The 255,596-nt window shown below is 49.4% G+C and overlaps 7 protein-coding genes and 2 long non-coding RNA genes across 35 annotated transcripts; 8 read left to right on the forward strand and 1 right to left on the reverse strand.

The window, feature by feature from the left end:
* Positions 1-4,549: 4,549 nt before the first annotated feature.
* Positions 4,550-12,770, forward strand: LOC311609597 (uncharacterized protein; the record flags this gene model as incomplete). Its single annotated transcript, XM_084802788.1, has 2 exons — positions 4,550-5,111; positions 12,365-12,770. Exons 1-2 carry the CDS (start codon positions 4,936-4,938, stop codon positions 12,768-12,770), a joined length of 582 nt encoding a protein of 193 aa, XP_084658914.1. The 5' UTR covers positions 4,550-4,935.
* Positions 12,771-17,394: 4,624 nt separating this feature from the next.
* LOC311609604 (uncharacterized protein) lies at positions 17,395-17,877 on the forward strand (the record flags this gene model as incomplete). Its single annotated transcript, XM_084802802.1, has 1 exon — positions 17,395-17,877. Exon 1 carries the CDS (start codon positions 17,401-17,403, stop codon positions 17,875-17,877), a length of 477 nt encoding a protein of 158 aa, XP_084658928.1. The 5' UTR covers positions 17,395-17,400.
* A 4,597-nt stretch (positions 17,878-22,474) lies between these two features.
* LOC311592945 (uncharacterized protein) lies at positions 22,475-23,060 on the forward strand (the record flags this gene model as incomplete). Its single annotated transcript, XM_084773849.1, has 1 exon — positions 22,475-23,060. The coding sequence occupies one exon, from the start codon at positions 22,475-22,477 to the stop codon at positions 22,907-22,909; it is 435 nt and encodes a 144-aa protein (XP_084629975.1). The 3' UTR covers positions 22,910-23,060.
* Positions 23,061-39,257: 16,197 nt separating this feature from the next.
* Positions 39,258-57,085, forward strand: DUSP8 (dual specificity phosphatase 8). 3 transcript variants are annotated; one of them, XM_084757234.1, is made up of 7 exons: positions 39,258-39,351; positions 45,145-45,467; positions 46,866-47,004; positions 51,969-52,135; positions 52,845-53,004; positions 53,228-53,351; positions 53,599-57,085. In XM_084757234.1, exons 2-7 carry the CDS (start codon positions 45,237-45,239, stop codon positions 54,668-54,670), a joined length of 1,893 nt encoding a protein of 630 aa, XP_084613360.1. In that variant the 5' UTR covers positions 39,258-39,351; positions 45,145-45,236; the 3' UTR covers positions 54,671-57,085. The 3 variants fall into 3 exon arrangements, with proteins under 3 accessions (XP_084613360.1, XP_084613358.1, XP_084613359.1); XM_084757232.1 differs by lacking the exon at positions 39,258-39,351 and adding an exon at positions 39,819-40,192; XM_084757233.1 differs by lacking the exon at positions 39,258-39,351 and adding an exon at positions 40,240-40,548.
* Positions 57,086-70,973: 13,888 nt separating this feature from the next.
* Positions 70,974-125,132, forward strand: MOB2 (MOB kinase activator 2). Of its 5 annotated transcripts, none has more exons than XM_084773159.1 (6): positions 70,974-71,067; positions 117,169-117,329; positions 117,504-117,597; positions 123,308-123,432; positions 123,928-124,020; positions 124,107-125,132. In XM_084773159.1, exons 1-6 carry the CDS (start codon positions 71,051-71,053, stop codon positions 124,415-124,417), a joined length of 801 nt encoding a protein of 266 aa, XP_084629285.1. In that variant the 5' UTR covers positions 70,974-71,050; the 3' UTR covers positions 124,418-125,132. The 5 variants fall into 5 exon arrangements, with proteins under 5 accessions (XP_084629285.1, XP_084629283.1, XP_084629286.1 ...); XM_084773157.1 differs by lacking the exon at positions 70,974-71,067 and adding an exon at positions 108,683-108,861; XM_084773161.1 differs by lacking the exon at positions 70,974-71,067 and adding an exon at positions 116,138-116,156.
* A 4,612-nt stretch (positions 125,133-129,744) lies between these two features.
* BRSK2 (BR serine/threonine kinase 2) lies at positions 129,745-181,339 on the reverse strand. Of its 16 annotated transcripts, none has more exons than XR_014777445.1 (22): positions 180,998-181,229; positions 152,171-152,265; positions 151,266-151,351; positions 149,885-150,025; positions 149,463-149,579; positions 148,954-148,987; positions 148,731-148,799; positions 148,486-148,632; positions 146,976-147,007; positions 146,514-146,678; positions 146,257-146,354; positions 146,032-146,182; positions 144,189-144,254; positions 142,335-142,395; positions 141,346-141,553; positions 140,938-140,986; positions 137,205-137,328; positions 135,583-135,763; positions 135,417-135,506; positions 135,129-135,223; positions 133,099-133,146; positions 129,745-131,502 (listed from the first exon to the last, which is right to left on the reverse strand). XR_014777445.1 is itself a non-coding variant. In XM_084773146.1 (21 exons), the coding sequence occupies exons 1-21, from the start codon at positions 181,089-181,091 to the stop codon at positions 131,483-131,485; spliced, it is 2,076 nt and encodes a 691-aa protein (XP_084629272.1). In that variant the 5' UTR covers positions 181,092-181,339; the 3' UTR covers positions 129,745-131,482. The 16 variants fall into 16 exon arrangements, 13 of the variants coding, with proteins under 13 accessions (XP_084629272.1, XP_084629276.1, XP_084629270.1 ...); XR_014777446.1 differs by lacking the exon at positions 129,745-131,502 and adding an exon at positions 131,849-131,923; XR_014777447.1 differs by lacking the exon at positions 129,745-131,502 and adding an exon at positions 131,926-131,971.
* On the forward strand, positions 179,971-189,543 carry LOC311592573. Of its 5 annotated transcripts, none has more exons than XR_014777449.1 (6): positions 181,496-181,973; positions 182,450-182,577; positions 183,253-183,429; positions 184,102-184,200; positions 185,233-185,656; positions 185,863-189,543. It is a non-coding gene; the product is annotated as an uncharacterized lncRNA (long non-coding RNA). The 5 variants fall into 5 exon arrangements; XR_014777451.1 differs by having other exon boundaries at positions 181,512-181,973; positions 184,102-185,427; positions 185,567-185,656; XR_014777450.1 differs by having other exon boundaries at positions 181,512-181,973; positions 184,102-185,656.
* A 259-nt stretch (positions 189,544-189,802) lies between these two features.
* On the forward strand, positions 189,803-199,183 carry LOC311592574. 2 transcript variants are annotated; one of them, XR_014777453.1, is made up of 4 exons: positions 189,803-190,088; positions 190,645-190,874; positions 197,342-197,451; positions 198,117-199,183. It is a non-coding gene; the product is annotated as an uncharacterized lncRNA (long non-coding RNA). The 2 variants fall into 2 exon arrangements; XR_014777454.1 differs by lacking the exon at positions 197,342-197,451.
* A 28,338-nt stretch (positions 199,184-227,521) lies between these two features.
* Positions 227,522-248,811, forward strand: TOLLIP (toll interacting protein). The gene is made up of 6 exons (XM_084766774.1): positions 227,522-227,686; positions 237,006-237,155; positions 237,739-237,921; positions 239,012-239,164; positions 240,370-240,460; positions 245,886-248,811. Exons 1-6 carry the CDS (start codon positions 227,654-227,656, stop codon positions 246,098-246,100), a joined length of 825 nt encoding a protein of 274 aa, XP_084622900.1. The 5' UTR covers positions 227,522-227,653; the 3' UTR covers positions 246,101-248,811.
* Positions 248,812-255,596: the final 6,785 nt, after the last annotated feature.

The raw sequence follows: 255,596 nt of genomic DNA on the forward strand, positions 1-255,596 counted from the left end.
TTGCATCAAAACTGTGGTTCTCTAGTGACCTTTGGTGACGACCCCCCACCTGAGTGGACTCTAGGGTCCAACAACATCTCGTAACATCACTGGTCTCAATTCTCCAATAAAAACACACAGACTAACTGAATGGGTGCATAAACAAGATCCAACATTCTTCTGCATTCAAGAAACACATCTCATCCATAATGATAGGCATTACCTCAGGGGAAAAGGTTGGAAAAAATATTCCAAGCAAATGGTCACAAGAAGCAAGCAGGTGCAGCCATTTTAATATTGAACAAAATAGAATTTCACCCAAAATTAATCAAAAGAGATGTAGAAGGTCACTTCATACTCATCAAAGGTAAAGTCAACCAAGATTACATCTCAATTCTGAACATCTATGCTCCCAATACAAGGGCACCCATATTTGTAAAAGATCTGCTGGAAAGGCTTAAACCACACATCGATCCCCACACAATAATAGTGGGAGACTCCAACACCCCACTCTCACTGAAGGATAGGTCATTGACACAGAAACTAAGCCAAGAAATAACATCATTAACCAATGCCAGGAGTCAAATGGATCTAACAGATATCTTGTTTCACCCAAAAAAGAAAGAATATACCTTCTCCTCTGCACGCCATGGAACTTTCTCCAAAATAGATCACATCATAGGTTACAAGGCAAGCCTCAACAGATACAAGAGGATTGAAATAATACCTTGTATCCTATCAGATCACCACGGTCTTAGGCTGCAATTCAACAACAACAGAAATAACAAAAAGCCTACAGCTACGTGGAAACTAAACAACTCTGTGCTAAATGACACCTGGGTCAGGGAAGAAATAAAGAAAGAAATCAAGAAGTTTCTGAAACTCAATGAAAATGAAGGAACAACATACCCAAATTTGTGAGATACATTGGATGCAGTGCTAAGAGAAAAATTCATAGCACTAAGTGCCTTTAAAAAGAAATTGGAAACATCGCACATCTTAACGACACAACTGGAAGCACTAGAAAAAAAAAGAAGCAGAAACACCCAAAAGGAGTAGAAGTCTGGAAAAAATCAAACTCAGGGCTGAAATTAACAAATTAGAAACTGAGAAAACAGTCCAAAGAATCAACAAAACCAAGAGCTGATTCTTGGAGAAAATCAACAAGATAGACAAACCATTAGCCAAACTAATTAAAAGGCAGAGAGATAGTATTGAAATCAACAAAATCAGAAATGAAAAGAGAGACATAACAACAGACACTGAAGAAATACAAAGAATCATAAGATCCTACTTCAAAGGCATATATACAACAAAATTTGAAAATCTAAGGGAAATGGACGATTTTCTTGATCAATTTCACTTGCCAAAACTGAGTGAAGATCAGATAAACAAGCTAAGTAGTCCCATTTCCCCTACAGAAATAGAAGCAATCATTGATAGTCTCCCACCAAAAAAAAAAAAAAAAACTCAGGGCCAGATGGTTTCAGTGCAGAATTCTACCAGACCTTCAAGGGTGAGCTAATACCGATACTCTTCAAGCTACTCCAAAAGACAGAAATGGATGGAACATTACCAAACTCATTCTATGAGGCCATAGTCACATTGATACCTAAACCTCACAAAGACTCAACAAAGAAAGAGAATTTCAGACCAATTTCTCTTATGAACACCGATGCAAAAATACAAAATAAAATACTTCCAAAACGAATACAAGAACACATCAAAGATATATCATTCATCATGACCAAGTAGGCTTCATTCCAGGCATGCAGGGATGGTTTAATATACGGAAATCCATCAATGTAATCCACCATATAGACAAACTGAAAATAAAAAGCCACATGATCATCTCTTTAGATGCAGAGAAAGCATTTGATAAAATCGACACCCATTCATGTTTAAACTTTTAGTGAGATCGGGGATACAAGGCACTTTCCTCAACATAATAAAGGCTATATACAGCAAGCCAATAGCCAAAATCAAATTAAATGGTGAGATGCTCAAGGAAATTCCTCTAAAATCGGGACCAAGGCAAGGCTGCCCACTCTCTCCATATCTCTTCAATATAGTACTCGAAGTTCTAGCCAGAGCAATAAGACAACAAAAGGAGATCAAGGGGATCCAAATGGGAAAGGAGGAAGTCAAATTATCCCTATTTTCAGATGACATGATAGTGTACATAAGTGACCCTCAAAATTACACCAGAGAACTCCTACAGCTGATAAACAACTTCAGCACATTGACTGGATACAAAATTAACTCAAATAAGTCTATAGCCTTCCTATACACAAATGACCAGCTTGCAGAGGGAGAAATTAGGAAAACCACACCCTTCACATTAGCCACAAGCAATATAAAATATTTAGGAGTTACTCTAACTAAGCAAGTGAAGGATTTGTTGGAAAAAAATGTCAAAACTCAGAAGAAAGAGATTGAAGATGACATGAGAAGATGGAATGATCTTCCTTGCTCATGGATCAGGAGAATCATCATAGTAAAATGGTTATCTTACCAAAAGCAATCTACACATTCAAGGCAATTCGTATCAAAATACCTACACAATTGTTAAAGATATTGAAAGTTCAATTCTGAACTTCATATGGAAAAACAAAAACAAAACAAAAAACCAGGATAGCTAAAACAATCTTGTACAATAATAGGTCCTCCGGAGGAATCTCCATACCTGATCTCAAACTGTACTATAAAGCAACAGTAATTAAAACAGCATGGTACTGGCACAGCAACAGGCTGCTTGATCAGTGGAATGGAATCGAAGACCCACATATGAATCCACACACATATGGTCACTTGATTTTTGACAAAGAAGCCAAATCCATTCGATGGAAAAAGGAGAGCATCTTCAACAAACGGTGCTGGTCTCACTGGATGTCTATGTGTAAAAAAATGCAACTGGACCCATATTTGTCACCTTGCACAAAACTCAATTCCAAGTGGATTAAAGACCTCAACATAAAACCACATACACTAAGTCACTTAGAAGAAAATGTGGGGAAGAGCCTGGAACATATTGGCACGGGAGACAACTTCCTGAAGAGAACACCAACAGCCCAGGCCTTAATGTCAACAATTAATAAATGGGACCTCATGAGGCTGAGAAGCTTCTGTAAGGAAGGTGACACTGTCAACAGAACAAAGTGACAGCCTACAGACTGGGAAAAGATCTTCACCAACCCTACATATGACAAAGGTCTAATATCCAAAATATATAAAGAACTCAAGAAATTAAACACCACCAAACCAAATAAATCAAATGAGAAATGGGCCTCAGAACTAAACAGAGAATTCTCAACAGAGGAATATCAAATGGCTGAGAAACACTTAAAGAAATGCTCAACCTTCTTAGTCATCAGGGTAATGCAAATCAAAACAACTCTGAGATTCCATCTTACACACATCACAATGGCTAAGATCAAAAATTCAAGCAACACCACATGCTGGTGACGATGTCGAGAGAATGGAACACTCCTTCATTGCTGGTGGGAATGTAAAACTAGTACAGCCACTTTGGAAATCTATCTGGTGCTATCTCAGAAAACTGGGAATAGGGCTTCCTCAAGACCTGCTATTCCACTCCTTGCAACATACCCAGAAGATGCTCCAGCACACAACAAGAAACGTTGCTCAATCATGTTCAAAGCAGCCTTATTCATAATAGCCAGAACATGGAAATAGCCTAAGTGTCCCTCAGTAGAAGAATGGATAAAGAAAATGTGGTATACATGCACTATGGAATACTACTCAGCTATTAAAAACAAGGTATTCCCGAAATTTGTGGACAAATGGACTGAGCTAGAAATGATCATAATGAATGAGTTAAACCAGAAGCAGAAAGAGTCAAATGGTATATACTCACTTATATCTGCATACTAGCCCAAGGGGAATGTCCCATGAAAGTCTTCACTTACCAGGAAACTGGGACAGAGGGGAGGACATCCTATTGGGACTCTACATGAGAGAAGCATGGGAGAGTAGCAAAGTAGAAGGATCCAGAGGGTCTTAGAACCCTACAAGAAGAACATTATGATTGGTATATTTGGGCCCAGGGGTCCAGCTCGAACCATGGCACCAGCCAAGGACAATACAGGCCGGAAACTTCAAACCCCTACCCATATCTCGCCAATGAACAGGACATTCTCCACAGTTGAGTGGAGAGTGGGGTATGACTTTCACACATACTCTGGTGCCTCATATTTGACCATATCCCCTAGAGGGGGAGACCAGACCTGATGGCACTCAGAGAAAGGATAGCAGACTACCAAGAAGAGACTTGATACCTTATGAGCATATAAAGGGGAAGGAAGTCTCCGCAGGCACAGTCATAGGAGAGAGGAGTAAGGGTAAAATGGGAGGGATGGAAGAAAGGGAGGATACAAGGGATGGGATAATCATTGAGATATAACAAAAATAAATTAATAAAAAAAGAAAAAAGTCAGGGTCAATGGAAAAACTAACGGACTCTACACATAAATTATAGGGATTAAATATAAACAGACACACACACACACACACACACACACACACACACACACACACACACACACACCCTTGAATAACCATGCAAATTCATTGTATGCACATATACAACCAAAAATATTAACCCAAATATAAGTTTGTGTTTTCCCAAGATGAGCTGACCCATTGAGGGTTTTGATCAATTCAGGAGACCAATTCAGCACTACAGTTGGACCAATAAGGCAACAAAAAGCCAGAGACAAGTGGATGTTGCATGAGGAGATGACAAGTGAAGAAAAACAAAAGAAACTGGTCCTAAAAATGGCACAAACAGAAAGGAGGAAGTGTCCATGTGCTGCCACTTAAGTCACACTGAGCAGGGATATAAAGGCAAAGGCTCAGGAGGCTCCACACCTGTACAACCATACTCTCTCTGCCTGTTTCACTGTCCTTCTCCACCCTCAACCAAACACCAGAACCATGACCTGCTGTGGCTGTTCTGGAGGCTGTGGCTCCAGCTGTGGGGGCTGTGGCTCCTGCTGCTGCAGCAAGCCTGTGTGTTGCTGTGTGCCCACCTGTGCCTGTTCTAGCTGTGGGGACTGTGAGGGTGGCTGTGGCTCCTGTGGGGGATGCAAGGGAGGCTGCTGTCAGTCCAGGTGCTGCCAATCTAGCTGTTGCAAGCCTTGCTGCTGTCAATCCTGCTGCTGCAAGCCCTGCTGCTGTCAGTCCAGCTGCTGCCAATCTTGCTATTGCAAGCCCTGCTGCTGTCAGTCCTGCTGCTGTAAGCCCTGCTGCTGTCAGTCCACCTGCTGCAAGCCCTGCTGCTCTCAGTCCAGCTGCTGCAAACCTTGCTGTGGTTAGTCCAGCTGCAGAAAGCCCTGCACCTACTACTCCAGATGCTTCAAGCCCTATTGTTGGCATGCTGGCTGCTGTGCCCAAGTACGCTGCCACGTCAACATCTGGGTTCTGGCTTTGCAGGGCTATTGCAATATAGGCACTCTCCCTGTCAGGACTTCCCGGCCCAGGCTTTGACTCTCTTTCCCAACACACTGAGCCACTCTCCTCCACTAGCTCTGTCTCTCTCTCATCCTTCTTCCTTCCCAAGAATGAGCATTTCCTAGAGCCTTCTTATTAGTCCAGCTGCTACAAGTGTAGCATTGGTACCTCTGAGGGATACAAGGCAAGATCTTGCAGCTCTACTTGCCATGGGCCTCGGGGTCAATAAGAAATACTTCCATGCCTCCCCTGGCACTTCTGCCAAGCATCTGAAGTCATTTCTGTGGTATCACCCTCACACTTTAGCACGGGGCTATCCCTGCAGTGAAGGTCCTCCTCAACCCACTCACTCTAAAGCCACCAAGAATCCTCATCTCTGCCTTTTACACATCGAATAAAGCCACTACTCTGGTACACTATTGCTGTGTTGTGTCTCTCCTCTGGTTTGGTAAGGGTGCATTGCAGTAGCACCTGTGGTCACACTGCATTACTGTAGACCATAGGCCAGTAGGCAGAGTGTCCTACCTGGCACAGCTCTTCCTCACACTGTGGCAGAAGCATCAATGTCAGCCACTCAGCCCTTACTCTGCAACTCCTCCCTACATCTAAGGAAAGCAGACTCACATCTCCTGTCTCTTCGCTGATCATCTCAGCTAAGGTTGCCATCAGAAATTGCCATAGACACAGCAGCTTATTAACAATAAAAGCAGTTCTTCTCATCTATGGAGGGTAGTTCAAGTGTAGTACATATTCTTCTGGCATTGTGTGTGTGTGTGTGTGTGTGTGTGTGTGTGTGTGTGTGTGTCTGTATGTGTGTGTGTTGTGTCTGTGTGTCTCTGAAATTAGTGTGCACACCTATACCTAAATATAGGTACACATGCAGGTGCGAGGATTTGCAAAGACGTGAATCAATGCTAGGTCTATTCCTTTATTTCTATCTTATTTATTTATTTATTTTGATTTTAGGAGACAAGGTTTCTTTGTGTAGGAACTTTGGCTGTCCAGAGGCCCTGGACAGAGATCCTGCAAACCCTAAGAGACCAGAGTTGCCAGGCCAGACTACTTTACCAAGCTAAACAATCAATAACCATTGAGGGAAAAAACAAAATATTCCATGACAAAAACAAATTCAAACAGTACCTATCCACAAAACTAGATTTATAGAGGGTACTAGGAGGAAAACTCCATCCCAGACGGGTCAAGGTACAGCCAAAACTACTCAGGAAATAGATAACTATACCATGGCAAAAACACAACTGTACAAACGCTCCACTGGAACCAACATCAAAATTAAGACTCTTAACGCTCACTGGTCATTAATATCTCTTAACATCAATGGTCTCAATTCTCCAATAAAAAAGACACAGACTAACTGAATGGGTGTATAAACAAGATCCAACATTCTTCTGCATTCAAGAAACAATCTCACCCGTAACGATAGGCAGTACCTCAGGGCAAAAGGTTGGAAAAAAATATTCCACCTTGGTCACAAAAAAATGGTCACAAGAAGCAAGCAGGTGTAGCCATTGTAATATTGAACAAAATAGATTTTCAACCAAAATTAATCAAAAGAGATATGGAAGGACACTTCATACTCATCAAAAGGTGAAGTCAAACGAGATGACATCTCAATTCTAAACATCTATGCTCCCAATACAAGGACACCCACATTTGTAAAAGATCTGCTAAAGAAGCTTAAACCACACATCGGTCCCCACACAATAATAGTGGGAGACTTCAAAACCCCACTCTCACTGAAGGGCAAGTCATTGAAACAGAAACTAAGCCGAGAAATAACATCATTAACCAATGCCATGAGTCAAATGGATCTAACTGATATCTACAGAACCTTTCACCCAAACAAGAAAGAATATACCTTCTTCTCTGCACCCCATGGAACCTTCTCCAAAATTGAACACATCGTAGGTCACAAAGCAAGCCTCAACATATACAAGAGGATTGAAATAATACCTTGTATTTTATCAGATCACCATGGTCTTAGGATGCAATTCAACAACACAGAAATAACAAAAAGCCTACACCTACATGGAAACTAAACAACTCTCTGGTAAATCGCACCTGGGTCAGGGAAGAAATCAAGGAGTTTCTGAAATTCAATGAAAATGAAGGAACAACATACCCAAATTTGTGGGATACATTGGAAGCAGTGCTAAGAGGAAAATTCATAGCACTAAGTGCCTTTAAAAAGAAATTGGAAACATCCCACATAAGCATCTTAATGACACAACTGGAATCCCTAGGGGAAAAAAAGAAGCAGAAACACCCAAAAGGAGTACATGTCTGGAAATAATCAAACTCAGGGATGAAATTAACAAATTAGAAACTAAGAAAACAGTCCAAAGAATCAACAAAACCAAAAGCTGCTTCTTGGAGAAAATCAACAAGATAGACAAACCGTTAGCCAAACTAACTAAAAGGCAGAGAGAAAGTACTGAAATCAACAAAACCAGAAATGAAAAGAGAGACATAACAACAGACACTGAAGAAATACAAAGAATCATAAGATCCTACTTCGAAGGCATATATGCCACAAAATTTGAAAATCTAAGGGAAATGGACGATTTTCTTGATCAATTACACTTGCCAAAGTTAAGTGAAGATCAGCTAAACAAGCTAAGTAGTCCCAATTCCCCTACAGAAATAGAAGCAATCATTGATAGTCTCCCCGCCAAAAAAAGCCCAGGGCCAGATGGTTTCAGTGCAGAATTCTACCAGACCTTCAAGGGCAAGCTAATACCGATACTCTTCAAGCTACTCCAAAAGATAGAAATGGATGGAACATTACCAAACTCATTCTATGAGGCCATAGTCACATTGATACCTAAACCTCACAAAGACTCAACAAAGAAAGAGAATTTCAGACCAATTTCTCTTATGAACATCGATGCAAAAATACAAAATAAAATACTTGCAAAACGAATACAAGAACACATCAAAGATATATCATTCATCATGACCAAGTAGACTTCATTCCAGGCATGAAGGGATGGTTTAATATACGGAAATCCATCAATGTAATCCACCATATAGACAAACTGAAAATAAAAAACCACATGATCTTCTCTTTAGATGCAGAGAAAGCATTTGATAAAATCAACACCCATTCATGTTTAAAGTTTTAGAGAGATCAGGGATACAAGGCACTTTCCTCAACATAATAAAGACTATATACAGCAAGCCAATAGCCAAAATCAAATTAAATGGTGACATGCTCAAGGAAATTCCTCTAAAATCGGGACCAAGGCAAGGCTGCCTACTCTCTCATATCTCTTCAATATAGTACTCGAAGTTCTAGCCAGAGCAATAAGACAACAAAAGGAGATCAAGGGGATCCAAAGGGGAAAAGAGGAAGTCAAATTAATACTATTTGCAGATGATATGATAATGTACATAAGTGACCCTCAAATTTCCACCAGAGAACTCCTACAGCTGATAAACAACTTCAGTACATTGGCTGGATACAAAATTATCTCAAAAAAGTCTGTAGCCTTCTTATACACAAATGACCAGATTGCAGAGGAAGAAATTAGGAAAACCACACCCTTCACATTAGCCACAAGCAATATAAAATACTTAGGAGTTACTCTAACTAAGGAAGTGAAGGACTTGTTGGGAAAAAATTTCAAAGCTCTCAAGAAAGAGATTGAAGATGACATGAGAAGATGGAATGATCTTCCTTGCTCATGGATCAGGAGAATCATCATAGTAAAAAGGGCTATCTTACCAAAAGCAATCTACACATTCAAGGCAATCCCTATCAAAATACCTGCACAATTTTTAAAGACATTGAAAGTTCAATTCTGAACTTCATATGGAAAAACAAAAAACCCCGGATAGCTAAAACAATCTGGTACAATAAAAGGTCCTCCGGAGGAATCTCCATACCTGATCTCAAACTGTACTATAAAGCAATAGTAATTAAAACAGCATGGTACTGGCACAGCAACAGGCTGCTTGATCAGTGGAATCAAATCAAAGACCCACATATGAGTCCATACACATATGGTCACTTGATTTTTGACAAGGAAGCCAAATCCATTCAATGGAAAAAGGATAGCATCTTCAACAAACGGTGCTGGTCTAACTGGATGTCTATGTGTAAAAAAATGCAACTGGACCCATATTTGTCACCTTGTACAAAACTCAAATCCAAGTGGATTAAAGACCTCAACATAAAACCAGAGACACTAAGTCACTCTGAAGAAAAAGTGGGGAAGAGCCTGGAACATATTGGCACAGGAGACAACTTCCTGAAGAGAACACCAACAGCCCAGGCCTTAATGTCAACAATTAATAAATGAGACCTCATGAGGCTGAGAAGCTTCTGTAAGGAAGGAGACACTGTCAACAGAACAAAGCGACAGCCTACAGACTGGGAAAAGATCTTCACCAACCCTACATATGACAAAGGTCTAATATCCAAAATATATAAAGAACTCAAGAAATTAAACACCACCAAACCAAATAAATCAATTGAGAAATGGGCCTCAGAACTAAACAGAGAATTCGCAACAGAGGAATATCAAATGGCTCAGAAACACTTAAAGAAATGCTCAACCTCCTTAGTCATCAGGGAAATGCAAATCAAAACAACTCTGAGATTCCATCTTACACCCATCACAATGGCTAAGATCAAAAATTCAAGCAACACCACATGCTGGTGACAATGTCTAGAGAGAGGAACACTCCTTCATTGCTGGTGGGAATGTAAAACTAGTACAGCCACTTTGGAAATCTATCTGGTGCTATCTCAGAAAACTGGGAATAGGGCTTCCTCAGGACCCGCTATTCCACTCCTTGGAACATACCCAGAAGATGCTCCAGCACACAAGAAACAATGCTCAACCATGTTCATAGCAGCCTTATTCATAATAGCCAGAACATGGAAATAGCCTAAGTGTCCCTCAGTAGAAGAATGGATAAAGAAACTGTGGTACATATACACTATGGAATACTACTCAGCTATTTAAAAAAAAAAAGGTATTCCCGAAATTTGTGGACAAATGGAATGAGCTAGAAATGATAATAATGAGTGAGTTAACCCAGAAGCAGAAAGAGTCAGATGGCATATACTCACTTATATCTGCATACTAGCCCAAGGGGCATGTCCCATGAAAGCCTTCACTTACCAGGAAACTGAGACAGAGGGGAGGACATCCTATTGGGACTCTACATGAGAGAAGCATGGGAAAATAGCAAAGTAGAAGGATCCAGAGGGTCCTAGAAACCTACAAGAAGAACATTATGATAGGCAGATTTGGGCCCAGGGGTCCGGCTCAAACCATGTCACCAGCCAAGGACAATACAGGCCAGAAGCTTCAAACCCCTACCCAGATCGAGCCAAAGAACAGGACATTCTCCACAGTTGAGTGGAGAGTGGGGTATGACTTTCACACATACTCTGGTGCCTCATATTTGACCATGTCCCCTGGAAGGGGAGACCTGGTGGCACTCAGAGGAAGGATGGCAGGCTACCAAAAAGAGACTTGATACCTTATGAGCTTAGAAAGGGGGAGAAAGTCCCCTCAGGCACAGTCATAGGGGAGGGGAGTAAAGCTAAATGGGAGGGAGGGAAGAATGGGAGGATACAAAGGATGTGATAATCATTCAGATGTAACAAGAATAAATTAATAAAAAAAGAGAAAAAAGTCAGAGTAAATGGAAAAACTAACGGACTCTACACATAAATTATAGGGATTAAACATAGACTTGGGCTTTAAGAGATACATCTAGTGTTAAAGTGCTTGCCTCACAGGTATGAGGACTTAAGTCTGAACCCCAAAACACATTAAAAGCCTGTTATGGTAACATGGAGCTACAGGACTGGGGAGGTGGATGCAGCCAGATCTCAGGCTTCATTCACTAGCCTGTCCTAAGAGGAGAGTCACCAGCCAGTGAGAGACCTGGCCTCAAAACCAAGGAGGACAGCTCCTGATGAAAGATACCCAGGTTGACCACTGCCTTCCACATACACAAGCACATATATATCCTTCAACACACACAAAGAGGGGTGGGAGAAGGAGACAAAAAGAAGAGGAAGAACATGGCAGTCTACCTACTATCCCAACAAACCAAAGGCAGACACAGCATCCCCAGCAAGCTGGCTGGATGCAACAGTCAGAATAGGGACCTCTGGTTGCTGCAGGAAACATGCACAATAGAATGATTCAGGAGGACACCTACTAGCTGACTCTGGCCAAGACAAGCATCCACACAGCTGAATGCATTCCAAAACAATGTATACATTAAATCACACACACACAGAGAGAAAGAGAGAGAAAGAGAGAGAGAGAGAGAGAGAGAGAGAGAGAGAGAGAAACACACACACTCACTCACACACCCACACAGAGGCATGGTCCTGCACGAACACACACACACACACACACACACACACACACACACACACACACACACACAGTCGTATATACATTGCATGGACATATACAAGCAAAAAAAAGCCTGAAATGTTGGTTGGTATTTTACCAAAATGAGGAGCTTGATACACTCAGGACACAAATTCAGCACTAGAGTTATTGTGATGAAGCAACAAGGATGTGGAGACCAGAGGACAGTAATGTGGAGATGACAACTACAGCAAAATAAAAGGGAGTGGTCCTAAAAATGGCACAAACAGGAACCAGGAAGTGCCCATGTGCATCCAGGTAAGTGACCCTGAGCAGGGATATAAAGGCCCAGGCTCAGGAGGCTCCACACCTGTACACCCTCTTTCTGCCTGCTTCACTGTCCTACTCCACCGTCAACCAAACACCAGAACCATGACCTGCTGTGGCTGTTCTGGAGGCTGTGGCACCAGCTGTGAGACCGGTGGCTCCTGCTGCTGCTGCAAGCCTGTGTGCTGCTGTGTGCCTGTGTGCTGCTGTGGGGGCAGCAGGGGAGGCTGTGGCTCCTGTGGAGGTTGCAAGTCCAGCTGCTGTGAGTGTAGCTGCTGCAAGCCCTGCTGCTGTCAGTCCAGCTGCTGCAAGCCCTGTTGCTGTCAGTCCAGCTGCTGTAAACCTTGCTGCTGTCAATCCAGCTGCTGCAACCCTTGCTGCTGTCAGTCCAGCTGCTGTGAGCCCTGCTGCTGTCAGTCCAGCTGCTGTAAGCCCTGCTGCTCTCAGTCCAGCTGCTGTAAGCCCTGCTGCTGTCAGTCCAGCTGCTGTAAGCCCTGCTGCTGTCAGTCCAGCTGCTGTAAGCCCTGCTGCTCTCAGTCCAGCTGCTGTAAGCCCTGCTACTGTCAGTCCAGCTGCTGTAAGCCCTGCTGCTGTCAGTCCAGCTGCTGCCAACCCTGCTGCTCTTAGTCCAGCGGTTGAAAGCCCTGCTTCTGCTAGGATGGATGCTGAAAACCCCATAGTTGGCAGGCTGGTTGCTGTGCCCGAGGATGCTGCCAGCACAATCCCTGGGTTTTAGCTACTCAGGGCTATTACAGGATAGGCACTGTCCCTCTCAGGACTTCCCAGCCCAGGCTTTGACTCCCTTTCCCAACACACTGAGCCACTCTCCTCCACTAGCTCTGCCTCTCTCTCTCATCCTTCTTCCTTCCCAAAAATGAGCATTTCCTTTTGGCTTCTTGGTGGTCCAGCTGCTACAAGTGGAGCTTTGGCACCTCTGAGGGCTACAAGGCAAGATCTTGCAGCTCGAGTTGCCATGGGCCTCGGGTTGATAACAAATACATCCATGCCACCCCTGTCACTCTGAAAACCATCTGAAGACATTTCTGTGGTATCACTCTCACCTTGTAGCCCATGCCAATCCCTGCAGTGAAGGCCCTCCTCAACCCACTCACTCTAAGACACCAAGAATCCTCATCTCTGCCCTTTCCACTTTCAATAAAGCCAATACTCCAGTACACTATTGCTCTCTTGTGTCTTTTTTCCTCTTGTTGTGTAGGGATTTACTGGAATAGCCACTGTAGTCACACCACATTTCAGTAGACCATAGGCCAGTGGGCAGTGTGTCCTACCTGGCACAGCTCTTCCTCACACTGTGGCAGAAGCATCAAGGACAGCCTCTCTGCCCTTACTCTGCAACTCCTCCCTGAATCTGAGGAATCAGACTCACATCACCATCCTCTTCCTGATCATCTCCAGCTAAGGCTCCTATCAGAAACTGCCACAGACACAGTAGCTTATTAACAATACAAGCAGTTCTTCTCATCTATGGAGGGTAGTTCAAGTGTAGTAGAGCTTGTTCTGGCTTTGAACGGGGTGTGTGTGTGTGTGTGTGTGTGTGTGTGTGTGTGTGTGTGTGTGTACATCTGTCTGTACGTCTGTCTCTACGTCTGTCTGTCTGTCTGTGTGTCTGTCTTTGCAAGGTAGTGTGCCCATAGGCACCTGATTATAGGTACACTTGCAGGGTGTGTATAAGCAAAGGCCAGAGACCAGTGCTAGGTGCCTTCCTTGATTTTGCTCTTATTTATTTACTTATTTATTTATTCTTTTATTTACTTTAGATTTAGGACACATGATTTCTCTGTTGAACAGCTCTGACTGCCCTAGAACTCGCCCTGTAGATGAGGCTGGGCTCACAGAGATCAACGTGCTTCCTGTTTATCATTCGACATAGGATCTCTCTCCCTGAGACTTGGACCTCACCGATTACAGGTGTCTGGCCAGTGAGACCCAGAGATCCATGTCCACTGTCTTAGGGTGTCTTTTGCTGTGAAGAGAAACCATGAACACAGCAAGTCCTCTAAGGGAGAACCTTTCATTTGGGTGCCTCACAGATCCATAGTTTATTCCACTCTTGTCATGGCGGGAAGCATGGCGGCACCCAGCAGACATGGTGCTGGAGAAGGAGCTGAGAAATCTTCATCTGCATTGGCAGGCAGCAGGAAGACAGTGTGCCACTGGGCCTGGCTTGATTTTCTGAAAGCACAGAGCACATGCCCCATGGCACACGGCCTCCAACAAGGCCTCATCTCCAATATTGCCACTCCTTGTGCGTCTGTGGGAGCCATGTTCATTCAAACCACAGAGACAGGGTATTTAGTTATTTGGAGTGTGGGAGGGGGAAGTTAGAAAGGGTAGATAATAAGGCCATGGGTAAGTTGGAGACCTGAAGACAAAGCCGAGAGGAGTTTGGGGGTAGAACTGGCGCTGCTTTCTAGACTGATCTGACTGCACAATAGGCTCTGTCTCAGAGTTCCTCTGTACAACATCAAATTGTGAATGAAGCCAAGAAGCAAAAAGACAAGGAGAGGAACTATGAGTGCTCCTGGGTATGGTGCAAGAGAGGTTTGTTATAGACATGTGGCAGAGCATAAAGAAAGGCAGACACATCTGGGAGACTCCTAAGTGGTCCTGGCCTCGAACCATGTAGGGACAGTGGCAGGGGAAGAGAGAGGCTGGAGCCAAGCACCCAGCCAGGGGGTCAAAAGAAGGGGCAGAGAAAGAGACAGTTATGGAACCCTAAAATCGGGATTCCTATGGAAGAGCGGCTCAAGCCCATGGGCTGGAGAGGTCAAGGTACAGGCGGGGTATGGGGCCATACCCTGTGATAGGGAGGGCCTGAGGGATGCTGGGAGGACCTGCAGGCCAGATTGGCTTAGGGACCTTCACGAGGCACATCAGCCAGTGGTCCAAGGTTTGATTTTGAGTGTGTTTTGTTGCAAGACAGGGTTTCTCCACGGAGCCTTGACTCTCTTGCACTTGCTTTGTAAACCAGTTTGGCCTCAAACTCGCAGAGATCTGCCTGCCTCTGCCTCCCTGTGGGCTAAGATGAAAAGTAGGAGCCACCCAGTGTGGCTTGTCCCACGTTCGAAACGGTAAATGTTAACTACATCAGTGGAGAACAGACTCCTATATGGTGCTCACATTCATGGTCCAGAGACCCCTTGCCAGGCAGCTAGGCCATCACCTCACCTCACCTCACCTCACCTCACCTCACCTCACCTCACGTCCAGCAGGTTCTCAACTAGTGGATCTCAGTCCCTTTGAGGGAACCATAGAACATCTCTTACATATCTCATGCTTGCATTTCAGTTCATCGCTGTAGCGATTACACTTAGGAAGTAGCAAGGAAGTCATTTAAGGGCTGAGGGTATCTAGCACATGAGGAACGTTGTTAAAGAGTCATAGCATTAGGAAGGTTGGGAACCACTGCTCTAAGGTTGGCAGAGCTCTGGGCTAATGCTAGACAGTTGTCTGAGGTGGGGGTTTCCACACCAAACCCCATGGAGTGGACAAGGTAGGGGTCAGGACTCAGCCAAGTACAGGAGCCAGCTGCTAATGGAGAAACTCTGGGTCCCGTGCAGTAAAGACTGTCCAGTGGGTCATCCCTGGGGCGAAAGGAGAGACTGACTCCATCCTGTAGGCCTGCATGCACTCTGAGAAGGGGCAGCTGGAGTGTGACTTGGGAAGGAAGGGAAGGCAGAGAGTAGGGAAGGGTAGTCTGACCCACAGACAGCCAGTGCTCTTCTAAGATTCTTGGACCCATCCTGGACTGAGGAGGAACTCAAGTGGGCCCATCTGCATCTTTAGCACAGACCTCGGAAGCCCCAAATCCTGTCAGAGCTCCTCTCCCCTATATGGTGTGAATCTCAGGCTCAAATATTGGGCCCAAGGTCCCTGTCTTATGGTCTTCATTGCAAAGCTGTTGAGCCTTTAAAAAGTTGGAAAGAATCAGGCATGCTGCAGCACGTCTTTCAAACTAGCACTCTGGAGTCAGAGGCAGGTAGGTCTCTGTGAGATCAAGGCCAGCCTGGTCTACAAAGTATGTCCAGGACAGCCAAGCCTACACAGAGAAACCCTACCTAAAAACAAACAAACAAACAAATGCTGTCAAACTGTCACTTAAAATGAGGGTCAACGGAAAAACTAACAGACTCTACATGTAACTTATAGACTTGGGCTTTAAGAGATACATCTAGTGATAAAGTGCTACAAGCACAGGTGTGAGGACTTAAGTTTGATCCCCCAAAATACATTAAAAGCCTCTTATGGTAACATGGAGCTACAGGACTGGGGAGGTGGATGCAGCCAGATCTCAGGCTTCATTCACTAGCCTGTGCTAAGAGGAGAGTCACAAGCCAGTGAGAGACTTGGCCTCAAAACCCAGGTTGACCAATGCCTTCCACATACGTGAGCACATATCTGTCCTTCAACACACACAAAGAGGGGTGGGGAAGGAGGCAAAAAGAAGAGGAAGAACATGGCACGGTGGACAAGGCAGTCTGCCTACTATCCCAACAAAGCAAAGGAAGACACAGCATCCCCAGCAAGCCGGCTAGATACAACAGTCAGAATAGGGACCTCTGGTTGCTGCAGGAAACATGCACAGTAGAATGACTCAGGAGGACACCTACTAGCTGACTCTGGCCAAGACAAGCATCCACACAGCTGAATGCATTCCAAAAACATGTACACATTAAATCACACACACACACACACACACACACACACACACACACACACACACACACAGAAAGAAAGAGAGAGAGAGAGAGAGAGAGAGAGAGAGAGAGAGAGAGAGAAACACACACACTCACTCACACACCCACACAGAGGCATGGTCCTGTACGAACACACACACACACACACACACACACACACACACACACACACAAATACAGTCGTATATACATTGCATGGACATACACAAGCAAAAAAAAGCCTGAAATGTTGGTTGGTATTTTACCAAAATGAGGAGCTTGATCCACTCAGGACACAAATTCAGCATTGGAGTTATTGTGATGAGGCAACAAGGATGTGGAGACCAGAGGACAGTAATGTGGAGATGACAACTACAGCAAAATAAAAGAGAGTGGTCCTAAAAATGGCACAAACAGGAACCAGGAAGTGCCCATGTGCATCCAGGTAAGTGACCCTGAGCAGGGATATAAAGGCCTAGGCTCAGGAGGCTCCACACCTGTACACCCCTCTTTCTGCGTGCTTCACTGTCCTACTCCACCGTCAACCAAACACCAGAACCATGACCTGCTGTGGCTGTTCTGGAGGCTGTGGCTCCAGCTGTGAGACCAGTGGCTCCTGCTGCTGCTGCAAGCCTGTGTGCTGCTGTGTGCCTGTGTGCTGCTGTGGGGGCAGCAGGGGAGGCTGTGGCTCCTGTGGAGGTTGCAAGTCCAGCTGCTGTGAGTGTAGCTGCTGCAAGCCCTGCTGCTGTCAGTCCAGCTGCTGCAAGCCCTGTTGCTGTCAGTCCAGCTGCTGTAAGCCTTGCTGCTGTCAATCCAGCTGCTGCAAAACTTGCTGCTGTCAGTCCAGCTACTGCAACCCCTGCTGCTGTCAGTCCAGCTGCTGTAAGCCCTGCTGCTGCAACCCTTGCTGCTGTCAGTCCAGCTGCTGTAAGCCCTGCTGCTGTCAGTCCAGCTGCTGTAAGCCCTGCTGCTGTCAGTCCAGCTGCTGTAAGCCCTGCTGCTGTCAGTCCAGCTGCTGCCAACCCTGCTGCTCTTAGTCCAGTGGTTGAAAGCCCTGCTTCTGCTAGGATGGATGCTGAAAACCCCATAGTTGGCAGGCTGGTTGCTGTGCCCGAGTATGCTGCCAGCACAATCCCTGGGTTTTAGCTACTCAGGGCTATTACAGTATAGGCACTGTCCCTCTCAGGACTTCCCAGCCCAGGCTTGGACTCCCTTTCCCAACACACTGAGCCACTCTCCTCCACTAGCTCTGCCTCTCTCTCTCATCCTTCTTCCTTCCCAAAAATGAGCATTTCCTTTTGGCTTCTTGGTGGTCCAGCTGCTACAAGTGTAGCTTTGGCACCTCTGAGGGCTACAAGGCAAGATCTTGCAGCTCGAGTTGCCATGGGCCTCGGGTTGATAACAAATACATCCATGCCACCCCTGTCACTCTGAAAACCATCGGAAGACATTTCTGTGGTATCACTCTCACCTTGTAGCCCATGCCAATCCCTGCAGTGAAGGCCCTCCTCAACCCACTCACTCTAAGACACCAAGAATCCTCATCTCTGCCCTTTCCACTTTCAATAAAGCCAATACTCCAGTACACTATTGCTCTCTTGTGTCTTTTTTCCTCTTGTTGTGTAGGGATTTACTGGAATAGCCACTGTAGTCACACCACATTTCAGTAGACCATAGGCCAGTGGGCAGTGTGTCCTACCTGGCACAGCTCTTCCTCACACTGTGGCAGAAGCATCAAGGACAGCCACTCTGCCCTTACTCTGCAACTCCTCCCTGAATCTGAGGAATCAGACTCACATCACCGTCCTCTTCCTGATCATCTCCAGCTAAGGCTCCTATCAGAAACTGCCACAGACACAGTAGCTTGTTAACAATACAAGCAGTTCTTCTCATCTATGGAGGGTGGTTCAAGTGTAGTAGAGCTTGTTCTGGCTTTGAACGGGGTGTGTGTGTGTGTGTGTGTGTGTTGTGTGTGTGTGTGTATACATCTGTCGTACGTCTGTCTGTACGTCTGTCTGTCTGTCTGTGTGTCTGTCTTTGCAAGGTAGTGTGCCCATAGGCACCTGATTATAGGTACACTTGCAGGGTGTGTATAAGCAAAGGCCAGAGGCCAGTGCTAGGTACCGTCCTTGATTTTGCTCTTATTTATTTACTTATTTATTTATTCTTTTATTTACTTTAGATTTAGGACACATGATTTCTCTGTTGAACAGCTCTGACTGCCCTAGAACTCGCTCTGTAGATGAGGCTAGGCTCAAGGAGATCAACGTGCTTCCTGTTTATCATTCGACACAGGATCTCTCTCCCTGAGATTGGACCTCACCGATTACAGGTGTCTGGCAAGTGAGACCCAGAGATCCATGTCCACTGTCTTAGGGTGTCTTTTGCTGTGAAGAGAAACCATGAACACAGCAAGTCCTCTAAGGGAGAACCTTTCATTTGGGTGGCTCACAGATCCATAGTTTATTCCACTCTTGTCATGGCGGGAAGCATGGCGGCACCCAGCAGACATGGTGCTGGAGAAGGAGCTGAGAAATCTTCATCTGCATTGGCAGGCAGCAGGAAGACAGTGTGCCACTGGGCCTGGCTTGATTTTCTGAAAGCACAGAGCACATGCCCCATGGCACACGGCCTCCAACAAGGCCTCATCTCCAATATTGCCACTCCTTGTGCGTCTGTGGGAGCCATGTTCATTCAAACCACAGAGACAGGGTATTTAGTTATTTGGAGTGTGGGAGGGGGAAGTTAGAAAGGGTAGATAATAAGGCCATGGGTAAGTTGGAGACCTGAAGACAAAGCCGAGAGGAGTTTGGGGGTAGAACTGGCGCTGCTTTCTAGACTGATCTGACTGCACAATAGGCTCTGTCTCAGAGTTCCTCTGGACAACATCAAATTGTGAATGAAGCCAAGAAGCAAAAAGACAAGGAGAGGAACTATGAGTGCTCCTGGGTATGGTGCAAGAGAGGTTTGTTATAGACATGTGGCAGAGCATAAAGAAAGGCAGACACATCTGGGAGACTCCTAAGTGGTCCTGGCCTCGAACCATGTAGGGACAGTGGCAGGGGAAGAGAGAGGCTGGAGCCAAGCACCCAGCCAGGGGGTCAAAAGAAGGGGCAGAGAAAGAGACAGTTATGGAACCCTAAAATCGGGATTCCTATGGAAGAGCGGCTCAAGCCCATGGGCTGGAGAGGTCAAGGTACAGGCGGGGTATGGGAGCCATACCCTGTGATAGGGAGGGCCTGAGGGATGCTGGGAGGACCTGCAGGCCAGATTGGCTTAGGGACCTTCACGAGGCACATCAGCCAGTGGTCCAAGGCTTGATTTTGAGTGTGTCTTGTTGCAAGACAGGGTTTCTCCACGGAGCCTTGACTCTCTTGCACTTGCTTTGTAAACCAGTTTGGCCTCAAACTCGCAGAGATCTGCCTGCCTCTGCCTCCCTGTGTGCTAAGATGAAAAGTAGGAGCCACCCAGTGTGGCTTGTCCCACGTTCGAAACGGTAAATGTTAACTACATCAGTGGAGAACAGACTCCTATATGGTGCTCACATTCATGGTCCAGAGACCCCTTGCCAGGCAGCTCGGCCATCACCTCACCTCACCTCACCTCACCTCACCTCACCTCACCTCACGTCCAGCAGGTTCTCAACTAGTGGATCTCAGTCCCTTTGAGGGAACCATAGAACATCTCTTACATATCTTATGCTTGCATTTCAGTTCATCACTGTAGCGATTACACTTAGGAAGTAGCAAGGAAGTCATTTAAGGGCTGAGGGTATCTAGCACATGAGGAACGTTGTTAAAGAGTCGTAGCATTAGGAAGGTTGGGAACCACTGCTCTAAGGTTGGCAGAGCTCTGGGCTAATGCTAGACAGTTGTCTGAGGTGGGGGTTTCCACACCAACCCCATGGAGTGGACAAGGTAGGGGTCAGGACTCAGCCAAGTACAGGAGCCAGCTGCTAATGGAGAAACTCTGGGTCCCGTGCAGTAAAGACTGTCCAGTGGGTCATCCCTGGGGCGAAAGGAGAGACTGACTCCATCCTGTAGGCCTGCATGCACTCTGAGAAGGGGCAGCTGGAGTGTGACTTGGGAAGGAAGGGAAGGCAGAGAGTAGGGAAGGGTAGTCTGACCCACAGACAGCCAGTGCTCTTCTAAGATTCTTGGACCCATCCTGGACTGAGGAGGAACTCAAGTGGGCCCATCTGCATCTTTAGCACAGACCTCGGAAGCCCCAAATCCTGTCAGAGCTCCTCTCCCCTATATGGTGTGAATCTCAGGCTCAAATATTGGGCCCAAGGTCCCTGTCTTATGGTCTTCATTGCAAAGCTGTTGAGCCTTTAAAAAGTTGGAAAGAATCAGGCGTGCTGCAGCACGTCTTTCAAACTAGCACTCTGGAGTCAGAGGCAGGTAGGTCTCTGTGAGTTCAAGGCCAGCCTGGTCTACAAAGTATGTCCAGGACAGCCAAGCCTACACAGAGAAACCCTACCTAAAAACAAACAAACAAACAAATGCTGTCAAACTGTCACTTAAAATGAGGGTCAACGGAAAAACTAACGGACTCTACACGTAAATTATAGACTTGGGCTTTAAGAGATACATCTAGTGATAAAGTGCTACAAGCACAGGTGTGAGGACTTAAGTTTGATCCCCCAAAACACATTTAAAGCCTCTTATGGTAACATGGAGCTACAGGACTGGGGAGGTGGCTGCAGCCACATCTCAGCCTTCATTCACTAGCCTGTCCTACTAGGAGAGTCACCAGCCAGTGAGAGACTTGGCCTCATAACCAAGGTGGACAGCTCCTGATGAAAGATACCCAGGTTGACCACTGCCTTCCACATACACAACAAGCACATATATGTCGTTCGGCGCACACACAAAGAGGGGTGGGGAAGGAGGCAAAAAGAAGAGGAAGAACATGGCACGGTGGACAAGGCAGTCTGCCTACTATCCCAACAAAGCAAAGGCAGACACAGCATCCCCAGCAAGCCGGCTAGATACAACAGTCAGAATAGGGACCTCTGGTTGCTGCAGGAAACATGCGCAGTAGAATGATTAAGGAGGACACCTACTAGCTGACTCTGGGCAGTACAAGCATCCACACGGTTGAATGAATTCCCACACATGTATACAGAGACAGAGAGAGAGACAGAGAGAGAGAGACAGAGAGAGAGAGAGAAGGAAGGACAGACAGACATACAGACACATACACACACACACACAGACAAACACATGAATAAACATGCAAATTCATTGATTGCACATATACAACCAAAAAAATTAACCCATATGTAAGTTTGTGTTTTCCCAAAATGAGCTGTCCCATTGGGGGTCTTGATCCATTCTGGACACAAATTCAGCACTATAATTAAACAGACAAGGCAATAGAAAGCCAGAGACAAGTGGGCAATGCATGAGGGGATGACAAGTGAAGAAAAACAAAAGAAAGTGGTCCTAAAAATGGCACAAAGAGGAACAAGGAAGTGCCCATGTGCAGCCATGTTAGGGACCCTGAGCTGGGATATAAAGGCCCAGGCTCAGGAGGCTCCACACCTCTCCACCTCCCTCTCTGCCTGCTTCACTGTCCTACTCCACCCTCCATACACCAAACACCAAACACCAAACCAACACCAGAACCATGAGCTGCTGTGGCTGTTCTGGAGGCTGTGGCTCCAGCTGTGGAGGCTGTGGCTCCAGCTGTGGGGGCTGTGGCTCCAGCTGTCGGGGCTGTGGCTGCAGCTGTGGAGGCTGTGGCTTCTGCTGCTGCTGCAAGCCTGTGTGCTGCTGTGTGCCAGTGTGCTGCTGTGGAGGCTGCAAAGGAGGCTGTGGCTCCTGTGGCGGCTGCAAATCCAGCTGCTGTGAGTGTAGCTGCTGCAAGCCCTGCTGCTGTCAGTCCAGCTGCTGCCAACCCTGCTGCTGTCAGTGCAGCTGCTGCAATCCCTGCTGCTGTCAGTCTAGCTGCTGCAAACCCTGCTGCTGTCAGTCCAGCTGCTGTAAGCCCTGCTGCTGTCAGTCCACCTGCTGCAAGCCCTGCTGCTGTCAGTCCAGCTGCTGCAAACCTTGCTGTGGTTAGTCCAGGTGTTGAAAGCCCTGCACCTACTACTCCAGATGCTTCAAACCCTATTGTTGGCATGCTGGCTGCTGTACCCAAGTACACTGCCACCTCAACATCTGGGTTCTGGCTTTGCAGGGCTATTACAGTATAGGCCCTGTCCCTCTCAGGACTTCCCAGACCAGGCTTTGACTCTCTTTCCCAACACACTGAGCCACTCTCCTCCACTAGCTCTGCCTCTCTCTCTCTCATCCTTCTTCCTTCCCAAAAATGAGCATTTCCTTTTGGCTTCTTGGTGGTCCAGCTGCTACAAGTGGAGCTTTGGCACCTCTGAGGGCTACAAGGCAAGATCTTGCAGCTCTAGTTGCCATGGGCCTTGGGTTGATAACAAATACATCCATGCCACCCCTGTCACTCTGAAAACCATCTGAAGACATTTCTGTGGTATCACTCTCATACTTTAGCACGGGGCTATCCCTACAGGAAAGACCCTACTCAACCCACTCACTGTAAAGCCACCAAGAATCCTCATCTCTGCCTTTTACACGTCGAATAAAGCCACTACTCCGGTACATCATTGCTGTGTTGTGTGTCTCCTCTGGTTTGGTAAGGATGCATTGCAGTAGCACCTGTGGTCACACTGCATTACTGTAGACCATAGGCCAGTAGGCAGAGTGTCCTACCTGGCACAGCTCTTCCTCACACTGTGGCAGAAGCATCAATGTCAGCCACTCAGCCCTTACTCTGCAACTCCTCCCTACATCTAAGGAAAGCAGACTCACATCTCTGTCCTCTTGGCTGATCATCTCAGCTAAGGTTGCCATTAGAAATTGCCATAGACACAGTAGCTTATTAACAATACAAGCAGTTCTTCTCATCTCTGGAGGGTAGTTCAAGTGTGGTAGAATTCTTCTGACATTGTGTGTGTGTGTGTGTCTGTGTGTGTGTGTGTGTGTGTGTGTGTGTGTGAAGGGAATGTGCACACATGACCCTCAATATAGGTACATGTGTTGTGGGCAGATATACAAAGGCCAGTAGCCAATGGTTGGTGTCTTCCTTGATACTTATCCTTTTATCTTTGTTTTTTCTGAAGTTGTTTCTGCCTAGTAGTTTGCCATTGCAAGCAAAACGGATAACTAACTTGCCCTTCTCCATGGCCCAGGTAAGCCCAACCTCAGTCAGTCTCCCGCCATCCTAGTCCCACCTCACAATTCAAGGCTGGACAAGTGCCTACTACTCTTCTTGATCCCACTACCCTTTGTGTGCATCAGGCTCAGTCTTGCTTCTGCTGTCTGATCCCACCAGGGAAGTCCTTTCCCAAAAGCCAGCCTTCCCTCCGGGGTCTGAAGAAAGTTCAGCTTGCAAAAGAAAAAGAAAAGAAAAAGGAGTCATTTTCTTGTAGTTTCCCATGTCTTTAACCCCAGCAGTGGGAGGCAATGCCAGGTGGAGCTCTGTGAGTTCAAGGCCAGCCTGGTCTACAAAGTGAGTTCAGTGCCAACCAAGGCTACACAAAGAAATTCTGTTTCAAAACAAAATGAAACAAATAGGTCATTTTCTGTACAGCTTTTTTTGAGACAGGGTTTCTATGTGTAACCCTTGCTGTCCTGGACTCACTTTAGAGACCAGGCTGTCCTTGAACTCAAGGTTACCCACCTGCCTCTGCATCCTGAGTGCTGAGATTAAAGGCATGCACTACCATATCAGGCTATTCTCTGTATGTCTTAAGCAACTCTTGTGATGTCTTCTTCTTGTCCAGGCTAATGCTATCCTCTAGGCTTTCTCAATCCTGGGCCACACTTCCCACCTCAGATCCCAAGCCTCCGTTTTCCTGTTCCCATTTAACCTTGGAAATCTTTCCCTAATAGCTTCTCCTTGCTTTCCCGGGAAACAGCCACAGCAGTTTGGATAAAACTTTTTCTTTTCACTGACACAGTGTTGTTTGTTTGTTTGTTTGTTGTTTCCTTATACGGGGCCCATGTTCTTTCACTAACAGCCCACTTACCCAACATTACTGCAATCTACAAATACCCAGGGCTACTGAAATCAGCTTTTCTGTAGGGTCTCGCTATGTAGTCCTGGCTAGCCTGGACCTTGCTATGTAGACCAGTCTAGCCTTAAATACATAGAGATCTGCTGCCTCTGACTCTGAGTGTTCTAATAAAAACCAGACCATCCTAACTACCAGGTTTGGGGTGGGGGTTTCATTGTTGTTGTTAGTTTTTAAGATTGATTGATTGGTTGATATACAATGTTCTGCCTGACTGCCAGAAGAGGGCATCAGATCTCATTATAGATGGCTGTGAGCCACCATGTGGTTGCTGGGAATTGGGCACAAGACTTCTGGAAGAGCAACCAGCACTCTTGTATCTCTTAACCATCTCTCTATCCTCCTTGAGTTTTTTGTTTGTTTGTTTTGGTTTTGGTTGTTTTGTCTTTTGTTTTATGGAGATGTTTTTGGTTTTGCTGTTGTTGTTTGGTTTTTTTTCTTTTTCTTTGGTTTTTCTTTTTTTTTTTTTTCATTTTTTTCTTCTTTATTAATTTATTCTTGTTACATCTCAATGGTTATTCCATCCCTTGTATCCTCCCATTCTTCTCTTCCTCCCATTTTCCCCTTATTCCCCTCCCCTATGACTGTTCCTGAGGGGGATTACCTCCCCCTGTATATGTTCATAGGGTATCAAGTCTCCAGGGTTTCTCTGTCATCTGTCACAGAGGTAGGTGGATCTCTGAGTTTAAGGTCAGTCTGTTCTACAAAGTAAGTTCCAAGATAGCCAGGACTACACACACACACACACACACACACACACACACACACACACACACGTCTCAAAAAATTTTAAAAAAATAAATGCAAGTGACTGAGCCTGGTGTGACTCTAGATATGGTTTTCTTTTCATTTATTTATTTATTATTTTTGGTTTTTCTTTTTTTGGGGGGTTTAAGACAGGGTCTCTCTGTGTAGCCTTGGCTGTCCTGGACTCACTTTGTAGACCAGGCTGGCCTCGAACTCACAACGATCCGCCTACCTCTGCCTCCCGAGTGCTGGGATTGAAGGCGTGCGCCACCACACCTGGCTATTTTTGGTTTTTCGAGGGAGGGTTTCTCTGTGTAACCTTGGCTATCCTAGGCAGTGATCTACTTGGCCTCTGCCTCCCAAGTGCTGGGATTAAAGGCATGTGCCACCACACCCAGGTTTGTTTGCTTAATGTATATGAGTGCTCTATCTGCCGGCCAGAAGAAGGCATCAGATCCTTGTATAGGGTTGTGAGCCACCATGTGGTTGCTGAGAATTGAACTCAGGGCCTCTGGAAGAGCAGATAGTGCTCTTAACCACTGAGCCATCTCTCCAGCCCAAGATAGTTTTCTTTAGTGATAATTTATACATTGAAAAATGTTGACAAACCACTTTGTGTGTAATACTTGTCATAACTGGCTACTGCTTGTCATCAACACAAGGGCAAGACTCAATCAGAACCAATGACATCTTGAGTTCTTTTATTTTGACCCTGATATATTTAGAATGGAGGCATTATTTCCTTCAGGAATAAAAAGCAGAACATTTCATGTGAATTGTCTAAAAATAAAGAGTATTTAAGCAATATAAAAGAAAATACCAGCCAGCCATGGTAACACACACACCTTTAATCAGAGCACTGGGCGGCAGAGGCAGGCAGATCTCTGAGTTCAAGACCAACCTGGCCTACAAAGCAAATCCAGGACAGCCAAGGCTACACAGAGAAACCCTGTCTCAAAAAGCCAAAAATTAAAAATAAAAAAATGGGTGGGGGCTCTAATTAAGGAGGGCAGGAAGATGAATAGAGAAGAAGGAAGAGAATAGAACAAGCAGTAAAGGTGTCTGAAAAGTCACATGGAACTATACTATTAGATATGTACTAAAATTACCTATAATGTATATTATTCAGTGTACAAATTTACATTTATAGTTATCTGGGTCGATGGTGCTCCACCAAGAGCCATAGACCATCTTTGTTTCTTTGTCTTGGTTTTTCTCGAGACAGGGTTTCTCTGTGTAGCCTTGGCTTTCCTGGATTCACTTTGTAGACCAGGCTGGCTTCGAACTCGCAGCGATCTGCTTGCCTCTGGCTCCCTGAATGCTGGGATTATAGGTATACACCACCACTCCCAGCTCACCATAGACCATCTTAAAAAAAAAAAATCTCTAACAAGCATGAGAAGAGAAATCCTCTTTTGAGCTGTTGGTTGATTTTATGGAAGAGACTCCCAAAACATTATAGGCTATGGCTACTAACCTCGATTCACTCCACAGGTGGAAAGTAAGTCCCTAATGCTGAAGACAGCGTGCACTTTGGACACTGGACCCAGAAGCCTCTGGGCTGGAATTGACCTCCTCCCTAAGGACTAGTTTTCACAGTAGACACCAGGAGGCAGCTTCCAAAGGAAAAGGCAAGACAATGACCCACAATGGCATGATAACCCTAACATACATTGACAATTACCAACAGCTAAGTGAACTTAAGACCCACTTCACCAAAGGGAAATCAGGCCTGGTACTGAAAACACAGCCAGCTTACCCAGGGCTAGTGAGGTCATGGATCTTGAGGAGAACCTACAGCCACCAATTTACTAAGCCAACATAGTGCCTAACTACAATCTAAACACCTGTCCTTATGCCCACTGAAAAGTGCAGTCCTCGCCTCTCATCAAGGAAACTTCTCTTTGCAACAGATGGAGAGCATCACTGAAAACCAAACCAATCAAATGCAGAGCTGTGGAGCCTAGTCCCAGCTGGAACGTCTACAGCATAACTCCAGGATCATTGAGGAAGGGTACAGTAAAGTTGTAAGAACCAGACAGACAGGGAATTTGCTGTGAACTTGCATCTCCTAGAAATATAAGAAGCTACAACCATGAAGCCTCACCAACATGGTTGCCTAAACATGACCCAGCAAGGATGACACCAATAGACAGGCTAACATGGACAGTGAAAAGCTCCCAAGGCCTTAACCCTAGACAAAGACAAAGAAAAACAGCCAACTATGGAATATTGACAGTGGGAGAAATAGTCTTCCTCAGGAAAGAGCGCAATTGGTTGTCTAATATCAAATGCTCAGCCCTGAAAATATGCATACAAGTAACATTATAGGAAATGAGCAGGGTGTGGGTGCTCACGCATGTGTCATGAATTTGAGAGAGAATAAGGGGAATTCATGGGAGGGTTTGGATAGAGGAAAAGGAAGGGGGAAATGATATAATTATAATGTGTCCTGGTTAGGGTTAGTATTGCAGTGATGAAACGCGTGACCAACGCCGCTTGGGGAGGAAAGAGTTTATTTGGCTTATGTTTCATCATCACTGTTCATCACCGAAAGAAGTCAGGATAGGAACTCAAACAGGGCATGAGCCTGGAGGCAGGAGCTGATGCAAGAAGCCATGGGGGAGTGCTGCTTTACAGGCTTGCTCAGCCTGCTTCCTCGCAGAAAGCAGGCCTATCAATCCACTGGTAGCCCCACCCACAATGAACTTAGCCCTCCTCCATTAATCACATTTAAGAAAATGCACTAGAGGCTTGCCTATAGCTCAGTATTAGGGAGACATTTTCTCAATTAAGGCTTCTTCCTCTCAGAAGATTCTAGCTTGTGTCAAGTTGACATGAAACTAGCTAGCGCAATTGACCCCTTGTCAACCTGACACACAAGCAGGTCACTGTTGAGCCATAATATTTTCTTTCTTGCTCATCCCCAGGATCATACATTAATATCAGAATTACAAGTCTCTAGAATAGTAGAAAGGGGATTATCGTAGTTTGCTTTTTGTTGGTGTGATAAAACATTGACAAAAGTCAACTTGGTACAGGACAGATATATTTTTTGTTTTTGTTTTTTTCTTTTGTAATAAGCCAGATTGTAAACATTACTTTTGTTTTGTTTTGTTTTCTTGAGACAAGTTTCTTTCTGTAATTGTCCTGGCTGTCCTGGAACTCTTTTTGTAGGCCAGACTGGCCTCGAACTCACAGAGATATGCCTGCCTCTGCCTCTGCCTCCTGAGTGCTGGGCTTAAAGGCATGTGCCACCATGCCTGGCCCTAAAAGGAACTTTTGTTTGCCTGAAGTAAGTATGGTCTCGGAGGCTTACTGCCTCTGTCTACTAACCTAGCCTAGAATGTTTTCAGGCTCTGAGACTTACTGCTGAGTCAGCTCACCGTCTCTAATTCATTCAGAGATCTGACTGGCTGGTTCAACTCAGCTGTTCGGGCTCAAAATGCCTCTCCAATGCGACTGACTCCAACTGGCTTCTTTCCAATTCTCATTGAATGGCCCTAACTTTAGCCATCTGTTCTAATCTTCTGGTTCCTCATTCTCTGCCTAATTCTGTTTTTACTTATGCCTAGCTTGATCTCTCTGTAAAATTCCCTCAGTAAAAACTGTCTCTGAATTCCATAAACTGAGCTGCCACAAACTCAGCTCCACTGAACTGCCTCTCAACCCACTGACTCAAACCAAACCACCTGAACTGAACTCAGAGATCTGCATGCCTCTGTTTTCTGAGTGCTGCGATTAAAGGTGTGTACCACCACACATGGACCTAAGCTTTTCTTTACCTGAAACTTGCTCTATACCAGGTTGGCTTTGAACTCAGAGGTCTACTTGCCTCTGACTCCTTGGATTAGAGGTATGTCTGGATTCCAGCTGGATCACATAGACCTAGAAGGTCTTAGGGTGTGACCTCTTGCCAGAGCAGCCATGTTCTGAATTAAGATTCCTCTACCCCAGATTAATGGTGAAAAGCAGGACAAAGAAATGTATTCAACGTAGTTTGCAGTTTACAGTCCCTAATGAAAGGAAGTCAAGGCAGGAACTCAAAGCAGGAGCCTTGAGGCAGGAACTGAAGCAAAGGCTATATTAAAATGTGTTTACTGGCTTGCTCTTCATGGCTCATCCATCTTGCTCTCTTGTGGTACCTTCCCAGGAGTGGTACCACCCATAGAGGGCTGAGCATCAATCATTAATGAAGACAATGTCTTGGCATAATGTTCTTATGGACTGTGTACAGTTTACCCTTGTTCATTCAAATGCTGATTTCTGTACCCCTATCTGGTTTCAAACCAGACATTGCATTGTGATTTCTATTCTAAGCACTGCCTGTCTCGAGTCTATGTAAACCTGCCACCATTTGTACTCTGTATTGCCAATAAAAGCTGTTGAGCTCTGCTCCTTTTGGGTAGCATAATTATAGATATTTTTATTTCAGGCCCACTAGCCCCATCATCTCAGCTCATTGCTGATGTAAAAGAACATCTATACAAAGTCAGGTTGACCATAAACTATGTTTATGGTCAGCAAATTCTATGGCCTTATTAATCAACAAAAATTCCCCAACTGTAAGCCCAGCTGCCCCCAACTGCCCGGCACACTTTCTTTCTTTTTTAAGATTTATTTATTTATCTTGTCAGGCAGACAATATTCTGCCTGAATGTATGCCTACACACCAGACAGGGGCACCAGATCTCATTATAGATGGTTGTGAGCCACCATGTGGTTGCTGGGAATTGAACTCAGGACCTTTGAAAGAACTAACAGTGCTCTTAACCTCTGAGCCAACTCTCCAGCCCTAGGCACACTTTCAAGGTTACCTAGAATTGCTTGTTAACAAAATAACTTGTGACAGAGCATCGACCACCCTGTTCTACCATCTGCTCCCCACCCCGACTCCCGTATAAGCTAATTGCAGTTTTCACCCTTTAAATAAGCAATACAACTTCCTCCTCAAGAAAGCAGTTCAGACCCTGAACTGGCTGCCTCCCTGAGCTCAAAAAATAAAGCTTTCATTTTAAGCTTCTGTGTCTAGAGTGAGTTTTCTCAGCTTCCACCCAGAACTCAACAAAAGCCAACTAACCAGTGCTGAGCAATAACAGAGAATAGGGTGGGACATCCTGGTCCAGTGAAGGATGGAGAAAGTGCAGGAGGGAGAAGGGGAGACATGTGGAGAGGACCAGGAAACATCATGACCAGACCCAGGATATAAGTAAAAAGCAAGTATAATGTGGGAATTCTGAATGGGAGGAGACTACACTAGCTTGGAGGTTTAGGATGGAGTAATTATTGCACAGTACTGTGCTCCAGGCTGATTAAATAGATCCTGGTCTCTTTGTGTGGTTAACTGGGTATAAAGCTGGTTAAGGAGTATTCACTGATTAAAATAATAAATCAATATTAAATAGTAATAAGCCAGGCGCAGTGGCTCACACCTGTAATCCCAGCACTCAGGGAGGCAGAGGCAGGCAGATCTCTGTGAATTTGAGGCCAGCCTGGTCTACAAAGTGAGTCCAGAACAGCCAAGGTTACATGAAGAAACTGTCTCTAAAAGGGAGGGGGGGGGGAACGGGCTGGAGAGATGGCTCAGTGGTTAAGAGCACCGCCTGCTCTTCCAAAGGTCCTGAGTTCAATTCCCAGCAACCACATGGTGGCTCACAACCATCTGTAATGTGATCTGATGCCCTCTTCTGGCCTGCAGGTGTACATGCAGGCAGGATACACAATAAATAAATCTTAATAATTCATATTATTCATATAATTCATATAAATCATAATAAATAAAATCTTAAAACAACAAACAAAAAACAAAAAATTGTGTATATGAATGTTTTGCCTGCATGTATTTCTGTGCAACACATATATATGTGCAGCACCCAAGGAAGCCAAAAGAGGCTATATCAGATCTCCTGGAATTGGAGTTAGAGTTATGAACTGCCCTGAGGGTGCTGGGACTAGAACCCCAGGTCCTGGAAAAGTAGTCAGCGCTCTTAACTGCTGAGCTGTCTCTCCCTCTCTGACTCTTAAAAAAAAAAAAAAAGACTATATGAGTGTATGCCACATGTGTCCAGGTAGCCAAAGAGGACAAAAGTTCAGGTCTCCTGAAGCTGGAGTTACAGACGGTTGGGAGCTATCTGACCTGATACTGGGAGCAGCCTGAGTCTTAACTGCTGAGCCATTTCTCCAGACCTTAATTTGGCTCTTTTAATTGGCTTATTAAGGATGACTGGGCCAGCTTGGCTAGTTGGGGTTGCCAGAGCCAAAGGCTCTGTCTTTAGAAATTCTGTGAACAAAGCCATCCAAGTGTCCACTGATTTAAAAAGGAAGAGCACCTGTGTTGCACCATGGATGGACCTTGAGGACACTGTGCTGAGGGAAACAAATGGACACATGCTCTGCAGCTGCATTCGCTGGAGGTCCCTGTATTCAACATCCCCCGTAGAGACAAAGCAGGGGAGAGGAGCCAAGGGCTGAGGGTTAGGGGAAGGAAATCAGCACTTAGTAGGGACAGAGCTTCAGTGTGGGAACATGAGAAAGGTCTGGAGGCGGATGGTGGGGATCAACACGGATGTACTTCATGCTGCTGAGCTATTTGCACTGGGACATGCTTACGACAGGGACTTTTAGAATTGCAAAATGGTTCAGCAGGTAAAGCCACTTCACTAGGACCCACTCCTGGTTGAGGACGGGGCTACGCAGTACAGTGTTTAACAAGCTTATGTGAGTGTTGTTTTAAAACAAAATCCCAGTCCTTCTAGTTTACCAATAAAGACGCAGGAGCCAGACGCTGGGGTGAAAACCTGCTAGCTCAGAGAAGCAGAGAAAAGCACCCAGCTGACCTTCCTACTCAGCTCATGTCCCAGTGGAAAAGGCCCAAAAGGATCAATAGCTCAGCTGACAGCCCAGGAGGAAAAAGAAAACAAACAAACAAACAAACCCAAAGCCAAAGTCTTGCTAACTCAAATCCTAAAAAGCCAAAGGCCAAGGAGTTAAAAGCTGAAAAGCTCTAAAGGGGTAAAAGCTAAAAGCTCCTTCTACCACACACTGCCTAAAATACGCCTCAACTCAAAATCCTTCCTATTGTTTAATCCCTGTCAGCTGGTTTCTTTTTCTTTCTGTCTTTCTTTTCTCTTTTTTGTTTTGTTTGTCAAGACAGGGTTTCTCCAAGTAACAGCCCTGGCTGTCCTAGACTCACTTTGTGCACCAGGCTGGCCTTGAACTCACAGAGATCCACTTACCTCTGCCTCCCAAGTGTACCACAACGCCCGACGTCAGCTGGTTTCTTGCTCCACCTCTTGACCTAGGGTTAACTTTATTTAAATCCTGTGTCAAGAAAGCTCTTGGACTAAAGGTGTGTGCTAGGGCTGGCTGAACCACACCTTAATCACCTGTTTACAATAAACCCACAAGAAACAGGGATTTATGGTTCACAATCTCAGGGATCAAAATGGCATCAAATATCCTGTAACGTGTGAGGCCACGAGTTCTATCCTTAATACATCCATGTGACATCCTCTTCTGGATGTGCATACAGTGCCCATCCATACACACAGGCAAATGTTCATATACATAAAAATAAATAAATAAATACCCAAAAGCCATGAAAGGAAAATGATTGGGCTTGTGAGATGGCTCAGTGGGTAAAGATGCCTGCTGCCGAGCCTGATGTCCTAAATTGAATTCCTATGACCCACGTGATGGAAGGAGAGAACTAGCTCCTGAAAGTTGTTCTTTGAGCTCCACCTGCACACGATGGCAAGTGTGCACAAACACACATGCACGCGTTTATATTATACGTACTGACCACAATCTTAAATACCAACAGTCAACTTTACTGTATAAATAACTATGTTAAAAATTAAAGAGAACCGGGTGCGGTGGCACATGCCTGTAACCCCAGCACTCTGGGAAGCAGAGGCAGGTGGATGACTATGAGGTCAAGGCCATCCTGGTCCAGGACAGCCAAGACTACCCAGAGAAACCCTGTCTCAAAAATATTAAAGGGGATTATGCAAAAGTGAAAATACTAAACATGTGTACACATATCCTGGACTTCCTAAGACATAGATCTTGGCTTGCAGGGTCCAGGCACTATAAAATGGGTAGCCGGGGACAGGAGAGGGCCTACCTGGGCGTTCTTTGCCATGAAAGCTAAGTCTTCATCAGCTGTCACGTGAACAGAATGAAGCAGCACTGTGTGTCCTTGCTGACTGGTTTGTATACCTAAGCATAGGGTTGTAGAGGCCCACCCACGAGGCCTTTCGAAAGGGAAGCCTACACAGAGGAAGGAAGCAGACGCGCAACAGCAGCAGCAGCAGCAGCCGCCGCCGCCGCCTGGGGCAGTGGGAAGTGGTGCTGCTTGTCTAATATGAAGCAACAACAACAAAAAAGGACAGTGTTGGCATTGCTGCATCTGGCAGCTAGATGCGTGTTATACTGTTGTTCTTCCCCCAGCCCCATCCCATGTGTCTTTGTGAGTTTAATCGTGTCACAATTTAAATAGAAAATTGTCTGACATATGTACTAAGGGCATATGAAAGGAGGACATGTCCACCATGTGGTGTGTTACTGGTTCTGAGTACAAATGAGAGACGTTGGCCCAATGTAAGATGGCAAGCAATTAAAGACACCGGATAATAACCTCTAGCTTCCACATAAATTTATGCCCACTCACAGACGTATGTGCATGTACCTACACACACTCAGATGCGTATACACATGTACTAAGAAAAAACACAATTGCCTAAGTAGATAACCCACATTTGTAAACCAAATAAACCCTTTTCTCCTCCAAAGCTGTTTTTGGTCAGGGTATTTGCCACATCAACAGAAAACAAAAGACCAGGTTTGTGGGTGTCCTGTACTGTTTCACTACATCTGTAAGTCCTGGTGTGTAGTAGGTATGGTGTGGAAAACCTATAATCCCAGCGCTCAGGAAGCTGAATTACCACGAATTCCAATCCACTTTAGACTATATAATGAGTTCAAGGCCAGTGTGGGCTACAGAGCAACATATTGTCTCAGAAAGCTAGGGCGGGGGGGGGGGGGGAGGGAGGGGCCGTAAATACTAGTTCAAATACCACTGCAAACCTCCTGAAAATACAAACGAAACCGAGGCATGACCGTGGGAGAGCAACACGTGGGAGAGCAACAATGAGGACGCACTTTCGAAGGAGCAAAACAGCAGAATACACGCCATGCTTCCTTATCTGCGTCTGAGCGCTGACAGCCCTAAGCCAGCAGGGCTAGAAGGGAGTCTGCTTCGATGTCTACAGTGGTCAACCCATCGGCTTCCACAGCGGCCACAGCAGTCGACATTCCTTCAGCAGAGAATGGCCTTCCTCTTCCCACGTTCTCCTCAGCATCTCTTGCTTTTGTTCTCTTGATTCTGACTGGGGCGAGATGGAATTTCAAACTGGTTTTGATTAGCATTTCCCTGACGTACGCATGTTTTTTCAAGCAAATAAACGTAGACCCACCATCTAACCCAACTGCGGCACTCGGGGGCCACGTGCCCAATGGGCGAGGTCCACGCTCCACAGAGAGACTTGCACATCCACACCTGCTGCTGCACTATCTAGGAAAGAGAACACACGACCCCAGGTGTCTGTCAACAGATGAATGGCTGAAGGAGATATGCCCAAGAATGGATGGAACCAGAGCACTAAGTGAAACGCCTCAGACTCAGAAAAAGACAGATACTGTGTGTTATCTCTAGTAAAAAGAACGTAGACACTTTTAGTGGGCGTGGTAGTCCTGTGTGTGTGTGTGTGTGTGTGTGTGTATGTGTGTGTGTGTGTGTGTGTGTGTAGGACAAGAATCTAGAAGAGGTAAAGGCTGGAGAGGTGGCTCAGGTGTTTAAGAGTGCTACTTGCCCAAGCATGAGGACCAGAGTTTGGATCAAAGCACCCAATGTAACAAAGACACGGAGATGCCTCTGACCCTGGCACTAAGGGGAGTAAAGACAAAGGGTCTCTGGATCTTGCTGGAACCTAGCATAGCCAGAAAAGTAGAAGCTCTAGGTTCAGGCAAGACCCTGCCTCACAGGAATAAGGGTAAGAGCGATAAGGGAAGATATACTCCACTTTGCAGACAAGTGCACATGGGAGAACCCGCACACCTACACACGAACCAAAAAAAGACCAACGGGAAGGGTCCTTAAAGGATGTGGACGAGGAGGAAGGAAACTGGGCTACATGAGAAGGAAGCAGGGGGAGCTATTGGGGGGGGGGAAGGAATTTGCCAGAAAGAGGCATGAGGATGATGGAGGGCAGTGTCGAGGTGTGTGTGTGTGTGTGTGTGTGTGTGTGTGTGTGTGTGTGTGTGAAAGTATCATAATGAAACCCATGACTTTGCATTCTAATTTTAAATTTTAAAAGAATGGTCAGTAGTGGGGGGGGGGACTGGAGAGAAGTTAAGAATACTTGCTGCCCAAGGCCACACAGAGAAACCCTGTCTCAAAAAACAAAAAACAAAAACAAACAAACAAACAAGAGAACACTTGCTGCTCTTGCAGAGGACCCAGTACCTACATGTCATTCACAATAGTCAGAAAGCCCAGTTCCAGGACTTGCGACATCCTCTTCTGGCTTCTGGGGGCACTGTATGCACATGGTGCTCATCCATACATGCAGGTAAGCATTCGTATACATTAAAAATAAATACATAAAAGCCACTTCATCTCTTAAAAAGAAAAAAGTTTAAGAATAAGCATCACTGTTTTGGAGAGAGGATTTCTCTGTGTAGCCTTGGCTGTCCTGGACTCACTTTGTAGACCAGGCTGGCCTCGAACTGCCTGCCTCTGCCTCCTTGAGTGCTTGGATTACAGGGGTTCACCACCATGCCAGGCTAAACATCGCCTTTTTAAAAGTTACACACACACACACACACACACACACACACACACACACACACATCTGGTCTGTTTGAACAGTTGGTACATGGGGCTGAAGAGGATAAATTCTAGTAGGGACCAACATTCCATTTTCTAGGAAGACAGTGAATTCCACAGATGGGTAGTGGTGGGATTACATAGAAACTTGAATATTCTCAAAGCTCCTTAATGTTGAAAGTGTAGATGGGTATTCGACTATAAAATAAGGATTGATGGTGTAGCTCTGTGACAAAGTGATTGCCTAGCATTCATAAAGTACTGGGTTGGATTCCTGGCACTGCCACACTGGTGATGAAAGCGGTAGATCTTCTTAAAAATCAGGAAAAAGGCCATCTGATGTATTAGTATTTCATCTACTATGCTTTGTCTTAGAAATCAGGCTGGCTACACGTTTTTTAATCCCAGCACTCGGGAGGCAGAGGCAGGGGGAATCTTTCTAAGTATGAGGCCAGCCTGGTCTACAAAGAGAGTTCCAGGACAGCCATGGATATTACACAGAGAAACCCTGTCTCAAAAATCAAACAAAATAAAACAAAAAAAGTCAGGCTGGGCTGCCTCATTTTTCTCTTTGCCAGGCAGTGGGTCAGCCTCTATCTAGGGTGACCTTCCTAGCTACAACTCAGGCTACTCGCCTGCACAGTATACTGTTGTGAACGGCAGAGGGCGCTCTCCGACAGAGCAGAGGGACGCAAGCTAGCTGCACCTGCCAGACCCTGAATGAACATTACCCTCCGCACTCTGCAGCAGCCAGGACTGACTCCTCTCAGCGAGCCTCTAGCACCTCCAGGGTCCTATCAACAGGAGGGACTCCAAAAGTCGTCCTCAGGCCGAGGCAACCGGCGAAGTGCGCTCAAGTGTCCATGGGGCTGCTAGACTCTGGATCTTGTCCTCCGGTGGCACAGAGGCTGCTGACTGGATCCAGCACAGAAGAGAACGGCACCCTGAGACTACTTTGCCTGCTCCAGACCCTTCTCATCCCAACTCAGTTTGTGAATATATACTCCAATGCCTCACTCCTGGAGATGTGAGAAAACAAGATGAAGGAGGCGGGCAGAACTCAGTTCCCCACTGAGAAGGCACAGGTCTGCAGAGCAGGTAGTGCTGGAAAGGGGCATAACTATACCATTTATACGGCAGAGCCTAGCAAGCCCACCCACGAATTGTATGTGTATACCCATAGGGTGTCCCAACACAAAGCTGCAAGCATACTTGAAATACTTTGAGGTTTTTGCAGCTTGATTATATGGTATACAATATTGTGTCCCAGTCTCAAAAGCTTGGGGACAGGCTGCTAACTACTCCACCCACCTGGGGTTTCCAGGGGCTCATCATCTGTGCCTTGCTGCTCTAACCTGGCAAGAATCTGCCCAGCAAAACCGAGATCTAATGAGATCTTCCAGAGTACCACCCTGCCACACTTCTCCTCACCTGGACACTCTCTTAGGGTCCCCATTGGGCTCTGCTTGGGCCTGGTATGGTAAAGAGTGAGCTAGCGCTCCCTCCCCCCCCCCTCACACACACACACACACACACACATACACACACACACACACACACACACACACCAGGACACTGACAGCTCCTTTGTCAGGCTCCCAAGCTCTTTCAGGCCTGCCGCTGCCTCCTCGGAGTTCCTATGCGTCCCACTCGCCACCCAGACCTGTCCAGGTCTCAGCCTGTTAACCACGCCCCCCCCCCACTTCCCAAACCCCATCCTCTCCATTTCTTGGGCTCAGAGTGGGCAGGAAGCCAGAACCTGAGCAATCTCCACCCCAACACTGACCTGAGTAAGCAGCCAGTAGAGCTGGCCACCTTCAGTCTCAAGGGCTACCTCCAGCAGGAAGCCTCCATTCAGGGCCAGCCTGAGGTAGGGAGAGAAAGCCCTAAACCCAGTGCCAACCCCAAACATCCCTGGGGCTCCCGTGCTTCCTTCCTGGCAACACTCCTAAGTTGTTTGTTTGTTCTGTGCTATTTCTGAGCCAGGAACACCTCTTTCCTTCCAACCTGTCTTAATCCCAGGCTAGACTCCCAGACTCCCCTGGGCTACATCTGGAGGTTAAGCCATTTCTAAACACCTCTGATGAACCAAGCCAAGCAGTTCAGCACACACACACACACACACACACACACACACACACACACACACACACACACACTTCTTGTTTATATAGTCACCTCACTTGTCCACCAAGCAGCCTAGTGTCGGGGTACTTTCTTGAAACGTCTGAGGTAGTGTGGCATCGCCGCGGTGGGTGCTTGCAGTCTTGGCACACAGAAGGCTGAGACCAGCCTGGGATACAATAAAGAGTTTTAAGACAACCTGGGTTGTATAATATATTCATGGGAGGGTGGAAACTAAGGGCGAAGTAATTCCTGTTTGCAGGTGGACCACTTTGGCACAAGATTCCCCTTCCTCTCGGATCTGCCTGACCCCTGTGCATTTCTGCCCTAGTTGTAATTACCCATGTTTTGTTCTGAGTGCTCACGTGATTGTGTTCGCACAGTGGGATGGGGCCGACAGTCCCTGGCGGGCAGGGGAGATGCCAGGGTGGGAGCAGAGAACTGCTTCTAGGCGGCTTTTCATTGGAAGCGTCAAGGGCTGGATGTCATAAGCAGTGGGCACTGCCGCCCTGGGAAGCACACCGGTGGGTCTGGTGCCCCGTCCCCGAGTGCCTGGGATAAGTGACCTGAGGGAAACCATATCGCCGTGGAGCTTCTCCCGCAAAGTGGAGAGCAGCCCTCCAGGGGTCGTGGAGAGGACAAACGGGCACACGACAGGTAAGACGCTTTGCGGAACCCTGTGCCTGGGCTGCTCCAGGGCAGGGGAGAGGCACTCTCGGAGGGCGTCCCCACGCGAACAAAGGCTAGGGGAAAGAGAGAAACCGGCGACAGCTCCAGTCCAGGCAGACCAGGAGAGGAGGACCCTCGCATACTGGGACAGTAGGCGCGGGTGAGAGTGCCACTAGGCTGAGGGTTCTTGGGGCCACCAGGAGTCCAGTATTGGGAAGGCTTCCTGGAGGCGGGGAGCCGCGGCGTGTGTGGCCCCTTTAAGAACCGATGCCCGAGGATCGCGGGGCGCGGGGGACGGAGGGCGGTGGCACAGAGACCCGCGGCCGCCGCCAGGGCTCCGCACCCAGCGCCCGCTCCGCTGACGTCACCTGCCCCCGAGCGGCTCACTCTGATTGGCTGCAGGTGACGTCAGGGGCTTTTTCGCTCGGCATGACCTCATCCCCCACCGGCAGCCCCGCCCTCCGCCCCGGGCCTGTCACTCGCGGCTCCTGCGGTGGCCGACCGGGCTCCGCGGACCCCCGCCCCACCCGGACGCCGGTCGCCCGACGCTGAGCCGGGCCGGAGCCGCCGGCCGCGCCCGCCGAGCTGCGGGCTGGGATGCGCGCCGTGAGCGCGCGTGCCCGACCGCAGTGCGCGCGCTCTGTCCCGAGCGAGCGCTCCCCGCGGTGGCGGAGACGACGACGGCGGCGGCGGCGACGCGCCCCGCGCGCCTCTCCGGCCCTTGCCCCGGCTGCGCGGGCCCCCGACGGGCCCATGGGTGGCGGAACAGAGCGAGCGCCCTGAGCGCAGTACCGGCATCGGGGGCATCCCCACGGCAAGCGAGAGCCAGGTGAGCCAGGCGCGGGCACCGGTGCGGTGCAAAGCCCAGTGTGGGCCCGGGGCGTGCGCCCTGGAGGAGGCTCTTTGGAGCTCTAAGGAAAGGGTGGCTCTATCCCGTGACCAGCGCGCGCTGCAGATCCGCGCCCGCAGTGAGCCGTCTTTCTCCACACATTCCTTCTTATCTGGAGGGGCGTACATAAGAGACCTAGGGATTCGCGGGGGAGGGCTGAGATCTAGCACAGATCTGTGAGAGTCCCTGCAAGGCGCCCCCGCCGGCGGTCAGAATTGGAGAAGGTCGTCCGCTGCTGCAGCCGGTGGCGAGAAGTGAGACCTCCGACGCCAGAGGGTCGGCGGCTCCGGCCTGCGGTAGGCTCCGTTTCTCGGTAGGGAAGCCCCAGGACCCCCGGCTCTCGCATGGCTGTCCCGTCACCCCCACTTCAGGAGGCTTCACTAGCCTCTGCAGATAAAGAACATCCTTACCCGACGCAAAGGCAGCAGGCTCGATGCTGGGGGAGGGGCCGGCACGGCAGCCTCCTGCAGCCTGTCTCCCTGGTCTATCTGCCCACCTTTGGAGGCAGCAGCCAGTCAGCCGCTGGTACCCTTGGGCCAAACCTTGCAGGTGGAGGAGCAAGGACAGGCTCAGCTTCTAGTAGGTCAGACCTCTTGGGATAAATTTGCCTTTGACTCCTTGTTGACAGGATGCGCTGTTGCGTCTGCAGCAGAGAGATGGGGCCTTGGTGGTGCAGTGATGGGGGTGGGGGACCAGTGTGGCATCTGCAATGTTCTGTTGTACAGCTTGGGGTGGGGGTGGGAGTACAGCTTCTTTCATTGTCTGAGTGAATTCAGAATGGAAATCCGGTGACCTGTAGACCCACCCTCACACTTACTTGCCCCCAGGGTAGCTGGGTAGGTGACTATAGCCTACGGTGCCAGGTTCTACTCAGGGAGGTCAGAGTCCCCAGTTCATCCACTCCTTGGATAGCAAGCACCTGCTACAGATGAACAGATCATGTGAACAGGAGCTGTAGGTTCATCTTTATGTGAGACTGCAGCAGTCAGCTTAGGGACCTCAGGAGAGTTGCTGGGCAGGTTCTCTTCTTTCCCTCCTGCCCTGTGCCCTTGGAGAGGCTTGAGGCTGCCTCTGGGGACTTAGCACTGAACACAGATTCGCAAAGATGCGTCGAGTTAGTGTGTCTACGACTCCTGCCAGCATCTTTCTTCTTGGGCTGATACTGAGGTCCCAGCCCAGAAGTTTCAACTGGACAGTTATTCGTGTGGGGGTACATCTGTGGGTTTGGGGTGACTCAGATCTGCAGCTTGCAGAGGAAGAAGGGACAGAGGCTGAACCCACAGCAGAAGAGATAGTTATGCTGTGGTCCTAAGAACCGTGTGAGCCAAGGAACCTCTGACTGGACCTCTCAGAGCCACGGCTCCCTCAAGCCCCCACTGTCTCTTCCTGGCCTGGCCATTTGCCTGAGACAGTGTTTTTGTCCCTCTCCTAGGGGCGAGGATGCATGGGGAGCCTGGCCTGAGAAGCCACCAGCTCAACTGCCTTGCAGGGACATTTGAGCCCCTCCTTCTAGGAGTCTTCAGAAGTGCCCTGTGTGACAGACAGTGAGCTGGCATCTCAGCATCTTTGACCCCTAATTGCTGGCTCTTTCCTGAGAGCCTGCCTGGCTGTGAGCAGGGATGCTCAGGTGTCAGACCATTGTGAGAAGGGACCCAGTCTTACAGTGCTAATGGTCCTGGCTGCCATCTCTAGAAGCAGGGAGTTTCTTGTCACCAGGCACTAAGCAAGTAGATTGGGGAGGATGCCACCCAGGACTTGGGCTTTTGTTGGCCACAAAAGGACACAGGGACCAGAAAATGCTGTGTGGGAGCTCCAGTGTGAAAGGTGATGGGCTGGCACTTGGTATGTGGGCACCAGGGGCTTTGGTATGCACTCCATATATATGTGTGCAGATGGACACACGGGCACATGTGTAATTGCACTCAAGGACAAGATGGATTGTTAATAAGTCATGCATCTGCCAGTGTGCAAAGGGTATGTTTCTGTGCCCAGGGAACAGTGCCACATGGCTGAGCTGTGGGCCTCACCTCTAGCAATGGGGGCTGTCTGAGACCTCCCTGCGGGGTGTGGCCATTGGCTGGGCGTGGCCTGGGAGAGGCTTCCTCTTGACTTTGGACTTAGGAACGCTTGCCTCCTGGCTCAGAATCCTTTGGTGAAGACCTATACCCTCTGCATATAGGACCTTGACCACCCTCCAAATGTATTCAAGGCTCTGGAGGAACGGGCTGATAGCTGCTCTCCCCGGGAAGGACTGGGCAGGGAGTGCTTGTGAGCATATGCTTTGCTCAGATTTTGCATGACCTATCTGTGCCCTGTTGACCTTCTCAGAACTGACCCTGCGTCTCTATTTCTAGCCCCAGTGAATTCAACCAAGCTCTAGGCCTGATGTCCAACACTGAGGAAGGCAGGGGGTGAGGTGACAAAGAGGGGCTGTCAGGGGGCTCATCCAAACCTTTGCAGTGCAGTATACGGATGGCCTCTGAGGAATGAGGAGCCAGTGAGCTGCAGTATGGGGCTGGGCCCTGGGAATTAGGGCCAAGTAGGGCAGGGTTAGAGTGAGGGGCTTCATTGCTGTCTTTGAGTAATAGGCCCAAGCTACTGGGCACCTGCCATAGAGGAACGGGGAGCATAGAGGAGGGAGACCTGCCTGATCTGCAGAGCAGCCTGCTTGGTGGCTGCTGCAGTAGGAGCAGCCGTTGCCTGGCACCTCTGCTGTTGCCATGGCAACAACGGAGGTGCTAACTTGCTAATGAGTCCCCCTCCGCTGCAAATAACAATACTGTTACGGTTAATAGGGCCCAGCTCCAGTTTTCAGGGTTCCCTTGGAGGCAATGGAAGGGACAGGTAACAGGCCTAAACAAAGCTGCTGCCCCTTCCCACCTCCCACAAACCTGCTCTCCCTTGCCTTCTGAGTCTCAGGCCTCCCTTCCCTGCCACCCTCAGCCGTGGCCTCCTGTGATGAGGATCTTCAGATGGGGCACCCATAGCAAATTTCCCTCAGGGTAGATCAAGGAGAGGGTGGGGCTGCACCTTCTAACGCCCTAGACTGGTGGTTCTCTGCTTCTCTTGATGTAGTTAACCCACCCCACTCATCTGGAAGGAGGTGGAAACTTGTGGGTGGCCCTCAGAGCCAAAGGACTGAGCAAAGCCCCCCCTGTACCCGCAAGTAAGCCCTGTCAGAGTCCTGGGCTTTCAGCCCCACCACTAAGCTCTGTTTAGTAAGAGGACCTGCTCTGTCCTCTGGCCTAACCACTAGCTCGTGATTATTCCCTTGTGCAAGATTCTAGCTAGAACTCGGGGGAATGTGCCCAAACATCTAAGATAAGCATTAAGTCAGGATGCTTTCAGCAGACAGAGGACCCCTTGCCCCTTGCTGTTGAGTTTCCTCAGTGTAACTGGCCCAGGCCTGGCTCCCCAGTGAAGGACTTGCAGAGAGGCCTACATGCACGCACGCACGCACGCACAGATGTCAAGAATTAGCACCCCAAAGCCCACACTGACTGTGCCCTGGCAAGGTCCTGGAAGTCACACCCTTGCACGAGCACGGTAGTTCCATATATGCTGTCCACAGGGTTGCAGTGGAGGAATGGGAATGTGCCAGGTTGGGGGGGGGGGCGCAAGTGAGTATTTAGAGAGCTAAGGTCCTTCCTACCCCACTACATTTGAGAGGCTAGATAGATACTGGTGCATGTTGTACCTACCTGCCCTGCTATTTCACCTCAAGCCTCAATCCCACCCCCTCCTCCCCCCCTTTTTCTCCTTCTTCTCCTTCTCCTTCTCCTTCTCCTTCTCCTTCTCCTTCTCCTTCTCCTTCTCCTTCTCCTTCTCCTTCTCCTTCTCCTTCTCCTTCTTCTTCTTCTTCTTCTTCTTCTTCTTCTTCTTTGGTTTTTTGAGATAGGGTTTCTCTATGTAGCCCTGGCTGTCCTGGACTCTCTTTGTAGACCAGGCTGGCCTCGAACTCACACCAATCCGTCTGCCTCTGCCTTCCTAGTGCTGGGATTACAGGCTTGGGCCACCGCCCCCGGATTCAGTTTCCCTCTTTTAAGGCAAACTCATTGTTCTGACACTTCGTGTGTCCTGGGGGCTGCAGGGGAGATAGCACCTGACAGATGAGGGTCATCAAGCCTGCAGGACAGGGTTTCTAAGTCCCCTGGTGCCAGCTATCACCAGTCCCTCCACATATTCTTCAACCCAACAGCTTCTAGGGCCAGGCAGAAGGTCCAGCAGCCCCAAGCATCCTAGGCACCCCAACCTTCATCCTAGAGATGATGACCTCCATCCCTTTGTGCAATAGGTGAAGTGCACTGACCTCAGCCCGAAGCATACAACGGGAACAGTAAAACAGGAGCTCCCTAGTACCTGGCCCTCAGCTTCTAGGAGTCCATGAATAAGGGGGGGGGCTATAGGGGTGAAAGGGGAGCCCTGCTCTTCTATCTACCAGCATCCAGATTATGAGCTTAGAGAACCTTTCCTGGAGATGGATTCTGGGAATTGGCCATACAGCACCGTGTCAAGAAAGGGAGGGAGGTCTGAGAGCCCCTACCTGGGAAAAGAACAGAGTTGTAATCTAGAGACCTGAGAAGAGGAAAATGCAGAGATCAGCAGGGCAGAGGTTCTGGAAGGCACAAGTATAGCTGTGCCCCAGAGTCCACAATAAGGACCACCCTCCTTTTGGGTCCTCATTTGTCCTCTGCCTTACATTAGAACCCAGGCAGAGCAGGCAGTGGTCAGGGTCTCTTCTATGTGCTCACCCCACTGGTAAGACAGCGGTTCATCCATCCAGGAGGAAGGGGGGCCCAGAGGGCATGGCAGGTACCAAATGCAGGGCCTGCCTGGGAGGCAGCTGTAGCTACCCAGACCCACCACCTGCTGACCATTCACCTTTCCCTCAGGTCTGGCGCCATGCACTAGGGTACCCAGAACGCTGCAAGGCCACGCCCTCCTCACTCCAGGGGTTACTCTCCCCACTGCCTACCACCCCACCATGGCTGGGGATCGGCTCCCGAGGAAGGTGATGGATGCCAAGAAACTGGCCAGCCTGCTGCGTGGTGGGCCTGGGGGCCCTTTGGTCATCGACAGTCGGTCCTTCGTGGAGTACAACAGCTGCCACGTGCTGAGCTCTGTGAATATCTGCTGTTCCAAGCTGGTGAAGCGGCGCCTTCAGCAGGGAAAAGTGACCATTGCCGAGCTTATCCAGCCTGCTACACGCAGCCAGGTACCTCTGTCCCACCCTTGCATACATCCCTGGAGCATGCACGTTGCCTCTGAAAGAGACGGTGGAGCTCCTAGGCCTGGTGCACTAGAGTCCTCTGATCAAGCGCTTCCCCTCCCCTGTCCCTTAATTCCAAACTGGGTTCCTTAGGGTCACTGCTGGGAGTGCCATAGAGGCCAGTCCCCTCTAGTGAGGCCTTCCTCTAGAGGTGATGGAGAGCCCTTTTGTGCCCCCAGATGCAAGGCAGATTCTGAGGGAGGACTGCTGGGTGGATAAGGGGAGTGGGATTGCACAGAGCGTAGGGCAGGGTAGATGCAGCAGGATGGTGCCTTCTGGGGACAAGGACAGCTGGTGCCATCAGGAGGGGTGACTATGGGGATTATAGTAGGCAGACCATTTCACTAGCCTCCCCATTCTTCCACCCACCTCATGGAGTCTTCAGTGAGCCGGAATGTTCTCTGTGGCCCCCAGGGAGGACCATCCTTCCAGGGAGGAAGGGACAGATTTCTCCCCAAGACTACCCAGTGTAATAGCTGGGGAGGGGCCAGCCTACCCAGGAGTATGTGTAGCCTGGAATAGGGTACCAACTACCAATTTCTCCCACCTCTTCTGGGTTAGAAGGGCATACCAACAGACCAGGGGCTTTAGGAGGGTTTCATTTTCTGAACTGCCTGACTCCAACTATGATGTGAGAAAACCCAGGTAGGATGCCGCCTGTCGGGAGTCCCCCACTCTGAGGCCAGAACCGGCTCCCTGTGGTGCCAATGAAGGGAATCCAGTGATTAATCACCCCCAGCGAGGACTCCAGCCAGAGTGCAATCCTATTGGCTGCTGATGACATCATCCAGCCTGGGGTTGACAGCTCAGCTGGCTTAAAGACTGAGTGTGCTTGGGAGGTGGAGACATCAGCTGGCTGAGCAAAAGCCCCTCAACATCTGGCTCTAAGGCCACTGCAGTGGGGAGAAGGGCAAGGGGAGCCCCAGCTTCCAGCTTCTGCCTCCTGACCAGGTGGTGTTTGGGGAGGGGATTCCAACTGCAGCCACAGTTTCTCCATCAGGAACTAGGGGAGAATAAATAAGAAAAGAGAGATACTGGCCTTCCACGAAGCCTAAGAGCCAGCCCAAGGCTGTTTACATGTGTTCTCTGGGGCCCCATTACGCTCACCTATGCCTCCTTAAGACTTCTGCTCTGATGCTTTTGCCCATGAAGCTGCCTAGAGGTCAAGCCACCGCCCCCCCCCACCCCCCGTCTCTGCCTGGTGCAAAGCCTCTTAGTGGGGCCCGCCCAAGCGTGCACTAGCAGATGAGGTGGGAGGAAAGGATGATGGCAGCCCCCTGGCTCCTGTCCTCTGACACCTTGCTCCTCCAAGCAGCCTAACTTTTGCCCTTAATGGCCCCCTAGGTGGATGCCACAGAACCACAGGATGTGGTGGTGTATGACCAGAGCACACGAGATGCCAGCGTGCTGGCAGCAGACAGCTTCCTGTCCATCCTGCTCAGCAAGCTGGACGGCTGCTTCGACAGCGTGGCCATCCTCACAGGTGAACTCCAGGGATGGGCCGGGGCTGTGGGATACCCTTCTCTTCCAAGCACCCCTCCCCGTGCACTTGGCTAGGGCTACGAGTGTCATAGAAGTACTGTCCCACAACTGCTGGGACAGTAGGGGGAATCCCATCACCTCTGGACTTCTCAGAACCTACTTCTACCTGCAGTAGCAGAAGAGGTAGACAAGCAGGAACTCTCTAAGCCAAGTTTTTTTGGTAGAGAGGGGACCAGAGACCCAGGTAACAATCTGTCTCTGTCTCTGTCTCATGGAGAGGAAGTGGAGGTTTTATCTCCTGAAACCTCAGCTATCCCAGAACTGGTCACACCACAGCAGGGGCCTTTACTCAGAGAAGGTGGCAGCTGGTGACAGGCTATCTCACCACAGCCTACTCCATCCTGGCTGCTCCCTGGCACCGGCAGAGTGTCTCTCTGGGCTACCTGTGCTCCAAAAGCAGCCTGGCCAGCTGGCCTCCAACCCCTACTCAGAGTCACACACACCCGCTGACTCACCTTATACTCCCACTCTCAACCATGTGCTTAGGCACACTCATCCTTAGGCCCGCGGCTGAAAAGGGCTTTTGTAGAATCTACCTCCCCAGGAGGCAGCCTAGATTCTTGAATAGCTGCTAGAGTGGGTTTGTTGCAGGACGCCTGCTCTGGTTGGCTGGAATCTGGGGCCTTTACTGATGTCCTCTGCCCATGCTGGTAGCCTCTGCATAGCACATAGCTGATGGAGTGTCCTCCACACCCACTACACATGAAGTGGGTAGCCAGGCCAGTTCAATGGCATCAGAATTCCATGAGCACCGTAGCATCAAGGCCAATGTGAGAGGAAGGCTGGGAGGACCCAGACTGCTTTAATCAAACTGTTAGGTAGACACTAGATAGATGAACCCATCCTGAGGTGCTTTGGAGATTTAGTACCATGGGTAGGACAAGTGTCTCTGTACATTTAAATGTGAGTTATGTCCCAGTGCACTCTGGGCCAGTATGGTCCAAGCATATCTGTGTGTCTATGTGCCCTAAGCATGTGGTATCAGCCACATGCATATGTGCATGCACCCCACCTCTGATATCTGTACAGATACTGGACCTGTCTGAGTAGGATTCATGATTTATCATGCATGTGTGAATTCTTGGGACCAGAAGTCACATAGCTGTACCCTAGCTCCCTCAGGAGATTTTGGGCCTTTTTACAAGCCCACTAGGTCTACAGGACACACACACACACACACACACACACACACACACACACACCAGGGCCTCATTCACCACTCTAGTCATGAATGGAAGCATAAGCTCCTTCTGAAAATATAAAGATTCCCAGAGCAGTACCCTCCTGGCCCTAGCAGGACAACCCTAAAACTGGCAGAGCCTGTCTCTTAGGGACAAGAGGCAAGTACAATTGGAGGCTGGGGCAGCCCTGGGCTGGGACCCTCCTAGAGGGTTCATAAGGACCTGGTTGTCTTCCAGCCAGCTCCCTCTAGCTCCAGATATCTGCCCTGTCAAGTTTGAGTCCTTGTCTTCCTCCATCCAAATGCTGAACTAAGGAGTCCTCCTGGCCAACGCAGTGTGAAGCAGGCTCAAAGTGACACCACATTGGCCTAGACCCTGCTGAGCTAATGTACAATCAGAAGCAGACTACTGATCAGAGGCTAAGGGTGATTTCACAACACACACACACACAGCTCCTTGGCCTCATGAACAAACTCAAGCTGCCAGGCCTCTGACAAGTGCTCACAAGAAGCTCAGGGAGACAGGGATGGCCAGTTAAGGGAATCAGGAAAGCGTGCTGAGAACTCAAGCAGTGCCCCCACAGTGGTGTTATCTGGGGGGAGGGTAAGGAACTTAGGCCCTCCCCCCTTTTTTTTTCCTTAAGTAAAGTTGGTGTTTATTAAGAAAGAGCTTTAAGCCAGATGTCAGTATGCCTTGGTTACTTTTCTGCTGGTGTGATCAAATGCCTAGTCAAATGCAACTTCTGGGAGGAAGGGTTTATCTGGCTCACAGGTAAGGGTTCCACCATCATGGCAGGGAAATTAAGATGGCAGGAGCCTGAAGTAGCTGATCACATCACATCCACAATCAGGAACAGAGCAGAGAATGTGGCTGGGCAGCTGCTCAGCACGCTTTCTGCAGTTTGTACTGTCCCGGATCCCCTGCCCAGGGAATGGTTCTCTCCACAGTTAAGATGGGTCTTCCCTTAGCAATGAACACAATCAAGGTAATTCTCTTGCCGGAGAGTCCTTTCCCAGGTGATTCTAGATTCTGTCAAGTTGACCACACTCACCCTCACAATATGCTTTATTATAGAAAGGGGGAGGAAGAAAGGGGCTTTAGACTTCTAAACAGCAGGCAGACAGACCCTTAGCCAGGAGTCAGTGCAGCCTATGGTTGGACCATCACGGTGGAATGTGAGCCAGTGATGTCACAGCTATGAACAAACAGTCTCTGCAACCCAACCAGGGGGCCTGGAGATGCTGACATGCCCCAGACCCTGGTGGGTAGGTGGTTGTAATGAGAACAGAGCTCAAGCCTGGCCATCAGTAGCCTGGTCTGTATCATGTCCATTGCACAAGCAAATGCATGTTTCTTAATATGTCTCCTATAAAGCTTCATGATAAGGGCGCTGTCTCTGACCTCCCAACCCTAGTAGAGGGGGCAATGTATAAGAATGTTCTATAGGAGAATAAGTTTCGAGGGGGGGCCAGATCATTTTCTTTGTTCTTTTCCTCCCCCTCCCCCCTTTTCCCCTTTTCTTTTCTTGGTTTTCCAAGATAAGGTTTCTCTGTGTCACCTTGGCTGTCCTGGACTTGCTTTGCTGGCCTCAAACTGGCAGCGATCTGCCTACCTCTGCCTCCCTGAATGCTGGGATTACAGGTGTATGCCACTGTACCCGGTTATGGCCAGATCATTTTCTAGGCCTCCAATAGACTTAGAACTAGCTGAGGCTCACTCAGCTTTAGTGTCCGCATTTCTACCCACCCACGTAGCCGGGGATAACCCCTCAAATCCCTGAAACCTCAGGCCCTGGGGGGATGGAGTTCATAAGAAGGATCTGAAAGGGTACTTAAGGGCTCAGCCTGGGAGCCTTCTAAGATGAGAAGTTTGAGGTGGCTATGCTTGACAGCAACATTTGAAACTCCCTCCTGTGGGTAGGGCTGGACAGGGGTCTCTGGTAGAATGTAAATCCTCCTTTGGGCAGGCTGTAGAGGAAAGACTGAGACCCAGGCTCCAGAGAAAGTAACAAGAAGACAAAAACAGGGAGGGCTGGAGAGATGGCTCAGAGGTTAAGAGCACTGACTGTTCTTCCAAGGTCCTGAGTTCAATTCCCAGAAACCACATGGTGGCTCACAACCATCTATAATGAGATCTGGTGCCCTCTCCAGGTGTGTGGGTATACATGCAGCCAGAACATTGTATATATAATAATAAAGAAATAAATATTTTCTTTTAAAAAAAAAAAAAGGAAGAAGACAAAAGGGGCTATAACCTAGGGAAGGGGCTATGCAGAAACACCATCCTTCTAGGCCTGGGCTTGAGTGGTCACAGACCCCACAATGCCCAGCTTAGCCTCCCCACTTGGAGTACCTACATGTAAGCGGCAACATTGCTGGTACCACCACCACCACAACCTGTCCTCCCTGTCTGGCCAACTGGTCCCGAGGAAGGGACTGCTTCTCCTCTAAGGCCACCAAAGGGAAGATTTCATTGAGGGAATAGGAGCAACCACAACAGATAATGCTGGCTGAGGGTTATGTGTGGCAGATTCTCTGTTCTCAGAGAGTAGCCAGGTTCTTGGTTACCTGCCTCTCTTCAGACCAAGGGGAAAGCAGGGTGTGTGTGTGTGTGTGTGTGTGTGTGTGTGTGTGTGTGTGTGTGTGTGTGTGTGCCCTCTCCTCACTTCCACCCACAGGGCACCACAGTGGGTCTCATCCCAGGTAGTCTGTGCTCTGAGTGGTATGACTGAGACCAGAAACTGAACCCACTTGCTTGTCGGAGCTTGCCACTGTGGAGTATAGGACGTGTTGTTCTGCTGAGCTTGCCTTACCTCGCTGAGAGACCCTGTCCAGTTTCTGGATGAGCCCCAGCCAGGCTAGATGTGGCTTTGTCTGTTTTCTCATCTTTATAATTGTTTTCTTTGATCCTCTCAACAATGCTGTGTGGCAGGAATATAAGGAAACTGAGGCCAGAGGCATGCCTTGCCTATGGTCACTGAGTCAGTCATACCAGAGGAGCCAGGTTGGCTATCTCAAACTGGTGGAAGGTTTCCTTCCCCAGCCCAGAGTCCACATCTTGGATGCATCTAGACAACGGCTGCAGGCGGGGAGCAGGCTGTGTGTCCCCTGTGTGCAGGCTCCCCTGCTTCTCTGACATCTGCCAGGTAGACTGGAGCCATGACTTAACCACAAATGCCCTGTGGGCTATGGCAATTCCAGTGGGTGATGTCATGCCTAAAGAGGCCCCACCTCAGAAGCCCTTTCCTCCCAGGCCTGGCACTGGAGCCCAGGCCTGTGGCTCCCAGCCAGCTGGAATCAGGGAAGGATTGCATCAGCACAGAGAAAGGCTAAGTGCCAGCCTGGCTTCTGGAGAAGGACTTAACCTTGCCATACCTGGGGAATAAGAGACCCCTGATGCGGTCTGAACCGTCCCCTGCCTGGCTCCCATGAGCTGTGCTGACAGGCCACCTTGACCCCACGTTTATGGGCATCAAAGCAGTGCCCCTGAGCCAGTCCCTAATTAGCCTGAGGAGGAATGTGGGCGTAGGTGCCTGCTCTAAATGGGCAGCAGCACGCCCCCAGTGCTGCAGAGAAGAGCAAGTAGCTTGCCAGCAGGAGTCCAGGTGCTAGGCTAGGAGCAGGCTGGGCTTGGGGGGTCCGCAGGGTGTGGCCAAGCCCAGAGGAACTCTCTCCTGCCCCAGCTGGCCAGCCTCCTGAAGAGCCTTCTGTGTCTCCTCCAACAGGGGGCTTTGCCACCTTCTCCTCCTGCTTCCCGGGCCTCTGTGAGGGCAAACCTGCCACCCTACCATCCATGAGCCTCTCTCAGCCCTGCCTGCCTGTGCCCAGTGTGGGCCTGACCCGTATCCTGCCTCACCTCTACCTGGGCTCTCAGAAAGATGTCTTGAACAAGGTGAGTGCACAGGGGGTCACTGATGATGAGGGGGGGGGGAAGAAGGGGGTGCTCTGGAATTAGATCCTAAGGTGATCTAAGAGGAAGAGCAGATGGGAGCCCTGGAGGACCAGAGCCCCCCGACACACTGGACTACATAGAGCCTGGCCCAGAGAAGAACCCAGTGAGACTGGGTGGAAAAGCAGGCTCCCAGTCTCTTCTGTGGTGGGGCTGGAAGCCTGCATGCCAAACTGCTTCTGTCACTGGGCCCCTGGCCAGCTCTGAAAGAATCCCGTGTTTTAAAAATGGTGAGGAGGAAAAAGGATGAAGGCACCGCCCAGGCAACCATAAAATTCCTGGGAGCCCATGCAGGCTGTGGGTGTGGCTTGTAGAAGCCATCCTTCCTGTAGCCGTCCTGGGCTCCATGGTTGAGATGAGAAGGGGGTTTCTGGACCCAGTCTTTTCCCATAGAGCAAGATCCTGGACAAAATCTGAGGCTCATGGGGGCATCGCAAGACTTTAGAGTATTTCTAAACTGGGGGGGGGGGGGAGAGGAGAGAGAGAGACAGACAGACAGACAGACACAGACAGACAGACAGACAGACACAGACAGAGACATAGAGATGTAGAGAGACACAGAGGCAGAAGAGAGCCTCTCTGCTCTTCTCCTTCTAATGGGCTTTGCCTTTCTCTGCTACCCCATTCTGACCCCATCTTCCTATCCCTCCAGGATCTGATGACCCAAAATGGAATAAGCTATGTCCTCAATGCCAGCAACTCCTGCCCTAAACCGGACTTCATCTGTGAGAGCCGCTTCATGCGTATCCCCATCAACGACAACTACTGTGAAAAGCTGCTGCCCTGGCTGGACAAATCCATTGAGTTTATTGGTGAGGGGAAGGGGAGGGTTTGCCTGTCTCTGGAGGGCGTGGGAGGCTGGCTAGAGGAAGACTGGACAGAGGCAGAGGGGAGGATTGTCCCAGAGGCCACCCAGCTCTGAGGAGTCACCAGCACTGTCTGCTATGGGGAGGGTTGGGGGCTACTTTTGGAGAGGGAGGAGAGAGAGTGCATTGTCAGCCCTCACCTGATCCCCCACCATCCACCTGCCCCCAGATAAAGCTAAGCTGTCCAGCTGCCAAGTCATTGTCCACTGTCTGGCTGGCATCTCTCGCTCTGCCACCATCGCCATCGCGTACATCATGAAAACCATGGGCATGTCTTCCGACGACGCATACAGGTACCCTTCCCCAGTCCTGGGCCCTTGGGATCTGCAAGTCCACAGCTAATGACTAACAGACAGCAAGCATTGCCCTCCCGTCCTCTCCCCACCCACTTGGATTGTACAAATTACTGCCCTGGCAGGGAGGGAAAGCCTGAGCCCAACACAGAGCTTGGCTACTTTAAAGGTGGCAGCGGGTGCCGCACAGGAGGAACGTCGGGGAGGGACAAGCCTCTTCTGACAGAAATGCCTCTTGCTTGCTTAGGTTTGTTAAGGAGCGGCGCCCCTCCATCTCCCCCAACTTCAACTTCCTGGGCCAGCTGCTGGAGTATGAGAGGAGTCTGAAGCTACTGGCTGCCCTGCAGAGTGATGGACCTCACTTGGGGACCCCTGAGCCCCTCACGGGCCCGGCAGCAGGTGTCCCACTGCCCCGGCTGCCACCATCTACCTCAGAGAGCGCTGCCACTGGGAGCGAGGCAGCCGCTGCAGCCAAGGAGGGCAGCCCAAGTGCTGGAGGGGATGCTTTGATCCCCAGCACAGCCCCAGCTACCAGCGCACTGCAGCAGGGCCTACGTGGCCTGCACCTCTCCTCTGACCGCCTCCAGGACACCAATCGCCTCAAGCGCTCCTTCTCCCTGGACATCAAGTCGGCCTATGCACCCAGCAGGAGGCCCGACTTTCCCGGCCCACCCGACCCCGGCGAAGCCCCGAAGCTCTGCAAGCTAGACAGCCCGTCAGGGGGCACGCTGGGCCTGCCCTCACCCAGCCCAGACAGCCCGGACTCCGCTCCAGAGGGACGCCCACGACCCCGCCGGCGACGTCCTCCGGCCAGTTCTCCCGCCCGTTCCCCCGCGCATGGCTTGGGCCTGAACTTTGGAGACACAGCCCGGCAGACTCCAAGGCACGGCCTCTCGGTCCTGTCGGCTCCTGGGCTGCCAGGCCCTGGCCAGCCAGCTGGCCCCGGAGGCTGGGCGCCGCCACTGGACTCCCCTGGCACACCGTCGCCCGACGGACCCTGGTGCTTCAGCCCCGAGGGCGCGCAGGATCCCGGCGCCGTGTTCTCCGCCTTCGGCAGGGCGAGCACAGGCACAGCTGGACCCAGTGGCAGTAGCAGTAGCAGCAGTGACCTGCGTCGGCGGGAGGTGCGGGCGGAATCTCGGGATGTGCGGACCGGCTGGCCTGAGGAGCCTACTACGGATACACAGTTCAAGCGGCGCAGCTGCCAGATGGAGTTCGAAGAGGGCATGGTGGAGGGGCGGGCACGTGGCGAGGAGCTGGCCGCCCTGGGCAAGCAAGCCAGCTTCTCGGGCAGTGTGGAGGTCATTGAGGTATCGTGACCCTTCAGGAGTCCCTGCGCCCCTGCTCCAGCCAGGCCAGGTATAAATATATATTATATATAACACACAGAAAGGTAAATGGTTTTACTGCAATTTTTATCAAGAAGTAAATATTTCGATTTTTTTATTTATTTAAGCTAGTGATCTGGCAACTGTGCGGGGCGGCCCTAAAGCTCTGTTTTTACTGTCCGGTATTTAAACTGAAACAGGTTTCTAAGCAATATGAGGCCACCTTCAATCCCAAACTGGGTTGACAGGCCCGGGCCCCTCCTCGCCCCTCCCCTCTGGAAACATTACTGACCTTGCAAAGAGCTGCCCAGCTTTCCTGCACTTTTTACATAAGAAAAAGGGGGAAAATGAACACAACAGCAACAACAAAAACCCAAACCCTTATTTGCCACAAACTGAGCCGCAGACCCCTTGCCCTTTCCTTCCCTTGCCTTTCCTTCCCTCCCGGTCTCTCTTCTCCTGTCTCTTCTGTCTTGGGCTCTGCAGCAAAGCCATAGGTAAGGGGAGGGGGAGACCCTAGTGTCCCTGCAGAAGGCCCCACCAGCAGTGCCCCCACACCTCAAGTTGCCAAGTCTTAGTGGCATAGAGATAACCTCTCTGCCCTTCACCCCAGGGCTGTTTCCTGGCAGGTGTTGGTGGGCACTGGGCCCAGTGGACCAGAGGTTTCTGGGACACTTGGACAAGGGGGTTCCTGAAAGCCAGGTGAGGTAGCCCCCAAGGCAGGGATGGAGGCTCACACTCCTGTGAGAGGTGAGGTCCAGCTCCTTAGAAGGGCCCAGGTGGCCATTCAGAGGAGGCTTCTCTCCCTCTCTCCTTTGCAGGTGCCCCTGCCCAGTGGGAAGCCCAGTAGACTCCCCGGCATGATGGACTGGGGCAGTGTCCAGTGCCAGCAGGAGTTGCTAAGCTAGCTGGGGCTGGCAAGGGCTATCTCTGCTGGTCAGAAGGGAGCTCTGGGTCCAGTATGAGTCGGGGTAGATCCAAGCTCTCATTCTGGGCTCTTCCTGCCCCAGGTAGGACTTGGAATTCAGGTGCACCTGCAGGTGGAGGGGCCTCTGAAGCAGGCCTCCTTGCAGATGAGTAAAGTACCTAGCAAGCCCTTAGGCTTCCAGGAAGCGGGGATCCTCAGCAGAGAAAGACCCCACCTAAGGGCAGATGGTGGGGGAGTCCCCATGACTACCTCTAGGGGCTTCTCAGGAGAGAGCCTCTCTGTATGCTCTCTTCCCAGGGTACTTTCCCAGTGTCTTCAAGACAATGTGCTAACCTCCACCCAAGATGGCTTTGTTAATTTTTTATTTTTATTTTTTATCTTTTTGGCTCTGAGCCAGCCTAGGAGCAAAGATAGGAAAGCACTAGCCACTCTTGCTGAATATCCTCTTGGACCATCTGGGACCCAATGTTTTGAGGCAGAGTAGGGGTTCTTACCCTCAGATGTCCTCAAGTCTAGAAGTGGGCCTGTCCTTTGAGGAGGAAGCCAGGGACTTGTTAACAGGTGGCTGGGGCAGGACAGAGTCTTGGAAAGACCTAGGGTGGCACCTTTCTACACCACCTCTCTTGCTGTGTCCTTCTGTCTCTTCTTCTTTTGACCCACTGCCCTATGTTCCTGTCACCTTCCTTCTTAAGCAAAAGTCCTGTCCCAGTTCTCCTGACCCCACCCATCCTGATCCCTGAGAAAATAAGCTATTGTTGTATTTGCAATCTATGGATTAGAGGTTTAAGTATTTATTATTATTGGTTAATTATTATTATTATTATTATTAATTATGTAAATTTGCCTCCTGTCTGTCATTGGATTTCTGAGGTGACCCTGGGTATGGAGGGTGCACTGGCTTCCCCCTCCATGCCCCCACCCTACTGCTGTCCAGGAGACAGTGGTATGGGGCCACCAGTTGGACCCTAAAGCTCCCCCTTGGGTCTGGTCCTTCTCCTCTCCTGGTGGAGATATGCTATCTATCCTGGACACATGGGGCCCATTAGCCTCAGTCTGTCTCTGTTTTCACTCACTCATGACTCTGGTCTCCCCAAAGTGAGCAGACAAGATGGAGGAGAAGGTCTCTGCTCTCCCCTCCTGTGTGTTGGAGGAGGTGGAGCACAGGCTTTCTCTGGTGGCTTTTTACCCACTGTCCAAGGTGTGGAGGGCATAGGTCCTCTCTTGCTCTCACACCCCTTCTACCTGGTCACTGCCGGCACTGGATTGGCCCAGAATGCACCTGGCCCCCCTCCTGTTGTTTTCTGGAAAGTCCAGTACAGGAGAGGTGGCTGGTCCCTTGCCCAAGGCTTCCGGTCCCTGAGGACCAGGGTGCCAGCTTCCCCCTTGGGACCTTGCCCCATGAGGCCGCACTTTCCTGTCCCTCCTTTTGTATTTGAAACAATGTGTTGTAATAAATCATGAGACGGATGTTTTCCCCAGGCCTCTGCTGCCTCTTTCTTAGCGCTGGTTGTGGGAGAGGTGGGGCACTGGGGGGCTGGGAGGGGGCAGTCTGGGGGTTCCCTGAGACAAGGGCCTGGTAGATGGTGCCTGCAAAGCCCACACACTATGTGGGCAGTGGGAAGAATATGAGGCTAGTAGACCCGGTATAGAGGAGGGGCACAGGACCTGCAATGAACTCCTAGGATACAAAATATCCATCTTTATCCTCTATCGTTAAAATAGCTTCATAGATAACCTTAGATGTCAGTTTGCAGGCTGGAGAGATGCTTTAGTCAGTACAGTGTCAGCTGGGCAAGAATGAGCACCTGAGTTTGATGACCAGAACCCAGGTATGGCGGCAGACGTTTGCAGTCCCCGTGCTGGGAGGCAGGCACAGAAGGATCTTGGTGCTCCATGGCCTGCCAGCCTAGCCTACTTGGTGCCCCAGGCCAACTTGTTATGTGTCTCAAAACACAAATTGGATGGCTTCTGAGGAATGATACCTGAGGTTGACCTCTGGCCTCTACACACATGCACATGCATGCTGCATACACATGCATACACACACAAGAGCTCGGTTCACTTGTCAACGTCCCTCACAACATAATCCTACCGTAACATAAGTGCATTCCTACACACTTGTCTTTGCACAACCACATACCTCACTACTGTTTTTCCAATAGGCATAGGGTTGATGTGCATTCTTTTGTGTAGGACCAAAAGTATATACTGGAGGTACTGGCGTCTGCAACACACGTACTAAAACTGGGACAGCATGGAGAAGATTAGCATGGCCCTTGTGCAAGGCTGACACATAATTCATCATGAATTCCATATTTTTGAGACACCCCCCCCATACATCTGCCAACTGATCCCTGGTACAGGCATCCCACTGTTTTGATCCCACAGAGGATGCTTCTGGCCATGACTATAGCCCTGCTCTGCCTGAGTCCTGTCCTCATCACTCCTGTGCTATGGAAGGATAAAGGCAGTAAGGCCCAGACTTTGGGTCATAAGCTTCTGAGCAGCCATCTTTTCCCTTACCAGAGCTGGGACCATGGATCTCTACCCTTCTCTCACTTTAATCCATACCAGAGGTCTTTGGCTTGGTAGTAATAGAAGCCAAGTTGGGTATTGGCACAATTCCTATAATCTCCATTTTTTTTTTCTGAGACAGCATTTCTCTGTGTAGTAAGGACTTGCTTTGTAGACCAGGCTGGCCTCGAACTCACAGAGATCCGCCTGCCTCTGCCTCCCTGGGTGCTGGGATTACAGGAGTGTGCCCTCACCACCCAGTAATCTTAATTTTTAAAAGTTTTTTTTTTTGTAAAAAAAGAAAAAAGAAAAAAAATGAGCAAAATCATACTAGTGTCTGAGTCCATCCTTGTCTCCAGACAGAGGGCTTCTCTCTCCGGAGAGAATGCCCACCCCCCACCTACCTCCATTCACCAGTGCAGCCCAGACAGTTCCCAGCCTTATCTCCCATGCGGTATTATTATAAGTCATGTAGCTGTGGGCATCCATGTACCACTCCATAGGACAGACTTCCAGATGTGGCTTTTCTGGGTCACCACAGCATTTGGATCTCAACATAACAGTCTGTGTGGAGCACTCAGTATGGGCTACTCTAGATACCCTATGAGGATTCCCAAGTGGGCTTCTGGAGGATAGTTCTGATCCCTGCCCCTGGCTAATGCAGTATTCTCCAGGCTTGGCTATCCTATTCCAGAGACACATTTTGCTTTCAGGCAGACGATGACATTGGCCATGAGTAGGCGTGTGTGTGTGTGTGTGTGTGTGTGTGTGTGTGTGTGTGTGTGTGTGTGTGTGACGCACGCCCATGTGTGAGTGGTCCAGAAGGTGAAGGAAGAATCAAGAAAGGAGGGGAAGAGGAAGTGGCTAGCCCCTCTTCCAGAGAATCTTGAATTCTGCATCTTCAAGAGCCCTCAAAGAAGCTGAAAGCTAGCAGCATAGTCTGCCTCTAGCAAGCCTATTTTTAGCTTAAGAACATCTATTTATAGCCCTGGCAGCCCCTAGGAGTCAATAAAACCAAGGGCTGGAAAAAAGCTGATGGTTGTCTCAAGCAGGCTGGGTACTCCTTCCACCCTCGGCCCAGATGAGCACCTACAATTGCAAAAGATGGGTGAGAGCCCTTCCCCTGGGGTACCGTTTACTAACTCGCCTTGACTTCTAGAGGTCATCTCAGCCAAAGACTGAACAAGAGCAAACTATGCTGGGCTGGCTCCTTGTTCAACTCCTATACTGCCATATCCATGTACACGGCCTCCGAAAAAGACATGACCTCAGTTTGCACCTCTCCCTCCAGCCCTAAGCCAGATAAGAGATGTTGACGGTGCCAGTGACAACAGAGAGAAAAACAGGGAGAGAGAGGCGGGGGTTGTCTTTGGAGACAGGGTATAACACATAGCCAAGATAGCCTCAAGAGTAGCCTCAGACAGTGGGTAGACAGCTGGGGAGGTGGGAGGATACATAAAAAGAATAGATAGATGATGGGTTAGAAGGAGCATGGATGGGAGGATGGATGGATGGGTGGGTGGGTGGTGTTGATGAATGAATAGCCCTGTAGTTGGGTGGATGAGAGGTATCTGGATGGCTAAACGAGAGGGAGGGTGAACGTGTGCATGGGTAAATAGAGCTCTTCTGTCTTATATCAAAGGTGTATGCTCAGCCATGCGCAGTAGTGCAAGTCTGGAATCCCAGCACTCAGCAGAGGCTAGAGGGTTGATTGGAGTTCAAGGCCAACCTGAGCTACATGAAATGTTGTCTTAGAAAGAAAGAAAGAAAGAAAGAAAGAAAGAAAGAAAGAAAGAAAGAAAGAAAGAAAGTGAATCAGGGGCCAGGGAGATGGGTTTAGCAAGTTAGGGCGCTTGCTGTCAAGGCTAATGATCCGAGTTCAGTATCTGGGACCTACATGGTGGAAAGAAAGCATCAGCTCCTGTAGGTTGTCTCTGAGTTCCATGTGGAAGCTGTGGCGTGGACATGCCCACAGATATGCAGGTGCATGGTCACACATGAAATAAATACACTCGAAAAAAAGAAGCAAATGGTGTTTATAATGCATGCCCTCTGCCCATCACTCTTCTTTGTACTATAGACAGACACTAGCCTTAAACGCAGAGGCGGTTCTAGGGCTGCACATCACCTCAGAGCCCAGTTTCTCTGCTAGACCCAGAGAGGAACAGTTTCGCCCAGCATCCCTCAACCAGTTAAGGGCAAAGTGAGGCTGGACTAGGCTCCCCATTTGTTCCATTGTCACTCCTTGGATGATCCTGTGGGAAAATCTCTGACGATATCTTACCTGGCTGTTGGCGGTGGTCTTACGTAACCTGTGCTGCCCTGGGTGGATTTGTCAAAGCGCTTCTCCACTCAGGACTGGAGAAACTTGGCGAGCAAGCTGGGAGGTCAGTTCCCAGCAGTGCTTAGCTTCCAAAGGCTGAGTGCTTGGGAGAAGCTGGGGACACATATAGGTAGGGAGCATTGCAGAGAGTCACTAGGCAGGAGAAAAGGCCAGAGGATGCCCAGCTAGGAGCCACAGAGATGCTGGAAGCCTCTGTCCAGACAAGGTGCTCTGGCTCGGAAGAGCAAGTAGGGTGGGACATACAAAGGATTCTGCAGAAAGGTGGCTTACCTCAGGGTAGTGGCAGGAAGTTGAGAGCAAACCCTCCAGAGAAATCAAATCCTATATCGAATATGTGAAAGCTAGACTACAAAGGCAGAGATCAGCTCCAGGCCTATTCGAGGCCCCTGAGCCTAGACCTAAGGTGCTTCCTGGAAATAGACACAGGCACTTTGAAGTGAAAGTATCTTTATGAAGAGATTCTCCCCAACCCCTTCGCGGCTCAGGAGGAGAGCCAGTCTTTCTCAAAGAAGAGGGAAAAAGGAGACTATCTGAGCCTGTTTCCTGAAAGGCTGGGGAGTGTAAAAGTGCTCTCTCTTCTGCTACCACTGCCCCAGGCCACAGAGAAGGATGCTGCAAGCGCTTAGGGCAAAGTTCAAGCCTATGTCTGGTGTGCTCCCTCCAGCCTTCCCAAGCAGACTGGGTTAAGCATCTGCCAATGCGCCTTTTCCCTCTCCAGGACCCCCTGCGGTGGAGATGATCTCAGAAAGGGGAGTGTCTGAGACAAAAGACTTGGGGGACTTTCCCTAGGTGGAAGGGTGCTAAAGGAACTGCAGGTGTGACCTCAAGACAAGTCTCTACATCTTTGCAAACACCAAACCGGAAACTAGAGCACTAGCCAAGCAAGGCCAAGTGCTGACAGCCAAAGCTGAAGTTTCCTCTTACCCTTTCCTCATCAGGAACCACACCAAGGTATGGGGTCAGTGACACCATTGGCATACCATCAGCATCTGTGGAGGAAGCCAGACTCTGGGCTGATGCAATTAGTGGGCATGACTATAAATAGCCAAGGAGAGCCTTAAATAGAAGGGGTGATGTGAGTCCCCAAAAGGCTGAGGAGGAGGAGGTTAGACCTGAGTGTCTGACTCCAGAGGAGGGCACAAAACTGACCTGGGTCCCCAGTCTCCCAATGCTCCTCAGTGCAATGGAGTGCCTGTACCCAGAATGTTTCAGGGATGAGGGTAACATCAGGGCCTCTGCCCATCCACACTAGGGCGGTAACTCACAGCACCACTCTGAAACTGAGGAGGGTCAGGGAGGTGGGAACCTGTGTCCTTCCAAGTGGCTTTCCCACAGCAGTTCCTGGCCTTGGGATCAAGATCGTTTCTTGGGTAGCAGTGGCCCCTGTTCCCCTCACCTCTCCACACCCCTCTCCCACCGCTGCCTCCTGAAGACTAAAGGACTAAATAGAGAGAGAGATCACACCCAAGCACCCATGCACCTTTAAGCCCAGCATTCTGGAGGCAGAGGCACGTGGATCTCTGTGAGTTCAAGGCCAGCATTGTCTACAGAGTGAATTCCAGGACCATCTCGAAAAACAGAAGAGAAAAAAAAAAAAAAAGGAAGGACATAGACAGCCCTTTTCTTTTCTTTCTTTCGTTTGTTGTTGTTGTTGTTGTTTTGTTTTGTTGCTGTCGTTGTTTTTGTTTTTCGAGACAGGGTTTCTCTGTGTAGCCTTGGCTGTCCTGGACTCACTTTGTAGACCAGTCTGGCCTTGAATTCACAGCGATCCACCTGCCTCTGCCTCCCGAGTGCTGGGATTAAAGGCGTGCGCCACCATGCCTTGGCTTGCTGTCCTTTTCTAATAAAGTCCTTGAACCATGAACGTGACTCCTCCCACATCTCCTAGGAACACCCAGTAAGGTCCAGATGCATGGACGCTTCGCTTGTCCCAGTCTTGCCAGTCACAGGCTCTCCCCAAATACCTTAATCTTCACTATCCCAGCCTCCCCCTGGGTCAGAGGTGGATCTGAGACAGGAGTCTAGGGGAGACTGCCCACATGTCCAAGAGAATATTACAGCTAATGGCTGTACAGCTAAGCCAGACACAAACTTTAGGCTCTGGGTGCCTGCCCTGCCTTCCTTGTTCAGGTTCCTCCTCCCCAGGTCTTTTCAGCATTGTGCATCTAGGCCCCCGGTCAAACACCAACAGGCAGCCAGCATTGAGTAGCCACAGTAGGCTGAGTCCTGGGAATTAGAGAGAGAACCCTACAGCCAGTCAATGGCTTCAGTGGAGGTTCTCGCTGAGGACTACTCTGCCTGGATTCCCTACCCAGCTACCCAGCTCTTTGTGCTATTGCTGGTCACCTGTGGGGAGGGAAGCTGGGGCAGACAGGAGGTGAATCAGACATAACCTGAACCACAGGATTCAGGGTAGGAGACTCAAATGGGAAGAGGAGGGGGCGTTTGGGTCCCACTCCTCCCTTGGCCACGCCCCTCCACAACTTCTGCATGCTGATTTAGGGAGAGCTAGAGTTAGGGGCGTGCTGCTATGCCAGTGGGAGTGGGTGTAATCTTATTGGTGTAATCACTGCTGGAGCACAGCGGCAGGTGCAATGCCTGCTCTGGGGCTAGAAGGCTGGGCACAGTGATGGCAATGGCCTTAGGCGACCAGGGCCAGCCCATTCTCTGCCTTCTTAGCTCTGCTACAAGGGAGCTCCAGAGACAACGGTACAATGAGCATCTGCTCGCTCTGGGTTCTGTACCCAGCACAGCTTGAGATTCTAGCACTAGGTGGTCAAATGGTTGCCTGAGTCTCTCCTGATGCAACCTGTCCGGACTAGGATGGCATTGGCCTCGCGTAGGTGGTGACTTGCTTTTCACCACCCAGCTCCAGTGTGGAGCTTCAGCTGGGAGGATTGAAAGCAGCCCACTAGTGCCACCTGCTGCCCGCATCTGAGCAGGCGAGGGCTGGACCCAGTCCGTAGGCAATACCCATTATACTTTGTGCTTCCCACTGATGTGGTCTTCCTCAAGCTGAAAGAAAGACTCACTAGAATGTCCTCTCCTCTGTCTCAGTTTCCTGGTAAGTGAAGGCTTTCGTGGGACATGCCCCTTGGGCTAATATGCAGATATAAGTGAGTATATACCATTTGAGTCTTTCTGCTTCTGGGTTAACTCACTCATTATGATCATTTCTAGCTCAATCCATTTATCCACAAATTTCGGGAAGTCCTTGTTTTTAATAGCTGAATAGTATTCCATAGTGTATATGTACCACAGTTTCTTTATCCATTCTTCTAGGTCTAGATAGATGTTCTAAGTTGACAGAGATGAGATATGATAGATATTGAGTTACATTCAGAATTTTAGACTCAGTGAGATAGGAAAATGTTTTCTTCAAAGTTGCCAAATACAAACAAGCCAAAACCCAAGAATGTAACAAGAATGTGATTCCTGAATATTCTGTGGTTCTTCTTGCTGTATGTAGTTTATTTTATATAGGTGTAGTAACATAAATTTATATGTAAAAATTAGAAATTAATAAAAATAAATAAGTGAAAAAAAAAAAAAGAAAGACTCGACCCAGACTTTCAAGGTCTCCAACCCTGCCTCCCTCCCACCTTCCCTCTTGAGGTGCTTCCCTTGACCTGTCTGAAGCCACAGTTGTGCTGGCATTCTGGACCTGCGCCTGCTTTTGGCTTTCTGGCATCCCTCAGAAAGATCAGCCACACTCATGGCTTCAACCCAATTGCCTCGATGGTTTCTCCAACCAGATGTCTTCCTGGACTTTCAGACCTACAAGTGCCAGGCTCACCTGGATGGTTTTACCACCATTCCTCTATTTGCTCAGTCACCCCTGCCACCAACACCCCCAACCCCCAGACTATGATTCCACCCAGAAGGTGTCTCTCTCCCTGGCCTGCCACCAGCCTGTGCTGGCACCCCCACCCTTTGCCCAGTGACAAGCTGCTGCCAAGTTCAAGGCTTCACTTAAACCCCTCTATGTTGAGTGGACAAACATTCACGTCTTAGGGTCGGAGTCAGTTGTACCCATCACAGCCAGCAGGGCCTGCTTGGCATTAGAGTTTCCCTTTCTGGTGCTGTGTTCCCTGGGGCTTCTGTAACAATCTTCATGAATGGGGTTGGCCTCAGAAGTCAACTGTTGCCAAAGTGGATGAAGGAGCAGGCTCTTTCTCAGTGCTGAGAGAGAAAACCCACCCCGGGCCTCATCTTTAGCTACAGTGGGGCTCCTGGAACCCTTTGTTAGGTCACCAATCACTTTGGATTAGCATCCTTACCTATTTCAGAGTGACTTTATCTAAGTTATATGGATAAGGACATAAGTTCAATAAGATCACATTCTGAGGTCCTGGATGTTAGGGGGATACAATCCAACCAATAATAAGTGCCAGAGGGCGGCTACATGCTCATTCTGGGGCTTTGGTCATGAAAGCCATCTGGAACACTCAACATTACTTGAAAAACATACAGCTGAAATACTGAGTGCCCCCCCTTACCCTTGTGACAGTTGATCTTTGTGGTCAATTTGATTGCATCTAGAGTCAACTAAGAGTCATGCCCCTGTGCAAGTCTGTGGGGGATATTTCCTAGAAGTATCAGTCAAGGTGGGGAGATGCTACTTTAAACTAGATGAAATCTCCAGCAGTAGCCCAAATATAAAGCTGGCTGAGAGGAAGGCAGTACTGCTTTTGGCCTGCCTGCCTTTACTCCTTGCTTATGAGTGCATCTACCATGTTGCTACTGCTGCCACCACCATCCTTTGCAGATATTAGGACCCAGTCTCTTTGTCTTTCCAATGATGGTTGAAAGCTCTCTGGGAAGTCCTTCAGGACTTCAGCACCAGATTCAGGCATCGTGCCCGGTGGGCTGAACATCTAGAGGGGACTCAGCCTGGCCCTTGTTGGACTACCCAGTCCAGGCTATATAAGCCAATCAAATAAATCGTCTTTGTAATTTTTATTTATTCCATCAGTTCTATTCCCTCTAGAGAACTCTGACTGATAGAAGCTCTAAGCCTTCGCACTGTATGAAGACAGGGGCAGAGGTTGAACTATGTTTGTGCAGCAGAGGAATACCAGGAACCAGTGGAGCTGGGGAGAGGCCAGAAGGACCCTTCCCTAAGCCTTGTGGCCCCTTGATCTCATGCTTCTTTCCTCTTCAGTTGAGAGAGAATCCATTTCTGTTGTCTGGAATCAGTACCATTGTAGTCATTGCTAGGACATCCCCAGGAAGCCCCACAATCCTCAACCAGTCACTTCAGGGTCTCTCAACCCAGTGTAAACCTGCAAGTGACAGCCAGTATCTTAGAAGGCAGGCACAGCCTCTGCAGCTGAACTGTTAACAAGCCTTTGGGAACAGAGAACTTGATGTGTGTCATGCTTCCTCAGGGGCCTGCTACCTCCTCTGATGACTGCAGGGCCCCAGTTAAATGGACAGGAAGACTTTCAGGAAGCAGTGAGGTCCTGACTGACACGCTGTCTCATTTGGACTTTGGCTGGCAGGAACTGTAATAAGCTCCTTACGGTTCCCCTGCAGAAGACAGGTAAGTTCTAGGTGAACAGGACAGCCCAGGATGCAAGCTTCTGCTTCTGAGATCCTGGGCAACACAGCACACAATCTGAGGACTGGGAGCAACCTCCCTGCTGTGCCATCTTGGCCAGGTCTATGGTCCCAGGGTGGCCTAGGGCCTGTTTGTGATGCATTTGCCAAGCTCTTGGTGAGTGCTTGGAAATGATTGCTACTCATGAGCACCCCCACACTGAGCTCTGGCTACCCCAGGAGCAGTGCACCATGCCCAGTGAACCTTGAAGGGGCTTTTTGTGCTCTGCAGAGGATAACATGAGGCTCTCTGAAGGGATTTCATCCTTTCCTCGGCCACAGGGTGGAGATCCTGCTGTCCAGCCTGTCCAGCCTGCTCCTCGGGCTGCCATAAGAAGATGAGAGCACATGGTCTCGGATTCCAGCTCCCTACCTGAGTGGCCTTAGATAAGTGTCTGTCCCTCAGGAATCCTGTCTCCACATGAGAATCACCACAGAGAACAGCACGAGCATGCGATGGAGGCACAGCAGGAGCTGCAAAGGGGACATCTGAGGTGCTGACTGAAGCCTTGGGAGAGACGATGCCTGGCAGGGTTTTGGGGAGGGGAGGTCAGACTATTGCAGCCGGCAGAGCTCTGGCTCCCCATGACTCTTCTCTCTAAACAAATCTCTGGACTTGTAGAAGGTGAAGTAAACACTGTCCTTCATGGATGGTGAGGGACAGGAAGTGGGGTGGGGTGGGGGAGGCTCGAGCAGCTATGGGTGCCCCTGGCTTCACTTAGGACACTCCTAAGGACAGAGCCAGCGCCCGAGGTGGGAGGGAGCCATTGTTCTCCCGTCTCTAAAGAGCTGGGGAGTATGTCACAGGGCTCCCCCTGTGCCAAACCCCTGTCCATGGGGTGAGCAATGAAAAAGGGAGGAGGGAAGAGATGCCTGCCACCCCACACTGGCTATGCCTCCGACTCAGGGTGAGGCAGGGCGGCACGTGGACCCCAGTGAAGGGAGAGTTGTCAGGCCCAAGTTGTGAGAGGAAAAGGCCCAGCAAACTCAGGGTATGTCTCAGAAGTAGAGCGTGACTAGGGGTTGGGGGTGGATCATCTTTACGCTCTGAAAACATGGCCACGTGGTTGGTGACGTCCTGAAGGCCTCAGCCCTCCACCCCACCGGGGAACAGCTACCTGGGGTGGGAGTGAGAGTGCCATGGGTTCTAGCTTGAGGGCTGGCTGGTCTGGGTTGGAGAGCAGCCCCTAGATAGCTGTAGAAATCCTGACCCAGGGGCCCCTCAAAACTGAGAAGAAGGAAGGGACATGGTAACAAAGGTGGGATCTAGGACCCGTGTCTGTTAGTCCCCAATGTGCCACCAAGCAAGTGGTTTAGAAATGTAGGCCCGTGATGTTTGTGTTTGTTTTTTGTTTTGGTTTTTCAAGACAGGGTTTCTCTGTGTAGCACTTGGCTGTCCTATGATTCATAGAATTCATAGCAATCCACCTGCCTCTGCCTCCCGAGTGCTGGGATTAAAGGCGTGAGCCACCACGCCTGGCTTGAATTTCCCCTTTGTATAAGGGGAATTCTACTGGATTAGGTCCCTACTCTACAATGAATGACTTCACCTTCAGTGATTAGACCTCCAGTGCCTGTTTCCTATACGGTCATGTGCTGAAGTACAGGGCGGGGTGTGTGTGTCAGGCTTCACAATGTCCCTGGGGGTGACTGCTTCAACAGCCAGCATTCTCTGTCCTCTTGTAAGCAGTAGCTTTGTTCTCTAGTGTGCCCATTACTTTCTGACATGCATCGTCCCGCCCCCTTTTCTCATCAATTAGTCCTCCTGCCAGCCAGCTGCAAAGATTAATATGGATTTTTCCACTTCTGTTTTCCAAACACCTTAGAAATGTCCAATGCATAGTTGGTGCTCTGTGCCTGTTAACGGAGGAATGGGTTAGTGCAAAGAAGGAAGGGTTACATGGAAAGCCCTGTGCTCTACTTTCTATGTAAAATGGTCAACTAAAAGTAAAACTGCATCTCCAGAGAAACTCAGAGATTGGTATCACTCTTCCAGGTCTGACAGACACAGCGGAGGGACTTCTAACATTGCAATTTTATTCCTCTGTTTCATCCTTGCCCAGGACGAGGAGTGTTGCTAATAAACTGGATTGTTGTTAGTTGGAACACATACATGAGTCCAGTTGCAGCTATTTCTCCAGCATTGGGGACCATATTGGCACATCAATCCCAGCAATCCATCAATGTCTCAATAAGCTTTAAGTCACTATAATAAAATATTGGAGCCCAGCGTGGTGGCACATGCCTTTAATCCCAGCACTCAGGAGGCAGAGGCAGAGGCAGGTGGATCAGTGTGAGTTCGAGGCCAGCCTGGTCTACAAAGCAAGTCTAGGACAGCCAAGGCTACACAGAGAAACCTTATCTCGAAAAACCAAAATAATAATAATGATAATAATAATAATTATTATTATTATTAAATATTAATAAATATTTAAATAAATAAATATTAAATATAAATATTAAATAAATAAATAAAAATTAAATAAATAATAAATAAATAAAAATAAATAAAAAATATTATTATTAAATAAAATGTTGGCCCTAAGCTAACTTTGTTAAAATAAGGAGGCTTGTTTAGCTCACGGTTTTGTGCAAACACGATGCAGACTCTGGTATGGGCCTCTTAGCTATAGCACCTCACAGTGTACAGGAATGGTGGGAACATGAGTAGGAACAAGTGATCATATTCCAAACCCAACGGCAGAGAGAGCTGGGAAGGGCCAGGCTTGCTTCTTTTCTATCAATTACCTTTGAACAACCACGGCAATTACCTTAATATCAGAGCAGGGCTAAAGAACTCCCCTTTCACCAAATGGCTCTGAAAGGATCTGACACCTCTCCACCACCCCAGGAACTAAATTTCTAACATTTTGACCCCCTCCATAAACAGAGGATGCCAGAAATAGCATGCTGTCTCTTGGAGGGATGAACTCCTCCTCATCCCGAGACAGAGTTTCTCTGTGTAGCCTTGGCTGTCTTGGCTTCAATTTGTAGACGAGGCTAGCCTTCAACTCACTGAGGTCCCCCTGCCTCTGCCTCCCCAAGTGCTGGGATTATAGGCATGTGCCACCGAACTGTTGAGCGATGAACTTCTTGTCCCTACCATCTTGCCTCAGGAAGTAAACCACTTCAAATGCTATTCCCCTCAAGTTAAGTCCACACAGACATGTCCCAGCATGTTCAGGGTATCACAACATTTTACTATATAGACGATGTTTCACAGGTAGACCCAGGAGCTGAGGTACTAGTGAAAAGCTTGTTGATGCTCTATTTTAAAACTCTATTTTATTTGGGGTATCGGCCTCTACCTCTCTTCACCAACCCCTTAACTCTGGGTAAGACAGAAAGGTTACTGGGGAGAGGGGACGCAGACCTCTTTACTTCTCCCAGTTGTTTAAGGCAATACCAGTCTCCACCAACAGTAAACACAGCAAGCGCTCCCTCTGAGCCACTGCATTGAAAAGTTTCTGTCTCCAAGCCACCTCACTGTCCCTCTCTGGTCTCTCCAAACTGCTACACGCCCCACATGCCACCACCAAATGCCATGCTTTCTCTCTCAGTGTGCCTCCTGGGAATGGAAACAGAGGAGAACACAGGACTGATTTCCTTCTCCCTCCTGATATAGTCTTGATTAGGTGACTTTCCCCTCTCCAGATCTTTTCCTTTCTCACTGTTTCATCTCAGGTATTTTTTGGTGATAAAATTGCCACCACCACCCCCCCACACCCCCTTCAGGTGCCTGACAGTTCGTGGGGTAAATAAGGAATGGACCGGACATCTCCTAGCATCCTGGAATGGCTCTTTTGGAAAGGGTGAATACCATCTCAAGGTTATGACAACTGTATTACAGTAGGCAGCTGGCCTAAAGGTGCCATCTGTCTGGTGCCTGCTATTCATGACACCCCACTGAAGGCACTAGTGAGTTAGGTTGTTGTGGCACCACTGCTCTAATGTATCCTCCTGGAAGCATCTCTCCAGCGTAGAGGAGAATGGAGAGTCAGCCTTTCACAGGTACTCATCGAGTTCTTGGTACTGGTCAGGCTCAGGAATGAACAGAAAAGAGGATAGATACCCTGGACTATGAGGTGACTTATGGGCTGGAGAGAAGTATCCTGGATGATAGCGAGTTACCCAGAAGAGTGAAGGTACAGCTCTTGGAACAAGGGAACAATTGGGGATACAAGGGGGAGAAGCATGTCTGCACGGGTAAACTTCTGAGATGCAAAAGAATGGCCAGAAAAGCGCAAGAGGACACCAAAGAGGCAAGTGTGGTCAGGACAGTCCTGGCAAAGGCACTAGGTAGGGCAAAAGATGACAACAGGTTTAAGGTGGATAGCACGAAGGATGTAAACAGCAGGGGATGAGGGAAGGGGCACATCCTTCAGGGCAGAGGCATTCTGCCTGGGGTTGAAGGTGGGTTGGGGCCACTGTAGGATTGCCGGCACTTCTAAGTCTAAGCACTTCCACATCTGGGATACTGACTGGGATCAGGGATAATCAGGTTCCAGGAACTTTAGAGTCCTAAGGGTGTGTGCACTACGCGGACTTAGGCACTCTAGGGTTAAGGGTCACTCCTGAGGTCAGGGCACTCCAGGTCTATAACACCGGGGTAGGGCACTGCAAGGTCCAGGGCACTGTGGTATTACAAGCACTTTGCGGGTCCGAGGCACTCCGGAATTCCGGGCGTCTGGGTTTCCGGGGTGCTCTGAAGTTACTCGCACTATGGGGATCTGGAAACTACGGAGTTCCGGGAAGTCTTCGGGACCAGGATACTCCGGGGGGTCGGGAGCCCGGAGGTTCGCCGCGCATCAAGTCCAGCCACTCCCGAACAGGTAGCCCTAGGCATGGCCGCAGGGGCCGCTGGGACTACGCGTCCCAGCAAGCCGTGCGCGCGTCACTTCCGGCAGCGGGCGGGAGCCGTCGAGTGTTTACTTCCGGCCGCCGGCGGGGCTGAGGCCGAGCGAGGCGCGGGCCCCGCGCAGCCATGGACTGGCTCATGGGGTGAGTGGCGGCGGCCGGCGCAGCGCGGCGCTGTGCGGGGCGGCGGCGAACATAGCGAACGTGGGCGGCGGGCGGCGGACTCCAGGAGGGGCCGGGGCTCGGGAGGGCAGCCAGCCTCTGCGGGGTGCTGGGAGGCCGGGCGGACGGGAGGGCGGCGGGCGGGAGCGAGGCCCGGTCCCCGAGGCGCTGTCCCGAGAGGCCGCAGTCCCTCGCCGCAGGTTGACGGGCTGCCAGTCGGGCGCCCGGCACTGTCCGCCGTCGGTCTTCGCAGGGCCTGCGAAAGTTCTTCTGTCCTAGTGACTTTCTTCCAATTTACTTTTGAGGAGAGTGAGAGGCGGGCGCTCCTGGCCGTGCGCGCTCCCCCCGAGTCTCGGTTCCCGACCCCGTGTGGTGCCCGTGGCCCTGCCGCGGGGTCAGCATTACCCTGCTTGGCCACGGAGATGCCGCCTTTCGGATTCAGCAATGCGAGGACTGCACAGGACCTTGGAGACAGAAGTCGGGGAAGGCGGAAGGCAGTGTAGAGGTGGTACTGTCAGGGTGACTGAGGCGATGGAGGGTTTTGACCTCCCAGTGCTGCAAACTAGGGAGAGGGCGGACTAAGGGGACAGGCAGCCCTAGGGGTAATCAGGAGGCCCGGGGAGACCGGGAGCCACATTGTGCCACTTAGGGCAGTAGTGAAGGTGGCACAAGGGACCAGGCGGAGGCTCATCTGGTTTCTCTAAGAGGCAGCACTGTCACTGGCTCTCTTCTGCTTACAAGCTGTGTGGTCTTCTCTAGACTTGCTTTAGAAGCATGGCCTGTCAGATGGAAGCTGTGAAATTTGCAATACAGGTTTATGGAAAGGTAGATTGAGGTAAGGGCCAGCACACATTTGGCATATGGTAAGCGCTGGCAGGGAACATATCCTGGTCATTTACAAAGTCTCTGAAGCCCAGGGGTTTTAAGTGCAGGACATGTATCTGTGTCCAGCTATTTCAGATTGTTCTCCCTGATGCATATGTGGAGAGGGCGGCCAGCACTGGAGATAACTTGTCCCCACCTGCAAATACTGTTTCACTGCAAGAGAACTGAATCTGTCAGCTTGGTCAGTGAGGAAGCTGCCCGTTGCTGTGTGTGTAATTTTTACAGGCCTATGCCCACGAGTGGCAGGTGCTTTGTGCCTGGAGACTGACCAGAAGTCAGTCTTTAAACTGATGGAGGACCATTGCAAATATGCAGATATTAACCATCGTCAGCCTTTAGAGGCACTGGTTCTTGTGATTCTTGTCAAGGCCTTTGGTAACAAGGAGCTCTGTGGGAAAGGCCAGCTGAACCCCTGTCTCTTACTCTAGGATGGAGGGGCCAGTCCACACCCTAGAGTATAGCTGGGGGATGCTTCTGCATCTGGAATCTTTAGGAAAGGAAGGAATCCCCGACTCATAAAAATAGAGACGTGGTTGCAAAGGGCAGTGGAGATTTCTAAAGAGGGATCTTGCTGCAGGGTAATTATCTTTGTGTCTACAGTCTTAAGTGTCACAGGTTACATATAAGATATTAGGAGTCGTAAGTTCTTTAACAGTTCCTTCCCTAAAATCCTCTTTTTTCCCCAGGGGTCAGGTACAGCTCCTCCTTGGTATCTTGGAAGATAAAAGCATGGTGCCCCAGTATTCCTTATCCGTCTTTCACAGTATTGCTATAAAAGTAGGAAGAATGGAAGTTTCTGCGTAAGCCTCAGGACACCCGCCGTCCAGTCTTATCCACCTTGTCTTCTGGTCTCTGGGTGTGAGCTGGCAAGGTGGTCAGTAGGGAATGAGCCCATTTTTCTCTCTGAGTACCCATTGTTTGCTCGTGGCTGGAACTTTGTCTCTCTTTAAGTAGTTTTTCATTTGGAAGAATTGGAGAAATGTATTATCTTTTGTTGTGTCTTGGTGTTTTCCTTAATTCAGACTATTGAGTGTCGACGAGGAGGCAGTGCTGGGTGCTTTGAGGCTTGCTTGCTTGCTTTAAAGGCCTTGTAGAGTTGCTTCATACTGGGGGAATGAGGTATGAGTGTGATGAGTGTTCTCTGGCAGGAACTGTCAGAGCCAGAAGAACGGCTCACAAAAGTGCAAGTGGAACCACGTCTTCCTCTCTGCTGCTTGAGGATCAGGCTGGGACTTCGAGCATCTCACAGCCTTAGCTTTAGCTTTCCAGCTGCTCAGAAGGAAGGACCCTGCAGGGGAACATGCTTGGGATAGCCAGAGCAGAGTTTGGCACGTTGGGACTTGGTGCTGATTTCTGGAGAATGTTGTGGGTGTGGCTCTTAGCCACCTCTTGTCCTGTAGGTTTTCTCTGTTGGAGACGCTTTGAGCTTCTTGTGAAGCAGTGTATATAGTCAGACTGCCTTCATTCCGTATTAGAAAGGGTTACAACTTTAGTGTAGTGGGTCTTTGTTCTGTTCTGGATAACTAAGAGCAGGGTACCACCCAAAGGGAAGCTGCTCAGGATTTGGAGGAGGGAACTTCACCATGCTCAGTGATACTTTAGGAATCAGTTGAATCTTTCGTGTCAGGGGCAGGCATTTAAGCAGAAGGTCTGAGTGCAGTTTGGATTTTTATCTAGCAAAAAGCACAGCGCAGAAGCTCCTTGGAGTAAAAAGAATGTACTTTTCTCCTCTTCCCACTGATGAGAGTAAATTGGCCCTCCTGCCTGGCTACCCTTACTGAACCTCTCTGCCTTCCCCAGTAGTCCCTTTCTAGCCTGCTACTGTGGCTCCCTTTCTGGGTGTTCTGACTCTTGTGGAGCTACAGGTGTCTTCCAAGCCTTGCTCTCTAGTTACTGTTCAGGTCTTGGAGCCTTTAGATCTCTCTGGTGCAGGCAAAAGGAGATGAAACTTGGTGTTGGTCATTTGATACAGTGTACCTTTGAAGGTCTACTCTTGCTCAGCTAACAGGTAAAAACTGGCCTCAGGGCTTTCTACCCTGTCTGGAGCAGCCTTCTGCAGTTTTGTGCTCAGCAGTTGTATACAGGCTGGCATGGAGGTGAAAAGCTTTATCTCTTGGGAGAGTGTTTCTGGTGACTGACACCTGACTGGGCCTGCAGAGTCTGTAGGTTTTATTTGAACAGCCTCATGTTGTATCGTTTATGTACCACCAAGTTTGCTTGTTTTAAGTACATGATTAGGTAATTTTTAGTAAAGTTAATAGACTTTTGTTTCTAAGATCATGATTTAATTGTGTGTGTGTGTGTGTGTGTGTGTGTGTGTGTGTTGTGTGTTGTTAGGGGTGGAACCCACTGCCCTAAGCTTGTTGGGCAAGCCACCTACCACAGAGCTACCTTTAGCTTGATATGGAACATTATCATTACTCTTTGAAAAGCCCCACATACCCACCTCTACAAGAGGCAGTATCAATCCACTTCATTCCAGTAGTGTGTGTAAAGGGAGTCATGAGATCTGGTCTGTAATGGATTCAGTGGTGGGTGTCTGCAGTGCCCATTTGTTGCTCCATCAGTCATTATGAGGAGACCTGTATGTTCTGTTTCTCCCTTTACCTGTGGGTAATGGTAGTTCTGGAAAGTTTGAGGTCATGACTGATAATGCTCTAACCCAGTCTTTTAAGACAGTGAAATGTACTTCTTCTGCAGCCAAGGATTCTGAGCCCACCTATGCTGAGGGCTCCAAGGTCAATGATTTGAGGGCTAAGGCTGGCAGAGGAGGACAGACAAACACTAGGGAAGTATCAGAGATCTGACTGAGTGAATGTGGGGGATGTGAAGTAGAGTATCAGGATCTTCCTAAAGGATTGTGGCACAGTAAGTGGAGTGGGTACACCTGCAAGAGGCCTAGAGGCGTGATGGAGATGCCATCTCTTGCAGCTAGGCTCTCCAGTGAATGGATGGCCCCTCTGCAAGATGTGATTCTAGAAACACTCTCAGGAATAGCCTCTTTCCATGAGAGGTTGCTGAGGTGGTCATCTAGGTTTGCAAAGGTGTCTGCTTGGGTCTCTTGTGTTCCTACTCCCTTTAAAGAAAATAGTGATCACGAATGCTGTGTACTCCAGGACACTGAACAACACTTCATTTCTCTTGTTTGCTTAGAGTGCTCCTAGGAGCTAATGACAAGCATCCTCAAGCTGGCGAGCGGTGAGCAGGGTGAGGCCAGTGGTGTGTTGCAGAAGAGCTCTATTGACTGGGGACAGTTGGGTGGTGCTCCTGTGCTTCTCTATAAAGGTGTGTCTAAGCATAGTGTGAGGTCAGTGCTTAATCTTCTTAGTAGGTGCTACCATAGTCTGTACCTGTTCAGCAAGGCATCTTCCCAGGCTGCCTCCTGACCTTGTTATTGTTGCCTGTGGGATGACAGTTGAGAGTGCTTACTTGCAAGACTTCCTCTCATGAGGAGCTGTTGTCTCTGCCATGGTCATCTGGTATAGCAAGGTATTGAAGACCAACTCAGTGGGGAACGCCTGTATCAGTGGTCCTAGTAGCCAAGCATTTCCTGTATCTTCCTTGCAGTGGCCATAGAAACAGAAACACTCAAAACCTCACTTCCTGTGTTTGTGTAGACATGCTGTACAACACCGGGGGAAGCTCAGCCTGAAGGGCAGGCAGGGTGGGCAGACCCAGGTCCTGGTGGACACCATTTGCTGTTGCTTTTCTGGGCAACCAAAAAAGTGATGAGGTGAGGTGGTTAGGCATTTCCTGCTGGGGCTTTCTGTGTACCCTGTCTGTTGTGGGCCAGTCTGGCAGAAGAAGGTGCGAGCTGCTCCTGCCTGCCTTGCCAGAAGTTCTTCCCATTCTGTACCTACTCCTGTTTGTTTTTCTTTCCGCACAGGATTTTTCAGCTGGGGCACACCCATTGGTGTTCACTGCAGCTCTATGGGATGGTGCTTCAGAACACGGAAGTAGAAACAATTGAAATAAAAACAAGCGGTTAAAGAGAGGAGGAAGAGGTTGTTCAACAGGGCATCCAGGCCACATGTGGCCCATGGCCCCCTCCACTTGGCATTGTCAGTTTCCGTGCCATGGACCATGACTATACCTACTATTTTTCCTCTCTTTGAAAGTTCCCTTTGCCAGAATACATGACTGACAGGGCTGCAGTTTTCATCCAGTTTCTCTTACAATCCTTAGTGGGCACATCCCTGCCAGGGTCATGGGGCCATGAGTAGTTAAGTTCATATAGTTAGTTGTATTCTGCCTGGGGCAACAGTGACTTATGTTTGTTTGGTTTGATTTCTCTGTATGGCCTTGGCTGTCCTGGACTCACTTTGTAGACAAGGCTGGCCTCGAACTCACAGAGATCCTCCTGCCTCTGCCTCCCAGAGTGCTGGGATCATAGGTATGCACTGCCATGCCCAGTTAGGGCAGCAGTGCTTTTAGTTGAAGTACTTCATTGTTTTGGTGTGTCAGGATGGCATGAGTGCTCACTTTGGCGTGTGAGCTTGCCCCTGTAGGGTATAGATTGTTGAAGGTGGAACAGGAGGAAAGATCTGTTCTCTGGCTTTTGGCTGTGGCCTTCTCAGGGTCAGGTACTTTCTCTCAATTGCCTTTTCAGTGGCACTCCTTTCCTTTCCTCCTCAAACTAGCACACTGGTTCTTAACCTTCTTTAATGCTGCAACCTTTTAATACAATTCCTCATGTTATGGTAACCCCCAACTATAAAATTGTTCTTGTTGCTACTTCATAACTAATTTTACTACTGTTATGAATTGTAATGTAAATATTTGTGTTTTCTGATGGTCTTAGGCAACTCCTGTGAAAGGGTCATTCCACTCCCAAAGGGGTCACAACTCACAGGTTGAGAACCAATGAACTAGCAGAAGGGACACAGGCTTAGGAGCCCTTGAAGGGTTTGGACTGCAGTGTCCCTGCTGAAGGTCCCAGCCCTCACCTTGTGAGGCTATGTCCCTGGTTTGAAAAGTGCCAAGTAGCCAAAGGAAGTGATGTCTGAGCCTGAGGTTGGCCTTGGGAGCAAGCCCAGGAATGTAAAATTAGCCTAGGCATGGTATGACACACAGCTTGGCTTGTCTGCACAGGACCTTGCTGTTTTTAAGTCCTGGCCAGGTCCTCAGGCCTGTCTCAGGGTCCTCTGCAGTATACTTGCCTTTCTGTTCTTTAGCCTGTTCTTTTGGTGCCATGTGTGACAAGGCATTTTGTGTGAGTTCTAGTGTTGTGCGATACAGACTGAGCCAGAGACTGGTGGAATAAAGGATCTGCTAAAGGTGGGTGCTGTATGAACAGAGGTAAAGTGGCCTGCCTTTTATGCCTGCTCCCTGCTGGTTAAGGAGGAAAGTAAGAAAACTGGGGTATGGTGGATATAGTAGGGCAGGAAAGTAGTTTTTGTTGCGATCCTGGAGTTTGAAAAGGTGACGTAAAGATGACTGGATTCAAGGAGGACTGACACTGTGAACATCTGCACAGAAGGGCTGCTTGTGCCATCTTCCCTAGGCCACCATAGACTTGACTTATGCAGTATTCTACAGTCAAGTACAGACTTTATTATTTATTACCTTGTTTGTTTGTTTGTTTGTTTTGAGACAAGGTTCCTCTGTATAGCCTTGGCTGTCCTAGACTCACTTTGTAGACCAGACTGGCTTTGAGCTCACAGAGATCTGCCTGCCTCTGCCTCCCGGAGTGCTAGGATTACAGGTGTGTGCCACCACACTGGCTGTGGAACTACTTTTGAATTGGCTCTTTATCTCTTGAATGGGAAAAGGAATTGGGAAGAAGTAGCTGGAGGATGAAATCACTCCAGGGAGGTGGTTCTCAACCTTGTGAGTTGCAATCCCTTAGTGAGGGGTAAGCTACCCTTTCACAGGGTCACATGTCAGATTTTTACATTACGATTCATAACTCGCAAAATTATAGTTATGAAGGAGCAATGAAAATAGTTTCATGATTAGGGTCACAACATGAGGAACTGTATTAAAAAAGGGTTATAACCTTAGGAAGGTTAAGAGCCATGGCTCTTGGGAGTCATGACAGAGCTGTTTTGTCTCTTAACTTGGCAACTGTCATTTGAGTATTGTGGGTTGAAACAAGTACATACATAAGTGTCATTGGTGGGAAAAGTTGGCTTTCCCTCCCCTTCCTCTTCTTTTGGTTTTTAGAGTCAAGATCTTGCTTCAACCTGCCTTAGGTCTATGAATAGTGGAATTGTAAGTGTTTGAGACCATGCCTGGCTTTATGACCAAGTTTTTTGCTTGTTTGTTTGTTTACTTTATATCCTGGTTGTGTCCCATTCTCCCTCCCTCTCCCCTATAATTAAGGTGTTTTTGATAGGAATAAAACCCAATATAAACTATAATCTAATAAAACCCCTATAGTGCTTCATCAGAGTTACTATGAACTTACAGTTCTTTCTCCCTCCCTCCCTCCCCTCCCCTTCTCTCTCTCTCTCTCTCCCTCTCTCTCTCTCTCTCTCTCTCTGTGTGTGTGTGTGTGTGTATTTTTTTTCCTCAATATCCTAAGGAGAGTGGTCCCTGGACCAACTCAAGTACCAGGCTTCTCAGATGATCACATCCCTTATGTAAGTGGCAAATTTATATGGAACATGGTCACCCTCCTATGTACTCTAAATGTGACAGGCCCAACTGCTGTGTAAATAGTTGCAAGTTTATATTTTTTAGGGAATAATGACAAAGTCTGTCACCTGTTCAGTCTAGACACTGTGTTTGTTGGTTAGTTGGTTGGTTGGTTGACTTGAAACAGGTCTCATGTAGTCTGGTCTGTTCTATAAGCTGCTACCACCTCCTGAGTGCTAAGATTATAGGCATGTACCACCACATAAGGCTTATGCCCTATGGAAGATGACCCAGAGCTTCATGCATAATAGACAAGTATTGTACCAACCAAGTCATATCTCCAACCCCATATATGTGTCTTTCTGTAGCTATTTGTATATGAGTGTAGGTGCCCACAGAGGCTAGAGGAGCTAAATCTTTAAAGCTAGAGTTACAGGAAGTTGTGAGGCACTTGATATGGGTGCTGGGAATCAAACTTAGGTCCCCCTGTAAGAGCAGTATGTGTCCTTGACTACTGAGCCATCTTTCCAACCCCTTCCAGATACAATTAAAAAAACAAATGGCTTGGGTGAATCATGGATCCCATAGATCACTGTATTGTTTCATAGATGGACTTTATATGTTGCTTTTATATGAGGAACTTGATGGGTTGGCCTTGACTATCCTTGTGCCTTGACAAAACCAACAGCAAGGAAATTATTCTCCAGATCTCCCTCCTTTATTCTTTCCATGATGCTTTTGGCCACATATTTTGTTTGTTTTTTGTTTTTTGAGATAGGGTTTCTCTGTGTAACAGTCCTTGCTATCCTGAACTCAGCTTTTGTAGACCAGGCTGGCCTCAAACTCACAGCGATCCGCCTGCCTCTGCCTCTGGAGTGCTGGGACTAAAGGCGTGTGCCACTATGGCCGGCTTGGCCACATCTTTTTGAAGTAGTGTCTATTTTCAACAGAGACCATAGCTGTTTACACATTGTGCTTACTCTTTCTGCGCCCAGCTGTGACAGGGACACTCAGTGAGGGTATGTGTATGTCTTATGGCAGCTCCTGGGACAAGTACCAGTCTGGCTTTGCATCTCTGACTGTGATCATGGCTCAGCAGCCATGGATTGGGGGGCTGCTGCTCATCTCCTGCTGCTGCTGCTTGTTCCTGAACCATTGTGCTTCAGGCAGGTTTTTTTTTTTTTTTTACCTCACCTGCCCTAATTCTTCCAGGTTACCTGTGCTGCCTCCACTGGCGGTTATTCTGAGAGGCTCAGGAGGGCCTTGCTTTCTTGAGAGTCTTCATGTTGGCTGTCTACCAAAACATGTTTCCCCAATGTAGCCTTTCTTACATGAAGTTTCCTCCTTGGCCTAGAGCAGCATTCTCAAACTCTTTGATCCTAGGATCTCAACTAGATTTGTGTTAGTTGTAGCTATCAATATTTACCATTTTAGGCATTAAACAAATATCTTTCACTATATAAAAGGGATACGGACTAAACATAATTGAACATAACATTCTTTTTGTTTGTTTGGTTTGGTTTTGGTTTTTCGAGACTGGGATTAAAGGTGTGTGCCACCACTGCCCGGCTTAACATAACATTCTTAAATTGAAAAAGAACTGTTTTTCAAAGTGGAAAAACTGGGAAGAAGAACAGCTTTGGTTTTGGCCACCCCTGGAGCTGGGTCCCAGGGTGGCTTTGTGTTGGTTTGCTGGGATTTGGCCTTTACCAAGCCTATGCAGAGCTGCATTGAACACGAATGGCCTGAGGGTGAGAGAGGGATTTTTGGTTGGCTTGTGGGCCTGGACCCTACTGAGCTCTAGCTCTGGGCCTCTCCTCCTTGTCGGAGCCTCCCACCACATGGGAAAAAGCTGGAAGGGGAGAACAGCATTCTTAGCAGCTTCTATTGGTCAAGGAGTTACAGCTGCCTGGAAATGGAGGGAGGACTGGGAGGAGAAACTGGTCTCTGGATGAAGTGAGATTATTGTTGGTCTTGTTAGGCCTTGGTTCTTATCCCTAATAGGAAGCTGAGCAAAAGGGTGAGGCACTAACTATCACCAGTGTGACACCTCTTTTCTTAGCAGCTGGGTGAAGTTCTGTGACTGTGTAGCTTCAAGTTGACCTCCAGGCAGGATGAGATAGGCTTCCTAGATATCTGCTATCTAATCCGATCCCTAAGTACCTTCTGGTCTGTGCCTGCAGTTGCAGTCTGTAGGGTCACTTCTGCTGTAAACAATGGAGAGCCACTGAGGCCTGACACTTGAGCTCCTCAATACTGGAGATAGAAGGAACAAACATACTGGTTTGTCCTCAGTAGTGTGCCTAGGCTCTTTCCTTGGTCCGCTCTTCCTACTGTATCTTTTTGCTGTGACATTGTGAACTGTCCTTGAATGCCATCACAGTATATGATGGACCCTAGTGCTCAAGGGCCAGTGTTCTTAGTAGTAACAAGGGCAGCCATGCTGACCAGAGAATGGGAGCCTGCTCTGTCCCTAGCCTGCCTGTCTCCGGGCTTTGCCTTTTTTTTTTTTTTTTTTAAATCTAAATGATTGTTTCTTAGTGAAATGTTTACCTTTTTTTTTTTTTTTCTGAGACAGGATTTCTCTGTGTAGCCCTGGCTGTCCTAGAACTCATTCTGTAGATTGGGCTTGCCTTGAACTCACAGAGATCCACCTGCATTTGCCTCCTGAGTGCTGGGATTTAGGCCACCACCTCCTGGTATTTAACAATTTTTTTTTTGTATTTAACAATTTTAATAACTAATCTCTTACTCTTTGTATATGAACGTTTTTCTGCATGTTTGTATGTGGACCACATGCATAGCATCCCTGGTGCTGTGAGGCCAGAAGAGAGTATCCAGTTCCCTGGAACTGGAGTTACACACAGAGTTGTGAGCCACCAGGAGGTGAGAACCAAGCCTGAGTCCTCTGGAAAAACAGCTAATACTCTTTGGTTTTTTTGAGACAGGATTTCTCTGTGTATCCTTGGCTGTCCTGGATTCGCTTTGTAGAGCAGGCTGGCCTCGAACTCACAGCAATCCACCTGCCTCTGCCTCCTGAATGCTGGGATTAAAGGTGTGTGCCACCACGCCTGGCAGTAGCCAATGCTCTTAATTGCTGAGCCATCCCAGCCTCCAGTGGAATGCTTTAAAAAGATCATCCTCCATGTGTATGGCAGCTTCTTACTAATGCCCCTCTGCCTCTGGGACTTTGCAACCTCTGAATGCTGACCTGTTCTGGTTTTTTCGGTGGGAAGACTTCCTATATGGAATCTACCTTTCATTCTGTTTTCCTACCAGGGGATATTGCTTCCTGGTTTCTTTCTTTGGGGTTTTGCTACTTCCCTTGACTTGGCCTCTCAGCCCAATGCAGATAGACTTCTTTTATTCTCGCTTGCTTGGTTCACTCAGCATGGCTTTCCCCGGGTACCCGGCTGGCTTCTCTAAGGTTCCTGCCCCTTCCTTGCCCCATGTCTGGGCAGGGTGTGGCCACTTGCCTTCCCTGTCCCTTATTTCCTCCCTCTTTCTTTCTCTCTCTACTTTCCCTCAAGGTTCCATTTGACTGCAAGACCAGGGCAAGGCAGTGAGGCCATGAGTAGCTACTGTGCCCACTGTTCTCCTCATCCCACTCTTCTGAAAGGAAATACCTGATATTATAATGAGATCACATGGCCCATGGAAGTGCCGCTGGAACCACAGAGGCCTGCTCAGCACTGAGCCCATGTCAGGGGCCCCTTCCCTTGTGCATTTCACATGAGCCTGCCTTGGGGACAGTGTTGCCCTTCATTGTGAGGTTGTTTCTCAGCATCTGAAGGGCATGAAGAGAGATACTTATCACCTTCTTTCACACTGACTTTATACCTGGACCTCTTCTGCCTTCCTTGTCACCATGCTGTGAGGGCAGTGAACCCATGATCTTCATTGAGGCTCCAAACCTTGCCTCTTGTTCTTACTCTTGAACAGTGATTCTCAACCTTTGGGTTGCAACACCTTTGAGAGTCAAATGACCCTTTCATAGGGCTCACCATTGGAAAACACAAACATTTACATTATGATTCATAACAGTAGCAAAATTACAGTTATGAAGTAGCAATGAGAATCATGTTATGGTTGGGAGTCACCACAACATGAGGAACTGTATTAAAGGGTCACAGCACCACTATGAGAAAGTTGAGAACCACTGCTCTAGGCTGAGAAGCGAGCACAGCCCTACTGCTGTAGAAGGCAATAACATGCTGTGTGTAGCATGAAGCAGCAGCTGGTCCCTCTATATTTGCAGAAAGGGTGGAGGCTGGAAGGACACTGTTAGATTTAGTGGGTGGGGCCATCACCATAGACTGATGCTTTGACTATCAAGCAGGTGTTTGGTTGGAACCAAATACTGTCTATGCTCTGGTGTCACCTGAATGGATGGGCTGAGATGGGATGAGTCAAACCATGCTTTTGGCTCTAATATGTAGTCCCTCTCTAACCTGCTTTTCTCCTGAAAACGAGAGTGAATTATTATCCTTGCCTTAATTAGGGTAGAGACAAGTCAATCCTTGCAGTGACACCCCACACAGTGTCTAGCACCTGGGAAGCCAGCAGGGAGGATTAGGTTGCCATTTTGCCATGTTGCATTGTCGATGTTTAAGACAAAGAACAAAAGGTACAGGAAGGCAACTGGGTCCTGCTCCTGTGTTGACACAGAGGGATAAGAATTGGAGCCAGGAGCCCAGAGGGCACTGCCAGTCCTGGATAGAAATGGGATCAGGTCTGGCCATTGGGAAAGACAGGGTTGAGGCACACATTTCCTTGGAAATGTTTCTCTGCCCTGATGAGCTGTTCCCTAGTGGTGTATGGTGCTGCCATGGGGTTTTATTGAGGCTGGGCCTGGTGGGTGTTCACAATGGGGCCAGTATTGGTTTTTTGTTTTTGTTTTTGTTTTTGTTTTTTTGCCCTCTGAAGAGTAGAGACAGGTTGGTCGTGTCACATGTGGTTACTGCATATATAGGCATGTTTAGAATCCTTTGTTGGATTTACAGTCCTGTCTGCCCAGAGCTTGCTTAAGTCTGATGGGTGTGATTTGACACCTTGTATGGGTGTCATGGGAGAGGAAGCAGGATGTCTGCTCTTGTGGAACTTGGTATTATTATGTGTCTATTGAAGAAAGATGAATCGCAGCAAAAGCCAGAAAACAAAAAGGTAATTATTCCATCACTCAGATGGTTCAAGCTGTCACACTCGGTCCCATTTCCTGTGCTGGGTATTTAAGATGATTCCCAACCAGATGGTGCTTTTTAAGGTCCACACTTGCTATACCTGATGCTTCCAGGAGTGGGATTCTTGAGCAGCTGTTGGCATACTCCACAGCAGTTCTGGCCCATGCTTCCTCTACCTTTTCTGGTAGCGTTAGGCAAAACATTGTCATTCCATGGTACTGGGACCATGTGATTTTCTTTTGTTATCATTCATTTTGCCTACTTTACCTTGATTGAGTCTGTCTTTATTTGAGGGGCATTGAGTTCTCTGTATGGACACGGTCCTGAGTGTTAGGATTTAGCCTTTAGTAGGTAGGTTCCTAGAGCCAGGAGAAAACCAAGGCAGACAGGGTGGGGTAGCATCTCTACCACTCTGAGCAGCAGTGAGGCAGAGAATGTAGACCAGTGGTAGGGTTCTGAGCCATTCTGAGTGACAACCAAGGTTGGTTCTAACCAATGGCTTCCACTCTCTGACTTGTCACCTGTTTTGCTCACCTGACATTTATTCCCGTTCAGAAGCAGGGTTGTCTCTTCTAAGTCCTTTGTCCCTATCCTCTTCTTAGCTATTGGAGCTTATAGTGGAACAGTAGAAAGGACAAGAGACTTTTGGGGCCTTGGATGGCACCCAAACATCCTCCTATTTGTCTGTTATGCTTATGGGGTACAGCTGGGGATACAGGCCTAGGTATTCCCTGAATGGTCTTCCAGAAATATCTATTTCTTGCCATAGATTGTTGGGCACTTATCACCCAGTGATTTTTCTTTCTATGCCCCAGGGTAAACAGTATGGTGGCCAGGGTCACAGGGCTTTCTGAACTGGGGCTGAGGACTCATACTAGCAGCAGCTCTGTCTCCTAGTGGCAGTACTATTTGTGATAGCCTTGGTACAATATCTTCTGCATACTTGTTTTGTCTTTTCTCTGGACTTCTACATCTTCCACCCTCAGGCACTCAGGCAGAGCCTGTACTGTTGCTGTTAGGCAGGGAATGGTGCTGGTGAGTCCCTCAGCCTGACTACCTGCCTGTCTGCTCCCCATGATGCTAAGCAGCAGGACTGCATTGAGTTATAGGCAGGAGATTTGTCTCCTTTTATGCCTTGGAAATGCAGGAATGTTGGTTACAACATCTCCTTATCCATCACTGGAGGTCAGGGCCTTTCTAGAAGTGACACTGCCAGCAGGAAAGTCTCAAAATCTTATTTTTAGTACATTCTCTTGTGTCTGTGAGAATATCTTCTGTCTTGGTTGAAGTGATACTTGGTACCCTGAGTTCTGCTACAGCTCCAGGCATGAGTTCTCTGTAGGGTCTCCACACTCTGGCTAAATGCTATGGTCATTGCCTCATGTGTGTTTATACTCTTTACTTCTCCCTTGTGGGAATGAATGGTCTGTATATTATGAGGAAGCAACAGGTCTGAGATGCAGCTTTGCTCCCTTTGGAACACTCTTGTTTTGCTGAATCAGCTTCTTTTTTTACTGGACACTTCAGTACATCAATACTCTTCCTAGGAATGTAGCATGGCCCTGGGCTCCCTAGCCAAGTGTTCCCTGCCTTTCTAGATGGCAGCATGAGAAGCCCCATGGCACAGGCTCTGCTGCCATCTGGAAGCTCACCAGAAACCTTTGGAGCTGACATTCTGCTTGTACAGGATCTAGAAAGACTATTTTGGGCCTGGAGTCTTCAGCAGAAGCCTGGCTAGGAAGCCTGTTCTGTCTGGGCCCATGATACACTATGCAGTAAAAGAACAGTCTGCAATACTGGGTGGGTCCCATGACTGTCTACTCACAATAGGCTCCTTCCTGTCCTCAGTGTCCTGTGGGTTGAACGACTCAGCTATGTGTACTGATGCTCAGTGTCCCAGACAGACATTGGTTAAGTCCTTGCCTGGGGCATGTGTTGAAGTGATACGCAAGCAGAACAAGCAGAACAGCTGGCAGAATAGGGCAGGACAGCTACCAGTGCATTCCACTTGTGTCTGCCTTTTTCACAGCAAAGACACATTGAAATGGGCCTGGCCCAGCCTAGCAATACAGAGGTTCTGCCTTACCTGTCCCATGGAGAAGCTATAATTACTTGTCACTTAGAAACTGTGATGCTGGGCTGTTGGGGTGGGTCTGGGTCTCTCTCACTATACCTGCCATGTAGGTCCTTCATGGCTAGATGGTGACTGTCTTTGTTGTGATTCCAGTAGGGGTTCTGGTTGTAGAGGCAGGTGTGTTGAAGAAAGCCTCAGTAGCTGTTGTTTCCACAGTGGCTGGGAAGAAAGGGAGTATTGGGGCTCCTTGTGAGCCTGGGGGTGATGGTAGAGGTGATGTGCTCAGGCTGGCTGTGCCAACAGATAGGGTGAGGTGGCATGTTGGATCACTCCAGTAATGATATTGCCCTGCTCTGCCTAAGAGGAATGAATGTCTCTTGGAAACCCTTTGGATACCTCCTCTTGGTGATTCCTAAGTCAGCCTGCCTTGCCCACAGACCAAGCTGCTGCATTTTAGCTAATAGTTCAAAGGTGAGATTAGGTGACACCTACAGCTGTCCTTGGTCTCTGGTAGTGGTCTCTGTTAATATAGTTATAGTCTTGTGTCACCCTGTATGTATGTCTGTGTTACCATGCACATGCCTGGTACCTGGGAAGGCCAGAAGAGGATTCTCTAGAACTGGAGTTAGAGGTGGTTGTGAGCTGCCATTTGGGCAATACTGGGCCAAATCTTGTTGTTGTTGTTGTTGTTGTTGTTGTTGTTGTTGTTGTTGTTGTTGTTGTTGTTTTTCAAGACAGGGTTTCTCTGTGTAGACTTGGCTGTCCTGGACTCACTTTTTAGACCAGACTGGCCTTTGCCTCCCAAGTGCTGGGATTAAAGGTGTGCACCACCACTACCTAGCCTGGGCCAAATCTTTTAAGATTGGGACTCTAGATGTAGGAAGTCCCTAGATTTGTATAGTGCCCTACCTGCCCTAGGCTGGGTTCAAAACATAGACCCAGTCTAGAAACCTATAAGGCTCACTGGTTCTTGGAGCCCATGCTGTGGCTCCAGACTATCACAGATACCTGGAGTAGAAAAGACCTATGTCCTGGTTTTTGTTTAGGAAGCAACTAGAAGGAACTGAACACATCTCCCTGTTGCTTAAAAGACTCTGGCAAATCCCTTTTCCTGCTCCAGCCTCATCCTATATACTACAGCCTGGCCTATGCTCATGTGTGTCCTCAGCCTTTTGCCTCATTAGTGAAGAGCTGTTTGGTCTTTCCTGGCTCCCAGTTGCTTTACCTCCCATCCTTCTGTGCCAAGGGCCTCAGAACAAAGATAAGAAAAGGGGCCTGAGTTGAAGTGTAGCCCAACCTTGTCCTTCCTCTTCTCTAGGTCTTTGAGGAAGATGTAGTGCTGCTCTGGTGGTGGGCTGCAGAAAGATGTTGGGGAGCTAAGCACTCCATAAGGGTGGACATCAGTGCTGAGCAGGAGCCTTGTCTGGCAGCTCAGTTAGATCTCCTTCAAAGTTGGTAATGAATCCACCACTTGTTGGCCACATTCTTTCACACACTCAGTTGCAAGAACCCAAATGTACCAGGTCTCAGCAAGTTTCAATGACTGGTGATCATGCAGAGTGGGTTCCAAACAAAGTAGCATTGAAGTAAAACCTGACAGAGGAAACTATTTACATAAGAAACCAAGTGCACTTCCTAGTAACCTGAGTGACAAAGGATCAGTGATAGGAAGTAGGAAATGTCTTTAGCTTCAAGATAACATGCACAGTACATGCCCAGATTTTCAGAGTGCAGACAGATCAGAAAGTAGCTTGGAGGCAAGAAGAAAGTTGGAGTTCTGACTCACTGAGCAGCAGTACCAGCCAGAGAAGGTGAGAATGAAAGAGGGTAGAGCTGGGGCTTTGAAGCAGGAATAGACCTTCAGAGAGAACCAGGGGAGCTGGGCTCCAAGGCCAGAGGCTGACCCTGGAAACAGGAAGAAAGTGGAAAATCCCTGGATGTGAAGGAAGAAAGGAGAGATACATAGACACTGGACTTGTTAGAGCATTTCATTGGAGCCGCTGGGGTCCACATATAAGATATTGACTAGCCTCGTGCCGTTGAAAGGTTTGTTCAGGATGGTCTTTGGTGCTCCATCTTTAAAAACAACTAGTGCATTAAAAACAACAGGACTTTGAAGAAAATGATATATGTTATCTTAGCATTTTTTCCCACATTGGCTGCCTGCTTGTATTTTAGGTATATGTGGTTAAATAAAATATATTGCCTAATTACTAACTACTTTCACACGCACACTCCCACTTTGAGACGAGGTTCATTATGTAGTCCTGGCTGGTCTAGAATTTGCTCTGTAGAATTGACTGGCTCCAAATTCATTCATTCATTCATATTCTCCCTCTCTCTCTCTCTCTCTCTCTCTCTCTCTCTCTCTCTCTCACACACACACACACACACACACACACACACACACACACACACACACAACCAGCTGGCCTTTGCATCCCAAGTATGAGGATCAAAGGTGTATACCATCATTCCTGGCAACTTTTTTTTTTTTTAATGTGGCTTTTGAAAGTATAAAGTTACACCTGCGGCTCACATTATAGCTTAAACTTAAATGATAGATGGAACTGTGTTAATCAAAGATACTCTTCAAAATGAAAGTCCCTAACTCTAACCCACAGGAAGAGGGTATTCATATTCAGCCCTCCTCCAGCTTAAACAGCAGCAAGGACAGTCAGAGACTCCAAGCAGCAGTACAAACGGCTCTCACTTTTCAGGGTAAACCAGAGGGAGCTGGACACGTAGACTGAACCCATGTGTTATTATTGAATGTCTTTTGAGCAGCTGGTCACTGGAGCAGAAGTGCACTTGTCCGTACCTATTATTATAAGAGCCTTTCATATCTAGTGGCACTGCTGGTAGTTCAAGACAGTCCTCCCATCCCTCTGTACTTCTGTCTGCCCCATCTTTATACTGCTTCTCTTTAATCCCTTTGACTTAATTCTCTCTTTTTAAATTAACCAATTGGTTAATTAATTAAATGTGTGTGGTTGTTTCAAATAAATACATAAAACTAGAACTTGTGGATAAAGTAGTGCTGGAAAAGGAATCTCAACTAGGACAGTGCCTAGAAATGGCTTTCAGAGCCTCATACTTGGTTCAGCCATCAACAATGCAAGGAGAGCAATGATTCACTGGAGAAGCAAAGGTGGCCTGGAGTTCCTTTATGCAACTCAAAGTCTAGACTGGGGCATTGGCAGAGAAAAGGGAAAAACAGGGTTTTACCAATGTTCACTAGTGATGGCTTCTTTAGAACTCTTCTAGGAGACCTAGGTTATAGAGGTTATGTAACAGATGCATTCGTTTAAGGACTGCCTGCTGTCTCTAGCACTGGAGCCTGTACTTGTAGTATCTCCTCCTGTATGCTCCGTGTGCCAGCCATCCCCTGGAAACTGGATGGAACAGTTAATTCTTGGGTGCCATAGTCTCATGGTGCTGGCCTGGGAAAGACACTGTGGTTCAGTACTCCCTCTATTGCCATTGACTAGCTCTGGCTAGTACTCTTGCCATGCAAAAAGGTCCTTGCCATGCATGTAGTTTGTTCAGGCGTCTGTCTTAGAGGGCTCTTCAAAGCATTCAGAAGAGCCATGGCGATCTCTGGTAGCTAGACTCTGAACATGTAATTCTTGGCTACTTCCTTTATAAACCCTTGTAAATGAGAGTTAGGGGCCTTCTTAAATGGCTTGGGCAGACACCAGCCCACTTTAGACACTGAATATAAATGGGTCCCAGGCCATCAAAACCACCAGGTTATCAGAGGTTCTGCCATCTGTGGTGGGTATGGTGTACAAAGACTTTGTCCCATCTGTAGTCCATAGGTGGCTTAGGGTCCTGGTCTGGTCTGTGCTTGCTAGCACTACTCACTGCTGCAGCTCCTTGCATACTGCTTGGTGTGCAGACTCATAGCCTTGGGACAGAGCAGACAGGCAGGTCACTGCTTTGACCACCTCCTCTTCCCTCATTCTGAGTGTCTCTGTCTACGTGGGTGACAGGACAAGCTATTGCAAGTTTTTACAGTGGCTGGGCCTGAAAGATAGCTCCACTGGGAACATAGCCAAATTACTTTCCAGGTCAGAGTTAGACTCAGGTTCTCATTCACTTTGTGTGTGGTCTGCTCTGTGTTCAGAGAGCAGGCAGATGCATCTTTCACCTTCTACGTCTTCGCCTTTCTTTCTAGAGCTTAGGGCTTGGCCAAAGGTTCTGTGGTCTGATCTATGTGTTTAGGGCCTAGTCCAGGAGGAACCTGAGGCTGATCTGGCTGGTTCTACTCATGTTTTGATTCTTTCTCCTTTCCTGGGTGGGGGTTGCATACCTGAACTGTCCTGTCATACCTCCTCAACTCTAGACACTAACACTTGCCTTCACTCACCCACTGCCCTGAGCCATTAGGACTTCATCTCAAGGCAGGTATGTGCACAGCCAGAACCTGTGAAGGAAATAAAGGGAACTTGTTATGTGAGTACTAGGGAAATGTGCACCTGTTTGGTGTGTTATATCCCTTGTAGGAAACTCCTCCCCTTGGGAAGCATTGAAGAGCTAGAGATGTACCTGGGAGCTCTTCAGAAATGAGAGCCTGTAAATCTTGAGCACAGGGTGTCCAAGTTATATTTTACCCCAGGCCCCATGGTGGGACTTTTGGATCTTTGGTTGCCACCTTTTTCTAGTGGGAGCTCTAGTGGCCCCAAGTGTGGGCATGGGCATGGCAATATATACATGTAAGAAAGTGCTGCTTCTAGATTTGACATCCTCTGGATATACACCCACGATAGATAAGTGGTTCTACAGGTGTTGTTCAGGGAGTATAGTGGATGTGTCCTGAGGTTGGTGAGGGATCTGTGGAAGCTGCTTGTGAAAAGGAAGTGTCTATGACCAGAAAGACTGGATCTGAGGGCAGAGCGGGCTGGGCCTGCATGTCTGTAATGAGCTAATTGTGCTGGCTCAGGAGTCACTACATGGGTGTCCTGGGTTCAGAAGAGCTCGATCAAGGTGTATACTACAGTGGAAAGGTGGGCGTGAGGGGAGTTCTGGGTCGGCCCTCCCTTTTCCCTTTTCCTTTCTTCCCTTGATGCAGTGCCACCCTTTCAAGTCATGCCCAGATCATGGCTGTGTGGAAGCCAAAGGGCAGAGCCCTTCATGTGTAATGTTGTCCAGGCACCAGGATCAGAGAATGGTGTTGATGGCATCAACTTGGAGCCGAATTCTTGCTCTCCTGTCTGTACCTTCCCCTTCCTGTCCAAGCATTTGCTGAGCTTTATATTTTGTACTTGGTGCCTGAGAGCGAACTCAGGACCTCATCCAAGATGGACAGGTATTAACACTCTGCTCAAACATATTGAAGTCTTAGTATTCTCATAGTATTTCATTGTACATCTCTGAAAGATTTTTAAATTTTGGTTTGTTTTTTTTTTGTTTTTGTTTTAAGATAGAGTCTCACTTTGTCACCTAGCTTGGCCTGTCCTCCTGCCTTTGCCTACCAAGTTCTGGGATTGCAGATGTGTGACACCACTCTAGTTACAGGAAGTCTTCTCTCAGTGTTCGCATTTTCCTAGGAACCCCCCACATATCTGTTCTCCTTTCTCCCCTCTTCTAGTTTTTCCACTCTTTTGTCTTTCCCTTTATTCATCCCCTTGTTTACTGTCTTCTTGCTTTCCTTCCATCTGAGACCCAGACAAATCCCATGGGTGGCTCTGCTATTGTTGCTAGATGCCATTTGAGCTGTGATGGCACCTTCATTGTACTTTTCTGCTGAGGAAACTGGTTTGCTGTATGATTGCCATCTGTACTGTGTCTATCATAATATTTTTCTTTTCTTGGGCTAACTGCCCATAGGCACCTTGGCAAAGGCCCAGACTTCTTCACTAGTGTAGGTGCTTCCTCCGTTATGGTAGCACTGTCAACCACTGGTCATTGACAGGATCCGTGAAGTTTTTGCATGCTCCTGGACACTGCAGGGTGTTTCCTTTGTCCGCTTTTTTCACTAGGTAGATAGCTATAAAGAAGTGTCTTTTGTGACTGCTTAATGTACCCAAGAAAGTCAGGGTACATGCTTGTCTTTTTTCTCAGTTTGCCAGCTCTCAGAATGAAGAAGCCAATTTTAGTTGGCCTTCAGAAGTGCCAGTTTAAGATACGTATATCTGTGAGCATTTTGGGGTTGAAAGTCTGTCACCTGTTATGGCTTTTCACTATACTTATGAACACCTTGTCCCATTTTGAGCCAGGCTTGTGGTCTGCTCAACTCAGTACCTACTGGAGCCCTCATGTATATATCCCTTGGCCCTGCCCCAGCTCCCTGCTGCTCTCTGTAGTCTACAAAGTGGCCCCAGCATCCATCCATCCATCCTTCTGTCTGTCTATCTATATTTATTTATTTTATTTTTAATTTATTCACTTTACATCCCAATTATAGTCCCCTCCCTGTCTCTTTCTGGTTCCTCCTCCCTCCCTTATCCGCCATCCATCCCTCTCCTAGTCCTCCAAAAGAGGGAGCCCTCCTCCCCTCTTCATCTGGCCCAACCTATGAAGTCTCATCTGGATTGTATGTGTTCTCTTCCTCTGTGGCCTGGCAAGGCTGCCCTGCCAGGGGGGAAGTGATCACCAAGTGGGCACCAGAGTCTATGTCAGAGGTAGCCTTTACTCCCCATATTACGGGACCCACAAGGAGACTGTGTTGCATTATCGACTACATCTGAGCAGGGGTTCTATGTCCTCACCATACATGGTCCTTGGTTGGTACATCAGTCTCTGCAGCACATCTCCCCCCAGGCCCAGATTTGTTGGTTCTATTGATCTCTTTGTAGAGCGCCTGTCACCTCCAGGTTCTTCTTTCCCCCAACTCTTCCATAAGACTCACTGCACTCCATCCCAGAGTTTGGCTGTGAGTCTCAGCATCTGCTTCGATCCCCCACTAGGTGGAGTCTTTCAGAGGACCTCTATGGTAGGCTCCCATCCTTTTCCCTCTCTTCAACTGCTTCCAGTGTCTATTCTATTTGCCCTTCTGAATGAGAATTAAGCATCCTCCCTAAGGCTTTCTTTGTTATTGAACTGCTTTAGGTCTGTGTCTTATAGTGTGGTTATCTTGTATTATGTGCCTAATACCTGCCTATAAGTGAATATATACCATGCATGTCTTTCTGGTTCTGGCTTATCTCACTTAGGATGTTCTTTTCTAGTTCCATTCATTTGCCTGCAAATTTCAAGATTTCCTTGTTTTTTTTTAAGCTGTTATTTATTTTTTATTAGGTATATACTGCATGTACACCTGAAGGCCAAAAGAGGGCATCAGATCCCATTGTAGATGGTGGTGAGCTACCATGTGGTTGCTGGGAATTGAACTCAGGACCTCTGGAAGAGCTGTCAGTGCTCTTAACCTCTGAGCCATCTCTACAGCCCCAATTTCCTTGTTTTTAATAGCTGAGTAGTATTCTATTGTGTAAATGTACCACAGTTTATCCATTCTTCGGTTGAGGGACATCTAAGTTGTTTCCAGAATCTGTCTATTATGAATAAACCTAGCATGTTTGTTTCTTAAGCCTTGCTTCAGGACTGCAGGGTGCAGGTAATGCATATAGTAGATGGACACCATTGCTCAACCCTCCCTGAAAATGGAATCCTGAAGCAGAGAAACTTGGGAGGTATAGGGAAGGGAGGCAAACTAGATACAATTTTCTAAGACAAGTGAAGGCCACATGCAGAGGTGTTGAGATACCTTGGTAGGCACCAAAACAACAGCCTTCATGGGTTCAGCATGAACACATTTGTCTTTTTGCATGATCATTCTGATGATGCAGGGAGGGTTCTATCTCATAAGTGTGGCTTGTTTGAGCTATTGATCACATTACACACAGCTACTGTAGAGACATCCTCTCATTGTTTTCTGTGGCATGAGATACCTAGACATGGAGATGCCAGATGGGCAGTAAGCATAGGGCAGGTTCAGCCTGGGCCTAAGGCAAGAGTAAATCGTGCAAGGGTGAGGTAGAGAAGGAGCACAGAGGAGTGTGATGCAAGGAGACCTGCCTTGTTAGGAATAGAGTGCCTTGTTAGGAATAGGGTACAGAGATGGAGGATGAGAGACAGCAGGTGAATATACTGCTCCATAGGTGTGCATTTCTGCAAGCAGAAGAGCTGGCTATTAGTACAGAGGTGGTTCGTTGGATTAGACTTGGCTGGGGGATAGGACAGGCATGGCTCTGTCAGTGCAGCTAGTGTTTGGCATCATCTGTCTGACAGCTGAAGATTCCTCTTCATGTGACTATTTAGAGCAAGCTGCACAGGTAAGTCCCCTCTATCATGGTTCTGTTAGATTTAAAATACTACCTCAATCTGTCCAGAAATTATTCAAGTATTGATGGGCTTTCTATTTCCTGGTCCAGGCAGGGGTGTCTAGGACAATTGCCAGATGTCTAGAAAAGTACCCATTTGAACAGACCTGAGCCATTGTTCTTACTTCACAAATGGGAAGGGTAACTCACAGAGGTTGATGAACCCAGGAAGTCTGGTTCTCCAGAGCCCACCTGACCTGCTTGGAAGGCTTCTGCAGAGCATCCAGGCAGTGTCCAAGAAATGGCTAACACAACCTTATTGTTTCTTCAGAACCCTACAACCACTGTGTAGCAATAGGAGTGCCTCTGGTCTCCAGTCCTCTGAAGGTCTCAAAGGATTGTAGGCCTGGAACTAGCTGGTCCAGACTAGGGTGGCCTATGAGGAACCCACCAAAGCTCATTGAGAAAGACTAGCTATTTATCCACACATCGGCATGTCCCATCCCTGTGTGTGCCATCCAAACCCCACACAAGGATGTAACTGCATTCAGGCTAGGCTGGGCCTTGTTTCCACTAGAGGGCACTCTTGACCACTTAGGGCCCACAGTAATCCTGTTTACAGTACAAAGAATAGCTACTCTCTTGTGACTTTTCTGTGTGGTTAGTGACCTCTCTAGAGTTGCTGTGGGGTTAATAAGAGAAGGCTGGAAGAAGGTCTACATAGAGCATATCCAGTACCAAGTGTGGAGCTGACATGGGCCCAGTACCTAGAACCCTTAGATGTGTCTGCATACACGTGTACATGTGACCCAGGAACCAGGCCCAAGACCTGTGCCTTGTTCCAGGGGTGGTGGGAGCCAAATCCAGGGATGGCTGCCTCTGCTCCTGGGAGAAGACAGTAGGGAACTCAACAGTAGGCAGAGCTTATATAGGATTTGTTAGGGGATGGACATTTCCAGGGTGGGGATTGGTAGGATTTTAAGTCCTGAGCCTGGGGAGCTCAGGAATTGCTGAATTTTCCTGTTCAGGGATTGATGTGATTTTTCTTGTAGTGTGGGGTCTGGAAACTCTCCCACCATGGAGCTGGGAATGACAGTTAAAGCCTTTAGAAAATGACCCTTAGGGGAGTCCGCGGTTGGGTGTGGGGGGCGCACTGGCTGCTTGTGCTCCTCAGGAGTGGGCCTGGCAATTTTCTTGCCTTGAGGGTTTACAAAGTTTACAAAAGGAGTCCCTGCCACTTGAGTTGGCATGAATAGCCAACATTAGCACCTGCAAGTCATGGGAGACCTTGGAGACTCTTGCCAGTCTGAGCAGTCAAAACAGTCTCTCCTCTGGTTTAGGTACTAATGCTAGTATTATGCATAGGCAATACCCCTGCTTGTTCTCTGCCTTTTTTGCTCTTCGCCATAGCATGTAGACCTTCACCACATACCAACTTCTTGGACTCAGGAATGGAGAGCAGCACAAGCCTATTATAAATGTCCCACCCAGGTATTAACTGGTTTACATCAGCAAGAAAAGGATCAATATGGGCTTTGGAGATTTAGATCCAAGAATGATTTGGGCAAGCTTGGCTTTCAGAAAGTTTTCAAGGGTCAAAGCCAGGGTCAGCAAGCTGATGACAGGTAAGCTGCTTTGCCATGACTGGCTGGTGAGGTGCAGGCAGTGTTCTCAGGCCATTTCCTGCAGGTACTGTGTGCTAGAGTCTTCTCTAGAAGCCACAGCCTCTCTCTTGTTGCCTCCTTGAAGAATGTGAAGGATGGTCCCTGGCATCTGCTCTGCTGTTCCTTTCGCTTTCAGAACACAGTCAACTCCCACATCTAGTGCCTTCCCTCCATCTTTAAAGACAAAAACATTTCCAATTAAAGAGAAATGTGCCTATAAAGGGACAGCTTGCCTGCCTGGTGACATGGAGCTGGTGGAACAGGTAGCCAGTGCCCTGTGTTTGTTTGTTTGTTTGTTTGTTTTTGAATGCCAGCCTTCTGCAGTTCTACGCACCCAATCTTTCCTGTATAAAATGACAAAGACTGACAAATCCCTGACAAGGCCTGGTGGTTCTCCTGGGTACCTCCCTCACCTGGTATTTGTGACACAACAAGCAAGGACAATGCCAGTGCTGCACTGACCTTTCAGATCTTAGAGCCCGCTTGGTGGTTTGTGACTCCTCCTCCTTAGAGCCATATGCCAGGCACAGCCCTGGAGGGGTGTATATCATGCTGTGTGATTGAAACTGCACTTCTGCATCAATGGGCCTAGGCTTTCCTACCTGCATCAGGTAGTGTTCCTGATGGGCTGGGGCTGGGGCTGGGGCCAGTCCTAGGAGGAGCTGTCTGCATTTGGATCCTCTGCATTCTCCTCTGGAGATGTCTCTTATTCTTCCATAGAAGTACCCTTTCATTTTTCTCAGATAGACAGTTTCTCTGTCTTTCTATCTCTGAAAGTTTTACTTCCCTATGTTTCTGGATTGCAGGCTTTTCCTTTGGGAGAAAAACCCACCAAAACTCTACTGATGGCCAGTTTTTCGGTTAGAGTACCACAATAAGGTCTCTGTGGGGGCTTCCTTGCCTGGTATATAGTTTGGAAGGGCAGAATCGGAGGGGCCATATAGCCCAACACTCAGGGAGCAGGTACCCAGCAGGCTCTGAACAGCTCTGCTCCCTCTGGCCAGCCATGTCAGAGCTGCTGCCTCCCTCTTGTGTAGGGCTCTCTGCCTCCTTCCTGTGGACTGAGCTAGGCTATATTTTGCAGCTGAGGTTTTTATACCATCAGGCAGGGAGGGGCAGCTTGGCAAGGCTGGCCATTGCCCTTTGCTGGCTGCCTGTGCTCAGGGCCTGTACAGCTTGGTGATATGCCAAGGGTGTGTGATAGACAGGATGTTACAGTCTTCCTGCTATGAATGGACTTGGCTTTGGAACCTACAAGCTCCTGGAATCGTGAGCAGTCTCTTTGGTGGTGGGTGTAGGGCCCACCTGTGACTGTAGATGAGCCTAGAACTGGTTCTGTGCCTCTCCAGTACAGGGCATGCCTTATCCATAAACATACATCTTCCTTCCTTCCTAGACTTCCTTCCCACTTGCCGTGTGCTGTAGCCTGTGAGTGTAGGGCATCAGAAAGGAAAGGATTCTGAGGCCCATTAGTATAACAGCTGGGCCAGGCAAGGTGACTATGTAGGCTCCAACAGCCTCTTTAATTGTTCAGTTTCTGGTGGGATATGAACTTGGAACAAGGATTTGGATAGCATGGTAGTACATTTCTCTGCCTTCTAGCCTTCCTCCTCTTCCTCCTTGAATGTACCCAGCAGCACTTTCCTTCTAGCTTTACCTTGCTGCTGCTTCCTCACAATCAGTGCCTAACTTTACTTTAGGAGGATGTTTGGCCTGCTGTATGGCCCCTGTGAGTCCTCTGCTTGCTGCCTTGGAGATGGGACCCTTGTTGACTTCTTGTGGCTGAGCTGTGTGAGTTTTCAAGGCACGTTAGGGGGTTCTAGTTGGCCTCTTTAAACAAAAAAAAGATTTATTTATTATTTATACAGTGTTCAGCCTGCATGTACACATGCAGGCGAGAAGAGGGCCCCAGATCTCATTATAGATGCTTGTGAGCTGGGAGTTGAACTCGGGACCTTTGGAAGAGCAGACGATGCTCTTAACCTCTGAGCCATCTTTCCAGCCCATTGGCCTCTTCTTATAGCTGAGATACTCTGGCACACTGCCTACCCCTTTCTACATTGTATATTGGCCTGGTCTGGCCAGGTCCCAGATTGACAGCTATGGAAGGGAGGCTCCTCCTGATAGGATGTTTCTGTCCTTATTTTCTCAGTTCAACATGTGAAGAAACAGGTGCTGAGTTCCAGCATCATTGGCTGGCTTGTGGGAACAGTGATGGGTTTAGGGGTAGAGCTCACAGCAGCTTCTTTGAAGCCCCAAGAAGGAATGGACTTGTCTCCTGAGGCAAGTACAAAATCCTGGTGAAGGGCCCTGGAGTCCTGGCACAGGAGCATCACTCTAGCCACATGAGCGTAAATATGGTTGCCTCCTTTCCCTGTGGATTTGTCCCCTTGGAGGTAATCAAGCATAAAGGCTCCAGTGCTGGGCTGCCAGTACAGGAAACCATGTGGAATAGACTTGAAGTAAGAGGGCTGGGTCACTGCAAGGGAAGGCTTGCCACCAACTTCTACCTCAGATAGATCCCTTTCTTCTGGGTGCATGATGCTGATAAGTAAGCTGGTTCTGAAAACTCTTCCCTATGTCTCCAGCTTGTATGGCAGCTTCCTTCCTTCCTTTCTCCTTTCCTTCCTTCCCTCTTTTCTTCCCCCAAGACAGTATGTTTTTGTACACAGAGCCCTGGCTGTCCTGGACTCTCTTGTAGACCAGGCTGGCCTTGAACTCACAGAGCTCTGCCTGCCTCTGCCTCCCAAGTGCTGGGATTAAAGACATGTGCTATCACTAGGAGCTCCTTTTCTTGTGACTACTAGGATGTTAGTGAACAGTTGAGGCTTTCTTAGGTTGTTTCTGGGCCATGTCCATCAGTGAAACAGTGACTTCTCACTCAGGAACTAGCACAATTGTTTTGAGTATTACTGTTTGTATACAGGACCTTTCCCATAGTGGACATGTTTACACTGGAGGATGTAGCTTAGAGGGAGTACTGTTAGCCCTAACATCTTCCTTTCCTTTCTTCTTTGTTACAGTGATTTTTTAATCTGAAAAATCAGAGAATGGGACTTATAGCTGTAGATGGAGCTCAGAAGTACAGCATTGATATAGTATGTGTGAGGCCCTGAGCTCTATCAGCACTGCAGAAAAGTGATCATCCTAATGGCTCCAGCACCATCATTGTGAGTGTTAGGTTGTGTAGGACACGGAAGTTCCCAGAACTTCCTCCCTGGTTTCACAGTGACCCTACTTAGCCCTCTCAGGAGCCATCTCTGCAAGTCCAGTGCTGTGGGGTTGCCTTACTTGTCCTAGACTCTTGAGTGGATACTCAGTGCTGTTCTCTCACTTGGCACAGCCTCCAGGATGTCCTCTAGTGTAAGCTGTGCTGAGTGCTCATTCTCCTGTAATGTAATGTGTTTAGAGCGACTCAGCAATTTAAGGCATGTTCTTAGGCACACACACACTGACAAACCCATGTAGCCGTAAACTACACTCGAAGAACAGTATAGAGCACAAAGAGCCTCTGAAGCCGTTTCTAGCTTTGCCCTCAGCCACTGCCCGCCTGTCTTTAGTTTTCCATTTGCTTCTGATGAAATGTCGTAGAAAGGGGCTCCTAGGTTACCCTGGTCTTAATGTCTCAGCTTGGGCTGTGCAGTTGGTGCTTATTTTACGTTTTATGCCTGTGGTTGCTGTGAGACTGTGTTTTGTGTGGATGACATTCAGGTTATTTTACCTGCTGATAGTTGTTTAGGTGGTTTCCAGCATTCAAAGACAGGTTAAAACTTCTATGAGAGTTCACAGTTCACTTTGCATCTGGACCTCCAAAGATGGAGTAGTTGCTGGGAGCAGTAGGCCCCGTTTACCAGTTGTCATCTGCCCCGGTCTTTGTGTCCTGTGTTCCTCCACTCCACTTGCTCACCCAGTCCCGGTTACTAGTCCCCTACAGTAGTGGAATGCTCTCACTGTGGTCCTACCTGGGTTCCTTACTATCCAGACATTTCTTTGCATGTACTCCTTTTTTGTTTGTTTTTGTTTTTTGAGACAGGGTTTCTCTATGTTCTGGACTTGCTTTGTAGACCAGGCTGGCCTTGATCTGCCTCCCTCTGCCTCCCTGGGTGCTGGGATTACAGGTATGCGCCACCTCGCCTGGCTCTTTGCATGTACCTTTTAAGCCATTTTGTCTTTTAAAACCTTTGCCAATTTAAAAAAATCTGTGGTGTCCTCTATACGATACGGAAATATTTTCTAGCTTGTGGTTCATCTTTGGGGTTTTTTAAGGCAATTTTTGAAGTACAAATATTTGTAATTTGGGTTCACTAGGTTTTTTTTACTGTGATTTGTCTGGGTGGCTGCTCTTTTGGTTAGGGAACTGAGTGCTTTTTCTGTTCCTGGGCTGTCTCCACTTCTCCACTTGTTTGTTTGTTGGTTGGTTGGTTGATTTTTTTTTTTTTTGAGACAGGGTTTCTCTGTGTAGCCTTGGCTGTCCTGGACTCACTTTGTACACCAGGCTGGCCTCGAACTCACAGCAATGTGCCTGCCTCTGCCTCCCAAGTGCTGGGATTAAAGGCGTGTCCAGCTACTTGTCCACTTGTACCCTTTAATTTGTCTGTGCTTGTTTCCTGAGGTTGGGCGTCAGTACTTGATTTTCTGTCTTCTCTTATTAGGGCAAACAGGCATAGAAAAGGTGAAGGTGGAATGATCCACTCCTCTCCCCTTGATATTTTGAGTGTCCAGCTATAGTTCAGGCTGTGCTTGGGCTTTCTACCTTTGTTCTCTGAAAGGCACTATCTTTGGGCCTGGATATGACAGCTACCAGGAGGCATGTTGAAGTACTCTCCTCTCCCCCTGGGCAAACTGGCTGCATCCAGTGATCTGGGGCCTTGTGCTTCTTGTGTTAGCTGTGAGTAAATGAGAGAATAGGCCAACAGGATGTGGTTTTGACACTGGCAAGGGTGAGCCAGTATCTTTTCTTCAGCAGAGAAGGTGACAGAGGCCTAAACAGTTATGCATATAAGGGGCCAGAGGTAACAGCGTGACCTCAATGCCACTGTGTAAAAGCTGAATGAGGAAATTGCTAACAGCGCAGTGAGGTCACTTCACTCACTCATGGCCCCATCTCATTCCCAGTGTTACTGTAGGTGTTGGGGTGGTCAGGAGGGAGCAGGTGACATACTTCCTCTTGGGACTTACTGGGGGGCGGGGTAATGGAGCAGGGCAGATAGTTTACAGCTCCTGAGTGTGTGACTGCAGTGAGGAGAATGAGGGGCTTCATGGTACAGGGAGGAAAGTGAGAGAAGGTGGTTCAGAGCTGACCTTAGTTCTGAGGGAGCCTTCACACACTCTCAGGGCAAAATTACTTAGAGTCTTTTGGCTACTGTGTGGCTGGATGGCATAGAGAGAGCCAGAGAAGGGAGGACACACAGATCTACACACAGGTATGAGTACAACTTTGCACACAGCTTTGGTATGTACAGCCCTCCCTGAACACCACATGAAAGAAAGATGCACTAGATTTTGTTCTGTTAGGTTACACTTCTGAGGAAAATACTATAATGCAATGGATTGATTAGAGTTAAATAGCTGCTTCTCCAGTTGGTTGGAATTCTGCCATGGGCATGTCAGCTTCCCTGTTCTGTGTGATTAGGAATTTGAAAAATTGGGCTTGTGATGGCTGTAACTGTCTACTTGACACCATCAGGCTGGCCTCTGAACAGGTCTGTAGGGGATTATTTTGATTATCTTAAATTGAGGCAGGCAGACCTTTCCCTACTGTGGATGGCTCCATTCACTGGGTTTGGATCCTGGACTGTACAGAGTGGAGAAAATTAACTAAGCAGTTAATAGTGCGTGTATTTATTCTCTCTGCTCTTCACTCGATATGACTAGACTCATCGACTCTCCCCACAATGGCAGACTGACTAGGTAAGCCAAATAAACCTTTTTTTCTGTAAAGTTGCTTTTGTTCAGTATTTTATCACAGTAACAGGAAAGGAAAGTAGGACAAGAGCTCTGTGTGGGTTAAATGGGTATGTTAAACACCCATTGTGGGTATGGAAATACCTGATCTTATGCTTTTATAGGGTTAGGGGGGTTCTGCTGAGGTGCAGGTAGATGTTTCTCCTAGGTGCAAGCTTTATGGCCACCTGCTATTGATGTTAAAAAAAAAAGGTATTTGTCCCCATTTTTCAGTTGTTGTTCCTAGACCTTAGGAGTCAGTTTTTACACAATGTCTGTAAGATGGCCAACCATGCCAGAACCTTCACACTTCCTCTTCAGTTCAGTTCATTTGGTGTGTGCCTCTCTTTCCTGGGCAGTCTTGCTGATCCCTCCACCCAGGTGTCCATTGACATCAGGAGTCATTTGGGGGTTCTAGGACCCAAGTTCACAGGCAGTGCTTGTTTGCTCTAAAAAGAGGACAGCTTTCTCCATTGATTATTTTTCAGTGACTTCAAATTTGTTTGTTTGCTAAGGTCAGGCTTGAGAGGAAAACAGTCTGCTCACCTTCCAGGGTCCTGTGTAAGCTCGCTACTCTCCCGGCAGCTATGTTGGAAACTAATGCGTCTGTGTCTGTGCCAGTTTCTTTTCCTTCCTTCCTTCCTTCCTTCCTTCCTTCCTTCCTTCCTTCCTTTTTAATGGGATTTAACTGAGTTTTAAAAAGATTTATTAATTTTATTCTGTGTATATCACTTTTTCCTCACATGTACATCTGTACACGATGTCTATGCCTGGTGCCTACAGAGGTCAGAAGAAGTTATTGGCTATCACCAGAACTGGAGTTACAGGTGGCTGTGAGCTACCATGTGAGTCCTGGGAATTTAACTCAGGTTCTCTAGAAGAACAAATGTTCTTAAATGCTGAGCCATCTCTTTAGCCTTGTGGCAATCCTTGTGCTGCCTGGCACATGGAGGATTCCCAGGGAGTGGCTTTCTTTTTCTCCTTTCTTGGAATTTCAGCCTGTGGTTTGTATAAAGTCAGAAAGCAACTGCTTGGTGTCCTTGTCTGACTCCTGCACAGGGTATCCCTTTCTAACCAGTCCAGCTTGAAAGTACTCTGGGATTGACAACTAGTTGGCAGCAGGATTTGAGTCTGCCCCAGGAACCTCCATGTAAAGGATACCTAACAGCAGAGCAGGTATGGAGGCCCTATGGCCTGAAGGGCGTCTATAGCTACTGCTGTAGCCATTTGGGCTACCTGCATTCATCCATTTACTCAGGCTGCTCATACTCCTGAAAGGAGCTGATTGGCCCAAGCCCCTGAGTGGGATATTTTTCTGCCACCCAGAATCTTGGTGTAGCACACAGGGTAGATGAGGCACTTATATGCAAGAGGCCTTCATGGAAAAGGATAAGGGCTCTCAGGGAGCCTTCCTTCCCCGGCTGGAAAGATATAGCCTATCATGGTAGTTTTGAACTTTGTGGCACACTTAAATAAATAAATAAATAAATAAAGTGCATTGTCTGGAAGTAACCAGAACAAAGAGTGTCTCACCATCACCCACTGCCTGAGGCTCTTGGACTCTGGGGGAGTGCCTGCCTGGAGTCAGGGACAAAGGAGCTCAGATGTTTTGGAAGCCTGAAGACAGGAGCCAGTGAAGGGCCTTATTACCCTAAGGTGTCTGGCAAGATACTTTGTATAGTCAGGGTCTGTAGATTCTTGTGATGCTAGCTTCTTACTTTGAGACTGATCCCAGCACTGACCACTAGACACTCTTTTTTCTAGTTCATTCTTGCTCCTCCTTGTGGGACCAGAGAACAGCCTGAGTCTATGGAATGGACCTTTCTAGCCTGGCCCTGGGGGTCTTGCTTGGCTACTGGAGACCCAAGTATGGAAACCTGCTCCACACACACAGCAGAAGTGTGGGAGGGGGGTGGATGTGGTGTGGGTGTGGTGGGATTTAGAGCAGCAATGGACAAGAGCTCATGAGGCGGGTCTGTTTCAATAATAGGGCAGGAGAGACTAATTCCGAAGTTTGTTGTGTGTGGAGCCATCATGATCCTCTGATGGCTATGATGTGTAGGGTCTGTGAGGGTACCATGGAGGACTAAGAAGCTAGGAGGACAGGAGTCAGGTCTAGCTGAGTATGAGATGCTAATAGACATCTTGTGGGATGTCTAAGGTGGTTGAGGAGGACATCCCACGGAGGTGATTCTTTTTCTAAACCTTCATTGTGTTTTACTGGACACCCAGGAGATGACTGAGCTTCTTGGATGTCCCTTAGACCTCAAGTAGCTCTTTTACCTTACAGTACTTTTATGTACGTGCTTTGGTCAACTCTCAGGCCTTAGTGGAGCTTTTGATAGCCCTCTCCTCTCAGGTATCTGAGGGTTCTGACATTACCCTCCAGGTGCCTTGCCTAGAATTTAGGTTGTCTAAACTCAGCAGCCTGCTGGATTTCTACTATGCCCCCTCTGAACAAAGTCTGTCATGCAGCAGGTGGGGGTCCCTGGTTGTTTCTAAGAAATCAGTGTCCTCTGTTGCCTTCTATCTCTCCATTGTCTCAAAAACTGTCAATTCTCATAGTTTGACTCGTGGGTTTTTGTTGTTGTTGTTGTTGTTTTTGATTTTTTGTTTGCTTGTTTGTTTGTTTTTGTGGTTGTTTGTTTTTAAAGGAGATGAAACTTAGTCCTTATTTTGTTCACTGGCTTTCTTCTATGAACCTTGGTTTGAAAGAGGTGCTTGCGATACCTGTAGCTCCATAGTTTCTGATTTGCTTAATTGTTCTTGCTTAACTGTGGAGTCTGAGGTGTACACACACAGAAGACAGAAATTTTCATTGTTTCTTTTCCTGCAGCTGTGTAGGACTTTCCCCTCCACCATCAGGTGATCTCCAAATCTGACTCCATGTAGCTTCTGACATCAGTCAGGGTCAGGGTGATTTGGTCCTAGGCCCTTGCTTTCTTTGATCTGGATGTGCTGAGCTGTTTGATGGCAGAGAAAACCTGGGTCTTGAGACCAGAAGAATTCTCTTTGAGTTTGTGTCTCCAGTGGCAATCCAGTGAAGAGGTGCTCAGGTACTCCCACAAATATAGCTGCACATCTGCTGTACTTCCTGGTCACATGTTCAAAATCATCCTGCTTGTAGCTCGTTTGCACTAGCTCTTCAGCTGAGCCCTGCTCATCATTGGGTAGTGCCATCCAAGAGAAGGCCTCTCTCACCCTTTTAGAGCAAGGCTTTTGCTTTCTAACTGCTGCCATGTTCTTGATTAAATCTTAAAACATGGACAGACAGTTCTGTTTTTCTCCTGGGTTAGTGGTTAGCTATAGAATGACTGGCTTGGTGTAACTTTAAAAGAAACCACCAGCTGTTTCCCAAATCAGTCATACGTTTCCTATCCCCATCGGTGTTGTGTTCCTTTTCGGCTGCCTCCATCTTTTACCCATCTTGTCATGTATTTGCATTCTGTTTGGCTTGAGCCATTCTGTCTCAGGCAGCACGATGAGGGAGTGAGCTATATGTGGAATACATACTTCGCAGCAACCAGCCCTGCTAAGCACTCTTTTACGCATAGTGGCCTATGCCTCAGTTAGGCTTTCTATTGCTGCGACAGACTACTGTAACCAAAACAATTTGAGGAGGCAGGAGGGTTTTTTTGTTTTTGTTTTTCAAATCTTGAAGCTTGTAATCTGTCATCCAGGGAAGTTGGGGCAGGAAATCAAGTCAGGAACTTGGAGGCAGGAACTGACACAGAGGCCATGGAGGAGTGCTGTTTACCAGTTTGCTCATCATAGCTTGTTCTACCTGTTTTTTTATATCATCCAGGACCTACCCAAGGTGGCACCACCCACAGTGGGCTGGGTCCTCTCATATTAATTATCAATCAAGAAAATGTCCTATAGGTGAGTTCTATAGAGAGGTTTTTCTGGATTAAGACTCCCTCTTCCCAGATGACCCTAGTTTGTGCCAGGTTGACATAAAACTAGCCAGAACACTGCATGCTTGTCTGCCTTTGTAATATGTCTTGTTCAGTCTTTAGCTCTTGAAAACAGGATTGTCTTTTCTTTAAACCATTCAGCTGTAGGACTTCTGTATTTAGTGAGTACAGATCAATCATTAACTATAAAATGAACAAAGTAGGTAACCATAGGTTGCATGTACCTAACAAAATACTCTTGATTTATTTTTATTTTAGGTATATGAATGTTTTGCCTGCATCTGTGTCTGTGTGTGGTTGGTAACCTTTGGAGGCCAAAAGAAGGTATCACATGCTCTAGAACTGAGTTTTAGATGTTTTGTGAACTATCATATGAATCCAGGTCTTTTGGGAGAGTATTCACTACTCTTAATCACTGAGCTATCTTTCCATCCCCAAGTGCTTTTTATTTTTTTTAAAGCATTTTTTAAAAGTTTGTGTATGTTTAAATGTTGGTGATATTCTTTTTTTTTTTTTTCTCTTTTTTATTTAGTGCTGTTTTTAGTCTGAAAAGCTTTGCCTGCTCTGGGCTTGGCAGAGGTACCTCCAAGCTTTGTTTTAGTTTTCTGATGCATCTGGGTATAAGATGGGATTTACCACTGTTTCTTACCGACACATTCCTTTCTCCACTGAATGATTTCATACCTTTATTTTGACATAGTTTTCATTTCCCTAGGTCACATGCCCAGGAGAGAAATGGTTGAGTCATATGGTAATTTTATGTTTAACTTTTTAGAATACCTTCAAACTGTTTGCCAGACTAGTTGGCCATTTTGGACTCCCTCCAATAATGATTAAGGAATGTTCCATGTTCTTATTAGCACTTTACTTTAGCCATTCTGATAGGTGCTGCTCTGGTGGAATATGGTTTGAGAATGTGCCCCCCCCTCCCATATGTTGAGTTTAATCTCTACTGTGAGACATTCATCAGTGGAGACTGGTTCTTACCATGATGTTCAGTGGCAAGAGCTTCGGTGGGTGATTAGGATTAGAGAAATCTCTCATATAACATCTTGGAATCCAGTCAGCAAAAACGTGGTTGATAAGAAGCTGGAGAGTTGGCTCAGTAGGTTACAAGCACTGGTTGCTCTTCCAGAGGACTGGAGCTTGATTCCCAGCGCACGTATGACAGCTTACAACCATCCGTTACTCCAGTTCCAGGGAATCCTATACTCTATAGGTATAGAGTATACCTATATCCTGGCCTCTATAGGTACCAGACACACATGTGGTACAGACATATATGCAGACACCCATATACATAAGGTAATAAAATTAAAAAGATGGTAATAAAAATAAATATTTGAGGTGGATTTTTTTGTTTGTTTGTTTTTCTTTCTGACAAAATAGGGCCACTGAACTTCAGAATTGTAAACTAAGCACGCTCTTTCTTTAAGACAGAATAAAATGATGCAAGTATGAAGTGGCTAGAAGCCATGCTGGATGCCATCTCTTCCATCATCCATACCAAGCCACTATCAGGCCCTGGCACTGTCTCCAGAGCATGTTGGGCAAGTGCTTCTCACCCCATGTACCTCAATGCTTGCAGAAGCTGCTAGCCCAGATTTTTTGATCCATCCCCATTAGCATATACCACAACCAGAGAAACCTGAGAGGAGCACAAATCAGATCATGCTTCTGTCCTGAATAAATCTTTTGATGGTTTTCTGTCCTCATCCTCCCAGGACTTTAGGCCCTGTACCATTTGGACAGCCTCTTTCTGCGTTTCCACCATTGTACACCACTGATGCCTGTTTTGTGTTCTGGTCTTCTGCTCTTTAGCCAGCTGCCTTCTCAGTGTCATTAGGGTCTTATTTCACCATGTGACAGTTTGACTTACATGTTTGTGTGTTCTTGTTCATTTGGATACTGTTTTTAACTTCCAAAAGTTTACAAATAACCTGCTTATGGGGTTCAGTTACTCAGCATCACTGTCATCTCTGGATCTGTTTGCACTGGCTTTCTTTCCTGGTCATTGTTGTTGTTGTTGTTGTTTCTGCTTCTTTACACATCTAGCACATTTTAATGCACTGCTACTCAGGAAGTATATTCAAAGGCTCAGCTTGTGGCTGAACAAGCCTTTTCTTTCCTGAGAAAAGAAAGGCTCCGTGCATTGGAGACCTTGCAGACAGCCCAGCCAGGAGAGCCAGGTCTTCTGGCTCAGAGACAAATCATGTGGGAACCCTGAGTGGGAGGATAAGAAAAGATCATCTTTTTTCTTTATCCCATAGCCTCTGTCTAACTCTAGAGAAGACATACAAAACACCCAAGCCTAATTCATACCTGTCATCTCTGTGGAGAAGTTCCACAGTGTCCATCTCTTGATTGGCAGCAGCATGGGACTTGGCTCCTACCCAAACCGTAGTGGAACTTAGGGGCAATACCTCCCTGTCTGTCCATGTTGACTACTCTGACACTGCAGTGGAGTTCAGGATGAGAGAGGGTGGGAGTGACCACCCCCAGGTATTTGATTTCTAAGCTTGATGGCCTCCCAAAAAGAAGGCCGTAACTACACAATTTAGGTGCCCATGAAGTCTTCTAGAAACTTCTGCTGCCTTTGGCTCTTAGTGGCAGTGGTGCTGGCTGGCAGGCCTGATGAACAGTCCTATCCAGAAGCTTGTTGGCTCCTTTAAAAAAGCTTGTCTGAGACCCACTTGCAGAGTAGCAGCAGCTTGTGTGTACTCTGTAGGGGCCCTAATTGCCTATAGATCCCTGTTCTGTGTGTGTTCCTTGAAGAAGCCTTGCCTGCCTGCTGGTTTCCAGGCTTCACTCATCAGGGCTATGTTCAGCCCTAGGCGTAGGTGGCAAGGGAGGGCCTCCAGGTGTGACTTGGACCTCTCCGACAGGCCGTTCCAACTGCTGGGTCCACCCTGTCTCCTCCCTTCTGCCCTTGCTGATTCCACCCTGCCCAGCCAGCTTTTCGTCACTTTGAAAAAGCAGTTCAGGCACTCCCGTATTTCACCAGCCTGGGCGGCCCTTACTGTGTAAAGGGAGCAACTGTTTGTCTCTGCAGCAGTCCTCATTGGCCTAGAGCAAGGGCGGAGGGCACTTCCGAGGGAGGGAGCCCAGAGCAACATTGCCTGGACTCCACTTTCCCTCACCAGATCTGCAGTCCCACATCATGTTTGGAGAGCATTGTGGCCTCCCTTCAGAGCGAACTCTACTCAGCCACCCTCCTAAAACTGGACTTCACTGCAAAATGGTGCTTCAGGCCGTCAGCAAAGTGCTCAGGTAACAGCTTGCCCAAAGGCAGTCTGTCAGGGTTGTGGTTGGCTCTGGCCCTGATTGCCTTCTTAGTAAAGCAGCCTGCTGTGCTGTGCTGGGCCTGCAGTGAGGTGGGTGTGCCATCCTTGGGCGTGGTGCTGGGGTAATTGATGCAGCTTGGCCAGTCTAGCAACTGAGCCAACTGCATGCTAGCCAGGAGCAGCCAGCCGTCTGCACTGGGCCTTTGCTACATGCTCCTTGATTGTCAGATAGGAGTCCTACCTTGTTTCCTTGGGAGACTGCTGGATAGTGAGTGGCTTTATCGCCAGCAAGTTTGGCTGAGCTCATATGTTTTGGCCAATGGCTGTCTCTTGGGCATGAGCCTTGGCTTCCCAAGGCAAGGATGTCCTGGAGCCTGTCCTTGAGTATCCAGAGAAGTGACATGGCGTATACCACGTGCTTGTTGTATGTTAGCTGCTACTGAGGTGTTGCCAAGAAAGCTTTTAGACTTTCCTGACCTGTGGTGGTGCTCTTTCTCCACGTTGGGGGTGCCAGGGGTGGGGAGTGGGGGGAGAACGGTGTGGAATGCAAGTGGATGGGTGTGCATGACTTACTTGTAGGGTGGCAGTTTCAAGGTAACTTGAGACAGGACTGTGCTCCTCAGCCATGAGGGAAAAGGCATTGCTTTTTGGAGTCCAGTTTTCCTTCAGTGCAGAAATCTTGTGTTTGCCTTTTAATTCAGTGGGATACCTTTTTTCCTTTCCCTCCCCCCTCCTCCCTCCTTCCTCCCCTTCTCTCCCTCTCTCTCTTCCTTCCCTCCCTTCTCACTTTTTTTTTTTTTGAGACAATCTCATTGTGTAGCATTGGTTATCCTGGAGCTTGATATGTAGATTAGGTGAGTTTCAACTCACAGAGTCTGCCCCTGCCTGAGTGCTAGGATTAAAGATGTATGCCACCATGCCCAGTAGGACCATTATTGTTTAAAATGAAAGTAAATAGCATTTGATTTTCCAGTGCTTCTTTTAACTGAACTCCCAAAGCAGAACCCTTGGTGAGGCTTTGACATAAATTCAGTCTGTAATAGCCCCTTGCAAGTGGCTGGTGAGTTCTAGGATGCATGTGTCTGTGCACCTGCCTGTCCATGGTCACCTCTGACCCTACCTGCTCCTCTGGACCATTGCTACCACATCATTACCTGAGCATCTTGACAGGGAGTGTCCACAGAGAATGTAAGCAAGACTTGTCAGTTTCAATGTGAAGTTTTATAACAATGCCAAGCAAGGTGGTGGCATCATCTTCCCTAATTTGGAATGTGATTCATAGCAGTATATAGAAGATTTCACACATGCTTATGTTGTGTGTGTTTCTACATATGTGTGGATAACAGACACCAACATCAGTTTCAGGGATGCTAAAGAATGGCACTCACCTACCGACGCTGAAGGAGGTCCCATTGGGAGATACTTTAGCTTAGCCTTCCTGAGTATCACACTGAGTTCAGTAAGGATAAGTGGGTACTATCTAGGCATACCTCAGCCCTGATGTATCTGTCTCTCCTCTACCTTGTTCTCCTGCTCAGAGGGTCCTTTACTGGGTTAGGGACACTGATGGAAGTGTGCCTTGTCTGGTGGTACTAACTGTTTTGGATACTCTTATGAGAGAGCTCCAGTGACACTTTCCACTGCTTCTGACCAGCCCAACCTGTGTAGTATGGTGATGCTGAGGGGTAAGATGGGCCTAGTAGGGTCTTCTCGTCTTGGCCTCTGAGGCCAGGCATTAGGCAATGGAGTAAGAACTTGGTCCAGATATGGGCTTCCCAGTATTAGCAATGAACTTTCTAGGCCCCATGGAGACCTAGGCCGTGATAGATGCTGCAGAAGAGATGGTAACAAAAGGTGAATATAACAGTGTGAATATAACCCATCTGCTGAGGGGCTGGGGAGAGCCTGGGAGTATTTGGCTGGGCTGTGAGTGCCATGCCAGCTTGTGCCCTGTTGTCACAGGGCCCCTACAGTGATGGGGAAAGACGACATTATATGCTTAAGTAGACTGTAGGAGTATAGGAGTCCCAGTAGAATGACTCACACCACTTTCCTTTTAGCTTCTAGCTGCACTCTGCCGAATAGTAGTGTGTTACAGACCTGGCCTGGAGGGCTTGTATTTTTAAGCTCCTCATGCCCCTGCATGTTTGCCATGCCTCTCTTTGTTAAAATTAATTTCTTCAGTGCTATCCTCTAGCTCCTCAATGTTAGCATTTCCTTCCTTAATGTAAACTCCAGGCCTCTAGAGGTTATCTTCTGGTCCTTCATTGCTAAATTCCTACTCTGTCTAGCCCCTCACTGTTCCGGGCTGTTCAGGTAGCAGGGTGGGAAGCAAATGCATTGTTTCTCTAGAGGCCTGAGATGTCCATACCCAATGTTGTTTACTTCCTTGGAGTGATGTACTTTGCCTCAAGAATCTTGGATGCCTTCTCCATTAGCCTCAGACCCTAGTATTCTTAAGCCCTTCATCCTCATGTCTTGCCACGTATGTCTCCCCCAAGTCTGAGCATCCCTTTCCTGAAGTACTTTGCTTTGTGAGCATTTGTGTTGAGTCAGAGGCTAGGGAAGCCATGGTGAAGCTCCAAATGGGGGCTTATAAGAAGATGCAGGCTAATAAGCATCACTGCAAGGCAGAAGCAGATGCCAACATAGCATCTAATCATCCTGGTTCCACAAAGATGCTGCTAACCTACCTCCTACCACAGTATCCAGAGCCACCCCAGACTCATGCTGGACACCACGTTGTCATAGAAATTGATTCTTTTTTTAACTCTGAAAATTTCTGTTGCTCCTCAGAGGTCAGTCAGACTGTCGACCAGGATTGACTCACACCTAGTGCTGGGGATGCCAAAGGATCCAGTGTCATGGGGTGTGGCCAGCTAGAATAGAAGATGTGACATTTGATAGATGAGGGCTTAGAGGACTAGGGGGAGTTTACTATGTGGGCAGGGTGGACAGAGCACTGTGGCAGCAGAGATGCTAAAGCAGGGAGAAGGAAGCTAAGGCCAGGTACATGTGTGGGAGGCAAAAAGGTGATTCTGGTAGGGCCTGGATGCCTCTAAAATAGGCATTTTACTTTGAGTAGGCCCCTTCTCCTTGGGGACCAGTCTCAGCCTCACTGTTGTGGCTTTTGTTTTGGGGGTATCTTCCCAGAAGCTCATAGCAGCTCTGTGGGTATACTGACATGTGACACCCACTCTCTAGTCCCTATATTATAGTCTCTGTGCTGCAACCCAAGGCCTTGTCTGTATAGTTCTCCCTCTACATGGGTCACAGTGGTGAGTGGTATAAGGGAAGCTAGAAAAGCCTGTGACCTCAGGCAGGTATGCAGGCATGACTAGCCACTGATGCCATGGTCTCTTCAGCTTGCCCCAGAACCGGGGAGATGTTTGTTCATCCTACCAAGTGAAAACAGAGACATTGGCAAAGGAGCTAGAACTGGTCCTCTAGATGAGTCTATTGCCCTGGCTAAGCCCCCCTCAGGGAAAGGGAAGAAATTGGAGTTTGGGACTTTCGAGGTCCTGCAGAGGCCTTTCCATTAGCAACTACCACATTCTTTCTCAAGCAGAGCATGGGCCCTGAGCTGTCTCTTGTTCTTCTTGATGGAATGAGGGCTCTATGACTAGGGCTGAGAAACTTAGGTTGGCAAGAGTGTCTCAGAGTGTACTATGCTCACGGGTTCAGGTTGGAACTGTTTGATGGGGACGACAGGTAGTTGGGATGTGACTAAACAGAAAAAGCTTGGGCCCTGGTGTGTACAGGGTGGTGTCTAGCATGGCCATCTACTCGCTCCCTTTTGACTTCACCTTAAGCCCCTGTGGCCCATTAAAGCAGAAAGCAGGCCTTCCAGGAGCTCTTTTCCCTACCAGGTTGGGGAGTAGCTTCTGCCTGGAGGAATTATCTCTTTCCTCTGGAATGGGAGGAAGGGCAGGATGCTGTTCATAGGCTACACTTCCTGAATGAGTCCTGAACTGTGCTTGGGAGCTATTGTGATGGCTGGTTGCTACCAGCCTCTTCCTAGTTATCCTTCTTTACTCCCTTTGGCGTGCAGGTAAACATCTCAAGCCACAGAGCATGGAAGTGGTTTGACAGCTTGGCCCTCACAAACCCCCCTGGTCTGTAGTCTTGGTTTTCAGGACAGGATACACAGAAGACAAAAGGTAGCTTGGTAGTCTTATGAAAAGCCTACCATTTAAGGACACTACAGACCTGATACCCAGCATTAGAGAAGTGGATCTTTGCTCTCTGACTGAATATTAGGTGAACTCAGCACACATCAGTAGTGGAAAACAAGCATTCAGAAAAGTGCTGAGGACAGGGAGTGGATGTGTTCTACAGATGCAGGTAGAGACCCTCCTGGGGCTTGTCCACAACTCTTAGAAAAGCTGAAGCCTACACTGCTGGCCTGCAAGACCCAGAAGCTCATGCCAGGGGGCCTTGAAGAGCCCTCTTTCTGTCTAGTACACCCACACCTACATTTCAGCCCTAAGAGACTTCTGTGCTTTTTCCCTTAGTGCCTGTGCTGTGCCAGAGCCTAAAGGCTGGGTTTTGCCGTGCCCTGTCCTCTGCCTGGTTCTGGCTGCTTTTGGCCCTACCCTGGAGGCCAAGCACAAATCGCCTTTTAAGGGTAGGCTCTGCCATGAGAAGCCAAAAGGAAAACATTTCCCTGGCATTCAGGGAACATTCTTCTTTCCTCTTTCTCTTAAATAAACCATCAGCAACCTTTCAAAGCACAAGAAAGGAAAAAATAGGTCACAGTCAGAAAGACCTTTCTCTCTCTCTCCACCCCCCCCCCCCCATGTAACTTCTCAGGGCTATGGAAGACAGGACTCAGAGCCAAGCCATGCGGCCTCCTGATTCCATGCATGGTAGCTGGCCTAATTATCTGTGTTTGTGGGTCAAAAAGACAGGTATCTAGCTGCTACCCCAGCCTGAGGCCTACATTTTGCTTCATCTGGACAGGCAGGGCTAACCTGGAGTGGGCTTGGTGGAAATCTGAGCCAAAGGCCACCTCCTGTACCACCACCACCCCCTCACCTGTTTGCAAGGATGCTGTGACTCTAGAAGTCATTCCTTTAACACAGTGTGTTCTTCCCTGCTGGGTACTCTGGCTGCCTCTTACCCCCGTGGAGCAAGATGGGCGCTCCTAAGGAGACTGCTTCTAAGACAGAGGACCCCTCTAAAGGATCTGTTCCTCCCATCACTCCCATGATCTGTTGTTTGCCCTGTATAGTCTATGCTCCTTGCAATTGGTTGCCTTACTAAGAAGGTCAAACTGTGTTCCTGTACTTGGTCCCCCTAACTGTCCAGCACCTCCCACAGAATGCCATATTGAGAGTTTGTTTTGTTTTTTTAAATAAAAAAGCATCCTTTCTGGTCACAAGGCTTCATGCCAGTATAAATTTACCTCTTACATTTTAGAAGTCAGAATGTTCACCACTGAAGAGTTCATTTAATTATGTGAGGACAAGACTCGGCTTTGCTATGGGAACACTCATTGTGCTTCTCAGACTTCTCACCCAGTACTCTTATCCTGAGCCTGAACATGTCAGACACATGTGGTGCCAGCTGGCAGTTCAGAGATTGGTAGAGTCTCCTTTATTTTTAGCATTGTGTGGTCAGTGCCTAGAAGGACCTGTTATCAGTGTGTTGGTCTGACATGGCCAGCCAAGAACATCTGCAGACTCCTTCACTTGATTGCCTTGAGGAGCTCATCATGGAGACTTGTTAAAAACTCTTTCTGACCAGGCACAGACTTAGCTACATGATAAGAGACTTGAACAGAATCACCTGCTCCTAGTGGCCTACCACCCCATACAGAACTCAGGCCAGGTAGCCACTGCCAATGGGCCACTGTGAGTCTTCTTTCTTAAAGGGCGTACCCCATCTCAGTGTCTGCCTAGGAACTTGTTCTCCAAGTGCTACCACCAGTGTTTGAGAAGTACCTGGCCTGGAGCAATTGAGTATAGGAGTGATTTGGGTGTGCTGTTTCATGGATGTAGGATCTCTATTTAAGCGAAAACAATAAATTTATACGTATGTATGTATGTATGTATGTATGTATGTATGTATGTATGTATGTATACAATGTTCTGCCTGTATGTACTCCTGCAAGCCAGCAGAGGGCACCAGATCTTATAGATTGTTGTGAGCCACTATGTGGTTGCTGGGTATTGAACTCAGGACCTTTGAAGAGCAGTCAGTGCTCCTTAACCTCTGAGCCATCTCTCCAGCCCTTAAAAATAGACTTAATAAGCTCACTGTGTGTTAACACAGCAACATAATTTTATTAAAAACAAACAACTCTTCAAAATAAGGTAGATGCAAAGAGTCCTGTGCAATGCGGCATGTGAGGAGGCTAGATTCTTTTTATTGCCTCTGCCTTTAAATGGGAACTAGTGGAAGGAGTCTCAGTGCTGGGGCAGAGCCTTGGCCCTGGGGGTTGTTTGTTCTTGTTCACTCCATGAAGGGTAACAAGGTGGGAGTGTTGTGCCCTGGCTGGGTGTGCCAGTGAGAGTATGTTGATCAGTGTAGAGGATGTCAGCAAGACCTAAAGGAGAAGCTAGCCTCAATTGGGGAGAAGTACTCTGTTCTTGGAGTACCCTCTGTGGGTTGGCAACCTGCTACCTCCCATGGGCAGTCCTTCCTCGGAAGCTTTGATGGTAGCTGTGTAGCTTCCTGGAACTGGCCTGCCTGGAAGGTAGAGCCTTGGTGTGGTCTGGAGGGGCCTCTGATCAGGAAGACCCTTTGTAAGGGTTACAGCTTTGAGGGGAAAGGTATCCCCAGTGTAAATGCTATAGTTTTCCCCAAAGAAAGTGCTACAGCTCTGAAGGGAAGGGTATTCTGGCAGTTGGGAGCCAAGGACTACCACAAAGTCACACTGCACAACAAACCTCCCAGAAGAGATTGATTGGGAGAGTCGCAAGAGGATGGCTGCCTCTGCGTGGGTGAGAAGCAGCAGAGAACTGGGTGGGAGGGGGGCGCTATATAGGCCATTGGTTCTTGGCCTATGGTCATGACCACAGGGCTTGCATATCAGATATTTACATTATCTCTAGGGACTGGGTCTGACCATTTTGGCCATTAGAGTGTTGTGTGAATGGAGCCAGGCAGTTGGAGATCCTCAGGGGTGGGGCCGGGTCACTTGAGAGGATTACATCCCCCCCCCCTTTTTTTGATAACTATTGATAAACAATCAAGGGCCTGAGTTCAATTCCCAGCAACCACTTGGTGGCTCACAACCATCCATAATGAGATCTGGTACCCTCTTCTGGCGTTCAGGTACACATGCAAACAGAATGCTGTATAAATAATAAATAAATAAATCTTTTAAATTGAGGAGGGCAGGGAGAAAAGGAGGAGAATCAGGGGCAAGAAGGGGTAGTATACAATTCCATATTGGACTGTCAATGCTGCGCTGGCCAGGAGAATGAAACTATTACATCTGGAGTTGTCAGGTCTTAATTTTTTTTACTATACCCCACTGGTTGACATTAAAGCAACATTACTCCCTGGAAAAAAGACAAAGACTACCTCTTTCTGTTGTTAGTAAATTTAATCCTCCCTGACTTTGTAGTACTATGGGCAGCTGTGATAAATGCTATAGTAAAGTTTACCAATGACCCCTGTCTCCTATCTGGGCTGCCATGGCTACTAATTAGGATATGAAAGATCCCCCATTCTGCATAAAAGACAGAACGTCTTTCCTGTTCCTACAAGACCAAGAAGTCTCTGGTCACCATTAACAGTAATCTCTATTTTGATCACAAAGAAAGTAAGCATAGGGGACAGGTGTTCTAGAAGTGGATTTAGTGTTAAAGGGGGATAAGTATCTCCTTCTGGCAACCCGCTGGTGAGCAGTCTCCAGACTCCACTGCATGAGTGGTATTTCACATCCTTAGACCTTCATGCGTTTTGTTTTTTTTTAAAGACCCTCAAAACTGATTTAAGCTTTTACATCCCCAGACCTTTATAACACTTTCTTAGACTCTCAGAACTTAAGTTTTCCTTTGGAAGAGCAGCTTTGTGAAAAAGATTTATGCTTCATGCATCAGGTGCTGCCCCCTGCTGTCACAGCTGTGTGGCAGCACTGCTCCACAGAGCTATCCACCAGGAATTCTATAGAGTCATAGCATAGTCACCTAATTGCCCAGAGAAGTCTGGATTTTGGTGGCCTCTTTCCTTCCTTGCATCTGACTTAATTACCCTGATGTTCAGAGTCCTTCCTTGGACGCCTGTGGTTTGGGCCCTGGTAGGACATGTGGTGATCATGCCATCCTTTCTTTCTTGGCAGGAAGTCTAAAGCTAAGCCAAACGGGAAGAAACCAGCTACAGAGGAGAAAAAGGTGTACCTGGAGCCGGAGCATACCAAGTCCCGGATCACTGACTTTGAGTTCAAGGAGCTGGTAGTGCTGCCCCGGGAGATCGACCTCAACGAGTGGCTGGCCAGCAACAGTGCGTGCGGGTGGGGAGGCGGGTACAGCAGCTGCAGGGCAGGGAGCCTCCCCCGATCTCCAACTACCCCCAGAACAGTGGTCAATGGACAGGCTGAACTCAGCTGAACCCACTCCCTGTCACACCAGCTGGAGCAGGGGTGTTTACTCATCTGGCCCTTTGCTTCTCTTCCAGCAACAACATTTTTTCACCACATCAACCTGCAGTATAGCACAATCTCAGAATTTTGCACAGGAGAGACGTGTCAGACAATGGCTGTGTGCAACACGTGAGTAGCAGCCTGGCCATAGCACCTGTTGGGAGTGTGGGATGGGCTGTGGTTGACCTTGCAGTCTGGGCTACCAGCTTCTCTGACTATATTCTTACCTGGATTCCCTGCACAATCTAAGGCTAGGCAGTGTCTTCTGTACCTGAGGGACCAGGGGCCCAGCATAAGTGTCTCTGCTGGGTACCATCAGAGGCCAAAGGCAGGCCATGCTTAAATGATCCCTGAGCCAACAGAGTGCTCAGTGGCCTGGGAGCTGTAGGGTTAAGTGAGCAGGCTGATTCTACTAGTAGGTTGTCTTATTGACAACTTCTGAACAGGTTTAATGCCAGCAGCTCTTTCTTCTGAGTGTATGTGTACATTCAGTGCTGTAATATGCAGGTATCTTCAGGGGCTCCAAGATACCTCACTTTGCTTTGCACATTGGAAAGCCACTGGATGTCACATGTTTGCCAGCATCCCTGGGTTGATGGTAGGAGTAACTATGCTAGTGAAGAAAGAAGGCTGGATGTGGCCAAGGAGATGGAAGATCTTTCATGATAGCTCCTTGTCATCAAGATGCTGTGTGTGTGTGTGTGTGTGTGTGTGTGTGTGTGTGTGTGTGTGTTGTACACTCAAGCAGTCCTCCCTGTAGATGCAGCTCTCCCAAGACAACTGAGTTCTGCTTTTAAGAGTCTGCTGTAAGCCCTAGCACAACAGGTGACAGGAATCCCCTCTGCCTCGGCCAGTTAGGCCTGCTCAAATAGCTGTAGGACTACAGCTCAGTTTCTGGTGATGTAGTGGGGAATAGAGCCAGCTTTCTGTTCCCCAGGAGGCTCAGGTGTCAGCTAAGCATTGCCAGGGAAAGTAGGGTAGCCTTTTAGGAACAAGCTTGGTGTGTATAGGACAGACCCATGACAGATTCTGAGGTAGCACTTGAGAGTGTGTGAACAGCCTAGACAATGTCAAACAGCATGTGTCTTCCCTGGCTTCTCCCATGTGCCTTTCAGTGGTGAATTTGGGAAAGCTTTCCCAAGAGCATAGGAGCTAGTATTATATAGACCTGCATATGGTGTATGCTGGAGAGCCTGGGCATCTAAGCCTTTTGGCTCACTTTATGGTGTCGTTTAGTGATTCCTACCATAATCCCCTTGCAGGAATCATGTGAGACCAAGAGATTTTGGAAGTTCAAAACTAATTTGAAAGAAAAAGGGGGTTAGCCAGAAATCCATAGAACTCCTTGCTGTGTACCAGCCCTAGAGGTTTGTTTAGGTTGAGGAGAGTCTGCACTAGCCTAGGTCTCATTTCTATCCTTGTAGCACCTGCAGGATGACCCCCAAAGACCAGCATTGGGATCAGGGGGCCAAGACATATTCAGAAACATGGCCCCCTCAGAGACATCCTTTTATATTAGCAGAGCTGAGTGAACCTTTAAAGACTGATCTGTGAACTAGCTTAGACACCAAGCACAGTGCAGGCCCATGGCATCTAGGACAATACTGTGGGACTTGGGGAAGTCCCCATGTTTCAGGTGATACAGGGAAGAAGTATTGCTTCACATTCCATATCCAGCAGCCATGTCCTTCAGGAACACAGTGAAATGGACCACTGCAAGCTGTCTGACCTACTGCAGGAGCATTACGACTAGTTCTTCAGCTCTGTGACAGCACAAATGAAGAGTCACAGTAACTGGAGAAATACAGACTTTTCTCTGGAGCTCTCAAAAGTTGAGAGTGAAATAAAATGTGACCTGACACATTCTCGGGGTTCCTAGAAGGGACCTGGAAGCCCTCATAGTGAGAGGTGCCCATATTCTGTTGGTGACCAACTTTCCCCAGATGATGCCAAGCTCTGAGCAAAATATTGAGTGTATGTACTTTGAAATTCTTTAAGCAATTCAAAAATGACACAAAAACATACAGTCAGAACCATAAATAGGTAAATTGAAGTGGGATAGCTAAAAGAGGTAGAGGGAATATAGCCCTAAATAAAGCAAGAGCATGGAGTATAAAGATGAAAAAAACAGAACAAGCAGAAAGCCAACAATAGTGATCTAAGCCCAGCAGATGAGTGACTCCCACAGTGTGAGCATGAGAGTGTCCAAAGAGAATTTTTATGAAAATATTCTAGTAGAACTAAATCTGAGCTTCCCTATGAGAAACATATTCAACTGTTCTCTGTCTGGACTGTCATAATCAAATGCCCATGACAGAGGCTACTAAACAGCACTGGTATATTTCTCATGGACTGTAAGTTCAGATCCAGGCTTAGAATCCGAGAAGAGCTTCTTGGTTCGTGGACAGCAACTCTTTTGAAAGGCATGAGCACTGGTCATGAGAGCTCTGCTATTGTGGCTTGATCACCTCCAGAAGCCCACTTCCTAGCAGGTGCTCTGCTACCAAGCCACATCCCCAGCTCTGTTTAAAGTTTTATGAGAGACAGAATTCTGCCACGGTATCCAAGCTGACCTGGGCCTGGCATCTTCTTGTCTTTATCGGCCAGGCAGTTGAGATCACAGGTTTATCCCACCCACCTGCTCTTACCTCATAGTGGCACTTTACATGCTATAAAGTGGGCAAGCTAACAGTAGGAGATGACAAACCTAGAAAAACACTACCAAATGAAAGCTGAAGTAGCTGTGTTCATAGCAGCAGAAACTTAAAATCAGCCAGGATGCAGAAGGAAGTTATGAGTTGGGCAGGGCTGTTGGACAGGCCTGTGGTGTTCCTCAGTATCTGTGTGCCAGATGGCAGAGCTTCACAAAGCAAATCACCAGCTGCGTGGGGAAGGACCAGGGGAGGGAGAGGCTGAGGTGCCATTTAAGGACATTCCATCCCGGCAGCAAAATGAACCTTATTTTCAACTTCACAAGGAGTGCTTATGAAACAAGATGTTGCCCTTGACAACTTGTAAAGAGTTGAAGTCATATTAAGTAAGGTATCCGATCATTGTGGAGTTATTCTGGAAGTCAGTGAGAGAGATATAACAGATAAATTTCCAAACACTTTGGAAATAGTTCACTCCTGGATGATCCATAGATCAGGGAAAAAACAATCTCAAGGGCAATGAGAAGCTTGTTTGAACTAAACACAAGCAAAAATACCAAGTATTAAAATTTGTGAAATACAGCCAAGTGTGGTAATTCATGACTGTAATCCCAACACTTGAGAAGCTGAAGCAGGAGAATTGTAATGAGTGAGATGAGTCCTGACTACAGAGAAAACCTGTTTAAGAGAATTGGGCAGGGAGGAGGGATACTTTATGGACTTTAGCTGCCCCAAGGTGGCAAGAGCAGTTTACAACACCAAGTGCACATTTCAGACAGAGATCTCAGAGCAAAACGAAAACCAATGCAAGTAGACAGAAGAAAGGAAATCACAAAACACAAGTGGAAGTTACTCATGTTGACTTCTAGAAACTATAAGGGAAATGCGTGCTTGCTTGAAAATAGCAATGAAGTTGATAAGCCATATCAAGACACAAAAATGAGAGAGAAGATAGGAATTACGAGCATTAGAAAGTGTAATAGTTCGCTATGAATTCAACAGATGTTACAAAGGTAGCTAGGAAACTGCAGGATCCTCTCCAAATTTACACAGCTGGCATGAAATCGACTGTTGTTTGGAGAAGAAAACTTGAGGGCTCATCCAGTTCAGTAAGACAAGGGAGAGGGAGGAAAAGGCCACATAAAGAACACAACTGTGACTGAAGGAGTCCAGCAACAAAGTAAATTGTACAAGACCAGCAAAGATCTCTGTGCTAGCTGTTTATGATTGAAAACCTGACTAATCAGAACCATTTACAATAACTCCAGAGGCAATAAAAATGCTTAGGTATAAACAGCTTTCACAGGACTCTGTTTCTGGAAACCACAAAAGTTTAGGAATGAAGAGTCAAAGATAGCAGCACACACACAGCCACACGGTGTTTATGGGCTGGAAGACAATAGCTTACCATATAGATCTATGCGGAACGAATCTCGGGTTTAGTATGTTCTCAGTTAAAAACTCCATCAGAATTATTAGCTACTAGGCCGTTGTGTTCTGGAATTTGCATAGAAGGGCTGTCTGGAGTAGCCACAGAAACAGTACAACTAGAAGAGGCCCACAGTTTGAAGATATACTGTTAAGTCCCAGTGACAAGACAGTATGGTATTGACCAAAGGTGTGACAGAAGTTAGTGGGTCAGATCAGAGTTCAGAAGGAAACTCAAAAATACGGTCCTTTGATTTCTGACAAAGTGGCCAATGAAACTGAGTGTAGAAAGGACAGTTTTGTTTTGTTTCCCAACAACTGCTGCTGTGAAAGGCAACATTACACAGAGGAAGGAAAAGTAGTACCTCAACTTTAAGCTTCACCCCTGATACAGAAATGGGAAAATAACGAGGCTTCTAGAGGTTAGGAGAAAATCTCTGTGACTAGTATTAGATTGGACATCAATAAGAGTGTCAAAAGAGTGGCTCATTGGTGAAAAGGACTCAGCCACCTGGGCTTTATGATGATTCAGAACTTTAGCTCTAAGAAAGACAACTGAGAAGAAAGAACAAACATAGACATGTGGAAACATCTGCACAAGAACTGGTATCCAGGACATGCAGAGAGTTCTCAGTGCAGCAGCATGCAAGCCGCAGCTTGACCGACAAGAGTGGGGCAGGACTGGTTTCTGCAGTGTGGACATGAGCCACTAAGAAGATACTCAACATTAGGGTGTTAAAGAAATATAAATAAAACCCACATGGGGGTACTGCAGAGCACTAGGTGCTGGGGAGCACGTGTCATGCTGGTGAGATATAGGTGGCACAGCATATGGTCTGACTTTGACACATTCTCATGAAATGATGCACAAACCTGCTGTGACTGTAATCCTGTCTTAGCTTTGCTTTAGAGACATGAAAAACATGTGTTTACATAGGACCCCCCCCCCAATGTAACAGTATGGTCCATAATCATCCCCAATTAGAAAGAATCCTAGGCCCTCAGCAGGAGCTTGGGGGAGCATGCTGTGGCCTTGCGTCTAGGGCACCTAGGTTGTTTGACATCCCCACAGCATGGCCAGATACCAGAGGATTGTGAGAGACCTCTGTGATCCCTTCATCCAAGATCTCCCAAGGAGATGCCTGAGGGGGCAGCAGGCAGTACATCAAGGGCAGCACCAGCTCCTTTTGACAGAACAGAGTGACTGTGATACTGCACATGGTTAAGACCCAGAGTCTCTGTATATCTAATACCTCCCCGTCCCTGATGCTAGTTTCTCGAAACTGACAATCACATGAGGATTGATTACCTCATGCACAGGATAAAGAGTTTGGGGTCAGGTCACTTGACTGGAGGCATCTACTATTCTCCATGGGGAGGGTGTGGCTTCTAATTCTGGGAATAAGATACTGCTAAGGATCTAGGCTCTCTGGCCAGCCCCCGGCCACCTCCTCATAGACAGATAACCTGTTCCCAGTTAATTTTAAAAGGTACAGATTTATTTCAAATAAATAAAACCTGCAGAAGCAGGTATAATGAAGGTGTCACATTGGGCTACCTATACTTTTGGTTCTGTACATGAGGCTTTTGTTCCCCTGAGATGCTGTTCTGAGCACTTTATGTGTCTATTGGAACAGTTGTATATAGCTCATCACATCATGCTACCACTGCCTTTGAGTTTGTGCTGTATGTGTGGGAGCCTGCACTGGGGCAGGTATTTGGCAGGGTTGACACCCTGACCAAAGTCTCTGTCCCTACAGACAATACTACTGGTATGACGAGCGGGGGAAGAAGGTCAAGTGCACTGCCCCCCAGTATGTTGACTTTGTCATGAGCTCTGTGCAGAAGCTGGTAACTGATGAAGATGTGTTCCCCACAAAATACGGTATGTCTTTTGCAGCTTGTACCCAAATCATTATGCAAAGCCAGTAGGTTCTTCAGCACTAGGCTAGAGAGTCTTGGGGTATGATTGATTGCAAGTGGGGTCTAGAAGAGCTACAGTTTGATGACTCTAGTGCCATTTGGCATGGTGGACCTGGGCTAAGAAGGGAGGAAGGTTCCCACTGAAGAGATCAGCCTAGCTGGGGTCAAATGTCCACCTGCATTCTGGGACCCACCACTTGGCCCCCTTTGGCCCTGCTACCAGCTCTGCACAATGAAGCCATCACAGTCCATCTTGCTGAGGTTGGTGTTTACAGACCTGTTAAGGTCCTGATGGGGGCTCAAAACTCATCCTGAGCCGCAAAGGGGCCAGCATTGGCTTACCGGTATTCCTATGTGCTTGTTGCCGCTCCCTACCTGGTCTACAGATAGCCCTGGGGTGTCTACTGGAGGAAGTACATGGAGCCTGAGTGCCTACCACATATTCTTTGCTGTGCAGGTGACCAGCATGGCTCAGCCAGCACCTGTTACTCTAGGCAATTGCCACCCTGGGGGAGAGGTTGCTGGGAACTCTTTGGAGGAGTGGTAGCAGGTATGAGCACTTAAGGCCCATCCAGGGAAGCCTAGTTGTAGGAGACTGGCCTCCTTGCAGGTCTATGACATGTGGCCTCCCCCTAGGCAGAGAATTCCCCAGCTCCTTCGAGTCCTTGGTGAAGAAGATCTGCAAGTATCTGTTTCACGTATTGGGCCACATCTACTGGGCCCACTTCAAGGAGACCCTGGCCCTTGAGCTGCACGGACACTTGAACACACTGTACGTGCACTTCATCCTCTTTGCCAGAGAGTTCAACCTGCTTGACCCCAAAGAAACCGCTGTCATGGACGACCTCACCGAGGTGCTGTGCAGCAGCCCAGGTAGCAGTGGTGCCACTGGGGATGGGGCCAGCAGTGGAGTTGCCGGAGCACAGAACCACGTGAAGGAGAGATGAGCCTCCAGGGCCAGATGGGTGCACATGTGCAAAGAGACAACTGTGTATCAGTGTGTGCGCACACATGCCCCGGCGTGCTGATGGCAAGGTCTGAGGGCCCGGGCTGCTCGGAGTGTGGGCTCCATGGACGCCGCTGGAGCAAGGCGTGTTTCCTGACTTCCCTGTTGGATGGATGAGTGCTGTTTGTAGTGAAGAGCCTTTGGAGTCATTCATTCATTCAACAAACATTTATTGGACTGATGTTTTGATTTTTCTTCTGTGGGGTTTTCCTTTCTTGGGTCTTCCATATGGCTCTTGCCCTCTCCTTCCCTCTGGGGGAAAGGGCTCTGTGGCTTTGAAAGAAGCACCTTATGAGAGGTGTCTCCCCCTTACGGGGCTTGCCCTGCAGACCTGGAGTTCTGCTGTGCTTTGGGGATGGGCTTTTACAGAGGCCCACCCCGCAGCTTTTCTCCCTAGACCCTGCCTGGACTTTGGCTCAGAGTCTCTGGGGTAGAGAGGCCTGGGGTAACCCAGGAGGGCCCACACCTGCTGCTTGCTCCTATCAACCCCTTCTTGCTGCCTCCTCAGTGCCCAAGGAGGTCCCATTTTGCATAGGGGCCAGGGCAGCACCAGGACCCCTCTGAGGTCCTGTGTGAAGACAGGGCTGTCAGTGAAAGGCAGAATCTGCTTTAGTTCATCTGTTCAGATATAATAAAAAAAGAATTCTCTCAGGTCAGAGCCTGTGTCCTCTCAGCCTGCTGTTTCATAATGTTCTCAGGTTCTTGGGTAGGGAAAGTGCAAGTGCCTTGACCTTATCCTCACTGGCTGTGCCTTGACTTGAGTGAGGATGGAGGCCTTCAGTCCTGTAGAGTTGGCTCAGGTTCAACATTGGGGGCCCAGGAGCAGGCAACCAGCTGTCTAGGTGGGGATGGACCTGAGTTCAACTCTGAAGCTGGCCCGGGGCCCAAGTATCAGCAAAGGGAGCCAGGCATGATTATGGCTTGGTCCCTCACAGACAACAAACTCGGATCTTTGGATTCTGGCAACCAGTTTTCTGTGCCTGCTGACTGGTACCAGTGGCTTTGGTGGTTGATTCCTGGGATACTCAGCCCCCTGACAGGTTCTTTTAAATTGTGGGGCCCTCCTGGGGTTTGTTGTCTCCCTGGCCCTCTGGTTCAGCCTGTGCAATGCATTTGTGGCTACCAGACCTTTCTCTTCACTTACTGCACCATCAGAAGCCCTTGGGAGGATGAACTTGGGGCTGGAGGCTCTTCTGTTAGCGCCTGAACCAACCCCATCTGCCTTCTAACATTCTCAGTGGCCATCTGTCCCTATCTAATGGTTACCAGAAAATTCCAGGGTACATGGAGTCTTCACAACCTGGTCCTACTGCCTCTCCATAGGAGTTCTTCTGAGACTGAAGGAGGAAGATTGTGAGTTTGAGGCCACCCTAGGGCTACACAGGGAGCTCTTGTCCAAACAAATAAACAAGAAACCCTCCCTGAACCAACTCTAAGCCTTTTGTCTCAGTTCCTGGGAATGGAACCCACCAGACTGCCTAAGCCTGCCCCTGGGTGCTGGCCACCACATCTCGTCCATGGAACTGTATGTCTGTGACTGCTATAGGGACCTCAGGGGGTGGGGGCTCAGCTTGCTGACAGTGCCAGTGGGGAGTCCTGGGGGCAGGGGACAGCAGGGGCACAGTAGAGCTTGGCTCAGTAATACTAACCTGTCCTCAGCTCCCAGGTACAGGAGCTAGACTCCAGACAGAGCCCCTCAGATAACAGCTACCATAATCCTGGCTACACAGAGGAGGGGCGGATGCCCAGTGCAGAGTCTATGGCTGGCTGCTGGGAAGATGAGTTTCTAGCTTGGGCTGTTGTGTGGAACCTGAGACAGTGGCAGGACCTCCAAGCGCATGGCAGTGTCAGAGCCTTTGGAAGGCCATCTATGAAGGATGGATATCCAGGTGAGGGTTACCACCTGCTGGGCTGTGTTCTGGGCCCAGTTTCTATGCTCCAAGATATACAGGGAGGTTCTGTGTGCTTTTCTACCACATGGATGGCTCCTTGCTGCCTCTTTGTCCCTGCCATGGTGTTCTTGTCTATACAAGGAGTAGGTAGGTCCATGAAGAGGTATAGACTCAGAGCTAACAATTATTGGAGAACACTCAGGGTATATGAATGACAAATGACACTCAAGTTTCACTGCCAGGAAAATGCTCCAGAGAGAGAACCCAGATGACCCCAGGCAATCCTTTGTTTGGACCTCAGCAAGTCAGAAAGGCTAGCCTGGCTTGTTCAGCAGATACTGACACCTTTGGTCAGCCCTCTAGCCAAAAGCTGAAAAGTAGACCACAGATTATGTGTGAAGAATTTATGCACAAGACTTTTATCTCAAGGGCTGAGTCCTGTGAGGCACAGGAGTCTGATAAGGGTCCTGAGAACAGTGCATTTCATCAGAAGCCCTGAGGTAGGAGGAACAAAAGGCTATTGAGCCAGGGAGGCTCAGGTGAGAAGCTAATGAATGCAGTAGTGGTTATTTTTCCTACAAACAGGGCAGGGTACAGGCCTAGGCCCCTGAGCCATAGAGGATGCCAGCCACTATCTTCCTCTTTGTCCTTCTATGGCTGAGAGTACATGGCCTTGTCTGTTGGTTGGCCTACAGGTGTACAAAGATTACTGCTAGGAAGCCGGGCGTGGTGGCGCACACCTTTAATCCCAACACTCAGGAAGCAGAGGCAGGCGGATCACTGTCAGTTCAAGGCCAGCCTGGTCTACAAACCGAGTCCAGGACAGCCAGGGCTGTTAGAGAAATCCTGTCTCAAAAATAAAAACAAAAACAAAGATTACTACTAGGACCATCACACCTACAACCCTCCTTTGACTTCAAGGCTACATTTTGAAGCTTCTGAGCTAATTAAATAAGGTTTGAGGCCTAGCTTTATACTGGGATGTGTTGAGACTTTGGGATGTGATGAGTATTTCATGTATGGGATGGAAATCTAAGTGGGGCCCGTGGGCAGACTGGGATAGAATGAAGCCTCTCGCATCAAACAGGTCCTCACCCTGGAACCTATGAATGGTATCTAGTGCTGACAGGACATAAAGTTACAGGTGGAATGAAGTCAGCTGATACGGACATGGAGGTGACCCAGGCCCCTCCCTAACTGGGAGGGGCAGCACAGTAAAACTAGAAACAACACAGTGACTGAGCCTGGAGCTCCTGTTTGGAAGACAGGGATGAGACTATGGGCAAAGGTATAATGGGGACCTCAGGAGCTCCAGGGGGGCCTCCCCAGGTAGAAACACTCCTTCACCTGTCAGTCCAGCTGTCTCTCCCAGGCGTTACACCCATCCTCGGCCACTGCAGCTGTTTGCTTTTTACTAAACACCACCAGGAGACCTAGGCTAGTGGATATGGAATGGTGTTGTCAGTGGAGGGGTTGGCATTGAGCTACAGGAGAATAGGACACCTGACCAAGAAGCCATCAGCCAGGCTGGCCATCCATTGTGAGCTGAAATTAAGGTGTTGGCAGGGCCCACTGTATAGCTGACTGGAGGACTTTGGGGCCCCACCCTCCAAGGAATTGTGCCATTCTGCTCTCAGTATGAAACCTAGGATGGCTCACCTAGGAAAGAGGTTGACTTTTAATTTTTTACCATCTCTTGAGGGTACCAGGCTGTGCCTCTCTGCTTCACCAATTGGGATAGGAAGCACCCGTCAGAATAACCCTCTTTACCTGCCTACACACTTACTGCTGGGCCAATCAAGTTTAGCTTCTGAGACGGGGGCTGGTCTCTAGAGGCCTTTTTTTTTTTTTTAAAGTCCTCATTTTAGTTTGATGAGTATGCAGACCAGTGGGTTAATCCTCATTGTGAACTGCAAAAGGCCATGTCTGGTGCATAGTTTCTTCCGGTTTGTTTTTGGTTTTTTCAGACAAGGTTTCTCTGTGTAGCCCTGGCTGCCCTGGAACTCTCTTTGTAGACCAGACTGGCCTCGAACTCACAGAAATCCACCTGCCTTTGCCTCCTGAGTGCTGGGATTAAAGGCACACAGCTTGTTTGTTTTTTATATGAATAATGGGCTAAGCTTGCTTTGACTATGAACACTCAGGATAGCTTAGTGTCAGGACTGAGATTGTGGAAGGTTCCTGTCTGAGCCCTGGGGGTGCAGTAGTGTACAATGGGAAGCTGCTGGGTCTGTGAAGTAAGCTGGTCTTAGTGCCCACCAAGGCTGACTGTAGACTAAGTATCCAGTGGGCCAGCTGGAGGAAGATTGGGTGGAGGGTGGGTGGGTTGCGGCTCTCAGCATGCCAGATACAAGGCATCTTAGCACCCTGAGCCCAGACCCAGATAATCAGGTACCCTTGGACCTAATCTCACAGTTAACAGAAAAGCTGCAATAGGAGCTTGGTCCCTTTCCCATACCAAGTGTCTACTGGATATCCCACTTTTGGACAGTATATCGACATTCAGAATTCAGCAAATGTTGATCCTAGCTTTACCTCATTGCTTTTTGCCATGGATTTTGAGCTTCAGTCTGCAGAGCTACCCCGCTTGGTTCACAACAAAGCTAAGCAAAAATGGCTTAGACTTTTCCAGCAAGATTGTGTGTTAGCTAGGCCTCAGCTTCAGGGTAGGGTGGCATTTAGGGCTATTCTACCCCCAGGAGACACATGGTAGTGTCAGAGACAGCTGGCCTCTACTATGCAGAGGCTAGAGATGCTGCGAACTCCTACAAGTACAAGGCACAGAGAACCATCAGCCTCCCACTGTCAGTGAGCTATATAGAACGCTGCCACTAGGCAGTGTAGCAACTTTCATGGAATGGACATTTGGATCAGACTCCTAAGGACTGTCCAGCCTCAGACTCTTGGGCATTCAAGACATGGTGCTACACCTGTCCTGGATTTGTCCTGCATCTAATAGCAGTGGAGAGGTGATAAGGTCAGGGCAACCATGGCAGGTCACAGGTAATATGGTGAGGACTCCTGGAGAAAGCCCAAGTGCTAGGTGACCCCAGGCATATCTGGGGTAATGTTGGAACTGCCACAAGGAAGACAACACACTGTCACTACTGTCTTCCTAGTAGAACTCTTTACTAGCCTGTGTTTCTAGACTTATTCCCTAGCCCTGGTTCTCACCGGAAGCCCATCCCTGGTGGAAGATAGCCTAGAGATACACTCCAGCCTATTTAACTGACCCTACTACATAGACCCCCTTCCAGGGGTGGACCTCTTCCCTTCGCACTGCCCAGACAGGTACAAGTTGGTTACAAGAGCCACCTTCAGACATCCTGTGCCATTTCCCATGCCCGCCCGGCCCGGACGGAGACCTTGCGTCATGTGTCTTTACGGAAGGAATTTATTGTTCCAGAACTGAAGTTGCTCACAGTTATTTTACAGGGGTTACACCAGATGGGGCTTGTCCATTTCTGTGATGTCTGCGAGTCCGCGTGTGTCCAAAGTACAAAAGAGGAAGGCTAACGAGAGGTATTGCTTTCAGTATCCTGACTCCGTAGATATGCCCCTTCCCACTTGTACCGCGTGGCTTTGATGTTGTTACAGGTGTTTGATTTTGTCCTATGTATAGAAATCCCAGCCTGTGGTGGTTGAATGTAATAGAAGCATTAAAATCTGTACATGAGGGGAAGAGCAAAAGGCATGCATGAAACCTGCCCTCCAGCCCCTCCTGCTGCTACGACAGGCACCGTGGGCCCGCTGGGAGGGACTGGCTTAGCCAGACAGAACGGAACACAGACAGAAGCTGGAGATGAGGGAAGCAAAGTGGGCTTCAGCAGGCAGTGGTGTGGGCTCCTCGCCCTCGCCACCTCCAGGAGGAGCCCACTGCAGAGCACACTGCTAACTCCATTTCTGGCTTTGATGTTTTTTTTAACTTTTTATTTTAATTTTTTAAAAAAGCCTTAAGGTACCCCTGCCATCCTGTGCATGAATAGGGTGCCAGTTCAGGGCCTTCTCTCCCTTCTCACTCAGACACCAAACCAAGATCACCGTCAGCCTGGTTCAGCAGAGACGTACTGGTCAGTGCCTCTAGGCAGCAGGCATAGCTGGCCAGTGCAGGCTGACAACCTGTACCCTGAGCCCTCATATGGAACTGAAGCTGCTGCTAAGTAGTAATAAAACAACCCAGGACAGAGCCAACCACGTCGTTCTTTAAATATATATATATATATATGTATGTGTGTATAGAAATAGCCAAGAGCAAGGAGCTGAAACACAAACTCTAGCTCTGCCCCAGCAGCCCTGCCCCACACCCTTTTCCAAAAACAACCAAGAAAAGAAAGTTTATAAAAATATCTTGCAGGAATTCTTTTAAAGTTTACAGTAGCTTGCCAGTGCTGCATCCACTGGCCGGCTCCCCACTGTCCCCAGCCCCGCAACGGCTCTGTCCTCAGAGGGAACCTGGGCTCTGGACCCACCCTGCCCAAGTCAGACAGACAGAACAGATGGACAGCAGGAGGGTGCTGCTGCTGCTCCCCCTTCCCTGAACAGAGAACAAAGACATAAAGAAACTCAATAAATTAAAATAGCAAATAAATAATACTGGTCTCAGCCCAGCCCCCTGGCAGCTTTGGAGCACCCAGGTCTCTTATTTCCACTTCAGCCCGAGAGAGCCATCACAGCTGGAGCTCTGCAGCCTGGCAAGGTGGAGCAATGGATGCAGATGAGAAGAGGTGGCCCTGGTAAGGCCAAAGTGTGGAAAAGGCGAGGTGAGTGGCCCAGGAGGCCTCCAAATGCGACGTGGAGGACAATCCATTCCCACTGCTTCACCCACCATGGTCCCCTACCCTGGAAGATGGTGGACATGTTGTCCCTACTGAGGGTCTGGTCACTGGGAGTCCAGGGTGCCTGGGCTAGAAGGAATCCCCTGGGAGACAGACCCTCCTCCCTTGGGCCATGCGGAGCTGCCGGGGAACAGGCAGAGGTGGTGGACAGTGGGCTAGCCTCTCTGCCCAGCAGCAGCAGCAGGAGGAGGAAGAGGAGGGAGGGTGGTCCGCAGCAGCTGCCTTCGCTCAGCCAGTGTCCACACGCAGCACAGAGGATGGCCTCGTGGAGATGACATGTTAACTTTTCGGGATAATTCCTGGTATCAGAGCGGAAACAAGCGATGCTGTCAGAGACAGGCAGAGACAGAGACCGCAAGAGAGAAAAGAGAGCAAGCCCAGCAGCCCAGCCTGCGGGCCACGCCCTGGCCACTCTCCTTTCCTCCCAGGCTTGAGACAAGGTCTGGGCAGGCAGGTGGGGCTGGTCCACACAGGGCGGCAGAAGGCCACAGTCAGTGCTGTGCTGTGCTGTGCTGTGCTGTGCTGTGCTGTGCTGGGGAGGGACTAGTGTCTAAGGCTGCTCACGGCGGGCGGCGGGCGGCCCCATCTTGGCCATGTCCTTGCCCATCGGGTACTCGGTGTCCCCTCCAGGGCCAGCGGCCGCGGAGTCACCCAGGGGGCCGTGGGCACTCCGCTTGGCGGGTGTGCTGGGGGCCTGGGCCGCCTGCCCGTTCTTCTCGTCTGAAAAAAGTTGTTTAATTACGTCAAAGAAGTTACTCAATGGGGTGCCTGGGTACACAGAACAGAAGACAAAAAGAGAGAAAAGAAAAGAAAAAAAGGGGAAGGGGAGAGAGGAAGGGAAGGAGAGAAAGAACAAACAAATGAACGAAGGGGCCTTGACAAGAGAAAGGAAATCCCAACGAGATGAAGTCAGATGGAAATGGCAGGGCAAGGGTAGGCGGGTAGCAAGCGGGGCAGGCGGGCGGCCAGTGGGGTTCCTAGTGCCAGGAGCAAGGCAGTGGGAGAGGCTGTTTCTGTGTGACAGACCCTTGGACTTCTGTACCTCCAAAGCAGCATGGGACTTGGGGGCTGCTTCTGAGAACTGAGGCCCAGGACAGGCGGTGAGATTCTGCCCTCATTCAGTGTGGCCCCAAATGTCCTGGGTCTCCCTTCCCAAGTGTCAGGGCCACATGAGCTAGCCAACCCCAGGTGTAGAGATAGCAATGGAATGGCCAGGGCTGAGTTGGATCCCTGGGGTTGGCTGTGCTTTGTGGATAATGACTGCTTTCAGAAAGGGTGGCCAGCGCCAGTGACCAGCAGCATACAGGGAGAGCCCGGTCCTGGCTAGCACAGACAGTTCAGCAGCAGACAGACAGGATGAATGGTAGGTGGGCAGGCAGGGAGCTGGGGACAGGCAGCCACAGCTGGATTTCTGGTCCCGGGGGGCACAGAAGTAATGGGTGACCCTCCACCCTCCTGGGCCTGTGCTCACTACCCAGATGTACCAATTGGATATCTCAGTTCCATTCCTTGCTTAACCTTAATCTGAGCCCAGTGCTGTTCACCCCTCCTCCTCTGACTGGCATAGTCTGTGGACAGATGTCCACCTTGCCCTCCAGGGCAGTGCTACATGTAGGACCCCTATTGGCCTCAGGCACGAGGATGTTTTCCTGCTCTGAGCATTGAAGTCCCTCCTCTGCCTGGCTTGACTGTAGAAATAGGGAAGAAGAAATGAGTGGCTAAGACCATTCTTAGCAGAAGATGGGGCCCAGGGGTGTTGGGTGGTCCAATGCCTGTACATACACAGGGGACCCAGAACAGCCAGAGACAGTAGGACAGCACTAGTCATGGTAGGCTGTGGGGGCACGCAGTGGAGGTGGCAGGCTGGGGGCCAAGTGAGCATGAGGAGTTCTTACCACATTTGGAAAGTCGCCCCGTCATCACTTCCATACAGTTAGTGGTGTCTGGAGCACAGAATGGAAAGAGGGAGGGAGAGAGTGAACAGGCTGCACACCTGCTACCTCAGGTTGGCTGGCAACCTGCAACCAGCCAGGCTGGGCGTCGGGTAGGGCCCTGAGAGGGCTGGAGCCAGGGGCAGATGGAGTTCAGAGAGGTTGGAGCTCATAGAGGAGCAGGGCTATGAGTAGGCAAGACCCAAGAATAGTGTCTGGCAGGAGTAGAGGAGCTGAGCCTGCAGAGACAGGGCGATGGAACAGGCAGGCCTAGGGAAGTGTAGAGTATGGAAGGGGCACAGCTGAGTGCTAGGGTCTAGGTCAGAGGAGGCCTATGACCACAACTGGGTGGGAACAAGACAGATAGTGGAAGGTCACCCTCCAACAGCCAAAGACAGAAGACTGGCTTTGAAGACCCTTTTCTCTGCAGGGCCTGTCTTCTCTGGGCTGGATAAGCCTCCTGCTTTGCCGTGGTTTGTCCTATTCTCTTCTGCTGTACCTCGTTACTCACTGGCTCCCATTTACCCTTGCCTCTCCCACTATGCTGGGCCTGCTGGCATCAGATCTCGGTGGGGCATGTCCACTGGGCCTACTCACTGGAGGTTCCCAGCCTCCTCTCCCTGAGTAGAGCCCCTGTCTGGATGGCCCCCAGGGATTCTGGAGGTCTGCACTTTTGCCCACCTCCAGCAGGCCAAGCAGGTCCAAGCTCACTGGACAAGGGTCCAGGACACAGGGACACAATGGGAGGGCATCAGGAGGACAGGCTGAGACCCAACAATGGGTGGTGCCCAACAGCCTCAAGGGTAGGCTCCAGTTCTGTTGGGGTTGACTGAGTAGAACTGGTGGATGGGTCCTGTGTATGTGACCCACCCCTGGGATACGGCACTGGGTGGGGCTTTAACAGAGCATCACACAAGATAGGGCATGGAGACCTGTCCAGTATTCAGGAACACAGGAGGGCTGCAGTGTCTGAGTGGTTACCGTGAGCAGGACCGCAGCAGCATGCTAGATCCTGGCTTTACTTGAACTGAACAGTCTGGTCTGCCTCTGCCACAGCCTATCATTCTTTGCCCTTGGTTACCGACTACTCCTATTGCCCATCCTGTTTTCCTCTTTCCAAGATGGAGGCCTAAAGCCCTAGGAAGACAAGGTTGACTCAAGTACAGTGCCCCAGGGGCACTTGGCCCTGCCTGCTCACTTCTCCCAAGAAGAGTGGACAACTGAATGAGCCCAGGCTGCTGGGGACGCCAGCCCCGCCTGCCAGGAGATAATGAGGCCCATGGTGGGAGCACACCTACAGGCCATGCCATGAGGACGAATGAGATGAGGACAGGTGGAAGACCTACACACACACACACACACACACACACACACACACACACACACACACACACACACACGAAGTGACTCTAACAGGGCCAGCTGTGGAGACAGGAAGCTGGGGATAGGGCTCAGAGAAGCTGGCCCTGAGCCACAGCCCAGCTTTCCTAGACTTCTCAACTGTCTAAACAGCCCCATGCCATATACCATCAGCCTGTCCCTTTGCTAAAAGATAGCCCAGACTATATCCTAGCTATTACTCTGACACATGGGCCCCATGTGTGCCTATGCATAGGGCCAGACACACAGCCCCTGCCTCCTCCCATAGGCACCAGCAGTCCCAGTGCCTTTCTTGAGCACCCTGCTGGGACCAGAGCCTCAGACCCCCAACTTGCTTAAGGCAGAGTTCTGGTAGTCAGTGGCACTGAGGTGGGGAGCCCCAACCCTCGTAGGGTACTGGAGGGGGAGCCCCAAAGATCAGGGCCTTGGGCCCTACTCCCAGAGCCTTCTCAGGCTACCCTCATGTCCAGCTGCCTGGGTGCTGAGCCTGCAGGCCTATCTGGAGCCAGGCCAAGAAAGGAGGCACAAGGTGCCCCTCTTAGGACAAGCCTGGCTCTTACAGGAGGTCCTGCCCGCAGCCCCTCCCCTCCCCGGCAGCAGGCCGGACACCTTACCTGCCAGCGTCAGAGGCTACTCTCGTAGCTGGTGGCCACCTTCTGGCCCTTAAGCCCAGCACCCCAGCTTAGTCCTGGCGCTGGCGGGGGTGGTTCTACGGTGGACAAGAGGCGCCTTTCAGTGTGATGCAGCCCACCATGCCCGGGGAGGGGCCCTGCTCCCTGAGGGGTGCAGCACTGCTCGGGGCAGGGAGGTGGGCATCCGTCAGAGTAGGAGGCCATGTCAGTCCTCAGACCTCCCATCCAGGCAGTACTAGCCACAGATGCTATGCCGAGCCCACACCTCACCTGACAGGTGCTGGGCTGATGGCTGGTCATGGGTGCTCAACAGCTGGGCCTGGATGGTCTCCACCACCCTCTTGAAACGGCGACTGGGGCCTGGGGAAAGACTGGCAGTCAAGGCACTGGAAGAACCAGGAAGGAGGAAACACAGCCACCAAGTTGTCTGGCTTACCTGAGAGTAAAGTGAATGTGACTGAGTAGATGCCATTCTCCTTCTGGGCCTCTCCACCCTCAGTGTAAGTGATATCCACCTGGAACTTCACTGGCTTCTGGAACACTGCTGGGCCCCCTGTCGCCTTGTATTCAGCCCTGAAGCTTGTCTGGGAGATAACGCTGTGGCTGAGGCTGGGGATCTGCAGTGTGCACATGTTGGACATGAGTGTAACCTACCAGCAGGCCCCACTAGTCCACTCCTGGCCCTCTGGGGAGGTGGCCACAGAAGAGCCAGCACTAAGTGGGCACTAGACACAAACCCAGCCCTCCAACCCTTCTCCAGTTTTGGAAACCAAGTATGATACAGAAGACTAATACAACAAGAGAAACACTTCAGAGCCCCCTTGCTAAGCCAGCCGGAGTGCAAGCTAGCTACTGCTACCCTGTGTTTCCCAAAGAGTCCTTAAACTGGAAAGAGCTACAACTCTTGAGGCAGGGGCAGGAATGAAGGGGCATCACAGCAGTGACCAGGAAAGCTGAGCCTTTGGATGTAGGGGTGTGTGAGTTCACAGCAGTGAATTCTGGTCACATTGACTTCACAGCAGCAAGCGCAAAACTAGAAAGCAGTCAGGGTCACCCCAGCATACAGACTAGCCACCATGGGGAAGTGGATGGGAGCCCTATACTGGTAACCCAGGGGCCTTATGAAGGGATGTAATGGACGGGGGTGAGGAGGAGGCAGGCTCAGATCAAAGGGGAGGAACGCTAAGGAGACATCGGCAGGCCGTGAGTCTGGCCAATCGCAAGTCTGACCACTCTATTGGAAATGGTCTGAGGCTTCTAGCAGACATTTTCAGCTGTCCCCAGGAAATCCTTCAGCTACAGTCACAAATATGGTAACTTGAAAGGCTCCAGGGCAGAATGTCCAAGGCAAGGACACCCTGGAACAGAGCCTATCTTAAAACAAGGCAGGTACCTTAAGATAAATAGCCATGGGAAAGATGACTCCCTGGGGCCAGAAGTCAGCATATTGAGGCCCTGGGGTAGGAAGGACATGCTGAGGAACGTCTAAGAGGCTGGCCCAGCATAACGCAGTCCCTACACAGGAGTCAGGAGGGACAGGGTCAATTCAGCGTACTCTGGGAGTTCACATCCTGGCTGGGAAGTCTCATCTCCAGTCTTTATGTGCCTTTCTGCTTCTCAGATCCTAAAGATGCCTCCACAATCCGAGAGCCTCAGCCTCTGCAAGCAAGCTCGGGGCCACAGGAGGTCACAAACTTCCAATGAAGAGGGAGCATGGGAAACAGGCTCTGGGCCTCAAGATATTAAGTGGGTATTGTCAGAGCCTACACAGATCCCTCAGAGTTCCCACAGCCTCTTCTTGATTCATGTGGCCACCTGTTCACCCTCAGTCTCAGGGAGGTTTCACCTGGAAACCAACACACCCCAGCCATAGGCAGTTAGTTCCCCATTCCCAGAGATGCTGTGCAACTCCCAGCAGGTTGAAGACAGTGGCGGTCCAGACAGAAGAATAAAAGGACAGGTGGGTGTCCAGAGTTAGTGTGAATAAGAGGTCCTATGGTCTGCCTGAAGGCTGGGCCCATGGGTGAGAGTGTCCACCTGGCTCTGCCGTGACCTCACCGACAGGAAGGCATGAACGATGTCAGCCTTGATGGAGCTCAGGGGCTTGTCCTTGATCACCACAAAGATCTGTTCCTCCTTCTCCAGGTTGATGAAGTTCCCGAACCATGATTTCTTGGCCAGCCTAGGCAGAGCAGAGACGGTGATGATGGGAGTGTGATGCCTGGTCCACTTCTGTAACCTCCATAGGGGCTGGGGCAGTAGAGCCTCCACTACAGAGCTCCCCACATCCCAGACCAGTCATGTGGCCCTTAATACCTGACACACCCATTCCTCTAATTCTACAATACAACAATAAACTCACCCCACAAACAAGATAAAACCTAACCAAATACCTCTTACATTAACCATAAACCAAAACCCTTAACCCTAACCAAACTTCCCTAACCATAACCTCTAACCTTATTGCAATATCCACCAACCTAGACCCATATCCCCAGCCTGAGCCCCATGTCACTAACTCACAACCCATGTCCTTAACACCGACCCCTTGACCCAACCTTTACAACCCTAGCCCCAATCCTAGGCCCTAAATTATAAATTTCACTACAACACACTCCCAACCACAAGCCCTTGACTCCCACAAGGATGTCTGCATGGCACTTGCTAGACATCCCACTGTGTAGGGCAGGGGACAGGAGGGGGTGTCTAGGTTTTGCCCTCTATTTGGGTCCCTACATTTTATGAATAAGCATGCTCTACACCTTCCTAGCAGAAATGTTCCTAGCCTACTGCATGCTGGTGCATGCTACAGAGTCTGGTAGGGCTCTCTGAGATTATGTGGCTCCAAATCTCAGCTGGTAGAGTAAGATCCCTGGCAGACCCTCAGGGTCAGTTAAGGAAGGGCCTGCCCAGAGCTCCTAGAGCCACAGCCTCATCTAGGTTGGGCATACATTGCCCACCCAACAAAAGACTAGTTTTCTTCCCATGATAGTGCTTGACTACCACTCCACCACTGCCCAGCTGGCCTCAGATGTCTGGCCAGGATATACCAATACCACCCCATGTCCACTGAGACACTCCCCAATGCGTGTACAGTTTCCTAAATTGTGCATACTTTACTTTTTTGGTTTGGTTTGGTTTTGGTTTGGTTTCAAGACAGGGGTTCTTTTTGTAGCCTTAGCTGTCCTGGCTCTCTTTGTAGACAAAGAGATCTGCTTGCCTCTGCCTCCCCAAGTGCTTGGATTTCAGCTGTGTGCCATCACGCCCAGCCATACTTTACTCTTAAGTGGAACCTCTGCCAGTCCAAAAGGCTGGAAGGCAGACGTCATGCTTCCAGCCTCACTTGTGGGGTCCCACTCATTCCCTTCTAGCCATGTGCACAGCTGAAGCTCTTGCCACCTTGCTGAAAAGACCCCAGCCCAACCTCACCATAGGTAATTGGAAGAGATTCTTTCCTAGGCCTAGAGACCACAAAGCCCAATGAAGTCATTGCTAGACATCTGTCCCAGAGATCCTAGGGGAGGCCGAGCTTCAGGCTGTCTTATAGCAACTCTCAGTCAGCATGACCAGGCAGACTTCCGGCTGGTGTAGATGCAGTGGGGGCACAGCCAGCACTCCACTCAGATGCATTCCTGTATCAGTGACTCAGAGAGGCTAGCCACTGGGAGAAGTAGCCACAGCAGTGGCATGTGACCAGCGGTGTTCATGTGGCCCACTTGAACAAGAGTATCTGCTGTGCAGCACCAAGCTTCTGTTAACCTAAGCTGAGTGGAGGGTTTCCTAGGTGTTTTTTTTCCCCCTAGGATTGTTCTTTTGTCTCTGTGGCTGACACAGACCCCAGCCCCTCTGTGCTTCTGCTGTCAGCTCTGTCCAGTCCTATGTGCACAGGCCCCTGGTGTAGGCACTTGCCCCACCTGCACCCAAGGCCTGGGGGCCCGGAGACTGGCAATGCTCAGAATATTTTGAAGCAGCCAAGTGGTTCTAGAAAACACAAGTGTTTCTGGCTGAAAGTCACAGATGCAAGCACACTTGGCTGGTATGGCATGTGAGACATAGCCATATCTGAAAGAAGTTGGAGGATCAGAGGGGATTGTGTAGCACAGGATGACTTAGCCCGTGCCAAAGCTCTGGCGTCCATATTGCTGGGCCCTGGTGCTAGCCTGAGCACACTGAATTTGGGGAGTGGGCCATAAAGGCACAAGAAAGAAGGGCCTAGGGTGATGGACAAAAATGTTCAGGTTGGTGAGCCCCCAAAACCAGCTGAAGGCACTAGAGGGTCTGGAGGGGTGAACCCCATAGACCACTGTAGCTCCTGTGGCTTCTAGCCAGCTGGCTTGACAGCATGAAGACAACCAAGGCAGCCAATCCTAAGACAGCACTCCTCCTGGCTATAGTTCTGTGCAGGCTGAGACCAATGAGGGACTGGTGGACGAAAATGAAGGGGTCAAGCCCTCCTGGGCCACTGCAGGGATTGGGGTCAGGGTAGCAAAGCCTCCAAGGGTCTTGATCAAGGAGGAGGCGGTAGAAGGCCAAGGTTTTCTCACTGGCCTCAAGCTCCTGTTACAGATTTCCTACTTTTCTTAGAAAAAATACACACACACACACACACACACACACACACACACACACACACACACACGGGCTGGAGAGGTGGCTCAGAGGTTAAGAGCACTGTCTTGCTCTTCCAGAGATCCTGAGTTCATCCCAGCAGCCACATGGTGGCCCACAACCGTCTGTAACATGATCTGATGCCCTCTTCTGGTATGCAGGTACAACACTGTATATATAATTTAAAAAAAAAAAAAAAGAGCACTGGCTGTTCTTCCAGATGATCCAGATTCAATTCATAGCACCCACACGGTTGTCACAGTTGTCTATAACTCCAGTTCCAGGGGATCTGACACCCTTGCACAGACATGCAGGCAAAACACCAATGCACATAAAATGAACAAATAAATAAATCATTTAAAAAAATGATCCTAGACCTAGCCTAGACAAAAACAGCCCTGTGCCCCCAGAGCTGTGGGGCAGGTCCAGTGAGCTTAGGCCCCTGAATCCTGGACAAAAAGCCTGCACAGGAAGCACTTCTACTGCTCTCAGTGGGTTAGCACAGAGCAAGCAACCTCCCACAGCTTCTTACTGAGAGCTGGTAACACAGTGGAGGCCTTTCCTCCTGTCTGTCCTCTATGTGAGGTCGCACAACTACAATGATGCAATGGTCTTTGCCAGTGCTTCCTCCTGTCGCAGTATAAGGCATTTCCCTACTTTCACATCAGCAGCCACCGAGGAAGTGACTACTGAGAGGCCACACTATACAGGCACTCTCCATCTGCAGGGTGGGTCTACTGGGCCCATCTATATTCCCTTCCATCCATCTGAAGGCCAGAGGTACTCTGTCACAGGCCTCTGCCAATAACCCCTCTCCGAGGCATCACAAGCCCACCAGGCTACTGGTGCTCTACCTGGGCCCTATATCTTGTAGCTGTCCTTCCTCCCCATAACAGTCCCATTTCTCCTTATGTCCAAACCATCCCTTGTGATCCCTTAGACACCAGGGAAGCCCAGAGCACACTCACTTGCCCCTGGCCGACTCTAGATTCCTCTGAGCAGAGGTAGGATATGTCCCACCACTGGCATTTCTCATGTGGATAGGACCTAAAGTTCACAGAAACTCATGGGTTGTCAGGCCAAGGGGTTCAAGCCAGGGATCAAAGCCCTCAGGTAGTTACCCCCTGCCCAGTGGGAAAGATCCTAGGTCCCTCTCTTACCAGCCTCAAGCAAAGCTACTTACTCTGGAGAGGATTCTGGGGTCAGGTTGGACATCTCCTCTGGCGTGGGAACTGTACACAGGAAAGGACAAGGGCAAGGTTGGTGACTGCTCCAGGTTTGAGTCTCAGGACCATGCCCAGTTTGCCCCGCTGGCTCAGGGTGCTGTCCATGCTGTGACGCTGCGACCTCATTGTGCTTCTTTGGGTCCCAGCCCAGCCCAGCCTCTATAGACTTACTGACCACCCAAAAGGCCTCTTTGAACATAGCTGCTGCCTAGATGACAGAGCATCTATCTTCTCCTTAAAGGTATAGGGCAGTGCTTGTGGAGAGGCCCACAGACCTACCAGCTGTAGGCATGTTCCATCTGAGCACTACAAGACTCCCACCTATGCAGACTCCACTACCCACCCAGTCCCACGTCACTGCTAACCTTGCAGTTTCCGGCGGTGGAAGCGAGGTGAGCCCAGGAAGCTGTTCTTGATGGAGTTGAGTCGTGTCCGCCAGGGCACCCCTCCAACACTAGGGCTGGATGGTGGTGTGGGGTTGGGTGTGCCAGCTGGGCTCTCCTTTGGCGTGTGGACAGGCGTCCCTTTGGGGGTAGGAAGGGGACTACCCCTTGGTGAGGGGTGAGGGGTCACCTGTATGGTGGGGACAGATTTGGTGTTTGGTTCAGTCCCAGTTGGCAGGAGCCGGGCAGGGCCCAGCAGGGTAGGGGGGCCAGGGGACAGGGCCAGTGGAGGGCCAAGGCTGGCTCCAGGAGGCCGGGTCTGGGTGCAGGCCGGGAGCGGGTTGGACTTGGTGCCCTGCAGCGGCTTGTCAGTCAGCTTGGCCTTGCACGGCAAGGTCTGAGTCTTGGGGTTGGGCCGCAGGGCGGCCTGTGGAGAGAGGATGTGTCCTGGCCGAGTGGTGCTCCGACAAGCTTCGGGCTCCGAGGAGGTGGCCGGGGGGCAGGCCACATAGGGGAGCTCAGGGGGCAGAGGGGGCAGGACAAACTTCCTAACAGGCTACAGTGACGCAGAGTGGTATAAGGAGGGGTAACCGAGAAGCGGATCCCATGCCCACCCCACCCACATGCACACATAGCAGCCAGGATCAGCAAAAGCAGTCAAGCAGGACCCCAAGCAGGACCAGAGGGAGGGGACAGGCCAGGGGGAGGTTTGCCACAACAAAACAAAACACAAGTGACACATGAGAAAACGGACAACACAAAACAAAAGAACATGCAGTTAGCCAGAGCCCAGCAGCAGAGCAGCAGCCAGGAGGGAGCCCACAAAGGAGGCCTGTGTGTAAGGCAGACAGGGGGCTTCTTCTCAGTCTGTGGAGGCCTTGCTCCCCACCCCCAGGCACTCTGGCTGGGGTCCCTTTTATTTCCTGAGGCTAGCCCTGTAACCCAAGGTTTCAGTGGGGGTCATCACTCACCCGAGGACTGCTGAGTGGACTTGTAGAAAGGCCTGAGGAGGCACCACTGATGGAGCGAGACCTGGAGGTAACAGAGCAGAGTGTTCACTCAGCAGCAGAGGATTCCCAGCCCCTATCCCCTAGGTGGCCTTTCCAGGGGGCCTGGGGGCCTGATCCAGAGCTCCAAGGCTTCTATCATGCCGAGGAAGGTCTCTGGAGGCACAGCTGTGTCACAGGTCATCCTGTGGACCTTGGCTGTCACCATCCAGGATGCAGCCAGGGTCTCTGGGGCTCCTCCCCACACAAAGGAGCCACCCACCTGTGACTCCAGATCAGGCACAGGAAAAGGTACTAAGGGGCTCTCAACAAAAGTCCACAGACACCTGTGTGGACAGAGGTGCAAGAACTCGCTATGGGGGATTCCTGTGAGCTAGATCCAGCTTCATGCATTCCATCACCCTGGCACCCAAGTCCAGCCTCTCCAGGGCTGTACTGTACAGAATTCAGTATGTAGTTCACTACCTGGGCACCTGCCCAGTCCTTTCACGTCCACAGCTACCCACAAGAGAAGCCCAGCTCACGGCCTTCATATTAACCCACCATTCCCCACTGGGCTGAAGCCCTAACCTGCAAATAGCTGGTGGCAGGTGTAGCCCTGTGTGTCCATTCCAACATGGTGAATAGCTACCCTCCAGGTCAGAGACCCGGCCTTCCATCCAGTCCACCATGAGAAAGGACACAAAAACAGGTCCACCCCTGGCTGTGGGACCCGCCATCTTTGAAGGGAAAGGTAGGAGTGGGGATGCAGCCACAGGAGAAAGAGGATGAAAGAGCATTAGAACAGCTTGCACTGCCCTGGCCTGCCCACCACCAACCGGACGGTATCCAGTGGGTCTCTGGTTCCCACCTGGGCAACTCCCAGCTCTGTGGGCTCCTTACCAGCTGCTGACCAGAGCCCTGTGTTCATGACCTCCAAGTGTCTCCACTTACTGCTAAAGGAGCCCGAGGAACAATGGAGACCTATGGCCAGGGCATCATGCTCCCTTTAGGGACAGAGGTCCAGGTATAGAGCTAGGAGCCAATCCCTGAGAAGATGGAGATGGTCATACCAGGAGGCAGGGGAGAGGGGATGCAGCCATGAGCAGTGAGGGCTAGGCATTTGATCCCACCATGCCAGAAAGGAACATTGCTGGGCACAAGGGAAGAAGAAGGGAAGCTGAAACATAAGCAAAGGAGCCACATCAACCTCTCCTCTGTCCAGCAATGCTGGAGTTGAGCTGCAGTGTGTCCAAAGGAGGAACGATGACTCCAGCGCCAAGGGCAACCAAGTGGGCAAGAGGCAAGCAGGAAGGGGCACAGGCAGGTACATGGGGCCGTGTACAGCTCAACAGGATGTGGCCCAGCCAATCAGCAGCATGAGTGGGCAGCAGCTGTTACTGGCCTGCTGCCACCTGCCAGGGGCATGGGACAGTTAGCCACTTCATCTAAACTGGCCAGCCCTTGTGGGAAGAGCATCTAAGGCCATCCAGACAAAAGAGTGGCAGGGGGTAGCAGGCCTGCAACCATAAGGCATGTTTGTGCAGGGTGCAGGGTGGTACCCCTGACTTCGGCCTATGCAAGCCTTGAGTATGTGGGACTCTGCCTTGAGCTGGCCATGGGCCTTGCCCCAGCAACCCACCCCTCCTTGCATCCTCACAGCTGGCCAGGCCAGGCCGGGCTCTTCATCTGCCCTGCTGCATAGTTCCATTCCCAGAAAGGAGAGGTGGAAGTGTCTGTCAGTAAGCCCTGCCTCCAGGCTGGCCTCTGTGTGCCTGGCTCAGGCAGGAGTCCTGCATCTAGGGCTGGGAGGACAGGATGGATGGGCAGGGTGTATACCTGTCTTCTTTGCTGAATTGGGGATGGGCTTCAGCGATATCCAGGCTTTTACTGAACACTGCTTTACTACAGCAGGAACAAAGCGAGAAAACAGAGTTACTGCCCCGGCCATACGCACGCAGGTCAGCTGCTGGGCCATGTGCTGCCTGGCCACACCAAACAAGCCCTCCAAGCATGGCCCGCCAACCCCAGGCCAGTACAGAGATGAAGAGAGAGGAAGGGGACAGAAGCCACAGCACAGCCTGCCCTGGGTGACCTTCTGGGTAGGGAGGTAGCCAAGCTTAGAGATGTCTAGACTCACCACCAGCCACAGGATCCCTGGCCCCCACCAGTGGTCCCATCAGAGCTCAGTATCAAGTGGTAAAACCAGAGCAGATGCAGGCTAAGATGTGCCAGGACAAAGGGCCTTCCAGATTCTCTTGGAGACAGCCGCCACCCCACAGATGGGCCCACCCTGCAGCACCTAAGCCTGGAAGCTGTATCAGAGGCCAGGGAAGCTCACTCAGCTTAGATGTTGGAAGAGCTGAGCACTGCCCCTCAGCTACCTTTGGGTTTCAAGGGAGGCCCGGGAAAGGCAACCATCTCTCAAGTAGCTGGCATACCCTAGAGCTACTGCGAGAGCCCTGGTGAGGTGAAGCATGTCCACAAGAGGCAGAATCCCAGAGAAGGGTCAGGAAAGAACATGGCCAAGAGGGACCCTTGCTGTCCCGCCTTGTTGCCAGAAGCTGAGGGACTGTGGGCCATGGCTGGCTGGAAAGTTGGAAGAAGTTTCTCAAGGAGTGAAACTTTTAGACTGGGGTATGAGCCAGCCTGGATCCATGGGGAGGACTTAATGGGGCAGAAATACCAGCACACTAGAGTCAAGGTAGAGGAAGTGCTATCTTGATGACTAACTTAGCCACCTCATGGCTCCTGGTTCCTGAAAAATTCAGGGGCAGACCTGGCTTGCACCTAGGCTCCCAGCAGGAGAAATGAACAGTGGGTACTGCATGCAGAGTACAATGCTGACTCTACTGGCAGGGCCTGTGGGATCACCCAGCTCCAGGTCTGTCTCCAGATGACCAAAACTCCGGCCTGTTAAGGAGCTGCACTCAGCCAGAGCAGGCTTGGCAGGCTCTACGTGCCCATCTACTCTCCTGAATTGTACATCCTGCCCACAACACTACTACTGGCCACGTGGAGATGGCCAAGCACCAGGGAGGGACAAGCTTGCTGAGCAGGGGTCTTTGGACAAAGCTGTGCCACACCACAGCCCAGCTCGATCCAGATCAAAGACAGCCAAGCCAGGGAGGGACAGGCTTGATGAACAAGGGGTTCTGAATACAGGTGCACCCATATCACAGCCCAGCTCAATCAAAAACAGACCAGCCTAGTCCAGTCCACCCCACTTCAGCTCAGCCCCGTTCAATTTAGTCCAGTCTAATCTACTTCAGTCCTGCCCACCTTAACCCAGCCCAGGACAGTCCAGTTTAGTACAGGGCAGACCAGCTCAGTCCAGACTAGGCCAGACCAGACTGGTTCAGTCTAGCCCAGCCTAGCTTAGTACAGGCCAGCACAGCTCAACCCAGTCCAACTGAGTCTAGTCCAGCCAAACCCAAGTTAGTTGCATACAGTCTAGCTCACCCTAACCCAGTCCAGTCCAATCCAGTGCAGCCCAGCTCAGCCCATGCAGCCAGCCAGCATGCTTAGCAAGTGAGCTCCAGCCCAGTCCAGTGGCCTCAGTCCAGCAGGGATAGTGGGCAGAGGCAAGCAAAGCCAGACTAAGGGTAGTAGGCTAACAGCCTGATGCTGCCCTGGCCAGGGCAACAGGAGGGAGGCTTGGGCCCCCAGGGCCAGCACATACCTCTGGCCATGCTGGGCCATCTCAATGGCTCTCCGTGCAGGCACTGGGGAGCCGCCATCTGTCACACTGAGCACTTCCATGGACTTGCGCTCAGGTCGCCGCTTGCCATGCCGGTTCAACATTGGGGAGTCCACACGCTTCCGGGGAGGGTCTGTGTGCAGACTGGAGTCAGGCTGGGCCAAGAGCCAGGAATATAGGGCACAGGGTAGGCTGGAAGCTTTATACCTATCTCATTCCTGGGGGGCAGGTCCTCATCCTCGTGGCTGGGGTACCGTTCTTTCCGGTCCAGGAGGAGGAAATAGATCATCTTTTCTTGATTCTCCCTACAGGTAAGAGGTGCCAAGAGGGTAGGCATGCGATGACATGGTGCTTGACAGTGGCCTTGGAGGGTTCACAGGGAGCAACAAGGGTGCCCCTCGAACAGCTAGAACTTGGGGCCTGGAGACCAGTGACTAAACCATCCCTATCCCACCCCAACTTACTCCTCAGATAGCAGGTCCTGCAGCAGCTTGTTGCGGTCTCGGAAACAGCCCAGTGAATGCATGCTATCCAGCACATCGGGGTCAATGTCTTCCAGGCTGGGCAGTGAGCGGATCTGCACCTTGCGTGGGATGGGTTGTTCCGGCTCTGGCTCATTCTTGCCACCTCTGTGGACGACAGGGCACCCAGCAGCAGTCACTCATTTCTGGCCAATCCTGAAACCATTCCACCCACCCTGAGGTGGCCAGGAGGGTCGTAGGTCCACCCTCACATGAGCCCAAGTCCTGCTGCTGTCCCTGCACCCTGCCCTGCAGACCTCCTGCATCCTGCAACAGCCGCTCAGGGAGGTGGAGAGTAAGGTTATGGCAGCCCAGAGCTGGCTGGCACCCTCCCCCCTTCCTAGCAGGCCCTGCAGGCCACAGCAACAGGCAAAGCAGGCGTTAGTGGGCAGAGAAGCTACTTACATATACCATATGTGTTTCTGAATGTGCTCTAGCTACAAGGAAAGAGAAACAGGGGGTTAGTACCAGGGGGAGCCCACGTTAGGAGGTAGGGGGCCAGAAGGGGAGAGTAGGAGAAGGCAGAGCAGGGGCTGCATTCTCAGAGGCCCAGGCCGGCACCCCTACCCCTGCCCCCACCCCAGATGCAAAGGAAATAAAGCCAGGGAAGGAGAGTCTAGGGGACAGGGGTCCATGGAGGAGAGAGGCAAGGAAGCAAGCAGCACCCTGGGGCACCTGTCCTGCCTGCTTGAGCCCTCCCAGATCAGAGGGCAGGAGTGAGGAACCAGCCCAGGAGGCAAAGCCAGTAGGCTGAAAGGGGCTGGGTGCAGGTGCGGGCAGGAGGCTGGGGTAGCCCACTACACCTTTCTCTATATCCTGACTCAGAGACAAGGCTAGCCTGCTTTGTGAGAGAGGGCAGATGACACCTCTTCAAGGAGGGCCAGCCCACCAGGCATCTTGCTTCTTTTACATGGGCAGATGCTGTGTGGCTCAAAATGAGTTGCTGGGACTTCCCCTCCAGCCTTTGCCCACCCTGTAGCTGATGGAGCTGTGAGGCTCACACTGCCAGGAGTGTGCTACAAGGATGTCAGAGGGGCAGGATGGCAGTAAAGGAGGGAAACTCTCCAGGGCTCACCTGAGCCAACTACTCACAGGCTCAGGTCTGCCACATACCATACTTGTGCCCCTAAGATTTGTACACAGGCCCCCTATACCTCGGCACGTGCGCACGCGCGCGCACACACACACACACACACACACACACACACACAGAGAGAGAGAGAGGGGGGGGCGAGGGAGAGAGAGAGAGAGAGAGCGCTATGTAGCTATGTACAGATAACACACACGGGCACTCACCTTACAAGCAGCTGAGTGCAGCCACATACACATACCTATGCACATCTGCACCCATATACCTCTGTGTATATGTGACACATACCTGAGAATTCACCCTGCACAGCTGAGCACATGCTTCCAAACTGAGCATATACTCTCCCCCACAACTGCTGGTCACAGCCCCCGATACACACCTGGACACATACACAAATAAATGGCCAGGTAACACACACATGGGCACTCATCCTATGTGCAGTTGTGCACAGTCTCACACACAGCTGGGTGCACATTCTTCCCACACATACCTGAGCACACATACTGACACACACAGACCCATATTGGAGCACATCCACCTGGCATGACACAGACTCACATTGCTGTGCATGCAATGTGCCTGCAGCACACACAAAGACACAGGTGGGAAGCCCCACCCTCAGGGACATTTTCTCCCTAAAGCACCTAGAAGAAAGTGCTAGAGATAGGGACTTGGCGTTAACACCAGCTCAGGACAGCCTGAGGAATGGACAGGTCCAAGAGATGGTGTGAAGAGGGGACAAGAATTCAGAAGGCCCTGGCTCTCCATAGGCACCCAAGTTCTGACTAGGGCGTGGGGGGGTGCAGGGGGGTAGGCAGGACGCACCGTGAGGCGCCGAGCTGCATCCACCTCAATCATGCCACGCAGGAGACTCTGGCAGTCTGGTGGGATAAAGTGTGGCATGTGGAACACGCCACGCTTGACCTTCTCCAGTAACTGCCGCAGGTTGTCATCATCGAAAGGCAGAGCCCCCTGTAGGTGGGCGGGACAGCATTCATCATGGGTAGGTAGCTTAAGAGAGGGAAGGGGAGGTCTTGGGGAGCTGTGGGAGCGGGGTGGGTGGGGCTCACCACCAGCAAGGCGAACAGGATCACACCACAGCTCCACACATCTGCCTTGCGGCCGTCATACTTTTCACCCTGTGGGAGGAGGGAAATGCCAGGTGTTGACGGTGTGCAGGGCGGGGGCAGCTAGCAGGGGAGTGGGTCTGAGGGAAGGCAGCTGAGCTGTGGCTAGCCCAGCAATAGCAGGCGGAGGGGCCCTTCCACCACAGGGACCCTGGCAGCTTCTTACCCGAATCACTTCCGGACAGGCATAGTGTGGGGATCTAAGGGCAAAACAGCAGGTCAGGGGGTAGGAGGCCAAGGTGCGCAGCCCATATCCTTACACCCTCCCTGAGGTTTCTCCACATGAACCCGAGCCTAAGGAAGCCTGCACGTGAGGCCCATAGGCCATGGCTGGGCTGACTCCAGGAGGCTGAATGGCTTTGAAACCAAGTCCCCCCAACCTAAAAGGCCTGTATGTTCGGGGATGGAGGTCTGGACCTGGGACTTCTCTGCTCAGACCTGGCTGCCCATCAGCTCAGACCCAGTAGTGAAGGCCGAATGAAACCTTCCCCCAGCTCCCACCACTGAAAGATGATGCCTAGTGCCAGGACAGGGAGAGCAAGCCCTTGGGTTCCCATCAGAAGGTCCTGTACCTCTGCACCCACAGACCAGACTTAAAGCCTGTCTGGGCTGGGCAGAAGTGGCTGTGGTGTCTGCCCCCGGGGCTCTGTCCTGAGCCTGTGGGGCACTGCTTACCCGCAGCTGGTCTCCAGCAGGCTGTCTCCCACCTGCAGGGATGCCATGCCGAAGTCTGCAATACGGATGTTGTTCCTTTCATCCAGCAGCAGGTTCTCTGGCTTCAGGTCCCTATGGCTGTGGAGTAAGGGCTAGGTGAGCCCGAATGCGGCCCTGCACCCACGTCCCTACTCCAGCTCTTTCCAAACTCCTGCTAGTGGGACAAGCCAGTGACAACCTAAGCAGATAACACATAGGCAGCCAACACTAAGTGGTCTTCCTGGTTGGGGTGACAGGGATGCCATGTCCTCCTGCCCTCCCCTCCACAGGAGTGAAGCCTGGGTGGGGTCTTGACAGCCTTTCAAGGCCTCCTAGATGAAGCCCATCAGAACCCCACTGCCCTCTTGAGATGCAGGCCTGACCCAGCCTGGCCTGGCTCGCACCATATGGAGTGGCTGTGGCAGAAGTCCAGTGCAGAGATGATCTGCCGGAAGAACTTGCGGGCCTCCTTGGGGGTCAGCCGTCCCTTCTTCACCAGGTAGTCGAACAGCTCCCCCCCAGACACATGTTCTAGCACCAGGTATCTGCGGGATGGGGCAGAGGGGCATCAGTGCCAGCATCATGACCTGGGACACAGCCCCTCTGCCTGCCCTCCTGCTGCCTAGTCAGAGAAGCTTGGTGTAGGACCCAGAGCAAGGCCCCAAGGAGGGCCCGTACAGGACGCTTGCTGTGGCCCCTAGTGGCTCTCATACCAGGCAACTGGGTCCCAGAGAAGACCATATGGATCCCCTGTAGCTGGGCAGTGGGTAAGGTGTGGAAACCACAGAAGGGAATGAAGCTGACCCAGGACCTGCCATCTCCTCCCTGCCCAGTTTGAGATCAGTCTCTTGGGATCTTTGCTATACAGAAGAACCAGAAGGGACTGGTTTCTGGGGTAGAGGTGGGGTACAGGTAATTTGGAGGAAAGGACAAAGGACAGCTATTGATGTAGTCAGGAGCCATCTCATTTGGTGACAGGGATCAGTGGTATTAGACAAGAGCCCATGCTGGGGTGGGGGCCTGCTGAGAGTACTCAGCTAACCTGAGATCCCAGGCCTTGTGAGAAAGCCTTGTGAGATCTAGTTGGAATTGGGTTGCCCAGACAGACCATACAGAGGAGCCACACTGGGACCAGCATTGGGGGACACAGTGGGAGAATCTCAGCACTGCTTCAGCAGAGCCCTTCCCCAGTTCCCTTCTGGCCAGCATGGAGGTCTAGGACCATCCACTGCCCAGCCTCCAGGTCTGTGGAGGCTGGTCCCCCACTCACTACCCCGACTCGCATGACACATCCTCAGCTCTCAAAAGGACCAAAATGGACCCTTCTTCTCTCATGCTGCTTCCTGTCAGGTATTTGGTCACAGTAATTAAGACAGCAGCCAGACTCACCCTCCATTCAGTGCCCAAGCTGCCTCACTCATCATGGCCTTGCTCCCTGGCCTCCTAATGGCCCTGGCAAGCTACAGTTCCACTCTTCCCACTTAGCCTGGGCCTTATGGGGCCATGGGATTTGGAAGACTGGTATAGCCCCAAAGAGGGGCTACTCAGTGGGGGGACAGTATTAGGAAGCAACAAGCACTGCTGGCTCAAGTTAACAGTCTGGAGACCCCTAGGAACACTAGCCACAGGTCTGGTAAGGAAACTGTAGCCACTGTGACTCGGGCTGAGAGCCCCTCTGCTGCATGGCCACATTGACACAGCCAGCTCTCCCAGTGCAAGAGTGGCATGGGCCTCTGCAGCCACCCACCCCGGCCTCCCCAGCTCTCCAGGCCCAGCAATACCTACAAATATTTTTTGTTTTCATAGACGTCATGCAGCTTCAGGACATGTGGGTGCTCGATGAGCTTCAAGATGGCGATCTCCCGCTCCACCTGCGGAGAAACCATGTCACTGTCCCGCAGCAAACCCCAGCCCGCTCAGACAGACCCTCCGGCGGCCTACCTGCACTGCCTCCTACAGTCACGACACTGCATTGGGGGTGAGCTGGAGAGAAGGGGTATCTGCAGGTTGGATCTCGCTATCCCCGGAGGCCAGGGAAGAGCAGGTGCCAGGACAAATGCTTTGGGCAGTTGGGACCAGGACAGAGCTGCAGCTGAGTGTCCTCAAAGCCTTTCACCCTCATAAGGGCTCATGTGTACAATGTCCATAGTACCAAAACCCTACCCTGTGTCTCAGGGCCACTGTGCCATGAAATATATCCAGCCAATGTGTCTCCAGTTCAAAACTGGTCAGCCCACCAATGCCCAAAATCCCCCACTCCATCTGAGCTGCTGTCTTCTCTTACCACTGCCACCCACTTAAGTGTCTCAGCTTGTCCACATCAGCAGGACCTGGAGCCAATCCAACCCTCTTCAGGACAGCCTGGTCCAGACAAGAAGGGTCTCAGAGGCCAGGCCACTTCCTCATTCTAATCAGAAAACTGAGGCCCAGCCAGCTGCTCTAGCATGTCAGCCCAGTACCACCACTGTCCACTGTGGGACCTTTCTCCAGCCTAACAGAGTCCAGGCAAGTGAAACCCTTCCTGAGGATGGAATAGCCTGGGAGCCACCCTGGTGTTGCTCCAGCAGGAATAGACAGGACCCCATGGGTTCAACTGAGGTTAGGGCAGGACAGAGGTCATCCATGTTAGCCCCAGATACCTAGGTGCATCTCTTAGGTGGTGGCCCTTCTACCTCAGCCCACTGCCTCACCTTCATCAGCACCGACTCACTGAGCTTCTCACGGTTGACAATTTTGATGGCAACCTTCTGGCAGGTGACACAGTGGATTCCCAGCTTCACCAGGCCTGTGGGAGAGAGGCCAGACTCAGCTCTAGCACAGCATCATGCCCACCCTGGGTAGCATGGACCTCATCTTCACTTGGGAGCTCTGATTCTGATATGCAGTTCCCAAGCCTGCCATATCCTAGCCATTGACCACCTTGTCTTGCTGCACAAAACCCAGATCCTCCTGAAACCCAAGGTCTTTGTGTGCCCTCGCCCCTCTCCCAGGTCACTAGAGTCCTTTCTCCAAGCCAACTATGCCCCCAGCTGAAGAGGCAACATCCTCTGGGCTCAGAGCCAGTCTGCCCTCCAACACAATCTTACTCATGACCCTTCACCTGCAGACTTCTGCAGGAGAGTATTCTATTCCTGTTCCCCAGTGCCCCATCAGCCCCAGACCCTAGACACACTCTCCGTGGAGGAGTCACCCATCTTGGAGCTAGGGTCTGGAGCTGGAGGAGGCTCCAGTGTCCAGCATGAGACATATGGGTGCGAGGCAGGCTGGAGGAGGTGGCAGGGATCCTCTCTGGGACCCATGGTGGTCAAAGGGAAGCAAATCTGGGCTAAGACCACCAGTCAGGAGGCAGAGACTGCTCTTTTCAACTCATGATGGGTCCAGAAATTCTCCCAACAGAATGAGCCACAGCAGAAGACATGAGAACAGTGCAGGGCGAAATCAGCAGAAAGGTAGGTCAGGGCTAGAGGAAGCATTTCCGACATGAGCAGTTATCTCTCTTCTCTACAAAAGATTTATTTCCCAGCCAGATCAAAGATCTCTTGCAAATTGTGAGGAAAACAAATACGCACATGATGCACACACTCACACACACAAGCACAGACAGACATGTGCATGTATGTGTACGTGCACATCTATGCAGGCATACATTACAGTAATATACAGAATTGGCAAAAAAAAAAAATGAGCACAAAGAAGATAAATGTGTGGAAAGACAGTTCATGTTTTGAGTAAGGTTCACTGCAGAGATGTAGTTTCAGAACCCAGTTGGAGCTGGGGTTTCATGATAGCCCAGGCTGGAGGTGGCCACGGCAGAGCTCTGTAGCCAGGGAGCAATCTCTGAGGCCCGGCATAGGCTCTGGTACCTCTTGCTGGCTGACTGTGATCCACCTGAATGCCTACAATTCCTGCTGAGATCAGGAGAAAGAGAACTAGCCAGGAGGGCGAGGTTACTGATAATCTAGTCTCCACAGTTCAGTTACCACATGGGCTGTGACACTGTAAGGCACTAAGACAGGAGGCCATCTGCACTTGCTCAGAGGGTACTTAAGACTTGGTAAAATCATCCCGTCCATGAAATAAGAAGCAAAAGAAATGGGGTAGAACAGGGTGACAAGTGACCAAAGCCTCCCGCCCCAGTAGGAAGGGCTCCTGCACAACTATAAGATCCACCTGCGGAAGGATGAGGCCACAAGGACAAAGCAGGAGATGAGAGTGACCCAGAAACAACGTGTCCCCTCAGGAGATCGCAGAGACAAAAAGCCGGGTTCTGCCCAAGGATGGCCTAAGAGTAGGGCTGGCGGGTAGGAAAAGGCATGGCAGGCATCCTCAAATGCGTTCCAGGCAGGTAGGCCCAGCCTTTCAGCTGACTCTACGTGTCAGCATGTAAGGAACAAGGAACACTGGAGTACCAACAGGAAGAGTTCTCTGTGTCACCACAGTCCAGCAGGCAAGCATACCTAAAAGCTATCAAACCCAGCGTGCAGACAAACCATGAGCTGCTCAGGAACTGACCTCCCAGGACACACTGGGCCCTGGCAGAGACAGCGCATGCCTCATGTCCTCTCTCTTATGTTCACACTACAGGCATATTCACCCTTACATGGATGGCTGTGTGTGTACCCATGCCCTGCACAATGCACTTATGCATAAGCACTCACATACTATCTGCATGCCTATGTACTCACCCTCACAAACTCATGGCACACACATTCAGCTTCATATGTATGTGCACATACACCAGAACACTCATATCTCACCTACGTGCATGCCCCATGCACTCACCCTCTCATGTATGCACACCCATACCCCACACTCAATCCCACACACACGTCTTTATCCTCATGCACATTCCTCAGCCTGTACATGGTTTAGGCGTAACGGACACCATAGGGGACATGTAGAAAAACATCGTCCTGCCTCAGGAACTGGGAGAAAATGGTACTAAACTTGAGTAGGCTACCAGCAGCCATGAGACAATTTCTCACACATCAAATATTCAGAAGATAATGTGGTCATCTGCATCCAGTGTGACTTCCAAGGTCTGCCAAGCATAGCTGTATATTAGGCACTGCCTCAGGCCTCACCTTACAGGTGGTGAGAACTTGGGTTGTGGCATCTACCTAGCTGGCTTCTAAAAAGCCAAGACAGAGGGCCATGCCCTGCGCCTGGAACTTCCTGCGAATAGGGGATCCTGACCCCTGCTCAGGTCACAGTATGGCGGAGGTGCAGGGGAGCCATCCTGGACCCCTCCCTTCACCTTCTACTTCTTTCAGTATGCACAGAAAGCCCATTTCCCACCACTGTGCCTTGAATGTTCCTACAAACCTTGCATAGCCCGGCATGGCAATGCTTCTTCTTGGTAAAGCTCTCCTGCTATTCCAGGCCATTGCTTCCCAGCCTCCATGTGGGAGATGGGGTCCTGCCTCAGGAATGGGGGTAAATGGGGGTCCCCTGGTGTTAGATGTCTGTGTTATAAGCAGTTCTTCCCCTTCCCTTTGGAGGGGAGTGGGGAGCATGCCCTCAGGGGCCCCGCCGTCTGGCCTGCAGCCTCAGGGACAGGCGGCTTTTTGGCGGGAAGCCCATGATCACCCCTTATTATCCAGCCCTCTAACTCGCTGGGGCTTATTTTCCAATTGTAATTTTATCTCTAATTATTGTCTTCACACAGACGCAGCCTCACATAGAAACGGAAAGTATACCATGTCACAGATAATTACACGGGGCCGTGCCAGGGTGGGGCTGTGCGGGAAGCACGAGGAGCCACTGTGTTCCACGTCTGCATGGGGCAGCAGCGGGCTCTACAGTACTGGGGCTTCCACACCTCTATGGAGGCCCCCAGGAGCCCTAGAGGTGACTTTGACATGACCATGAGGGTCCCAGGCCCTTCCAGGGCTACTCCCACCCACAGGCACCTGGGGCTTCTGAGCCTGACTAGAAAATCAGAGGAGGTAAGCAGCTACTATGACACTGGTGGTTTCTGCACAGCCATGCCCCGTACCTGACCTCTACTGTGCAAGGCTCTAAGATGTCTGTGTTATGTGGAGCCATGCCTCCCCGTCTAAGCCTATGTTCTTGGACCATGCACTCCTGACAGCAGGTGGCCCAAATGCATGCGCATCTGCCACAACTGGGAGTTTAGACTCTAGGCTTCGTGAACCCTCGGTTCCCCTCTACACAAGGTAGGCAGACTGCCGTAACCTAGTCAGGCCTGCACTGGGGAGGTGAGTCACAGTCTTCTGAGGAGGAAATGGGACCTGGGGGACAAGCAGTGTTGCAGCCATGTTCATTTTCTTTTTTTAAAAAAAAAATTATTTATTTTATGTATGAGTGCTCTATCTGCATATGCACCTGCATGGCAGAAGAGGGCACCAGACTCCAGCATAGATGGCTGTGAGCTACCATGTGGTTGCTGGGAATTGAACTCAGGACCTCTGGAAGAGCAGACAGTGCTCATATCCACTGAGCCATCTCCCCAGTCCGCCATGTTCATTTTCTAGGTGCCCTGGCCAGTTGTGGAAAGATGGAGGAAACTGGCATCAGGAGGTTATAAGTTGATCATGGCCTCCCAATTGACCTGATCCCTCTGCAGAAATATTGTGCTTGGGATCCAGTGAGGTGTGTGACACAGCCCCAAGCTCTCCCTGCTAGTCACTTTAAGGTGCAGCTGTTGCCACCCAAGTGGACAGTCTATATCTCTCAGGATAGGACATTTCTGCACTGCCACCTCTACCCCTCCAATCCATGGCCGTGGCCTGAGGAGCTGGGGGCTACAAAAGGCCCACCTCAATGCTGGTACTGTCATCTCCCTAAGGTGCACTGCCTAAACCACAGAGTAGCATGATCATCCTGGTGTGTGTCAAGTGGACAGGCTGTCCCCATGAGCCCTGTCCCACAACTACGGGACCAATGCCAAGGAAAGGCAGCACCTTAGTCAGGGGATCCCAGGAGCCAGGTCCCAGGGCCAAGCAATCGTCCCTCCTCTTCTGTCCCCCAAGCTATCTCTAACCAGCCACACTCAGGCCCACTCCTTCGCAGTCCTCCCAGTGGGCCATCAGAGTGGAAAATCTACCTAGACCCCTCCCTGGTCTCTCCTGAGCCTTGTCATTCGTGGGCTCAGGCCCTCTACAGGACTTCAGGAACAGCCAGGTGTGAGAGAGTACCTCCTGTGTGACCTGTCTGCAAACACTTGGTTCTATCTGCCCTGCCACTATTGCCCATGAAGTTGTTCATCTACCTAGAGGTCACTTTTGGGACCCACTTGGCTTCTGCCAACTCCTATCCTCGCCAGAGCTGGTTCAGAGAGTGAAAAAGAGTCAGTTCTGCCTAGGGCAGATGCAGCACTAGGGCTGATGCGGGGAGGGGGGGGCCTGCTGGGGCTGAGGTGCCTCCTGCCTGTGCCTGCAGGCCTGATCTGGACTGCTGTCCTTGGTGCTGAATGCAGTAGGCTGTGGCAGCTTTTGTGGGGCAGAGTGCCCGCACAATTAGCTAGTGCCTGGGTGCAATGTGTGAGTGTCTAGCAATAGCTTCCTCTGCGGTTTTTGAGGGATGAGGCTTATCACCATGCAGGATGCACCTGAATGCTGGCCCCAGTCAGCTGATTAGCACACCAACCCCAGTTCCAATAAAGCCCTGCAGGGGGCACCTGCCCCAACTGTAGGCTTGAGACTACTGCTCATGGGAAAAATGCTTCAAAAGGGTCATCTGTACCTCCTGCATAAGTGACCACCCTGCCTCTGGGACCAAGTGTATCTTACCAAAAGACTTCCGCCTCTACCCTGGGTGGCCTGGCTTCCAGGACAACCGCTGTAGCACATGCTGACCTACTTTCCTTCACTTCTCAGTGGGCAGCACTGTGGGTGTGTGAAGGGACATTTTCCTGAGGTGACAGATGGGACTCACATCCAGCCTCTGTGGGCTTGGCAGGAGGTGGACCATCCTGGGAAAATAGATCTCAATGCAGAGCCCACTTTGCCCTAGCCAGGCTACCCATGACAACAGCAGGTTAGTCCTTGAGGAAGTGTCTGGTAAGTTGCAGGGCAAACACCTCAGAAATGGAGTCCCCACCCTCACCAGAAGAGGGCAGGTGATCTACATCATGCCCAGATCCTCACTGAGAGCCGAGAACAGATAAAACCATACCTCCCAGCCCACAGCTGTCCTTGAACGTCCTGACAGAACTCTGCAGGCTCTGCCCAGAGAGCAGGCAGCAGCGTGTGTGCATGTGTGCACATGCACGCGCGCACACAGACACACACAGACACACACACACACACACAGGCACACACACACACACACACACACACACACACACACACACACACACACACCTAGGGAAGGAGACCAGAGGAACTGGTACACAGATCCCCATGGGTTCCTGAAAGAAGCTGACCCTTTGGGGAGAAAGGCCAGGAGCAACAGCCATCCAGCTCCCAGGTCACGGGGCTGGTGAGACAGGATGAAGAGGAAGGCCCCTTGGGCATAGGCAGCCACAACTGCCCTATGGGCTAATCTTCCTGGTCTCAACTCTTCCATCCATTCAGTCACTGTTCCAAAAGACCTCCCCAGAGCCCCCAGTGAGCCAGCCTGTTAGAGCGACACCCTACATAGGCCTCTCTCCTGGCCATGGACCCCAGAAGCATGACCACTGTTGGGATGATGCTCTGTGAATAGCCTCCTGCAGAGGAATGAGGACTTTGTACCGCAGCTCTCTGGCCCTGAGCAATGGAGGGAATGGCTTTCACCTCCCAACAACATCCCAGATGAACCTCAGCAGAACATGAGCCAGGACCATAGCTAAGGCATGGCCACAGCTAAAGCAGAGTCACAGCTAAGCCATGACCACAGCTAAGCCAAGCTATTGCTAAGCTGCCCAAAGTTCCTGATACTAGGAACCAGGAGATGATGGTGTCTGCCACCCTAGGTCATTCAATGTCAAGCTGACAGGTCATACACAGTGATGAACGCTATGTCCCTAAAGGCCTCCAGATGATGCTAGGGCAGCCAGACAGGCATAGGGGGCAGCCATTCACTGCAGCAGTGCCCTGGCTAGATATAATCCCACTCACTATGTGGTCTCTAAATTGTTTCACCTCCTCCCCCTCCCAGGCCAAGTAGGAAAAGGCTGAGCTCTTCTTGATCAACAGGAGGCAAGACTCAAAAGCATCGGCCTGCTTAGCTGCCCTTCACACCCCTAGCTATCACCACGGCCCCAGAATCCTTCCTGATGGGAGTCCCATAGCAAACGCTCCCCCTGGGGTGGGGGGCAGTAACAAGGGCCCAGGCTGCTCACTAATCCCAGCAGGTTCAAAGCCTGGGCCTCTCAGGCCAGGACAGAGGGCAGAGGTTAGGGGGGCAGAGGCTGAAGGACACAGTCAGCAAGGACACTGAAGAGGGGCAAGGCAGCAGGGTCATGGCCATTTCTTGCCTTTGCTGGATACCAAGAAGTCTCAGATTTTTAGAGTTGGTGAATTCTGTATCCATCTCTCCATGTCCATGCTGGCGAGGTTCCCACTGCTGGGTTCCCACTCTAGTCAATGGGCTCCTCCTCCTGCCCATCTCCCATAAGGATTCCACTGTCCCGTCACCACACTCCTTGGAAGGCAAGGTCCTGAGGGTCATCTGGAGGTGACCCCCAGGAGCACCTCCTCCCTGCCTTGCCCTACACTGAGACTCACCCGGTGCTAGGGAACCCAGAAAGGGAGGTGTAGATGGAGATGCACCTATGGCTGATGCCTGCACTCATCAAATGGGGAACATGGGGGGTAGATGATGACCTACTTGGTAAAGGGCCTTGGGAAGTCATCAGTCAGTTAAACATCCCAATGTGAGGTCAGATGGATTCATGGGTACCAAAGACTACCAGCGATCCCCCAACACTGGAAATTGGCTAGAAGGAATTCCCCACAACCTCAAAGACTGCCTACTCTGCAGTGTGAGATCACACACGCTCTCATATAAACCTCTGTCTGGAAGCCCAAAGACATGACACTTCAGCTCACACATACACACATGTATATTTTCCATCACAAACCTGGTCATGTCTCCACAAAGGTTCATTCACAAAGACCTCTTCGCTCACTGCAACATAACTGGTGCCAGCTAATGCACTGCACTGTCCAGAGGCATTAAAACCTACTACAAGCCTTGGACATGGAAGACAGAATAGTAGTCTGACCAGGTGTCCCAGCAACGCCACTGTGTGAGCAGAACTAGGCTTACATGCACTCCCCCCCCTCCTTAAACCACAAAGCTTTGCTCTTTTCCTCATAAGGGGAAGCAGGATCAGAGCCTGGGGTCACGTGGTTGGAAATCTAGGTTCACAAGACTTCAGGCCTCATTCTCTTGCCACTGCCCCAGCAGTCAAGGCTTCCGGCTGGGTGGTGTCACAAGCATAGCATTTCCTCCCAGTCCAAGCTCAGGATGTCTGTCATGTCTGAACAAAGGAGTAGTCACACTGAGAGATGCCAGAGGGATCATGCTGGGTAGCTACTGTCAAGCACACTAGAGAGACAGAGTCCAGGGACAGGGCAGGTGGGAACATAAGGGTCTCAAGAAGCTTGGGGTCACGAGAGCTAAGGTCACGAGAGCTCTTTGACACCAAGCTGCCAACAACACAGGTAGCACAGTGCAGCTGCTAGGTAGAGGGGCCTCCTACCAGCCAAGGCTAAGCAGTTTGGGAGAGCAGAGACTTGCTCAGGGCTGAGCTGGGCGTGTCCTTGGAAGCCAGTTTGCCAGTGTTCCCAAATCACCAAAAGCCCCTAAGTCTCCAGAGCCCAAGTTTGGTGGGGCTTCAGGGTTCCAAATCTCTAGAAGCTGACCATCCCTCTGCCTGCTGAGAATGCTCTGGAGAGAGAGCCTGGCTTCTGCCCAGGAAGGCCCTTGGATTTCCTCACCCAAAGCCCTAATTAGCCTCTCTTCTCCTGGTCCTGATGAAAGATCACATCAGGTTGGAAATCAAGGCCGGTGGGCAAAGGGATCAGGATGCCTGGAGGCACACACATGGGAGGGAATTTGGCTCCCAGGTTGGCAGTGCTCAGACTCAGTGGGCAGCTTCAAAGACAGACTAGCTTGGAGTATGCCTCTCCCTCAGCCAGGCTGTGGAGACTTTGAAGTTGTAGACATCAAAGTATTCATGTTCTCCTCAGCATCCACACAGCTGTGGGTACTGAAGCACCTCCCCAGCCACCCCTTTACCTCTCAGCCTCCACCCCCACAGCTTGGGCGCTCAGGTTTCCATGCCATAGCTGCGGTCAGGATTCCCCAGTGCCGGGGGAGGCTGACGACAGGGTGCAGGCAAAGCCCCTCCACACAGATCCTGAGGACGCCCACCAGTGCGCCAGGGAAGGCTCACTCCTCTGGGGAGACAACTGTTCACACTCCGAAAAGGAATCTCTCAAATTAAATTAATTAAGCCCTGAAATATTTCACATGCCTGCGGCCCTCTGGCTGCCTCTGCACGCCCGCCCTCTCCTGCCTATCACCCAAATAGGGGGCACGGGCCTCCTAGGGGGGCAGAGCCTCCCATTAAAGGAGGCTCTGACCCAGGAAAGAAAGAGATGTGGAAGGGGAGAGGAGCATCATCCTCAGGTGACCTTGCTGTCCTGTATCTTAAGTCCCTTCCCAGATAGTGAAGTCAGCTCCGCAGCCCAGGGGGTGGGCAAGAGGGCGACGGGGCTGGGATCTTGGCTCCACTATCACCTGGCTTGGCAGGACCTGTGTCCCTCCAGCCTTGGTGTGTGTGTGTGTGTGTGTGTGTGTGTGTGTGTGTGTGTGTGTGTGTCTGTCTGTCTGTCTGTCTGTCTGTCTGTCTGTCTGTCTCCTGGTGTCCTTTCCTAGTAGTAGACATCAAATGTGAAGACCCCACGTTTGAAGTACCAACAGCTCTGCATGTGCTCATCTATCTCATCTCTCACCCAGAGGTGGCTAGGAGCTTCCCAAGGAAGAGGCCCAGGTAGAGGTCAGTCCAGGAGCCACCTCCACTGCCCAAAGGCAGCCTTGGAGGGCTTAGATACTGGGCACCCAGGCCTCCAGGAACAGGCTGCCATAGGCCTTGAACAGATGGGAGAGAATGTCACTTTTGGCCAGGAGTGACCACAGAGGTATTTTATCTATCAAGCTACAGTCAGGTGAGGATAAGGAGGCCACAGAGAAGCTACAGGAAGGAGACTGCTCCAAAGAGGCCTTCTTAACCCAGGCGATAGGGTAGGGGTTGCTTGCATGAAAATGGAAAATGGATTATAAAATCAAACTTATAATAGATGAACAATGCCACCAAAAGGGGAAAAAAATGGGCAACTTAGAACTCCAGGAAACTCAAAGGCCCCAGGAATGTGCTGAAAGGTAAATGGAACACATCATGAATATAAAGCCTCCATGGTGTCAGATAAGAAACCTACTCAACAGGCTTCCAGGCCCCTGAGCTCCCAACTCTAAGAAAATCAGGTCTTAGCTATACACATGAGTAGTGTCCTTCCAGTGGGTCCCCAACTACACCCTGGCTGCCCATGCCTGTCCCTCACTCCACCTGTCCCATTTTTCTGCCTTCAAGCAACAAGAAAACAGTGAAATTAAGTTGATTCATATAATGGGGACATTCTACCACGTGCCTAGGAACCCCATTTGGTTCCCTCCCTTGGGGACAGATTACCCCTCTGCCTCTACCTCACTTCTCCAAATAGGCCCCAACATTGGATATTTCCAACAGAGAGCCCCTCCTGCACCAGGGCCCAGAGGACCCAGGCCCCCTGTGTGCACCCCTTTCCAATGAGAGAATGGTAGGCATGGGCAGCTGAAGCCAGCCCACCTCCACATCAGGCCAGGTGCTTCCATGAGCTCGAAGGCCAGCCTGTATCACCCTATGATCTCAGCCTTGATAGCAGGCGAAGCCAGCAGGTTCCCCCTGCAAGTGGACATGGGGCGGGCAGGGGACCACCCACCACAGCAGTGAGGTACCAATCCCAAACCACCCAGCCTGTCAGCCCAAACATGTCCTTTGGTGACTTCCCACTGCTAGCCCAGGAGATGAAGGCCATACTTATATGTACCTATGCAATGACTTCCTGGGAATCAAAAGGCAAAGGCCTAGGGCTAGAGTGGTTTCAATCTTAGGAGAGCCAGAGAGGCGAAACAGAGGCCCCAGTGAAGCTGGCGCCTTCCCCCATCCCTTCACTTGGCCCAGACTCTGAGTACTGGGCAGAGAGAAGAGGATCTGGTACCCTTTCATAGAAGCAGGTGATAGCCTTCATTTCCCAAAATACCTGGGGACAGGGTCACTCTTCCATGCCAACACTAATGCCAGGGCCCCTCACAGGCTAAAGTGACCCACTTGGACCCAAAACTTTCTATACTGGCTTTGAGGAAACTCACAGCTCTTGAGGAGGTCCATCTTACCCTCAGTACTTCTAAAGGGCCCATATGAGGAAGACCACATTCACAGGGGTCATTACTATAGGCGTCTCGGAGGTCAGAGCAGAACCTAGGAACTTAGAAGGGCAAAATTCCCTGAGTTAACACAGAGGGTGGTGGGTTTGGCTTGTGTTTTGTCCAGACATCTGAAGGTAACAGTTAAAAGATCAGAGAGAGCCCTGTCCACAGTGGAGTACAGGACCACTAGAGGTGCTCACAGGCCAGGACGGCCAACTGATTCCAGCCTTACTGTGAGCTGGGGCAGCTATGAGACAAATACCTACCCCACCATCCTCCTTGGGAGGCCTGGCTGGACCACCAGGCTTGTGGCAGACAGGGAAGGGCATACAGTGGAAGTCCATGCAGTGGCTGCCAGGTGAGCTTATATATCATCCTTTGCTCTTTTGGGGGCTCAAGGATCCTGTCTTAATCCTGAGTCTCGAGAATGAGAGCCACAGAGTGATGCCATGGGCTCCACAGACATGAGAGGGCACTGTATCGCTGTGTAGTCTGGGCCTGTGATTAGGCAAGTGACCCATGTTCGAATGGCAGTAGAAACTACCATGGGACCCCTACCACTCTCTCCAGTCGAGGAAAGGTCTTCCCACTGACACCGGGCCCTTCCTTTTCATCCCCTCCCGTCTGCCGACTGAGATGCCTACACCACTGCCACTGGGCCTCACCTAAGGAAACTGCACCCAAGTCCACTGACTGTTAGGGAAGAGGCAACAGGGATGGCATACTGGGGAGTAGAGGTTGTGCTCCAAAGGAAAGGAAGGCAGGGGTTCCTAAAGCCAACCCAGGTTGGCAAGTTGCTCCTGGGTACCAAGGCCAGGCTTATAGCCAGTGATGCCCTCCCCCACAGTGGGTATGCCAGGCCCAAGGCTACAGCTCAAGTGTCAAGCTCCCACAGTACTTGGGAATGCAACAGCTGACTAAGTCTGTTCTCCCTTCCCTTGGTAAAGGTTGCCACTGTTCTCTCAGGCATTTGCCTAGGCCTACCCAGCAGGCCAAGTCCCCCTTTCAGCTCCTTAGGTTCCAATATCAACTTGCGCAGGCTATAGATGTCCTGTGCAGGGTTGGTCTGAACCTGCAGACCTACCCTCGGCCTGACCTTGAAGAGGTCAGAGTCCTGAGTGAGGGCTGAGCCTGGGAAAGTAGCCAGGTGGTACTCCACATCCTAGCTCTACCTGCTAGGTCAGTCAAAGAAGCTCTCTGGGGAGGAGGGAAGGGTTCAGAGACATTTAGTACATGGCCATTGATGGGAGAGGTTGTCATCCCAGGGAGGCCTTATTCCTGGCTTCAGGCTGGGGGAGACCGAGCCATCCCCATGTGGAGCTCCCCACCCTGATGTTCACTATCCAGCTGGGGGCACAAAACCCCTTCCCATTCTACCTGCCATCCTATCCCAGGAGCCAGGTTGAGGGGCCTTAAAAGGGAGAATCCGCCCTACTCCAAGCCCCTCACAAGTCTTGAGGGCCAATGGCCCTGGGAAGAGGGCCTGAGGTCATATCCTCCCCTCTTGAGTGATCCTCGAAGAATCCCTGCTTCCCAAATCCCAGTCACCTCATATAGAGTCCTCCTTCTCTTCCTCCAAAACTCCATCTGTTGCCATGGTAACGGGAGACTATAAGACAGGAGCACCCAAGGCTCCCCTTTCCTTCCTGCCTCCTTTAGTTGGTGCTAGGTTCTGACCCGCCCCCAATTGTGCCCCAGTGACTTCCATGGCCACTTTCCCTGTTCTGCACTCATCTGCTGAAAGCCCAAAGAAGGGGTGCCCAGAGACATCCTGGCTGAGGTCCATGGATTATGCCTGGAACCAGCTCCCAGAATCAGAGAATATGGCTCCTTTCTGTGTCTACTACCTACAAAATTTCCAAGGGCCCAAAGAGCAGAGGAGACATCTAGCACCTGCCTGTGCTTAACACTGGGGCCTCAGTACTGTCCAGGACGCAGAGCAGCCAACAGTAGTATACCAATATGATGCATGGGGGACTCCCAGTATCATTCTGAAGTTCTCCCCCACTCTACAGAGCAGAATGCTAGGGCATCCTTACTGTAAGACACCGAATGTCAGAAACTAGAAAGGCTGCATGACAAATAAGTGGCAGGTTGGGAAGAGGACATGGACCCATCCCTAGGGCTTTCCAAGTTCCTGTCTTCTGTTTGGAACTGTCAGTGTGCCTCCCGAGACTTGCTGTCCAGCATCCCCGCCTCAGCTACATCCTATAGCAATGTCGGTAGAACTTGACTTACTGCAGCTACGAGAGTTTTGCACATTCATTTGGACTTGGATTCAGCACTCATGGCGGCTAAGCCCATCAGCCAATCAGGAGAGCCTACATAGCCTTCACCCCCAAAGTGTCCTTGTGTTCTCGGCAACCATGGCCCATTTCCATGACGATCACGGTCTGCCTTATGCAGCCTCAAGAATCGGTTCACATGGTACACTACTCCAGCCCTTGGAATATCACATGGACCTTGAAGTGAACTAAGTGACTTCTACAATCCAAACACATCCCAGTGACAGACAGGATGGTGTGAATGGGGACATGGGGCCTGTGGCTCACTGGTAGCATCACGAGCACCCTTAACGATATGAGGGGTGATTCTCCATTGAGATATAGATGACTGGACAACTGAACTAAGGGGCTTCACGTGCCCTGCCAAGGAAGGACCATGGGATCCTGGAGACAATGTCCTCACCCGCCAGCACACCAAGGGTAGGAGCCTAGAGTGTTCAGAATGCTCCAAGACCAGGTCAGTCGCTCAGGCTAAGGGACAAACTTCCTGGGAAATGCTTTATGTCAAGGAAGACATAAAGGTACAGAGAAATAGGGAGAACTTTCGTGTCATACCTATAGCCTAGGCAGGGCCACCTCCCCAGGGGCCAGGGCACCAGTCTAGCACTCCCAAAGCTCTCTTGTTCTCGGGATGGAGCCAACATGGTGAAGGGGTTTGGCTTGGTCCTCACTCTGTAGCTAAGCTAAAGTCTGCAGGTGGATTCAGAACCAATACCGGACTGCAGGTGTGGGTGTCTTCAGGTGAATCCCCACACCCCAAGCCTGCCAACTGGCTGTAACACTCATGGATCCGGCAGGAAGGATGTATTCAGGGACAAGGGACAAGGAAGACACAGGTCCTCTACAGTTGTTTCAAGAGCTATGCCCTAGAGTCTGCCCCAGGTCCCTGGTATGAACAATGACACGTGGCCCAGGCATTGAACTCCAACCCCTTAAAGCCAGGATTCAGGATATGACACATAGGCCTTTCCGGGGGGCAGCAAGCAGGATGTGTGTAAGAATGGAAGCAAGGACTAGACTAAGGAAGTGCCCTTGTAGCAAACTAAGCCCCACTGTACAGAAGGCTCAAGGGAAGCTAGGCTAGGCCTATACTCCCCAGCCCATGAACTGGGTACCATAAGTCCGCCATGCTAGCAAGAGGCAACAAGCAGGTGACAGGTTGGTGTCCTAGGAGAAGGGCTGGGAGGCTACAGAGATGCTGAGGAGGGCCCTGAGAGCTGGACTCTGCAGCTAAAGGGTCTAGGTATCTGGCTCACTCCAAGATTTGCCATCAATACCCCACACTGAGGGATGGTGGACAGTTCCATATCTTCCATTCATGAAGGAAGAGGATCCAAGAGCTTAAGTGAAAAAGCCCCTTTCTTCTTAGCCAGTCACAGCAAGGCAGCTCAGAGACAATCTCGGTGTGATGTCAGTGAAGCCCCCTCCCCAGCAAGAGTTCCAGCAGGGTCTTAACTGCCACACATACACCCTGAGAAGCCCATCAGCAGTAGGGGTTGTCTAAGACCCCAAGTGGGAAGTCCCAGACTCTCCTAGGGAGCACGATGGGTAACCTCTGCAGTCCCCTTGTGTGGGGCAGCCTTCCCCTAGCACCCTTATTTGGGGCAACAAGTCCGTGAAACTGAAACTTTAAGAGTACACAGGAGTCTAGCAGGATTCCCCCTGTATACTACTCCCAGCATCCATGCTGGAGGCTCAGCCAGTTCTGGGAGCTCCCTTCTTGCTAAAGCACATCCCCAGAGGTGGATAGGGACCCGCACTCCAATCCCTGCAGTGCCAGTGATCACATTACATTTCCATTAACTGGTCTCTGCAATTCAATACTGTAAAATTATCCCAGTGAGGTATTTTTGATAAATCCCTTATCTATTCAGTAATTCAATTGAGTGAACCGTTCATCTAAGCCAGTGTCCTAGTTAAGGAAGCCTTGTTCTTCCTCTCTCTCTTGGTACTGGACCTAGGGAATGGAAGCAGGTGACCAGGTCAGTGGCCTGGAGACCCCAGAAGGAGAAGGTTCTGAGAGGGTGGCATTTTCCTGGAAGGCATGTTGAGGGTAAAGGTAGAAAGGTGGGCAGGGACCAGGCGGAGCCCAGCAGAGGGAAAAAGGGGTTGACACCCAGACCTGGAGATCACTAGGAACTCCCACTGGCATCCATGAGGTTGGGGGTAGAGTCCCACCTTCTGTATGCATCCCATGGTGTGGCAAAGGAGACACAGTAAGTGGCAGTGTTCTGCCCAGCAACTGCCTAGCTTCTGAGGGACAGGCAAGGCAGGGCAGACATTGCAGGATTACAGTGCTAGGCAGCCTGTAATGCTCTGGGAAGGTGGGGGCCTGGAAGGAGCCACTACAGCCTGCAGGCCTGACTGTGGGAATCTAGACAGATGCCCGCTCCAATGCTCCCATGTGCTGGCAGAACTTTCAGTCCTGTAGTTGCTATCTCCTGGTTTGCACCTGCCAGGCCCCACCCCTCCAAGTGCCCAAGGGATAGGCAATGGGGTTGTCATGGCGATGAGGTTGGGGATGCCTTCCTCAGGAAGCCCCAGGGAGTCTCTGACTGTCGTTTCACACACAGGCAGGCACAGGAGTTCAGACCTTCACAGACACACCAGCTCTATACATATGCGTAAGTGCATCTGTATGCACACACACGTGCACACAAGCGCACACACACACACACACACACACACACACACACACACTTGCACACTGACACATGCCTGCAAGTCTGTACACACCCTCCAACCCCATCCCAGAGCAGAAAGCGCCAGGCCTCTCGATCTGAGCAGCCTGTAGACTTCTCACTCAGGCCCTTGGACAGCCCACCAATGGGCCACCCCAATATTCTCCCAGAAACACAGCCAGTCCTAGGGACACTTGCAAGACCCAGAGATGTCCCAATTCCACTTTCACAACCACGAATCAGTGTCTCTTAGCAACATCCTCCACAAACATGTGGTGCCCTGGCAGGTCACCCAGGGCCTTTTCACCAGCAGAACCACAGTATCTCCTTGAGGAATTCAAGGGACACTTTTTCCCCGTTACTGTTGGCAGCTATGAGCACCAATGGTCCAGCAAATGCAAATGTACTCTCTCTATGCAGGTGGGATTCACCTACTTCTGATTACCTCCATGTCACACAGCCAGTGTTCACCCCATGCCTTCCCTGTACCAGCCTTGTTGCAGGAATCCACAGAGCAGTGAACTAAGACAGAAGCTATAAACTAAGAGAAAGCTGAGGAGTCCAGATGTTGCTTATGTGTCCTTAAAGCCAAGGAAGAGAAGGCAGCCTGGCCAGTACTACTCTCACGTCCAGGGAAACAAGCTCCCTGGAGGAACCACAAACAGTTCAGGGATGCCCCTTCCCCGCCCCCAGGGGGACACACTGCCCAGATAATCAGAGAGACAGACAGATGGACCAATGCCTAGCCTACAAAGCCAACGCGAGGCCACAGTCAGGGAGGGAGTCACGCTGAGCCCTGCAGTCACCTGCTGTCAGGAACAGAAACACTGGCCCCACCCCCGCACCAGTGCCTGCCTGTCCAGCCTCAAGCAGGAGGCCAGTAATCTGCAGTAAGGTAATAATAGAATCTGCTTAGTGGGCAGCAGGCAGGAAGGACAGGGAGAGGAGAGAGGCAGAGCTTGCCGGCCCACACTCTGATGCTTCCCAACAGCAGCATCTGTCCCCAAGTACCACTGAGCCAGTGTCCAACTGAGAAACCTGGCATTCTGTCTGCCTCAGCCACCTCTTCCCCTCCAAGTTGGCACTCAGGCTGGGGGTTGCCTTGTCCCAAGAGCTCTGCCTGTCTTCATCCCAGTCCCCAATGGATACCAGAACTTGAACTCTGAAGGCCTGATGCTGTGCAATGGGGTCTCTATTCCCACATCTGACTCCCAGGCACCAGGCAGGGCCACCAGGCTGGCTCTGTCCTCCTACAGCCACTCTGAAGTCCACAGTTCTAGGAGGGAGTCCTGAGGAGAGGCTGTGATGCAGGAGGAAGGGTCAGGAAGAGCTCAGCATTGGGAATGAAAGCAGAGCTGGGGAGGGGCTGACAGGGAGAGAAATGGGCACAGAGAGGTGGGGCCTGCAAGAAGGAGCTGAGCCTGGCACCTGAGCTCCCACAGCTCTGAAGGCTTTGGGGTGCTGGAGGTCAGGAGGCAAACCACATGACGCTGGCAGCCTCCCAGAGTAGCTGAAGCCTGGCTGGAGACGCTGTAGGAAATGCAGGCACCTCCGAGGGGCTGGAGAAGAGCACTAGCCCTGGAAGCCTCTATCTAGAGAGTAGGTCAAACCACATCGGGCAGCCAGACCCAGCCTTGGCAGCAAGAGTGGGCCTGGAGGCTGGCAATTACTTGTGGAGATGCCCCCTCCCCATCCAGGTATCTACTGCAAGAAAGCAGCTACAAGAGCATCGGAGCGGTGTGTACCACACCAGTAGTTCTGTGCTATGGGAAGTGGCACTCCGTCAGCTCAGGACCTACAAGAATTCTCCCCGGTGGGATTGCCATCCGAGGACCACATCAAAAGATCCAAGGCAGAGGTCCCCACAGTGGCTATGAACCAAAGACAATGTAACCAGGGTTACAGCCATCATTTGCCTTCTTGGGCCTGAGAACAACTCCCACTGACCCCAAGTGACCTAGGCAGGCTCTGTGTTCCTCTCCCCCAGATGATGCCCAGGCAGTGCATAGGCCCCAGAGGTGTGTCTCAGGGAGAGCAGCGTGACACAGAGAGGGGCCGGAGAAAGGGTACTGCTGCAAACCCACTCCTGTCTGTATGTGTCAGATGTCTACGACCGTAAGCCAAACTCTAGAGAGCAATGGGACTGTCAAGTGCCTATGCCAGGCCTATTGCATGACCCCTACCCCCCACAGACTGGGTCCTCATGTCACTGGGTAGTGTTCCAACTTGTAGCCTGGGATGGCCTTCAATGTGTCCTCCCAGGGATGGGACAGGACAGTGGGCACAGGAGCCCATTCACGAGACAGAGCTGTGCCTACCTTGTTCCTCTGTAGCATTTGCTGTATACTGTCAGCGACACTAATAACTAGTTGTAAATCCTCTGAGATTTGGGGTTTGGCACCCACAATCCTCCAATCTGAGATGAGCCCACTTCTTTATAGATACCCCAGCAGCTGGTCCCACACTAATCTTCTGGCTCGGCAGCCTCTCCTGCGTCCCCAAGGCCTCTCCTTATTCCAAACATCACTTGTTTCCAGCCACTACTATCTCCCAGTTAGCCTGAGGGGGTGACAGGAAAGATGGACTCTGTGTGCAGGGAACTAGCAGGATTAGCCTAGAATCAAGCCTTCAGGAAATGAAGGATCCAGGTTGAAGCAGCCAAAGGTGAGCACCGGCAACCTCTAGCTTCCATGCCCCTCCCCTCCAAGGGGTAGGATGCAGGCATCAGCCTAGCCCACATCCAGCCTCTCCTCAGTCCATGCCCTAACAGATACCCAAAGCTATCACATTTCTGCATGCCACCCACGCTCAGAACTATGAAACAAGGAACACTCAGGGGTGAGGACAGGTGAAAGGTTGCATTCACAGTAGGAGGCCTGCCCCAACCCCAAGATACCAATGTGAAAGGCCATGTCCTCATCCTGCAATCAGAGCCACTCATGGGAGTGTCAATGTCAGTGTCGGTACCAACGAGAAACATTCTCTTCCAGAGTCAGTTGAAGGCCTGCATCTAGCACCCTTGAACACGCAGGCCAGCTCAGGACTGGCAGCATGAGGCCCAATGTGCCTCAAGTTTCCATTGGCCCATAGCCAGATCCATGTCCCAACAGCGACCCAAAGCCATCACAAAACCCTAGGCCATAGCTAGGAGACAAATCTGGAAACTCACATAGATTGCTTGGTAAGGCTAAAGCTGCGGACTGACGGCTAGCAGCTATTGGAAGCACCTTACACCTCCGCGCCCCAACACCCTCCCCCAGCCCCCGCCCCACCCCCAATCCCACCTGGCAGAAGTTGTGGGCTTCAGCACAGTTCTGCTGGACAGCTCCCAGCTAGTCATGAGCAAAGGCCTGACTTAGGATCTCCCACAGCAGAGCAGACAGCCTGAGTCTATCCCCCAGGAAGGACCCAGGGACTTGAGGCCTCTGTGTCACTTGGGCTTGCCAAAAACTTTCTTTGAAAACTAAGGTAGCCAGGGGTGCCACTAGATGCTGGCACCCAGCTGCCAAGGCGGAGGGCATGGGTCTGAGACTGCTCAGATTAAGGGTAATAGTTCCGAGGACTCCTGAGTCCAGACATCCCTCATATGCATGGACCAACAGGTTGAATAAAGGTATACTCTTCTAAGTTGTCATAGCTGCATGCATACCCAAGATGTCTGAGCTCTAGAATAAACCCGAGCTCACAAGCCTGCTTAGCCTGCTATAACAGCAGCTCCAACTCCAATGAAAAAAACACACTTTTGCCAGGGATACCCAGTTTCCCAGCATCTGCTAGATGCCAAGCAAGGTAACCCAGCTCCTGGCACAGACTCCTGAGGCCAAATAGAGCCACAAGAGCTTCATGAAGAAAGGTGCTAAGATGTGGGGCCTGGAGCAAGAGGCCTGGGCAAACTGGTCAGCTTAACTCAGCTCCATGCCTCCTGCACCCACCATCCATCTGCTGGAGGGGTAGTGTCCCTGGTGGTTCTCACAAAGCCTTCTTCACACTCTGGATGGATGGAAGACCTTCTCCCTGGAGATGGAATCTGCATCAGGAGCCAGTGGGCAGTGAGGGAGACTGCTGCCTACTTGGCATACAGGAAAGCTGGCTCTGGGAAACAACTCTGATATCCAGTTCCACAGGAATTTGAGAGACCTGGCCTGAGCTGGGACGCTATCTTTCTAGCCCCATCTCTGCCCTCACCTGCTGAAAGGTTCAGGACAGATGGCAGGGTCTAGGACAATCCCAATACCCTGTTAGAGGCTACTGTGATACTCCCCCTTGAGAGGTCCACCCCACCGAGGCTTTCTGAAGCAACAGACCAGCAGGTACTGGCAGCCAGCGGAAGATGTCCAGACCCAGGAAAGCCCTTTACTCTCATCCCAGTACTGGACCAGCTTCTGCTGCTTTGGAAGCTAACGTTACCTCTGGGGTAGTAGCAGCTTTGTGAACCTCAGAGTCTCTGTCTTTTTGATATACATACTGGAACATTACCAGGTAGGATTTGTTTCCAAATCAACAGGGTTAAAGCAAAACTGGGTGCACAGTGCTGATGGCAAGAGCTGGGCATGCCAGGAAGGGCCACGCAGCGTTTTAGAGACTCTTCTACATCCTACCTGGAAATGCCATGATCCAGGACAAACCCAGCACTGGGCACACGGTTTCCCTAACAGCCCCAATCCACAGAAATCCCACAGGACTGAGTCTGGGAGGATGCGCTTTAAGCTGGAGACCCACAGCTGGCTTGCTGCCCTAAGTCCCCTCCCCTCTTGCCCATCAGGCTGGAGATAGGACCAGTGGGATGAGCTCAACCTAGTAGGAATCCAGGGATTTGCCTGAGGCTCTGCACACACGTGACAAGAGACAGAGTCGGCCCACTTTCTAGTCCAGAGCCTGTGAAAGCAGTAGAGGTGCCGTTCTGAGCCTCAAGAGGCTGCGCCTGCCCAGCATCCTCTTGGCTAGGCAGAGGTGGCCACAATCCCATCACCCCCTCACTGCCTGCTGCAGCACAAACAAGGGCTGCCGGAAAATCCCCTCGGTGGAAGGGGTGAGCAAACGGAAGGCTCATCTGTCCTGTTTCTCCTCATGCCCCAGGCCCCTTCGCCTGCACACTGCTGTCCCTGAAGTTGTCACTGGACACAGCAGAGGGCACAGAACTGCTCAGTCCTGTGTAAAAAGGTTTCCCTGGCATCATCTCACTGTCACGCCCCCTATACAGACACCGCTATACAGACAGGGAGAGTAAGGCATGGAGAAGAGGGAATCCCCTATTGTAGTCTGGCCTTTCAAACTAAGCCCTAGAGACAGATATGCCCAGAGACACGGCACGCAAACTATGCCAAAAGTCAGTGAGGACCCTGGGGCCTCCCGACAGTTGCAAACACTACTTGCTGTGGCATGGGGCGGGGCTTGCATTTGGTGGAAGCCAGCCAGGTCAGAAGGATCATGCCTGCATTCCCATCAGCCTGATGGCAAGTGGCACGATGTGACTCCGAAGACCAGAAACCCGACTTGGGGGTGGTGTGCGTGAGATCCAGGAACAGCTAGTGTAAAGGGACGCTGCCACTCCCCAAAGCCAGCAAAGCTCTGTGCCCCTCAGTATGGTCTACAACGAGAAGGGCCGACTTGGGTCACACTGAGTCTATGTAGCCTTACTGCCCAGGCTATGCCAGGCCCTTGTTCACCTCTGATCACACCTAGACAAGCAAGAGGCTATGCCTGAAAGTAAGGTTGAAGGTGGGGTTTGCAGCTCATTACCCGAGGGAGGGGCTTCACCTGGCCACACAAGAGGAAGCTGAACAAACCCTTACCTGGCCAGTGGACTCCAGGCCCACAGCATGAAGAACTCCATCTCAGGAAGAGCCTCCCCAACCCCAGCACCAGGAATCCTTCAAGGTGGCCACTCTGGCCAATAGCTTTCCTTGGGCAAGGACTTCCGGTCAGGACAAGAGAATTCTCAGTCCAGGGAAGGGGCCAGGGGCCAGGAGAGCTTGTAGCAACCCAACGTGTGGCGTTAATCCTACCAGGCTGCCTTCCCCCTTGGCCGTGGGCTCTTGGAACAGGTCCTCAAGGGCCACAGCCATGTAACTTAACCTAGCAGCCCTACCCCCTGAGTACTGAGGACCCATTAGGCATTTCCACCCCAACTCCCATCCTGATACTTTCACCCCTGCAACGGCTGTAGGCAGCTGGGGTGGCTGGGGCTCCCAGGCCCAGCCGTCCCTCACCAGCCACATTTACAGCCTCCCTGCGCAAACCGCCCACGGCTCTGAGCCTTAGCTGACGCGTAGCCGCCCCCATCTGCGTCACTAGCCCTGAGGCAGCTGCCCAGGCTGCCCTCAAGCCTCTGCCCAGGAAGGCCAGCTCTGTTCTCCAGGACCCAGAGTGGGCAGTATGAATGCTCCTACATTTGGCCCACAGAGGCCAAAGAATTTCTGGTCCAGGGCCCCTCAAAGAAACCTAGGACTCTCAATGGCTCCAAGACCAGCTCTGTGCCCTACTCTAGCCAACCCAGAACCACAAGGGCCCAAAAGTAATCATTAAACCCTGGTCAGGTTCACAAGGATGCTGTGGCCACCCAGAGAAGGTGGCTAGGTCCTCCCACAGAGTTAGGAAGTGAGGACACTACCCAGAAAGATACTGCCAAACTCTAAGCCTGGGGCAAGACCCTAAACCCAGCCGATGACCAGCATGCCAGAAGCCACCCTCAAAAAAAGGTTTCTTATCAAACAGATGGACTTTCAGAATACTGTTCAGCAGGCGGGGCTGGCTCCCAGCTGCTGAGACCCAGAACACTGGCCCTACAGAGGCCACAGAACAAGGCCTGGACCAAGAGGGCCAGGCCCTAAGTGGTGGCCACCCTGGCACAATCCCTGCTTTGTCCCCAAAGCCCCAGCCAAAGCCCAGCCTCCATCCTGTTCAGAGCCCTGGGCAGCCTCGCTCAGCAGCAGCTCTGGGCAAGGCCTTGTGGAGGCCTGTGAGCAGCCTGGCCATGTCAGGCTGACACCTGCGTCACTGGGCACATTAGCTACCACGCAGGTGAGCTCAGGTCTTACTTCTAACCAAGAAGTCCTCCCACAGACCCATGAACTTCCTGCATAGTATAGGTTAAAACAGAGGACCCCATCAAACAGAGAAATCCAAAGAGACCCTCATCTCCCATAGTACTCCCAAGAAGGGCCACGGCAGGCAACCTTACTTGCTCCTACCAGACACTTTATTCAGCTTTGGACCTCACAAAAGTCCCAAGGAAACCCCATCCCCAAACCCATTTGTAAAGGGGGCCTAAGGCAAAGCCTTTCTGCTATAGTTAGTAGGCAGCGTACAGCCTCCAGAGTCAGCAGCACAGAACTGCCCCTACTAAGTTGCAAGCAGTGGCGGCAGGACCCCCAGGCCTGGCCCACAGAGGTCAGCCTGCACAACTGGGTGTTAGCCTACCCGGAGGAAGTACCCACCTAGGTCACTGCGAAGGTGTCCTCCTCACTACTCTGCCAAAGCCCAGACGATGAGACTTCCTAGTGACTTCACCGCCTTTAGTGATAACGGGGAGCTGTCCTGGGGCAGGGCCTGCTGCCCACTGTTTGGCATAGAAGCTGGGTACCAAGGTAGGGAGGGGTGAAAGTACCATGCTCTCCCCTGGCCCACTCCACAAACACCAGGAGGAATGCCAGGTAGATGGTCTCGGCATCGGGACCCACTTGACAGGCTGCATCCAGGAGCCGGCCTGGCTGGTGCTGCTCACAGGTGGGATACTGTTCAGGCGACTAGTTACGGAGAAGAGCAGTGCACAGCAAGTTAAGGGGAGCCTGCTTCAGCGCAGGTGCACAGAACAGCTTGCCCCGCTGCTTCTAGATGCAGTTCTCCCTTGGGCAACAGCAGGGCAGGGACCTAACCATGACCCATTCTGTTAGGCCACTCTGCATAGGCCTGTTATACCAGGGCTCTGGTGTGTAGCCAGGTCCCGGGCAAAGCCCATATAAGACAGGCCCATGAGCCCCGCCAAGGGAGGCTCTGTGCAGGCACATAGCACACCTTGAGTGAGCATTCTTTCCAGTACAAGCACACTCCAGCCCATAGCAGGGAGTTCATGGGTCCATGAATGGGCCTCCCTGGTCTTCACTGCTGCTTGTAGCAAGGTGGGGGCCCACGTGCACAGGGACACGGATGCACTCCGAGCCAGCTCGGTGCGCTGGGACAGGATGGAGTCCTGTGGTTCCTCCACCTCTACCAAGAGCACACCTCCTCCTTCAGGCACACCTCCTCTTCCCTGGCCTCTGAGCCCTAATGCCTGGAAAAGCAGCTCTCAAGAGAGAACAGGAACCCCTGAGGAAGGATGAACAGTGGGAGGAGGGCCAGCAGTGGCCAGGCTTAGCCACAGAGAGGAGCTGCAAAGAGCACTAGAGAGGCAGGAGAGCTGCATGCCACCCGATAGGAGCTTTGAACAAGGCCCTGGGCAGGCGACAATCCTTGCCGCTGTTCCTGATACGTACAGCTCTAACAGAGTGGTAGTTTTGAAGCCACAGCATCGTCACCTGTACAACTAGGTCACATGGCCAGAGCCAGATGTGGGAAAAAGGTCGTGTAATCACACGAGGGACTCACAGCAGGGGCCAGAAGAGCCTAGCGAGGAGTGATCACAAGACACTACACACCACCCACCTTCATTGCTGCAGAGGCCACCAGAGCCCTTCCACCCAGATTTAGGGGGGCCTTGGCCCCACACGGCTTCCCACTCAGCCCCTCAGCAGCCTGGTCCATCAAGAGGGATTGACACAGAAGCCACTCGCTAGCTCCTGCTTGACATTCAAAAAGCGACCTGGTCCCAACAGCCACCGTTACTCCTACTTCTGTTCACTCTGTTATGGCCCACGAGCAGCAGCATCCCTGGTCTTGGCACACCCACGGGGTGTGCTACATGCCTCTCGCCTGCTTCTCTACACCTGTCTCCTTTCCCACCTGTCTCTCCCCAGCCACGTGTCTTTCTTCTCTGCGTCGTCTCTCACGTGTCTTTCCCCTGCCCTCTGATCTATCTGCCCCTTCACAGTTCTCCCTCACCCCCTCTCTCCTCTGACCCGTCTCTTCGTGACTGGACTCTTCACCCTCACCTAAACCTCCCTGGCCATCTCCCCAGTGGCCTGTGTTTCTTACCCATCTCCCCCTTGTCCCACCTGTCCCACCCTCACAGACTTCTTCTACCCCAGTGTCTTCTGCAGTCATCAGAGCTCTCAGCCAACCTCTTTTTTTTTTCATTTATTTTCATTTTAAAATAATTTATTCAGATTACATCCCAATTGTTATCCCCTCACTTGGACCTTCCCATTCCCCACTCCGTCCCTCTTTCACCCTATTCACCTCCCCTAGGTCTATGACAGAAGGGGACCTCCTCCCCCACCATATGATCACAGCCTATCAGGTCTCATCCAAATAGCCTGCTTCCCCTTCCTCTGAGTGCCACCACGCCTCCCCACCAAGGGGAAGTAGTCAAACAGGGGGCATGAGAGTTCATGTCAGAGTCAGTCCCCGCTCTCCACACAACTGTGGAGAATGTGCTGTCCCTTGGCTAGATCTAAACAGGAGGTCTAGGTTTACTGCATGCATTGTCGTTGTTTGGTGCAGCAGTTTGTGCAGGCCGCCCTGGGTCCAGATCCCGCCAGCCTGGCCCCTCACCTGTGAGCCCAGCTAGGTAAGCTTGAAGGCAGACCCCCTCACTTACTCCCTTCTCTTGGCCTGACTGACCACTTCTTACGCTGCCTCCTATAGTAGGTCTGTACTGGCTAGTTTTCACATCAACACAGGCTACAGCCATCTGGGAAAAGAGATGATTAATTAAGAAAAAAAAAATGCCCCCACCAAATTGGCCTGCAGACAAACCTATGGGGCATTTTCTTGATTAATGATTGATACGGTGGGGATCCACTCCATTGTGGGTGATGGCACTCTTGGGTAGTCGGCCCTGGGGTTGTAAAAGAAAGCAGGCAAACAACTTCTCTTTGCCGTCCACTTCAGTTCCCGCTTCAGAGTCCTGTCTTCCCTTTGGTTCCTGCCATGACTTCCTTCTTTGATGGACTGTAATGTGTAAGCTGAAATAAGCACTTCACTCCCCAAGTTGTTTTTGGCTATGCTGTTTTAGCACAGCTACAGAAATCCTAACTAAGAAAGGGTCCTACAGGCCCTCCCGGGCTGTGAACCCATGAAGGCAAAGCTCCAACATGAGCAGAAAGGTGTCCTGCCCCGCATCTGACAGGCAAGAAGTGAGGCTGCACAGCCCATTCAACTCTCTCTCTCTCTGGTCCTGACACCCCCTAATCTTGAGGCATCTCCCACTCATCCTCTCAATGCAGTCTCTAGGGTACCTTCAAAGATAGGGACTGCCTCCCATCGCTGCAGGGGCTAAGTCTGGAAGGATCTGGGGGGAAAAAACAAAAACAAACAAACCACATCTCAGATCAGGGGAAAGCCCTGCAGAGTCTTTACCAGTAGACTCTCAGCCTAGCCCAGGAACACTTGGCCCTGGTGCGCCCCTAAGTCCCCAACAGCTTCTGTTGGCCACTCTTCCAAGTGTCACTCGGCACCTGGACCCAGGTAGACAAGTCATCAGAGGACATACTCAAGGCCTCCAAGGGTAACTTTACAGGCACACACACACAGAAGAGAGGCGGTTTCATGACCACAGCCACAGCATCCAGAAGCAGAGGCCAAACTCAGCAGAAGTGATAAGAGAAACTCCCTGGGCCCAAGACACCTGGGCAAGGCCGAGCTACTGCCCAATGGGTGGCTCAAGAGAAGAGGCACACTGGATGTTCCAAAAAGCGTAGAGAAGCCACACACCTGCTACTCCATGTGACTCCATGGAGGCCACATCTTGAGGTCCACCTTCCTATAGGTGATAGGCTTATACTACCCCACAAGGCTGCCACCAGACTGTGCCCGCCCACAGGCCCAAGACACAGCTTACATGTGGACAGACAGAGCAAGCCAAAAGGAGCAACAGTTAGTGTTGGAATGAGCAGGTGAGTGGGAACCGAAAGCCATCCGTGTGTGTGTGTGTGTATGTGTGTGTGTGTGTATGTGTGTGTGTGTGTGTGTATGTGTGTGTGTATGTGTGTGTGTGTGTGTGTGTGTGTGTGTGTGTGTGTGTGTGTGTGTTCCCATGACAAGCGGCCATGCCAGGAGAAGCCCTCAGATCAGCATGGAAGCAAGGCAGCAGTGGACAGAGCTCTGGCCTACGTGCACTCCCCCACCAAGCTTCCCTGGCAAGAAGTCTGGGCTCTGCCTGATCCAGGGTAACACGTTAAGGCTGAGATACAGCAATGCTGCTGACCTCTGGCGCTAAGCGGCCAGGCCCAGCAAAGACAGTCAAGATCTACCTACATCCACCAGGATGACCCTTCAATAGCAGCCGTGCATCACGAACAGTCTCCCGGGCTTCACATCTGCACTCTGGTGGTCAGAAGTCAGGAGAGAGGGTTCATCCAGAGGGGGATGGGGGGGGGGGCGGGAGGGAGAAAGGTTGCTCATGGTCTTTCTATATCACCCACCATCGTGGTGTCATGAACTGTACCGGGCCATGCAATGCCACAGAGAAAACAGGGAGACCGGGCCCTACCCACGGAGTCCACAGGCACCACACATCATTCACTGTTGTCATCGCTTACACGCCGGGAGCTCCTTATAACAATGTTTTATCGGTACGATAATTAGATTATTTCACTGCCTCCTGCATTCTGCTGCTCCAGGCCCTTCCTCACAAACTACAGCGCCTCATCCCAGGAAGCATGTATATCCGGAACTCAATAGAACACCAGCTGCCTATGCCTTCCTCTCAGCCCCGGGCCCCTTATTCAGTGCCTTGGTGTTGACTGCTCAGCTTAGCAGTTGACTCCAGGGTGTGAAGATGTAGCCCTGGGCCGCCCCCCCCCCCCCAAAAAAAAACCCATCTGCCTCTGCCTCAGTGACATCACAGTCGTGGGCCTCTGAGGGAACTCAGCCTGGCCCACCTTCTTCCCAAACATCACCTTCTACCACAGCCTCCCTGCAGCGCCCCGGGTGCTTGTAGAAAGCTCCCAAGCCCCCACCCGACCCACAGTGTACCCTCCCACTGTCCTCCACTCCACTCCACGCCCTGGCTCTGGGGAACTTTTTCCAATGGGAAAAGAGATGTGGGCAGTGCCAGTCAGACCTCTCGGGCAGCCGGAAGACAGGCCAGTCCTGGGAGAAGAAAGAAAATGGCTGAGTCCCAGCTTCCCACAAAGACGACTGTGTGAATGCGCCTCGCTGACCAGATGAGGGGGCTGACTAAACCCAGCCCGCCCCAGAAAGCTGGCCAAATGCAAGGTAGTCGGGTTCACTGCTGGTCTATGGGAAAGCTGTGCAGAGATGGAACCTGCCCAGGAAAAGCCAGTGAGGACTCTTGGGGAGGTTCATTTCTGCTGTAGGCCCAGGTCTGTTCCAACCTCCAGGCGGGGATGTATGGCCCAAACCCAGGAACTGTCACCCTCCACCCTCCAGGGAAGCCCAATGTCGCAGCCGCTCAGGCTTGAGACTGGGTGCAGAAGAAGGCGCTGTCCAGCTTTCCTAAGGTTCCTGCGCTGTCACCCCCACCAGAACGGGAGGTCCGGGCTAGGAAAGCCAGGCCAGGACCTGCCGGGCGGTGGCCGCTGCCTGGAGGTGGGGGGTCATGCGGCCGGGACGCAGCTGCTCAGGCAGCACGCCTATTAACGCGGCAGACGGCAGATGGGCGCCCGCAAGTCCCCCTCCTCCCGCGGCACAATGGGCCCGGCGCTCGCTCGGGCGCACAATGCGGGCCCCGGGCCGCGCACCTGCAGCGAGACTGCCAGGAGCCGCCAGGCCGGGTTCATGCTGTCCCAATAGCCGTGCGCCCCAGGCCGCGCCGCGTGTCCTTGGGCTGCACCGGCCCGCCCGCAACCGGTGGGCTGCGGGGCTCCACCGCCAGGACCCAGGAGTGCAGCGGACGCCGGCGCACCGCCGCCCATTGTTCGCGGCCGCCGGGCCCGGCCTGCAGCATCCCTGCTCTGCGGCCTCCCTCAGCCCCACCCGGCCGGTCAGCACGATCTCCCCGGCCCCACGGCCGCGCGCCCGCCCCGCACCCCGGCCCCGCCCGCGCCCCTAGCCGCCGGCGCGCACGCACCTGTCTGCCCCTTGCCCAGCGTCTTCTCTAGCCGGTAGGGCCCCACATACTGCGCGTGCTGCGCCCCGCCGCCGTCCTTCCCCGTCGATGTCATCGCTCCCGGGCCCCGCGCCGGCGAGTGGGCGCCCGGGCGCGCGGGCAGGGAGGGGCCGGCCAGCCGTGCGTCCGAGTCCGCCGAGCGCCGTCCGCGCTGACCCGGCCCGCGGCGCCCCCGGGCCGGCCGCGCTGCTCCGCGCCCCCGCCGCCCCTCACGCCGCACCCGCCGTATCCGTCCGAGGCTGGGCCGCGGGGATGTCTCTCTGCCTCTCTAAGAGGACCCGGCGGGCGGGGGCACCAGGCTTCCGCCGCCACCTCCGAGGCCCGCGCCCCGCGCCCCCCAGCGCACGCCCGTCCGCGGCCGTGCAGCCGAGCCTCGCCGAGCAACCGAACCGAGCCACTCAGCCGAGCCCAGACGAGCAGCCGAGCCGCTTCGAGTGCCGCCGAGCCCGAGCCGAGCCCGAGCGAGCGCCACCGGCCGCAGCTACCGTGACAACTGGTGCTTGCAGCTGTCAATCATAGGCATGGCCCAATCAGCGCCTCCCGCTTGGACCGCCCCGTCAGTCTCCAAGAGCGCGCTGGGCCGCTGGGCCGGGAAAGGCGAGATTGGGGTGTCGTTGGGGCGGGGGCGAACGAGCGGCCACGCCAGAGCCAGGAGCCTCCGGACAGTGCTTTAGCTGCCTGGTGCCTTGTCATTAAAACGAATGCCTGGACAGTGCAGGCGGCAGGCCTTGGAGAGACGTCCATGTCATCGCTTTGGTCTGGGGGTTTCTCCTTGCGCCCTGGGCTTTGGAAGGAGTTTTCTATGCCTCGCGAGAGTTTTTCATATAAAATGGGGCCGTTGTATCGCGGCAGGGTGCTGTAGGCGGTTTTGGAGTGCTGGTCACCAGGCACAGGTGCTCCCTGCAGGGTGGAGATAACAAGCGCTGGCGATGATATGGTATGCTAGCCGGGTTCTGCAGGCGGGGTGGAGATGCTGCCTTTAGGTTGGGGTTCTGTATACAGCGTGGGTGCTGTGTGCAGGTTAGAGCTCTGAACACAGGTACTGTTCTGCATAGGAGGCATAATGTTTTATGCCGGGCGAGAGAGCTGCACACTGCAGTGCTCAGAGTGCCCTGGAAGCCATTCTTCACCGGCTGTTTCTGTTCCCGTGGGAAGGGGACAGCATTTCCTCGGTAGGCCAGTAGACACCACCAGTACAGCGGATCAAAAAAACTCTAGCCAAGGCACTCTGCACCAGGGCCTCCTGGTGCCTCCAAGACCTTAACTGCAGACCTTTCTATACTTCTGATAAGCAGTCGAGTCAAGGAGGTTAATGGCATCCAGAGAGGAATATGGCCTTAAGGCCGGTGGTGGAGGCAGTCAGACCTACAAGGACTCTCTCTTTCTTGCCTGAAATCCTTGTCTTTCTTTAAGATGTGTTGTGGAAGGCGGTAGAAGAAGAGAGATGGGCTCGGGTTCAGAACTTTACAGATGTGACTTACATATTCCCTGTGCACCTCAGTGGAAGCTGCCAACAATGTGCCAGGTCAACAAGTCCCTGGGTATGAAATGTCACCTTCACCTTCAGCCACCTCCTTGTCCCTGCCAGCCGTCAGTGTCACAGTGTGAACTTACATAGGGCCCCACTCTTTACAGTAACACCTGGGAAGACCAAGGGCATTGTTCATATTTCCAACGAAAAAAAAAAAGGAACCAGCCACCAGACCAGCTTCCCCTCCAAAGAGCTGGCCTGATCTTTGGAGTGGTAGGTTTAGGGCCGCTGGGTACTAAGTGTTGTCCTGGCCTGCTAATGGGGACACACAGGCAGTCAGTCACAGTGAGCTTCAGGCTGATGCCGGCACCACTAGGGGCAGTGGTGACTTTTCAATTGCCTGTAAGAGTATTTGGGAATCAAAGGGGATTTGGCCAGAGGTGATTAGTAGAAGCAGACCATGGGCAGATGAGTAAGGGTTAATGAACCATGTAAGAGAGGAAAAGAGATGCCAGGTGCATTCCCTACTTACTCCTGCTGCTCACCTGTCCTCCCTGTCCGCACTTCCACTTTCAGGTGGCCTCAGCAGCGTTTGGTGTGTGGCTATCTTCATCTGGTTTCCAAACCTTTTACCTTCAAGACTCAGTTTTTTGCCCCTACCTGCAGTCTCCCCTCTGCCTCTTGGTCTCCTCCCATCTCCCCCCACCCCCAAGCTCTCTCTCTTTCTCTCTCTCTCTCTCTCCAGGATCAGGTGTAGAGCCTCTTCCTTTGGATGTGCTGCCCTCCCTCCAAGAGCAGCCATGTCCCTGCTGCATCTACAGCTTCGTTTCAACAGCCCAGTGACTCCCTACTGTCAGGATCACCTGGAAGGCCAGGTCCCAACCTGTCCTGTAAATCCTCAAATTCTACATCTTTCCAACAGGTGCCACATCCCTTACCCCAATCTCTGTGAAATCACAAACACAAAACTAGGTTTATCAGGTCTGACACTGAGGGACATTCCAAGTAATGATCACCTAAGATCACATAAGAGACACTTATGACCGTGGCTGGTGGGGCTCACTTGTTCCATTGTATTGTGGGGATGGAAGCTGTGAGGAGGTCCAATGCTATTGAGTAAATTGACCTGCTCCAGAGTTAAAAAGGGAGGTTACTGTCCAAACCAAGAGGCCTCTCTGGCAGATTAGCCCACCATTACTTTCAGAATGATTTAACATAACCCAGGACCAACAAATGACAAAGACAGGCCCAGAAAAGGCAGTGGAGATTGCTACTTCCAAGGACAAAATCTTTAACAAAGCATCAGCAAATTGATCCCAGCAATACACTAGAAGAAATCATGTGATCCTGTAGAGCTTTTTTTCTGGGAATGCCCAGTGAATGTTTCAAACTAACTTTAGTAAGTTAGGCCATTAGGCCAGGGAAAACTATAATACACAGCATTTAAAAAAAATTTTTTTTTTACCATTGCCCCACCTTAGTGGCAAGCTGCTCCCAGAGCCTTTAGCCTAAGGGTCTCAGTGAAATTCCTCTGTCTTCTCCACCTGCATCTTTTTGGGTTTGTTTTGAGACAGGCTCTCCCTATGTACTCCAGGCTCTCTCCAGGCTGGCCTTAAATTCACATATGTAGCCCAGGCTGGCCTCAAGTTTGCCATGACCCTCCTTATCAGCCTTTCAAGTGTTGGGATTACAGGTATGTGCTGCCATGCCTGCTTCTGCCTACCCAGGTAAAGAGCCTACAGAGCATTTAGGGGAATGGCCAGGATAGAGATCAGAAAGCAAGGAGGGACTCAGAATTCCTGCAGACCAGGCCTGCTTCTAGTTAACCTGAGCTGCTCTAGAGAAAGAGATGGGGCTAGGTAACTCCAGGTCTAAGATGTAGAAGTCCCAGGACAAAGGCTTCTGCTGCCTGCGTTTACAGTAATTCGGCTATGGGGCCTAGACTTGGGAGGGGGCTGATCCATTTGTGGGAGGGGCTTAGGGATGGCATTTGGCCAAACCACCCCAAGGTGACCATGTCGGGTGGGGTTGGAAAGGTGTACCCACGCGCGTACCTTCACTTGTTCCTCCACCTTGCCTGTTATCCCAGTCACATTTGTCCAAGAAGGAAATGAGGCTAAGAGAATAGAGCACTGGCCTTGGGAAGGGTTGCTCAGCGCTCCAAAAGTGGACAAGAGACCGGCGTGTGGATACATCTGAAAAGGACCGCAGATGCTGTACGCTGTGTGCGTTTTCCCACACCTTAAGAAATTGAAAGCCGGCTGGAGGGCCACATCTTAAAATTGGTGGGTTTTGGTCCTTTCCTCCTGTGTATGGGATCTAGGGGGGGTGAGGGCCACCACAGCCAGAGCAAGTTGCAGGATTATGGGAAGCAAGGAAAAGACACATTGTTTCCAAGGCCTCCTGGATGAGTTTAGAGCATTAATCCATTTCCTGGGAAACAGCCCAGGCCCCTGAATGCATTCCCTAGGAGACAGCACTACGGGGCCTCATCCTGGCTCCTTACTGTCTTGTATGTGCTGTACTTGTATGTACTGTATGTAGTTGTATGTACTGTCTTGTATGTGCTGTACAGTATGGCAAACCAGAGTGGAGGGCAGGCTGGGAATATGCACCCACACCTGGGGAAGGGGGAGGGGGGAAGGCGGTTTGCAGGAAATGCGGAAAATGCAAGTACTGCAGTTGCCAGGAGCCTGGATATCTTCTCTTCCCTCCACTCCTGGAGCAAGCAACAAAGAACTGATGCAGAGAGAAACTGTCCAAAGCAGTTGAGCATAGCACTCTCTGCGTGGAGTCTTCCCAGCCCATTGGTAACAGCTGAATCAAGACAGAACCGTAAGCTCTACCATCACCCATCATGGATTGTTAGCTCGACCCTCCTTGTATCAGGTCATTTAATGAGATGGCTTCTGAGGCAGAGGTAAGGTGCCAGCCACAGACATGCTAAAAGGCCAGGGGAGGTGCCCTGCCTTGCATTCTCATCCCGCCTGCTCTTGCCTGTAACGAGACTATTTATGGTTTCAATTTAGTTTTTATTATTATTGCTGTTTGCTTTTCAGAGTGTAGAGATGTACATCAAGGCTTCTCCCGCCTCACACGCCTCCGAACCCGTTCCTCGTCTGCCAGGGAAGAAGAGCATCACAGCCGTGGTGAGCACCGATAATTAAAGTCGGCATCTCAGTACACTGAGTCGATTCCTTGAAAAAAAAATTTTTTTTTCATTGCTAGGTAACCCTGCATGTCAATTTTCCATACCCAAATAGCTGGCGGGTTTCCTCTTTTTTTTTTTTTTTTTCAAAGTTAATGTCTCTCATGAAATTTGCATTTAATAAAGTTTCTTTCCTGCCTTTCTCAGGAACCTCCACTACCGTGACCGTCTCATGGTCTTGACCTGACCAATTCCCAAGTGATGCAGGAGGGTGAGAGGATGCTTGTGGTTGTCATGGCTACTCAGCGTGCCTTGCACTGTCCTATGCCTGCTCACACATGGGGGAATGTAAATTGTTTCGCTCCAGCAGTGTGATCCTTGGACCTCCAACTCCTTCTGAGAAGAAGCCACAACCCTGTCCTCCTGACCCCTTCCTCAAGGTCCAAGGTGGCAGCCAAGTTGGGCTGTGAACTATAGCCCCATGGCAGCCCTAAGGCTAGGTGCACCTTCCTCAGACCCCTGGGGTGATTCCAACAGGGTGATTCATCTCTGTCCACCTGGACGTCAAGCCCTTGTGGTCAGGTATAGTTGTGGGGTCTCACGTACAAACCCACAGGCCTCCTTCTCAGATACGGGCCTCTACAGAGAGGCCGTGGTCCAGGTAGTTAAAAGGATGCTGGTTTTAGACAGCCCCCTTTGCAAAGGGCAATTGTGGGTACCCTGATACTCAGGGGAAAGGCATCAATGGCCTCTTGGGTCTGAGCTTTCCTCTCCACCCTTGTCCACCCTTTGCTTAGTAGTCACTGCCCCTCGATTCCTAAGTGGTAGTCAGGAATTCATCATGGCAGCAGCAAAGCAGCAGAAGGTCTCACACATCCCCTGGGGTCCAGCTCCACGGCCCTCACCTTGAGAACAAAGCCTAGGGACTTGCTCATTGTTGAGGTCCTCCTTGTCCCCCTTAGCCACAGCGCTCCTGGAAGCCTGGGATCCACACACATGCCTCCTTGCATTTAGAGCCCCCTTCCCCTGTCCATCGCATGATCACCACGTGATCTTGAGCCCCCTATGCTCTGCGCCTTTCCAGTCCTTCCCCATGACCAGAATGTACCCGTGTTAGGGTGAATGCCAAACACAACATGATCACCTCCTGAGCAATTGTATCTAGATCCTTACAAAGCCAGGGCCCAGACCCAGGGCTGGGAGAGGGATGCTGGCTTTCCCTAAGGCTCCATCAAAGAACCAGCTCTAGACCCACACCACCAGACCTGCGTAGCTGGTGTAGTTATACGCAGAGCGATCACAAACTTGCAGGAGACAGGACCTCTGTGCTTCTGTCATGGCTGTAAAGAGAAAAAGTCTCAGGTGGTTTCTCCAGATGTGGTACAGGAACAGAGGGACTCTGAGCGAGCTGCAGCCTGGAGTCACAGTAGTGGGCCACGCCCAACTGTCCTGCATGCCTGCTTCAACTGCATGCATGCTTGTACTGTACACTGCCAAGCCCAGGGTTGTTGTTGGCTGTGCCACACTTTGTCTTTGTGACAGATTAGGGTTCCTGCCACGCCTCATCAGGAGTCACCCCTGGTGACCTCAGGCCACTGTCTGGACAAGTACCTAGTGCTCCTTGGCAGTTCTGACCATTTCTATTTCCCACAGGCCATTCCCCCTCCTGACAGGCCTTTCAGGCCCAATGTCTAGAAGCAGCAAAAACATCTAATCTCCCCATGACAAAGACAAACAGCAGACCAGAAGGAAAATTGAGAGCATTTTATTTTCATTAAAACATATCGGATATTAAGAATTGTGTTTTCCTAATCGCAGTGTTGGGCTTGAGGCCAGGGCATCTCTGCTGACACCAGCTGTGTGTGGAGGAAGGCATGGCCCAACCTGCTATTGGTTGAGAGCTCTCTGAAGTTGCTGGGAGTTGACACTTTCAGAGGCTGCTCCACTTCCCTGTGAAGCTGGCATGCCCTAGTGTTTGGGGCATTCATCCCCCAGCTGTGTCCAATGCTGCGATTCCTCTTGATTGTAGATTTCTGCATAGCTTGCTCTCCACCTACAGTCTAGAACTGCCAACACTGCTACATATGGGTGCCTGCCAGTGACTAGTCAGAGGGGTCCAGGGCTATAGCAAAGAGCACGCACGGGACGAGAGGGGCTACCCATCCTGTGGCTGCAGCCAAGAGGCTCCTGGAGCCACAGGATTCCCGAGCTTATGGCAGAATCCCAGGAGACAGATGTTGCTGTCATTCTACCTCCTCAGCCTGCAGATTATGTCTCCTGACCAAAAAAAAAAAAAAAAAAAAAAAAGCCTATCGGGGCGGCTCGGCCTAGGGTGTAAAATCCACTTCACTCCTGTTCGGCCTAGGGTGTAAAATCCACTTCACTCCTGTCTACCTTTGGCTATAAGGCTTGGCCTGTCAACATTCATAGAATAGGCCAGTTCTTCACTGTTGCTGTGCCAAGGCTGGGATGCAGACTGTGAGCTAGTCAACCATTCTCATTACAGATGGTTGTGAGCCACCACGTGGTTGCTGGGAATTGAACTCAGGACCGTTGGAAGAGCAGCCAGTGCTCTTAACCTCTGAGCCATCCCGGCCCTAGTCAACCATTCTCAATCAAGAAGAACCAACAGCAATCACAAAAAAGACTTCTCCTGCCCCATCTCTGATCTTAAAAAAAAAACACTGTCTCAAAATCAGAATCTGGCTTCCTGGACAGCAAGGCAGGCCCCAGGATCAGGATGAAATGTGATTCAGGGCCTCTGTCTGAACTGGCTAGACTGTCCCATCACAGGGGGCCCTGACTGAGGTGTTGTGGAGGACGCTGTGGTAGGAAGGGGTCAATGGCTATTTGTGAGTGTGTGTCTTCAACACCTACTAGGCCATGTTGTGAAGCAGATCTCCCAAACACTGGCATGAAACAATTATTTATGACACTCGAGGGTATGAAGATCCAGCCCAGCTGGGAGACAAAACATCTGGCCCTGGGATCTTCCGGTCATAGGAAAGTGTGTTCTCATACTGTATTTTTTAATCATTTGGCTGGGGTCTTTATGTATAGAAACCGGTGGGCAGGTAAGGAAACACTCTACAGGTGCAGGCAAGCCCTGGCTCCTGAGTGCCCAAGGCCTAGCGTATGCTGGCAAAAACCCAAGTTTACAAGTCCTGAGAGCAGAAAGCTTACTGTTCCAAGCTTTAGATGCCAGAGACTTGTGGTTCTCAGTAGACGGCCTTACTGCTCTGCACTTTGCACTTTAACCTTCAGTGGCCCCAGCACTTAGCAGCTATATAATTCCCAGCCTCCAGGCAGAAGCAGGCCTAGTGCTGACCTTCCTAAATGGCCTGTAGGTGACCCCAAGCTGCTACAGTGGCTAGCATTACAGGTGTCAGTCCTAAAGAGAAAAACCAAGAAGCAAAGAAAGAAGGAAAGGATGGAAGGAAGAAAGGAAGGAAGGAAGGAAGGAAGGAAGGAAGGAAGGAAGGAAGGAACCCTTCCACCATTAATAGCAGCTGGAGTTACAGCTCTCAGGCTTAGGGGGTCTAAGGCCCCTATAGCTTAGCAGATCTCTGGAATTTTTCCTAGCACCCAAGGCTGTAGTTTGTCATCTTTTGCTTCTACTTTTCTTTTAAAATAAATTTTAGAGGGCTGAAGAGATGACTCAGCACTTAAGAGTACTCCCTGCTCTTGCAGAGGGCCTGGGTTAAGTTCCCACCACCCACGCCAGGCCAGCTCATACCTGGGCTGGATTCAGTTCCAGGGGACCTGATGCATTTATTCTTCTGTCCTCCATGGCTCCTGCTGCACACTGTGCACCTACACCCGCTCAAAACACACGCACATATACATAAAATAATGAGATAAAACTTTAAATTCAAATATTTAAATATTTTTGTTTTTCTTTGCATGCCTGCAGAAGTCAGAAATCAGTGGCTCCCTTTCCAGCGCATGGGTCCCAAGGATCAAACTCAGGTTGCCAAGCTTGGCAGCACACACCTTTACCTGCTGAACCAACTCATCTTATGCTTCTTCTTTCTTTCTTTTTTATTCCTTTCTGCCTTTTCTTTTTTTATTCTTCTGCCCTTCCTTTCTGCCTTTTCTTTCTTTTTCCTTCCATCCTCCTTTCCTTTCCTTTGGGGCTGGAGGCAAAGCTTCCCATAGCCCTGGCTTGCCTCCAGTTCACTAAGCACCAAAGGATGACGTTGAATCCATGATCCTCCCGTCTCTGGTTCCCAAGTGCAGGGATTTCAGGCCTGTGCCACTGTAGCTGCATCACTGGCTTGTCTTAAGATGAGAAGAAACCATCTCAAGTACCAGAATGCCAGCATTTCCAATGAAGGCAATTTCATGAATGCTGACAGGGGTGCACATCTTCCAGCGCAGCGTCTGGAGCTGAAGACTTTTCTAGATGTCACATCAAAGCCCCTTAGAGCCTGGTAAGATGATGCAGGGGATAAAGGAGCCTGGCGCCAAGCTTGAGAACATGAGCCCCATCCTTGGGACCCACAGGGTTGAAGGAGAGATCCAACGCTCACATGTTCTCCTCTGTGGCTTTCATCTCACACGTATACACGCAGGCATAAAATAAATAAGTGTAATAAAAATTTTAAGTGGAGGCTGGAGTTCAGCAGTTGAAAGAACTTTCTCTCTTTTTTGCAAAGGCCCTTGGTTCAGTTCCCAGCACCCACACGGCAGCTCACAACCACCTCTAACTCCAGTTGCAGGGGATCTGATGCCCTCTTCTGGCCTCCCAAGTGCACAGCTCAACAGCATGAAGCCCCTTAGCATCCACCTCAGAACTTCCCACCCTTCCAGTGAAAATCTGTCCCCATGAAGCATTTATTTCCCACCCCACTCCAGACCTCAGCACCTCATCCTACTTTTTTACCTCTGCCTCTGTGTATCTGATGACTCTAAGGACATCCTATGGGCGGGTTCTTGCGATATGTAATCTTTTGTGTCTGGCTTGTCTTTCTGTGCCTGTCTCCCCAGGTCCATCCATGCTGCAGCATGTTTTAGAGCTTCCTCTGTAAGCCTGATCATGTTTCACCTAGGATGTGGGTGGACCACCTCATCAGAGCACAGGATGGGCTGCACAACAGCTCAGACCTCTTGTACTACTCGGTCACCATCTGGCCTAAGGCAACATCCTTCTCAGCCCCATGGAAGGAACCCCAGAAGCCCCAGTGTCATGGCTGGAGAAAATCCTTGTGCGTGCGTGGGTAGGTGACCCAGGGTTTCCATCATTCCTCCTGAGCTTTGTTTGCTGTGTTACGTTCATAGGATAAGGGCTCAAACCAGACAGAAGCAACCTAGGCTGGTATGGAGGTTAAAGTGAGAAAAGTCCCCCACCGGCTCACTATTTGAAAATTTGGTCCCCAGTTGGTGATGCTGTTTGGGGAGGTTGTGGGACCTTTAGGGGGTGGAGCCTTGCTGGAGGAAGTACATCACAGGGGATGGGCTTGAAGATTTTATAGTCACCTCCACTTCCAATTCACTTTCTCTGCTTTAATATAGATAGATAGATAGATAGATAGATAGATAGATAGATAGATAGATAAAGATATCTATATATAGATATAGATAGTGTGTGTGTGTGTGTGTGTGTGTGTGTGTGTGTGTGTGTGTGTGTTACATTCATGTTTCGGCTATTTGTGTTTGTCAACCCTGAAGAAAACATCTTTCCTATCTTGGTGAGTCTAAAATTCTGAGGTAAATCAATATCTATCATATCTCATCTCTATCAACTTAAAACATCTATCTAGACCTAAAAACATCTTAACTCCTAAACAACTAAGCTTAACTGTACAACTAAACTATCTGGTCTTCAACCCCATCAGAGACTTGAGAAGGAATAAAATTAATTACCTGAGTATACAGGAAGTGCAGGTTAGCAGCTTCCAAAGTGAAAAAAAAAATATGACAGAGACAGTTTGCTGCCTAAACAGTTACCCAAAACTCTCTATAATGTTGGAGCATCATATTCAGCCTTCTGGCCCAATATATCTGACAGACATATCTGTGAGGCAGGAACTATTGAGGACTTGCTTAATCCTGTCATGGCAGAACTTGGCTGTTGACTCTGCCTGCATCCAAGCTCTGGACAGAGCCCTTAGAGTTGTAGGGAAGAGGAGGGGGATGGAAGGTCCGGGAGGAAGCAAGAGCTCCACAGGGAGACTACCAGGGACCATGGATCTGGGGGGCCGGGGAGAGGGCGGCAGCACAAACTGATGCACCAGTCAAGGACATTGTTTGCAGAGAACCAAGATGCCCTGTTCAGATGTAGCTGATGGACAGCTGGTTCTCCTCGTGGGGGAGAGGGAGGAACTGCTGCTGAACCTCTGACATGCACTCGATTTGGTCCCTGCCCCTTGCCAAGATGGCCTAGCAAGGCCGCCTTTAATCCCAGCACTCGGGAGGCAGAGGCAGGCGGATCGCTGTGAGTTCAAGGCCAGCCTGGTCTACAAAGTTAGTCCAGGACAGCCAAAGCTACACAGAGAGACCCTGTCTCAAAAAAAAAAAAAAAAAAAAAAAAACCAAAAAAAAAAAAAAAAACAGAGGTCTAGGAGAGAGGAATAGGCAGAAGAGGGAGGGTGGGAGGGAAAGGGAAAATAAGAGGAAGGGGAAAATAATCAGGATGAATGTGAATAAATTATAATAAATAAAATATACATTTAAAAAATCTGGGCAGAAGAGTGGGATGCTGCAGAGATTGATGCACCAACCAAGGACCATGCACTGCGAGGACCTAGACCCTCTGCTCAGATGTAGTACACAGGCAGCACAGTCTCCTTGTGGGTCCACAATGTGGTGAGTAGGGACCACTTCTGACATAGACTCTGGACCCCCAGTGTTGATCACTTCCCCGTGGCAGGGCGGCCTTGCCAGGCAACAGAGGAAGAGGATACAGGTAGTACAGATGCGACTTGATAGGCTGAGATCAGATATTAGGGGAGGAGGGCTCCCCTTTCTGAGGACTAGGGGAGGGAGGGAGGGAGAGGGTATAAGGGAGTGGGAGTGGGATCAGGAGGCGATGAGGGAGGAGGCTACAAGTGGGATGTAAAAAATTCAAGCTTTCTCTGCTCTTTGCATGTGGTTGAAGATAAATCTCTCAGGTTCCTGCTGCCCAGCCTCCTCTGACATTATCATTGTGCACTTTCCCTCTAGACCAGGGGCCCGAAATGAACTCTTCTGCAAGTTGCTTTTGGTCACGGTGCTTTATCACAGTGACAGAAAATTAACTAGTGCAGGTGGAGAATGGCTCGGCCAGTGAAATCCTTGCCACACAAGCATGAGGACCAGGGCACCTTCTCAAAACACCAACATGAAAATGTATGGGTGATCAGAGTGCTTGCTCTGGGGATATAGAGACAGGGGGAGTCCCCAGGCTCACTGGCCAGCCTGCCTAGCCTAGTTGGTGAGTTCCAGGCCGAGCAAGATACTGTGTCTCAAAAGATAAGACATGGTGCCTGAAGAAAAACACTCTGGCCTTCACATGTATACACATGCACCATGTGCATTTACAGATAAACAGTCATGCTCATTAGCGTGTGTACATGTGTGCACACACACAAAAAGGGCCCATATGCCAACACAGGCACGCATGCATACACACACACACACACACACACACACACACACACACACACACACACTCACACACACACACGGCAGGGGGAGAAGGAGAGAGGAAGAGAAGGAGGGAGGGAGGGAGGGAACATTTGAGAAACCCCTCCAACTGTTCCCTAGCCTAGAGCTGGAGGCATGAAAGGGGGGGTGAAGCCTACGCAGTGTCTTTCCTTACTCCTCTTTCTGTTCCTCAATTGTATCTCCTTCACTCCATCTTCTTCCTCTGCATTCTTATGGCCCCACTCCTTTCCGTCTATTCCTCTTTGCTCTCCTTTATTGTACCTGGGCCACTCTAACCCAGATTGGTGTCATCTTGAGCTCCTCCACTTGATTATATCTGCAAAGGTCCTTTGGTCATGCAGATGCCCACATAAATGCTGAGGGTTGGACATCGGTAGGCCTTTTGGGCCTCCAAATAGCCTTCTACAACTCTATACAACCCTACAATGTCGATCAACGTGATTATACAAGTGAGGGACCCAGACTCCTGAGTGGAGGTCCAAACCTGTTATACCTGGGGGACAGTGGCCATTTCCCAAGGAGTGTCAGATGGAATTGGGTCCAGGATATCATATGTGGGCTGAAAGAACCTGGTGTTGGGAGTTCTGTGCTCAGGAGCACCCAGGCCATGGACCTTTCTAGAAGCCAGCACCATGTGAGCTCAGCATCAAGCTGGGTGTCATTGCCTATGGAACAGCTACTCTAAGCAGCAGACGCTTTATCTAGCTGGATCTCCTACCCCTAGGTGAGGGCTGGACCCTGGCAGAGCCTTGACTGACATCACACTTTCTGCAAAGGAGGAGGATGCATAGCATCCAGGGCAGAGGAGGCTCTGAAGCTCTCCATGGCTGCAGGCTGAGGCCTAAGGGTAATATGTGCTCCCACAGGCCCAGGGGCTATGAGGGGCCGCTCCTTCATGTTCTTTCTCCAAATTAGTGCAGCAATGCTATCGTGATCATCCTGGAATTGCCTAGGAGTTATCAGCCCCTTGGGACAGCACCTCACTTTCCTGAGGCTGTAGGTCAGTACAGTAGGCGAGCAGATGGTCAATTTTGTCCTGGGTGTGAGTGACAGACTGGCCTGCTAGGATCCTAAAATGTCCTGGGAGCTCCCAGACCAACATGGAGACAAGAAACAGGGCAGAAGATTACAGCAATCAAAACCACCAACCAAAGGGGCATAGAGGCCCCTGCAGGGCAGGTCGTGAGGGCTGGAGGCAGGTGACTCCACTGGAAAAGTCTTGCTGCCAGTTCTTGATCAGACCCCATCATTGTGGCCAGATCCCTCCTCTGAGGAGTGGAAAACCTACTGGTGAATGAGAGACAAAGGGAAGCAAGGCCAGCAGCTGGACACTGAACCTGCCCCCACAGCAGGCAGCCTATCTCCCAGCATCAGACCAGACGGAGCAGGTGCAGGCCACCACGGGGACTGGGGCTTTGTGCTGTCAGCCTGGGGCCTGACATACATCATCCATCATCAACCTGAAGGTCCCTCATCTGCATTCTAATGAGAAAGGGGGCTGGGGCGGGGGGGGGGGGCAGCTACACAGAGCAGCTGATCCACCAGCCAGGGTCCCAGGGCCTTACAGGGCCAGGCAGCAGCGGGAAGCTGCCTCCCAGAGAACATGAGTGCCCATGGCTTGTCTGGAGATCCACTCAGATCGTACCACCTGCCACAGAAAGAAGTGCAAACAGCTCCAGCCTGCTTGTGGAGTGAAAGGTCTTCCTGGACACTGGCCAGCCCTGCTTGGCGAGGACTGAGTTCTCCTGGGGCCCTACTACATTTGATACATATTTCCTCTGCCATCAGCTGGCCTTGTGCACAAGGAATTATAGATGCCCCTTCCCACATGGGTACAGTGTCCCACATTGGGCCCTGACGGGGCATGTTAACGCCTGGTACTCACTGGGACCCCAACGGGCCACACAGCGGGGCCATCTATATGCAGACAGGAAGCATCCAGGCCTAGGTTTTGAACCACTACAGTTGGGGAAGCAGGATGAGCTCGAAGTAGCGTGGAGAGTGTTGGGAAGGGTTTGGGGTTTGCAGGCAAGATCCCCGAAGACTATGGAAACTTTTGCAAACTTATTCTAATGGAACACTAATTTACCACCAGGCAGAAAAGCAGAATCTGGGTCAAGGCCTTGTGCTGGCGCCCCAGTGAAGCTGTTGTGTGTGAGGGAACCACTGACTAAGGTTCCTAGCTGCCTTTTTGTTTAAAGAACAGGGTGGGGCCAGGCAGTGGTGGGGCACGCCTTTTAATCCCAGCACTCGGGAGGCACAGACAGATGGATCGCTGAGTTTGAGGCCAGACTGGTCTACAAACTGAGTCCAGGACAGCCAAGGCTACACACAAAGAGACCCTGTCTTTTTTTTAAATATAAATTAATTTATTCATATTACATCTCAGTTGTTAGCCCATCCCATGTATCCTCCCATTCCTCCCTTCCTCCCACTTCCCTCCTACTCCCCTCCCCTCCCCTATGTCTGTGTCTGAGGGGGATCTCCTCCCCCTGTATATGCTCATAGGGTATTAAGTCTCTCCTTGGTGACCTATTATCTTTCCTCTGAGTGCCACCAGGCCATGAAAAACTAAAGGAGACCCTGTCTTAAAAAAAAAAAAAAAACCAAAAAAACAGAAACAAAACAAAAAACAAAAACAAAACAAAAAACACAAAACAAAACAAAAGAACAGGGTCGGATAGAGTCTACTGCAAGGCTCTGAGAGTGTGTGCTGAGCCTGGTTAGAAATAGGCCGGAGACAGAGAGTGAGAGGTTAATAACACTTTTTGGTAACTGTCATACAACTGGCAACAGCTAATGTTTTCAGGATAGTTGCCTGCCTGCTTTGCCCCTGGCAACGGTGTGTTTTTGTTTGGTTGTTTGCCTGAAACAAGGTCTCACTACGGCAGCCCTGAAACTCACTACCTAAATCAGGCTGGCCCTAAATTCACAGAGATCCACCTAAGTACTGGAGTTAAAAGTGTGCATCACCACACCTTGAGTGAATTTAAAAAAAAAAAAACTTTTCAAAATTAAAAAAATCCCATTTATTTATTTATTTATTTATTTATTTATTTATTTATAGTGTGTGTGCTTGTATGTTTGTGTGCGTATATGCACATACCATGGTGCACACGCAGAGGTCAGAGGACAACTTGTAGGAGTCGGGTCTCTCTTTTCACCATGTGAGTTCTGGAGGCCACACTTGGGCCATCAGGCTTGGTGACAAGTACCTTTACTCTTCTTGTTGGCCCAGTAATGAACATTCTTAATTAGTCCGGAGCATAATTCTATGACCTATCAACGATACCTGACGTTCTGAAGAAAAATAAATGAAAACATCTAGCTCGTCAGAGTCAAGAAGAGACACTTGACTGTGCTCCACCTCTGCAGCACACCATGCATCCAGAAGTCAACCAAGCCTAGGAAACAACCGCTATGCGCTGAGCATAGATGATTCTCCCCACCCCCACAGTATCCAAATATTAAACTGGTATGATTCCCTATGTCTGTGATCCCAACACGTGGAGGCCAAGACAGGAGGATTACACATTGAAGACCAATATGTGTAATAAAGTAAATCCCTGTGGTCCGTGTGTGTGTGTGTGTGTGTGTGTGTGTGTGTGTGTGTGTGTGTGTGTGTGAGAGAGAGAGAGAGAGAGAGAGAGAGAGAGAGAGAGAGAGAAAGAGAGACAGACAGACAGACAGACAGACAGAGACAGACAGACAGACAGAGACATAGACAGAGACACAGAGACACAGACAGAGACAGAGAGACAGAGGAGCAGAGGGACAGAGGGACAGAGAGAACAACTACACTACCTTGCTGGGTTTATGTCTGAAGTGTCTTGAGAACAGGCCTCAGGTGCCCAGTAGGATTACGTAGGTCTTACACAAGCATTAGGCTTTTTTACCTACAGAGCAGCATTGCCTTCACTAGCCTTGGTCCCAGTCTCCCCTGGAAATTCATTTTTATCAATTGAAAAAAAAAAAAGATTTATTTAGGGCCGGGAGAGATGGTTCAGTGGTTAAGAACATTTACTGGTTGGTCTTGCAGAGACGTGAGTTCAGTTCCCAGCAACCACCGGGTGGCTTGCAACCTCCTACAATTCCAGTTCCAGGGAATTTGACACTCTGATGACCTCCATGGGTGCCTACATGCAAGTGGTACACATAAACTCATACAGACGAATACGTAGGAATAAACAAACAATAAATACATATTTGTAAAAGCTTGGATCAACAGGACAACATGCGACAGGTGGCAGACTCAGAGCAGACGTCTGACCTACAAGGATCTACTTAGAAACAGCGCTTTACCCCCTTGTCCTTTCCACAGAACCATCTAGCTCAGATTCAAGGTGGCTTCCTTTTCCCAGAACCTCTTGATGTCACAGTATGCAGAGCATCTGCTCCTGAGGGCTCTGCCTGCTCATAGCCCAGCACACTTTAGACCAGGTCTTCACTCTCTTTTGAAGGCTGATGGTTATATCAGCATATCTCTGACTTGTAGCATCCCTTTGTTACAAACATCTGGTTTGCATCTTCCCCAGAGGTTTGCAGGGAGTTTCCAAGTCAGTGCCATCTGGTTCCCCAACAAGTTTTCCTTTCTCTTCTTTAATTAGTTGTGTGTGTGTGTGTGTGTGTGTGTGTGTGTGTGTGTGTGTGTGTGTGTATAAGGCAATTGTGTGTGTGCGTGCATGCATGTGTACAAGGCAATTGTGTGTGTGTGTGTGTGTGTGTGTGTGTGCATGTACATGTGCAAGGCATGGCATGGCATGGATGTGGAAGTCAAAGACCAACTTACAGAAATCTGTTCTTTCCTTCCACAGTGTGGGCCCTGGTTATTGAGCACAGGTCATCAGTCTTGGCAAAGGTGCCTTGACCCACTGAGCCATGTTTTCAGGCCTCTCTCACAAGTTTTCTACCCTGGCTGTTCGGATACAGGTGTTTGGAGTTCTTTGCCAGAACCTTGGCAAAGAACCTTGTGTCTGGTTCCATTGCTTGGGTCCTGAATCTTCACCGGAATTGCACAGAATTTGCAAAATAACATGGAAAGAGCTGACGTCAGCATGCGTCTTGGTCTTTCTGTCTACAAGTAGGGGACACATGTTCATTCGCTCAGGTGACTTGCATATCTACCAGACAGCTACAGGTGCCCCCTCCAGGGCTTAGAGCCACAGCATGGCTCACGGCAATCGCCACTGTCATCCCAGGGAGAGTTTTAACTGACAAACACCTACATTGCTCTTCTAATCCTGGTGCTTACGAACTCCCTGGAGACCCAGGCCTAGCCCCATGCATCCTCTATACACCTCTATGTCCATGGGAGAGACTCCGTCCTTGCCTGTATCCTAAAGGGGACCCCGAAGCCCATCACTTCAGCAGAACTGATTGTGATAGGGCAGATGAACTTCAGAAGAGATAGCCAGTGAAGGGATATGTGGCCGGGATTTACAGTACACAGGACGCCAGGAACAAAGGACCCTTGGAGACTACATCAGCAAAGCCCGTGTGTGAACAGAGAAAAGGAAGGAATTGTTGGCTCTTCTCCATAGATGTTGGTAATTCTTCCAATAAAACCTAACATTCATTCATAATAATAGCAAAACCCAGCCAACTAGGAATAAAAGAAATGTCTTCAAGCACCCTGGCAACTCACAGAAGCCATCCCTGATGTTATGAATGGAGCTGAGGCTTGTGACGAACCTGCCTTCAATCCTGGGCTCTGAGGAAACACAAAGAAAAGAGCAGCGTGTCACTGCACACAAGACTCAGTTGGACACATGCAAAATCCAGCCTCTAGCCCCAGGATTGCGCACTGGGACCCTACAATGGGGCTTAGATAAGACATAATGAAGTTATAGAGAGGTCAGCAGGGTTGGCTCTGACCCATAGAACTGGGACCTTGGCGGGTGGGCGGGGGGGGGGGGGGGGGGAGAGAAGGATTTCAGGGTGGAAGAGGTATTAGCTGTGAAAAGGGAGGAAATCAGTGGGAGTAGGAGGGGACAAAAGACAATAATGAGGGGACGAATATGGACAAGGTAAATTGTATACATGTATGAGATATCATAATGAAATCCATTTAATACATAATTACTATATACTAATAAAGCACATTTAGGAAGAAGAGGCAGGGGAGATGGCTCAGTGGCTAAAGCGCTTGCCGTGCAAGCATGAGGACCTGAGTTTAAATCCCCAGAACCTACATAAAGCTGCATGGGAAACCATACATCTGGAACCCCGGTGCTCCACACGGGATGGCAGGCAGAGACACAGGAACAGCCTGAGGGTTGAAAGCCAGCCAGCCTACCCTATGCAACAGGGGGCAAGAGACAAGGTAGATAGATTGCAAGCACTGGTACCCAAGGTTGTTCTCTGACTTCCACATCCATGACCGACACACTTGCATGAGTGTGTGTACACAGAAACAGACAGACAGACACACTGACAGAAAGCATTTCAGGGCAGACAGCCAGAGGACCACCATGTGAAGACAGAAGATACTATCTCAAAGCAAAAAGAAAGGCCTTGGGGGACTCAGCCCTGGGACACCATCTCTTCCTTCTGGCCTCTAAGGCTATAAGAAAATGAATTTCTGTTCAAGCCATTTTGGCCCAAGACTCTTTGGGACGCTAGTTTAGGCAAACGGCAACATCAACACAGAGGGGGTAGTTTTAGTTTGGGAAGTAGAAGGTCTGGAGGTGGGTGCCACACAACAGTGTACAGGTACTTAGTGCCTCTCTGAGCCGTGCACTTAAAATGGTTACGGTAGAACAGTTTACAGTATGCGTATTTTGCTCCACTAAGTAATTAATGTAAGCTGAGCAGAGGGCTCAGCAGGTAAGGTGCTTTCCACTCAAGTGAGAGGCCTGGAGTTTGGATACCCAGAACCTACATAAGCGCCAAGTGGGCACAGCAGCCCTCCTGTAATTACAGCCATGGAAGGTGGGGACAAGGAATTCCCGGACCAAGTTGGCTAGTGAGGAGACTAGCCAACTCCAAGAGCCCACATGCACACACACACACACACACACACACACACACACACACACACACACACGGACGCACACTCAAACACATGCACATCAGTACGCGTTCAGACATGCACACCTACCATACATACACATACAGGAAACTAAGGAAAAAGGAAAACAGTGCAAGAAATCAGTTGTGAGGCTGGTGGGGTGACGCACGCATGTACTCCCAACACTCAGTGGTACAGGCAGGAAGATCAGGAGTCCAAGGTCCATTAACCTGTGTCACAAACAAACAAACAAACAACAGCAGCAGCAGCTGAACTCAAACCAAGCTAGGGCAAAACAAAACAAGCTGTCCGAGTGTCGGCATCAAGCCACTGTTAAGTGGAGACGGTGTTCACGATACACCCAAAAGGTCAAATAATCTGTGAATAAATTTAGCAAGAGATGTGTCAGAGAATTGTACGAAAATCGTGACAATCTTGAGAGAATTTAACTCATAGCTAAAAGCAGAGGGAAAACACCTCAGCTACGGGACAAAAGTTGGAACTGAGCACATTGCATCTCCGTAAACTGCCCTTTGTGCCTCACTTCAGACATAGGACTGAATGCGTGCCCATCTGACATGGAGGAGGTCAGGGGCCATTGCTGGGGGGTGGGGGTGGGGTGTCTCTGTGCCACATCCTGGGCCACGAAGGCAGTGGTTTCTATTCCTGACGCATTTCCCGCTCTGTGCAGTAACAGACTTCCTACCATTGCCGCCCTCGCACTGAGATAACCCGCTTCCCGCCACGACTCGCTGCTATTTTCATCCTCCGCTGGGTCCCGTTCCTAGTGTCTATTTAGGAATCACAAAGGCAGCTCTGTGAGTTCTCACAAGTGTACAGACACCATAGTTCCGAGCCCAGGAAACAATTTCTCTTGGGAGGGACAAAGGATAGGCCATAGGCTAGGGAAGGACACCTCCTGAGTATGTGGCACATGGACTAACACAAAACGGAAGAGTGGACCTCCTTGGAGTGTTTGTGTCCACCTCCTCTGAGGTATTGTCCTGTGGCTTTCTCTTTTGGTACATTTCTTTCTTGGTGTGTGTGTGTGTGTGTGTGTGTGTGTGTGTGTGTGTGTGTGTGTGTGACATATGGGCTGTCTGTATGCACGTCTATGTATATGTGTGTGTGCATGACTATGTCTCTGTGTGTGTGTGTGTGTGTGTGTGTGTGTTTCTCTGGGCCCGTGTGTGAGGCTGGGATGTGTGAATATATGTCTAGGTTTGTCTCTGTGTGCGAGACATGTGGACTGTCTGTGTATGTCTGTGTGTGTGGAGTGTGTGGCAGGTGGGCTGCCTATGTGGGTATTCATACGTATGTCTGCACATGCGTCTGTGTCTCATTGTGACCCTGCAGGAGCCAGGATGGAGCAAGCTGTCCACGGCTTTAGGGACACTATGTTCACATTTGGGCAGTGTATACGACTTGGCTGTTCACTGAGCCTGTTATCAGGTCCACCCAGTGTTAGTACCAGGAAACAGTCACTACTCTGCACTCTTCTGTTTGCCTTTATCCTGGCTTTCTGCCTCTCTGGGTCTTGTTAGAAAGTTGGAGGCTCCAGGGGGCAGGGGTCCATGTTTATCTACTCTCCGTCCCCACTCCAGTCAGCCTGGCTCCTAGGTTAGTCCCACAGAACATTTGGGAATGAGTTCAGTGAATGAGTCTGTTCTGACCCCAAACAGCTTTACAAATTATCCACTTCAGTAGTTGTAAACTTATCAGCACAAGCAGTAAAATGTCTGTAATGTCCGTCCATTCCTTTCCTCTCTCTACACTTGCTGAATTTTCACTTTTTGGTTCATTTATGGGTTTGGTGGGTGTGTGTGTGTCCATGTTTGGTTTGGTTTGTTGAGACAGGGGCTCATGACATTGTCCAGGCTGGTCTTGAATTCACAGTTCTGCTCCTTCAGCTGGGGTTACTGGTGTGCACTACCACGTCTGGCTTGATATTTTAGGGAAGAAATGGTTTTTGCACTCTGTGTGTGTGTGTGTGTGTGTGTGTGTGTGTGTGTGTGTGTGTGTGCATGTGTGTGTGTATGTATGTATATACATATGTATGTATAACACACATATTATTTAATGTGTTTGGATGTTTTGCCTGATGTATATAATGTATGTGAGTGTGTCTATTTCCCACATAGGTCACAAGAGGGCATCAGATCTCTTGGAACCCAAGTTACAGATAGTATGGGTGCTGGAAACTGAACCCAGGGCCTCTAGAATATCAACCACTGTTCTTAACCACTGAGCCATCGCTCTGGCCCATACCCAACTGGTTAAATAGGCATCTATTATATGTTTTTATAAGCACAGTTGTTTTCTGTTTGCCTTCATGGCTGACTGCCTAACCTCTGTTTCCCCTTCCTGCCTTGTTGTTCTTTTTTTTTTTTTTTAATTGTGTCTATCGTAAATGGCACATTGACTCTGGTCCCCTTCTCAACACTCTCGAATCTAAAGGAGTTTCAGCAGAAACCAAGGACTGGACACTTTTCTGCAATTCGCAGTGACTTGGCCTCTGCTCCTACCACCTACTACTTCCTGTCCCCTGAACTGGTGCTTTTCTTTCTCCAGATGCGGTGGTTTGAGTGAGAACAGCCTCCATAGGTTTATATATTTAGGCGTTTGATCCCCGGTTGGTGGAGCAGTTTGAGGAGAGGGAAGTGCGGCTGTGATGGAGGAGATGTATCATGGGGCAGGCCTTGAATTTTCCAGAGAACCAGTCCTTCCTCCCTGCCTCGTGGTTGTGGATCCAGACGTGAGCTCCCAGCTGTTTCTTCACTCCTCCATCGTGGACTCTCACCCTCTGAAACAGCAAGCCAAATTAAATGCTTTCTTTTATAAGGTGCCTTGGTCATGGTGTTTTATCACAACAATAGAAAAATAACTAAGATATCACTGTCTCGACTGAACTTTCTTTGTTCCACTTTTCATCTCAGCAGTGGGTTGCAAGTTTTACATACTTTATGCATCTTCTGGTAACTACTTCCCACATCTTTATTCACCAAAAAGTATTTCTATCAACACCAGAAGTGACCACTTGTGGTCCATCCACATGGCACAACCATACCCCTGAGGGACAATCATTCACACAACGTTTGGGACAGTCATGGTGTGGTACCAACACAACACACACATATGCACACATACCACACACAAACATACACACACATGCACACACATGTGAACATACACAAGGACACACATGCACGTGCACACACCACACATACATATGCACAACTGTACACCCACACTCCACAGGCACATGGGGACCGCTCACATATCTCAGCACACTCTATTGTTCACTCCCACATGGCCTGGATCTCCTCTCTGCTCTGGCTCTGTCCCCCATGTGCTGAAATGCCAGGCCTTTGTGGACACTTGAGAGTGCCCTGCGAATAGAGAGTTGAGGAGTGACTGGTGCTGATGGCCCAAGTGGCCGTCTTTGTCCTCTCAGGGACTGCTATGTCTCTGTCCACTAATGTCCAAAGACTCAGAAAAGGGACACTTATTGTCAGTGCTGAGCAGCTCCAAACACCATTCTGCAGGGTTTCCATTGCAGCCTGATGGTCCAGGAGCCCAGTGGGACACAGCCCACAGTCACCAGGGGACTCTCAACTCCAGGGATATCCTGGCAACCCGGACAACCTTCAGATCCTGATAATGGGGCCTTGAGACTAAAAAAGGAAAGCCAGACCAAGTGAGGTGGCAGCACTCAGGAGACAGAAGCAAATGGATCTCTGTGAGTTCAAGGCCAGCCTGTTCTACACAGCAAGTCTAGGACAGTCAAGACTCTGTTATACAACAAAGAAACCCTTTCTCGAAAAGACACACACACACACACACACACACACACACACACACCCTGCCGCGAAAGAGGGGAGCCAGGGTGCCAAGGAAGGGAAGGAACTGGGTTTCTTCTTACTGTGGGAGTGAGGCCAGGGGAAAGAGTCAGAATATCAATAGATGGCAATTTAAAAGGAGACAGAAGGTGAACTGAGAGACCCGGTGATGAAAATAGACACAGAGACAGAAAAATCAAAATGGTGAGGGTAGGCTGCCTGGGAGCCTCAAGAGTGGAAAACACCCCATGATCCTTCCCTGTCTTTGGTGGCTGGGTGGGGGTTGGGGGAGCACAGATACGACATTGCACTTTTGCCAGCAGGTGGCGCTAGAGCCCCCCCTCGGTTTCTGCTGGCAGGACCATGATTTCTGATTTCTGATCAGTGGCCCCTCCTCCCTCTTTTTAAGGTGCGTTGTCCAGGAGGCTAGGGGACAATGGTGGGTGCGGAGTGGAAGGAGGGAGCCTTACGAGGGGCAGACTCAACACTGCGATCCTGAAGACACAGGCTTTCTCTGAGGCACTCAACATCAAATGCAGGTGGTCCTAGGAGGAGGCTGGGGGGGGGGGGAGGGGGAACTGCAGGACTGGGAGCCCCGTTCCTCAGCCTGTTCCTAACGTCCCCTCCCACAGGACCGGGGTCATAGGACACTGTGTTCCTACAGTCAGCTGACGGAGACAGCCACTCTTCTAGCTCCATTAGTGGTAATCTTTCCAAGGGTTTCTGAAGTCCACATCCATGATCACAGCCAGATTTATCCACTTCCGTGGGCTTGTCCCCCTGCCTCTGTTACTGTGACTTTTCCTGGAGAGATGTGAACAAAACATTTGTTTACTCTAGGTAAGGCGTCAAGGACAGATCAAAGAAGTCATTTCTACCCAAGTCTAGCTGGGCGAACCACAGACTTAGTTTAAAGCTTACTTCCTAGGGCACAGGCTGCAGGCAGCTTCACGGAGGCATCGCTTGTCCCCAGCGCTTACTGCGATCTTACATAATCTTAGGCAGAGTTGCAAGCCCTGGGAATTGAAGAGCTCTTCCAGTTTATCCATTCGCGTGGTCAGCATCCAGATCTTCCTGAGTCTTAGGAGCCTCCCACCTCTTTCCAGGATAGAATGTTCTAATTTCCATGGCGGGCCCGGTCAGTTGATACGGAAGTTAGTTGAGATCTGAGTCCTTTGTGCTGTTTATAACTTGTTTGGTTCAGTAAATAATGTTTCCCACTCAAACTTGAAGACTTGAGTTCGGTCCTCAGCATCTACATAGAAAGCTGAGGATTGGGACCGAGGAGATAAAGAGCGCTGGCTGCTCTTCCAGATAGATGGCTTGGTTTCTGTTCCCAGCACCCATAGCTCATAACCATCTGTAATTCCAGTTTCCAGGGCATCTGACACCCTCTTCTGACGTCCATGGATACTGTATGCGCATGGTTTACCTACATCACGTGGGCGGGCACTCATCCACATTTAAGAAAAACCAAAACCAAAAGCAAGCAAACAAACAAAACTAAACGTGACAGTGTAAACTTGTGAGCCCAGACAGGAGGATCCCCAAGGCTTGCTGACTGCAAGCTCTAGTCTAACTGGAAAGTTCCAGGCAAGTGAGAGACTTTGTCTGAAAAGGCTGTGGAGACGGCTCTCTGGATAAAGCACTTGCACACAAGCATGAGGACCTGCGTTCAAATTCGCAGAACCCACGCAAAGGTGGGCACAAGGAACACACTCCTGTAATCGCAGCACTCCTGATGTGAGACGGGCGGCAGAAACAGCAGGCTTCAGAAGCTCACAGAGCTAACCGGAAGTATGCAGCAGAAAAATGACAGCAACCGTGTCTCAAACAAGGTGGAAGTCAAGGACAGACATCTGAGGTTGTTGTCTGACCACTACATACCTGTTATGGAGTGTGTGTGACTACACCTACACTTATGAACACACACACACACACACACACACACACACACACACACACACGGGGAAGAGGGGAAGAAACACAAAGCTTTGGTTTTTGTTGTTTTGTTTTCCAAGACACGGTTTCACTCTGTAGCCTTGGCTGTCCTGGATTCACTTTGTAGACCAGCCTGGCCTTGAACTCACAGCGATCTGCCTGCCTCTGCCTCCCGAGCCACCACGCCGGCTTTTTTTCTTGTTTTATTTTATGTGAAACAGGGTTTCACACTGTAACCCAGGCTGGCTTAGAACTCACAGCAATTTCCTTGCCTCAGTGCCCAAGTCCTGGGCTCACATGTATTAAGACCACAGCTGAACAGCCTAGAGCATCGTGAAGAAAATGCATGGTTTTCCACATCCGAGGTGCCCTCAGAACTACTTACCATGTGAAACTGCTTCTCCATGCATTGCCCCAGTATACTAGCAGGGACATGCTTGTTATGTGGGGTGTGAGGCTCTTGTGAGGAGTGTGAAACATCTGAGCTGACCTATGCTTCTCCACAGATGTTAGCTATTTGCTCATCAGGCACTCAGCCCTGTACATGAGAATCTGCTCATCTGTGAGAGGGAATATTCCTGCCAGACTCCAAGATAGCTAACATCGGTACTGGTGTAAAGATACAAGCTGTAAGCTTGGTCCCAAACAGTCACTGCCAGGACTGTGGAGACAGTCTTAACCCAAGCCTGATTTTACCTTTGGTTTTGTTTATTCACCTCACTTACTCATTCATTCATTCATTCATTCATTCATTCACTCATTCATTTATCAGTGTGTATACGTGTATGCACGGGGGTACATGTGTTCCATGGCATGAGTGTGGAGTTCAGAGGAAATCAGTTCTTGTGGGAATCAGTTCTCTTCATCCTGCAGGTCTCAGAGATGAAACTCAAAGTCTTGAGTCTTGGCAGCAAGAATTTTTTATCCCCCGAACTGTCCTGGTAGCCCCCAAGGTTGGGTCTTGCCTGTAGAAATTTCTGGGAAAAGACTTATAAACAGAGAAATAAAGAAAGAGGAAGAGCTTAATGGTCACTAGGAAGGGACAGGCACCCCAGGCTACGGGCAAAAGTCAACACAGAAGTGAGGCAAGCTAGACAGATGGAGAGGAAATGGTGCAAACCACAAGGTGGCTGGAAGCCGATGTGTCTGCAAAGCTGTACTACAGCCGAGCCACCTGAAACTGGCCAGGATCTGCATCACTCAGGAGAGGACCACACACCGTCATTTGTTGGTTACTCTGTCATTTCCATACCATTCAAACATTTCTAACATTAGAATACATCTAGAAAAGCCGGGCGGCGGTGGCGCATGCCTTTAATCCCAGCACTCGGGAGGCAGAGGCAAGCAGATCGCTGTGAGTTCGAGGTCAGCCTGGTCTACAAAAGTGAGTCCAGGACAGCCAAGGCTACACAGAGAAACCCTGTCTTGAAAAAAAGAGAATACATGTAGAAAACCCCATTAAGGACAAAGGGATGAGTTATGGTTTGAATGAGAAACCCTGTCTCAAAGGAAAACAAGAAAGAAAGAAAGAAAGAAAGAAAGAAAGAAAGAAAGAAAGAAAGAAAGAAAGAAAGAAAGAAAGAGGAGGGGAGAGAGAGGGAGGGAAAGGGGAGGGAGGAGAGGGGGGGTTGGCCCCAGACAGCAAGATGGACACTGAACCCTTTTAAAGAGGTGCAGTTGTAATTTTCCACCTTGCTGTTTCTTGTTTCTTAATTTAAAGGCAGAATGAGTCTATCCTCTTGGGACCAACTCCTAGAGGCAAAAATTCCCCTGAAGCCTGTCCTTCCACGGCTGGCAGGGAGGACAGCTGAAAGGACATTTCTTGTCCCTGTGGTTCCTGCTGAGCTTGGCTGGTGCTCTGACACTTCTCCGGTCACCTACCTATTCTCTTTCTGGTTGTGTTGATTTCAGGGTTCCTCTCTGATGCAGGCCCCTTGTGCTGTAAACATAGGAGATGCTGCCTTCATGAAAGCATCTGTGAGTGCTTGCAGGAGACCCAGTGGGTCTGTTGACTGTTGGCATTTCCAGTGTAAGAGGCCTGGTGGGGGAAGTCGCTGGACCCTTACCGAATCCCAGCCACTCTCTCCTGCGCCTCCCAGACAGTTGTACACAGCTCTGCTCTTGGTATTGTGGTCTCTGAAGGTGCTAGAACATACTGGAAAAGATTGACTGAAGTGAGGATCCCATTTATGCAGGTGAGAGGGTATCATTATCCACAGCAGGGTGAGAAAATTTTAGTGGTGTGGCTGCTTTGGGGTAACCCACACTCCTGTCACCTCTCACCCACGCTCTGCAAGTAAGTCTAATAAACTCACATGTTTACCAAGCTGGCCTCTGGTCTAATTATGCTGTGGCTTGTCATTTGTATTCTATAAAGACAGAGGAGACAGTTGTTTACATCTCTCCAGGGAAAAAAAATTCCTGAAACACCCCTTCACTGAGTGGTGGCTGTGCCTCTGTCATTGTCCTGGAAATTTATCTTGGCCATTTTACAGTGCAGACACTGTACAAGAGCCAGCTGATGAAGGAGCTCACAAAAAGGCATGTAGCAGAAAAGGAAAGAAACAAAGAAAAGAAATAAGAAAAAGAACGAGGGAGTACATGCGTACTGGTTACTTTTCTATTGCTGTGATAGAACACTGTGGCCAAGACAGCCTGAGGAAGAGAGAGTTTATTTCAGCTTCTGCGTCCAGAGGGATAAGAGTCCATGGTAGCAGTGGGAAGGCATGACAGGAACAGGAAACTGAAAGCTAACATCTTAAACTACAAGGCCAGAGAGGAGAGGGAACTGTTGTGCTTTGTGTTTTGTTTTTGTTTTCACTAATTTATTTAATCACTGATCAGAAACCCCTCTCTCCTCTCCCGTCAGTACCACTCATACCCACTCCTCTTCTCCTAAGAGAAAGGAAGCCCCCCCTACCCCCCTATGAGTACCACCCTACCCTGACACATCACGGTATAGTAGGACTAAGTACAGCCTCTTCCACTAAGGCCAGACCAGGCAGCCCAGCCAGAGGAAAGGGATACATAGGCAGGCAACAGAGTCAGAGGCAGCCCCTCCTCCAATTGTTAGGGGACCTAGGTCCATCCCATGCATGTTCTTTGGCTGGTAGTTCAGTCTCTGAGAGCCCCCATGGGCCCAGGTTACTTTACGCAATAGGTCTTCTTGTGGTGTCCTTGATCCTTCTGGCCCCTTCAGTCCTTCATCCCACTCTTCCACGAGACTCCCCTCTTACAGTTATTTTTATATAATTGTGTTTGTTTCTCAGTTTCTCTTTTAACCTGGCTAACACACAAATAATTGACACTCTTATATTTGTTTAAATATAAGCTTCACAACACAATACCTGAGCAGTTACTACTCTATTCTTAACCCTCTAAGCTAATCTGGTTTCCTCCCAGCGTACATCCCAGAGATGCTTGCATTTTGTAGCTTTCCTGACCCACTTCCTTCTCCTGATGTCTCTTGGACCTCTCCCATGGCTCAATCCCATATTTCCTCCTCTCACTCCCCCTCCTCTGGCTAGCAGGAAGTCCAGCCCTATTCTCTCCCCTGCTCATGGATTGGCTGTAAGCTGTTTTATTGTCATACCAAGGGACAATTGGAGAGCAGTGTTTACACAACATTGAGACAGGAGATTCTCAGAACAAGGATTGCAACGAGATATGAGGGGTATAGGAATCAGCATTTAAATTACACAATAACCTTATGCCTACACGCCCCGAGCTCTGCCATTTGTTTGGCTGTGGGTCTGTGCATCTGTTTCCATCAAAGGCTGGATGAAGCCTCTCAGAAGATAGTTATGCTAGGCTCCCATCTACAATCATAACAGATTATCGTTAATAGTGTGGAAGTTATCTCTGTCCTTTGGGGTGGATCTCAACTTGGGCTAGTCATTGGTTGGCCGTTTCCTCGATCTCTGCTCCATCTTTATCCCTACACTTCTTGTAGGGAGGACAAATTTTGGGTAGAAGGTTTTCTGGTTTTATGGGTGGGTTGGTTTCCTTCTCCCTCCACTGGAAGTCCCACCTGGCTACAGGAAGTGTCGACTTCAGGCTCTATATCCCCTGCTGCTAGGAGTCTCATCTAGGGTGACCCCCCATAGGCTCCCCAATTTCCAGTCCTCCTCTACCCCACGCTCACCACACAAAATCCACGGCCCCTTCTCCCTATGCACTCTCTCTCCTATCCATCTACTTCAGGTTTATTTTATTTTTCTTCTGAGTGAGATTCAAGCATCTTTCCTTGGGCCCTCCTTGTTATTTAGCTTTCTTTGGGTCTGTGATTTGTAGCCTGGTTATCCTGTACTTCACGGATAATGTTTGTACGTATATGAGTGTTTTGCCTGTATGTATATGTGCACTCTGTGCATACCCGGTGCCTTCAGGGGCCAGAAGAGGGCAATGGATACCCTAAAACTGGAATTAAAGGTAATTGTGAGTGAGTGCTAGGAGAAAAATCCAGGTCTTTGGTGTTTTTAACTGCTGAGCCATTTCTCTAGTCCCCCAGTTTTTTTTTTTTAAAGATTGAGACAGTAGCTCTGGCTGGCCTGGAACTCACTAGGTAGATAAGGCTGAAATCACTGAGACCCACCTACCTCTGCTTCCTGCAGGCTGGGATTTAAGGGGTATGATACAACATCCGGCTATTTTGTTGTTGTTGTTGTTGTTGTTGTTAAAAACTTTTGTCTAGCCAACTGCAGTAGCACATACCTGTGACATAGCATTTGGAAATCTGAGGCAAGAGGATGCCGAAAGCTGGAGGCCAGCCTGAAATACATAGCAAGCATATTTGCCTGAAAAGCATAACAAGACCCTATCTCAAAAAGCAACAGCTTTGCATCGAAGTTCACACGTGATATCGGCTTACTGGCTTCATAGAAGGAGTTGGAAAAGTGTTTTCTCTGCTATATTCTGTAGAACTGGTGGTCTTTCTGAACTATTTCTAGAACTTGCCAAGTGGAGCCATTTGAGCCCAAGGTTTCTCATTAGAAAAGTTTTAGACTTCTTTAATAAGCAAGGACTGTTCAGGTTGCCAATTTCTCCCTTGAGAAAACGTTAATCATTTGTTTCTTTCACAGAACTTGCCTGATCCGGGCATGGTGGCACAAACCTGTAATCACAGCACTCAGAAAGTGCAGACAAGAGGTTCATGAGTTCAAGGCCATTCTCGGCTACATAGAGATTCTGAGGAGACAGCCTTGGCTTCCTGAGACCCTGTTTCAAAGCAAAGCAAAGCAAAGCAAAACAAAAAGGTGACAACAAAGAATTTGCTTCATTTTGTTAAATTTAACCAAGAAGAGCTGTCCCTGGCATCTCTCATGAGTTTCAACCCTGAAGGGCTGTAGTGTTGTCTCCTTGTTCACTGGTACTAATAAATTGTGTCTTCTGTTTCTTGTTCCCAATATGACAGATGTGTATTAACTTCACTTCTCAAGGTGCATGATTTGGTCGATTTCTTCTGTTTCCTGTATGTTTCTGCTCTGTACCCCAATTACTTAAAATTAATTTTCTACCAGTTTTCTGATGTCTAAAGGAGAATGCTGCTTTCTTTCTTTTCTAATGCATATGCCTAGTGCTGTGCTTTCCCCTAAATACCCCTTCAGCTTCGTTCTATAAAGCGTTGTATGTTTTATTTTATTCACTATAAAGGGTTGTGTAATTTCCTCTTTTATTTCTTTTCTGAAGCATGTGTTATTTGGTTGTATTTAGTCCACAAACATGAGAAATTTCAAAATCTATTTTTAAAAATACTTTATTTTTAGTTATGTGCATATGAACATGTCTGTGTGTGGGTATATGCACAAGTGTAGTACCCAAGGAGGCCAAAAGAGGGCATCATAACCCCCTAGAGCTGAAGTTACAAGCAATCCTGAGCTACCTGGTATGGATGATGTGAGCAGAATTCAAGAGCAGCCAGCACTCTCAACCACTGAGCCATCTCTCTCTCTCTCTCTCTCTCTCTCTCTCTCTCTCTCTCTCTCTCTCTCAATATTTATTTGTTTGTTTGCTTATTATGTATACAATATTCTGCCTGAATGCCAGAAGAGGGCACCAGATCTCATCATAGATGGTTGTGAGCCACATGTGGTTGCTGGGAATTGAACTCAGGACCTTCCCCTCTGAGCCATCTCTCCAGGCCCCTGTACTATCTCTTTAACCTCCAGACTTCTCCTCTCTTGACCTCTGATTTCTGGTTTAATTTCATTTTTACCAGAAAAACATACTTTCTACTATTTTAATAACTTCAGACGTGTTTTCTGGTCCAGAATATGGCCTATTGTTGTAAATGTTTGATGCATAACTTACATGTTCTGTTGTTGGATAATCTGTAAACTGGCATTATTTATAAATACTAACTGGGTAATGTTAGAGTCCTTCACACCTTCACGGCATTTTAAGTATTTTTTTTTTATCAAATGTTGATAGGAGTATAAAGATCTCCAGCTTTGATTTGGTATTTGTTTTATTTCTTGTGGTTCCATCCATTTTTGGCTTCAAGTATTTTAAAGCTCTGAAACTAGTCTATCAGCTTTCAGGATTTTTATCCTCTCTTATAAGACAACCCCACACGTCTCTGGGAAGTACCTGCTACCCTTCTGAGAACCTTCTAGGATATCCTGACAGCTGTATGGTCTCTTCTGACTGGCAGTGGGGAAGCTCTCCCTGCCCCCTTGTGAGCGAGGTTGACCCCATTTCTTTCCTGCAGCAGCTGCATGGGATGCCCGCATTGATCTGTACTGAGTCTTGGGTCTCTGCAGATCCCCGTTGCTTGTTCTCTGTGTAGATCTCGCCTCCCTGGGCTTGTTCCCTGAAAATCCAAGCCTTTGCGGTCTTCTCAGCTTAGAGGGCCCTGGTCTTTGCCTCAGTTTCCCTTCCTTGTGCTGCAGCCTGGAAACTCTCCTGGAAGCAAACAGAGACAATTATAGGCCTCTCATCACTTGCTGCTTTCCTCACAGGGTGAGCTGGCTTTCCTCCCCTGATACCCAATGCCCTGAAAACTGCTGCCTAACCTATTTTTCTGGATTAAAAATAAAAGTACGCAAGTTGTTCTGTAAACATCTGCTTTTTGTTGCTTCTCCCTGCTGCACAGTGTTCCATAGTGAATACCCATCACAGTTTGCTTATTCATTCCCCTAAAGAGGAATAATTAAGCTACCAACTCCTGCTACGCAAACAACTGTGCAACAGTCTGAAGTGAGTTCCCTTGTGAGCCCCTGTGAGAGTGTTTACCGAGCTGACTCCGAGGGAGCTCATTATGGGTGTCTTCTGACTTCCTTAAACAAGCCTACATCATGTCTCAGAGACCTCAGGCCGCCTGTCGCCCATCAGGAGCTCCCCCTCTCCACAGCAATCACCTGCGCGCATCGCATCCTCCCCTTCTAATTGTTATTCTGATAAACACAGGTGGAAATCGGAAATCGCAATGTTGTTTAGCTTCTTTTCTCATTGGTGACTTTGAAAGCCCCTTGATGTGTCTGGAAAGCACGTTGGATTTACCTTTCTGCTATCAGTTCATACCACAGACTCATTTAACTATAGCTTCCTTATTCTTTTTGGTATTTTTTAGTTATAGATATATATGTTGTGTGAATATAAATTATTTATTGGATTTGGACACTTTAAAAATCTCATCTTCCATCTGTTATCCTCAGCTTTGATCCAGATGACCCCCCAGGGCAAAGCCCACGGGGTTGTGTTGCCCATTCATTGAAATTACAGACATGACTTAGAGCAATGTCTGGAAGACATTAAGTATTCAAATATGCCTTCAGCACTCAAGAAGTCCACCGATGTAGGCAAGGGGTCACATGTCTGTAATCACAGCACTGGGAAGGCTGAGGATGTTGAGCATGAGATCAGCCTGGGCTATGTAATGAGAACCTGTCTTGTAAAACAGCAACAACAACAACAACAAAAACAATGCTACCTAAAGATATGCAGGAATCACATCTGGGCTCTCTGAATACTTACAATGCCCCATGAACATGAAGGAACCTGTGGCATTGTGAGCCTGAGCTGGAAACAGAAAATTGAGACAGAGTAGACTTCTGCAGGCAATGCAGAGTTCACCTCCTTGAATATGAAGCTCTGAGTGCTGGCAGCAGATGTCTAAGGGACTGTAGCTAATTCACAGGGGCTACTGATGTTCAAGTCAGAATCCTTCAAGAGTCTACACTAAGGACAGAAAAGCATTTGGCTGGATTCCTGGCCTCCACCTGTAGCAGGCTTTTTGGCTATTTATTGGGTTCTACCATCCTTCTCTGCCCTTATTCTAACTCCCCAACACTGCATAGGAGAGAAAAAAGTATGGAGGGGAAAGAGGGTGTCATTATCATTAGGCTACTTTCCTGCTGATTTGGGGAGTCGAGTTCCTTGGGACAAGGTACACTTTTGCCAACAGGATATCCAATTTCTTCTCGTCTCTTTGTGTATGACCACTTGACAAACCACAACAAAGTGCAACCACCAGCAGCACCAGCAGAAGGAGCAGCAGCTGCCACAGCCCCCCCCCTCGGGGCTATCACATTTGTATACCAGCTCGAGTCCCCCCAGAATTCCACATACATACTAACTACAGCTGGCAAGATCACGCCCCTGCTATAGAGCACAAAGCAAATTATAATCAACCGCTGTGGACAATCTGAAGCAGCACCATATCCCACACCTGGGACTAAAACAAAAACATATTCCCATAACATTTCTGCGGTTTTTAAAGAAACCAACATTTTTCACTACATCCACCATACCCCCTTTGATAGTTTTTCTGCCAAAGACACATCTCTGCTCACCATGATGGGACAGTGTCATCCTTGCTCACCAGGACAAGAAGCCATCCTCCCTACTCACCTGAATGAGGTGATGACCTCTTCCCTATTAACCTTGTGAAAAAGTCTTTTTTTTTTTTAAATCAACAATGGCTAGACTACCACGGGCCCGTATTCGATCGGCTTCCCCATCTCTCGAAACTCGGGTGCACATTCCTGTTTGTTCAGGATGCTAGCTAGACATTCCTGAAACTTGGCTCTCTTCCGTACCACTCCCATCATGCTGCGAGTGAGCTAATGTCCTTCCCTAAGTAGGAACCGCTCCTTCTGGCTCACCGAGCTTGTTATTCCTCCCTGTGAGCTCCATCTTCTCCACGTACTGCTACCCTGTGTCCTGTCAGGCTGTCCAAGCCTGCTGAGCACCTTTCTGCCGTGCTTGCTTCACCGAGTGGCTCCACTTTCAACACACTCACTGTTTCTCAATACCTCAGCTACTGCCCAAGCCGTCCCAAATGAATCACTGAAGAGGTGACTTCCTGATTGCTTCTTGCAAGCATGGTACAGATAGTGAGCTCAGCAATATTTATTGCACCAACTGCGTTATGAATTTCCATTCTTTTTTCTTTTTTTCTGTTTTTTTTCAAATTAAAATATTTATGAATTCTAATAAATATAAACCCTTTTGAGAAAATTGAATTTTATTGAGCAGTTTGTCCATTGAGCAGAATGGACAAATTTCGAATACTGAGCCTTCCACCGTGATGGATTTTATGCCTCTAAATTTTAGGCCAAAATAGTTTGGTTGGGTTCCCCCCTACTTAAATCATTTTTGTTATATATTTGTCACAGCAATGAGAAAAACTAAAATGCATATTAATTATACTAAGGAAAAACTCCTAGTGGTTGCCCTATAGTTTGTAACAAATAAATATTTGCAGCTAGCACAACACAGCTTCACAGGTGACATGAAAACAATAGAAGAAATAATTGTAATTCTTCTCCCTGACCATGTATGGATGCTGCCATTCATCAAAGCCACACATGGGCTGAAATCCTCAAAGACAACATCGTGAGTATATATGAATAAACTTACCTGTCTTGCTTTGGTTTTATCTGGGCTGCCTTTTTTCTTTTTCTTCCTCCCTCCCTTCTTCCCTCCCTCCCCTTCTCCCTCCCTTTCTCCTTCCCTCCATCCCTCCCTCTCTCCCTTCCTTCCTTCTTTCCTGACCAGGCTGTCCTTAAACTCACAATCCTTCTCAGTTTCCCAAGTGCTAGGACTATCAGTCTGCATCACCAGGACTGGCAACTCTTACCTAAACTAAGCATCAGCCCAAAATAAGGGGAAATGACGTTTTTATGTTTAGCTTCACTATTTTCTTTTCTGACATTCGTCCTTTACATGGGTCTGGGTTCTTGACTTTATCACTAGCCCCATCTGAAGAACTTGCTTCAGTATTTTGGGGGCTGGGGATACAGCTCAGTTGGTAGAGTGCTTGTCTCCCACGCAATGCAAACCAGAGTTAGATTCCTAGCACTTCAAAACTAAACTAAACTAAGCCAAAAAGAAAATGAAGAACTTGCTTCAGTATTTCTGGTAAGGTGGATCCACTGTGCGCGTGCCTGTTGCTTTGAGAGGGTTCTTAAGGACATAGCCAATCCTGGCATGGGGGGGGGGGTTGCTTTGTCTCTTGATGTTTCGTTCCACACCACTGTCTTTCTTTGTACAGTTCCTGAAACAAAGTTGTACATAATTATCATCTTTGCTCTCTGTGTGAAAGATTTCCCTCCCCTTTCAAGAATTTGGTTTTGTTTTGCTTTATCCTACCTAATGCTTCCTGAGGCTCCTCTGCCTCTAGTTTGACATCTGGCAGTGATTTGGGGGAATTCTCAGCCATGTGCTTCAGATGTCCTGTCTGCTCCTCTCTCGCTATGTATCCTTCTCCCAATATCCCCATCAGAAGTATTTGCACCTTTTCAGTTGCCCTCACAGCCCTCTGCTCAGCTCCTCTGTGCTGCCAGGCCTCTCTGTCCTGCTTTCCCACTTTAGAAGTTCCTACCAGCACACCGTGGAGGTCAGGGTTTCCTTTCTTGGCTGTGTTCAGTCTCCTAAAGAGCTCACAAGGGCTGTCTTCATCTCCACGGCATTTTTTTCCCCATGACGTCATTTTCTTTGATCCTTTCTCCTCTCTCTGCTTGCCTTTCCCCACCTCTCTTTCAGGTTTCCTGCTGCCCTGTTACAACCTGAAGGTATCAGCCATAGACATTTTGAATTCCCATTCTGAGTGTTTCAACATTGCTTCTCTCTCTCTCTCTCTCTCTCTCTCTCTCTCTCTCTCTCTCTCTCTCTCTCTCTCCCCCCCCCCAAAGTGGTGTTTTCTGCCCTCTAGTGTGCCCTATAATCTTTAATAAAAACGCTAACATGATGTATTGAGGGAAAGGACCCACTTCCAAGAGGCCTGTACTGTACTGAGGGCTCTGAGTCAGTGACCTTGAGGTGTCACCCTCACCTCAAGGTTCCCACACACCTTCAGGTTGTGTGAGACAGACAGATCAGAAATTGGGTGTCTCCCTTCTTTCATGGGAAACTAGGAAGTGCAGTGTTTATCCCCAGGTCAGTTGGAGTGATAACACTCTGGTTTGGTCGATGCTGGTAAACTTAGTCTCTCTTGAGGGCAGACTTTCTTAAGAAAAACAGAACATGTGGTAGAGTTCATGGCAGCCTCCTTCCCTACCTACAGTGGATTCTTGGGGGAGGCGTTTCTCAGATCTTCCCTGAGAGGGCTTGGTAGAGCCTTTGAAGGCAAGTCCCACAAAACATGTAGCTTCACATTGGGTCCTTGGCGTGCCGAGCCTTTTGCTCGTCATCGGCTAGGTACCAGTTTGTTCTGCTATGGTTTCTGCTTTGCTGAGCTATGTATGGTTCGTTGTTTTCTTCTGTCTGTCTCTCTAGTTTATCTGGAGCTGGCATTTGCTCTGTGACCTCACTTCTCTGACAGATCCTTAGATATGCTGGGTTTTGTAGGTGTTTTATCAGCATATTACTTGTGGTTGCTAGGACGGAGTGTCCCCATTAATTATCTTTTTGAGCATGCCATCTGTTCCCTGCTGGGATCCCAACTAACACAGTAATTGGTAACAGAAGTGGTCCCAGGAAACAGACTTCTGGAGCTGGATTCTGTCTAGTACAGGGTGATGAGCACGTGAATACGCTCCTTGCTTTGGTGAGTGAAACATTGGGAGTTGGCAGCAAATGGCAACAACTACCTTCAGCGACTCCATGGGATTCAGGATAAGCAGAGGGCTAATAGAGTAGACAGGGAGTAAGACACTTAGTTGTTATGATAGAAAATATCTATTTCAGAGAATGAGATGGCCACTTTTGACATTTCTGGAAACTTTACACACAGGACTGGGCAGCTGCAGCCTTGGGTGTGCCAAAGCCCTCTGCCCAAATACTTCCAAGAGCACACCTGCAGTGCAGTGAAACAGGGTCATGGCTCACTTTTGTGCAGGCAAACACATATCATAGTAACTACAGCATGACTTTAAGAGAGCAGGATAGTGGGCCAACCAGATGTCTCAACTGGCAAAGGTGCCTACTACCTAAACTTGATCCCTGGGACCATTGTGGTGGAAAGAACCAACTCCCACAAGCTGTCTTCTGACACATGCACACCTGTAGTATGGCAAGCATACACCCACAGACAGACAGACACACAGTATTGTGTGACAAAATTCCCCTGGATGTTACAACACACACACACACACACACACACACACACACACACACACACACACACACACCTGCTTGCAGTAGAAAATGAACCCAAAGCACACCAAAGGCAACATGGAAACGAGGTCCAGTTTGGTGAACTGATGAACTTACAGCTGTATGGGTGTTGGATTACTTTCCAGGATGGAAGAAGCCTCAAAGGCAATCACTGAGCAGCACACCCCAACACAAAGGATGCAGTTGTGGAGCTCTCTGCACAGCGTGCAGGCAGCTCAGCAGTTCAGGAACCCTCCTCTCTCCGCATTGCAGCTCAGCTGGCTTGGGTTTCCTCTCCCGGAAGTTACTACTTACTTACACTGCTGGGGATGAACTGTGGGAAGAAAGTTTTTGTTTTCCCAGACATACCACCTCCTGAGGCTCACGAGAGAATGTCTTAACTCACAGGAAACTGTCATACAACAGACAAGCATGAAATAGAATACAACAAATAATAAAGATATGAAAAACACTTTCTTCTGTCAAAAGTGGTCATCCCAATCAAAATTCATTTCCCCCCAAAATTCTCATTTCTGCTTTACATAGATTAGCTGATTGCATCGGAACGTGAAGTTGAGCTCTCTCCAACGGAATGATCCCTATGCCAGGGATAAAACACAGAAGCTGTTTTAGTAAGTGTGTTCGATATCTCTGTCTGGATTCTGGCACACTATTTTTGCAAAAAGAAACCACCAAGTTCTTTTGCTCTGTTTATGTGCTCCTCTGTGCAATATCAAGACTGTTCTTTTCCCAATAAAGAAGCAGCACAGGTACATTTGGGGGGGGGGGTAGTTGAGAGTAGGAGATTGCCTGGATTGGATGCTACTAGGAAGAAGAGGCAAGTCTAGCATTAGACTTCTGGAGAAGTTCTCATGTAGAAGGAAGCATATGAGACTGAGGCTAGTGTGACTGCATGGCTGTTGTACTATCTAGGATGAGAGGCCTGCTTATTTGGCTTGGATGGTGTCCTAGCTGCTTTTTGTTGCTGTGATAGATACGATGACCAAAAGCAACTCGAGAAAGATGGAGATTATTTGATTTACATGTCCCAGTCATAGTCCAGCATTGAGGGAACCCAACTCCGGAACCAAGCAAGGTGAGGACCTGAAGGGGAGGCAGCGGAGTAACACTGACTGGCCTGCTTTCCATGGCTTACTAAGTTTGCTTTCTTATCCAGTTCAGGATGTACCCACACTTGGCTGCCATTTCCCACACACTATCAAGAAAATGTCCCACAGATTTGTTTATGGGCCAGTCTGATGGAAGTTTTTTCTCAGTTGAGGGTCCCTCTTCCCAGATGACATTAGCTTTTCTCAAGTTGGCAAACAACAATAACAATAACAACAACAACAACAACAGCCGGGCGTGGTGGCGCACGCCTTTAATCCCAGCACTCCGGAGGTAGAGGCAGGCAGATCTCTCTGAGTTCAAGGACAACCTGGTCTACAAAGTGAGTCCAGGGTAGCCAAGGTTACACAGAGAAACCCTGTGTTGAAAATAAAAATAAAACAAACCAAACAAACATCCCAACCTCCCACCCCAAAAAAGAACCATCTTTACAACAACAAAACCAAGCAGCACAGACAGTATTGAGACTGACTGTTCTCACGTCTTTGCTACACAGTGGCCTTGCTCACCTAAATTGTTCATGGCTTGCCGGAGTACCACAGTGGGGACAGCAGTCTATGTACCCTAAGATGCCCTATGTTGCCTGGAGCCCTGTCTTTCAGGCTGTGCCCTGAGTGACACTCCACCTACAATCATCATTTGGCCCCTATCTGAGTGCAGACGGACAGGAGAACTCTTTACACCTTGAGCACACAGACCAGCACCACCAAAACTCAGACTCAAAATTACTTGTTTGTGGAAGTAAAAGAGTACCACCTACGCGGGCCGGGCGTGGTGGCGCACGCCTTTAATCCCAGCACTCGGGAGGCAGAGTTGGGCGGATCGCTGTGAGTTCGAGGCCAGCCTGGTCTACAAAGTGAGTCCAGAACAGCCAAGGCTACAAAGAGACCCTGACTCGAAAAACCAAAAAAAAAAAAAAAAGAGTACCACCTACGAATTTACCAAAGTAGACAGGGGACACGGAGACATGTGGGTGTATGTCTTGATGAGACCTGCGTTAGCATTTAGCATCACCTCAGCCATTTGGGCTTTAGCCTCTATTTTGATCATAAGGTGAAATTAAGTTCAAGTTCTCAGGCGCAGCCTGCCTGACACAAGTAGAGCCTTTAGCTTACATTTCAATAGCTGCTGAATAGAATAATAAAAGAAGTGATAAATGTATGCTGTGCTTGAATCAATGATAAATGTATGTTCTACTCAAACAAAACCACAATACTCTGCTCTGTTCCTTTCTCCCAGAACATTGGGGGAACTGGAAACTGCCTAAGTTCCCCTGCCCTAAATCCCAGCCAATCAGCGTACAATGCTTTGTCTAGCTACCTAGGCACAATGTACCTGGGATAGAATTGATTCTTCCTGCTTGGTTATTTTTTTCCCCCCTTTAAAAACGCATTCTGAGAATAAATCAGTGTCACAGTCTTGGTTCCTAAGTCCAGACTGTGTCCTTGACCAGTCAGACATTGCTAAATGTTCAAGAAACTTTCATCAATCTGAGCCTGGTGTCCAAGTGGTCACTGTTCTTTTGTTTGTTTGTTTGTTTGTTTGTTTGTTGCAGTTTTTCAGGACAGGGTTTCTCTATGTGTGTAGCCTTGGCTGTCCTGGACTAACTTTGTAGACCAGGCTGGCCTTGAACTCCCAGCGATCCGCATGTCTCTGCCTCCCAAGTGCTGGGGTTAAAGGTGTGTGCCACCACTACCTGGCCCAAGTGGTCAGTGTGAGGCTATTCCTGACCCATAATAGTCTTAGTTAGGCTTTCTAATGCTGTGAAGAGACACTACTACCATGGCAACTCTTATAAAGGAAAACATTCAATTGGGGCTAGTTTACAGTTTCAGAAGTTTAGTCCATTATTGTCATGGTGGTGTGCAGGCAGACATGGTGCTGGAGAAGGAGCTGAGAGTTCTACATCTTAACCCAGGCAGCAGAATTGACTGTATGCCTCACTGGGCATAGCTTGAGAAAATGAGACCTCAAAGCCCACCCAGACAGTTATGAATGTTCTCCAACAAAGTCACACCTGCTCCGAGAAGGCCACAACCTCCCAACAATGCCACTTCTTGTGAGCCAAAATTCAAGCATATGAATCTATGGAGCTGTTTCTATACAAATCACCACAATGTATTAAAATAACACTAGAGAGAACTGAAGAGATGGCTTGGTGATTAAGAGCACTGGCTGCTCTTCCGAAGGACCTAGGTTCTATCTATTCCCAGCACCCATACTATGGCTCACAACTGTAACTCCAATACCAGGGGATCTAATGCCCTTTTCAGGCCTTCTCAGGCACCAGGAATGCATGTGGTGCACAGACATACATGCAGGAAAACACCCATATGCATTTTTTAAAAATCAGGACTATAGACTTACTGAGCATACTAGACTAACAAAGGATATGCCCCCATCCTTGTGTAAGAAATAAGGTTTCTCACACAGACAAAATTCTACCTAAAAATGGGCAAGCTTGGATGCAGGCAGAGTCGATGGCTAAACTTTGCCAAGGCAGAGTAAGCAAGCCCTCAGTAGTTCCTGCCTCACAAATATGTCTATCACTTATATTGGGCTAGAAGGCTGAAAATTATGCTCCAACGTTATAGTTAGTTTCAGGTAACTGTTCAGGCAACAAGTTGTCTCTCTCTCTCTTTTTTTTTTTTTCACTTTAGAAGCTGCTAACTTGCACTTCCTGTATACTCAGGTAATTAAGTTGTATTCCTTCTCAAGTCTCTGATGAGGTTGAAGACCAGATAAATTAAGCTTAGTTGTTTAGGGGACAATATGTTTTTAGGTCTAGAGAGATGTTTTAAGTTGATAGAGATGAGATATGATAGATATTGATTTACATTCAGAATTTTAGACTCACCAAGATAGGATAGATGTTTTCTGCAAGGTCGCCAAATACATTTAGCTGAAACACTATGAATGTAACATTTATATAATTCCTGATTGTTTTGTGGTTCTTCTTGCTGTATGTAGTCTATTTTATTTATTTGTAATAATATAAATGTATAGGCCAAAAAAAATAATTGTGATGGATTCATCTTTAATATGGCTCTGAAAATTGATTGCTGATGTTTTGTTAACTGGATGTATAATTAAACTGCTTTCAAAATAAAAAAAAAAAGAAATAAGGTAATACAAACTGAAGATACCTGTGAAAACAAAGCAGTTGTTAATATATAGTTCTGCAGAGAGAGTTGCCAGCAAAAACTGCTAGCAAGCTAATTTGTCACAAGATCATGGTTTTAAAAATCTTCCAATTGCTAGAAAGTCCTGTCCTCTTCTCCTTAGGTCATAACTTGCACCCCGCCAAACCCCCCCCCCCATTTCAGTGGCCTAGGACACAGTGTCATTCAAATCTGAGGCTTGAGACTGACCATCTCACTTTCAGATCTTGGGCTCAGTTAAGTAGAACTTTCTAAATCATAGAGTCTTGGGATGTCAGACACCAGCTAGGGAAGGGAGAGAGCTGGCTGGTGCCTCCTATAATTCCAGTGAACTCTAAGTGTGCCTCATGCTGAAAATGAACTATATAACCTATTCCTTGGGCTTGGATCATATAAAATGAGAGTCAGGTAACACTAGATAGCACCATGCTGTCATGGGTGACCTCCTGAACTTCCCCTGGGTTTCAGCTCAGCATCCACACTACACTTTTCTACCCAAGGCCCAACTCCTACTGGGTCTGTTAGCAACCTACTGAGTCTGCTCCCCGGGTAAGAGCAGATGTGCCTGGAGCTGTTTTTACCCCTAGGTACCTTGTTCTTAGGGCATCATGTTTTTGGGTTTTGTTTTGGTTTGGTTTGGTTTTTCTTTCTCCCCTCCCTGCTTTAACAGGGTCTCACTCTGTAGCACAGGCTGGCTTAAAACTTACTATGTAAACCAGGTTGACATCCAACTCACAGAGATCAGCCTGCATCTGCCTCCCAAGTGTTAGGGATCAACATGCCCAGCAACTTCATTATTTTTTATCCCTGCCCACATCCTGGTAAACAAGCATTTACTTAAAGTGTCTTAAACTATGCTTAAGTGTGACATTTGGCACCTGCTTGTACTCTGAATATTTGAATCTTTTTTAAAGGACTTTTATTTTATTTTATTTTTAAAGAAAAACACTGTATAGTCCAGATCTTTTGTATTTAAGCCATGAATTCATAGAGAATGTGGAGGCTTTGAGCTTACTCAAACCTACTTTATTGGGGGTTCTTTAATGCTTACACTTCCCTTCCAACCCACCTACCCTAGATAGTAGAGAAAAGAGGTTAATGGAAATAGGAGTAGACCTTTTTAGACTCAGTTCCTTGGAATGAGTCCATTGGTGTAGTTGGCAGGATTCCAGCAGACCCTTTAAACAGCAAACCAACAATTCAACAAAAGTGACTGCAACTGCAGCCGCTGGAACCCAGAGCAGCAGCCGGAACCCAGAACCTCAAAGCGTTCACTGGAGCATTCTCTCTAGGAGCATCTCTAAGTGGAGTGAAGAGCAGCCAAGACCAAAAAGCCTCACCTCTTGTTTTGAGCACACACACACACACACACACACACGCACGCACGCACGCACGCACGCACGCACGCACGCGCACGCACGCGCACACACACACCCTCTCAGAGTCCATATTAGGATGCTTATCAGTTGGCAAAGACCATGCCTCTGCAAGAGGTGGTTCCTTTTCTAGTGGACAAACGTCACCTGTTCTCTCACAAGTCTGTGTTCAGCATAAAAACACTGCACACCCTTGCTCAAGTCTGTTTCACATCCCACACTTGGGATCAAAACGAAAACATGTTTACATCCACTACAAGAATGGGCTTCAGCAACTCAGGCTCCTCTCTGTTAGTTCTCACAAAGCATGCCTCTCTGGAGGAAGCGGCTGGTGCTTCAGTTGAACCCAAGCATCTTTCTTTGGCTTCCTCTTTCCTCCAGAATAAGCCCTTATTCCTAAGAATGTATAGAGCTTTGTATATTGGTTACTGGTCTTCTTATTGTGACCATATACCGGACAGAAGGCCACCTCAGATAGGAAGGGCTCATTTTGACTCACATTTGAAGGCACAGTCTATTTTGGGAGAAAGTTCAGCAACCTTCCAACCCAGGGCCACTAACTGGGACCAAATGTCTAAAACAGAAGTCCATGGGGAATATTTCATAACAATGCATGTGTGGACAATCATGTTACTTCCAATTATTTTTTTTTACATTTTATAAATTTGTTAGGCTTTTTAATACATTAGGCCAAGCAACCCTGTCAGATACAAAGGTAAACCTTGTATATATCACAACACACAGATCACAAGTACATTACTGGATGGGTTTGGATAATCTTATATATTTATATAACCACCACCAGTTATCAGATTATTGCATCTTATAGTATGAAAGCAAAATAATAATAATAATAATAATAATAATAATAATAATAATAATAATGGGATCAAACCCAGTATGATGAACAAGACAGGCAAAGCTTTGTTGAGACTTCAGCTCGTGAGCAGAGGAACTTAATGCCAGTTGAAGAGATGGCCAGGCTCCTCGCTCAACTAAGGAAGCAGCAGAGTTCTATTGATTTTTCTCGGGAAGACTAAAGTTTGGTAATTATTCATTGTCTGTGGGCATGTTTTCCTATTTGTGAATAAGTAATCTGGCCTTGACGTTTACTCAGTTGACTTAATCCAGGAAGTTATCAGTTATGTTTAGAGCTGGCTTCGGTGTCTTGTTTAAACATCTTGACCTTGTGATTTGGACTGAGCCTTAAAAGGACCTGGGGCCTTAGAAAATTGAGTCACATACGAGCTCCAATGGTCAGGTTAGCCCTGTGGTCTTTGATATAATTGTCCTGTCCTTCCCCAACCCCTTCCCCGCTTTGTAGCCCAGGCTGGCCTCAATTTTTAAATCCTTCCCCCTGCCTCCGCTTCCTGATTGTCAGGATTATAGATACCTGGCACTGTACGAGCAACAATACATTTCTCAGAGGTTCTGCATCTATACGCAGAGTTGAATAGGATCTTGTGGCAGTTGAGCCTATAGGCTCATGTTTGAATACTTGATCCTCAGCTGGTGTAATAACAGAGAAGAGGTCAGAAATAGCCTTTTGAAACCATAAATCCAAAATAAACTCTTGTGTAAGTTGCCTTGATCTTATCACATCAATAGAAAAGTACTGCAAATCTGAGTCAAGAGTGAAGGCAGCAAACGACACAAGACAATGAGCACAGAGATGCTTCCATCCTTGGTCTCTTATTCGTACCGTCTCTCCACCGAGTGGCGAGTCAGTACTCACAGCAGAGGTCGGTTTTTTTTTGAGTTTTTGTAAAGTAACCTAGGTAAATTCTCTCATTGCCCACATACACCAGAGCTGCAAGCTGCAGCAAATCTAGTAGAAACGAGTAAGGTTATGACCAGCCACGTGACCAACCGCTACTAAGAGCTTTAGGTCAACAGAGAGCAAATGCTGTGATTCTGCTATGACAGACGGTGTCACATTGCACTGACTCTGGGGACTTGCTGGGGCATTTTATGGAATGAAGTTTTCCTCAGTAACAATCCCCACTCCTCACTTTTGGTTTGTTTGTTTTACCTCCTTAATATTCGATGGGATCATTCAGAGGCCAAATGCCACATCTCAAACCAATCAGTTTTAGCTGGTCTTAGTTACAAGGAGTGCCTAGTTTGTTATCCAGACTAGGATCTTACACAACAGGTTGTCCGCTACATTTTTAGACACAAGTCTATAACCAAGAGGAGGGGATTGTAGAGAGATGTGAATGCGGGGCTGGGGAGGGAGTCATGGGTCTCTTTGGGTGCTGAGTCTCTTGTCTGGTCTGTCTTGGCTTCATCAGCATGGAGACGGCAGCTCGGGCAGGAGCTCTATGCAGATCAGTGAAGGCTGGAGAGTCAGCTGTCCAGGAAGAGCCTAGATGCAGTCCCACGTTATGTCCAGGCAGAGACTGGCAATGGAGGTGGAAGATGTGGTCTTAAGAACACAAGAGAACACCATGTGTGTGAAGAAATGGTCTAGGAGTAAGGACAGAACCAGGCCTACTGATGCACAAGGGAAAGGGGACCTGCAGATTGGTGACCCCCACAGAGTAAATTCCTTCCAGCAACTACCCTGAGTGTAGCTGGCCGAAGGTCCTACTGAGGAGAGTGCTCCGAAGAGACAAGAGTGGGTGGCCTGGGTTTCCTAGGGACATAGCTTCCCCATCTCTTCCGTTTATTTAGCAAAGCCAAGGCCAGCGGAAGTGTTCCAGCCCACTCTTGTCTCTCCTTCAGCTTGGCTTCTTTTTTTAAAAATGTAAATATAAATGTTCTTCCTCCCACAGCATTTTGAGGTAATTCAAAGGACTGAGGGTAGCTGGTTCTGCCATCTGGTTTTTTTTTTTTCCCCTCAAGCTGCCAAATATCAGTTTTCCCATTTCTTCAGTCGGTTCAGGCCAGGGCAGGTGGCGGTCTCACGTCAGGTGACAAAACGCTGTGTCTTCTCAATCTAGGTGAGATGAACGGCCCTGTTCTGAATGCGTGCTTTTGGGTGAACAAGCTTGTGCCCTTAAGGTAATTACGCTCAGCCTTAGGCATGCGCGCACAGTCTGGCAGCCATTTTAAAGGGCTACTGAGCTCAAGCAGTGAGCCACTGCGCCGGCGGCGTACTCTACAGACTCGGCCAGCTCGGAACACGCGTGCGCAGATTAGCCGGAAGGGGTGGGACCAGCCATGGCCTAGCGCCTGCGCTTTGGGAACTCCGGGGTGGGGTGGGGCGGGGCGGGGCGGGGCGGGGCGACTGTCAGCTGACTGAGGCGCAGATTCCCTCGCGGGACAACGGTCGGCGACGCAGGTGGTTGTGGGGGTGGAAGAGCTCTCACGGCGGGTCTCTGTGCTGTCGGCGAGGCACAGGGCCGCCGCAGCACCATGGCCACCACCGTCAGCACGCAGCGCGGGCCGGTGAGTCCTCTGGGCGAGAGCCAGGCCGGAGCGGCGGAGCCTGGGGTCGGGCTCCTCTTCTCAGCCTCTCGCGGGGGGGGGCCCTCGCGGGTTGCTTGGCCGGCCCCGGGCTACACGGGTCCCATCTTCGGGTACCCATACTGAGTAGCGCCTGAGTCCTGCGAGTCTCTCGGGTAGAGGAGGGCAGGACTTGACGGTTCCCTGGATGCTCACGGGCCCTGAAGCTAGGTCCCACGGTCCTCCAAAAGGGAGGAAGCCCTGAGTCCGTGGTCCTCTATAGAGAGGAACCCTGACCCCGTTGGTTAACCGGAGGGTTGGTTTCCCCGACTGAGAGGGACCTCGACTTCCCCTAGTTCCTTAGATAGAAAAGGGCCCTGAGCCCTTGCTTCCCTAGATGTACCAGTCGTTCGGTCTCCCCGATGGACACGAGCTCTGACTTTCTTGGTCTCCAGGCCCCATTATTTTCCCGAATTGAGAGGGGCCTTGGCTCCTGTGGTTTCTCAGTGGAGTGGGGCTGGACAGCCTTGGTCCGCCAGAAGGAGAGATGTCCCGATCTCCGTGGTTTCAGAGATGGTGAAAGATCTCACTTTGTAGTCAGCCCTCAGTTGGGTCAGCTTCTTCCTCTTCCTAACACCTATAGCGAACAGGGCACTGCCTCGTGAACCCAATTAATGGCCACCTTCCCAAGCCTCAGTTTCTCCATTTGTAAATGAGGAGAAGGGGGCAGAAAACTTGCAAGACTCAACAGGGTTGTCTCTGGTCCCATGATAACTGCCTGTCTCCCGTCCCCCTACTGTGGATGTCCTCGCAGTAGCTCCCTGAGACTGGTGTGGATGGGATGTTGTTGGCAAACAGCCGCTGTGGGTGGTAGAACACAGCCCTGATGGCACCAGTGTCTTTTTCTTGAAGTTAACGTTCAATGTGCCAGCAAAACCTGTGGTTTCCCAGGTCCTCACCCTGACAGCATGGTGTGGACTGTGTGTGTGTGTGTGTGTGTGTGTGTGTGTGTGTGTAACAAGAGAACTCCTTGGGGGTAGATTACTGATTCTCTGACTTTGAAGAAAGCCCCAGGCTTGATTAGATGCTTTTTCAGAGAGCTATGAAGCCAGACCTGCTGACACACTGTCAAAGTTGGTAGGAAGTCAGTCCTTAGTTGTCAGTTACCTCCTCTCACGGGGGGGGGGGGGTGTGGGGGTGTGGGGGTGCCTCTTGAGCTCAATTAGTGGTCACCTCCCCACACCTCAATTTCTTCATTTGTAAATGAGAAGGGAGCGTAGAACTTGGAAGACCCAACAGGGTTGTTTCTAAGGGTTGTCTTGGGTTTTGATACTGCCTGTCTCCCCTCCCGAGAGTGTGGATGGCCTCTCAGTAGCTCCCTGAGGCTGGTGGAGAAAGGTAGCCAGAACTTTGCCCTGCCAAGTGGACACATGGCCAAAAAGAGTGAACCCTCTTTGCTGTGTGGTCTGAGAGTGTCCTTACCTCCTGTGGGGTGGCCTGAGTTTGACTGCATCTGATAGTGAGCTCAGTGTCCATCACGAGCAAGCAGTTAGCCTTCCCTGTGGCTGAAGGGGAGCCCTGTTGCTGTGTGTACAGAGCTGGAATAGCCTGCACTGTGATGAGTAATTGGGAGTGTCAGATGGTGTTCATAGCAGCAGAATCTGTGGAGTCAAGTCCTGACATTTGCTTTTCTACTTACCCAGTGTTCTAGGGATAATGTATTCATGTAAATACAACGTAGGCAGCTTAGTGGTGTTTAGGAGCACTCTTGATGACTTGTAACCTTGGGTCTGGGCTCTAAGAAATTGTCATAAATGACTGGTATTTCAGTCATTTGCTTGGGATGTGCATGACTTCATCATAGTGTTAGTGGCCGCGGTATTTAGAACTGGACACTGAGTCTGAGGTGTGGAGCACAGGAACACAGCTATGCATGGTGACTTATGTAAGCCGGAGAAGAACAGATCTGCACTCTTAACCATTGAAAGCAGAAAGGGATGGACTTGGTGTGGGAGGATTGCTTGGGCCATGGTCTCTTACAGAAGAGAAGGTCTTGAATTTCATCCGGTAAGTGCTGTTTCTCAGCGTGCATGCCTTTTTTAGTTTTCAACTTGTCACTGGCTTTTTCACCTAGAGTGATATACTCATGTACCTCTGGAGTCACTAATATTTGCAAAGGCTTTTTTATAGCTGGTTGTTGGGGTCTAGAAGAACTGCCAGGGTGTGGTAGTGCTCCCCTCCCAGTCATGTTGTAGAGCTGTAAAGCTAAGCAGAGTGCTGGCTTCCAAACACAGATAAAACACATGCGTTTGGTGGCCCCAGCAGGGGGTTAGGCCATGGCCCAGAGTCCCCATCCCAGGAGCCTGGACTTAGGCGTGGGCAGGTGACTCTGCAGCTCTGATGAGTGGGAAGGACTGACAGAGATTGTCTTGGCAGGCTATAAAAGGGTAGGAGGGCTCTCTATGCTTGGTTAGGGGATTTAGGGAGTCAGGTTTGAGAACAGCCAACACCCACATAATTGTGAAAGAATAAATTCTTCCCTGGGACATGTAATATTTTATTTTTTTAGTTTTGTTTTAAATAGCCAACACAGGGCACTATACCCTAGGCTATGTCCTCATTTTTGAAAATGCTGGTATTTGGAAATCACCAAACCCTTTGCTTCCCAGTCCACAGCCCACACACCTGCTCCTTTCCTACAGTGGATCCTACTTTGAGGATCCTACTTCGTGTAGGGATATATGCAGGAAGTCTTTCTGGCTGGAGGCTGCACCAGATGTAGGGGTGGTATTTTGAAGGTCCTCCTTTATAAATGTGGAGTCCAGCAGGAGCTGACTTGTCCTGCTAACGATGCTGGTTAACCAGTGAGCTTTGCCAGAGACCACAGCTCTGGCTTTGCTCTTCCTCATTCTGTGGTGGCCTTAGAGGCCATGCCTTTCTGGAGCCTCGTCAGTCCTGCTCTTCCCTGATGATTGTGGCTGAGCCAGTGACTTGATTAGGGATGGCAAAAAGTGAGTTTTGTTTTGTTTTAGTTTTTATTTTACGTGTATGAATATTTTGTCTATGCATATGTAAATATGCCATGCACGTTCTTGGTGCCCCTGATGGTCAGAATAGGGGGTTGCATGCGGTTGTGAACCATGTGGGTGCTTTGAATTGAATTTAGGTCTTTTAGAAGAGCAGCTGCTGTGCTTAACCACTGAAATATCTCTCCAGCCCCAAAGGGGTGATTTTTAAAATTTGATAATATGTTCTACACTTGGTAACTGGGTCTGTTGTTAAAGATAAGCTTTTCCCATCAGCCAGAGGTGCCTGGGTTGTCTCTAAACATTTTCTAAAGTAAGGTAAAATGCAGGCTTCTTGTTTTATAGTAATAGAGGGAGGAGTTGATTTCTTTAGAGTGTATTTGGCTTCCTTTTTGAGTGTTACTGCCTCCCCATAGTTTTCAGACCTCTTGTATGAGTTAGCATCCTCTGTCCATGCATCCTCACAGGGCAGAACCTGAGCAAGAGGTTATTCTCAGCAGCTGGCCACTAGACCCTTATCTCTGGGTCTTTGGGAATGTCTGCTCTGGATTCTGAGGTGAGGATATACCTGGGTACAAGTCTAGCATTCCCACATCAGGCTATGGTCACCAGAGTGACTTCTACTGGCGTCTTGCCTTTTACTTTGTATGATAGTATGGCTACTCTACTTTTCCTTTTAGAAAGTATTTGTAGGGTTTTTCTTTCTTTCATTTGTTTACTTTTTGACTTTATACTTTATTCAACATTTATATTTAGGAGGGATCTACCCACAGCAACATGTAGTTGTGTCCTTAAAAGTCAAATCTAAGAAGTACGAGTTTCTGTTGGAACCTTTAAATAGCTTTATTTTATATAATATAAATATATACACATATATTTAACAGTTTTAAGCTTCCATTTTTCCTACATGTTTCTATTCTTGCTTTGATTCATAAAACAGGTTTTTAAAAAATGCATGTTATCGGTAATACATTTTTTAAATGTATGTAATCAGTAGTAACTTCTTAACTATAAGGTGTATTTTTTTTCTCTTGGGAGTTACCCTAGGAATTTCAACATACAGTATTGCAAATCTGAAGTTGGTTGCATCTCTATCTTCCCTAGTCTGTGCAAAGACAATACATAGTTGGTGGTGACTTCATGGCCTTGTCCCACCTGGTGGTGTTGTGCCATATCTGATGGTTCTACTTTCTTTGAGCAGCAGCATTTTTTATGTCAATGCATGTTAAGATCTGAGGTGTGTAATTTTCTTCCCAATCTTCTTGTGTCTATTTGTCAGGATTCCTTTGCCTTACTTTCTTTTTTAAAATTTTTTATTTAATTAATTTATTCAGATTACATCTCAATTGTTATCCCATCCCTTGTATCCTCCCGTCCCTCCCTCCTTCCCTCCCGCTTTCACCCTATTCCCCTCCCCTAGGTCTGTGACTGAGGGGGACCTCCTCCCCCTCTATATGATCATAGGGTATCAAGTCTCATCTTGGTAGCCTGCTTTCCTTCCTCTGAGTGCCACCAGGCCTCTGCATCAAGGAGATGTGGTCAAATATGGGGCACCAGAGTTCGTGTGAGAGTCATTTCTCACTCTCCACTCAGCTGTGGAGAGTGTCCTGTCCATTGGCTAGATCTGAGTAGGGGTTTGAAGTTTACTGTGCGTGTTGTCCTTGGTTGGTGCAGTAGTTTGAGCAGAACCCCTGGGCCCAGATCCGCCCGTCATAATGTTCTTCTTGTAGGTTTCTAGGACCCTCTGGATCCTTCTATTTCCCCCTTCTCCCATACTTCTCTCACCTAGAGTCCCAATAGGATGTCCTCTCATCTATCCCAATTTCCTCGTAAGTGAGGTCTTTCATGGGACATGGCCCTTGGGCTAGTGTCCAGATATAAGTGAGTATATACCATTTGAGTCTTTCTGGGTCAACTCAGTCATTATGATCCATCCATCTGTTCACAAATTTCGGGATTTCCTTGCTTTTAATAGCTGAGTAGTATTCCATAGTGTAAATGTACTACAGTTTCTTTATCTAATCTTCTACTGAGGGACACTTAGGCTATTTCCAGGTTCTGGCTATTATGAATAAGGCTGCTATGAACATGGTTGAACATATGTCCTTGTTGTGCGCTGCAGTGTCTTCTGGGTATATTCCAAGGAGTGGAATAGCTGGGTCTTGAGGAATCCCTATTCCCAGTTTTCTGAGGTAACGCCAGATAGATTTCCAAAGTGGTTGTACAAGTTTGTGTTTCCACCAGCAATGAAGAAGTGTTCCCCTTTCTCCACATCCTCACCAACATGTGCTGTTACTTGAGTTTTTGATCTTAGCTATTCTGATGGGAGTAAGATGGAATCTTGGAATCGTTTTGATTTACATTTCTCTGATGACTAAATATGTTGAGCATTTCTTTTAAGTGTTTCTCAGCCATTCGATATTCCTCTGTTGAAAATTCTCTGTTTAGTTCCAAGCCCCATTTCTTACTTGGGTTATTTGGTTTGGTGGTGTTTAGTTTTTTGAGTTCTTCATATATTTTGGATATTAGCCCTTTGTCAGATGCAGGGTTGGAGAAGATCTTTTCCTAGGCTGTGGGTTGTCGCTTTGTTCTGTTGACAGTGTCTTCTTTACAGAAGCTTCTCAGCCCCATGAGGTCCCATTTATTGATTGTTGACGTTAAGGCCTGGGCTGTTGGAGTTCTGTTCAGGAAGTTGTCTCCTGTGCCAATCACGTTCCTCTGTTAGAATCCTTCACAGTAGCTCCTGAGACCTGTGTGGCTGCAGGGGGCAGTGGCTTCTCAGTCCAATGTAAGGCCGCCCTGCTTTCTTCCCAGCCACTACATTACTTTTCCACCATTCTTTGCAGTTTCAGTGTAAATCATTGAAAGCTTTAATGTGCAGTTTCAGACCTGAGTGAGAGCCAGGCTACCATTTACAGAATGTTGTCAAGGCTTGTGAGGATGTGCCAAGTTTATGCATAGAGAGTGCAACAGGTTCAGCCCGTGGGAAATACCATGAACCAGAGAGGTACCAGGCCCCTTGTGAATTATTTTTCATTTCTTAGAAAACATGACTATTTCTATGATCAAATCCTTTTCAGATAATATTTCTGCTTTGAAACCAGAGAGACAGTGGAGCTGGGTGCAGGTATCTTGTGCAGTTGCCAGGTACCTGTTAAGGCAGGATGGGGTGACTATGAGGAGACACAGCAGCAACTAGTCTTGTGTGTAGGAATCCCAGTGATCACTGGCTCTGGAAGGCTGCCCTGGCCTTGGCATCAGGCAACAGATCCACCTCTGCCTAGGCTCCACAGATACTCTAAACCATGAGCTGGTACTTCTTCAGTATTCTCCCTTGCTCTCTCTAGCTTTGCTGGTGCCACAACCTCACACACATGGATGCACACATGCAACTCACTCATGTGCACACTCACCTATTGACGTAAGTATCCCTGTCCATCTTTTTTGCTGAATTCTAGACTAACAGCTTCTTGCCTTTTTCTACAGTGTCCCATACATGCTAGTAGGCAGGTCCACAATGCTGGGAAGGCCAAAGCCTTTGGACAACCCTAGGAGAGACAACTTGCTTCTCTGTCTGTGGGGAAATCCCTTGGGCTGTGCCACAGATTGTAAGCATTGGGTATCATGTGCACCCTCATTCACTACATTTGAATTTGATCTTTTTGCAGAAAGGTGCTGAGGATTGAACCTGTTGCATTGTGCATGCCAGGCAAGTGCTTACCACAGAGCTATAACTCTAGGCACATTTTATCTCCCCTATCCCCACCCCAATAGTCTCTTTCTCTTTAATGAAAACTTGTAAGAGTGTAATATGAAATCTCAGTGTCTGAAGTTTCCAGTCCCGAGAAGGGGACAGATAAGAAATAATTAAAATAAGCAATAGCCCTGACTTGTTACTTTCCTGGCCTCCATACCTGAAGCAGCCCCCATGACTGCTTACATCCTGACCTATCATTGTGATACCTACTGGCCTGTCTGCCCCTCCTAGAAGTGTACCCCTAGAAGACACAAGTGTGCCCTGCTGTAGTCCTAAACCTGTAATATGTGGCATACAATTGGCACTTGTTCCTGTGACAAGTGAGAATTTGGTTAATGTAAGTTAACCCCAAGAACCTGGCTGAAAAAAGCCTGGTTTTGCCTAATCACCCATTTATGATGCATAGATAAAGCATATTATGCATCTTGGAGGTGTACCCTCTAAATTAACTTTAGACTAGCACAGGTATGGGCCAGGATTTCCTCTGGAAGGATGTTTCCTGTATACCATAGACACTGGTTCTTGGTTGGGCTTTTCTTGGTAACCACGGGCCTTGCTAGCCACAGCCACTTTCCAGGAAGTTTTGCCTGTGAAGGCCAGGCTCCCTCCTGGCTCTGGACTGAGTGACCCCAGAGGTGCAGAGGGGTATTCTGCAGAGTAGTCACCACTCACAGACATGTATGACATAGGGGTTTTGGGTTTTTTTTTTTTAAGTTAAAGGAGAAAAGTGGGAATATCATCAGGCCAACTGCTCAAGGATGACCCACAGAGAGCTCTGGACTGTATCCTTGGTTTGTTCTGAACTTCTGACTAGTCTGTATTTTCTGGGAACACAGAAATGAGAAGATGGTAAGGGCCAGACCCAGGGATCCAGTGACTTTTGCTTGCTTGCTTGCTTGTTTTATTATTTGATTTATTTTGTGAGACAAAATCTTGCTTGCTTCCAAGCACACCTGGAACTCAGCAAATTCAAATGTGCTATATTCAGTAAGGATGTAGACATAAAATTACAAATAAGAAAGGGAAGTTTTTAACAATGTGAGCATAACAGTGCTATCGAAGAACAGAAAAGCAACCTATGGTAGAGCTAGCTAACCCCCTCTGCCTTAGCTAGGTGACCCTTTATCTAAGCCAGGGATGTGACAACACCCTCAACAACATACCTCCTCCTCCAACAAAACCAAACCCAGAGCAGCCTGAGAGACTGTCAAAGCCGAGGCCAGGTGCTGGGAGGACCCCACAGCAGTGAAGGGAACAAATTGGAACATGGACTGAAGCCAGTTTCATAGCATTGACTGACAATGGGCTGTGACAATGACACCAGGGGAAATAGAGTGATACAAGGGGGGATTTTTTTTTCTATAGCTTTTCCTTAAATATAAAATTATTCTCAAGTCACAAATGTACTAGAAAAAGAAAAACAACAACAACAAAACCAAAAGGCTCAGATTGCCTTTGAACTCACAGTACTCCCCTCCCTCAGTCTCTCAAGTGCTGGGATTGTAGGAGTGAACCACTATGTCTACCTTTTTCAGGGACCTTTGAAAAGAGCACCCAAACCCCTTGGAGACAGGTGCTTTCTAGGTTCTGGGAGCTGGAAAACCTGCATAAATTGGAAGTCTACATGATGCCTTATCAGTGGAAGCCCACATCCAGGTGGGGGAGGCAGAAGTGTGTGCAGGGAGGTGGTCAGGGTGTCCCAGAACCTTGATACTCAAGTGCTCTGAGCAGTTCTCAGTAGATTCATTTTGCTGCAGGTCACACTGATGACATTGGTGCTGCTTTGAAAGTTTGTGTGCTGGCCTGGGGAACCATGCATGGGGACCTGGGGAATGCCTTAGGTACCTGTTTGGTGCTCAGATCCACCTTCCAGTGGCTTTCAGCCTTCAGAGCTTTATCAGCTGATCCTTAATTGTGAGCATTTCCTGTGTGTAACCCTCAGGTCTGACCCCCTGGTCAAGGAGCAGTTGGTCCATACTGGTTGAGGCTATAGATGCTGTCCTCAATGTCCTTGAGTCCTTAGGCCTTCCATCTTGGGTCCCAGGCAGGTGTGCCATTTCCAACTGGTGGTCTCTTGTTGTTAAGCCCTGGCTCAGCATGCATTCCTGTGATTTCCCTATGTGGTAGGTTCCTGTGGTTTTTACCAGAATGATCCTTAATCAGGGCCACCGTTAGGAGTCTTGGTTAACCTTTCCTTTGATCTCTTATTTTCCTTGAAAAACTATTTTCTCAGAGCCCTTCGGGTCTCCCTCCAGCCCTAGTAGCCAGCCTTTTTAGTGACTGAGACATGTTCTAAACCTTCCAAGGGCTCTGGTTTGCCTTGAGCACTTCCTGAATAAGAAGGTGCGCATGTTCAGGGCGAGGGAAGCTCAGATGAGGGCCTGGCTGGAAAGAACAGATCAAGCATACCCTAGGCCTTGGTGAGGTGAAGGGGAGTTGGACTGCGCCTGAGCGAATGCTGCTCTGGCAAGCCGGATGGTACTGTAAGACTGCTCGGCTACCCGCTTTGATTCTACTCTTTTTCTCTCCTCATTGGAAGGTGTACATTGGTGAACTCCCTCAGGACTTCCTCCGTATAACGCCCACCCAGCAGCAGCAGCAGATCCAGCTGGATGCCCAGGCAGCCCAGCAGCTGCAGTATGGAGGAGCAGTTGGCACCGTGGGGCGCCTCAGCATCACTGTAGTACAGGTGGGTCTCAGTTTCCTGTTGAAGGCTGGTGAGAATGAGCAAAAGAGAAAGTAGGCAGTGCTTGGGCATGGGATTTCAACCTTTGCACTTCATTTCCCATGTGGAGGAGTGGAATTTTTTTTCCTTTTAGTTATTCCTGAAAATAACTGATGATAGCTGTTGACTTCCCAGGGGTCTGCCTGATATACTTACAATCACTATTGGTTCATGCTGGCCACCGTCCTCGTGAGGATGTTTCCTTGACCCCTTTGTAGCAGCTGAGATGTTAGCACAGCTGCCCTGCAAGCCATGGTTCCCATTCAACTTCAGCTCCATGCTGCGGCCTGGGCTGTGCACACCGGTGCACAGTGTTGGACTAGAGGTCTTCGCTGCCTGCTGCCAGTGTGGCCAGGTTCCCAGAGTTGTATGAATGCAGCAGTAACCGGCCCCATGATCAAGAGCAGGTTACTGGCATGGTTAGGTGAACTTGAAGTCTGTTTTTTCATGTACTGTGAAATATCTATGAGGTAAGTCGTTTGGGTAAGCACTGGCCTTCCTCTCTGCTGGTGGATGGCTCATTTTTCTAAATTTGGTGTTATTTCAGGCCAAATTGGCAAAGAATTATGGCATGACTCGTATGGACCCTTACTGCCGTCTGCGTCTGGGCTATGCTGTTTATGAAACCCCCACAGCACACAATGGCGCCAAGAACCCTCGCTGGAATAAGGTCATCCAGTGCACAGTGCCCCCAGGTGTGGACTCGTTCTACCTTGAGATCTTCGATGAGGTGAGGGATGCCCCAGTGTCACAGATCCGATAGCAGTGTGTGCTGCAGTGTGCCTTACAGTTGTAGTCATGAGGCTTCTCTCCTGGTGCTTAGACCTGTGTATCTAGCATTTAGTGGCTGGGTAATAGGGTGTGACCTGCCTGAACACCTGACATCTAATGGCTGAGCAACAAAGTACAGCTTTTTTCTCTCTCAGCTCCTTTGACAGTGTCCGTTGGGAGCTATCACCATTGATACAAGTGCGAGTAGAGTGTGAAAATTGCTGTTCATTGCTAGGTCAAATTTCAAGCAAGTCAGGCTCCACTAGTGGTGGGAACACTGTTCTTGCCGGCATGGGTTATAGGCTTTGCCAGTGACATCCCATGGCTGTACCAGCAGTTAGGCATGCAGTGTTTTGAGGGCAGTCAGGAAACTCAGGTAGCTGAAGGTGTGTGTCTCCCGGTAGCTTAGTTCTGGAGACCGTGTGCCTGCCTCCTTAAACCAGAGCAAAGGCCAGTGGGAAGAGAATGGGAATGAACAGGGAGGGCCAGACAGGAGTTGGGCATGGGCAGTCCAGCCAGGAGGACTTGTCTTGTCCTTCTGCCTCTTCCTCTGGTTTATTAGTCTTCGTTCATTTGTATGTTTTTGTCCCTTTCTCCCTTTTCTGTGTTCTCAGAATAGTAAGAACATACGAGAAGGGGTTTGAGGCTGTGGGTGGAAGCTTGGGCCTCTTGTCCTCATCTATACCTACTGGGTTTACAAATGTGGACTAGGAGTATGGCTACAAACACTTGGAAGGACAGTTTCCATTCCTGGACCAGGACAGCAGCCCAGAGACTCCTGTTTTTTTCCCTGGCCTTATGGTGGTTACTCAGAAGGTGCAGAAGTGGTGGTGGTCAGGTTACAGGTGATCCATGGAGGTCCAGATTGTGGTTTAATGGGAAGCTCCCTGAAGGAAGCTGGAACGGTGAGTAGGGACCCTGTCCTGCTAAGAAGACAGAGGTAGAACCAGGTGCAGTCCAGGGGGAGTCAACAGCCATAGGAAAAGCTGGTCTCTATAACATGGGCCATTGCGGGCCATGATGAGTCACTTTACTCTTGTCCTCCTCAGCGAGCCTTCTCCATGGACGACCGCATAGCTTGGACCCACATCACTATCCCTGAGTCCCTGAAGCAGGGCCAAGTGGAGGACGAGTGGTACAGCCTGAGTGGGAGGCAGGGTGACGACAAGGAGGGCATGATTAACCTGGTCATGTCCTACACGGTGAGTTCACTGTCTGGAGAGGCCACCCACAAAGAGGTGATGGCACCTCCTTGAGGCAGCTATGGCTCCTGGAACCTTGGGAAGTCATGGGAGGCAGGGATGAGGTGTGGGCTACCACTGTCTGCCTCTGTATCATTTAGGCCTTTTCTTTTTACTTGAGCCTTTGAGAACAGGGAGTATAAAGTGCCCCATGTTCAGTCCTCCTCAGCTTGGCCATCCTGCATGCCTTTCCTTCTGGTATTTAGTGTTATCTGTCTAGCAGGTGCTTTATGTAGTACAGGTCCATTTTATTCTAGCTCACTTACAGGTCAAGATTATTTGAGCTGGGCCTGGAGAGGTGGCTCAGCAGGTAAGAGCACTGGCTGCTCCTTTGCAAAGTCCCAGGTTTGGTTGCCAGCACTCACATGGCAGCTCACAACCAACTGTAACTCCAGTTCCAGGGGATTCAGTACCCTAATCTTAACTTTTACTGGCACCATGTCTCACACACACACACACACACACACACACACACACACACACACACAGAGAGAGAGAGGCAAAACACTAAGACACATTAAATAAATTAATTTAAAAAACAGAACAGCTCAATTCTTCTGTGAGAAGCTACTGATACTGATGCAGTCTCCACAGCAGACCCTGCAGGGAGCTTTGTGAGTCCTGTGTGAAAAGTGTTGGTTGTAGCTCATGTGAGGCCAGCAGTTGATGCTGTCTGTCTTCTTTAATCTTCACCCTGACTTGTTCTCATTGAAACTGAAACGCATTCATTCTATTAGGTTGACCGGTAATGAACTTCAGGGATCTTCCTGTCTCTGCCTCCCTAGCCCTAGGATTATAGATAAAAACCAGAAAACCTGGCTTTTTATATGGGTGCTGGGGATTGAACTCCGATCCTCATGCTTGTTCACCAAGCACTTTCCTAACTGAGCTGTCTCCCTAGCCCTGTTCTCTAGATCACATTTCAGTAGCTCTAGTTCTGTGAGTCTACAGCATGTCATTACCCCAAGTCTTCCAGCTGAGGAGAGGTGGCGTGCTGGAGTGTTTGTGCAGATGGCCAAGGCGACTATATTCGTGCTGAGGACTACATGTCTTGGGTGTTAATGTCTGGGCTGTGGCAAGGACTATTCCAGTAATACTGGAAATAACAAGATTGACATATGGCATGGTCCTCCTTGACACCCATTTTTTTCTTTGTTGTGTTTCAGTCCCTCCCAGCTGCCATGATGATGCCACCTCAGCCTGTGGTCCTGATGCCAACTGTGTACCAACAGGGTGTCGGCTATGTGCCCATTGCAGGTGTGTGCTGCTTCTTTGGTAGGCAGTCCTGGGACAGAATAGGACTGGAAGAGGGAAGGGCCCAACATTCCTACGAAGCTTGGGTAGGGTAGAAAGGTGTGAAGATGGCTACTTTAAATGAAAATCCTTCTAAAACCAGTGTCATTTTTAAATTATTTATGCATACATAGGAAATAGTGTTCTCTCTAATTGTTGGCACAAGTAAAGTGAGTTGAAGGAGTTTTTGGAGGTGTAGAAATGTTGTCTATGAACATTTTCTTTTTTTTTTTTTTTTAATTTTCTTCTAGCAATCTTTTTTAAAAAAGATTTATTTATTTTATTTATTGCATATGAGTGCTTTTATCTGCAGAAGAGGGCATCAGATTACATTATAGATGGTTGTGAGCCACCATGTGGTTGCTGGGAATTGAACTCAGGACCTCTGGAAGAGCAGGTGGCGCTCTTAACCACTGAGCCATCTCTCCAGCCCCTGAACATTTTCTTGTATGAGTCACTGGAATAAGAACCTGATTCCTGTTAGGCAAGGCATATATACTACATGGTAAAACAAATGCCTTCCACTGAAAGTATTTACCCATTTAAATTAACATCTGTTTGGGTCATAAAGTCAGAATGTGGTTTTATGTATTTTTAAAATTTTCTAACCTGGAGTCCAAGCAGAGCATGGTGGTGCTGCTATCCCAGGGGCTCCAAGGCTAAGGCAACGGGAATGGCCAGGGCTGTAGAGCAAGAGGGAATATGAGGTCCTGGGTGGACTTGGTCTACATGGTCCCTGGTTGCTAGTAGTCAGGGTGAGTGTTACCTTGGATCTGGGACAGCACAGAGGTACTGTGGCTCAGCAGTGTGGGGGCTGAGGGTCCCAGACAGCAGAATGGAGTGACTCATTAGCCTTTTAGCCCCTGTACAGCTGAGCTTGGGAAGACAGTCAGGACTTGGGAATGAAATCCACCCACACATATCCTGCAGACAGCCCTGACAGACAGAACTTGGGCCTTCTGCCTGTGACAGAGCTTCCTGCAGGAACAAAGGGCAGCACTTTGCAGGGGAGAGGGAGGGGAAGTCTACAGGCTCCCAGGGCCCTGTAGTATTTGGAATGGAGTAGGTTGTCACCAGATTAGCAGAGACCAGAATGTAGAGCCTGTAGTAGAGGACAAACCAGTCAAATGCAGAGTGACCCAGGACCTTAAAGAAACTTTAAAGCAATGTGATTGTTCACCGAGACAGCTTTAGAAATCTGGGAGTGGGGTTTTAGGATGTCTGTTCTCCAGAGTCCCCAATACAAGATCCTGACCTGTGCAGTTCAGTGAATGGATCCTGAGGTCTGGGGGTTGGGATTCTAAAGTTTCTTCTGGGTTTCGTTTTGAACTGCAGTCCCATCAGTGCTCTGTTCAATGCATCACTGGTATGTACAGAATTAGCCATTGAGCTGTTTTGAATTGGAGGTCTGGGAAGGGAGAAACAAGTGGGATGTAGTGAGCACAAAGGATACCCCAGTGTAGCAGAGGCAAAGGGTCACAGATGGGACAGTGCAGCAGAAATCTGTTGCCTCAGTTTCTGAGGCCCGAAGTCTAAAACAAGGCTGCAATCCCTACTGACCCTGTAGAGAGGGCCCTTTCTACCTTTTCCAGCTCTTGGTGTCTGGCCACATCTCTCTAGACTGTCTTTATACTCTTATGGTCACCATCCTCTTTGTGTGTTTCTGTCCTGTATGGTCACTGGGCAAGGGCCCTTCTGCTGCTTCATGCTCTCTTCCTAACAAGTGTACCCTATTTCCAAGTAAAGCCCATCTACAGGCAGTGGGGTCAGATGTGAGTGTATCTTTGGGAGTAACAGAGTGAGTGGGGAGGCAACAAAGACAAACTTCTGTTCAGTTGCCAACACCAGAACTACTTCTAAACAAAAGATAAAAGTTGTTGACCACTGTACTCTTTCTTGGCTCCTGTCCTTCATTCTCTGCAATGCCTCTAGAATATGTATTTTAGGGGAGACACCTCTATAAATAGTCTTTGATCCTCACTTTTGATGTACATTTTGAAAGTTAGAAACAGTCTCCTACTGGCAGAAAAGATACCATAAAAATAAAAGGATATTTTCCTTTGGAGACCAGCCTCTGATGTCTGCTCTGTCCCCATGCTTCCTGGAAGTGAGGACACTTCCAGGGGGCCCTGCTGCGGGACTGCATCCAGGCACGTCCCCACTTGCTCTGTGAAGGAGCTCAGGCCATGGGGCTGGTGGAGCTGGGTCTTCCCAGGACCTGTGACACACCCTGCCCGTCCGCTATCTGGCCAGGTGTAGCTAGATGCTGCTTAGAAAGCTGCTCTCTTTCCTCACACTTTAGTGTTTGGTGAAGTGACACATTATGCCTTCTCAGTCTCTTGAAAACCCCTTTGTATCTACTCGAGGATTATATTCAAGGTCACGGTTGCTGCTTGTTTTTTGTCAGACGGAGCTGTCCACTGATAGCTGTAGCAGTGTGGGCTTGAGGTTTGCTTTCTTTTCTGAGCCATTAATTGTTACTATATTGTTTTGTCACTTACTGATCCCAGACTGGTCAGCCCTTTAGACTGAATTGTGTGCTTTCTGATGCCTCATATGCTTTGTGATCTTCCTGACTTTGGCACAGGAAGCCTCTGCCTATCTTGTGCATTTCCTTCTTCCACCACAGAATTAGCCACTTCTCCCTGAACCCAGGCCTCCACTAATGGAGAATCAGTTCTAGAAAAGTTCTTGAATTTTTTTTTTTATTCATCTTAATTATTGGGGGCATTAATAAGTATGCTTCTTCCTTAAAACTTGATGCCCAGCTTTCTTCTTATAATTCCTATATGTTAGTGGTGGCAGAGCCATCCTACCACAGTACTTGGGGTGTCCTGTGCAGAGATGGACAGGAGCTGCTTTCAGGGTATCTCAGGCCACAGAGGCAGGAGCAGCCGTTTCCCCCAGGACATTTTTATTCCTGTTCCTCTCTGGTTTCTCAAAAGTGATGTCAAGTCACATGATGTTTCTGGCTTCATATCAGTGCCACAGCTGTGCTGCAGAGTTTGCTCTTCTGGGAAAGACTCATACCTTTGACTGTTCAGGATGCACAGGGTGCGAGGTACACTTACGCAGACACCTGACAGTGGGGCAAGATAAGTCTGTGAGCAGTAGGACAGGAATGAGGACACTCACATGTTAGCCTGTTCTCACTGCCCATTGGTCCACCCCTGCCATATCTGCCCAGGAGACAGTGCATAGTCAGCAAGTGCCAGCGGCCTCTTCATGTGGGAGGCATAGGCCTTTGCAGAGCTGAAGGTTAAGGATCAAGGGTTAGCTGTGTGTTTATTAGTCCACTAGTTAGAGAGTTCAGAAATGTCCCATAAAAGTCAGCCTGCTCCTGAGCCCCTGTAGGCAGCAGGGGTAGCCTCAGAGGCCTTTGGCTGTCAGTGTCAGTCTGTTCTGGGCCGTTGCTGTAAAGTCATTGTGGGACCAAGGATGTCTGTGTTGCCATGCTAAAGAACCAGTTTTTCTTGAATGGCAAACTCCCCTGCTTTTGTTTTCTGAGTGGCATTCTGTTGGAGAAGAGACTGAATTGTTTCACTGAGTTGTGTCTGCCCACTATCTATAGTGTGTGCATTGTAGCTAATTGTCCTGCTGTTGGAAGTGAATTGGCTTTACTCCATCAGTTTGTGTCAGTTTATGAAGAGGAGGGTGATGCCATTGAGCTGCCTTTATTCAGCATGGTGCTTTAGCGTGGGCTCCTCACTGTAGCCACTTCAACTTGAGAAGACCTTGTTTGGGTCCCAGAGGTGCAGGGCTACTGTCTGTCCTTTACCTCCCAAACTGTCTGGTCATCCCACATCTGCTTTCACAAATTCAAGGAAGTTTTGATAAATTGGTCCACACTCAGTCATGGTGACAGGTCAGACTTGGATTGCGAATATGGTATTTACTCTAGAGGATGAAAGAAACCAGGGGTTGTCTTGTGGGGGGAGCATTGTTGTTTGTATTTTTGTTTTTGTTTTTGTTTTTTGAGACAAGGTTCTCTGTGTTGCCTTAGCTGTCCTGAACTCTCTTTGTAAACCAGGCCGGCCTTGAACTCACAGAGATACGCCTGCCTCTGCCTCCCAGAATACTGGGATTACAGATGTGAGCCACTATGTCCAGCGGCCAGTCTTCTTTGTCTGCATTGGCCTGCTCCCAAAGGAGCTGGTTTATGAAAGCAGGTGACTGCTGACAGCTCTCATTATGTGGACCCCATGCAGTTGGTCTGCAGGTTTTTACAGCAGTGTCTAGTCCTCTCTTTCTCTACCCAGCCAGGCTGAAAAATGTTGAAACAGTCTGAACAGGACTCAAAGGAAGCTGCTTGGCCTGCATATAGTCATGCACCTTTCCTTGTGCACATGCACACACACAGGCACTGCATCCATCCAGTTGATGTGGTTTGAGTCCCTTAAGAACAGGCAGCTGTTTTAGACCTGGCAACCATCCCCTGCCTTAGCACTGAAAGACTGAGTGGCATGGCATTATGGTGACAACTTGTGAGGTGTCTGATGGCAACCTGTCCAGGTCAGTCAGGACAAAGGCACAAAGGTGAAGACCTGGCCCAATGGGTACTTAGGAAACCTGCCTTTGTTTCTCAGTTGGTGCCCCTTTTTCAAGCACAGGGTTCAGAGAGCCCTGTAACATCAGGGCTAAGCCCTCTGCCAGCAGCCTTTCACTGCTTACATGACAAAAGGATTAGCTCCGGTGGCCCACTGAGGGCGATGGTGCCTCAGGCTGCTGGAAATTGATGCACTTTCTGATGTGTATTTTCTTCATTGAGAAAGATTCAATGCTTCTGAAGTGTTTAGGGCATGTTGTATGTAGCTTTACCTTACCAACGTATGCATGTTACTGTAATGTCTTTGCTAGGCTGTGAAAGTAAATTCTAGAATGTTTACACAAGCTGACTTTGGAGTATTTAGTGAAACAAGCACGATGCTTTGCTGTCCCCATTCTCAGTAAAGACTCATGTCTATGATGAGTCTCCTAAGTTCATGAAGTAGTACATGTGGTTACCAACTTTTCATCTTGTTCCCTGTAATTTTTGATTAGAAAGATCCAACTTGAATTTTTTGTTCAGAAAGAAAATACATCAAGAGAGGGGCCCTCAGTAGTGAGGAGGATGGTCCAGCCTATCTTCCATGGGCATCCTTGTGGGGCCTATTTTCAAGTCAGACTTAGGATAGCAATTCCCTTTGAGGCCAGTCAGATGCATTATTTCTTCCTTTGGCACTGCAGCTTTGCGACCCCACTGGTTTTTTCCTGGAACTCACTCTGTAGAACAGGCTGGCCTTGACCTTAGAGATTCTCCTACTGCCTCCAAGTGCTGGGGTTAGAGGCATGCACCACCACACCTGGCTGACCCCACTCTTTGTAACCAAACTTCATGTTTTATTTTCAGGTATGCCTGCTGTCTGCAGCCCTGGCATGGTGCCTGTGGCCATGCCCCCACCAGCTGTGGCTCCTCAGCCCCGCTGTAATGAGGAGGACCTCAAGGCTATCCAGGACATGTTTCCCAACATGGACAGGGAAGTAATCCGCTCTGTGCTTGAAGCCCAGAGAGGGAACAAGGATGCTGCCATCAATTCCTTGCTACAGATGGGTGAAGAGTCCTAGACCCATTTGTGGCCCTTGGCTTCACACCACTGACCCTTGGAATTGCCTACCCAGGGTCACCATCCCCACAAGATTCCAATGAAAGACCATCCACATACCCCCCTTCCTCGGACATCTGCACCACCCCTTCCCACATATTTTGGGGATGCATGTGGATTTTTGGTTCTAGGCAGGCAGTCTTCTTTATTGTTGGTGGAGGACAGGGTGGAGGGACAGCGCTCTCCTTGTTTCTAGCTGGGTGATGGTGGCATGGCCCTGTTACTGCACAGACCAGTGGTCCTTTGCTTGAGGACCTGCATCTCCCATCCTCACCCTATTTTGGAAAGCATTCTTACAGAAAGCAGCTGCATCTGCCAGGATGTTAGAATTTGTACAGCATCCTTCTGAGTCAATGGATGGCATGGAGTTACTCAGCCTAACTGGGATGGTTGTTGAAGGTGCACTGAGTTCATGTGCACTTACTTGCAGGTTATTTTTAGAACTTTCAAGCTAAAAGCTCTGATGTTGTATATGAACCTGGGCCCCTCACCTAGTCCTGGACCAGTGAGATATGTTTCGCAGCCATATCTAGCAGGTCTGGCCTCTTTGTCTTGCTCACCTGCCACTGTCTGGCTAGGCTTCAGCCACCGAAATCCAACTTGAATACAGAAGGTGTCCAGACCTGGTGCTTGGCTGGCCAAGCCCCACCTTGGTCCTCACTGATGGAGGCTGCTTTCCACCTCCTTTTGTTTAGTACCAGCATTGTGGGATTTACTCCTGGGGCTGTTCTTGTTGGTAGGCCTTCATCACAGAGCCGAGAGTCGGGTGAAGGAGGCGAGCGGGTGTGACACTACTAACCTGCAGCAGACTCTGTGGATCCATACTGTAGCTTGGCTTGAGTGATAAAAATCCCATGCTTAAATTAAACCTTCACTGAGTTATAGGTGCCTGTACCTGACTAGTGGATATTGTGTGCTGTATTTTGGTTGCAAATCTTGGGCCCATGACCTGGCTGTAGATCTGTTGGGAGAGAATGGGTGATACCTTGTCCTAAGATTCAGAACCGTGAAAGCTTTCTCAGAATCAATACACTGTACAGGTACCATTAAGAAGCTATGGAGCATTGTCACACATTTGTGGTGTTACAGTTTTGCCTTACATTACAGTTGCTTTTTGTTTTTCTGAGAGTTTGCATCCATCCTATGGATATGTGACTCACCAATATGGGCATGAAGGTAACACCTAGCAGTTTGGACTTTTGTGAAGGGCTTAAAATAAGAAAGTGTTTCAGTTTTTATTTTTCCCCTCTCAAAACACAGGTTAGGTTTTAATGTCAGCTAAAATATAATACTTTCTGTCATCCATGGGGGGTGCTTTTTGTCAAATGTATTGTTTATAAGTATTTATTTTTGTAAGCCTAAGGGCAGTATGTGGTGTCAGTGAGCATGGGATGGTGGTAACCAAGCACTTTTCTTTAGTTGTAGGTGTTTAAACTTTTTAACTGCAAAATGGAGAAGAAAGACCAATGTTTGTTAAATAGATTCAACCACTCACTTTAATGCAACAGGCACTGGAGCCTCCATTCTAGACTGTTGTGTGGCCTGTGCTTGGTAAGCAGATGCCCTTTCACAGGGTGGATGAGTCAAGCAGGACAGGGCCTCCATAGGTGGTCCACTTGTTGTTCCCAGCAGACTCGAGACACTGCAGAGCAAGAACCTCAGCACCTGTCTCTAGGTCTCAGGTATGGCTATGTGTATCAGCTTCTGCCTTAGGGAGGTATGGGCTGAGCACAGGGCCACTTTCATGTGAGGTTCTGGAGGGAGCATCAACATTTGCTACTAGCCCTTGAGCAGCCTCCATGGCACTCGGAGGCAGCATTCACTAACTTGTGCTTGTTCAGATGAGGAAGAGTGATGGTTTCAAGACAGATTTAAGACTTGAGCTGAACACAGACTGTTCCCTTTGCCATGAACGTTTTATTTTTTTAATAGATTGAAGAAAGATCTCATTTTATAAGGCCTGAGTGTCACCTCACTCTCCTAGGTTTTATGCTGTTTTGTCTTAGAATTTCATGTCAGAGCATCTAGTGCAAGGGAAAAGGCAGTGCTTGTCATGGCGGTCCAAGTGCCTAGGCATCAAGAGCATGGCTTGCTAGGCCTTCCATCCCATCCTGGGTCATCTTAAGATGGAAAGTTGGCGTACCTGGAAGAAGTAGCTCAAAGGCAGAGGCTACAGCAGATGGAGACAGGCTTCTGGGCGGGGCCAGGCTCTCACTGGGTATCATTGCTGCTCTTCCCAAGTTTGAAGATTCAAGTTGGTAGCAAAGTTTCACAGGGTGTTCACTGACCCCCTGACCTGGGTCTGGGGACGACGACGACCCAGGCTATTTTCTTCTCTGGACATGCTGGTTGCTGAAGTTGTAACCCACTGCACACCTGTGGTCTGACATGGTCTGTGACTTTTCATCTCACCATGTGGGTGATGCCTACCTGGTTGAGAGATGTGTTGTCTGCCCTCTCCCTCCCAGGCCACTCTTTACAGACACTGTTGTCATCTGATACAGTCTGGAGGTTGATGGGAATGGTTCTCAGAACTGTCTATGGTTATCTTGGGGATGGGGTCTATGTCCAGAGTTTTCTTTGATTATATGATATATTTTTACTTTTCAGCCTTCTAATTTAATAAATGGTCTATATAAAATAGAAAAATAAAGTCCTTTAAGGAAATGTTTACCATTTTTGTTCCTGAGTATTTTTTTAAACTTTTTGTTGATTCTTTGTAAATTTCACATCATGCACCCCAATCCCACTCATCTCCCCCTCCCTCATACCTGCCCTCCACCCTTGTAACCTCCCCTCCAACAGAGGAGGAAAAAAATCTTGTTTGTAGAAGCTGTAGTGTGTTACAGTGTGTCCCACAGTATACTCTTTTGTCCACGTTTCTTTGCTTGCAAATGTTCATTGTAATGAGTCGCTCAGGTTTGAGGCCTCTGCCATCTGCTGCATAATCAATACTGGAACCTCACTGGGACTCCTCTAATATATCCTGTTGTTGCCCTGTGTCGTGGAGATCCTGTAGTTTTAGATCTATTGGACCAGCCCCTTCATACAGTTCATCCATGGGGTAGATGTTGGGGTGGGCTAATTTAAAGCCCTGGATCTGGGGCTGAGACGTATCTGAGCTGGCCAGCCCACCAGCTCTGCTGCACCCACACCATGAGGGCAAGCTCTCCTGCCCTGCCCCAGCTGACCCATCCACTGCTCCCACCAACAAGGGGCAGAGCCAGGGCTCCAGCTCTTACGCCCTCAGGGCTGGCTCGTCAGTACCCATGCCATCAGGGCCAGCAGTGCTGCCAGTAAGGTGCAGGGCCCACTCTCCTGAGTGCTGCAGCTGGTAAGGGGCAGGACCAGCTCTGCTGCTCTCATGCCCCAAGAGCCAGCTCTCCTGTAATGGCTAGGCGAAGAGTGAGGCCAGTTCTGCATAGCCCTCAGATATCAACATGTTCCATGGCGACACCCAGGCTAGGAACATCAGCCTGGCCTTTGGTGATAACAGACCCCTGCTGCTGCAAGACCGTGGACCCAGACATGGCCCCCAGTGGCAGCACAGGCCAGAATGCCACCATGGTCCCAGGTACTCATATCAGGCGGTTCCTCACTATCTTCAAGTCTCCAGCTCTGCCTCTCTTCATTGTGTCCACACTATTCTGTCTCTCTTTCTCTTCCATTTCTCTACCACTTGCTTGCTCCTCTTAGTGGTGCTCAGGGTTTCTGAGTGTCTGGAGTCTTCTCAGGAGTGGTCTCGGAAGTGCTGTGCCTCACCCATGCATTATGGTACCAGACTGGTGGTGATCTCAGGCTAGCTCCCTGTCCAGACCGCATGGCATTGGACTGGTAGTGGTTTCAGTCTCACTCCTCACCCTAGCGCACCCATGTGGCCCTATGCAGCGGCCCTCTGTCTGCCTCAGTCCCACCTGGGGTCGTGGGTCCAGGCAGTGTCGGTTCCACTCTGCAGCTTGCTTTTGCCAAGACACGCAGCTCCAGGCTGGTTTATTGTTCTGGCCAGCTCCTGGGAGCCTGTCCAGGTCTGCAGGGTACTGGACTGGTGGTCATCTCAGGTTATCTGTTTGGGCCCCCTGGCGCAAGACTGTTGGTCACCTCAGGTTCGCTTTATTCATGGAGCCTTAGGCCATCATTCAGATGTTCACAGGTCACAACATGAAGATAGACGTAGCCTTTCTCCTCTCTGCCACCTGCTGGTGCATGTGTGACCCAGCCGCCACACCAGCAATGCCTCTATGGGTAAGTCTTGAATATTTTTTCTTAACAAGGCTGGTCATATGCCTGTACAGAGAACCAGTGAACTTCCTTGTTCATGACCCACTACAGGGTTGTGTTGAGCAGCACTGACAGTGTTGAGAAGGCAAGCCCAAGGCCCATTGTGAACCAGACATTCAGTATGGGTGTTCGCAGCAACAAGCAGGGCTCTATAGGGGTGGCAGCAGGCATGCACTTTGGTTGTGTTCCTGGCTCTGGAAGCATCACTTCCTGACTTTATTATACTTCTTTCTTTTCCAGGTCATTCTGGGTGCCCACCACTTCTCAGAGGGCCCATTGTGTCGCCCCATATAGTTATCAGTCCCCATGTGATGTTTCTCTCAAGCTGCCTCTAAACCCTGGAGACAAGTAGGGTGTACAGAGCTTACCTGCCCCTCTTCACACAGAGGGAGGTGCTGATGGTGCTTCATGGGCATGTTGGATGTTTACGTCATTAGAGCTGTATGTTATCACGTCTGAACTCTCGGAAGTAGGTGAGTAGATGGGGTGGCACCCTAGGCAGTGAGCACCAGAGGAGAGGCCACCCTGGGGAATGAGTGCCACTGCTGTGTCAGCTGGGCTCTCCCACCTCATCCTGAAAGCAATACTCTGCAAAGTGTGGTCTTCAGCCCCCAATTCCATGCTCTAGATAGCTGACAGAAGTTGTGTGTTAGCACTGGATATGATGCTGATGAGGGGCACTTATTCTCAAAAGCTTCTCTATAACAAATGACACTTCCCTAAGTGCTCATCAGGAAGTGGGGACACCCTCAGGGTGGAATGGAAATTGCAGGAGATTTCAACAGGCCAAGAGGATTTGGACTCTGTTTCCTGCTGCCTCAGAATGGGACACAGTGCTGGGCATGGATGGATGGATGGATGGATGGATGGATGGATGGATGGATGGACGGACACAGACCCGAAGCCCCAGGGGCAGGGTGTGTGGTGGCAGTCCAGCAGCCTTGGCTCAAGAATGAAACTTGTCAAGCTAGGCTGTTAGAAGAGTGAGACTCATCCCCAGCTCAAGCTAGGGAAAGCCGACTTGACAGGGCTGAGAAGGTAAGGGAGGAACACCAGGGCTTCAGGAGTCAGTTTCCCCCTGTCGCCTTGGGTTGTGGTCCACAGTCACATAGTCCAAAGTCTGTCTGGGGCACATAGGAATAAAAGGACATTCTTTCTGAAGAAGCAGGGGTTGATGCAGGCCTGCCAGCATCCAACGTTGACACATGTAAGTGCAGTGGAAAGTTAGGGCCACTGAGAAGCACACTGTCAGCTGGGCTCAGTGGAAGCAGAAGCAGCAATGCCTCTGAATCCCTGCTGAAGCATATGTGCTTTTTAATTTGTTTGTTTGTTTGTTTGTTTTTCAAGACAGGGTTTCTTTGTGTAACCTTGGCTATCCTGGCCTTGCTTTGTAGACTAGGCTGGCCTTGAACTCACAGTGATCCGCCTACCTCTGCCTCCTGAGTGCTGAGATTAAAGGCATGCACCACCACGCTTGGTGTGCTTTTTTTTTTTTTTAAGGTTTTAAAAACAGGATAAAAAAACATTGCAAGCAAAAGCCAACAAATTACCAAAAGTGCACACAGTGGCAAGAATTGTGTTGAATATTTAGAGGTAAAAACCAAGTCTTGGGATAAACTTTATGTTAATTTAAACTTCACTTAACATAGAGTTGTCAAGTCTGAATAATGAGCTGGAAAATGGAGGCACCCAGAGGAGGGACTATATAAGTAAATTAGAAACCAGCAGAGGATCCAAAGGCACAGTGGGAGAAGATACACTTAGTTTGACTGTGACTTGAGGTGCCAGGGGTGGCTTGGTTCCCCTTAGGCCCCTCTCCTTCTCTGAAGAGGAGAGGGAGCGTGGGGATAAGGGATGGGCCTGGGAGGGGGCTGTAAAGTGATTGAATAAAACTTAAAAAATAAACTAAAAAGAAAAGAAAGAAAGAAAGAAAAGAAAAGAAAAGAAAGAAACCAGCAGAGGAAACCTAGCCTTTCATGGAGTCTCAGACTGTAGGGAGGGAATCAGTATGTCAAAAAGAAAGTGTCAGAGAGCACTGACAAGGTGCAGGGATTTCAGAGAAGCCCAAAGTACAAAACCTAACCCTGTATGAACTGCACAACGCCAATGCTTAATGTCTGGCAAAAGTAATGTGAAAATGGGAATAACTAGAGACAAAAATAGAGGAGATGACTGGCCTGAGTGTGTGAGCTAGCGTGTTGTTTTCAGAGCAGCTGCTGAAATGGCAAGACCCCAACATTGCCATTTTAGGGCTCTGCAGTGGTTCTAATGTGCATATTCACACCGTCAGCCCTCTCACATAGGTTAAGGGTCAGTCTTGGTCACATGCCCCCTGTGGGTTTTGTAGGGCCTGAAAGTAGACAAGGGAGGGCTACCTGCTTCTGAGCTTTCTATCCAGGGATGGCCCTACTTTGAGCCCGAGGTTCCAGGTTCCAGCATTTCAACTCCAGGCTCTCAGTTGTGGTCTATATAGAGACGCTAGCATCTTGACTCTGGAATTTGGTTCTTGAGGTTCATCTGAGACCCAGTGTGGACTTGGTTTATCTGTCACCTGACCCCAGTGTCAACAGTTCCTTGCGTTTGCACTACACCCTTGATCTGCCATTCTCACCCCATGCATACACAGGACACACATGCACACACAGCCCTGGGGAGACTGGAGACCCAGTGCCTTGTGATGTCTCTAGGACGTTTCTCAAGGAAGTCCTGCCTCCCTTCAGCTGCACTCCATGCAGTGCCTCCTCAAAGACCATCCTACATAAGACAGCTCATCCCCTGCTTCTTTTTCACTGCTTTCTTAAGCAAAGCATCCTTCAAGACTTGACAAAGAACAGGCCTCTCCCCTCACCATCCATAAGGCAGTTCTGTGGTCTCTACTGGGACACTGTTCACAGCTCCTAGGAGCCAGCAGCACACCAAGTCAGTGCTCAGTGCATTGGCTGTATCATCAAACTCCTGGGTCTACCCTGCTATATCTCCACCAGCCAGCCAGGCCCAGAAACTTCAGTAAGGCCCACTGAGGCATTTGTACTTTGTCCTGCTTGCTCTTGGTTGAACTCTTGAGTCTGGCCTCTTGATCCTAGACCCTGACTGGGTCAGCATTTAGAATCATCTTGCCCTACATACAGATAGTGGCATATTTAACTCCTTAAGGAGGCCTGTGGTTTATATACCACAATACCACCTGGGGCAGGGGACAATGCCAGCAGCACCTCCTCATAATCCTGTCCTGACTCAACACAGGTGACCATCTCAGGAACCTGTAGATAAAGTACCTGAGGCCCTTGTTGCCATCTGGCTGGGAGTGGTCCTGGTTCTTCCCAGAATCCCACTGTTACCACCTGTTCTCTAGGTCAACTGTCCAGAAACACACACAGACAAGGGACTTGGGCTGGTGAGTCGTTAAGGATGTTCTCCCAGTAGACATTAGTGAGTGATGGGGGCAGGGAGGGGGAGGGGCTACCCAGCCTGACTGCCACTTCAGAGAAAAGCTCTGCTCAGCTAGGTCAGCAGGGACACAGTTTGTCCATTTGCAGATCATGGCAAGAGCCCATCCCAGCCAGTCCCTGGATTGAGGACTGCTTAGAGGAGGTGGTCTAGGCACTTCCGGCTCAGCATGTGGAGGTTCTTCCCAGGTGTGAACCAGGAAAGAAAGTGCAGGGACCAGGTAGTGCATGAACAGTATTGGGGCTCAGGACACGTGGTTCTCTGTCAGGGTCCTTAGCAGGCTGCCTTGCGGTTAGCTCTTGTGAGGCGCATGGCTTCACTGGGGTCTTTCCTGTGTTGTTTCCACATTTTTATTCACAATTACACTGCATGTAAGCCATTTGAAGCCTCTTCATCTTTATACACACTGTATTTGGTGACCTAGGTATACTTATGGATGTTGGCTGTCAAATTGTCCCTGTCAAATATTGCTTTTGTTCTATATCATGTAAACTACTCGATTCAAAGTATAAAATAAGGTCGATTCACAGAGATGGAATTCTTCGTACCACTCCCCCAGGGCATACCCTGCTATAGGTACCCATCTTAGCTCTTTCTTGTTTATCTTTCCTTGGCACACAGTGTATGCTGAGTATCAGCAGGCCACACAGATTTCAGCCTCTTTCCATCTCCTACATACTTTATTTAGGAGCCCCAAAGACCCCAGATACCACACAGACATCTCCTTTCAGTTGCAACTCACACCACTGTTGTGTCTCTTCCTGGGGATCTTTCCTAGTTGTTCCCAGTGACATGTCCATCTCTAGGGCAACTCTCTGGATGAGAAGATATTAAGCCCAGGATAGACCTGGCATGTACAAACCTCTCCAGGTTCTGTAGCTTCCAACTGGGCTCTAGCAGCTCAGCTGTCATCTGAATTTCTCTGACCTGGAACAAGACTGAGCATTTGAGGAACATTTGCTTACTTTTGTGAGATCTGTTCCGGCCTCTGGCCTCTGGTCATGTCTCCTTTGAGGCTTTTGGTCTCTTCTGTGTTCTCAACTTCTTTTTCTATGTGGCAGGCATTGGGCTGGTGGTGTAGCTCAGTCATAGAGTGCTTTTTGCCTGTTGTGCACAAAGCCCTAGGTTTGGTCATCAGCAACACAAACCAAACCACAGCTTCATGTTTCAGGCATTAACTTTGACAGGGGCTGCAGGTGCTTTGCCTGCCTCATCTCTTGTCCTTTTGCATTGTTGTTGATTTTCATGAAAAAGTCACTCACACACACACGCATGCATGCATGCACACAAACACACACATTATCAAGTTTACTAATCTTTTCCTGTGTTGTTTCCACATTTTTATCCACAGTTGGGAAAGCTTTTTCTACTTTCAGTTTTTAAGGTAATTTACATTTTTCTCCTAATTTTTAACTCTTCTACCTCTGTCTGAGTTGCTGTCTTGACTGTTCTATTGCTGTGAAGAGACACCATAACCAAGGCAGCTTATAAAAGAGAGCATTTAGCTGAGAGAAGTTTCAGAAGGTCAGTCTGTGATCATTCGGTGGCCAGTGTGGTAGTAGGCAGGAAGTCAAGCTTGGTGCTACAGCAGTAGCTGAGAGGGCTTACATCCTGATTCAGAAAAGAGAGTCTGGGCCTGACATGGGCTTTGGAAAGCTCAAAGCCCACCCTCAGTAACATTGCTCCTACAACAAGGCCACACCTCCTAATCCTTTGTAAGCAACCAGAAACCG

Source organism: Acomys minous, assembly GCF_964271855.1.
Source record: "Acomys minous genome assembly, chromosome: 2".
NCBI lineage: Eukaryota > Metazoa > Chordata > Mammalia > Rodentia > Muridae > Acomys > Acomys minous.

Bases quoted from the DNA above. Each gene is read 5' to 3' on its own strand.
- BRSK2 (XM_084773144.1), bottom strand. From the start codon at position 181,091: ATGACATCGACGGGGAAGGACGGCGGCGGGGCGCAGCACGCGCAGTAT. The intron at 148,988-149,462 runs GTAAGCAGTGCC...TTTTGCCCTTAG, and splicing joins CTGCTGGAGACCAGCTGCGG to ATCCCCACACTATGCCTGTC. The intron at 135,507-135,582 runs GTAAGCCAGACA...GTCTTTCCCCAG, and splicing joins CACATTCACTTTACTCTCAG to GCCCCAGTCGCCGTTTCAAG.
- DUSP8 (XM_084757234.1), top strand. From the start codon at position 45,237: ATGGCTGGGGATCGGCTCCCGAGGAAGGTGATGGATGCCAAGAAACTG. The intron at 53,005-53,227 runs GTGAGGGGAAGG...ACCTGCCCCCAG, and splicing joins CAAATCCATTGAGTTTATTG to ATAAAGCTAAGCTGTCCAGC. The intron at 53,352-53,598 runs GTACCCTTCCCC...TTGCTTGCTTAG, and splicing joins TCTTCCGACGACGCATACAG to GTTTGTTAAGGAGCGGCGCC.
- TOLLIP (XM_084766774.1), top strand. From the start codon at position 227,654: ATGGCCACCACCGTCAGCACGCAGCGCGGGCCG. The intron at 227,687-237,005 runs GTGAGTCCTCTG...CCTCATTGGAAG, and splicing joins TCAGCACGCAGCGCGGGCCG to GTGTACATTGGTGAACTCCC. The intron at 240,461-245,885 runs GTGTGTGCTGCT...TTTTATTTTCAG, and splicing joins CGGCTATGTGCCCATTGCAG to GTATGCCTGCTGTCTGCAGC.
- MOB2 (XM_084773157.1), top strand. From the start codon at position 108,752: ATGTTTGGAGAGCATTGTGGCCTCCCTTCAGAGCGAACTCTACTCAGC. The intron at 108,862-117,168 runs GTAACAGCTTGC...CTTTCTTGGCAG, and splicing joins GCCGTCAGCAAAGTGCTCAG to GAAGTCTAAAGCTAAGCCAA. The intron at 124,021-124,106 runs GTATGAGCACTT...GCCTCCCCCTAG, and splicing joins CTTTGGAGGAGTGGTAGCAG to GCAGAGAATTCCCCAGCTCC.